We start from the raw sequence: 288,358 nt of genomic DNA on the forward strand, positions 1-288,358 counted from the left end.
CTCTAGATTTGGATGCAGTTTATTTCAATAACTAATCATATATGACAGACATAACATACCTGACAGTAGAGCGCAGGTAGTGGTAGCCAGATGAGCCTCCAGTGCCTGCTTTGCTGCCAATCATTCTGTGCACCATGCACACATGGTTGTCTGAGACACATAGGATAAATATTGCACTTGTTAATATAACTGTTCCAGGTCAATTGACAGTGAAATTATAGTCTAGACCAGTGGTATTCAAACTTTTTCGGTGGGGACACCATTTATCCCCCCAAGAATTTCTCACAACCCAACCCCAAATCTAATGACAACCCTAAAATTGTTTACATTAACAAATAACCTCAATTCATTACATTTTCATATCTTATCAAAATGAAAAGAAACCAGTTAATATATTTACTCAATCATTTTCTAATTATCTTTCTCAAAAACATTTGTATATTGATCCCATACAATAATAATCTGTAGTCTTAATTTGTATTTTATTTTTCTCACCCCACTGCAGTTCCCTCCGCGACCCTGACTTTGAATACCACTGGTCTAAACAGTTCAAAGCATGTAATCTAGTAGAAAATACAAATGGTGTAAGGGAAACCTGTACATGCAGACAGTGATTGAGTGAAATGTGGTGAAGTAAACTATTCTTTACGTACAATATGTTTTGGTGTTACTTACATCTCCATTTTGTCATGAGGGTATCAATGTCCATCAGGTTGGACAGGAGTTGGAAGGGAACCTGGAACCTGGGCTCCTCCCTAACAATCCACAATGTAGTAATGACATCTCAAATGGTGAACAAACACAAGCCTGTCTAAAATAACTGTAAGAAACCCTTCTTACCTGTAGAAGTAGATCATCAGAGCTCCTTGGAGAGCTTTGTAGGAGATCCGTCTCTCACCTGATTAAACAACAGGAAGTGAGATGGTTTCTTAGACCTGGGTTCTGTAGTTTTAAACTAATTATTGGGAGTGAATTGTTGAGGCAGTTTGTGTTGGCGCTAGGTGCTAAACACTCACCTTTGCCCAAAAGATGCTCATGTCTTTTGACATCAAACAGAGAAGTAAATAGCTCTTTTTGTTTTGTCATCTCTTCCATCATCTCCTCCTTCTCCTCAGAGTCTTGCATTTTCTGCCAAAGGACAAAAAATCTTGTCGTTTTTGGTCAGATTATTTTATCTTTAAGTAACCTAATGAGAAGCGATGCTGTGAGTTTTTGGTACTAGATTATTTTGAAACAGCCAATACCTCTATTTTATTTTTTTCAAGACTCAATCCTTCAAAGATGTTGGCTTCCAGTTTAACCCAAAAGTTAAACCCATCCTCTTCAAGACCTGGGGTTCTTTCCAGCCATTTCTGAATAGAACAACAAACAGTATTGCTCAACAGTGCTATAATATCAAGTGTGGGAAATAACATTACTAAGTATTTAAACAGGGTCTATTTTAAAATGTTTCAGTTTTTTTTTTGCTTTTCACACACCTCCACCAATTTCAGCAGACAAGGCTCCTTCTCAGATCTAAGCAGCATCTCACTCTCATGTCCTTTGAAGTTGTCCCTGTAGTGGCGCCTGTTGTAGGGGACTCTCAGGTTGTCAAGGACCCCGATCTTGTTCTCCAACAGACGGAACTGGAGACTTTGGAACCCGGAAGCAGGGGACAGGTACTCTCTACAACACACAAAAGTAATGTGTGTTAAATATGTAAAGAGGGTATCATTTTATAAGGTTTATAAAAGCTAAAGATTCTCCATGGGTTATCTATGGGGCTTACCTGAAGTCATAGAAGTCCAAAGCAGTCATCGTCTCGAGTACGGCGAACTGGTCGACCAGCAGCCTGAAGATCATAACAATCCTGTGTATGCGGGTGTTGACCTTCAGCATGTTACGTTCATCGCGAACCTGGTGAAGCATTACGATTAAAGATGAGCTCTAACTTTTTGGCCTCTAGGGGGCGCTCCTGATGCAAAAAGGGTCCCTGCAATTGGACTGCATTGGACAGCAAAAAGCCCACCTTTTCACGCCGACAAACAAAGACTTAGGTCATTGACATTGTTAAAATGTCATGGCTTAATGAGGTAAAAAACTGATTCATATTGTATTTTAAGCGTTTATGAATTATATGTTGGGGCGGCAGGTAGCCTAGTGGTTAGAGCATTGGGCTAGTAACTGAAAGGTTGCTTGATCGAATCCTGAGCTGACAAGGTAAAAATATGTCGTTCTGCCCCTGAACAAGGCAGTTAACCCACTGTTCCCCAGTAGGCCGTCATTGTAAATAAGAATTTGTTCTTAACTGACTTGCCTAGTTAAATGAAGGTTATATTTAGAAAAGAAAAACAATTTGCCGGGATTGAAATCAACAATTGTATAACTTTTATTACACAAAGAAAATGTTTGCCAGTGTACTCTTGCTTACATGTCCACTGATGAAAATCTCTCGCACTGAATCCAGTTCCCATAGAATCTGCTTGAACCAGAGTTCATAAGCTGAAATAAAATGATAAAAATGCAATGAATCATAATGTCCCACCTTTGCATTGCAATGAAATTGATCATTTGTTGATGGAAAGTTGATAGTGAATTGCTATTCCAAGTCTTCCACAAGTAGGCGCAACTACAATTAAAGGTTAAACTCATTTCTTGAATTGACTGGATTTCAAATGGAACAGACCCCAATCCCTGTGATAAGGGAATGCATGCATACTACGATTACAATTCCATTATTGATTCTCACATCTTGATTATATTTGACCACAAACATATACTGTGCCTTGATGTGTGACAATGAAAAGATGCTCATCGTGGATTTTGTTCCCCTTCAGTTCACTCTGAAGAACTTGGGCCGTCACGACCTTGTCAAGCTATAATGGAACACATTTTTTTCATTTAGTACTACAGCTAACCCTTAATTAAAATTGTACTTCATTTCCATCCCTTATGTTGGCCATAGCTTCTATCCGCAGAAAAAAGATACCATGTCAAAAACCTTGTAGAAGATGAAGTTAGATTAAACCAGATGACGATGGTGAATGCTTTACCTGAAGGTAGTCACCATAGATGATGCCACCTTTGCTGGCCTTGTTAATTCCTTCTTGAGAGTCATCTTCCTCTTCCTCTTCTAGATGCAGCTTGCTCTTGAACAGCCTTGGGAATGAAAAAGACAAATGTAAATGGTATTGACTAGCTAATGGCATACAATTATCAATAATAATAATACATATAACTATAGCATTTATTTATTTATTTAGAATCGTTATATGATGCCTTTGTTACAATTTCTTTTTAAAATTACAAACAGAATTTGAAACGCAATAATGAATACGTACAAGTGCCTTTTCTCGAAGTATGGACATCCACCACTCATGGTTATCCAAATGATCCAAAATTAAAGCAAAAATGTTATCTAATTCCGTTGGTTTACTCAAACTCTGTGAAAACCCAAGTATTTATAGGCTAGTTCAACATCCGGCCCACCTCCATTTGCGTCATTTGAACCATTCGTGTTTGCCTTCTATTAGGTGAACTCACTGGATGAACTTAATTTTTTCGATAACAAGGTCACTGGGCCCATTCCAAATTAAACAGACATTTTAGCAACCTATGTTCGCAATCAACCACAACATATTTATGTCATTAATGCGACTCCGTGCAGCCAATGGCAATGCCCGCTTTAGGTATAATGCAATGAGCCGCTTGTGGATTTGACAGCTCTAACGAAGGCCCACCTCCGACACTGTCAAAACAACATCTATGAGGATGTAGGCTAAAGCAGATGTTATTGAATAGAGCCTCAACTCTAATGAACTGCCACTTACTTGAGTATAACTGTGGCAATGGGCTACCAGGGAATCAGTGTTTCAATATTTGTAGTTCGGTTAATGTGTAATCTAAGCCATAGTCATCCTTTGACTTGCTGAAATGTCATAGCTTTTATGTATTTTGTTTTCTGAGAACCTCATTGACACAACCTTGACATAGCTGTACCTTTGATCTACTATTCTGGGCCGTCCATAATTGTCTGTTGAAGCTCCTGTTGGTGTTCCCTAGACATCGACAGGTTTTGCAGGCATTCAGCACTGCTGTTTTTTTTTCTCCTAGATGACAAATGGATAAACCACATCAGTCACACTACAAAACGTGTATCTAATTACCTAGTAGTATTTACATAGTAGTTACATTGTGTGAGTAAAGTGGAATTACAGTATAGGTACAGGTGTTACATAGTAGCCTACTTACAACTACCCGTTTGCAATTTGCAAGAATTTGCAAGAAAACTCACAAGTGAGAACTCGTATAATAACTATAATTCATTAGTGAGTCACAATATATTTGAGTTTGTTTATAGATATGATATATAAATGTCAACATGTTACACAACTCACAAATCAAATTCGCTATAGGGCCTACTAGTGGTAGGTATAGCAATGTGTACCTACACTTTAATTACTGTACACACCTGCCTATGCAACTCCATACAAATAAATAATGATAATTGTAACTGTAAATTGGGACATGTATGTGCTGGCCTTATTATTTGCTTGGCCCATCCAGACCATGTGGTATAAAAGGAGCTGTATCCCCATCATGGTCTGAAGGGGCGTTTTTTAAAATTGAATCCCATGTTAATCCCATGTTAATCCCATGTTAATCCCATGTTAATCCCATTGTGCCGACAACATCAAAGCCTCCTTGACAGACAGGAGGACTGACATCTGAAGAAAAAAAATCACAGACCTCCTTTCTACTCGCTATAGCCTTTAGGGGGAGACAAAGTATGAAAGCACAAATCTGTCTAACAAAAAGGGATCATGATAAAATACTAGGGTCTCTTTTCAATCTGGATCTCTGAAGCGTTACAGATTGATTGCACAATATTCATTTAAAAGGTACTTTCATACATTTCAGTAATTGCATCATTTACCGTGAATGCAGTCTTCAATACGGATTGAATAGTGCCCTACATAATCATACTACCTAATTAACATTTGTATAATATAAGGTCATTCATTTACCAATCCAGGCCCTACATCGCCTTCACATCCCAACAGAACTTTGTGACAATCATAGAACAATTAACCCAGTTTCAGCTGTAGGCCACAAATCATGCACTCGAGTCACTCTAAGGGCGCTATTCAATCCGTATTGCAGAAGTTCAGCGTTACTGCGTAATTTAAATTTAAAGGTAATGTTCCCGCGTTAGCAGATACTGCATTCACAGTAAACGCTGCATACTATATGCCCGCTCAATCAGAAATGACCTTCACATTTCTATCATGCAATCTGTAACACTTCAGCGATACAGATTGAATACAGCCCTAAAATCTCCCAGAGATCATTAGCTATCGGCCCAGTTGCTTTGCACAACCCCATTGAGCCAAGTGCTTAAAGCCTTTTCTGGAGGTCCTCAGACGATTAGAGACATGACAACAAACAAACAATTTGTGTTTGGCAGGATCGTCACCAGACATTTAGAACATCCGGAGCAAGGGGGGGGTTTCTCCAACCAAAATGTTGGCCTCGCCCGCTAGCAGTGAACATTTTGCAGAAACATAACGCTATGTTACATATCTCACTCCTTTCCTCCATGCGCTGTGCTCTCCTGATGCCAAATAATCAACACTTTTTAATATTAATTCAATGGATTGTGGTCAGTAAACCCCTGGTGTATGGTGTTAATATTTATACAAAAATCTATTAGCAAGTACAAATTACAAGTGCATAACTATATCGTAATTTTCCATGAAGAAAAATAGTTGGAAAAAGTATTTGTATCATTATTTTGTTGCAATGTTTTCATAAAACATGTTCAATATTTGATGGGCAATAAAAAAAGCCTGATGTTGGTCACATTACTACTAACTAACGTGAGCTAGTCATGCTGTGGGTACTGTGCAGTTCCAAAACAATCCAAAGGGTGGCAGCCTAGACCACAAATTCATGTTTTGCATGAAATAATGTTCTAGTCACGTGCAATATAGCAGGATTGTGATTTTAGGCTGCCACTTTTGGATTATATTGGAACTGCGTAAACTCACATTAGCAGTAGGCTATTAGTGATGGGTCGTTCGCGAACGAGTCGGCTCTACGAGCCAGCCCTTGTAGGTGAATGTTGGGAGCCGGCTCGCATATCAGAAGAGCTGAATCTATTTATAAAAAAATAAAAAAATAAAGATATGAATAATCAAACGATTTAAATGAATAGAATTAACTAATTCAAAGAACGAATAGATGCTGTTTGACGAGAGAGCAACTGGGGATGCAGCACGAAGGAATCACTCAGCAGATGCCATAATGGAGGTCCGATCCTATTCAAACATCTGCAGATCCTCTGAGCTGGTGGAAGAACAAGGCCTCTGTCTACCCACGGCTTACTAAAGTCATGACAGGGAGACTCTGCATAGTGGCCACATCCGTTCCCTCTGAGGGTCTTCTCGAAAACGGGACAAATAATTACTGAGAGAAGAAACCGCATCAGCCCCTCGAAAGTGAGGCAGCTTGCATTTCTGAATGCAAAGCACTCATAAAAGCTAAATATGGAAGGCATTGCTGTGTGCTGCTGGTTATAACATACCAATAAACAAGAGAGAGAAAAGAGGGACCAGTGTAATGTTTTAAGTGAGATGCTGCAGTTTTGCACATTTTTATTTATTTGTCTTTGATATGGTGCAATATTCTATTATGTGCTGTTCAGATTGTATTCGTTTTGAATGGTTAGATTTATATGCACTTTGTTTATATACATTAAAAAGTTGTACTTTAAATGCACATGTTTAATAGCATTATTTTTCATAACAAACTAATGCATGTTTAAATACATTATGGTTAAGGTAGAGTATGATTTCATTTAATCATTTAATTATAATTGTTTTAACAACAATCATAGTCAAACTATCGCAAACTGTTTGACTTGAAACAATACAAAGCGTATTTGTTTTAAAGAGCAGTTTGGGAGCCAAAAGAGCCGGGTCATTTTGGTGAGCTGAGCCGAATGAGCCGGCTCTTTTCGAATGCCCATCACTAGTAGGCTTGTCTTATAACTGTCAAGTGGGGTGGGGCCAGACAACTTTTTGCAGATATGGACACACGCAGGCACCAAATGTGCTTGAAAATCATGCTTTTATAATATTTGTGGTAATAAATCACAGATTCCGAGGTAAATTAGCTACAGGACAATAATTCTACCTATTTAATTACACACAAAAAAAATACTACAGGGGGGTTGGAGGGGGTGTAACACTTTACAATTTTACACACATGACCATACCAGCATACAATCCTTTCTCCTACTAAATATTACCAATGTTTGCAAGTTATATTACACAGTACTAGGATGTACTAGTTGTAGTTGTAGTACTAGGATGTACTAGTACTAGTTATATTACACAGTACTAGGATGTTAGTCCATCCATAAAGATTTGAAATGAAACAAAATGAAACTGTAGGTGAAAACCTGTCTACTCTTTCCCAAGCGTGTTAGTATCTTAGTATGTATATCATGATGCATTCTATCTTGGGTCATTGGGCTCCTAGGCCAGGTATGTAGACGTCTTAATGCACTGAAATATCTCTCACAGCTGCTAAATGAGATGGTCAGTGCGGCCTGTATGATTGCCTTCAGTGATGGAAACATATCACGGTCTAAGATTATACACGCAGGACATGTCAGAAGAGGGATCTTTCTTTGGGAGGTAATGTTTAGCAAGATCTACTTCCTCTGGCTTGAGAGGAATATCAAATCAAATTGTATTTGTCACATGCGCTGAATACAACAGGTGTAGACCTTCCAGTGAAATGTTTACTTACAAGCCCTTAACCAACAATGCAGTTTTAAGAAAAATAAGTGTTAAGTAAAAAATAGATAAGAAAAAAAATATATATTAATTAAAGAGCAGCAGTAAAATAACAGTAGCGAGGCTATATACAGGGGGTACCGGTGCAGAGTCAATGTATGGGGGCACAGCTTAGTCGAGGTAATTTAAGTAATATGTACATGTAGGTAGAGATAAAGTGACTATGCATAGACAATAACCAGAGAGCAGCAGCAGCGTAAAAGAGGTGTTTAGTCCCAGGGTCCTTAGCTTAGTGATGAGCTTTGAGGGCACTATGTTGTTGAACGCTGAGCTGTAGTCAATGAATAGCATTCTCACGTAGGTGTTCCTTTTGTCCAGGTGGGAAACGGCAGTGTGGAGTGCAACAGAGGTCGGTAGTCATGTAGGCAGGTTACCATAGTGTTCTTGGGCACAGGGACTATGGTCGTCTGCTTGAAACATGTTGGTATTACAGACTCAGTCAGGGACAGGTTGAAAATGTCAGTGAAGACACTTGCCAGTTGGTCAGCGCATGCTTGGAGTACACTTCCTGGTAATCCGTCTGGTCCTGCGACCTTGTGAATGTTGACCTCCTTAAAGGTCTTACTCACTTCAGCAGCGGAGAGCATGATCACACAGTCGTCCGGAACAGCGGATGTTCTCATGCTTGCTTCAGTGTTGTTTGCCTCGAAGTGAACATAGAAGTAATTTAGCTCGTCTGGTAGGCTCATGTCACTGGGCAGCTAGCGGCTGTGCTTCCCTTTGTAGTCTGTAATAGTTTGCAAGTCCTGCCACATCCGACGAGCGCCCGAGCCGGTGAAGTACGATTCAATTCTAGTCCTGTATTGACGCTTTTACCTGTTTGATGGTTCATCTGAGGGCATAGCGGGATTTCTAATAAGCGTCCAGGTTAGAGTTCCGCTCCCTTGGTTGGGGTATGTACAATTGAAGTCGGAAGTTTACATACACTTAGGTTGGAGTCATTAAAACTTGTTTTTCAACCACTCCACACATTTCTTGTTAACAACTATAGTTTTGGCAAGTCGGTTAGGACATCTAATTTGTGCATGACACAAGTAATTTTTCCAACAATTGTTTACAGACAGATTATTTCACTTATAATTCACTGTATCACAATTCCAGTGTGTCAGAAGTTTACATACACTAAGTTGACTGTGCCTTTAAAGAGATTGGAAAATTACAGAAAATTATGTCAAGGCTTTAGAAGATTCTTGTAGGCTAATTGACATCATTTGAGTCAATTGGAGGTGTACCTGTGGATGGATTTCAAGGCCTTTCTTCAAACTCAGTGCCTCGTTGCTTGACATCATGGGAAAAATCTAAAGAAATCAGCCAAGACATCAGAAAAAACATGGTAGACCTCCACAAGTCTGGTTCATCCTTGGGAGCAATTTCCAAACGCCTATACCACGTTCATCTGTACAAACAATAGTACGTAAGTATGAACACCATGAGACATTGTTAATGTTGGAAATGACTATTGTAACTGACCTAAAACAGGGAATTTTTATTAGGATTAAATGTCAGGAATTGTGAAAAACGGAGTTTAAATGTATTTCGCTAAGGTGTATGAAAACTTCTGACTTCAACTGTACGTACGGTCACTGTGGGGACGACGTCATCGATGCACTTATTGATGAAGACAGTGACTGATGTGGTGTACTCCTCAATGCCATGGTCCCGTGTGGCTCAGTTGGTAGAGCATGGCGCTTGCAACGCCAGGGTTGTGGGTTCGTTTCCCACGGGGGACCAGTACAAAAAAAAAAGTATGAATGTATGTACTTGTAAGTCGCTCTGGATAAGAGCGTCTGCTAAATGACTTAAATGTAAATGGAAGAATCCCGGAACATATTCCAGTCTGTGCTAGCAAAACTTGTAGCTTAGCATCTGCTTCATCTGACCACTTCTTTATTGATCAAGTTACTGGTGCTTCCTGCTTTAGTTCTTGCTTGTTAGCCCGAGTCAGGAGGATAGAATTATGGTCAGATTTGCCAAATGGAGGGAGAGAGAGCTTTGTACGCATCTCTGTGTGTGGAATAAAGGTGGTATATTTTCCTCCTCTGGTTGCATATTTAACATGCTGGTAGAAATGAGTTTCCCTGCATTAAAGTCCCCGGCCACTAGGACCGTCGCCTCTGGATGAGCGTTTTCCGGTTTGCTTATGTCCTTATACAACTCATTGAGTGCGGACTTAGTGTCAGCATCGGTTTGTGTTGGTAAATTGACAGCTGCGAAACATATAGATGAAAACTCTTGGTAAATAGTGTGGTCTACAGTTTATCATGAGATACTCTACCTCAGGCGAGCAAAACCTTGAGACTTCCTTAATTTTAGATTTTGTGCACCAGCTGTTGTTTACAAATATACATAGACCGCCACCAGTTGACTTGCCGGTGCAGCGTAAACCCCACCAGCTGTATTTTATCCATGTCGTTGTTCAGCCACGACTCGGTGAAACAGTTTTTAATGTCCCGTTGCCCGAGCTAAGTCCCCGATATCTCAGTCTCTTTCTGATGCAAATGATGGGGATGTGGGCCTTGTCGGGTGTCTGAAGTAAATACTTTGCGTCCAACTTGTTAAAGAAAAAATATTTGTCCAGTACGAGGTGTCCCCGCGGCTGCCTAGAAGGCCAGCATCCCAGAGTTGCCTCTTTTTTGTTGACATTGAGACTGGTGTTTTGCGGGTACTATTTAATGAAGCTGCCAGTTGAGGACTGGTGAGGCGTCTGTTTCTCAAACTAGACACTTTAATGTACTTGTCCTCCTGCTCAGTTGTGCACCGGGGCCTCCCACTCCTCTTTCTATTTTGTTCTGTGAAGGGAGTAGTACACAGCATTGTACGAGATCTTCAGTTTCTGGTCAAGTTCGCGTGGAATAGCCTTCATTTCTCAGAACAAGAATAGACTGACGAGTTTCAGAAGAAAGTTATTTGTTTCTGGCCATTTTGAGCCTGTAATCGAACCAACAAATGCTGATGGTCCAGATACACAACTAGTCTAAAGGCCAGTTTCATTGCTTCTTTAATCAGAACCACAGTTTTCAGCTGTGCTAACATAATCGCAAAAGGGTTTTCTAATGATCAATTAGCCTTTTAAAATGATCAACTTGGATTAGTTAACACAACGTACCATTGGAACACAGGAGTGATGGTTGCTGATAATGGGCCTCTGTACGCCTATGTAGATATTCCATAAAAAATCTGCCGTTTCCTGCTACAATAGTCATTTCCATTATTAACAATGTCTACACTGTATTTCTGATCAATTTGATGTTATTTTAATGGACCAAAAAATGGCTTTTCTTTCAAAAACAAGGACATTTCTAAGTGACTCCAAACTTTTGAATGGTAGTGTAAGTAGACATGCAATCAAAATTGATTGTAGCGCATATAAAGCAACCACAAGCTACCGGTGGCTGAAAACACAATCACCGCGGGACGAACTAGTGACGAATTTCCGGGCAAGGGCGGTCCATTTAAAATTAATTCCTTCCTCCCTCGCCCCTTGCCCTTCAAGTGTAAACTTGCCAGATGTCATCAGAAGTGTCCACTTAATTTGAGGGCTGAGGGCATAGGGTGTCTTTTAAGTGTTTGAAATGCAGCCTCGGGCTGAGACAAAATTATTTGGGGCTAAAGCCCCGAAAGCCTGGGTCTGATGATGTCAATGCTGGTTGGCGACACGGTACCAAGCCGCACTGGTGATGCAGAGAGAGCTAGAGCAGACACTATAGCAGCCACAGCCCTAATCCTTTGTTCTTGTCTTAGCTGGTATACACTGAGATGAGCAAAATGGAGGACATGCTTGATGCTTGAAGCAGTGATCCAGACAGTCTTGATTGATCGCCAAGCTTTTGCAAAGGCCAGACAGTCATAAAGGCCAGTTGTCTTGGTTTTGTTTTCTCCCTGATACTTAATTGATTAGTTAATGGCAATGCATGTGGTCTCCATGTTCTGAATCAATACAGCCAGCAGAGCAGAGACAACAACTGGCAGCCTATTGCTTGTGCTCAGTCTAGACTAAATATGAAGGATAAAAGACAGTAACTGACCATTCTAGTGGTCAAACTTTAAAGCTCCAATCACCGCCTTTTGTTGGAAGACTTGGGCTGACAATCTGGCAACCTTTTCAAGGGAATATATGACTGTTTTGAGCCCTATAAGCCCACAGTCGCCAGGTTGGGGAGGCACTTAGTGACGACGGACCAGTAAATGTTTGGCTGATCAAGCCATTCAGATGAATGTGTCAGGACAGGACACCAAATATGCCTCAGGTCAGATTCTACAGTCATCAATCCACTCTGGTCTAAAACAGTCTCATATTTGTGAGGGATTTGCCAACAGACTTCGCTCACTATATCTTTGAAAATGGCTTGAAGTGGCAGACAGGCCATCTTGTACCCGACATACCATCTTTATTACAGTACTGTAGGTTAGTGGCTACAGACTAAAACATCTAAATAGACATCTCTGTACGGGAACGCTCATGCATTACCGCTGGCAACACATACCAGTAAACCAATGTTCCTCATGTAAGTAAATAATGTGTGATGTGTGTGTATAGACCCATGCCACGCGATGCGACTGCAGTAGTATTTCAGGCACTGGGATTTTGATTGCCAGTGTGCCCACTACCCACCTTTGTGTCGCATAATATGAATAGGAGCCACATCAATTGAACCTCTCTCACATTCCTCTGAGCATGTGCTTATTGCATGATCCTGTTGGTCTTTGATGTACTTGCAAAGTCATACCATCGCTTTTATGCTGTTCTTTGAAGTAGGCCACGTCACAGTGTTGTTGTCTGCTCTGGTTAGCTTTGAAGGTGCCAGTTGTGGTCACAGTGCAGTGCTTATGTTGAGCTATATTTACTTGGTGAACATGCCCTTTGCTGTGGTGGTTTGACACCTTCTCTGGATACTAATAGCCTATGCATTCATCTGATGCTGCAGTGATGTTTGAAGCTGGTTCTAAAATAGCAAGTCATGGAATTCTGCAGTCTTCTCTGGAGCTGAAAATGGTATCCTTAAGATTCTGCAATATCAAAACAACAAAGCCAAGAAAGCAAGACATTTTATGCAATACAAATTCAACACAATGACTGGCTGCATATTGTATAGGAGTAGGTGAAGTACTGACCACCTGATGAAAATCCAGGACTTTATCCTTAACATCTTATTCCCATAATGCTCATCTACGGCACACACTATACCACTAGAGAGCGTCATAGAATTGTATAGTGATGAGAGTTCATATGAAATGTGCTCCTTAATTTCCTTTAAAATGAATTATTCAAATAGCATGGATCAGAAATACACTTAACGCCATATGTATTTGGACAGAAAAGATACCATGCAGTTTCTGTTGGGCAAAACATAACCCAAAACACAACCAAAACAAACTGCAAATGCATCCAACGATTTTGTAGTGACACGCTTGAGTGCATGCTAGGAATATGGGACCAAATGGTAAACTTTTGACACCTTTAATACACTATAAGTGAATTTGTCCAGACATGTATGACGTCTTCAAATGGGGCCTAGATACATAAAAAGTGCTTTTATTTCCAAACTGTGAAACATGTACGTATGATACCCTCAAATAAAAGGTGAATTTCTGTACTGTCACCTTATATCACAGGTGTCAAACTCATTCCACGGGGGGCCGAGTGTCTGCGGGTTTTCGCTCCTCCCTTGTACTTGATTGATGAATTAACATCACTAATTAGTTAGGAACTCCCCACACCTGGTTGTCTAGGGCTTTATTGAAAGGAAAAAACAAAAACCTGCAGACACTAGGCCCTCCGTGGAATGAGTTTGACACCCCTGCATATGAAACATTTGATCTCAAATCCAAAAGGAGTATTGAGCCATTTTAGCTTCACTGTCCAAATACATGGTCTTGAGTATACATATGCTTCCTTAAAATTAGGCTGGGTACTGCGTAAAACCTGTACATTTAGGAGAAATGTTCATGTTCAACGTTGTAGTATCACTGTAAGAATTATTCAAAGGGTTGTGCCTATGATTATGTGGGTAGGCCTATACTTGAGCCTAAAATGTGTTTGAGTTTTTGCTGTGTCATCAAATACAACTCTTAAGGCTTTGATCAACTCTCTAATAATTGGGCAGAGCAAGCAATTATAACAATACAAAATCTAATTAGAAGTTGCGTTCAGAATTTTACACAGAGAATTGAGAAGATTACTTAACCCCAAAACCCTAGGATTATGAAGTTGGTAAAGCCATCAGTGTTTGGGGTATCTGTCTAAAATCCTGGTGTGTTACACTTGGTTCAGTCACAATTCAAGTAAAACATGTTACAAACAGCTGACTTCAATGAGGAGCAGTATTTGGCCTTCTTGGCTCCCCAGATGGAATGAGGTCTTCATAATCATTTTAGGGCAACATTCAGGAAATTAAGGTCTTGTTGAACGCTTTCTAAACACATTTAGTAAAGAACGTTTGATATTCTCTTGCTTTACCCAACCACCTTCCAAGGATTTACCAGGTATTTTTAAGAAAAAGGCAAAAGATTTTAAAACCAAATGACAAATGAAAATGGCTGACTTGAAAAAATTAACAAAAATGTTTTAATTCATGTTAATTATACAAAACACGTTATGATAATAGCTGCTAAGAACACGTATCGGTTCTATAATTGGACAAACTTGTTTAGGTGATATGCATTTATGAATTTTATTGTGTTCATTAAATATTTATTGGACAGAGGCCAAGTCACGTGGCATTATGCGTGATCAACATTAGACTTAGAGGAGACAATATTTATATATAGTGATACTCTAACCATCTTTAAACATATTCAGTTTTTACAAAAAAAATATACGGTTTCTTGACAGGATATTTTATACCTTTATTCTACAAAATCTTGCAGTTTTTATAATGCAATATCAACCTTTCCTTTGTAACATCAGTGATGAATATAATACATGCTTTACATTTTATTTGCAATGTATAAACAACATAAATTACTCATTTTGAGTCTAACATTCAAATGGCCAGTTAATCAATTTCTAAGGATCGGACCCTTTTTTAAATATTCGCTTAAAATGACATACCAAAATCTAACTGCCTGTAGCTCAGGACCTGAAGCAAGGATATGCATATTCTTGATACCATTTGAAATTAAACACTTTGAAGTTTGTGGAAATGTGAAATGAATATAGATTATAACACATTAAGATCTGGTAAAAGATAATACAAAGAAAAAAACATGTGTTTAAAAAAAGAAAAGTTGTCATCTTTGAAATGCAAGAGAAACTTAGGATTTAGGAATCTAGGCACTATTTAGATTTTGGCCACTAGATGGAAGCAGTCTATGTGCAAAGTTTTAGACAATCAACGAACCATTGCATTTCTGTTCAAAATGTTGTATCAAGACTGCCCATATGTGCCTAAATGGTTTATTAATACATTTTCAATTTCATAACTGTGCACTCTCCTCAAACAATAGCATGGTATTATTGTACCGTAATAGCTACTGTAAATTGGACAGTGCAGTTAGATTAACAAGAATTTAAGCTTTCTGCCCATATCAGATATGTCTATGTCATTGGAAATGTTGTTATAACCTCATGCTAATCGCATTAGCCTACGTTAGCTCAACCATCCCACGGGGGGGGGGGACACCGATCCTGTAGAGGTCCATAAACAACGTTTCCATTCACAGTTTTTATGCAAGTCATACTGTATACTGTATAAGTCATACTGTATAAAAAATGATCACAACAGCTGTGATGGAAACAGGAAGTTTCGGTGTGATTTTATAAATCCCGAGATAATTGTTGGTTCGACATGGTGGGATCTTTTTTTGTCGTTAAAATGAATTACGTGAGAAATGGCAGTGGAAACGCCTTTATGCACAAATATTGATATAATAACCATCACAATGAAGTAAACTTGGAGTCGAGCAATGAAATGGTGTGTGGTCCTTCCACTACGACTTGGGAAACCATGCAGTTTATTCGGCTACAGATGAAATAAGTTGTGATGAACTTCACAGGGTCGTGAAAGTGCACGTTATGAGCTTGACGCTCCTTCCAATAGATGTCGAGGGTCTTATTCTAGTGACATGATCATCGATGATTGACTGCCATTTGACAAATAAAGCTATTCTTGCTCTTACCCATATAATAATCTCATCATGTAGACTAAACTACCTACAGGGCCTACACACACTGTATCTGCGAGCTGCTGGCTATAGTGCACTTGCCAAGACCAGAGTAGGCTCATTTGCTATTTAACGCAACAGTTTGTGACAAAATGCGATGGAAACACATTGAACATCAGATTTTTATTTGGTACATGAAAACTTAAGCGAAAAAGTACATTATGTGCACTTCGTCATCGCACACTGATTTTTATCCTCAACAGGTCATCTTGGTGGAAAAACACCACTGGTGAGAAAATGCACATTTTCTTTATGCAGATTTTAGAATATTCGCATGAAAATCTGTTGCCAATTGGATGGAAACCTAGCTACTGAAAACAAAACAATACAATTCTTGCAGAATTTACTAAACATGGTGTTACTGTGCTCAGACGAGACTCGTATCTCATTCAGGCTTTCCAGTCTTATACTTACTTCATACCTTTTGGCCTGATCCCGAAACCAAGACAAAGTCTGATTCGCAAAACAAATATTTTGTGTATTAAAACATGTAAGTTGTTACGATGTCTTAAAAAAAAAAAGTAAACCAAAGGGGAATGGGTATTAGTTAATCTAAAGCAGTGCTTCTCAATTCCGGCATGTACTGTAGGTGTGATGGTCATGAGTGAGAGGAACCGCAAAATGAAAGGTCATTGATTAAAGTAACTGTCCATTGTTTCCAGTAGGCCGTCATTGTAAATAAGAATTTGTTCTTAACTGACTTGCCTAGTTAAATAAAGTTTGAATAATTTGTATTTATTTTGTATCCAGATTTCTATGAAATATGACCTATAATTACTTACAATATGTTAAAAAGCAGCTTTTCTGGTGTGGGCATATACAAGTCATTAAAAACATTCATGCGAGTAGACCACTGATTGGCCAGCTCATTCTCCTCTAGACCGCTGACACCATACTCTATGAGGAAACAGTAAGCAGTTTGTAAACGGTCTGTTTGAGATACAAGTTTGAGGTAGGGTTTTTAAGTGTTTTTTCTCTAATTTATGCTTTGGCCACAAATACTAATATAGGACGAGTCAACAACATTATTTGGGTATGAGTTAACAGAATATGCATTTTAAAAGTGAGATTTGTACTGGACAGTTACTTTAACAAAAACATCTGGTAATGGACATTGCTTAATTAAGAGTAAAAAATCTTATCTCATTTCCAGATATGTGCACTGTATGTAAACATTTAATTTCAGCTTTAAATACTTTCTTTTCATTTTAAGCAGACAACATTTTGTAAAAAAAAGAATAATAATATTTCACTTTTGCCCAAAACACCTCTATTTCTCCTGGCTCCTGGTAGAGAGCTCATAGTCCAATCAGATTGTGCTACAGGTACATTTTGTCACTGCCCATATTAAGGCTTGGCGTAGTTATACATTTACTCTGTAGTAGTCCCCTGTTAAACAGCATTGCACAGCATTGCTTTCGATCCCATATGATTTACAAAAACACACACTTACTCGGACATAGCCATAGTACTCTTTGGCCATGCCACTATTGTTGCTTTCGTTCCTACCATCACCACTCCTCTATTGAAGCAGGCCGTTCAACGTCTTTTTGGTAGCGAGTGCACAACAGTTTGTTACCTTTTCCCTATTTCACTTTGCCGTAGGAACTGAATGTTTTTAGCACTGTCCGCTAACTCTGGGTATAGCTCGATGGAAAGTACATAGTACCCGTCGTACCCCTGCACTTTCCCGCTGCTCAGAAGCTGCCTCTTCTCCCCCTCTGTCCATGGGCGGACGCCCTCCTCGCCGTCGCTCACCCTCTGCTGTTCGTTGGCCCACGCACTCACTAACGCCCTCTGGCGGGCCAACTCAAGCACGCGGGCCTTTTCCTCATCCACCGTGGAGCCATAGCGCACGTGCAGCGCTAGTGGCCCACGACCCAACTCCACGTCTGCGAAGCGACGCGTCCGGCTGTCCATGACCGTGGTGGACTGGGACACGCTGACGTTGACGCCATTCTCCAGGGTCTTACGGCCGCTGGTGAGGCGCAGCGCAGCCAAATCGCCGTCGGGCAGGCCGGGCTTGACGAAGTAGTGGGTGTCGAGGCCTTCCACGGTGAAGTGCAGGTTTTCCAGGTAGAAGGCATTGTTGAGGACTGTGGCCACCTTGATGCAGTCCTCGTTGGCCACGTTGAGCGTGTGAGTGTGGGCAGTGCCCTTGTAGATGGCGAACATGACAGCCCTCCCGATAAGGGACTGGGCGGCTGAAAACCAGAACCAGGGCTTCTCACCTCGACGGCCTCGGCCCGCATGGACCTCCGGTAGCCGCTCAAATGACAGGAGGGCATGCGCTTGTCTGGTAACTTCCTGCTGGACACCAGAGATGGACTGTAAAGAGAGTGCAGGGAAACGTTAACATCTGAGCAGAACTTCACACTGCAGTCCATTCAGGAGCAGAAGCAGGCTTCAAAGACTTTACATGTGCCTGCAAGATAATTGTATTACCAGGTAGTGGGATAAAGCTAAAACAAAGTAAAATGCCAGTGGGGATTTTTTTAAATATCAAGATTACCTTGCAATTCATGACAGTGTAGTAAGCATTGAATAAACATTAATAATTATTGTGTTAACAATGACAAGTGGTAATGTCACATAAAGTAGTGCTTTTAAATGTCTGTGTGCATTGATTTTAAATTTGTACAACGAATGTGTAATGCAAGGACAACTATCACACTATCTTGGATAGCAGAAAAGTTATTAATTGGATACAACAAATACAAATGTCAAGATATGTTATTTGCTACTTTTCCCCAATTGTTTACACACTGGCCAATGAGGCAGAATGACCCCAAACCTCTACCTAATTTAGAAGAACCATACAACAAATCTGCAATACTACTGGTACATGCTTTGTGTTATACACAGATTGCAATAATATAATAACCTTTTGTGACAACATAACACACAATTCTCTACCTTAGCACAACCTTCACAACTAAATCCTATTGTGCGCAAATTAAAAGCAACACTGTTCAACAAGGTAAGCTCAATTACCAATTGATCACTTTCACATGTGCAAACACTAGTTGCGTAAATGTTCCCTTTGCAATCAGACCTTTGGTATGGATAAAAAGGTTGCATGTGAGTACTCCTGTGTTTGGAGAACAATGGAAGCAAACTTGGCAGAGAGAGGTAGAGGTGGAGTTGGAGGTGATGGTAGAGGTATAAGTGGAGGTAGAGGTGGAGGTGAAGGTGGAGGAAGACCAAGAACAAGGAGAGTTAATGTCTGATTAGATTCGGGCGACTGTGGTGGACCATGTGGTCAACCAAGGTTTGACCTTGAAAGAGGCTGGGCAGAGAGTGCAGCCCAATCTGAGCCACTTCACAGTAGCATCCATCTTTCAGATGTTCCAAAATAAGAATACTGTAGGTACGTACTGCAGACACTGGAAATATCTAGTACTTTTACTACTTGACTGTAGTACAACACAAAGCACAGTAAAGACTGTAGATTCCAATACATATCGTAAGTAAACGTTTCAAGTATTACTGTACAGTGCATTCGGAAAGGATTCAGACCCTTTGACTTTTTCCAAATTTTGTTACGTATTCTTATTCTAAAATTGATTAAATCATTTTTACCCCTCATCAATCTACACACAATACCCCATAATGACAAAGCACAAACTGGTTTTAGAAATGTTTAGAAATGTATTAAAATAAAAAAAACTGCAATATCACATTTACATAAGTATTCAGACCCTTTACTCAGTACTCTGTTGATGCACCTTTGGCAGCCATTACAGCCTCGAGTAATCTTGGGTATGACGCTACAATCTTGGCACACCTGTATTTGGGAAGTTTCACCCATTCTTCTCTGCAGATCCTCTCAAGCTCTGTCAGGTTGGATGGGAAGCGTCGCTGCACAGCTATTTCCAGGCTCTCCAGAGATGTTTGATTGGGTTCAAGTCTGGGCTCTGGCTGGGCCACTCAAGAACATTCAGAGACTTGTCCCGAAGCCACTCCTGCGTTGTCTTGGCTGTGTGCTTAGGGTCGTTGTCCTATTGGAAGGTGAACCTTCGCCCCAGTCTGTGGTCCTGAGACCTCTGGAGCAGGTTTTCATCAAGGATCTCTCTGTACTTTGCTCTGTTCATCTTTCCCCCAATTGTGACTAGTCTCCCAGTCCCTGCCGCTGAAAAACATCCCTACAGCATGATGCTGCCACCACCATGCTTCACCGTAGGGATTGTGCCAGGTTTCCTCCAGATGTGACGCTTGGCATTCAGGCCAAAGAGTTCAATATTGGTTTCATCAGACCAGAGAATCTTGATTCTCATGGCCAGAGTCCTTTAGGTCCCTTTTGGCAAACTCTAAGTGGGCTGTCTTGTGCCTTTTACTGAGGAGTGGCTTCCGTCTGGCCACTCTACCGTAAAGGCCTGAATGGTGGAGTGCTGCAGAGATGGTTATACTTCTGGAAGGTTCTACCATCTCCACAGAGGAACTCTGGAGCTCTGTCAAAGTGGCCGTTGGGTTCTTGGTCACCTTCCTGACAAAGGCCCTTCTCCCCCGATTGCTCAGTTTGGCCGTGCGGCCAGCTCTAGGAAGAGTCTTGGTGGTTCCAAACTTCTTCCATTTAAGAATGATAGAGGCCACTGTGTTCTTGTTGGACCTTCAATGCTGCAGAAATGTTTTGGTACCCTTCGCCAGACCACAATCCTGTCTCGGAGCTCTACGGACAGTTCCTTCCACTGTGGCTTGGTTTTTGCTCTGACATGCACTGTCAACTGTGGGACCTTATATTGTCAGGTGTGTGCCTTTCCAAATCATGACCAATCAATTGAATTTACCACAGGTGGACTCCAATCAATTTGTAGAAAAATCTCAAGGATCGAAACAGGATACCTGAGCTCAATTTTGAGTCTCAGAGCAAAGGGTGTAAATAAGGTATTTCTGTTTCTTTTATACATTTATACATACATACATACATACATTTGCACAAAAAACAACAACACTGTTTTCGCTTTGTCCTTATGGGGTATTTTGTGTAGACTGATGAGATTTGTTTTTATTTAATCAATTCCAGCATAAGGCTGTAACATAACAAAATGTGGAAAAAGTGAAGGGGTCTGAATACTTTCCCAAAGCACTGTATGTATGAAATTCGGAGCTATACTACTTTTTAACATGTTTATCTTGTATACGGTATTAGTGTAGTGTTTACTGTACTATATGCTATTTTGTTTTTGTAGAACTGAAAGACGACCACCACGTGGTGGTAGAACGCGTCTATTTACAGACGAACAGGAGCCTGCCATTGTGCAAATGGAAGTTGTAAATAATGCCTTAAGACTGTGGGAATTCCAACAACAAATGATTGAAAACCAGAGTGAGCTCATCAACCATAACCCCCATCCTTGGGGCTCGCCTGTTCTGCATGTTATTCTGGCATTAATACGTATCACATATCAGTTTGCAAACAATGTAAAAAATAATATATATCATTGAGTTAATAAATCCACATACAAACATGGTCTCTTTTTTGTTTTCTTGAGTAAGGCAGGTCCAAAATGCATGTGTTTCAGCCTAGCTCTGTGCTTTCTGTGGTGGTGGGGCAAGCCAGCAGAAAATACGGAGCATTGTGCCGTGATTGGCTCAGTGTTATGTCACTCATGGGGACACTACGTCACCGCAAAGTCTAAGAGGAAACCTTGAAAATTCTAGCCCTTTGGGTGCTGCCATAGAGTTACATTAGAAGTGCCCATCCAAGAAGGTCATTGGTCATTGGCCACAGATAAATTGACATCAAATCACGTTATATGTACAGTAGCTTTGATCATGTCAACATCATACTTTCATGTCAACATCATACTTTCAAAATCTTAGTTAGCAGTCATCATCATGAATCAAATCGACAATCTACTGGCAATTTCTTTTTAATCCTTGTCATATGAAGAGAAATGAAGATAAATTATAGATAAAGTTATCGGTGCACATCGGCCATAAACATTACACAACAAGTTAGAAATCTCAAATTCAACAAGTGGTTTGGAAGGAATCAGTGACAGTGGACGTGTGGTCTCAAATCTGGGATTACGGGTCTCTTTTCCAAGTTTAAAATGATAAACATTCAACATTGGCCATGCTGTCAACGAAGCATTATTTGTGCCGCACTCAAAACAACTGTTAACTCGGAACTGCGAAAACTTGACTTCAGTGAGTTCAAGACAGTTGGGATGTCAGGAATAAACGAGTGCCGACTGGTAAAATACATTTGAACGGTCATCCAACTCGGAATTGTAAATCTGCCCTCCAGTTGTTTTGAAAGCACCATAAATCCAGATGACAAAATGTGCTCACGAAGGACCGTCGTCCCACCTTCCTGTTCAAGTGAGCACAGCACAACAAGGTGAGTCCATATGCCAGGGAGATATGTATACTGTAGCTAAGAAAGTAATACTAAGTGTATGTTGTGTAGTAAGCTCTTAGTAGCCCATGTGCCTCACTATAATAATTTGGTCTATTTACTCCTCTTAATTTTGCCTACTGTTCTGACTTGGTGGTGCACATGTAGCCTGTAAACTGTTTAAGAGAAATGTATTCATCGAATATTGTAAGAGCTTTTATTGTCTGCTTATATGCCCCCTTTATTTATCCTACGGTTCTGACTTGGTGTACAGGGAGAACATTGTAAGAACAACCCTCCTCTGAATTCTCAAAAGTGCAAAACAAATAGTTATATTGACTAACTTTACGTCCGTCCTTGCTCGCTCAATGTCTTCATCGAAATTACGGATTGTCTCGTATCGACTTGTCGTCCCCTTATGCCGTAGTTTGTACATCTAAATTGTCATTAGAAACCCCATTTGTTTAAGCAAGTCAGCCATATCTGCTATGTTTTTTTAAAAGGCAGTAAATGAGGCTGAATGAACTGTTTCACTGCCAGACAAGGCTCCGCTGATAGCCAGGTGTAGCAGTGGTAAGATGTTGGGACTGCTGTTGGGACAGCAGCAGGCTTAACAGTTTGTGGGTACCGTTTGTCACCGTTATAGTGCAACTAATGTATTGTTTAGTGTTGTGTTGTGGCATGCATCCCACTTTTTTTTCCCTACCAAGATTTACATGCTAAAATCGGCACTGAGGATAACACAGTGCCACTGACGCGGCAAGCTCCCAAGGACTGTTGGCTCATTCTCTGTGGCCAATGTGAGTAAGACATTTAAGTGTTAACCCTCGCAAGGCTGCCGGCCCAGACGGCATCCCTAGCCGCGTCCTCAGAGCATGCGCAGACCAGCTGGCTGGAGTGTTTACTGACATATTCAATCTCTCCCTATCCCAGTCTGCTGTCCCCACTTGCTTCAAGATGTCCACCACTGTTCCTGTCCCCAAGAAAGCAGGTAACTGAACTACAGTGGCAAGAAAAAGTATGTGAAACCTTTGGATTTCTGCATAAATTTGTCATAAAATTTGATATGATCTTCATCTAGGTCATAACAATAGACAATCACAGTCTGCTTAAACTAATAACACTCAAACAATTATTAGTTTTCATGTCTTTATTGAACACACTGTGTAAACATTCACAGTGCAGGGTGGAAAAAGTATGTGAACTTTTGCATTTAATAACTGGTTGACCCTCCTTTGGCAGCAATAACCTCAACCAAACGTTTTCTGTAGTTGAGGATCAGACCTGCACAACGGGCAGGAAGAATTTTGGACCATTCCTCTTCACAAACTATTACAGTTCAGCAATATTCTTGGGATAGCTGGTGTGAACTGCTCTCTTGAGGTCATGCCACAGCATCTCAATCGGGTTGAGGTCAGGACTCTGACTGCGCCACTCCAGAAGGCGTATTTTATTTTGTCGAAGCCATTCTGTTGTTGATTTACTTCTGTGTTTTGGGTCGTTGTCCTGTGCCTTTTTTTCTCCACACATAGTGTTGTGTGTTCCTTCCAAACAACTCAACTTTGGTTTCATCTGTCCACAGAATATTTTGCCAGTAGCGCTGTGGAACATCCAGGTGCACGTTTGCAAACTTCTGACGTGCTGCAATGTTTTTTTTAGACAGCAGTGGCTTCTTCTGTGGTGTCCTCCAATGAACACAATTCTTGTTAAGTGTTTTACGTATCGTAAGCTCGTCAACAGAGATGTTCAAATCAAATCAAAGTTTATTTGTGTAGACCTTACAGTGAAATGCTTACAGGCTCTAACCAATAGTGCAAAAAAAGATGTTCGGTGAACAATAGGTAAGTAAAGAAATAAAACAACAGTAAAAAGACAGGCTATATACAGTAGCGAGGCTATAAAAGTAGCGAGGCTACATAGACACCGGTTAGTCAGGCTGATTGAGGTAGTATGTACATGTAGATATGGTTAAAGTGACTATGCATATATGATGAACAGAGAGTATCAGTAGCGTAAAAGAGGTGTTGGCGGGTGGTGGGTGGCGGGTGGCGGGACACAATATGCAGATTGCCCGGTTAGCCAATGTGCGGGAGCACTGGTTGGTTGGCCCAATTGAGGTAGTACATGAATGTATAGTTAAAGTGACTATGCATATATGATAAAAAGAGAGTAGGGGGGGGGGGGGGCACACAATGTAAATAGTCCAGGTAGCCATTTGATTACCTGTTCAGGAGTCTTATGGCTTGGGGGTAAAAACTGTTGAGAAGCCTTTTTGTCCTAGACTTGGAACTCCGGTACCGCTTGCCATGCGGTAGAAGAGAGAACTGTCTATGACTGAGGTGGCTGGGGTCTAGCTGACTCCTGACTCCAATTAGCTTTTGGAGAAGTCATTTGCCTAGGGGTTCACATACTTTTTCCAACCTACACTGTGAATGTTTAAATGATGTATTCAATATAGACAAGAAAAATACAATTATTTGTGTGTCATTAGTTTAAGCACACTATATTTGCCTATTGTTGTGACTTAGATGAAGATCAGATCAAATTTGATGACCAATTTATGCAGCAATCCAGGTAATTCCAAACGGTTCACATACTTTTTCTTGCCACTGTAAATAACTATTTCCCCGTAGCACTCACTTCTGAAGTGCTTTGAGAGGCTAGTTAAGGATCATATCACCTCTACCTTACCTGACACCCTAGACCCACCTCAATTTGCATACCGCCCCAATAGATCCACAGACGATGCAATCGTCATCGCACTGCACACTGCCCTATCCCATCTGGACAAGAGGAATACCTATGTAAGAATGCTGTTCATTGACTCTAGCTCAGCCATTAACACCATAATACCCTCCAAGCTCATCATTAAGCTCGGGGCCCTGGGTCTGAACCCCGTCCTGTGCAACTGGGTCCTGGATTCTGACGGGCCGTCCCCAGGTGGTGAAGGTAGGAAACAACACCTCCACTTCGCTGATCCTCAACACAGGGGCCCCACAAGAGGGACCACGCCCATATCCACATTGACGGGACCGCAGTGGAGAAGGTGAAAAGCTTCAAGTTCCTCATACACATCACTGACAATCTGAAATGGGCAGCAGCAGCGCAGCAGCGCCTCTTCAACCCCAGGAGAATGAAGAAATTTGGCTTGGCCCCTAAGATCCTCATAAACTTTTACAGATGCACACTTGAGAGCATCCTGTCGGGCTGTATCACCACCTGGTACAGCAACTGCACCGCCCGCAACCGCAGGGCTCTCCAGAGGTTGGTGGGTCTGCTCAACTCGTCTCCTGGGGCACACTGCCTGCCCTCAAGGACACCTACAGTACAGCACCCACTGTCACAGGAAGGCCTAATAGAAAATCAAGGATATCAACCACCCGAGCCACGTCCTGTTCACCCCACTACCATCCAGAAGGCGAGGTCAGTACAGGTGCATCAAACCTAGGACCGAGAGACTGAGGCCTCAAGGCCATAAGACTGTTAAATAGCCATCACTAGCCGGCTACCACCCGGTTACTCAACCCTGCAGGCTGCTGCCTTATATACATAGACATGGAATCACTGGTCACTTTAATAATGGAACACTAGTCACTTTAATGTTTACATACTGCTTTACTCATTTCATATGTGTAAATACTGTATTCTATTCTACTGTATTTTAGTCAATACCACGCCGACATTGCTCGTCCTAATATTTATGTTTTCTTATTCCATTCTTTTACTTTTAGATTTGTGTGTATTGTTGTGAATTGTTAGATATTACTGCACTGTGGGAGCTACAGTGCAGTAATAACTACACCCGCAATAACCTCTGCTAAATATGTGTATGTGACCAATAAAATTTGATTTGATTTGATATACACTACCGGTCAAAAGTTTTAGAACGCCTACTCATTCCAGGGTTTTTCTTTATTTTTACTATTTTCTACATTGTATAATAATAGTGAAGATATCAAAACTATGAAATAACACACATTGAATCATTTAGTAACCAAAAAGTTGTTAACCTTTTCTCAATATGGGGGTGCTGTTTTCACTTTGTAAAAATGTTGTTCCCAAATTAAACTGCCTCGTACTCAATTCTTGCTCGTACAATATGCATATTATTATTACTATTGGATAGAAAACACTCTCTAGTTTCTAAAACCGTTTGAATTATATCTGTGAGTAAAACAGAACTCAAGTTGGAGCAATTTTCCTGTGAGGAAGTGAGAAATCTGAAATCAGGCAGGCTGTTCTGAGGTCAGTTTATTAATTTGCATGTCTTCTATTGGTTGAGATGCACTGCATACGCCTTCCCCTAGATGTCAGCAAATAGTGAGAATTGGAATGGAGTTGCTAGGCAGATCTGAGGCCATATAAAGGGTCTGGGAACGTGGGGTCCGGTCTTTTCAACATTCGCCATGACGCAAGACAGACCTCAGGATTGCGTTCTGGAAAGCTCCCGTTATAGGCCTTAGATATATCCGGCTCTGATTTTATTCGATATAGGTGTTAAAGACATCATAATGTTGTTATTTTAAACCGAGATATCAGTTTATATCAGTATATTGCGATTTTCGGATATTTCTTAGTGCTGCGTTATAGTGAGTTGGGCACGTCTGGGCCACATGGCTAATGTTTACTGCTAATTCCAAAGTTGAAGGCGACAATCTACAACCGAGCAACGATTCTTTTGGACAAAGGACAACTTGCCCAAGATTCTGATGAAAGCTCATCAAAAAGTAAGAAGTATTTATGATGTTAATTCGTTGTTCTGTTGAAAAATGTAAAACTACTGTTCCGCCATTAATTTCGGTGCGGTCTCGCTTTAACGCACGCTGTATGTCGTAGTAACGTTAATTTTAAAAATCTAACACAGCGGTTGCATTAAGAACTAATGTATCTTTCATTTGCTGTCCAACCTGTATTTTTTAGTCAAGTTTATGATTAGTTAATTATTAGGTTAGGTGCCTCTCCCAAGATTTCTCCCGACATTTTGTTGGCAGCTTGGCTACTATTCTCATTGTATAACCACGATTTGTGCCGCTAAATATGCACATTTTCGAACAAACTCTATATGTATTGTGTAATATGATGTTATAGGACTGTCATCTGAAGAAGTTTGAGAAGGTTAGTGAAAAAATTAATATATTTTGCTGGTTTATTCGTTATCGCTATTGTTGGCTTGAATCAATGCTGTTGTGTGGTTGGCTTTTGTAGTAAGCTAATATAATGCTATATTGTGTTTTCGCTGTAAAACACTTAAAAAATCTAAAATATTGGCTGGATTCACAAGATCTTTGTCTTTCATTTGCTGTACGCTGTGTATTTTTCATAAATGTTTTATGATGAGTATTTAGGTAATTCACGTTGGTCTCTGTAGTTATTCTAGTTGTAAAACTATGATTTATACTTGAAATATGCACATTTTTCTAACAAAACATATGCTATACAATAAATATGTTATCAGACTGTCATCTGATGAAGTTGTTTCTTGGTTAGTGACTATTTATATCTTTATTTGGTCGAAATTGTGATAGCTACCTATGCAGGAAAAAAATGGTGGAAAAAAAAAGTTGTGTCTTTTGCTATCGTGGTTAGCTAATAGAAATACATATTGTGTCTTCCCTGTAAAACATTTTAAAAATCAGAAATGATGGCTGGATTCACAAGATGTGTATCTTTCATCTGGTGTCTTGGACTTGTGATTTAATGATATTTAGATGCTAGTATTTACTTGTGACGCTATGCTAGGCTAAGCTAGTCAGCTTTTTTACTGATGGGGGTGCTCCCGGATCCGGGATTGTGATGAAGTAGAAGTTAAAATGTATTGAGTCATGTTGAAATGTAAAGCAAAAATGTTTGCATTTGTGTAACTTTCTTGTTTGAGTATACACAAACAATATACAGTATTGAATATGTCACATTAGTGTGATCTGGGTTGTCACTAAGTTAGATTAATTTTATTTGTTTGCGTGTCTCATTTGTATGCAGAGTTTCCTTTTGAGAAGGGAGTACATGATTTTGATTGCGGCGTTACATTTTGTAAGATGTCTGTGGGGTTTAGGGAAATTGGCTAACTGTTTTGTGTACCTGAGATGTGGTTTCAGCAAACGTGTGTTAGCAATTGGGAAAAACTATAATCAAAGAATACATGTGAATGTAATTTGTACTTGTTCCTACGCAAAAGCTGTCCAATTAAATGGGATGCTATGGGCTAAATAACATTCCAATTAAAAAGATGGGGCTACAGAACAAAATATACATTTAATAGAAAACCTTAGAGCATGCTTCTATTCACCCCGGAATTTTGCCTTTTTGTCAAAGTGCTTGATATTCAGCCAGCAAACAACTTTGGTCTTCTAGATCACCCTGTTTACTATACATTTACCTATTATATGGACCGCAAATAGCATGACAATAACTGAGATTTTGAAATAATGTCAGATATGAAACCAACCGGTAGATCGTCCCAAAGCTGGCTCTTCTTCAGTTCATAGGAGGGGTGGGTCAGGTCCAACTTTGGGACTGGGAAGCCAGGAATGGTGTTATGTAGATGGAACCCAAAGGTCACTAGCCAGCTATTCACATCTACATCGGACAAATAAGGGCAGAGTCATAATAAATATTTAATGGCATGGTTATGTAATAAAAAATATGGTAATGTTTTATAATATAAGTATTTTGTGACTTAGTTATAATTATTAAGCTGGTTATACATGCATGAACAAAGCACGTATAAACATTTAAACTTTTGAATAGCACATTTGAATAACATGTATACACTACGTGCACATTAAATATGACTAAGTAAAATAAAAGTTAATAAATATCCTACCTGCCACATATTCTCTCACTTCATGTACTTTGCTGATGGGGTTGTTGTTTCTGAACATATAGAGATTAAAAGGACCTGGCTCTTTCCCCACTCGTTTCCACGTGCTGATGTCAGGCACAGTCCATCTGCCGGGCATAATGTCATAATCCCTCTCACCAAAATGCAACAATTTGGTCAGCGGATCATAGAGTCCCCCGTGGAACCCCAGCACCAGTTGAAAGTCTGGGTTGGAGTCAAAGTAGATCTCTCCGTACGCTGTGTACTGGACCTGCTTGATCAGGAGGCCGTTGCTGGTGAATACGGCAAGAGGCGTGCCGGTGTTGTCACAGGCGATGTAGTACTCCTCTCCGCTGCTGATCTCCTGGGCAAACAGGTGGCCCTGCAGGTCATAGTAGAGTGAGGTGATCTCCGAGCTGGAGTGATTGTAGACGTGGGTGATTCTGCTGGGGTAGCTCAGGTCTGCGTAGAAGTATTGCAGGTGCTGTCCCAGACTGGCCTTGGTGGACACCCTTCGGCCCAGGCCGTCGTAGCGGTACTGGATGATCCAGCCGTTACTCTTGCTATAGACGCGCGCCAGGAGGCCTTTGGAGTTGTACTCAAAGATCTCAGAACCTCGCTGGCGGAGGAAGCCATCCTCGTCCATGCGGTACTGTATGTCTCCCAGGCGGGTGATGCGGTCGCGGAGATCGTAGCGCAGGGGGAGCAGGCGGGCACCGTTACCTGGGTTCAGTAGGTGGAGGTTGCCATTCAGGTCGTAGGTGTAGCGCCACATGACCTTGTCATTGAGGTAGACTGTCTGGAGCTGGCCATCCACGTCATACTCGTAGCCGTACTTGGTGGTGTTGGCAAACGGTCCGATCTTGATCTCCCTCTTGGTACATCGCCCCGCCTCGTCGTACTGGAAAGTGATCCAGTACATGAGGGATCGGAAGATCTCGTACTGAATCTCCTTGATCCGTCCGTGTGCGTCAAAGTGCTTTGTGTAGGTCATAACAGCCGTGGAAATGATCTGGTTGATGTCATAGTAGATGACGCCGAACTTGCCGAACTGCTCGACTTTGCCGGATATGTCGTCGAACTGGTAGAGGTCGATGGGCAGTGGGGTTTCATTGATGACACCCTGCACGCTAGTAATGCGCAGGCTGCTGTCGTAGGTGTAGTCGAAGCGGGCGTTGACCATGCCGTCCTCGCTGAAGCGGAAGATCTGCCGGTCCACCAAGGGGCCCACTTGACGATAGCGGATCGAACATATAAAGCCCTCGCTCTGCAGGTTGACCGTCTTTAGCACGCCCGCCATCTCGTCATAGGTGAAGCTGACCCGCGTGATGTCATACAGGACTTCGGCTAGCTTGTTCTGTCGCCGATACTTGTAGAGGACCTGGCGGCCCGTGCCCAAGTGCGCCACTCGCTGGAGGAGGCCGTCCTCGCTGTAGTCCACAGCGACAGAGGCATTGCTGTCGGGTGGGTGAAAGAGGTTGCGGTAGTAGCCCACCGAGCGGACCGTCTGCATGGTGTAGCGTGCCACACTGGGCATGGTGACTGCAGATAGCCGATCCTGGGAGTCAAAGTCGAAGATGTACTGACGCTGGCTGTGGAGCAGGAGCACCATCGACTAGAGGAAAGATGAGGGAAGGGAGAACAAAATTCTTTACAGCTCTTTAAATATTCATTTTTATACGGTCCACACAAGCTATGTTTTATGAATACAAATAATTATATATACACCACCAGCTCACTAAATAGCCTAAACAATTGCGTCAGACATTCACACGTTTATTTCTGGCTCCTAAAATTCTTGCAGACATAGAGTTAATTAATATGCACTTTGGATGCTAGAATTGCTTTCAGTGGGCTGCCACCCTTCCTGTGAAAATGCCATGCCCAGTCAACCGTTTTCACACTGCGGTTCCTTGAGTTACCAAGGCTTTCAGTGTGCCCCATGTTTCTCTGTTGACACGGCCTATCCCAGTCACGCAATGAGCTCAAGGAGGGCGAGGAAATCTCTGCATGGTTTTGCATGGGGAAAGGTCCTTGTAACTGAGTCCTGCAGTAAGTTGTCTCACTTATTTTAAGTTCTGCGAGAAGTTAACATAATGAGCAGCTCTAATGTGGGCAAGTACATTATGTGTGACTGTGTGTGTGTGAGATTTAAAAGTTCTGCTTCAGCAAGGTGTGTGTGTGGCCTCGATTTCAATATACAATTACTTTTATCAAAAGTACTCCATTTTTGTTTGTGCATTGATCGACCAGTGGAGAAACCAAAGTATTTTATAGAGTCGCTTCAACCCTCACCTTGTCAAGATAGGTGTAACTCCACCTCTTCCCGTCAGCAAACACTCTGGACACGAGGCGTCCCTGACTGTCATACTCCAACCGCTCCGTAGTCGGCCCCCTCTGGAGGGCATTGATCTGCCCATTGCTGCTCAGGCTGACGTTCACGGGCAGCAGCTTACTGCTGGGCACCCACAGCACGGGGTGGCCAGTGCCGTCATAGATAATCTTCAGCAGGAACTTCCTGTGGTCGTCATATATCTTCTCCGTCCTCAGCGTACGGTCGTAATCAACCGACAGAATGTTCCGGCCGTTCACCTGTTAGTTGGTAATATGTGTATTGGATCAAAGGCCAGACAAAACAAAAACAAACAGACAATGAAGCTTTTAAGTCAGTCACAGAGAGGGCACTTATAGTTCTGTCTGGACGACTGTTAAATTGGCATTTAGTGTGATTGCCGCTCTTTGGCATTCAGTGTGAGGAGATTAACAGCTCCTTCAAAGGCTTCATTAAACTCTGGCATTTGCTCAGCAAGTCTTAAATCCCACCCTCCTCCCTCCTTAAATTTAATGGGGACAAAATTGCTGTTAACCCTTTAGGATTGGCTTATATGGATAGGTGACATTTCACATTTTTCTTACAGAAGAAATGCATAACCTTAGTAACAATTGAAAGGGAACAGTTTGGCAATTATCTGAAAATTATTCGACCAAAGCTGACACAAGACTGAATCCAAACATTGCACTGTTGATTTTATTGTGCTAAAGAAGTATTCAACTACAAGGTGCTTTTTGAGCACTCCTAGCTGTGCCGTTGAGGAACTAGAGCAAGTACACTTGTAGTTTTGTTTGGAACAAAACCCTGCATCCCCGCCATCACACAATTACTGTTGCTGTTTTCGCAATCCAAAAAGGGTCCATTATAAATCGCAATCTAGGTCAGTTGGGCATAATTTGAGTTATAAAATACGATATTGAAGTGTTAAGCTTGCAATTCAGGGAAACGGATCATCATTTTGGTGAGCATAGAAAGGAGTGCCTTCAGGCACGTGTGTCGCTGCAAATTTTCTTCACAATAGACAAACAGCCTCATTCTGTTCAGAATAACCTAGGGTATGACAACATGTCATCCCGTAACTGTACAACAAACATAGTGATCATGAACGTCAACACTGTTCATGAGATTTATGATATGGAAATGTTGAGTGCACATTTGGACAGGTGTTTAGCTTGAATGTATGACATCAAAGCGGTACTTATTATAATCCTTAAAGTCTCATATTTCAAAATATGTAGAGGCCTCTTAATTTACAGCATTTCCCTCACTCAGACAACAAAACATTAGCAAAAGTTGCCCAAATTAGCGGAAGGGTTGGGAGCAACTTCTTGTCGCGTCTGCTGCTCAGGTTCAGAAGGGCTGTCAGTCAAAACCCATACAGTGCTGTGAGACACAGAGTCAGAGCTCTGATGTCATGTATAGCATGTTACTGTACAGCCACTACGGTTCCAATTTAGGAATTTATCAGTGACCAAATCTTGTCTTGCTAATAAGTGAAACTGTCTGAATAAAACAGTGAAACTCACCCTTAGCTTGCGCCCAAAAACGATGACTTTGCCCCTGGCCTGCTCCTTGCGGAAGCGCCACTCAACCAGATTCTGCCCACTCTCCCCTGGCAAACTCATGTTGCGCCGTGCCACTGTGGGGTTGGCAGTGCCCGCCAGGATGTGGGGCTCAGTCTGGTAATGGGTGTCCATTCCATTGGCATAGGTGATTCTCAGAGAGTTATCATAGCCCACCTGATAACTGCTTCTACATTGATCTGAAAATATAAAAAGACAGGGTCATAATTGATAACATTGTACTAAGTGTTGTGATTATAAATTATTGTTGTGGATACTAAGGGAAATCTTGCCTATGTCATGTTAGATAACAATAACACTATCTTCCAATAGAAAAACAGATGAACATTAGAAAAGGACTATAGAACTACAATAAATTGAACAATTCACTAAATAGCTTGAAACACAATTTATTCCTGATTATTATTTGACCATGCTTGTCATTTATGAACATTTTGAACATCTTGGCCATGTTCTGTTATAATCTCCACCCGGCACAGCTAGAAGAGGACTGGCCACCCCTCATAGCCTGGTTCCTCTCTAGGTTTCTTCCTAGGTTTTGGCCTTTCTAGGGAGTTTTTCCTAGCCACCGTGCTTCTACACCTGCATTGCTTGCTGTTTGGGGTTTTAGGCTGGGTTTCTGTACAGCACTTCGAGATATTAGCTGATGTACGAAGGGCTATATAAAATAAACTTGATTTGATTTGAATACAAAAAGTTACGACACAAGGTTTCTGCTCACCCCACACACTGAAGGAGTAATAATTTACACTGTCTTCTGTAAACCCGCTCACCCATAATGATACATGACTTAAGCGTACTCAACATTGCTCTGAGACCCCAGCAACAATGACAAAAAACCACCTTCAAAAAGGCAGCCTGTTTGTGTATCAGCAAGACTGAGAGGAGGAGATGTGTGGGTTAAGGCTTCAGCATGCTTCAGTTCGGCTGGCAGCTAGTCGAAGTCGGCTAGGTGAACCAAACGAGTGTGCTTGTATACTCCCTTGAAAGACCTTTGCTTGAAAAATGAGCAAAAAGCGGCAAGAGTACCGTTTATCCATTTTGAGACGCGTAGCCAGTATTTACTTCCTCAAAATAGACAGAATTCATCAAATAAAATCACATTTTATTGGTCACATACACATATTTAGCCGATGTTATTGCGGGTGTAGCGAAATGCTTGTGTTCCTAGCTCCAACAGTGCAGTAGTATCTAACAATTCACAACAATACACAAATCTAAAAGTAAAATCATGTAATTAAGAAATATTTAACTATTAGGACAGGCAACGTTGGAGTGGCATTGACTAAATACAGTAGAATAGAATACTGTATATTAACTCAGAAAAAAAAAAGTCCTCTCACTGTCAACTGCGTTTATTTTCAGCAAACAACATTTGTAAATATTTGTATGAACATAAGATTCAACAACTAAGACATAAACTGAACAAGTTCCACAGACATGTGACTAACAGAAATTGAAGAATGTGTCCCTGAACAAAGGGGGGGGGGGGGGGTCAAAATCAAAAGTAACAGTCAGTATCTGGTGTGGCCACCAGCTGCATTAAGTACTGCAATGCATCTCCTCCTCATGGACTGCACCAGATTTTCCAGTTCTTACTGCGAGATGTTACCCCACTCTTCCACCAAGGCACCTGCAAGTTCCCGGACATTTCTGGGGGGAATGGCCCAAGCCCAAGCCCTCCGATCCAACCGGTCCCAGACGTGCTCTATGGGATAGAGATCCGGGCTCATTGCGGTCCGGGCTCTTCGCTCTTCACTGACATTCCTGTCTTGCAGGAAATCACACACAGAACGGGCAGTATGGCTGGTGGCATTGTTATGCTGGAGGGTCATGTCAGGATGAGCCTGCAGGAAGGGTACCACATGAGGGAGGAGGATGTCTTCCCTGTAATGCACAGCGTTGAGAATGCCTGCAATGACAACAAGCTTAGTCCGATGATGCTGTGACACACCGCCCCAGACCATGACAGACCCTCCACCTGCAAATCGATCCCGCTCCAGAGTACAGGCCTTGGTGTAACACTCATTCCTTCGATGATAAATGCGAATCCCACCATCACCCCCCTGGTGAGACAAAACCGTGACTCGTCAGTGAAGAGCACTTTTTGCCAGTCCTGTCTGGTCCAGCGACGGTGGGTTTGTGCCCATAGGCGACGTTGTTGCTGCTGATGTCTGGTGAGGACCTGCCTTACAACAGGCCTACAAGCCCTCAGTCCAGCCTCTCTCAGCCTATTGTGAACAGTCTGAGCACTGATGGAGGGATTGTGCGTTCCTGGTGAAACTGGGGCAGTTGTTGTTGCCATCCTGTACCTGTCCCGCAGGTGTGATGTTCGGATGTACCGATCCTGTGCAGGTGTTGTTACACGTGGTCTGCCACTGCGAGGACGATCAGCTGTCCGTCCTGTCGTCTGTAGGACGGACAGCTTAGGCGTCTCACAGTACGGACATTGCAATTTATTGCCCTGGCCACATCTGCAGTGCTCATGCCTCCTTGCAGCATGCCTAAGGCACATTCACACAGATGAGCAGGGACCCTGGGCATCTTTCTTTTGGTGTTTTTCAGAGTCAGTAGAAAGGCCTCTTTAGTGTCCTAAGTTTTCATAACTGTGACCTTAATTGCCTACCATCTGTAAGCTTTTAGTGTCTTAACGACCTTTCCACAGGTGCATGTTCATTAATTGTTTATGGTTCATTGAACAAGCATGAGAAACAGTGTTTAAACCCTGTACAAGAATATCTGTGAAGTTATTTGGATTTTTATGAATTATCTTTGAAAGACAGGGTCCTGAAAAAGGGACATTTATTTTTTTTGCTGAGTTTACATATGAGATGAGTAATGCAGTATGTAAACATTATTAAAGTGACTAGTGTTCCATTATTAAAGTGGACAGTGATTCCATGTCTATGTATACAGATAAGGCAGCAGCCTCTAAGGTGCAGAGTTGAGTTGCCGGGTGGTAGCCTGCTAGTAATGCCTATTTAACAGTCTGATGGCCTTGAGATAGAAGCTGTTTTTCAGTTTCTCGGCCCCAGGTTTGATGCACCTGTACTGACCTCGCTTTCTGGATGTTAGTGGGGTGAACAGGACGTGTGGCTCGGGTGGTTGATGTCCTTGGCGATCTTTTTGGCCTTCCTGTGACATCGGGTGCTGTAGGTGTCATGGAGGGCAGGTAGTTTGCCACCGGTGATGTGTTGGGCAGACCGCACAACCCTCTGGAGGGCCCCATGGTTGCGGCGGTGGAGTTGCTGTACCAGGCGGTGATACAGCCCGACAGCATACTCTCCATTGTGCATCTGCAACTGTTTCTGAGGGTCTTAGGGTCCAAGCCAAATTTCTTCCGCCTCCTGAGGTTGAAGAGGCACTGTTGAGCTTTCTTCACCACACTGTCTGTGTGGGTGGACCATTTCAGATTGTCAGTGATATGTACTCCGAGGAACTTGAAGCATTCCACTTTCTCCAATGCAGTCCCGTCGAGCTCCTTCGTTTTGTTGACGTTGAGGGAGAGGTTATTTTCCTGGCACCACTCCGCCAGGGCCCTCACCTCCTCCCTGTCTGTTGTCTCGTCATTGTTGGTAATCAAACCTACTACTGTTGCGTAGTCTGGAAACTTGATGATGGAGTTGGAGGCGTGCGTGGCCATGCAGTCATGGGTGAACAGGGAGTACAGGAGGGGGCTGAGCACGCACCCTTGTGGGGCCCCTGTGTTGAGGATCAGCGAAGTGGAGGTGATGTTTCCTACGTCAGGAAATCCAGGACCCAGTTGCACATGGCGGGGTTCAGAAGCAGGGCCCCCGAGCTTAATGATGAGCTTAGAAAATACTATGGTGTTGAAGGCTGAGCTATGGTCAATGAAAAGCATTCTGATGTACAGTTGAAATCAGAAGTTTACATACACCTCAGCCAAATAAATTTAAACTCAGTTTTTCACAATTCCTGGCATTTAATCCTAGTAAAGAATTCCTGTCTTAGGTCAGTTAGGATCACCACTTTATTATAAGAATGTGAAATGTCAGAATAATACTTTTCTATAGGATTGAGGTCAGGGCTTTTGATGGCCTCTCCAATACCTTGACTTTGTTGTCCTTAAGCCATTTCGCCACAACTCTGGAAGTATGCTTGGGGTCATTGTCCATTTGGAAGACCCATTTGCGACCAAGCTTTAACTTCCTGACTGATGTCTTGAGATGTTGCTTCAATATATCAACATCATTTTTCGTCCTCATGATGCCATCTATTTTGTGAAGTGCACCAGTCCCTCCTGCAGCAAAGCACGCCCACAACATGATGCTGCCACCCCCGTGCTTCACGGTTGGGATGGTGTTCTTTGGCTTGCAAGCCTCCCCCTTTTTCCTCCAAACATAACGATGTTCATTATGGCCAAACAGTTATATTTTTGTTTCATCAGACTAGACGACATTTCTCCAAAAAGTACGATCTTTGTCCCCATGTGCAGTTGCAACCCATAGTCTGGCTTTTTTATGGCAGTTTTGGAGCAGTGGCTTCTTCCTTGCTGAGAGGCCTTTCAGGTTATGTCGATATAGGCCTCGTTTTACTGTGGATATAGATACTTTTGTGCCTGTTTCCTCCAGCATCTTCACAAGGTCCTTTGCTGTTGTTCTGGGAATGATTTGCACTTCTCTAGGAGACAGAAAGCGTCTCCTTCCTGAGCTGTATGACGGCTGCGTGGTCCCATGGTGTTATACTTGCGTACTATTGTTTGTACAGATTTCAGGCGTTTGGAAATTGCTCAAGCACAGAGGCACTGAGTTTGAAGGTAGGCCTTGAAATCCATCCACAGGCACACCTCCAATTGACTCAATTTATGTAAATTAGCCTATCAGAAGCTTCTAAAGCCATGACATCATTTTCTGGAATTTTCCAAGCTGTTTAAAGGCACAGTCAACTTAGTGTATGTAAACTTCTGACTCACTGGAATTGTGATACAGTGAATTATAAGTGAAATAATCTGTCTGTAAACAATTTTGGGGAAAATTACTTGTGTCATGCACAAAGTAGATATCCTAACCGACTTGCCAAAACTATAGTTTGTTAACAAGAAATTTGTGGAGTGGTTGAAAAACGAGTTTTAATGACTCCAATCTAAGTGTATGTAAACTTCCGACTTCAACTGTAGGTATTCCTGTTTTCCAGATGGGATCTACTCTAACTCAAGAAATCTAGCACGTTTTTGTAGAAGAAATCTTAGTCGAGCAATTTTACATCTAACTAATGCTTGGTGCAGTATTTCTCAATTAAAAAAATGTGCAAAAAATGAGTTGTCTCTTGTTGAACGACAACAAAGACTTTATTGAAGGATCCCTACTGTTGACCAATGACCGACAGTGGGGCGTAGACTTCGGCTTGCCTCCAGAAAAATGTTGTGTGCCTGAACAGCTGAAAAACGCTCACTGTAGTCCAAAACGAAAAAAATAAATCACAAAATGTTGTCATAAGATACAGTATGCACCAGTGGAGACTCCTCAGAGGACGAATGGGAAGACCATCCTATCCTCCTCTGGGTACATTGACTTCAATACAAAACCTAGGAGGCTCATGGTTCTCACCCCCTTCCATAGACTAACACAGTAATCATGACCGGAGGACGTCCTCCAATCTATCAGAGCTCTTGCAGGATGAACTGACATGTTGTCCACCCCATCAAAGAATCAGAGAATGAATCTAGTAACGTAAACTAACTCACTTTTGTACATCACGCTGGTCTGTACAATTAACCTTATTTTAGCGCCCAAAAAGCATAATACTTCCAGATCAACTGTAATATCAATACCATTGTAAAGCACAATTTCTCACCTTTCCAACAAAATCAATGACAAGTCCTTCATGATGCCCATCTCTGCATGACTCAAGAAGGCAATGGTCTTTTTAAAAACGGCGGGTGGGGAAGCGAAACCTATTGCGTGATAATGAGAAGGAGAGATGTCGTGTGGGGAAACTCGATCTGTCCAACTTATCAACTTATCGCCTCTAAAATGTAAATAAAACACTATAAAGAGTTTATATACTGTGTCATTACATACCTATTTGAAGGTTTGTGTCGAATTTGAATCGGGTTTTTAGGGCGGTGCTAAAGTGATCTTCAGAAGTAAAGCGGCTTTTGAGTCATGATAGCTTGCAGTGATGACGCAAAAAATGACTAGGTATTCCCCCTTACCCCATCCCTGTCCCTTTCTTGTTTTTAAATGGTGAGAGAAGTGCTACACCTGGTGGAGAGAGGCTGTAAGACAGAATTAGTTGCTTTATGCGTGCTGTACGTTACGCCATGACATGTCACGATGTAACGAACAGCGTCGGAGGGGTCGGTTTTTTCAACTTTTCTCCAATACAATAGAGCCATTACCACCAATACTATAGAGCCATTACCATGTCAATCAACGCGTGAATAGAAACGTAGTTCACACCCCAGATTTTGATGTCAACACAGTCGCTACAGTCCCATTCGTTTTCTTTGCAGCCTCGTTTGAATGTCACGGTGCGCACATTTGTATGGAATGGGGTTAGCGTACGTTACTGAAAGTATAAGCTACAGCTAGCTAGCACTGCAGTGCATAAAATGTGGTGAGTAGCTGACTGAAAGAGAGAGAGAAAGACAATAGTTGAACTGTTTTGAACAAATTATTTTCTTAAAAAATTTAAAAGCAGCAAGTGAGAGAGAGCTAGCTATATTTCATTGTATTTTTTTCCCACTTACTTAGCTAGCGAATGCAGCTAGATAGTTTAGCATACTCAAACACCCAGCTCAAACAGAGAGGGATAGCTGGCTTTGGCTATTCAACACTGGAACTCTTCCAAGTCAAGGTAAGCTTTTGGTTTTACTAATTTATTGCCACCGGGGCCCACCGGTGTAACTGCTAAACTGCTTGCTGTACACTGTACTGAATGAATGTAGCAGGTTTAGTAACGCGTTAGTCCTAGTAGCTATGTAGGCTGTGTGTAGCGGTTAGCTGTTATGGTATGAAGGTTTGGCTTGGAAAGGTTTTATCGCCTAGTCACAGACAGCTGTTGTGATGTGCACTGAAGTCCACAAGCTAAGGGAAAATGTGAGAGGAGGAGAGCGCATAGATGCAAGAAGGAGTTATACAACGAGCAAAGTGATCATGTTGTTTTTATGTGGCTGCTATGAAAGTGAACTGTGTTTGCGGATGATCAGGGGTGTATTCATTCTGCCAATTCTACTGATAAACATTTCTTAACTGATAGCAAACGGAACGAAACGGTGATAAACATACCTGAATTTGTCCAATAGAAACTCTGGTTTGCAACTGTCTGGACTAATGATTACACCCTAGATAAGCTAGATGCAGGCAAAAGTGTGCAAGTCAGTATCAAATGTGTCACTGTCTGTCACCTTGGTTACTTACATTTTTCTCTCGACCTGTGCACCTACGTTGTAAACTTTTAATCGTAGGCTAGGTTGTTGCAATCTCATGGTGGGTATAGGGACAATTAGAGTATCATGTATTAGCCTAAACCTATCGATGTTACATTGAGCTGGGTGAATGGAATATGAATGACAGTCATCCAATATGCTGTAATACAAATAATGCCATGCTCATAAAAACAACATTGTCCTCCCTAATCTTAAACGGCATCGACCGCCACTGAAATGCACAAACTCTACCAAACTGTTTCGGCTGAGAAGAATGGGGACGCCATTACCCTGAGCCAGTGTATAGAAGGCACGGATGGTGGAGGTATTGGTGGTAATACTAATTTCCTCTTCAGTCAAGGAGCTCTCAATGTCCACAGTCAAGGCCCTGTAGATTTCGGTGTACAGGTTTTTCACTGTTCCCGTGGGGAATGTCACGTTCATTATCCTGCCTTCGCTGTCATACCTGAGAGATAGAGGGAGAAGTTTATGTAAAGGTGATCATTGTGATTCATGAATTCTTGCATCGATGCATGGTGTCATTTTGTTGAGAGTATCTAGGCAACAACATCACACACAGTCACCACACGGTCTCTTTTCACGTAATTTAGTAGAATAACCTTTAAAAGGATCAACATTTGACACTGTAGGCAAACTTCAGAGTGTGTGTCAATATGAAGGAAGTCACTGACTGCCACCAAATTAAAACATGAATATACATTCATTGTAAGTGCAAAGCAGCAACTGATTAGCTTACTTTATGATCAAATATTTATCTAGTCAGGCTCTCATCACCCTAAAAAGTGAAGGTCTACTCTGCCATTGGAGAAATCAGTCCTTCCTACTTTTGTATACTCACTCGTAGAATGTGGTCCAGCCAATTTCAGAGGTCTTAGTAGCCAGCAGGCCAGTGTTACCATGGTAGGTGAGTAGCACCAGTTCCTGGCCCTGAGCCGTCAAGGTCTTTAGCCCACCATTGGTTCCCATGATCAGCCAGATGACCTGGTTGTCCGGGGCGACAATGCGCACGGGAATGCGGTTGGGGTCTCGGCGGATCCTCAGGGTGTTCCCGTTGCTATCGGTCACAGCGGTAACGTCGTTCTCGATGCTGTAGCTGAAGGTGTACTTAAAGTCACCCGTCAGGAGGCTGGAGGTGTGTTGGTGGGTACCATTGGCGTCAAAGACATACACTTCCTGGGCATCAGGCGACGCCACCTCAAAGGTGTTGGTGTTAGAAGTCAACACTGGCCCGTTCCTACCGACAGCACGGATGCGGATGTTGCCCAGGTCTGCCACGTACAGGGTGCCATCAGGCGCCACAACCAGAGAGGATGGGACGTTGAGACGAGCGTCTTTAGCGTAGCCCTCGCCGGTCTGGTAACAGTCGCAGTTGACGTCGTTCTTACAATCACAGTCAGAGGGCGACCCTGCCAGATGGGTTATTTCACCGTCGACAGATATCGTTCGGATTCGACTAAGCTTCCGTTCGTCGGTTTCGGCGACGAAGATGGCACCGTAGTAGGACACGGCGATGGCAATGGCGGACTCCAGGGGCGTCAGCGCTGCCCTTTGACCTCCAGCTGCCCCGCGGTCCATCCCGGCCAACGGGCAGTGGATGGGCCGGCCCGCTGCAATGCTGACCTGGCCGTTCTCAGTGATTCGTAGGACCACATTGTTGTCCAGGATGTACAGGGAGTTATCCATGGGGCTGACCGCTAGGTCGGTGGGCCACTCCAGGAGCACCTGCAGATAGGGACATTGTTATAGGCACCACAGATATGTGGCATTAAGACATTACTTTCTCTCAGATATGTGGTATTGAGATATCCCTGTCTACAGAAATGACATTGGCAACATTGTCCTATCTCCTAAATATTTCAGGGTGACATCAGTATTGTTATAAACTGTGGAAAAACACATACTTAATCATCCTTTCCAGACAGTGATTAATAACAAGGTATTTGCCCTCAAGGCTACACACAACTCATTACTGTCTGTCTCAGTGCCATTCATTAAGCCTGCCAGTCTGCCTTCTTGTGGGACAATGTGCCTCAGGTTACTATAGTCTAGCCAAAAAGATATTGGTGTTGCGTTGTGACATCGAACTATCTTAATTAACTTAAGACATGTTTAATTATTGTCTGCCTGATGGTTTCAAGCCTCCCTTAGTGTACTGATAGCAGACATGGAACTATTATCTGGTATGTCCCCTTGGAGTAAAGGGCAGAGGTAAGGGACTCCAATCCAAGTTGAGTTTGACTCTCCACACCAATCCACTCCTGAAACGTCCCCTCCGGAGACCCTAAATATATGGTGTGTAATGGAGGCCCGTCATTCCATTTTAATATGATAAAAGCTTTTCTTTGTTTTTCTTTTCTTCATTATTCATTTGCATCACATCAGAGATCGTATGTAATGGAAGAGGATAGCGTGGACATGGATATAAATGTTTAAGAGGAGAGCCAAAGTTATATATTGAGTAAGTGTTTTGCCCTCATAAGGCGGTAACTTTGTGTCTTTTGACAATACACTATGTTCATGCTGTTATGGGCAGATTTTTAGAGACGTGGAAAGTTGTTAGATAGAAGTGTTGAAATGTCATGCTGTTTGGTAGGAATGACCCCCCCCCCCCCCCCCCCCCCAAAACAAAATTCAGCTGCTGACTTCACAAACTTCCATCACACCTGATTCAACTAATCAAGAGCTTGGTGATTATTTGACTGTATGGATCGGATGTGCTAGTGTGCTGAAACAAAAATATGCAGTCCTGTGGGTCCCTGAGGAACAGATTGGGACACACTGCTCTAGACAATAAGCCTCAGCAACTTGAGAGTGCATAGGGGTCTTTTAAACAAAAATATAATGCCACCTAATGACTTTCCTTCCACTGAAATAACCATATCCAAAAGCATATTATTTAACTATGTACGTACTTTCATCATCAGTTTTTGTGAGTGTTGCAGGGAAAAATGCTAGATTTTGCTGCGACAATTCTAACATTATGTATGGCAATATGCAATCATTTTGTCCAAATTGCCATGAAAATGCGCTGATGGGGGAAAAGGTTTGTCGACATGTGGCTTGATTGAATGCGGTAAAAGTGCAGTGATTGGTTAAAATTGCGAGCTCTCTTTTTGTAGTGCAGTTATCAGACACTTTTATACACTAATACTGCAGAGATAACTGTTGTATGCAGTAGTAGTACAATGATTGGTCAAATTTGCGAGCCCTCAAATAATATGCAGGGAATTGTTGATTTTGCAAAACAAATTGCGATCGCAGAATACTGGAGGGACTGCTTTTATGTAACACTCCAATGACTGAGTGACTCATAGATTGGCAAGAAGAGTACCACAGGGTGGCGCTGTGAGGTTAGCCCTATGGGACCTGACTTGAGGACAGAACAGGCTTGAGGGAAGCATGACTGGTACTCTGACAGCCACCTGATTGATGTCCATGCTGATGTCACAGGTCAGGGGGCGTGCCGACGTGAGGTCATTGGAGCCCAGGAGGGTGGATATGATGCCGTTTTGGTCAACTCTCCGGATCGTGGTGCCGTCCACAAAGTATATCAGTCCATTCTTGTCCACAGCGATACCTGTCGAGGCAAAAGGGGGAAGGGGGGAATAAAAGAAATGCATAAGTGATAACAGATAGATAGACGTGTCAGACATGGGAGATGTTTGGTTTTCTCTGCTTGCGTGGCTCTGTGGAACGAACACAACAGATACATGTGTCGAGTTTGGCTTCCCATTATTCAGGTCACTGCAAAAAGCACATCCTTCAATAATTAAACCGCCTGCTTTCCTGCTATTGAATAATTTCTCAGGGTAAAGTAGGAAATGCTGTGTCCCTACTGTATGTGCGCCGGGCGCACGTGTCTCGCCATATCCCACCTCCAATAACAGAACTCAGAGGTGAAGTGTCAATGTGTTGCTCCTTCACCTCAAATTGCAGCTCGGACACCCAGCAATCATCAACCATCTTCACTAGATTCTGTGAAATGGGTAGGCGGGGGGAAATTACGAATTTGGTCAATTTGAGACGAAACGGGTGAGCGACAGGCAGTTGCCATGGTTACGACGGCAGGCAAAATTGCACGACTGATTGATTGTCGGCTGAGGGTTTTAGCGCAAGGAGAGAGTACTTGCCATAGACATTTGTCCCACATAGGGAAAATACATTAGCAACCGTGGCACACTCCACATCTCTTCATGTCACTGTGCGCTCCTAATAGAGACCAGAGCCTACAGGATTTCAATTAAACCTCACATACACTTCCATTTCTTTTCACTCAGCGCTATAAATGCTGGTGTAAACACACACTGTGGGCGGTTTTTAAACTCTAAATAGTGATAAAAGTTTATCACAAGAGGTGAGAAATTGGTATATATTCTGCATTTGACACATTTAATAGCTTCTAAATAAATCTGTAAAAAAATGGAATCAAGTGGTTCGAGGGGAGTGATTTGGTTTGACCTTTGGCTCGATCTGCCCAAAGCTTGCCTGGGTCCTGAAACATTAAAGAGCTGAGGGAGCATTCTGGGAGAGCCGGCTATTTGACACTCTGGGGAAAATTCAGACAGATGAAGAGTGCCACATTTGAGCACATTTCAGCAAACGTCTGGGGAAGAAAACTCCAGCCATCTGCTGTCTCTTTCCCCTAGCCTCTACCTCCTCCATCTCCATAGTTAGATTCACTCCCTCCCAGCTTCCTTTCATTCAAACCCACTATTTTAAATGCAGTTTAAGCAGGGACATTGGGGGGGGGGGGCTTTCAAGGCTGGCACACACCATGACTTCTTAACTTCTCTGAACTAATATTCAGACGGTGGTGAGTTTTTAGACACAATATGGCTGCCATACTACACTTAGGTTGGTGCTACAGTACACATGTATGGTGAATGATGGCAGTTACCCTTATATAAGCATTTTCTGACCTGGTGAAAAGTGCTACCTGAATAGAATATATTAACACGTTACTTCTAAAACATTTGTGCTGTGAACCACCAATCTTTTGAAAGCTTTGTAGGATTTAATTTCAGCCCTCCAGTAACACATCCAATTCAGCTAATTACTGTATGTTCTAATCAAATGTGTTCCTGCAGGGCCTGCAGCTCTGCACACCCAATAGCGCTCCAGTATGTTGGCTTGGCACCTACCTTTCGGCCCAGTGAGCAGGGCCTCCGTGGCCTTGGCCCCATCCCCACAGTGGGTCTCGTCAAATGGCAGACAGTGCTCCCCGGTCCCTGCCACCACCTCCGCGTTACTCTGCAGTTCCTTGATCCCCGTTAGGACCTTGGGCCGGTAGATCCTCCGTGAGTAGGTGTCTGACACATACAGCTGCCCAGTCACCGGGTCAGTGGCCAGGTAATAGCGGTGAGCAGGGTTGTTACTATGATCGAGGGGAAATGTGGTTACTGCGACTGCCGCAATGAACTGTCCGAAAATAATCTAGTTTTAGGTCGTTTTTTTAACGAATTTGAACAATCCCAAGAGAACCTAGTTTGAAGGTATTTTTCCAAAATAACAAAGTAAGAAAATGTGACATTCAGAATGATAATGACCACAGAAAAGACTGTATGTGTTTGTAGTTCTGGTTATTGTGAATACCCGATGAGGCTTGTGTTGTGTGAGGCTTTTTGCATAACAGACGGGTGGGGAATAGTCCGAGACCAGGAGTCAAAGTGAATATAACAGAATTTAACAGGAAACGACTGGAGCAGATTTGTGTGTGACAACTTGAAGGGTGCCAGATCATTTCAATCGTTATCACTACCCTGTGAGGGGAAGCCAATGGAAATAATGGAATGATGTGCTTATGTTGATACTGATGGCATTTCGTTGGGTTGTGCTTATTGGCATTCATTTTAAAATGCCTCAAAATGTGGCGGGCTCCTTCAGAAAGAGTTAGCAGAGACATCTTCAAGGCTGGCTTCCATTATGAAAAAATCATCTGATGCAAAGACAGAATTAATAATCTTATATGTAGGGTGCTGGATATCAGCAATATAGAGCAAGTATAGTAGTATTTGAATTTACATTTTTTGGTCAAAGGCAATTACATTCACATTTTTCTACGCTAGTTAACATTAATCCTCTTACATGACTAAATGACACAGACATATCACTGAATTTAAATTGCCAACTCTTTTCAAAGAGGAGATAACATGTGTGCTTGGAGGCCAATAATACACCAAAATATAAGCTGTTAAAGGTGAATAACACTTTTTTACTGTCTGGAAATAAAGATAGCCCAGTGAGTGTTCTCGTGTTTAATGGTACATTAGCCCATACTGTAAGCCTTTGGCACTTATAAATGTGAATAATGTGTGTTTCAAATAAATGTGAGAATGCAATAAACAGTGAAAAAAAGTCAATGTTACATTACAAAGTGGGATGATTAAAACGGACACCTTTATGAGCCAAACCACATGATCAAATAATGCCTTAGAGGCTTATCAATTTGCCATAGAAAGAGGTTAATAAAAATATACAATATACATCAAGACAGTGAGAGAAACTGCAACATAACACACCTACCTGTGTCTAAAATCTTTATTTCTTAGGGTGGGATTAAAGGAAGGAAGCAGAAAAGAGAAAGATGCAGAGAGACTGTAAAAGTGTGTGACTTTAAAAGTCTAAGAAAAACAGCATAAAAAAAGAAGCAGACAATGGAGATTTGTTGAGCAGAAAGGAGGCAAAAAAGGAGAAGAGTGACTATGGCTTGGTTAAACCCTGCACCCATAACTAACAGAGAGAGAATATAAAAACTCCCCCACCAGGCAATCCATTGGGCCATTTTTTCTCCATTTAACCACTGAGTATCGGAATATTGATCCCACCACTCATTATACAGCCCCAAATCAAAATAAGGACTTTATATCCAAACCCCAAGCCATTGCATGCCAGGTTGACAAGCCAGGTTGGGACTTGGTTGGGACTTGCTTGTACACTTCATGTACACACAAAAGGATGTGGACACCCTTTCAAATGAGTGGATTTGGCTACTTCACTGACCTCACTAATGCTCTTGTGGCTGAATGGAAGCAAGTCCCCTCAGCAATGTTCCAACATCTAGTGGAAAGCCTTCCCAGAAGAGTGGAGGCTGTTATAGCAGCAAAGGGGGGACCAACTCCATAATAATGCTCATGATGTTGGAATCAGATGTAGTGTATGTGCATTTTACATGTATTATAACGAGCAATCCAACCATGTGGGCTTAATTTTCCCCATGCAACCTATAAGAGAAGGTATCAAAACATAACAAACAGGCGGTTGTGGGTGTTGTATGTGATTTGTGGGGATGTCTTCTGAACTGAAGACTTCACTGGTTTTTGCAATAGGAGGGCCGGTGTCATGCACTTGTTTTGAAAGATGTAATATGCTTTGTATTGAGTAGCCCTGGCTGTAAAATGGTGGTTTCTGAGTCTGCCAATTGGCCGAATTAAGCTTATTGAGTGAAACCAACTTGATAAGACGGCCTAAATCGTCTCGATTACATGGTGTTTTTCTCTAATTGTGATGAAGGATATAGAAAATATTCCACATTAAATAGTGAATCTCTCCGTTCTTCCGTTCCATCATATTGGATACTGTGCAAGTAGGCCAACAGTTGTCTGACCACCCTGTGCATTGTTGAGACCGTTTCGGAAAACCACTGATTCACAGTTCAAAGAAGACCACTACACGTCAGACGTCCACCCCCTTCAAGTTTATGTAACAAAATGCATTTTGTTCTGCCACCAGGGGGGCGTGAACTCACAACAACACATACCACTCAAAGCCATCCGTCTTAGCCAACAGAGCAAGAGACTAGTCAGTCACTCTTGAGTAAAAGTTTAAGGTTTTAAATATACTTAAGCATCAAAAGTATAAATAATTTCAAATTCCTTACATTAAGCAAACCAGACGGCACGTTTTTTTTTTCTTCGTTGGGGGGGTGGGGGATAGCCAGGGGCACACTTCAACATTCAGACATCAGTAACAAACAAAACATTTGTCTTTAGTGAGTCCGCCAGATCAGAGGCAGTAAAGATGACCAGGGATATTATCTTGATAAGTGTGTGAATTGGACCATTTTCCTGTCCTGCTGAGCATTCAAAATGTAACAAGTAATTTTGGGTGTCAGGGAAAATGTATGGACTAAAAAGTACATTATATTATTTCGGAATGTCGTGAAGTAAAAGTTGTCAAAAATATATTCTTAAAGTGCAGTACAGATACCCCAAAAAACGACTTAAGTAGTACTTTAAAGTAATTTTACTTAAGTACTTTACGACTCTTAAGTACTTGGCTACGGGCGAAGAACCAGACTTTAATTTGAGGGTCAAAAGGTCAGAACCAAACGACCATGCACCGCCATTACGGTTCCATGCAGAACCTGAACTAACCTGAGCTCCATGACGCTGGTGACGTTGCCCGACGGGTAAACGCGTCGGATGTAGTTGAAATCGCCCACGTAGAGGCTGCCGTCGATGCCCCATGCCAGGGCCAGGGGCGCCAATAGCTTGTTGCCCAGGGCCTGGCCGTTGCAGCTGGGGCACGAGATGCTACGGCGCCGACCGTTCCCCATCACTGTAGAGATGACGGGCGGCTGCAGCGAGATGAACTGGTTCTCACCGCTGCCTTTGTAGAGGACACCTGAGAAAACAGAGGATAAAGATACTTCAGGAAACAGCAGAGGGAGCACCCCCCTATCCACATTGACGGGACAGTAGTGGAGAGGGTAGTAAGTTTTAAGTTCCTCGGTGTACACATCACGGACAAACTGAATTGGTCCACCCACACAGACAGCGTGGTGAAGAAGGCGCAGCTGCGCCTCTTCAACCTCAGGAGGCTGAAGAAATTCAGCGTGTCACCAAAAGCACTCAAAAACTTTTACAGATGCACAATTGAGAGCATCCTGTCGGGCTGTATCACCGCCTGGTACGGCAACTGCTCCGCCCATAACCGTAAGGCTCTTCAGAGGGTAGTGAGGTCTGCACAACGCATCACCGGGGGCAAACTACCTGCCCTCCAGGACACCTACACCACCCGATGTCACAGGAAGGCCATAAAGATCGTCAAGGACAACAACCACCCGAGCCACTGCCTGTTCACCCCGCTATCATCCAGAAGGCGAGGTCCGTACAGGTGCATCAAAGCAGGGACCGAGAGACTGAAAAAGAGCTTCTATCTCAAGGCCATCAGACTGTTAAACAACCATCAGTAACATTGAGTGGCTGCTGCCAACATACTGACTCAACACCAGCCACTTTAATAATGGAAAAATGTATGTAAAAAATGTATCACTAGCCACTTTAAACAATGCCACTTTTATATGTTTACATACCCTACATTACTCATCTCATATGTATATACTGTACTCGATACCATCTACTGCATCTTGCCATCTTTATGTAATGCATGTATCACTAGCCACTTTAAACAATACCACTTTTATATGTTTACATACCCTACATTACTCATCTCATATGTATATACTGTACTCTATACCATCTACTGCATGTTGCCTATGCTGTTCTGTACCATCACTCATTCATATATCTTTATGTACATATTCTTCATCCCTTTACACTTGTGTGTATAAGGTAGTTGTCGTGAAATTGTTAGGCTAGATTACTCGTTGGTTATTACGGCATTGTCGGAACTAGAAGCACAAGCATTTCGCTACACTCGCATTAACATCTGCTAACCATGTGTATGTGACAAATACAATTTGATTTGAGAGGAGCTTCTATGTAATCGATGATTGATGAGAATGAGGACTTTGAACTGTGCTAAAATCAATCATTTTCTCTAAGATTTCTTAATTGCTGTTCAAAACAGCCATTTCCCTAGGAAACACCTCTAAATTGAGATTTGATTAGTTGGGTAAATAATAAATAGTGTAAACCAAATGGCTGAATAATCCTGAGGAATTGTGAACAAACCCGTTGAATTGCCTTGGTACATAATACCTCATTCATTAGTCATTGCAGAGTGCCTACCTATGTTCATACTGTATTTCAATGTCTCATGAATCTTGACATTTTTGTGAGGAACCTGTTTAGTGGGATTCTGAAACTCATCAATGTCACGCCCTTGCCTTAGTATTCTTTGTTTTCTTAATTATTTTAGTTAGGTCAGAGTGTGACATGGGGAATGTAATTGTTTTTTGTAGTGTCTAGGGTGGTTGTAAGGTTTAGGGGGTTTATTAGAGTAGTTGGGTTTATGTTTAGTATAGAAGTCTAGCTGTGTCTATGGTTGAGTGTAGGTATCTAGGAAAGTCTATGGTTGCCTGAATTGGGTCTCAATTAGAGACAGCTGGTTATTGTTGTCTCTGATTGGGAGCCATATTTAAGGCAACCATAGGCTTTAGCTGTTTGTGGGGAATTGTCTATGTCGAAGTGTTTTGTGTCAGCACTTATGTTTGATAGCTTCACGGTCGTCTGTTTTGTTGGTTTGTTTTGTTTGTTCCTTCTTTAAATAAAAAGAAGATGTACTTTCCACGCGCTGCGCATTGGTCCTCTCTCAGTCCCTTTGACGATCGTGACAGAATTCCCCACCAATGTGGGATCAAGCAGCGTGAAAAGCGGCAACAGGAGCAGCGCAAGGAGGAATGGAAATGGGAGCATAATATGGACTACACTACGTGGGAGGAGATCGACAGGTGGGCGATCGACCCAGGGCGAGTGCCGGAGCCAGCCTGGGATTCTCTGGCGCAGTGTGAGGAGGGATACCGGCGAATGGAGGCAGCACGACGACGCGGTAGGAAGCCTGTGAGTCAGCCCAAAAAATTTCTTGGGGGGGGGCTTAGAGGTAGTGGGCCGAGGGCAGGTAGGAGACCTGCGCCCACTTCACAGGCTAACCGTGGAGAGCGGGAGTACGGGCGAACACCGTGTTACGCAGTAGAGCGCACGGTGTCTCCTGTACGTGTTCATAGCCCGGTGCGGGTTATTCCACCTCCCCGCACTGGTAGGGCTAGATTGGGCATTGAGCCAGGTGCCATGATGCCGGCTCAACGCGTCTGGTCTCCAGTGCGTCTCCTCGGGCCGGCATACATGGCACCAGCCTTACGCATGGTGTCCCCGGTTCGCCTACATAGCCCGGTGCGGGTTATTCCACCTCCCCGCACTGGTCGGGCGATGGGGAGCATTCAACCAGGTAAGGTTGGGCAGGCTCGGTGCTCAAGGGAACCAGTACGCCTGCACGGTCCGGTATTTCCGGCGCCACCTCCCCGCCCCAGTCCAGTTCCACCAGTGCCTACACCACGCACCAGGCTTCCAGTGTGTCTCCAGAGCCCTGTTCCTCCTCCACGCACTCATCCTATGGTGCGTGTCTCCAGCCCGGTACCACCAATTCCGGCACCACGCACCAAGCCTCCTGTGCGTCTCCAGAGTCCTGTGCATCCTGTTGCTGCTCCCCGCATTAGCCCTGAGATGCGTGTCCCCAGCCCGGTACCACCAGTTCCGGCACCACGCACTAGGCCTAATGTGCGTCCCCAGGGTCCAGTATGCCCTGTTCCTTCTCCCCGCACTAGCCTGAAGGTGCGTGTCCTTAGCCCGGTGCCTCCAGTTCCGGCACCACGCACCAGGCCTACAGTGCGCCTATTCCGGCCAGAGCCATCCGTCTGCCCAGTGCCATCTGAGCCATCCGTCTCCCCAGCGCCATCTGAGCCATCCGTCTCTCCAGCGCCATCTGAGCCATCCGTCTCCCCAGCGCCATCTGAGCCATCCGTCTCCCCAGCGCCATCTGAGCCATCCGTCTCCCCAGCGCCATCTGAGCCATCCGTCTGCCCAGTGCCGTCTGAGCCATCCGTCTGCCCAGTGCCGTCTGAGCCATCCGTCTGTCCCGAGCCATTAGAGCCGCCCGTCTGTCCCGAGCCGTCAGAGCCGTTAGTCAGTCAGGAGCCGCTAGAGCCATTCGTCAGTCAGGATCTGCCAGAGCCGCCAACCAGACAGGATCTGCCAGAGCCGCCAACCAGACAGGATCTGCCAGAGCCGCCAACCAGACAGGATCTGCCAGAGCCGCCAACCAGACAGGATCTGCCAGAGCCGCCAACCAGACAGGATCTGCCAGAGCCGTCAGCCAGCCATGAGCGTCCAGAGCCATCAGCCAGCCATGAGCAGCCAGATCCGTCAGCCAGCCATGAGCAGCCAGATCCGTCAGCCAGCCATGAGAAGCCAGATCCGTCAGCCAGCCATGAGCAGCCAGATCCGTCAGCCAGCCATGAGCAGCCAGATCCGTCAGCCAGCCATGAGCAGCCAGATCCGTCAGCCAGCCATGAGCAGCCAGATCCGTCAGCCAGCCATGAGCAGCCAGATCCGTCAGCCAGCCATGAGCCGTCCAGCCAGGATCCGCCAGAGCCGTCCAGCCAAGATCCGCCAGAGCAGTCATCCAGCCAGGATCAGTCCCTCAGTCCGGAGCTGCCGTCCCTCAGTCCGGAGCTGCCCCTTATCCTGGTGCTGCCCCTTATCCTGGTGCTGCCCCTTATCCTGGTGCTGCCCCTTAGTCTGGTGCTGCCCCTTAGTCCGGTGCTGCCCCTTAGTCCGGTGCTGCCCCTTAGTCCGGTGCTGCCCCTTAGTCCGGTGCTGCCCCTTAGTCCGGTGCTGCCCCTTAATCCAGTGGGGTTAATGTGGAGGGTGGCCATTTGGAGGAGGCTACGTAAGCGGGTAGTGACTATGGTGGGGTGGGGACCACGACCAGTGCCGGAGCCGCCGCCGTGGACGGACGCCCACCCAGACCCTCCCCTAGACTATGTGCTGGTGCGCCCGGAGTTCGCACCTTAAGGGGGGGGTTATGTCACGCCCTGGCCTTAGTATTCTTTGTTTTCTTAATTATTTTAGTTAGGTCAGGGTGTGACATGGGGAATGTAATTGTTTTTTGTAGTGTCTAGGGTGGTTGTAAGGTTTAGGGGGTTTATTAGAGTAGTTGGGTTTATGTTTAGTATAGAAGTCTAGCTGTGTCTATGGTTGAGTGTAGGTATCTAGGAAAGTCTATGGTTGCCTGAATTGGGTCTCAATTAGAGACAGCTGGTTATTGTTGTCTCTGATTGGGAGCCATATTTAAGGCAACCATAGGCTTTAGCTGTTTGTGGGGAATTGTCTATGTCGAAGTGTTTTGTGTCAGCACTTATGTTTGATAGCTTCACGGTCGTCTGTTTTGTTGGTTTGTTTTGTTTGTTCCTTCTTTAAATAAAAAGAAGATGTACTTTCCACGCGCTGCGCATTGGTCCTCTCTCAGTCCCTTTGACGATCGTGACAATCAATTAATTGTAACCTCTTTACAGAACATGTTCTTTCAACCTCGTCAAGACCCTGTTTCATTTTCTCCCAGTAAGTCACAGTGAGAAAGGAAACATGAACTCAGCACACAATGTACAGGTAACTGACAAAATGAAGGCGAAACACCAAAGAACATGTCTTAATAGGGCATTCGGCCATCATGATCCAGAACCACATCAATGCATCTTGGAATAGATTCTACAAGTGTCTGGAACTCCGGTGTTGCATTCCTCCGATATTCATCCATGAGAAATTCCATCATTTACTGTTTGTGGTGGTGGAAAACCCTCTCAGGCGTCTCTCCAGAATCTCCCATAAATGTTCAATTGGGTTGAGATCTGGGGACTGACACAGCCATGGCATATGGTTTACATCATTTTCATGCTCATCAAACAATTCAGTGACCACTCATGCCCTGTGGATGGGGGCATTGTCATCCAATGGGGGCATTGCATTGGTAACCAAAATGATGGCAAAAATAATGGTGTGCTCGGCATTTTAATACATGACACTAGGCATGATGGGATGTTAATTGCTCAATTAACTCAGGAACCACACCTGTGTGGAAGGACCTGCTTTCAATATACGGTGTATCCCTCATTTACTCAAGTGTTTCCGTTATTTTGTCAGTTACCAGTACCTTTCAAAAGTATCGAAACATCAATTGAACTGAGGAGTGACCAAAAAGTCATTACATTAAAATATTTGAGCGAGGGGCAAATATTATTAATTTTTTTTAAAAATTGGGGGAAGGGATATGGTGGAGTAGACTTTAAAATTATTTAAAAAATGTAACATCAAAGGGGTGAATTGCATGCTGGGAGCAATTCATTATTCACACCTCGGCAACACGTTTAAATTCCGACACTCCCTCTGTCCTCATTACCGGATTGATGGTGGCGCTGAATGCCTGGTGTAGCACCCACTGTTTCCTCGACATTACCCCCGCACGTGTCACTGCACATCTCGATGTATGTGAAATCGAGTGTCGCCTCACCGCCGTTTGTCCCTCTCTGATTAGTTCCTTTCATTGATTAATTGATTTAAGGGGGAACTCAAATGAAGACAACCTGGGGAGACCGCTGGCAGGACAATCCCACCGATCCATCTCATTCTAACGGAGAGCATTACAAATGCACGGCTAACAAAGATGAATGGGTCCAGGGGACGGCTTGTGCGTGACGCCATCAAACGCACAACCTTGGAGCTTTAATTGCACTTCAATCCATCTGTCTGCTCGCTACGGAGACATGCTATGTGAGTGATCGGAGGCTGAACGAGGGCTGACTCGACAGCAAGCATCCCTGATGGCCTTATTATAAAGCAATAACCAAGTAATTCTGTAATAACAAGCACAAGATGTCAAACATTATCTCCACTCTATCACAATGTTGAATTTAACCTAATTAACAATAGAATTACAGTTTTTACATACCCAATATACAGTTGAGTATAAGAAGCTCAACGCATTACACCTTATTAGAAAGTTCGGTCACGTCTTTAAAAAAAAATCCCATTATTGATGAGGTCATTTTGGCAACCTTCCCACAGTCCCCTACATTTACATTTCAATCACAGCTTATTGTACGACGAAATGTCTTCCCATACGCCATTTGAAAGTCTAATGTCATGCATTAAATACGCACGTCATTTTCCGACACCTTCTCTTTAACACACACATTAACGCTCAAACCAACTCTACAGTCTCTCTCTGACAGAGTCTGTCTGACAAAACTAAAATATGTTGCTGCACCCAGGCTAAAGCCACTGCACATCTGAACATGTTTATAAGGCTAGACAGCCTTGTTTTAACAGAAGGCATATAGCCACTTTGCAGCAGGGAGGGAGGGTCAGGGGGAGCACAGACAGAACAGCTTTTGGCCTTATCTAGTCAGACAGGCCCCAGAGAAGGAAGAGGAAGAGGAAGAGGAAGAGGAAGAGGAAGAGAGAGAGAGAGAGAGAGAGAGAGAGAGAGAGAGAGAGAGAGAGAGACTGTTAGGTGAGGATGAGAGGATAACTCAAATACATCACAGTAGTCTTCTCAGACAGGGAAGGCAAGGGAAAATGGAGACAAAGTCACTGGGAAGAGATGTGTGACTGTAGTGGACCACAACTTGCATGTTTTATCAAAGAAGATGACATGTACAACATTAGGGAATCAATACAGAGCTAGTTGTGAGGAAAAAGTTGTGATATTTATGTATCGGGACTGAATTTCTTAAGGGCCTCATCCTGCAGACTATAAAACTAACACGTGACCCACGACTCTCCGAAATATGTCTTGCCAACAACCAAGGCCGACAAGCACTTAAAATATTAACACGTTGTAAAGGGCATACACAATAGGTATAAGCTTTCCCCTGTAAGGCCATCTGCCATTGCTTGTGTTTGGGGAACGAACGAGGGGAAAGATAAAGTTTGAAGACAGGGTCGTGCCACTGGCATCTGAGTGTCTGTTGACTGAGGAACCATTAATCATTTCACACACTTCACATACTATCTGTGGGTGAAACTAATGGGATTGTGAAATGGAGGATAGCTACCCTGCTGTTGGCAAATTGATTAACCTGCTGACAGGCAGGGAGAAGTTAAAGAGGAAAGTGTCATTCTCAAAAATATTTTTTTTACCTTTTCTGATTTAGGCACATTTCAGAATCTATTTGAAGCGCTTGGAATTAAATAAAAAGAATGAAAATGGTGAAAACTCTTTTGAGTCCTGGTAGTTGGTGCATAGACAGATAAGACGCAATCTGTGTAGGCATGTGTCTTTCATTTCAGTCATTCATGTATCAATATCAAACTACACAAATCTTACAAAACAATTCTACTGAAAACCTCATAACCTAATAAACATAATTCACCACATTTTGTTTGAAGACAAACGCACATTGATGCCCAGTCTAACGCAAGAAAGTATTAGCATATCATATGTCGACGATGCAAAGCAAGCATCTACACATCTGTTGATCACGAAGCTTCACATCTAGAGACAGCGACCCCCCCCCCCCCCCCCCCCCACCCCACTGTGCGCTGGCGCTGCTGTGTGAAGGCTTTGAGACGAGCTAGCTTTACCTCGAGACAGGTGGGATAAAACACAACGCTCCGGCAGCAGTCAGGCTGAAACAGATCTCAATGGTCTTTCTCAAAGCTCTTTGCAAAACTTTGTGCGCCAGATGTTTTTTGACAGATTTGGTTCAGCTAAACGCCAGCTATTTTCCATGTTTAACGGACAGACACGGAAGAAATAGCATTGTGTGGTCAACACAAACAATGCAGATTGACTTCTGTACACTAGTTCAATTAACATGTTCCTGAAGCATATTGTAACAAATAATCTGCTAAGAAAACCCAGTTTTGTGATGGAGTAGATGGTTAGCATACATGGTTAGCATGGGTCCATGGCATATCTGGGTATGACAAGCGACAATCAAACAGACCTTTTACTAACATGAGTAAACATTGGTTGTAGCCATAGCAACCGTTTCAATAGAACCTGAAAGTGATACACAAACTATGGGCTCGATCAAGTGTCAAAAGGCAATGAGCAAATATTGCTGTAACCTCCTCCACGAAAGTGACAGTCAGTGGTGAAAGACTGTGCTCAGAAACATGGAGTTGAGGGACACAAATAGATGAAAGGGTGACACAAATTCCCTGAGACAACTGTGACAAAGATCGAGAGCTGGAGAGAGCTTACTGTCACACAAACCAGGGCTGAAAGAGAGAGCCCTAGTGCATTCTCATTCAAAAGAGAAGTTTGGATAATAAAAGTAAAGAATTGCATGAGAAACGTATCCCATCTTGGCCAGCAAAGGCCATCGTGTTGCATAAATAGCTGAGTAGGACGGAATCTCTGAGTAGGAAGGGAGCTCTGCATTGTGTCTGATTTATTCCATCATTAATATGAATGATCGACCCGTCAAAACTCTCCTCTATTCTCTGTAAATGAGATGATGAGCCATATTTCATCTTGATCTGAGCAAGTAATGCTGCATTTCAGGGTATAGATCACCTGTCCATAACACGTCTATCCTTGAACAACACACACAGAGACATAACAGATCCATGTAACAAAAGAAATGAAGTCTTACCATTTTGAATGTCCAATATATGGTGCTTGTCCAACATCCATCCCCCCATGTTAGAGGCATCCAGTTCATAACCTTGTAAAATGGCTGTCCTCTTCTCCCAGAGGATCACATCCAGGCAAGATTCATACTCATATCCCACAGACACTGTAAACAACAACAGTGTCTAATAAATTACGTCTGTAAATCTACCAGGAGCCTTTAAAAGTAATGAGGCTTGTAGCGTATAAGCCTGAAAACTTGTAAAATCTCTTCATGATTGTAGAATTTTCTCAATAGGTTGGCGGTATAATCTCAGATGAGTGTTTACTAGTATCCCAATAGGCACTGCTGCATTACAAGCATATAAAGTATGAGATACTGCTAGCTCACTGAACAGAGTGCACCTGGATATCAAATTACCATATAACCTGGAATAACTCAGGTTTGGGTAGGGAAAAACGTATCAAAATGAGCATGACCTGGCCTCCCGGGTGGCGCAGTGGTCTAGGGCACTGCATCGCAGTGCTAACTGCGCCACCAGAGTCTCTGGGTTCGCGCCCAGGCTCTGTCGCAGCCGGCCGCGACCGGGAGGTCCGTGGGGCGACGCACAATTGGGCTAGCGTCGTCCGGGTTAGGGTGGGTTTGGCCGGTAGGGATATCCTTGTCTCATCGCGCTCCAGCGACTCCCGTGGCGGGCCGGGCGCAGTGCGCGCTAACCAAGGGGGCCAGGTGCACGGTGTTTCCTCCGACACATTGGTGCGGCTGGCTTCCGGGTTGGAGGCGCGCTGTGTTAAAGAAGCAGTGCGGCTTGGTTGGGTTGTGCTTCGGAGGACGCATGGCTTTCGACCTTCGTCTCTCCCGAGCCCGTACGGGAGTTGTAGCGATGAGACAAGATAGTAATTACTAGCGATTGGATACCACGAAAATTGGGGAGAAAAGGGGATAAAAAAAAAAAAAAAAAAAAAATGAGCATGACCTTAAATATACATATTTTTTCCTGTGGTTCAACTGGTGAGTAATTACACACGAAAGTCAGCAGACATTGTCTGCTAACCATACAAAACATGCTGACTGGCAAAACAATTGGGAAATTCAAAGGAAAGCAATACCAGGAGTTCATCCAAAATGTAACCTCCTAGACTACACTTGGACCTGACAACACTGTCAGATGATGTTTACATAACATCTTCAGACAGCTGTGTTTCAGTGTCGGTGGAAACTCACCTATAGCCTCTGACAAGCCGTAGACCTTCTGGTTGTAGGCGTCGGTCTTGTCCCAGACGAATGTGTACGAAAGGTCTGGAAAGGCAGGTAACGATTTCTGGAACAATCTGCCCATGACAGCAACCATCAGATGGACCTTCATTAGTCCGAACGGGAGTCGTTCTTGGGTCATGAGGACTTTGAGGATGGGCTTGTAGCCGGATGTGCGGGAGCTCAGGTAAACCAGATTGAGGTCACTTCCGGGTATGGCCACTTCCTCATGGAGGACCTATGATTTGATGCAGAATCTTATGAAAAGATACTGAACATATTGTTGAGTGTGTTAAAAAGTTACTTTAAAAATGTCTGTGCTGCAGCAATTGTACACGGTTAATGTGGTAAACTCTTTCTCAGGGTGATGCAAACTTTACCTTTGCTTGCAATCATCGAGCAATAACCAATGTAATTAAATACATTTGTGGAAACTGACAGTGCAGTTAAATGTACTAAGGCAGTGTGTTTTTTTAACCTGGCTGCAGTGCAGGGAAACTTTTAATGCACCCAACTGCACACTGCAGTGACAGCCATATGCTGTGGGAAATAGGCACCTGGCAGTAGGTTTTAGACCAGAGCTAATCTCACCTGGGTCTCAGGGATGATGGGGCTGTCCTTGGGAGAACTCCTGTAGAAGGTGGACAGGGGGGAGGCCAGGATGAGGGGGCTGGGCCTGAGCAGGCCAATGAGGTGACAGTTGGGAATGTTGTCGTTCTCCCTCTTCATCATCACCGTGTCCATCACATGGAACACCTTCCAGGGCAACCAAACAGTGCGGTGCAGTGTGGGAAAAGGATCACGCTTCAAACTGAGGGTCAGCGAGGCACCACCATTGGCCAACAAGTCAAACCTGGAGACGTCGCCATAAACGTGGAGAAGTGATTAAAAAAAAGCTTTATATATTTACCCAGTGTGACTTACTTGAAGGCCAAATAACATTTGCTGCTCTCCGGAAGGCAATGCATTCAGTGAAAACTCAAATATATATTCACAAACTTTGGCGGGCTACAAAACAGATTATATTTTTTTCAAAGAAACAAAGAACTTGTTCTTATCAGTTGTCTTATTCCTTTGCAGCTCACATATTATTATCATTCACTGAATCTATTTTATTACTTTTGCTTATTCAGCCATGATGCACTGAGACACTTAAAAAGTGAGAATTTGGTTGAGAAGTCTTGGCTTAGTTTCTCTGGTGGACCAGTTTTAATTAGTATCACATAGCGCTGAGAAGAGTTACTGGTTTGGAAATGAAGGGGGGAGTCTTTGAAGTGGTGCTCTATATATTCAGCGAGGTTCACCACCCAGGGGTAAAGCATCGGCATGGTGACACTACACACAGCCCCCCCCCCCCACCCCCCACACCATTTTCTCTCCCTCTCTCCATCCACTTTGGGCAGTGGGGAGCTCACAGCCAAGCTTTGATGCTGTTTCTGCTCTCTTAACACCCTGAGCGGATATGCTGGCTAACCAAGTGTGATTATCCCCTGCCATTTATCATGCTCTGTGTCAGAGGGGTTACAGGGAGGTATATCTGGAGACATCAGCTTATCCTTCGCGGCTATCGCCAATCCCCCACCTCTGCGGTTCCTGCTCTGTAAGAGTGACTACACCAGTCCCAGATATTACAAAATATTCTACGCCTTTTATTCCAGACAAACATAATGCACATATTTTGTTGCGAATTTGAATAAGACAACAGATTGTATGATGATAAACTTCCCGGTGGGTTGAATGTTTTCCCTGAAATGTATGTATGACGTTGGTTCCTTAAGAGTGAGATAGTGAACCACAACTCCATGGTAATAGCCCAAGAAGATCAGACACTAATCCTGTGTTAGTCTACAATGCTGGCAGATTGATTCTGCCCTGGCTGATTCAATGCATTTTAAGCAGTCTTGTTCTAAATGGCCTCAACCACTGTGATATTTGCATGTAATATTGTTGTGGGGCACAATGCTTCGCTGTTTTGATTCAATAGCTTTTTTTCAATTGCTTTGGACATCGTGGATCTGGGATGCACTTTAAGCATGCCAGACCTTAGCTGAACCTTGTTCAGAGGACAGAGATTGGGTGTGGTCTTCTAATCAGTGTTTATTACATGTGTTATGTATGTGTGCGCATGAATGTGCGTGTGTGTGCATGTGCATGCATGTTTATGTGTGTGTGTGTTCGTGTGTGTGGCACTCTTACATCCCGTCCTGGCGTGTCACGGTGTAGCCATACTCAGGGTAGTCCCGGAAGGACACGTTGACGCCGATCAGCGGCGTCCCGTCTCCCGTCAGCACCTGACCCCGGATAATTGATGCCAGGCTGTGCCGGTGAACAAACACAAAGAGGATTAAGTAAACAAACAAAATGCCAGCCGGAGTCATCAAGCAGTCCTCCCTGTTAACATCTATCCTCCCTCGGCAAGGGTACCGGCAGTCTGATTTACTGACCGTTAAAAATACACACGACAGCGATTGTTATTCATGGATTGGCTTGCCCTGGCAACAGCCTTCTCTTTTTACTCCTTTTAACAGCCCATAACTCATTCCAAATAGGCTTTGCAGCCATTGAAGGCCTCTTACTTTTAGGAGTTTACCTGTGCAAGTTTTTAAGAATTGGGGGGAACCATTTGCAGATCAATTTTTCCACTTAGCTCTTTCTTGGACACCCGGTGCATTCTTACGTTCCTAATTGTGAAGTCATTTGTTAAATTGGGCAACAGTGTGAAAGTGGCAAGATGACGTAGGGATGTTTCTTCATCAACATTGGTGGCAGAGCCGCGAGGCGTGACGTGTCTCGTTTTCTGGCTTCATCTTCAGGTCATTACGGATTTGAGGAAGGGATCATCAACAGCTTTCTCCTATCTGTTTCCTCACTCCGACATGCCTATTTTTAAAACTTTGCAGTCTAGAGGAATAAGGAACCTTTAAGAGGTTCACTATTCTCTCCTCGTCATTAATCTTCTACAGGCTGGCTGACCCTAGAAGAGCTAACCCCTAAATAAACATGAAGTCAAATCACCTAAGCGATGTTTAGTAATGTAATTCACACAGTCCCTCTCTGTCAATGTCTAGCAGTGGTTTTCTCCAGGACATCATATAAAGTCCAGTGGGATAATTCTAAGGGGATATCGAATATGGCTGTGGGACTCAACACAACAAATGTAAGGTATTAGTCTTTATGCCATACGAGAGAGGATCGTTTTTAGAGCAAAGGCATGGAATCCAATCACACAATGAAAACTGTTCTATTTTCCTTGGCTAGCCCTCTTGTTTTCCATGGGTTTAGGTGACAATGGAAAGACCTCATAAGACATTTCCCCCCTTGCCCTGCCAGACATTGGATACAGCACACCTAGACAAAACAAGCAATGCTACGGGTAGTATCCATCATGCTCTGGCACATTCAATTGACTTTTCCAGTTGCATTTTATGCATCATATTTAGTTGGGATAGAGCAGAAATCTTCACTTTGAAACAAAACATTGTAAATAAAAAAATCCACGATAATCCAACAAAACATTTGCCACAGTCAAGTAAAGTTCAGATATTGCGAATGTGCTTACCATGAATCCCATTCACCTCATTTTGACCCCAAAAAATACCAAATTAAGTTATATTTATTTTTCGTTGCCTCAGAAATGTCATTGATTTTGACAAACTTTGCGGAATGTCTGTGCTTAAAGACAAGTGCCATAATGTCTGCGACTATAAAACCAACATCTTAATGGAGATAAAGAGCAAACAATTTTACATTTTCAGCGAGTGAACTAATATGCATCGGCCAAACATTGGAATCAACTGAATACAACTGAATACAGTAAGCTGAATACAATGACGGGGCGGATTATAAGGGACCCGGCTCGGGGATTGCCTCATTCTATATTTGCGGTAAAGCATGCTATTTACATAAGGATTACTCCAAAACTATTCTGCGAGTTAGAGGGAATATTATTGCCAAAGCATTCCACCATGCAGTTGCCAATAATGTCCCACTCCATCAGACTCAAAACAAATTCTACTTATGATACAGAACAGACAGGGAAAGTGCATTGAGGTTCCCGATGCAAACATCTTTTTGTCTGCTGAGAAACTTGCTCACAAATTCATATCAGAGCCCCGGTGCTTAAAACTTCTTACGGCTGCAATCCCGTCACCGGGATCGATATGACAGCAGCCAGTCAAGGCGCCAAATTCAAAAAACAGAAATCTCATAATTAAAATTCCTCAGACATTCATGTGTCTTATATCATTTTAAAGGTAATCTTGTTGTTAATCCCACCAAAGTGTCTGATTTCAAATAGGCTTTTCAGCGAAAGCACTACAAACGATTATGTTAGGTCACCACAAAACCACAATAAGCACAGCCATTTTTCCAGCGAAAGATAGCAGTCACAAAAAGCAGAAATAGAGATAAAATGAATCACTAACCTTTGATTATCTTCATCAGATGACACTCATAGGACTTCATGTTACACAATACATGCATGTTTTGTTTAATAAATTTCATATTTATATAAAAAAATCTGAGTTTACATTGGCGCGTTAGATTCACTAGTTGCAAAAACATCAAGTGATTTTGTATAGCCACATCGTTTCAACAGAAATACTCATCATAAATGTAGATGATAATACAAGTTATACACATGGAATTATAGATATACCTCTCCTTAATGCAACCGCTGTATCAGATTTCCAAAAAACTTTACGGAAAAATAAACCATGCAATAATCTGAGACGGAGCTCAGAACAATAGTCAAATTAGCCGCCATGTTGGACTCAACAGAAACCAGAAAATACATGATAAATATTTCCTTACCTTTGATGAACTTCATCAGAATGCAGTCCTAGGAATCCCAGGTCCACAATAAATGCTTGATTTGTTCGATAATGTCCGTTATTTATGTCCAATTAGCTACTTTCGAATTGTTTACCAATCGCCCTAACCAAAGTGTCAAAGCGCGACCACTATAACGTGACGAAATGTCAAAAAGTTCCGTTACAGTCAGTAGAAACATGTCAAACGATGTACTGAATCAATCTTTAGAATGTTGTTAACATACATCTTGAATAACGTTCCAACCGGAGAATTACATCGACTTCAATTGACCGATGGAACGGAGCTCACTCTCACGTGAACGCGCCAGTTCAATGCGTGGGCACCTCATGGAAGTGATTACTCATTCCTGTCTCCTTCGGCCCCAATTCACATTTGGAGTCATCAGACAAAGTTCTATTGACTGTTGACATCTAGTGGAAGCCGTAGGAAGTGAAAACCCATCCATATCTCTCTGTATTTTCAATGAGAGCTTGGTTGAAAATCTGGCACCCCCAGAAAATATCCAAACAGGAAGTGGAACTTCTCAGGTTTTTGCCTGCCATATGAGTTCTGTTATACTCACAGACATAATTCAAACAGTTTTAGAAACTTCAGAGTGTTTCCTATCCAATACTAATAATAATATGCATATATTAGCAACTATGACATAGGAGCAGGCCATTTACTCTGGGCACCTCTGTGCACCTTTCATCCAAGCTACTCAATACTGCCCCTTCAGCCATAAGAAGTTCATTCATTGGGGATAGTCTTAAGCCTTTATGTCGACAACTTATGACATTTTGTTATTTCCATTACAAGGTTTCATATAAGGTTTGATACATCAAATCAGGTTGCTCAATCTGCAACTCAATAAAAAATGTCCCCCCCTTACTCATCAAGTCAAGGTCCCTAAGAGAGCTACGCCACAGTTATTCCTACAGGGGCAACTCCAGGACAAAACGATTCAATCAACTCAGTGTATTTCATTGATACAGTACTGACAACTCATGTTGGCTATCATTTCGACGCCACACAGGACAGTTGGACTTGATGAAGCTCACCTGCTGTTGAAAGGGTTGTCCCCAGGTATCACGTGACTACCGCCATGCCCAACAAGGAAGCTGATGTGCTCGTAGAAGCCCCTGGGGCCCGACTGAGTGGAGGATGAACCTTGACCTTGGCTCACGATGCTTGTGGGATCTGGGGATCCGCGGCAGTAGGGCTGACCCTGGCAGGAGCTCTGCGAACAGCAGTCTGGGTCCATGCAGTCCACCAGTCCATCTGTCAAACCAAGATGCAACAGTGTTGACATGGGTCAATACCCTAACTCGGTGCTCCTTCAGAATATCAATCCGGTGAACTAGACTGATCAAATAAAACACTTTTTAAACAGAATGGTGCCTCTAATTGGTTCAAACAGTCCACTATATGGACACAAAGTCATATCGTTGGCAAAGAGTGAAGAATTATGGAATGTGTTCTTACCCCTCTCGTTGTCCTTTCCATCTGAGCAGAAGGTCTCCGTGGCAACATCACATCCTAGCCCTCTCCATCCTGATTGGCAGATGCAGCGCCAACCGGCTTGGTCCAGAATGCACCTCCCGTTGCTGTTGCACAACCCAGGGCACCCATCTGCCAAAACAACCATGTAAATCACACAAGCTAGCCAATCAGAGAGAGGGAGACAGGTTGAAAGGAGAAGACAACACCTGGTCATTCAGGGACAGGAAAACAGGGACAAAATGAAAACGACAATATAAAGTGGACAGACAGTACATACATTTCTGACAGGACTTACTGGTGGGGTATAAAGATACTGTAATTTCACATGGGTTTTACTCTGAGTTCCATACCATTTCAGGGCACTTGGAAATGGAAATTGTCTTGGCAAATTTTGGATATTAAGAATGCATGGAGGTCAACACACAGTTGGATAATAGTGGTTACTACTGCAAATATCCTTGCTCTGCTTTTTATTATATGCTGATTAGTCAACGTTCCTCTAATCCTATCTGTAGTATCAGCACAAAAAACAACACATATCTTGGCCTAAAACCAGCGCAACACCCATGTGAAGGTACTATCAAAGTAAAGACAAGGTAGAGGTAGAGACAAAAGGCAGAGGGTTTGTTGATGTAGTCTCAACATCTCTACTTGATACCAGGATATTGCTTTCCTTTTTTCACAGGGTGGAAGATAGAAAAGAGCAAACTGTAAGTGACTGGCTACATCTGCTTAGTACTTCTTCTGACACACACAAGGATTCAGACAGGAAAAGGGGGACCGAGAGTGTTTGACTAGTTAGGACGGACATGTATGAAGGTACTGGGATCACAATAGAAACAGTGATAGACTGGGACATAAGACATGTGTACGTCGTGCTTGGGGAAGAAAACAGAGAGCAGGCGAGTGATTGTTGGTGACAACTCTCTGGGGTAGTCATTCCATTACCTTTATATCCTATCTTGACTGCTCCTATTACCATTGAAGAGAGGGGAAACATTTGCAAAAGAAAATTACTTCTGTCTTGCAGGAAAATCTAGACTGACAAACATTATCTGAGTGTAGCATACAAGGAGAAATAAAGAGCTGAACCGATGGCAGAAAAATAGATGCACTTGACAACATGGTATGCAATACTTTGTGACGCTTAAAAACAGCATGGTTGACACATTGCGACTCTGAAACTGTTGAGGGAAGGAAAGTTATCTGCTCACACCATTTACAGGGGGGGGGGTTTACATTTTCAGTCTGACGTTTTTTTTTGTATATTGATACGAAACAGAAAGGAGCGAGAAAGACTGGAAAGTACATTACCTGATACTCTTGAATCCAGAGCTTGTCGGATAAGAGGAAAGGAGGGGCCGACCGAAAGACAGAGACAAGTAAAAAGAGGTGTAGAGAAGTGTTATTACAGAGGTAACATGCACAGGTAGCATGACAAGGAAACGACTCATTCGTTTGAACTATGAATGTTTCACAGTTATGTGTGTTAAGGTGCTGTTGAGCAAACGTTCAGGCTTGCCTGATAAGCTACATTGCCATCCCAGTAGTGGCATGCTTTCATTCATAACAACATACAACCATGTATTGAAGTAAATAACAATGTACAGTACATTCACATAGAACATCTAAAAAACCTAGTTTATAACTGTACAGCTACAGCTGTTTACTGACAAACACATACCTGGAGATTTTATGCTGTATTTTTTAGTGTTGTCTGAATAGCATTATAGTGTGAACTTGTGCATTCTGTTACACCATCTATCCAGCTATAACTAACCACATCTTTACCATTCAAGAGACATGTAGCTTATTGCCCTTCAAGTACACATCCAGAAGTACTTCAGCTTATTGTCATCCCAGTACACATACATATGCTCTGGTACATCAGCTATACATTACAACTATCAGTGTATTGGCCATTCACGTGTCATGTGCCTTATTGTCCTGCCAGGACACACACTGTATACGAGCATTTCAACCACTTCATGATTGGAACAAACAAAGCGTGTCAGAGAATTCCCAGGAACACTTGAATGAAAAGAAACACGTTAATAGTAAACATCAGAAGGGGGAAAAAAACGAATGGAAAGTAAAGCAAGAGCGGTGCCTAAGCCTCCCAGATAAAAACAGGACCGCAATGTGACTGACAATAGCTCGTCCAGGGACGCGGTCTATTCCAGCCCCTTCGCCAGGGTCTCGCCATGTAATGTGATTAAAGGTGCTTTGTGTGAATAGAAGTTATTCAGAAAGCCTTGGAAAAAAAGGAACAAGCTCCTAGTTCCCGGCAAGAATGCCTGCCTATTCATCCCAGGCGCATCTACGGCTAGGAATTGGTTTCCCGATGGGGGTCTTAAACAGGGAGATGTTGAAAGGGATGGGATCTTAGATCTCATTGAGGAGGCAGAGATGAATAACATCAGGAATGCGACCCCTCCAATCACCCCGGCCCAATCTCATCTCTCTCTCCTCATTTCTAACCGCCAGTCAGCTTCCTTCTCTGGATGGGACAACTGCTGACGAAAGTCTTGTTCATACGCAATTAGGGTTCAAGAGTTTGAAGATCCGGGGTCTTCGTTTCAACGAGAGGATGATGTTACCGAGTGGGTTTGGGTGACACAGGGTGGAACGGTACATGATGCGCCACGGCAACAGTTTAACTGTCACCTTTTTTGACAGGAGCAGCGTGTCCAGGAAGTTGAAGTCACAGGTCAAGGGGAAGCAACCTCACAGTGCTCATTATCTCGATTAATGCACAGCGAAGCTGTCATCTTGAAGATGGGCTATTCCAGTGAGACAAAGCTGAATAAGACCATAGTCCTGGCTGGCCCTCATTTCCCTTAATACCTGCCCTTAGTGAAGTGGTAGTATAAGAGGTAGGATTCGATATGTAGATCGAAGAGCATGCCAAATCCATTGCCATTGGGAAAGAGAAAATTGGGGATGTCAGGTGTCAAGGATAGTCAGAGTGAAATGGAATGGGAAAGAGGGTTAGGGGTACCAGGGATAGGGTCAGTTCCATCTAAGTCCCCTGGCAAGTCATGAATCGAATTGAAGTTCAATTGGGAAATTCCATACTCAATTCAGCAGAGGAATTGACCTGGAATTGACCCCATCTCTGTACAATACTATTCAAGTGGTAAATATATTTTGAGGACTTAGTCAAACCTGTATGTTATGCAATAAATATAGCTGTAGAAAATGCTTACTTTATACTTCTTTATTACATAATGCAAAATTGGACTGAGAGGAGCCAAATTCCCACCAAGCTCATCAACTTTGTCGACTGCATTCAAGATACTGTTGAAATAAACTCTTGGGCATATTCAGGAGCATCAGTGGATATTTAATCGTTACATTATTGCCTCCTTATACTGGTTCTCTACTGAGTGTGGGTGGAGGATAACTGCTAATCTGCATTGGGTAATCTACCAGTTATGAATGGCTTTACAGTGGGGAGAACAAGTATTTGATACACTGCCGATTTTGCAGGTTTTCCTACTTACAAAGCATGTAGAGGTCTGTAATTTTCATAGGTACACTTCAACTGTGAGAGACGGAATCAAAAATCCAGAAAATCACATTGTATGATTTTTAAGTAATTCATTTGCATTTTATTGCATGACATAAGTATTTGATATATCAGAAAAGTAGAACTTAATATTTGGTACAGAAACCTGCAATTACAGAGATCATACGTTTCCTGTAGTTCTTGACCAGGTTTGCACACACTGCAGCAGGGATTTTGGCCCAATCCTCCATACACACCTTCTCCAGATCCTTCAGGTTTCGGGGCTGTCGCTGGGCAATACGGACTTTCAGCTCCCTCCAAAGATTTTCTATTGGGTTCAGGTCTGGAGACTGGCTAGGCCACTCCAGGACCTTGAGATGCTTCTTACGGAGCAACTCCTTAGTTGCCCTGGCTGTGTGTTTCGGGTCGTTGTCATGCTGGAAGACCCAGCCACGACCCATCTTCAATGCTCTTACTGAGGGAAGGAGGTTGTTGGCCAAGATCTCGCGATACATGGCCCCATCCATCCTCCCCTGAATACGGTGCAGTCGTCCTGTCCCCTTTGCAGAAAAGCATCCCCAAAAAATGATGTTTCCACCTCCATGCTTCACGGTTGGGATGGTGTTCTTGGGGTTGTACTCATCCTTCTTCTTCCTCCAAACACGGCGAGTGGAGTTTAGACCAAAACGCTCTATTTTTGTCTCATCAGACCACATGACCTTCTCCCATTCCTCCTCTGGATCATCCAGATGGTCATTGGCAAACTTCAGACGGGCCTGGACATGCGCTGGCTTGAGCAGGGGGACCTTGCGTGCGCTGCAGGATTTTAATCCATGACAGCGTAGTGTGTTACTAATGGTTTTCTTTGAGACTGTGGTCCCAGCTCTCTTCAGGTCATTGACCAGGTCCTGCCGTGTAGTTCTGGGCTGATCCCTCACCTTCCTCATGATCATTGATGCCCCACGAGGTGAGATCTTGCATGGAGCCCCAGACCGAGGGTGATTGACCGTCATCTTGAACTTCTTCCATTTTCTAATAATTGCGCCAACAGTTGTTGCCTTCTCACCAAGCTGCTTGCCTATTGTCCTGTAGCCCATCCCAGCCTTGTGCAGGTCTACAATTTTATCCCTGATGTCCTTACACAGCTCTCTGGTCTTGGCCATTGTGGAGAGGTTGGAGTCTGTTTGATTGAGTGTGTGGACAGGTGTCTTTTATACAGGTAACGAGTTCAATCAGGTGCAGTTAATACAGGTAATGAGTGGAGAACAGGAGGGCTTCTTAAAGAAAAACTAACAGGTCTGTGAGAGACGGAATTCTTACTGGTTGGTAGGTGATTAAATACTTATGTCATGCAATAAAATGCAAATGAATTACTTAAAAATCATACAATGTGATTTTCTGGATTTTTGTTTTAGATTCCGTCTCTCACAGTTGAAGTGTACCTATGATAAAAAATTACAGACCTCTACATGCTTTGTAAGTAGGAAAACCTGCAAAATCGGCAGTGTATCAAATACTTGTTCTCCCCACTGTACATGTCAGTACGACTTACCAATAGTGCAGTGCTCTCCTGTCCAGCCCTGGTGACAGTCACATTTGCCTTCTCGGCAGACACCATGATCTGTACAGCGTGGGTGACAGTCCCTCTGGTCGCACTCTGAGCCTGCCGATCCTTCCTCACAATGACACGTCCCACTGACACATGCTCCGTGGGGGCCGCAGTCCACCGTGCACGCCTCTGACACACACGCAACCAAAAATAGAGTCGTCCATCATACACTGGACAGACTGGTTCTATAGTTATGTACAGTAATTTACACCTATAGCACATATATGGACATAGGGGGGACTTTCGACCTGAGTTAGCCACGCGTAAATTGAGCGTAATTTCTTTTTATGCTCTTTTCTCTCTACGCGTATTCTGACTTTAAACTTAAGTATGAGAATAGCATGGTATTCCCACAAATTCTACAGATAGACCATATTCTGACCTTTACTTAATTCTTTCTTTACGCGTGATGAATAAGGTTGAGGAGCCTGTCCGGTTCCAGATGGAACAACATCTACTTTCCTTTCTTATTTTTATCTTATTTTTTTTATTTTTTTTTTACAAATTAATAAGAGCTAGGTAAATGAGTAAGCTGTTTGAATAAGGGGATTGTAAATAGAAATTCCAATTGCTTTATATCTACTGTACCTTATGACCAATGTGAAAACCAGTCATATGGCAGCAAACTGAAGCATATCAACATATCACCTTTTCCACAGTTAAGTTCATGAAACGCCGGCCTTATAAGTAGCAGGGATGGAATTTGGAGACCCAAGCTATAGGCTTCTGTAGCAATGTGCAACAGTATAGCACTAAACCTACCGAGTTGATTTATGATTTCTATAATGTTTTAATTATATCCCCAGACTTTTCACTGTACTTTTTTCAATTTTTATTGTGTTAAACGTTAGCCACTATCGGTAGCCACTGTCAGTTATACACACACACATTCATAACGTCACGTTAGAGTTAGTTTCCTTACATTTTGCATCATTCCATTATATCGTTAGTTTACCTTTCTTTCCTCTGTCACATTCGTGTGGTTGTTCTGAAGATCGCTAGCAATAGTGGATCATATTAGGCTAAGGTATTACAAGTTGTGCAATAATTAGGGATCATTATGGAACTCAGACCATAACGCAGCAGTTTAAACCTGGAGTCTGGAGCACAGTTCACGACGACTAGACCATTGTCATCACACTTCCATGATTAGTGAGGATTATTAGTGTAGATTCATAGGGATACTATTCAAGCCCAATTATACACTTTTCTGACCTTCCAATATTTAATGGATTGAATGATTGAATATGGCAACTTTCAGGATGAATCAAACTACTGTATTTTTTATTTGCCAATTTATTTCCTGCATAAAGGCTTCTCAAGCTTTTTTTTTATTGTTCATGAATACTTTCCTAACCCTAAATAATATACAATACCAGAGTATTTTTTTTATCTACCAGTTCGAGCTGAAAAGGAGATGACTGTCACGCCCTGACCATAGAGAGCTTTTTATTCTCTATGTTGGTTAGGTCAGGGTGTGATTAAGGGTGGGTTATCTAGGTGAATTATATTTCTATGTTGGCCTGGTATGGTTCCCAATCAGAGGCAGCTGTTTATTGTTGTCTCTGATTGGGGATCATATTTAGGTAGCCATTTCCCCATTGTGCTTTGTGGGATCTTGTCTAGGTATAGTTGCCTCTGAGCACTACTCTGAGCACTACTCTGAGCACTACTCTGAGCACTACTCTGAGCACTAGTGTGCGCACTAGCACTTGTTCGCTCGCTTTTTTGTTCTTTAAGTTTCTCTTCCAAATAAAAGGATGGAAACATACCACGCTGCATCTTGGTCCACTCCTTATAACCCTCCGCAAGGCAATCAAATAAGCTAAGTGCCAGTATAGAGGCAAAGTAGAGTCGCAATTCAACAGCTCAGACACAAGAGGTATGTGGCAGGGTCTACAGTCAATCATGGATTACAAAAAGAAAACCAGCCCCGTCGCGGACCAGGATGTCTTGCTCCCAGACAGACTAAATAACTTTTTTGCTCGCTTTGAGGACAATACAGTGCCACTGACACGGCCCGCTACCAAAACCTGCGGGCTCTCCTTCACTGCAGCCGAGGTGAGTAAAACATTTAAACGTGTTAACCCTCGCAAGGCTGCAGGCCCAGACGGCATTCCCAGACGCGTCCTCAGAACATGCGCAGACCAGCTGGCTGGTGTGTTTACGGACATATTCAATCAATCCTTATCCCTGTCTGCTGTTCCCACATGCTTAAAGAGGGCCACCATTGTTCCTGTTCCCAAGAAAGCTAAGGTAACTGAGCTAAACGACTACCGCCCCGTAGCACTCACTTCCGTCATCATGAAGTGCTTTGAGAGACTAGTCAAGGACCATATCACCTCCACCCTACCAGACACCCTAGACCCACTCCAATTTGCTTACCGACCCAATAGGTCCACAGACGACGCAATCGCAACCACACTGCACACTGCCCTAACCCATCTGGACAAGAGGAATACCTATGTGAGAATGCTGTTCATCGACTACAGCTCAGCATTTAACACCATAGTACCCTCCAAACTCGTCATCAAGCTCGAGACCCTGGATCTCGACCCCGCCCTGTGCAACTGGGTACTGGACTTTCTGACGGGCCGCCCCCAGGTGGTGAGGGTAGGTAACAACATCTCCACCCCGCTGATCCTCAACACTGGGGCCCCGCAAGGGTGCGTTCTGAGCCCTCTCCTGTACTCCCTGTTCACCCACGACTGCGTGGCCATGCACGCCTCCAACTCAATCATCAAGTTTGTGGATGACACTACAGTGGTAGGCTTGATTACCAACAACGACGAGACGGCCTACAGGGAGGAGGTGAGGGCCCTCGGAGTGTGGTGTCAGGAAAATAACCTCACACTCAACGTCAACAAAACAAAGGAGATGATTGTGGACTTCAGGAAACAGCAGAGGGAGCACCCCCCTATCCACATCGACGGGACAGTAGTGGAGAGGGTAGTAAGTTTTAAGTTCCTCGGCGTACACATCACGGACAAACTGAATTGGTCCACCCACACAGACAGCGTTGTGAAGAAGGCGCAGCAGCGCCTCTTCAACCTCAGGAGGCTGAAGAAATTCGGCTTGTCACCAAAAGCACTCACAAACTTCTACAGATGCACAATCGAGAGCATCCTGTCGGGCTGTATCACCGCCTGGTATGGCAACTGCTCCGCCCACAACCGTAAGGCTCTCCAGAGGGTAGTGAGGCTGCCTGTTCACCCCGCTATCATCCAGAAGGCGAGGTCACTATCTCAAGGCCATCAGACTGTTAAACAGCCACCACTAACATTTAGTGGCTGCTGCCAACATACTGACTCAACTCCAGCCACTTTAATAATGGGAATTGATGGAAATGTATGTAAAAATGTATCACTAGCCACTTCAAACAATGCCACTTAATATAATGTTTACATACCCTACATTACTCATCTCATATGTATATATATATATATACTGTACTCTATATCATCTACTGCATCTTGCCACCTTTATGTAATACATGTATCACTAGCCACTTTAAACTATGCCACTTTATGTTTATATACCCTACATTACTCATCTCATATGTATATACTGTACTCTATACCATCTACTGCATCTTGCCTATGCCGTTCTGTACCATCACTCATTCATATATCTTTATGTACATATTCTTTATCCCTTTACACTTGTGTGTGTATAAGGTAGTATTTGTGGAATTGTTAGGTGAGATTACTCGTTGGTTATTACTGCATTGTCGGAACTGGAAGCACAAGCATTTCGCTACACTCGCATTAACATCTGCTAACCATGTGTATGTGACAAATAACATTTGATTTGATAATGATCGTGACAGAATGTGTGTATTTACATGGCTTTATTTAATTTAACACTACTATTCTGAACCGTTCTCTCCAAATATTCTATTGAGTCCGTCGAGAGAATTCTAATTAAAGAGGTACACCAAATTTGCAGGGATGCTTTAGATACATATACTGAAAACCCTATTGAAAGAAAATACCACGAGAAAATCTGTTGGCCAGCAAGTGGCAGGGTTTTTAGCACGCAAGGGAACCATGCCTGCAAAGCCCATTCCTGCATAAGGTAAGTCTGAATACCAACTACTGGGTGTGTAAAGGTGTGTGTAGGAAATACGTACAGTCTGAATCGGGCCCATTGTGAATAATCCCTTCTTTGTGGTTCCATTTCTGCAGTCAGTGTTTTATGATTCAGCTGGGTAACTAATCTTTACATATTGATAGAATAAAGAAGCGCAAAGCCTGCGCTTTTCTGTTCAGATGTGAACAACACATTTTCCTGAGCCCCCCTACTCCAAAAAATATAAAATGTGCTTTATCTGTTGTTGCTTCATTTTCATTTATTTAACTGGCAGAGCAGACTAAACAAGGCTTGCATGTTGGCCGTCAGGTATTATCCAGGCTGCATCACATCCGGCCGTGATTGGTAGTCCCAAAGGGACTCCCAATAGAATAAGACCAAATACTAAAACAGATGGCTCTGTGTAGTCAGGCGGCAGGCCTAATGTGGGTGAGAAACTCTAATTACTGAATTCACAGGTAGTAGGAGACCCACGGTGAGTGCTCCAGCCACTGGCATGCCATAATCCACACTAAAAGCTCTATTCTATTCTTGAGGGAAAACCACATGAAATCATGAAAGGAATGGCTTATTTACAGGAACTGACCCAGTACTGCCTTCAGAGGCTCCAGAACACGTTCAAATGTCACCACAGCATCGTGTTCAGATGGCAAGAACAGACTTCGTCAGGTTTTTAAAAAGTTACTCTAAGTAGGCTACCGGTGAACGTTTGTGACTTTAAACAAATCATTTGTGAGTAAATCTAGGAAGATATCAACACAAATCTATTCCAACTACCACCCGTGTGAATATCCTGAGGGTTAACATGTCAAGGATACAGTGCCCTTAGAAAGTATTCACACCCCTTTACTTTCTCCAAAAATGTTTGTTACAGCTTGAATTCAAAATGTGTTAATCTCAGTGTATGTATTCAAACCCTTTGCTATGGCAAGCCTAAATAAGTTCAGGAGTAAAAATGTGCTTAACAAATCACATAAGTTGCATAGACTCATTCTGTATTCAATAATAGAGGTTACCAAAAATGTTGAATGACTACCCCATCTCTGTACCCCACACATACAATTACTTTTAAGGTTCCTCAATCGCGTAGTGAATTTCAAGCACAGATTCAACCAAAAAGATCAGGGAGGTATTTCAATGGCTCGCAAAGAAGGGCACCTATTGGTAGATGTGTACAAATAAACAAAAGCAGAGGCTGAATATGCCTTTGAGCATGGTGAAGTTATTAATTAGGCTTTGGATGGTGTATCAATATACCCAGTCACTACAAAGATACAGGCGCCCTTCCTAATTCAGTTGCCGGAGAGGAAGGAAACTGTTCAGTGATTTGACCATGAGGCCAATTGTGATTTAAAAAAAGTTACAGAGTTTAATGGTTGTGATATACATTTTTGGGTGATGGGATCAACAACATTGTAGTTACTCCACAATCTCTACAGAATAAAAAAATATTTTAAAAACATGCATCGTGTTTGCAACAAGGCATTAAAGTAATACTGCAAAAAATGTTGCAAAGAAATTAAGCGTTATGTTTGGGAAAAATCCAACACAACACAGCATTGAGTACCACTCTTCATATTTTCAAGCATGGTGGTGGCTGCATTATGTTATGGGATTGCTTGTTATCGGCAAGGACTAGGGAGTTTTTTTTAGGATAAAAAGAAACGGAGTACACCTAAGCACTGGCAAAATCCTATAGGAAAACCTGGTTCAGTTTTCTTTCCAACAGACACTGGGAGACAAATTCACCTTTCAGCAGGACAATAACCTAAAAGACACGGCCAAATATACACTGCAGTTGCTTACCAAGATGACATTGAATGTTCCTGAGTGGTCTAGTTACAGTTTTTACTTAAATCAACTTGAAACTATGCCAAGATTTAAATGGCTTTCTAGCAATGATCAGCAACCAACTTGACAGAGCTTGAATAATTTAAAAAATAATAATAGGAACATATTGAACAATCCAGGTGTGCAAAGTTCTTAGACTTACCCAAAAAGACTCGCCGTTATTAGTTTTTTTATGTTACATAAATTAACATTAAAATATTTTGTGTCAGAAGGCACTGTACAACATTTAAATGTTTTACTGTTGTTCGCTTACAAGCGAAACCATCACCCACTCTCTTTTGCACATTTTTAAGATATTAGTTTAATCTCCCTCTGAATGGAGTTTTCTTCGATTGAGAACCCTTGGTGGGTCTCTAATTAATGCTTAGACGACACTTCAGAATATTAACCATGCCTCTGGAGGGGGAGCGTTCGATTACAAAGCCCCCCCCCCCCCCCAAAGAATCCATATAATCTATTTTTCATTAGCGCAAATGTGTTTATCTCCTTTTAGCACGCCCCTGACTCTGGCGTGATGTCGGTGGTCGATCTATGCCACACCGCTTGTTAATTAAAGTTAATTTGATTGAAGTCGAACTGCTGAGATAATTAAGAGAAACCTCGATTACTACCCAAGTGGGCAAATAAGAGTTTGGATTTCTGCTTAAGCTAAAATTGCTCCCTTCAATGTATTGTTTTACATCGACCAGCAATGGATGTTTCACATTGTGAAAGAGGGACTCTGTGTCCTGATATTCTATAGCTTTTTTACAGTATAACAAATGGCTTTACTTTGAATGTTGTCTGAAAGTGAATAAATTGAGACACAATTTCCAGTTTCTCAAAACACCCATTCCTTTTTCCTCCCTGCAGTGCAGGTTCTCGGCTCATCCGTCATTTCAGACTTACAGTAAACCCTCTTATGCAAAAAATCCTTTGGATTTCAATCGCACAATCAAGTTAATGTGTTGCTTAAGTAATCTTACCTCTGGATTGTTACAAACCCAGTAGGTTCTAATTGGATGGTACTCAATTAGGGTCGCCAACTGTGAACTGCAGATGCAGGGACTAATTCTGCACTGCGATTAAACTGAACCAAACGACCCCATTCTAGAGAAAGACATTGAACATGAATCACCTGGTCCTTTAAGCAAAGGAACCGATTACTAAAACCAAAGCACAGCCCTTAAACTGGAAAAGTACCTACAAATAAATTGTTTAAAATATTCCTCATATTAATGAGGACCATCATCCTTTTCCTCAATGGAGGAGCCTCCTCTACATCACACATAACAAAACACAAAGCCAGACAGCTAAACCTAATGAAGAGTAAGAGAGCGTTGTCTGACCTACAGAGCAGTCGGAGCCTGTCCAGTTAGCCTCACAGATGCAGGTTCCCGTCTCGGTGTGGAAAGTTCCGTGGCTGGAGCACTGTTCAGGACACGTGCTTCTCAGGATCGCACAGCCCATTCCGCCCCAGCCCGGGTTACAGTGGCATTCACCGTGGTGGCAGGCTCCGTGGCCTGAGCAGGTCGGGTCCAGACAGTCCACTAGGGAAACACGGGGAAAACAGGGGAAAGGAAAGGAGATGGATCAAGTACTGTGTATGGGATGATTTTTTATTTACATTTTTTTACCTTTATTTAACTAGACAAGTCAGTTAAGAACAAATTCTTATTTAAAATGACGGCCTACTGTCAGTGGGTTAAATGCCTTGTTCAGGAGAAGAACAAATGTTTTTTACCTTGTCAGCTCTGGGATTTGATCCAGCAACCGTTCAGTTACTGGTCTAACCACTAGCCTACTTGCCACCCCAATCAAGGCCGAATGAAATAAACTAATAAACATGTGAAAATGTTCCATAGCCACCTTATTACTAGTGCAGACGTTCAAGCTAACACATACACCATATATACAAAGGTATGTGGACAACCCTTCAAATAAGTGGATTCAGCTATTTCAGCCAAACCCATTGCTGCCAGGTGTATAAAATCAAACACACAGAGATGCGATCTCCATAGAGAAACATTGGCAGTAGAATGGCCTTACTGAAGAGCTCAGTAACTTTCAACGTGGCACCGCCATAGGATGCCGCCTTTCCAACAAGTCAGTTCGTCAAATGTCTGCCCTGCTAAAGCTGCACTGGTCAACTGTAAGTGCTGTTAATGTGACGTGGAAACGTCTAGGATCAACAACGGCTCAGCTGCAAAGTGGTAGGCCACACAAGCTCACAGAACGGGAGCGCTAAGCACTGAAGCACGTAGCACGTAAAAATCGTCTGTCCTTGGTTGTAACACTCACTACAGAGATCCAAACTGCCTCTGGAAGCAACGTCAGCACAATAACTATCAGTCAGGAGCTTCATGAAATGGGTTTCCATGGCTTAGCAGTCACACACAAGCATAAGATCACCATGCGCAATGCCAAGCGTCGGCTGGAGTGGTGTAAAGCTCGCTGCCATTGGACTCTGGAGTAGTGGAAACGCATTGTCTGGAGTGATGAATCCCTCTTCACCATCTGGCATTCCGACGGACTAATCTGGGTTTGGTAGATGCCAGGAGAACGCTTCCTCCCCCAATGCATAGTGCCAATAGTTTGGTGGTGGAGGAATAATGGTCTGGGGCTGTTGTTCATGGTTCGGGCTAGGCCCCTGAGTTCCAGTGGAGGGAAATCTTAATGCTACAGCATACAATGACATTCTAGACGATTCTGTGCATCCAACTTTGTGGCAACAGTTTGGGGAAGTTCCTGTTTCAGCATGACAATGCCCCCATGCACAAAGCAAGGTTCATACAGAAATGTTTGTCGAGATCGGTTTGGAAGAACTTTACTGGCCTGCACCTCAACCCCATCGAACACCTTTGAATTGGAACGCCGACTGCGAGCCAGGCCTAATCGCCCAACATCAGTGCCCGTCCTCACTAATGCTCTTGGCTGAATGGAATCAAGTCCCCGCAGCACTGTTCCAACATCTAGTGGAACGTCTTCGCAGAAGAATGGAGGCACTTGTAGCAGCAAAGGAGGGACAAACTCCATATTAATGCCCATGATTTTGGAATGACATGTTCGAGCAGGTGTCCACATACTTTTGGTTATGTAGTCTATATTGATCTCAGCGACTTATATGATAAGCACCAAATTATTCTCAATAAGGCAAGATAGTTAGTTCCACAATAGCACTTGTGTCCTTTCTCTCTTAATTCACTTCACAATGTGCGCAAAGAAATATTTAATTACTCCCTCGATTCAATAATATCTTACACGTCAGGTCACTGAGCTGCAGATGTAAATCTGACAAGTTAATTGCCTCTGTCTGATTATGGATCAATGAAGTTAAAAATAATTGAACAGGGGGAGAAAAGATGGAGGAAAAAGCAAGAGGTACTTTCGACAAAAACGAGAAATGGACTAGCACAGGTTTTGTGTACTGGAGTGCACTGAACCAATCACATTGGATGGACAATCCCGAATCAATTCCAATCCATAGCTGTTGTATCTAAATGGTTAGAGGGAGCTAATGCATGCAAAGTATCAATGGGGAACACAATGAATTATCTGCTTGGTGAAGTTGAAAAGAGCAATTGTTTCAGCTGTCTATGTCGCTGACCGGCTGGGAAATCAAACGGCGACACTACATATCCCTGTGGTGTACCTTGGTGACAGTTGCTTCCCTTGTGGCCGGCATTGCACACACAGTTACCCGTCACGCAGATCCCATGGCCGCCACATTGGGGGTCCACACACTGAGTAGCGGGCACATCACACTCTGTGCCCTTCCATCCACTGTAGCATTGACAGCGCCCCCTGGTGTACTGGCCATTGCCACTGCATAGGATGGGACAGGCAGCTGTGGTGGAAAGTAATAAGGTTATTAAAAGTATATATGGCAATTTCCGGTAAAGTATATTATCCAATTTTGTAGATATAGTGTTGATACAACCAAAACATCAACACATCTATCATTATCTGGCCATGCTACAATGGACATAAGTACAACACTTTCTCTCCAAAGATTTTATCTGAACCATTAGCCCTAACCCTGACCTTTAGCCTAAACCTAACCCTAAAATTCAGAACAAATATCACATGCACATGGAACATTCTGACATTATAGCCAATATTTGTCCTTTGAAACATGGCCATTCATTGATTGTGACATCAATACACGGATTAGGAATGTGGCAAGAGAACATATATACCTCTTGAGCAGTGTGGTCCACTGAACCTTGGGAAACAGTGACAGGAGCCCGACACACATTCACCGTTTCCATAACAGTTGTGTGAGCACTCCATAACTGACTCTGTTGGGACAGACATTTTTTTTCTAGAATTACACCAGCCATTAGATATCATACCTCTAAAATGTAGCCACCACATTTGTATTACATCATCCAATATCAACACAATGGATACTTGTATTGGATTTCCTATCACTACTATGTTGTCACATACTACGCCATCTTATACAGCTACTGCATACCACAATTCCACTCAGTCAATGTTATACATGTACGGCAGTGGAGGTTGCTGAGGAGAGGACGGCTCATAATAATGGCCAGAATGGAGTGAATGAAGTGGTATCAAACATGGTTTTCACTTGTTTGATTTACACTATTCCAGCCATTCCACTCCGTTTCAGCCATTATTAGGAGCCTCCATTGATGTACAGTATATGTAGCTTGGTAAAGTTGGAGTTGGAAGTTTACATGCACTTAGGTTGGAGTCATTAAAACTAGTTTTTCAACCACTCCACAAATTTCTTGTTAACAAACTATAGTTTTAGCAAGTCAGTTAGGACATCTACTTTGTGCATGACACAAGTCATTTTTCCAACAATTGTTTGGACAGATTATTTCACTTATAATTCACTGTATCACAATTTCAGTGGGTCAGAAGTTTACATACACTAAGTTGACTGTGCCTTTAAACAGCTGGGGAAATTCTGCCATGGCTTTAGAAGCTTCTGATAGGCTAATTGACATAATTTTAGTCAATTGGGTGTGTACCTGTGGATGTATTTCAAGGCCTACCTTCAAACTCAGTGCCTCTTTGCTTGACATCATGGAAAACCAAAAGAAATCAGCCAAGACCTTAGAAAAATAAATTGTAGACCTCCACAAGTCTGGTTCATCCTTGGGAGCAATTTCCAAACACCTGAAGGTACCACGTTCATCTCTACAAACAATAGTACGCAAGTATAAACACCATGGGACCATGCTCAAGTCATTCTGCTCAGGAAGGAGACGCGTTCTGTCTCCTAGAGGTGAACGTACACTGTGGTGTGAAAAGTGCAAATCAATCCCAGAACAACAGCAAAGGACCTTGTGAAGATGCTGGAGGCAACATGTAAAAAAAAGTATCTATATCCACAGTAAAACGAGTCCTATATCAACATAACCTGAAAGGCCGCTCAGCAAGGAAGAAGCCACTGCTTCAAAACCGCCAGAAAAAAGCCAGACTACGGTTTGCAACTGCACATGGGGACAAAGATCGTACTTTTTGGAGAAATGTCCTCTGGTCTGATGAAACAAAAGTAGAACTGTTTGGCCATAATGACCATCGTTATGTTTGGAGGAAAAAGGGGAACGCTTGCAAGCCGAAGAACACCATCACAACCGTGAAGCACGGGGGTGGCAGCATCATGTTGTGCGGGTGCTATGCTGCAGGAGGTATTGGTGCACTTCACAAAATAGATGGCATCAGGGGAGAAAAATTATGTGGATATATAGAAGCAACATCTCAAGACATCAGTCAGGAAGTTAAAGCTTGGTTGTAAATCGGTCTTCCAAATGGACAATGACCCCAAGCAAACTTCCAAAGTTGTGGCAAAATGGCTTAAGGACAACAAAGTGAAGGTATTGGAGTGGCCATCACAAAGCCCTGACCTCAATCCAATAGAAAATGTGTGGGCAGAACTGAAAAAGCATGTGCGAGCAAGGAGGCCTACAAACCTGACTCAGTTACACCAGCTCTGTCAAGAGGAATGGGCCAAAATTCACCCAACTTATTGTGGGAAGCTTGTGTAAGGCTACCTGAAACATTTGACCCAAGTTAAACAATTTAAAGGCAATATTACCAAATACTAAATGAGTGTATGTAAACTTCTGGCCCACTGGGAATGTGATGAAAGAAATCAAATCTCAAAGAAATCATTCCCTCTAATATTGTTCTGACATTTCACATTCTTAAAATAAAGTGGGGATCCTAACTGACCTAAGACAGGGAATTAATACGAGGATTAAATGTCAGGAATTGTGAAAAACAGAGTTTAAATGTATTTGGCTAAGGTGTATGTAAACTTCCGACTTCAACTGTATAAATGACATAATCTGTCTGTAAACAATTGTTGGAAAGATTACTTGTGCCATGCACAAAGTAGATGTCCTAACCGACTTGCCAAAACTATAGTTTGTTAACAAGAAATGTGTGGAGTGGTTGAAAAACGAGTTTTAATGACTCCAACCTAAGTGTATGTAAACTTCCGACTTCAACTGTATGTGTATTTCTGATCTGCAAGCATGATATGCCATTCCCGAAATCCTCCCATGTCCCGTGAAGGTTTAAGCTTCCATATCCCGTTTGCTGTAGCCTGACTACTTCCATGCCATGTTGCCCATCTCGGTCCCAACCCATCTCGAACATTTTAAATCGCACAGTGGATTTCTTTATTCCTTGATACATTTTCTTTCTCCTTTGGTAAATCTTACTTACAAGCAACGGAATCTCTGAACTGTTTACAAGTAAATCCTCTGAGTTAATTGGACATATCCACTGACACGTCTTGTGTTCGTTCAAAAGACCAGCACTCATAAAGGGATCTCCCTCTAGGCTGGGGTCTCGTTTAGATTGCCATCTTAACACAAACGTTTAGTTTTTATTGCTTTTGAAGACTTGTATTGGATGTTCACTACCAGGATGTCAGTTTCAACCAGGGGATGGAACTGGTTCAGGGAACAGAACCGAAAAACGGAAAAGAATGTAATTAAAAAACAATTTCAGAACAGGAATCAGAACCGGAAACGAACATGATCTATACAGTTCCGGAACATAACCGTTATTTTAAAAGCATGGGAACCAGTTAATAACATATTTTACATTCCAGATATTTTTTTTACAGTTCCACAAAAAATGTAACAAAGAGCCTATGCAAAGCCCTCTGTCATTTAGAAACATATTCCAGTTTCTGCATGCCAGCTGAACATATTTTCTAGTGTGTGTGTAGGCTACCTGCCTCGCCGAATCATAGGCTACTGTAGCCCACTGATGTTACAAGAGTGATTCAGAAATTAGGGAGAGATTTTTTTAATTAGAGAAGAATAGATTCACTTCTTCAATGCTTGTTAATAATACTACAGTTATCACGTTTCACATTGGATTTATTAACTACAAAAAGGTAAGAAGTGTTTTTATTTTAATTCTTGTTAGTAGGGGTGTGTCGAGTACTCGGATAAAACGGGTAACGAATATGAAGAATTTTACGAATATGATTATGACATGAGTAATTTTGGCAATTATCCGTTGTGTGCTCCAAATAACTATTGGCTAGTTCTTCTGTCTGTAACACAACTGGCGGAGTATTGGTTGAGCCTGCTTCAACGATTTTATAAGAACAAGCAGCTCTCCCAGACAGATATATCTCCCAGACAGACACACGCTGATTATCACTCGCTCGCTCGCTCACTCACTTACAGTCCCTCACTCACAGTCACTCGTCTCAGGGCACAAGTCTCCCCTTCTCCAAACATCATGTATTAATCAGAATCCGTAGCTAGTCATTGTTGTTCAAACTTATTATTTTCTGTAGACATAGGCGATGTGGTTGTTTTTGTCTGTCGACTTGGTGTTGTTTAGTAGACCTACTTTGTCTGTTCGTATAATTATTTAATTGTTGACGATGTCTTGTGATCTAAGCTCATGCTTCTTGCTATTATTTCTTCTCGCCCAGGCATGTTTACCGAGCGACAGATGATTCGAAAATATAATTACAAATGTAGATAGTTTATTTTGATTGCAGGATAAGTGTCGGGAGAGAAAACTTGTGCTACTCTCGAAATTGAAACAATTTATTGTGCAAGCGAATTAGCCTAACATACCGGCAGTAGTAACCAGCCATGCATGCATTATAATTTTTATTAGCCTATTTCATTGATAAGTAAATAGCCCCCATGTGCATTTTCATCTGTTGGGGTCGTTTACCTTTGAACAATGTGTGTGAATGAGTGAAGGAATATAACGATGCACTCTGAGATGCGATCTGAGTAATAGCACAGTAATGCACACTCCAGGTATAGGCTTTACGGGCACTTAAGGCGCACTTCCGTGTTTCCCGATCACAAGTACATCCAATTACGAGTATCAAGTGTGATAAAATTGATATAATTACCAGTGGTGTATAGAACTTAATTAAAAATACTTTAAACTACTACTTGAGTCGTTTTTTTTTAGGCATCTGTACTTTACTATTTATATTTTGGACTACTTTTACTTCACTACATTCCTAAAGAAAATTATGTACTTTTTACTCCATACATTTTCCCTGACACCCAGAAGTACTCTGTATATTTTCAATGCTTAAGAGGACAGGAAAATGGTTCAATTCCCTTACTTATCAAGAGAACATCCCTGGTCAAATAATGCTTGTCATAACAAGATGCCAAGCGTTTCAAGCCAAGCCTCCTCCACCACCTTCTCTCGCTCTCTCCCCACCTGCAAAATTTGTCACATCTCGCACCCTACACTTGTCTGTCCAATGCATGTAGTTAAACAATTATAGCTTGCCTGCTCCATAGCAAGCAGCTCTATCTGCACTGATTGGTAAAGTAATTTAATGTCGAGCTAAATAAAAGAACATCTATTTTAGATCCTTAAAAAGGAACAGAAGGAACGATATAAACCGTTATTTTGGGGGGGTTTGATCCAGTCCAGAACTTTATTTTGCAGATCGGAACAGTGGAACGGAACAAGAAAAACAATGGTTCTATTCAGTACGAAATGAATGGAAAATAATTTTGGTTCCAAACCCTGGTTTCAACAGATCCAGGCAATTTTGACATTGGTTATCGATAACTCCATATCTTAAGAAACGGATTGACGGAATTCCCCAAGGCAAAACTCTGCCCGTTTTCTCTTTTCCCACAGCACAATTCCTGAGCCAGCACAAGGAGGCTGTCCTAAGGGATAGTGATGTTCATGCTATGTAAAGGTGTAAAATATGCATAAGACAATTCACACAGCCCAATCAACAAATTATGCTTGCACCATATAGTCTGTAGATGTAGTTTAAATTCTCTATTAGTGTATGTCTGTGGTTATCTGGCCTGCCAGTGGCAACTATCCAGTCATTCTCTAAGTAGGAAAGTTCACTCAGTAACTTGGGGAAAAATAACCTCCAATAAGTACCTTAACACAAATCTACAGCGCCCTACTCACCCATTTCTACAGAGGTGGTCCCTTACCTAGGATGATGGTGTTGTATGATACTGTCTCCGGGCTCTTCCCATCATTGTAGAAGGCCAGATGCCACACCCCAGAGTCCAGGTACTGGATGAAGCCAGCTTGGTGGAGGCTGACCTGATGCTCCATCTGCCCCCTGGCTTCCGGCTCCGTGGAAGCCCGCCTCTCTTTGGCGATGAGTCTGCTGCCATCCAGCAGCTCCACAAAGTCATACTGAAGAAAGGTGAAGCAGAGAAGTCAGTTGGGACTTATTCATTGGTCACTCGACATAAGATTATGAAGAATTCTGACGTGACATTCTTTGTAGTTCCAGGTGTATATAGGGAAAATATCTGTTGGAAAAAAAGTATCCTTTTACATTAAAGGAGCTATCCATAATTGAATTGAGTCGAAGTAAAGATTTTCCAGAATAATTATCATTTTCATTCTGTATGTTAAGTGTTTCAGTCACACAAACACAAAACAGGGTGTTGAAAGAAGTAGAAGGCGGACACAACACAAAGCAACTTTCCAACTGACTCAGTACGGATAGGAAATAAAGCATTAAAGCAAGGGTGACCCAAGTCAACACTCAGTGGTTTAAACCCTTTTGAGAGGAGCTGAGGGGTAGATAAGAGATATTACCCTGCTGATGTAGGCCATTTTGTGTTGGTGGCCAGGGGGCCAAGTACGAAAAGTCCAAAACCCAAACATTCCTTAACTCCCAGATCAGTGTGTACATATTGATTCCTTGGAAAAGGCTGATCTCAATCTAACAATAGGAGCAAATGATTATGGACAAGAAGCCAAGCCTAGCTTGGCCACCAAATGAACCACAAAATAATTATTAGCTAGTACCTGGTATTTCAAACTATTGTTGATAATTTCTTCACAAAACATAGTTTTAGACAATTGATGAATCATGCAGAGTAAAACAATAACAAATGTAGTTATTCTTTTTTTGAGGGGTAGGTGACTTTAAAGTTGTTCCTATCCTCAGGCTGTGAATGCAACCAACGGTCAATATCTCTCATTGTGGTTTTTCACGCTCAGTTAAGTAAACACATTGATTTTTCTCCCTGGCAATTTAACAGACCGTTTCTAAGGCAGTGGTGGTGGACTTTGTCTATTAAATATTAAAGCATTAGACTTCTCACTAAAGGCTTCGGTCATACAAAAGCTATACTTAAATCCAAACTCCAGCAGAATAGTAAAAATGTCTCACCCCTTGTTCAAGAATGGCCTTTTTCCTTTTATTCAGATCACTTTTGGTTATTTGAAAAGGAAATAATCTCCAAAATATCACTTTTTAAAACAAGATACAGAAAGTTGGTTGCAATTTCAGTTTAATCCACCAGAAAAGACAGAACATATAATACAACAAAAATTGTGGTTAAACTCAAATATACTATAATTGAAAAATAAATGTTTAAAACAGTTATAATCTTTGTAAATAATATCATAAATAGTACTGGTGGAGTTATGTCACACATGCAGCTAAGACAAATTTACGGAAATGTCTGCTCTACCAAAAATTACAACCAACTATTGCAGCATTACCACAAAAATGGAAGAGGAAAGTAAGAAGGGGGAAAAAAGAAAGAAACTTGGCTGTCGGCCCTGCATTTAAGACCAAAATTGGTTAAAGAAAATTGTGATGAATAAAAAAGTATACCAACTTCATTTAAGGACAACAAATATTGACAGCAGTGCCATATACCATCCATCATTCCTTCAATTCTGACCAGTTTCCCAGTCCCTGCCGATGAAAAACATCCCCACAGCATGATACTGCCACCACCATGGGGATGGTGTTCTCGGGGTGTGGGGATGTTGTTCTCGGGGTAATGCGAGGTGTTGAGTTTGCGCCAGACATAGCGTTTTCTTGATGGCCAAAAAGCTATATTTTAGTTAAATCTGACCAGAGTACCTTCTTCCATATGTTTGGGGAGTCTCCCACATGCCTTTTGGCAAACACCAAACATGTTTGTTAATTTTTTTCATTAAAAAAAATGCTTTTTTCTGGCCACTTCTGGCTAGCCAAGCTCTGTAGAGTGTACGGCTTAAAGTGGTCCTATGGACAGATATTCCAATCTCCACTGTGGAGCTTTGCAGCTCCTTCAAGGTTATCTTAGGTCTCTTTTTTGCCTCTCTGATTAATGCCCTCCTTGCCTGGTCCGTGAATTTTGGTGGGTGGCCCTCTCTTGGCAGGTTTGTTGTGGTGCCATATTCTTTCAATTTTTTAAATAATGAATTTAATGGTGCTCCGTGGGATGTTCCAAGTTTCAGATATTTTTTTATAACCCAACCCTGATCTGTACTTCTCCACAACTTTGTCCCTGACCTGTTTGGAGAGATCCTTGGTCTTCATGGTGCCGCTTGCTTGGTGGTGCCGCTTGCTTAGTGGTGTTGCAGACACTGGGGCCTTTCAGAAAAGGTGTATATATACTGAGATCATGTGAGATAAATAAAGTCCACCTGTGTGCAATCTAACTAATTATGTGACTTCTGAAGGTAATTAGTTGCACCAGATCTTATTTAGGGGCTTCATAGCAAAGGGGGTGAATACATATGCACACACCACTTTTCTGTTATCAAATGTTTTAAATTTCACTTCACCAATTTGGACAATTTTGTGTATGTCCATTACATGAAATCCATATACAAATCTATTTAAATTACAGGTTGTAATGCAACAAAATAGTAAAAACGCCAAGGGGGATAAATACATTTGTAAGGCACTGTATATATACAAAGAATAAATAATAATATTATATCAGTTGAAAGTTTGGACACATCTACTAATTCAACGGTTTATCTTTATTTTTATTATTTTCTACATTGTAGAATAATAGTGAAGACATCAAAACTATGAAATAACACATATGGAAATATGTAGTAACCAAAAAAGTGTTAAACCAAATCAAAATATATTTTATATTTGAGATTCTTCAAAGTAGCAACCCTTTGCCTTAATGACAGCTTTGCACACTCTTGGCATTCTCTCAACCAGCTTCACCTGGAATGCTTTTCCAACAGTCTTGAAGGAGTTCCCACATATGCTGAGCACTTGTTGGCTGCTTTTCCTTCACTCTGCGGTCCAACTCATCTACACTTTTTTGGTTACTACATGATTCCATATGTGTTATTGTAACGGGTGTCCTCCTCCTCTTCAGACGAAGAGGAGGAGTAGGGATTTGACCAAAACGCAGCGTTGTGATACGACATGAATATTTATTAAACAAGACGAAAACTAAACATACTTGAGAATATACAAAATAATAAACGAAGTCAAACAGACCCGAACAAACGAACTTACATAACACGAAGAACGCATGAACTGGTACAGACGACACAAAACGAACGAACAAACGAAACAGTCCCGTGTGGTGCACAGACACAGACACGGAAGACAACCACCCACAAACAAACAGTGTGAACAACCTACCTTAATATGGTTCTCAATCAGAGGAAACGTAAAACACCTGTCCCTGATTGAGAACCATATCAGGCTAAATGACAATGAACCTAAACATAGAAACACATAACATAGAATGCCCACCCCAACTCACGCCCTGACCAACTAAACACATACAAAAACAAGAGAAAACAGGTCTCAGGCGCCGCTGGGCAGACGGGCAGTTCAGGCGCCGCTGGGCAGACGGCAGACTCTGGCCGGCTGAGACGCACTGTAGGCCTGGTGCGTGGTGCCGGAACTGGAGGTACCGGGCTAAGGACACGCACCTTCAGGCTAGTGCGGGGAACAACAACAGGGCACACTGGACTCTCAAGGCGTACTATAGGCCTGGTGCGTGGTACCGGCACTGGTGGTCCCGGGCTGAGGGCACGCACATCAGGGCGAGTACGGGGAGAAGGAACAGTGCGTACAGGGCTCTGGAGACGCACAGGAGGCTTGGTGCGTGGTGTAGGCACTGGTGGTACTGGCCTGGAGCGGGGAGGTGGCGCCGGAAATACCGGACCGTGCAGGCGTACTGGCTCCCTTGAGCACTGAGCCTGCCCAACCTTACCTGGTTGTATGCTCCCCGTCGCCCGACCAGTGCGGGGAGGTGGAATAACCCGCACCGGGCTATGTAGGCGAACCGGGGACACCATGCGTAAGGCTGGTGCCATGTAAGCCGGCCCGAGGAGACGTACTGGTGGCCAGATATGTAGGGCCGGCTTCATGACATCCGGCTCAATACTCAATCTAGCCCGGCCGATACGTGGAGCTGGAATGTACCGAACCGGGCTATGCACGCGTACAGGAGACACCATGCGCTCTACTGCGTAACACGGTGTCTGCCCGTACTCTCGCTCTCCACGGTAAGTACAGGGAGTGGGCGCAGGGCTCCTACCTGACTTCACCACTCTCCCTTCTAGCCCCCCCCCCAATACATTTTTGGGGTTTACTTTCGGTTCTCCAGCCACGTCTCCTTGCTGCCTCCTCATACCACCGATCCTGGGCTTTCGCTGACTCCATCGCTTCCCGAGAGCGGCGATTCTCCCCCACCTTAGCCCAGGGTCCTTCTCCGTTCAATATTTCCTCCCATGTCCACGAGTCCTGTTTTTTTGGCCGCTGTTGCTGGTTCCTATCACGCTGCTTGCTCCATGGTTGGTGGGTGATTCTGTAACAGGTGTCCTCCTCTTCAGACGAAGAGGAGGAGTAGGGATTTGACCAAAACGCAGCGTTGTGATACGACATGAATATTTATTAAACAAGACGAAAACTAAACATACTTGAGAATATACAAAATAATAAACGAAGTCAAACAGACCCGAACAAACGAACTTACATAACACGAAGAACGCATGAACTGGTACAGACGACACAAAATGAACGAACAAACGAAACAGTCCCGTGTGGTGCACAGACACAGACACGGAAGACAACCACCCACAAACAAACAGTGTGAACAACCTACCTTAATATGGTTCTCAATCAGAGGAAACGTAAAACACCTGTCCCTGATTGAGAACCATATCAGGCTAAATGACAATGAACCTAAACATAGAAACACATAACATAGAATGCCCACCCCAACTCACGCCCTGACCAACTAAACACATACAAAAACAAGAGAAAACAGGTCAGGAACGTGACAGTTATTTAATAGTTTTGATGTCTTCACTATTATTCTACAATGTAGGAAATAGTAAAAATAAAGAAAAACTTTGAAAGAGTAGGTTTGTCCAAACTTTTGACTGGTACTGTATATATTTACAAAAAATATATGGGGGATTGGAAATGATGCAGACAATTACATTGATGGAAGCTACAATCTATCTGCAATATTAAAGCTGATCTACCCCTAAAAAAACATTGTTTAAAATGATTAGCTAGTACTTGGGAATTCAAACTAGTGTTGATCATTTCTTCAAAAAACCTGGTTTTAAACAATTGATAATTCATGCAGAGTAAGACGTTCAATAACAAATAGTTGTTTTTTCTTTTCTTTTGAGGGGTAGGTGATGCACTTTAAAGTTGCTCCTCTCCTCAGGCTGTAAATGTAACCAACGGTCAATATCTCTCATTGGGGTCTTTCATGCTCAGTTAAGTAAACACATCGATTTATCTCCCTGGCAATTTAACAGACAGTTTCTAAGGCAGTGGTGGTGGACTCTGTGTCTAGGCATTGACAGTTTCCTGCACAACAATCGCCTTGGACATAAAAGGAGGCTTCTTTCTTTAGGACTCTGTTTTGTTGTCTTTGATTTTGTTGGGTTCCTTCCTTCTTTCATCTTGTAATCCCTTCTTTCCTGTTGTAATTTGTATTGAACTTTTTTTTCTTTTGATAGTGGCCCAACTGAAAGAGGCTCTTCTTCAATAAGTCAAGTCGGAGAATGTCAAAAAGGTGAAGTTGAAAGCTTTTGCTCTAGAGTGAAGTGGAAAATAGCCACTGCCTGGTCACAACCCTTTAAGTCAGGGTTCCCCAACTGGCAGCCAGCAAGCCATTTGGGGAACTCTGAGCAAAAAATAAATATACTGTACGATATTGATTTTAATTTTGTAAATCTGTTCCCAAGTATTTCCATACATAATATGATGTGATTGTATACAAACGTAAGCAAGGTTTGAAATGATTATGCTTTAGTCAAATATTCTATCTGTTTGGGCTTCTTGCGGTACATTTGCAGTCGACAAATGATTTGTAATTATGTTCCTGCCCCCCGACCATCCGCTCAAGGATTAGAATCTGGTCGTTCAGTTGATGAACAGTGCTACAAATAAAACGTTGTCTTGGGACACTTCAAACACTTCACTTTGTGGGGATAAAACTGAAAAGAGGAATATTCTACGCATGGCAGTGGATTTGTTTGTCATTATGCAAAATTCACACAGTCAGATTTTTACACCCTACTCAACAGATGTACCATTTACCTGTGTGTGAGATGGTGGGAGACCCTTCCTCCCGTAGACCCCAACCAGTGCATTCTTCTGAACAGAGATGTTGAACTTGAGGAAGCGCGGCTGTTCCATAGCCAGCCGAGAGCGCCAGAACACCCCTGGCGGTATTCCCTGACCGACCCTCCTGCCCACTTCCACTTGCCCGGTGTCAACGGAGCTGTTTTCCTGGTGGGCCGCACCATTCCTGCCTGGAAGGGAGAAAGAGAGAGCGCTTACCAGATCATCACCATATTTGAAAACTATACCTATACTGTACAAGCTCTCTGAAACCAGTTACAGTTTTACAAACATCTGTTCTTGTGTTCTGTGAACCCATTTTCGGCAAAATGATAACATTTTCAATATCACCTTGATTGAAATAAAAGGATGGAGAAGCAGCCTTCAGTCATTATTCCCCAGCTTCTGGAACAGCCTACCAGGGAACCTGAGGGGGGCCGAAACTGTGGACATATTTAAAAGATCTTAAAACCACACCTTTTTAGCTTTGCTTTTCCTTTGGTGCTAGTCGTTCAGTTTTTGTTGTTTTTCTTTAGTTTTTCATCCTCTTATTTTTGTTGTGTAATAAATATTCCTGTTTTTATTTTCATATTTCTTTATTTTTTATGTTTTCCTGTGACGCACATTGCGTTGCATTCCATGTCTGAAATGGGCTGTATAAATAAAGCTTGATTTGATTTGATATGACTCACAGCTCACAGTCTATATCGCCGGCCCTCATGATATGAGTCCTGCTCATTAGGTGAGACACAGTCCAACATAGAAATACAAGTCAGCTTCAGTAGTTACAGATATTTCTACTTCCTGGTACAAACTCAGTTGATGACGGTGTACAAACTTCTTTATTCCCACTCAAATAGACCCTTGCTGGTTGCTCCATTATGAGACTGGAACAGATCGTTCCACCATCTGTTTCCCTATCTTTTTTGTGGTACTGGTGATTCACTAATGTTAAGGATCTAAATGTAATAGCTGATACACTACCTGATACAATATATCAAAAGGACGGGGAAGTGATGCTTTTAAAGGTTTATGTAGCTGCAAAGACACCCACTTAAACATGACTCTGTCTGAGTTACGATCTAACATGAATTTGCCTGATGACACGACGGCGGTAGGCCTGATCACAAACGACAATGAGACAGGCTATAACAGGGTTCCCCTCTTATGGGGTATTTTGTTCGACATAAAGCACTGTAAAAACACCAGGAAATCAGCTCCAAGTGACCTTAAATTTGGAAATCTGTTCCCAAGTAATCCCATGCATAATATGATGTGGTCGTATACAAATGTAAGCAAGGTTTGAAATGATTATGCGGTCAATTTGCAGTCTACAAATGATTTGTAATTATTTTCACGGCCACCTAACCAGCAGCTCAAGATAAAATGTATCTAATTGATGATCCCTGGCCTACGGGAGGAGGACATAGACCTGGCAGTGTGGTGCTAGGACAAGAACCTCTCCCTCAACGTCAGCAAGACAAATGAGGTGATCGTGGACTACAGGAAACGGAGAGCTGACCCCACCCCCGTTCACATTGAAGCGGCTGAAGTGGAGCTGGTCGAGAGCTTCAAGTTCCTCGGTGTCCACGTCACTAAGGATCTATCATGGTCCAAACACATCAACACAGTCATGAAAAGGGCACGACAAGGCCTCTTCCCCCTCAGGAGGCTGAAAAGATTTGGCATGGGTCCTCAGATCTTCAAAAAGTTATACAGCTTCACCATTAAGAGCATCTTGGGTGGCTGCATCACCGCTTGGTATGTCAACTGCTTGGCATCCCACCGGAAGGCGCTACAGAGGGTTGTGCGTACGGCCCAGTACATCACTGGGGCGGAGCTTCCTGCCATCCAGGACCTCTACTTCAGGCGGTGCCAGAGGAAGGGCCCAAAAATTGTCAAAGACTCCAGCCACCTAAGTCATAGACTGTTCTCTGCTACCGCACGGCAAGCGGTACTGATGTACCAAGTCTGGAACCAACAGGACCCTGAATAGCTTCTAACCCCAAGCCATTAGATGGCTAAATAGTTAGTTAAATAGTTAACCAAATAGCTACCCGGACTATTGACCCTTTTTGCACTCACTTTTTTGACTCATCACATACGCTGCTGCTACTGTTCACTATCTGTCACTTTTTCCTTAGTTATATGTACATACAGTACAGTGGAGGCTGCTGAGGGGAGGACGGCTCATAATAATGGCTGGAACGGAGCAAATAGAATGGCATCAAACACATGGAAACCATGTGTTTGATCTATTTGATACCATACCACCTATTCCGCTCCAGTCATTACCAAAAGCCTGTCCTCCCCAATTAAGGTACCACCAACCTCCTGTGATATGGTCTCTACCTCAACTAACTCGTACCCTCCACATCAACTCGGTACTGGTACCCCTTGTATATAGACAAGTTATCATGACTCATTGTGTATCTATTATTACTGCCGGTTTTACTTTTCTATTATTTCTCTATTCTCTTTCTCTCTGCATTGTTTGGAAGTAGGCATTTCACTGTTAGTCCACACCTACGAAGCACGTGATGAATTTATTTTGATTTGACTTATTCTCAAATGAAAAGTTAAATACCCTACATCCGTGTACAGTGATGTCATGATCAAAGCATTATTGTTAAAATCTGTTTGCCTGATCATTATTTCAAAAACCACTTAGTTCCACTCATGTGTTTATTCTAAAGCAGGACTAGTGAAATGAAATGTAAATAAAAAATGATTTGCATTTTTCTCACAATGGCCCTCCGGAGTTTAGATTACAACAAACAATATTCATCCAAAATTCTTTGTATGAATCCGTCTATGTAGTTATGTCAGCTTCCCATTTCACAGTTTAAAATAAAGACCATTTTATTTTAATGTATTTATTTCACCTTTATTTAACCAGGTAGGCAAGTTGAGAACACGTTCTCATTTACAATTGCAACCTGGCCAAGATAAAGCAAAGCAGTTCGACACATACAACAACACAGAGTTACACATGGAGTAAAACAAACATACAGTCAATAATACAGTAGAAAAATAAGTCTATATACAATGTGAGCAAGTGAGGTGAGATAAGGGAGATGAATGGTTGATTTGGAATGGAAGAATGTGGAGATAGAAATAATGGGGTGCAAAGGAGCAAAATAAATAAATACAGTAGGGAAAGAGGTAGTTATTTGGGCTAAATTATAGATGGGCTATGTACAGGTGCAGTAATCTATGAGCTGCTCTGACAGCTGGTGCTTAAAGCTAGTGAGGGAGATAAGTGTTTCCAGTTTCAGAGATTTTTGCAGTTCGTTCCAGTCATTGGCAGCAGAGAACTGGAAGGAGAGGCGGCCAAAGGAAGAATTGGTTTTGGGGGTGACCAGAGAGATATACCTGCTGGAGCGCATGCTACAGGTGGGTGCTGCTATGGTGACCAGCGAGCTGAGATAAGGGGGGACTTTACCTAGCAGGGTCTTGTAGATGACCTGAAGCCAGTGGGTTTGGCGACGAGTATGAAGCGAGGGCCACCCAACGAGAGTGTACAGGTTGCAGTGGTGGGTAGTATATGGGGCTTTGGTGACAAAACGGATGGCACTGTGATAGACTGCATCCAATTTATTGAGTAGGGTATTGGAGGCTATTTTGTAAATGTCATCACCGAAGTCGAGGATTGGTAGGATGGTCAGTTTTACAAGGGTATGTTTGGCAGCATGAGTGAATGATGCTTTGTTGCGGAATAGGAAGCCAATTCTAGATTTAACTTTGGATTGGAGATGTTTGATGCGAGTCTGAAAGGAGAGTTTACAGTCTAAACAGACACCTAGGTATTTGTAGTTGTCCACATATTCTAAGTCAGAGCCGTCCAGAGTAGTGATGTTGGACAGGCGGGCAGGTGCAGGCAGCGATCGGTTGAAGAGCATGCATTTAGTTTTACTTGTATTTAAGGCCACGGAAGGAGAGTTGTATGGCATTGAAGCTCGCCTGGAGGTTTGTTAACACAGTGTCCAAAGAAGGGCCAGAAGTATACAGAATGGTATCGTCTGCGTAGAGTTGGATCAGAGACTGGATCAGAGACTCACCAGCAGCAAGAGCGACATCATTGATGTATACAGAGAAGAGAGTCGGTCCAAGAATTGAACCCTGTGGCACACCCATAGAGATTTCCAGAGGCCCGGACAACAGACCCTCCGATTTGACACACTGAACTCTATCAGAGAAGTAGTTGGTGAACCAGGCGAGGCAATCATTTGAGAAACCAAGGCTGTCGAGTCTGCCGATGAGGATGTGGTGATTGACAGAGTCGAAAGCCTTGGCCAGGTCAATGAATACGGCTGCACAGTATTGTTTCTTATCGATGGCGGTTAAGATATCGTTTAGGACCTTGAGCGTGGCTGAGGTGCACCCATGACCAGCTCTGAAACCAGATTGCATAGCGGAGAAGGTACGGTGGGATTCGAAATGGTCGGTAATCTGTTCGTTGACTTGGCTTTCGAAGACCATAGAAAGGCAGGGTAGGATAGATATAGGTCTGTAGCAGTTTGGGTCAAGAGTGTCCCCCCCTTTGAAGAGGGGGATGACCATAAAAACCAAGAGTGGTCCATTTGTGATTTTGGTACTCCATTAATACCTGTGAAGGTCGTTAATGAGGGTGTTTTCTATCTTTGTTTGTGTGGGTGCTTTTTGCATGAGGACCTTTCCTGTCCGTGGCGCCAAAATGAAGACATTCAGAGACACGTTTGCCTCCAGAGAGAAAATGGCCTGCTACCAATTTGCCTTTAAACAGTCCCAAAACGAGCCTCCTGCTATTGTCATTAGCACTACTAGCAAGGTTTTAAATCTCGACCAGTTTAAATCACACTGAGCTTTCACCTGCCTCCTCAAACCCAATGAATACCATCATGGCTGTGCATCTTACATACCTAATAATACAGCCTTTTGCTGTAAAGAGGAAGGAAGGTGGCACACGTCGCATACAAAATTACCTCTACTGGTAAAGGCTGAATGGGGTACGGTATAATGACTAGGTTGTGCAAAGCTGTCTGGACAATTCAGAAGGTATCTACAGTACAGGCAAGGCTACTTTTGGGACCATTTTTGTGCTGAGCCAAATGCATCACATCAGCAAGCCGGATGAACAAACAAACAAGCATCCAGTGCAATTTAGGGCTACAAACATATTCAGAAACTTAGAAATATGTTGTGTTCCTTTCCCAGATGTATGCTAAATACTTAGGTAAAGGGCTATCTGAATAGGTTTAGCTAAGGTCCTTACCATAGTCAGCTGAGAGTACTGTCAGTACGCTTGGTTGAGTGGGCAAAGCCTTCACCCCTCCGTTCTCAAACGAGGGTTGGTTTTCTGTTTCTTGAAGTTGCCAGTTGAGGCCGAAAAAGTGCATTGCTGTAATGTGAACAAAACAGTGGAATATACTAAGGTTAGGGCAAACGATGAAATCGTTAAGACACAACACTTGCTGGACAGCAGGAAAAGGAGATCAGACAATACATCATTTTGTGGCCTGGGGTGACCTTGTCCCCTCTGCATTAAATCCTTCTATATATGGCCCTACATCTTCAATGTCTAAGAAATACTAAAGAGTGGGAATTATTTTGTACTAGGTTAGCTTACTATGGGTGTTCCCCATGTAGGCTAAGTGTTTTACTGTAAAACTCTACAGGGCCCAGACACAGCAAGCACGATCAATACTGAGGAGAGGAGGAACACTGCTGTGCCTCTTTAGGCACACTAGAGTGTCGGGACACAAACAGCACTGCATCAAAGAGCACAGTGGGACGTTGTACTTACAAACCCAAACATTTGTCACCAAACAGACAGGAGGAGGCAGATGAGGGTCTACTCCTCAACTCCTCTAATACAAAGCAAGCAATTCAAAAACAAGCGACACAAGGACACCCCTAAATCAACAACAACGACAAAAATCTGGAAACCGAATTGTTTCTATGTGTATTTGTGTGTCAGAGGGTAAAAGTGTCTTCGAGCCTCAAACTATCTAGTTTTGCTAGTCTAGTATTGCGTAACCAACCAAAATGCAATTTTATTTATCCAACCCCCGTCTCTGAATAAGATGCTATCAAGCTGTGTCTTGTTGTTTGGGGAGACTTGGTCTTCTATGAACACAGTGAGAGGGTGAGACTCCTTCAAAGATTGGCAGCTGTGGAGCCGTGCTGAGGAGGTCAAACTCCACCGTTTCGGATTTCTGAGCGGTTTGATCTGAATCAAAAGTTTTTTCGAAACGCACTCCTTGCAGGGCGACAGGGTATAGGGTCTTAACTGCGGAAAATACATAGCTGACTCGCAAAGGAGAGACAATTCAGCGGAATCAGAGAGAATGCAGAATGGGATCACATTTTTGACAAGTTTGGAGAAATAGGATGGATGCATATGGATGCAGCCTGGTGTCAGTTGTATTGAACAAAAATATAAATGCAACATGCAACAATTTCAAAGAAGTTGCTGTGTTACAGTTCATACAAGGAAATCAGTCAGGAAATCAGTCAATTGAAATACAGGCCCACTCAATGGGGAGCCAGGTCCTGCCAATCAGAATGAGTTTTTCCCCACAAAAGGGCTTTATTACTGACAGAAATACTCCTCAGCCCCCCCCCCCCCCCCCCCTCAGACAATCCCGCAGGGGAAGAAGCCAGATGTGGAAGTCCTGGGCTGGCGTGGTTACATGTGGTCTGCGGTTGTGAGGCCAGTTGGACGCACTGCCAAATTCTTTAAAACAATGTTGGAGTTAGCTGATGGTAGAGAAATTAACATTGAATTCTCTGGCAACAGCTCTGGTGGACATTACTGCAGTCATCATGACACTTGCACACTGCCTCAAAACTTGAGACATTTTAGAGTGGCCTTTTATTGTCCGCACTTGCGTAATGATCATGCTGTTTAATCACCCTCTTGATATGCCACACCTGTCAGGTGGATGGATTATCTTGACAAAGGTTAAAATGCTCACTCAACAATGTGTGCACTAAATCTGAGAATTTGAGAACATTTCTAGGATCTCTTATTTCAGCTCATTTAACATGGGACCAACACTTTACATTTTGTGTTTATAGTTTTATTCAGTATAGTTGTTTTTTGTTTACTGACTTGACTTGCTAATGTACGATGTGTGTGTGTGTGTGTGTGTGTGTGTGTGTGTGTGTGTGTGTGTGTGTGTGTGTGTATGTGTGTGTGTGTGTGTGTGTGTGTGTGTGTGTGCGTGTTAGAGAGAGCGAGAGATAGAGAGTGCGAGAGAGAGAGAGACCATGTGAGAGTGCATGTGAGAGCGCATGAGAGTTTCCTTGTAAGTTCTGCATGTGTGGGACTGTGTTTCTTATCTGGGGGCTGGCAGAGGCAAAGTATACGAGTGTATATTGAAGCTATTTAAGACATTGCACCTGGCAGGTGTTATGGCTGCAGATGAAAGAGAGGAAGGTGAAAAACTCAACCTGAGGCAACTGGCAACGAAAGCCTATATCTGTTGAACTCACACCAATAGGAACTCCCACGTGGCAAACACACTCATGCACTCACAGGCCCACACGAACGCAAACACACCCTTAAGCCATCGGCGCACTCATAAGCCGTATAAGCGGAATCCAGAAACAAGACAACCCACAAAACACACACACATTAGAATCACATGCAAGTTATGATAGAGCACGATAAAAACATGAATCACTAAAAAACAGGGTCCAGATCATAAAGGGATAATGTACATGGATATCGATATGGCACTTTTATGGCCCTCTGCTATGGAGAGCACTCTCCCCGGTATTCTCCATTGTATCATTTCTACACAGACCTATTTGTCTCTAGACCAGCATGTCATCCTGTCCTCCCTTCAGCACCATATGAATCCTATGGCAGTTCAGGGGAAAGTCACACAGACCAAGATTAAGAGTGTGTATCACTCAGGAAGACAGTTAGGACAGATAAATCTCCCCCTGTTTTATCGCTATGGTCAAGCCGCTAAAGGTTAGTGAGAAGTCATCTTTGATGCATGCTGTAAAAACCTGGCAAAGCCCATTCTGTGGGGGAATTATGTCCTATAGGGGAAATGGTTCGCTAATGAAAGAGATGAAAGCACTTCCTGGAAGACATTTTGTTGCACCAGAAAGTCTTACAGCTCTCGATTCCTTGCATCCCCTCCCTCGCTTCTTCTCAAAACACTTTGGAGAGGAAGGCTTTCAAGTTCTTAGGATAGTTCCCTTTTTTCGTGGGTTATCCACCATCAACACATGACGTTGTCACAATGTTGCAAATAGGTTGTGAGAAGGTCAGTCAAGACAAGTGACAACCTTGTGATAAACTAATATTGTCAGTAGGGTGCTGGGCGTGTTGTTCTCTAGACAGTGTCATTGTAGGGTGTCGAGGTGAATTTAAACTGTCTGTCTTTCAGGGCTCCTATGGATAGGACTGGGTCATGTCAGTGAGCAGGTTGACGTTTATTGTCATGAGTCTTGTCATGGAGGCAGAACTGAGCAATTTCCCCTTAGATAGGCTAGTTACAAAGTCAAAATTGGCTATATTATAAAAATGCATGAAAAAAAGAAGCGTTTTGTTCTTAATTTAAGTTTAGGGTTAGGCATTAAGGTTAACAGTCTGGTTAAGGTTACATTTAAAATTAGTTTTAATGACTTTGTGGCTGTGCTAGCTAGTGACCATTCTGCAGAGCTGCCTCCAGAACAAGATTCATGACGAAAAACGCTAACCTGCTGTCAGTGCTGCCACTCTGTGGGTGTTTTATCAGAATAGCAGGATGATGCAGAGCCCTTGTCAGTGGAAATGCCATGATCTGACAGATTCAAACACGACAATGTCATCGGGACATGTCTCTGTATCCGACTGACATACACCGACTGGTGGAACAATATCCTAAAGTCTGCTATATCTGCTCAGCAAGATAATGCAAGATAATGCTGAAAGAGCATTATCGTACCAATTATCTTACCAATGAGAAGATCCACTTTTAGCACAGCCTATACAGTCGTCAGTCAACGCTGATTGAGCTGACTCAAAGCCAATCAGTCAAGTCAACTTGTCTATCAGAAAGTCTATAGTAGAACCTATTGGAAAGGGTAAGAGATATCCTGTGTTATAGTGTGGTGGGTGCTGTCAGGAAGTCTCTCCTGAGAACTGACGGCTGTTTCACCACTAAGGTTGAATGGCAAGCCATTTATATTTGCAAAGATACTATCTTTGAAAGGCCTTTGAAAGTAGTTGTCGTACCCGTAGTTGTCTATGTATGTAGGGATGATTGCTCTTATACTCTTTTCTATACTTAGCTTAGCTTTGGAGAGTGGGTGTTGTAGAGGAGGCCTATAGCTACCTATACGACATAATACACAGTATAAACACAATACAGTGCAAGCAGGAAAGGTCATGGTTAACTACGGACTAATACAACAATGTCAATAAGGAGGGGCTATAGTTACCTATACAATAGCAGAGGATGATTGACAGCAGGACAGCCACGCCCACTGCACTCAGGGCGGTGCACCTCCAGGAACAGTGCTTGGGCGATTTTTTAAACTTGAACGCCCCTCTAGAGAGGGTGTTTCTGGGTAGGGGGCGTGCCGGTGTGGAGTACACTGCCCCTGTTGCCATGGTGTAACCTGGGGTTGCTGTGCTAAAGAAAGGGGTTGTTCCTGTGCCCGTTTTAAAGAGGAAGTGTCTGGGGAAACAAAACAGAAAATGTATACATGAATATTAGATAATGATGAAGACAGAAAAAATATATATATTTGGTTATGTATTCCTATTTAACCTTTATTTAATATAAAATATATTCCATTTAGCAGACACTTTTATACAAAAGGTCTTAGTCATCCGTGAATCTTTTTTCTCATATATGTGGCCCCAGCGGGAATTGAACCCACAACCCTGGCATTGTAAGTACAATGCCCTACCAACTGAGCCACAGAATACCAAAATATTTATTCCAGGCTAATCTCATTTAAAGGACATCTCTTTTGTAAGAGAAAACATGGACATGTCAGTATTCCAGTATTCCTGTACGAAAGGCCATTATGGGTAATTAAGGAGTTTTAAATCACAAGCACTACCCTGGCCTTGTCTATGAACTTTTTAAACCAATGTGAAACTCTCTGAAATTGACAAATTATGCCTTGATGCCTCTCTTGCTATCACATCGTCCGTCCCTCCACTAATTGTTGGTAAGAATCTTCCTGTTGTGCCACTAATCTGTTGGTGTGATTTTAGGTTCGATAAACAGAGCCATAAGTTTATGATGCCACTCCACAATATGTGTCACTATATTCACAACATTGACAGTTCTGTAAGTCACTTTTGCCAAAAAGAATCTGCTAAATGATTTATAAAGCTACAGTATGTCACTCAGAATGATGTGTGGTATTCAAACAGGGGTATTCACAGATCTGGCACAGACTGTATGGTGGATTCAGCAGCTTGTTTGAAAAGTTGGAAGTAAAGCATATTCATGTGTATTATGAGTTCAGGGATCTGGAATATGTCCGTTTTTCTTTTCTCCCAGGTTAATGGATTCATGTCACTGATTGGTCAGAAAAAAGGGGTGGGCGGCATACTTATTTCTGATATATGCAGTGATATTGATTTGAGCATACTGTGAATACTGGGGCCTATTTACTTGCTGCTTGGCTACGAGAATGCAACAAATGTTGCCATTTCACAGATAGTTGATATTGAATAAAATAGCCAATACAAAAGGTTAGTTCACACTAAATGGATTATTGCATTTCAGGTCCCACTACTCATCTGCAGAATATAAAGCACTGTTGTGCTTTATAGGATAGCAGACTGCGTGCAAACAGTGGTGGCTCAGAGGAAATGTTTTTGGAAATGATCACCAAACAGAGAGGCGGTATAAATGTCTGCGGCTATACACACTGGATGACCATACGTAATCGATTAGAAGGAGCGTGAGCAATGAAGCACATTACTATAGCAATTCGGGCAGCTCTATTGATGTGTGTGCATTTGTGTCTGTGTGTGTGTGCGTGCGCATGCATGAGTGTGTGAGTCTCATTGAAATGGCCTTCACACAAAAGCGATAGCCAAGGCAGGTTCCCTTTGCTCAACTCACTTCCTTGTAATCAGTTTGACATTTGAAACACTCATGTGGAGGACAAAAGACAAAACATACAGTGGGCGGATTTGGACCTCAGCTAAGCCCCTGCTGTAGGTGAGGGAGTACATTAGAAACAATGAGCACTAACGCCCTTTGACTATGTAATCTACCTATTAGCCACTGCATTGTGTTAGCATCGGCATTGGTGGAATAATACGACTCTTTAAACCGTGACCCGGGCACTCTACCGATGTAGCGGGCACCTAAGTCCATCTCTCTCTTTCCCATTCACTGTCCCTCAGTCTTTTTCTCTCTTCCTATCAGTAGTTATCCCTTCCTCGCTCTCTTTCTCTCTCACCCCTTTAATCTTTCACTCTCTCCTTCTCCCTTCCTCTCTTTTTTCTCTCTCCCTATCGCTCTTTCACACTACAACCCCCCCCCAACCCATGGAACCACCAGCCCCCTCAGCAGGGGACCTGGTAGCAGGTGCTAGCCTAGTGCAGCAGAGCTCATCTGTGTGATGATGTTTTCTGGGGGCAGTCCCTTGGTGTTTCTGGACCATTGTGCATGCAAAGATCAGAGAGGCGCCATTTAGGGATGCTTCCCCAGTGCGCTCAGGCTGCTGCACATAATAAGTCAATTTGTTTAATTAGCATTAAGACATGAAACATTGACTTGAGAGATATGTTCATTGCGGACACAAAATACGATTATTTGTTATTGTGATTTTTTAAAATGATAATCATATAAGAAACCACAATCTTATTAAGTATTTACGAATGTAGTTCATCTACGCAAATTATATTAAAAAAAACAAGAATAATGATCTTCATTTCCCATGGAAGACAGAGATATACTCCACACTCTATTCTTTCAGGAGTGTGGCACTGATCGTGAAACTATCATTGGATGATTTTCTGACTCGAGACATAATTTCATTTTATGAGCCGACTCCCGACAAGCGAATCTGATGAGGACCGACAGACCATTTATAAAAGTAGCGTGTGGAACCGCAAACGTTGAATTTGTGTAATAATACCTGTTTCAACTGCTCTTTATTAAATATGTGTGACAGAGTTTAACTGGATTCCATAGGACGTATGAGGCAGTCAATGTATAGCCTAACTGCACCTTATTGCGAACAGTATTTATGGTATAGAAAAAATATATATGTTTTATTGTCACATACACTGGATAGGTGCAGTGAAATGTGTTGTTTTATAGGGGCAGACATAGTAGTACGGCGCAACTGGAGCAAATTAGGATTAAGTGCCTTGCTCACGAACACAGACAGATGTTTTACCTTGTCAGCTCTGTATTTGAACCAGCAACCTTTGTCAATTCATCAGGGCATGGACTCCACAAGGTGTCGAAAGCGTTCCACAGGGATGCTGGCCCATTTTGACTCCAATGCTTCCTACAGTTGTGTCAAGTTGGCTGAATGTCCTTTGGGGTGATGGACCATTCTTGATACACATGGGAAACTGTTAATGTCACGTTCCTGACCTTATTTCCTTTATTTTGTCTTTGTTTAGTATGGTCAGGGCGTGAGTTGGGGTGGGAATTCTATGTTATGTGTTTCTATGTTGGGTTCAATGTATTAGCCTGATATGGTTCTCAATTAGGGGCAGGTGTTTTACGTTTCCTCTGATTGAGAACCATATTAAGGTAGGCTGTTCTCACTGTTTGTTTGTGGGTGATTGTTCCTGTGTCAGTGTTTGTACCACACGGGACTGTTTCGTTTCGTTCGTTCGTGTGTTCCGTCCTGTTCGTGTGTTCATGTGTTTTGTTCTCAAGTTCAGGTCTGTTCACGTCGTTTGTTATTTTGTAGTTTGTTCAAGTGTTTTTCGTCTTCGTTTAAATAAACGTGATTATGTCTTTAAACTACGCTGCATATTGGTCCGATCCTTGCTCCTCTTCAGATGAGGAGAAAGACGAGCGTTACAGTTAAGCGTGAAAAACCCGGCAGTGTTGCAGTTCTTGACACAAACCGATACACCTGGCACCTACTACCATTCCCAGTTCTATAGGCACTTAAATCTTTTGTCTTGCCCAATCTCCTTCTGAATGGCACAAATACACAATACATGTTTCAATGGTCTCAAGGTATACAAATCCTTCTTTAACCTGTCTCCTCCACTTCGTCTGCACTGATTGAATTGGATTTAAGAAGTGGTATCAATAAGGGATAATACCTTTCACCTGGATTCACCTGGTCAGTCTGTCATGGAAAGAGCAGGTGTCCTTAAGGTTTTGAACACTCAGTGTATAGTGCACACTAGATAGATATCGTAAATCAATTTCACACATTTGGTTAACTTTTAATACTAAACTGATATGGGAGTACATCACATATAAAGAATAATTACCTGGCAAAGTGTATGGGGTTGACCTTCCTCTCGAGGAGAAGAGTAAATCACACACTAATGGATTCAATAGCACCTTTATATAATGGTAATTGAAAATATCCGTATTTCTATAGAGCCGAGCGTTAAAAAGTGGAACCTGAGTGGTTGAAAGCCCTCCACACACGTATAAGACGTGAATGTGTCCATGGTGGTAAATAGTCTGGAACAGAACAGAGCAGGCAACTAATTGAGCACTTTAATGGAAGAGCTGTAGTGTTCTCAGAATGAATTGGAACAAAAGCTTGAGTGGAATAATTTCTGAAGAATATCTATCCAGTTAGGAAACCTGCGTTTCTCACTTTGAAAGTATTAATTGGATTTAATTCAAATGGCGTCTCAAAGCCTAAAACTCTTACATATTTACTAGATTTGTGTAAAGTCAATACATTCGTTAATTGTTCTAAGTCAGGTATTTTCCAAAAACATGAGGAGGAAGAGTTAGACTTCGCTTGAGAGTCCGAGTATTTCACGCCGTGTTTTGGACTGAGGTTGTTGAATCCCTAAAAATATCAACAACTTGAATACAAAGCGGGGGTACTGAAACAGAATATGGTGGTATAGAAATGGAGGGAAGCAGGTGACAGCTGATATCATAAAACATCAGCTGTTTAAAATAGTTATTACATGTCTCCTTGTGCGCTCAACATTGGGACATGACAAAAAGAAACACACAGATATGACCACTTGTTGAATTAGACCTTTCAGGAAATGAGTCAGTCTATTGCCTTTTGACAACATAGGCAAAGGGCTCTCAATTAAATGACTGCTTTGAAAAGATATCGAGAGAGACACACGGTTTAATGGGAGTCTAATAAAAACACATAAATGGGGCCCACACGGTTCCTCTTGGATAAACACATTAGTAATTGAATGCAGCTTTGTAATAAGTTAAAATAACAGTTTGGTATTCAAGCATTATGGAATTGGGCCAAATTTGAATGCAAACGCTTTAAAAGACCACATCCTTAATGGGGGCTATAATACGATGAATGTATTATAATGAATCATAACATCAGCTAATGTGGTCAATCATTGTGATTGTCCTAAAAAGCCTTGCTAAAAGTTATAGGAGAATGGGTAGTATGGGCACGTTCTAAATGCATGGAAATGATAAAACCCCTGAGACTTTGTTGGTCCCATTGCATTAGTTACCACTATGAGTTGAACAGAGAAAATAAGTTAAACGATTTCTGTAGGTATCTCTATGGGGGTTAACTGAACCAAAACCAGCATGCTGAAAGCCTAATGCATGTTATCTGGTGCTCTTGTTTACATTGAACAACCTAGTAGTTTACTGGACAAATATAGTTGTACGCATAGCTATGGCCATCCCATAAGCCCCCTGATGTTACCATGACACCCGATTCCCTCCCACAGCGAGGTATTTGCTTTAGAGTAAAGTGTGCAGATAGTGATTTCTACCCCGGGCTGATGATAGAGGTGTGCATATGGTTTTGTCAATACCGGCAAGGCAGTAAAGGTCACAGCGATTTTAGTATTCAATTACCGTGTCTTCCTCGGCATGGAAGAACAAATGCTACATAACCCAATTGATTTGGTCCTATCCTGAGAGCATCTTACTGCATGATGCTAAAGAAAAATTCCAAAATTCCACATGTATCTAGATTGTGTAGGAGTACTTTGAGCAAGGGAAACGTCGAGCTGGAATGGATTCATCCACTTGTGTCCTTTCGAAGTAGAACGTAATATACTTTCTTGAATGTTATGGACATTTTGATGCCCTTTATGGCTTGGGAAAAAAAGAACACTGATGTTTTTATGGTGTGGGGAAATGCTAGGCAGAGGCACTTATGACAAAGTAGCTTCTTGTATAGGACATCTTAAACTGAAAATGATCTATTTAGACCGAAGTGCCTTCTTGTAAGTTACATCAATTTGAATTCATACTGGCAGGCCTCCGTAAACCTGTGCTATTCCATTACCTTATCGCTTTGGATCGTATCGAAAGTTGCAAATACATCTCCAGGTCATATTTCTTTTCACCTCAAACGTTTTCTGGTGCTCTAAACAGATTAACTAAACTGATGAGGCAAAGTCCTATCAGAGGCCCTCTAACCATCTCTTATTTTTGATAAGCACAATGTACAATTGCTCAATTGGTTTCTTTGAGAAATAGTGTGGCCCTATACAAAAGAAAAGACTCACGTAGTTGGCATACAGTTGAAGTCGGAAGTTTACATACACAAATACATTTAAACTCAGTTTTTCACAATTCCTGACATTTAATAAATAATAATAATAATAATAATAGTAAAATTTCCCTGTCTTAGGTCAGTTAGGATCAACACTTTATTTTAAGAATGTGAAATGTCAGAATAATAGTAGAGAGAATGATTTATTTCAGCTTTTATTTCTTTCAACAAATTCCCAGTGGGTCAGAAGTTTACATACACTGAATTAGTATTTGGTAGCATTGTCTTTAAATTGTTTAACTTGGGTCAAACGTTTTGTGGAGCCTTCCACAAGCTTCCCACAATAAGTTGGTGAATTTTGGCCCATTACTCCTGACAGAGTTGGTGTAACTGAGTCAGGTTTGTAGACCTCCTTGCTCGCACACGCTTTTTCAGTTCTGCCCACAAATTTTCTATAGGATTGAGGTCAGGGCTTTGTGATGGACACTCCAATACCTTGACTTTTTTGTCCTTAAGCCATTTGCCACAACTTTGGAAGTATGCTTGGGGTCATTATCCATTTGGAAGACCATTTGCGACCAAGCTTTAAATTCCTGACTGATGTCTTGAGATGTTGCTTCAATATATCCACGTAATTTTTCGTCCTCATGATGACATCTATTTTGTGAAGTGCACCAGCCACTCCTGCAGCAAAGCACCCCCACAACATGATGCTGCCACCCCCGTGCTTCACGGTTGGGATGATGTTCTTCGGCTTGCAAGTCTCCCCCTTTTTCCTCCAAACATAACAATGGTCATTATGGCCAAACAGTTCTACTTTTGTTTCATCAGACCAGAGGACATTTCTCCAAAAAGTACGATATTTGTCCGCATGTGCAGTTGGCTTTTTTTATGGCGGTTTTGGAGCAGTGACTTCTTTCTTGCTGAGCGGCCTTTCAGATTATGTCGATATAAGACTCGTTTTACTGTGGATATAGATACTTTTGTACCCGTTTCCTCCAGCATCTTCAAAAGGGCCTTTGCTGTTGTTCTGGGATTGATTTGCACTTTTTGCACCAAAGTATGTTCATCTCTAGGAGACAGAACGCGTCTCCTTCCTGAGCGGTATGACGGATGCCTGGTCCCATGGTGTTTATACTTGTGTACTATTGTTTGTACAGATGAATGTGGTACCTTCAGGCGTTTGGAAATTGCTCCCAAGGATGAACCAGACTTGCGGAGGTCTACAATTTCTTTTTCTGAGCTCTTGGCTGATTTCTTTAGATTTTTCCATGATGTCAAGCAAAGAGGCACTGAGTTTGAAGGTAGGCCTTGAAATATATCCACAGGTAGACCTCCAATTGACTCAAATGATGTCAATTAGCCTATCAGAAGCTTCTAAAGCCATGCCATCATTTTCTGTAATTTTCCAAGCTGTTTAAAGGCACATTCAACTTTAGGGTATGTAAACTTCTGACCCACTGGAATTGTGATACAGTGAATTATAAGTGAAATAATCTGTCTGTAAACAATTGTTGGAAAAATTACTTGTGTCATCCACAAAGTAGATGTCCTAACCGACTTGCCAAAACTATAGTTTGTTAACAAGAAATTTGTGGAGTGTTTGAAAAATGAGTTTTAATGACTACAACCTAACTGTATGTAAACTTCCGACTTAAACTGTATTACATATGACAACAGTGGTGTGTATTCATGGGTGCCAAGGGAAACCTGGCTTCCCAAAAAATTGACCAAGAAAGAATGATGTATCATTCGTCTCTCTTTGTTTTCATACTTTTTCTTAAATTAAATTTTAATTTGCATCTCACCGGAGAAAGCATCCAAGCGAGGGAAACAGTGCTACTCTGTCTCTGTATGTGTAGGCCATCTATCTGATGCTGTCTAGTTAAAAAGAGTTGCCACCCGTAGCATTGAATGCCTCCCTTGGAAAATAGCCAATCAGCCTTGAGCTTAAATGTGTGAACTCAACTGTGAATGGTCCTGGCGCACCAAAGAAAAGTGTCAAGTGAAGCCAGTTTGTATTTGGCTTCATTCCTGTCACATCGAGAGAAATATGTAATTGACAGAAAGAACTTAGTGGCTAGCTAGCTACAATTGTCACTTTCCTAAAATAGCCATGGGTTTGGACTTACTTTGGTTGGGTTTGGTTTTACTTAATTCTCCATACTGGCCATACGGCGATTCTGATAGCGATACATTTATTATTTGTGCCCCTGGACTGATAGGACGGAAGTTCAATATGTAGCTAGATGTAAAAGGCTTATGTTAACTACCTAACTTTGCCCATGAAAGGAAGCTAGGCTAGGGAGCAAGCATTTTAGCCAGGTAGCCTAGCACAACAAAAAATAAAAGGGTGTACTGTATGACAGAGTCCATTTCATCAACTTGAAAGAGAGGAGGATGGCATTGACGTTTCTCTACAAGTAGGGTGAGTCAACAAGTTTTTTCTACCTCAACGAACGAACAAACGAACAAACACAGACACACACACACACACACACATCATATTTAGCTTACTAAATCGTTTTAGGTTTCTTTTGTTGTCACTGTATAGTGACTGTATAGAGTAAGTATAAGTATAGTATAGGTGATTAAGTATAGGTGATTTGATGATGTTGAAGTTGAAATGGTGCTGGAATAGTGGAGGCATCTCCTGTTTCCTTTGTGACTTGCGGAAACTCTTTGGTTATAAATCAATAGTTATTTAGTAGTCCAAAAATTTCAGAAACATTAACTTGCTTGAACATGTTGTGACTTTCTGTTACATTAAAAATAACAAGGAAAAGAGGGCACACTGCTGCTCATGCGCCCAGGTGATTTTATTATAACGTTTCGACCCTTATATCTTCATCAGGCATCCTAAGGGTTGAATCGTTATGATAAAATCACCTGGGAGCATGAGCAGCAAAGTGCAGTGTTTTCCTTTTTATTTTTCATGAACTCACCTACAACTCTCGAGCCTGAAAAAAGTACTTGGATGTGCACATGTTAGTCAGATTTTGTACTGTTTGTCACATGCAATATACTTTGTGGACTTCACCGAACAGAGGTTGCTCTCCAGTTTTGTGATGAAACAAAAGGTGTGGTTGAATTTATTCTGCCACTGTGCCTTATTGTCTCGACCTTGGGCCTGTATGTTATGGTCACAAGGCATATAAACTAACAGGTTATAGAGCAAACCACGCAATTATCACAACACATAGGTTTGTAATATAGATTTTTTTTTCTTTGGCTTGGCTTCCCCAGTGATTTTAGCCACGCACCGCTACTGCATGACAACGACCAACAGTTTTACTAAGATGCCAAGGCGGCTGCAATTACACAAAGCATCGTCAAGGCAACTTTGGTTGCTTGCAACGGACTTGCTTGATTGCTTTGCGAAACACACTCCTGCAACTAATCTGCAACTTGGTTAAATTCAGTTGCAACTTTAACTTTTTGCAAATCGTTGCAAGCAACTGCCAATCAAAACAAATGCTTTTGTCACAATCTATTAGATCATTCGGAATGCCGACTCAGTTGTCATGTCAACACAGTTGTCAGTGCTGCAGGAACCATGATCAAGGTGGACAGAATGGACATTTGCCGAAATGGGAGCTGTGTAATTAAATATTGGCATCAGGGCTAGGAAAGGTTTATGTACTTTTCATGGGTTGGCAGACAATGAAGGGTGTCGCTACAAAATGCTTTAAATCCATTTTCTGACATGTTGGTAAATTAGCTTTTATTGTTTGAAGAAATTGGTGTGTTTTTCACTATGTAATCATGACATGGGGTGGTTCAATGAAGCACATGTATAGTGCCTTCAGAGAGTATTCACACCCCTTGACTTTTTCAACATTTGGTTCTATTGCAAAGTGGGATTAAAATTGATTTCATTGTCATTTTTTGGTCAACGATCTAAAAAAAACACTCGAATGTCAAAGTGGACGAAAAACTCGAACATTTATTATAAAAAATGATGGAAAAAAATGCATTATTAGATATGTTGTTACGCCGCGCAAACACAGGGGAACCCAAGAGCGGACTCAGATGCGGAAGCAAGGATGAATGAACCAAAATGTTTATTGTACACAGAGATATGGAGTGCAGAACCGGGGAAGCTCAGATGAGTTGCAGAAAAACCAGAAGTGTAGAGTGAGGTTGGAGTTGACTGAGTTGAACAGGGTGAACAGGTCCTGAGGGGAATCCAAGGTGGTGGTGAGAAGTCCAGAGCAAGGTGGTTGGGTGGTGAGATGTGGTACAGGAGACAGGAGCCAGAGACAGAGCGGTAACTGCAATGAGGACAAAACGGTGTAAGGCAGGGAAACAAGCACAGCAGAGCAGCGCAACAGGATCTTGATAACAAACAAAAGGCTAGGATAATAACTGACTGAGTAGAGATTACGATCTGGCGGAGTGGAAGAGGCAGGAATGAGTATTTGTAGAGGTCTTGATTTATGGAACGAGTTGCAGCTGATCTGCTCTGACTCCAGCACACCTGTCTCCAACCACACAATCAAACAGAGAGGGAGAGAGAGTACAGGGGGAGAACTGCAGGCCAAGAAGACACCGGACGAACACCAGAGGGCGTAGCAAGAGCAGATGTGACAGTACCCTCCCCCCCCCCCCCCCCCCCCCCCCCCCCCCCCCCCCCCCCCCCCCCCCCCCCCCCCTCTACGGACGCCACCTGGCGCACGACCTGGTTTGTCTGGGTGTGAGGTATAATAATCCTGTACGAGGGAGGGATCCAGAATGTGACGACGGGGCACCCAGCAGCACTCCTCAGGCACGTATTCCTCCCAGTCCACCAGATACTGCCAACCGGGGCCCCGACGGTGCACATGCAAAAGTTGCCGGTTAGTATAGGCAGGATGGTCGTTGATGAGCCGAGGGGGTGGAGGAGCAGCTGCAGGAGGGGACAGGAACAGACTGGTTTAATTAAAGATACATGGAAGGTGGGGTGAATTTGAGAGATTCTGGGAGTTTCAGATTAACAGCAGAGGGGTTTATGACATGATCAATTTCAACGGGGCCAATGAATCGGGGAGCTAGTTTTTTTGGATTCCACTTTTAGAGGCAAGTCCTTAGATGAAAGCCATACCCTTTGGCCTGGAGTGTAGACTGGTGCAGCAGCCTGGCGACGGTTAGCTTTGGATTGGGTTCTGGCGGAGGCACGAAGAAGGGCAGCCCGGGCCCTCCTCCAGGTGCGACGACAACTGCGCATGTGGTCCTGGATTGAGGGCACCGCTACTTCAACCTCTTGGGTAGGGAACAAGGGAGGTTGGTAACCTAGAGCACACTCAAAGGGAGACATAACTGATGAGGCGTTGAGAGCATATTGCACCCAGGGTAGCTGGGCACTCCTGGAAGAAGGGTTAGCTGAAGTCACACAGCGTGTAGCAGTTTCCAACTCCTGGTTGGCCTGCTCGGTTTGACCGTTGGTCTGGGGGTGATATCCAGATGAAAGGCTGACCTTAACCTGTTGAGGACAGAGGGCGCTGTTTTCACTTTGGGGGAAAATCGTGCCCAATTTAAACGGCCTCGTACTCAATTCTTGCTCGTACAATATGCATATTATTATTACTATTGGATAGAAAACACTCTCTAGTTTCTAAAACCGTTTGAATTATATCTGTGAGTAAAACAGAACTCCTTTTGCAGCAAACTTCCTGACAGGAAGTGGAAAATCTGAAATCGATGCACTGTTCTAGGGCCTGCCTATTAAAGTCCTTGATATTTATTCGTTTAGATGCACTTCATACGTCTTCCACTAGATGTCGACAAGCAGTGAGAGAAGAAATTGAGTGTGTAACTTGATCTGGGCTCGAATAATAGCTCTTGGCATGACGTGTCACCAGTTTCCTGTTTTCTGGAGAGCGCGAGAAGGGACCTGGATTTGCCTTCTGATAAGCTGTCGTTATGGACGACTAATATCTCCGGCTTTGATTTTATTTGATACATGTGACAATATCATCGTAAAGTATGTTTTTTCAATATAGTTTAATCAGATTATTGAAATTTTTTCGGGGGTTTTGCCGTGTTCCGTTCTCTGAGTTTGTTGACGATGGAGAGATTCGCGCCACTTGGCAAGTGTGCTTGCTAAATCGAGAGGGAAAAAGGCCGTTCTAAAACCAAACAACGATTGTTCTGGACAAAGGACCCCTTGTACAACATTCTGATGGAAGATCAGCAAAAGTAGGACCCATTTTATGATGCTATTTCATATATCTGTCGAACATGTTGTACTAGTCGTTTGCTGGATGTCGTAATGAAGTTATTTTTAGAATTCTAACACGGCGATTGCATTAAGAACTAGTGTATCTATCATTTCCTATACAACATGTATTTTTTAGTTATGTTTATGAATAGTTATTTGGTCAGAATATGTGTGTCAGAAAAAGTGTCAGAAAAATATCCGGACGTTGTGGGAAAAAGCTGCTACGTTAGCACAATGTATAACCACTGATTTCAGCTCTAAATATGCACATTTTCGAACAAAACATAAGTGTATGTATAACCTGATGTTATAGGACTGTCATCTGATGAAGCTTATCAAGGTTAGTCAAAAATTATATATCTTTTGCTGGTTTATTCGCTATCGCTAACGTGCCTATTGCTATCGCTAACGTGCCTTGATGAATGAATGCGGTAGTGTGGTAGGCTATTGTAGTAAGCTAATATAATGCTATATTGTGTTTTCGCTGTAAAACACTTAAAAAATCGGAAATATTGGCTGGATTCACAAGATGTTTGTCTTTAATTTGCTGTACACCATCGATTTTTCAGAAATGTTTTATGATGAGTATTTAGGTATTTGACGTTGGTGTCTAATTACTCTGGCTGCTTCGGTCCTATTTGTGACGGTAGCTGTGATGGTAGCTGCAATGTAAAACTGATTTATACCTCAAATATGCACATTTTTCGAACAAAACATAGATTTATTGTATAACATGTTATAAGACTGTCATCTGATGAAGTTGTTTCTTGTTTAGTTTGGTTGGTTCTTGGTTAGTTAGGTTGGCTTTGTGCATGCTACCTGTGCGGTGAAAAATGTCTGTCCTTTTTTGTATTTGGTGGTAAGCTAACATAAATATACGTGCTGTTTTCGCTGTAAAACATTAAAAAAATCGGACATGTTAACTGGATTCACAAGATGTGTATCTTTCATTTGCTGTATTGGACTTGTTAATGTGTGAAAGTTAAATATTTCTAAAAAATATATTTTGAATTTCGCGCTCTGCCTTTTCAGTGGAATGTGGGAGGAGTTCCGCTAGCGGAACGCCAGAGCCAGACAGGTTAATACCCAGAGCTGTGCAGAAGGCTCTCCATACCTGGGATGTAAACTGGGGTCCTCTGTCAGAAACAATGTCACTAGGGATGCCATGCAGCCGCAAAACATGGGATACCAGCAGGTCCTCTCCCTGGAGGAAGGAAGCTTGGAGAGGGGAATGAAGTGAGCCACTTTGGAAAAATTGGTAAATAATAGTGAGGATGACTGAGTTACCATTCGATGGGGGAAGCCCAGTGACGAAGTCCAAAGCATGTGTGACCAGGGGCGACTGGGTATGGGAAGAGGACAAAGCAGACCAGATGTAGGTTTGGTGGAGGTTTTATTCCTGGCACAGACCGAGCAGGCTGAGATGAATTCCCGAGCGTCTTGCTCCATGGTGGGCCACCAAAATCACTGACGCAGGAAGGCGACTGTCCGGTTCATGCCAGGGTGACAGGTGAGGTGAGTAGAATGGGCCCATTGAAGAACCTCAGAACGAACTGAATCTGGCACAAACAGAGCCTCACAAGGACTGTTTCTAGGATCAGGCTGGTTCAGCTGAGCCTGACGAACACGGGACTCAATCTCCCAGGAGACAGCAGCAACGATGCAGGAGGATGGCATGATGGTTTCAGGCTCGGAACTTGTGTTGTCTGCGGTGAACTGACGCGAGAGGGCGTCAGGCTTGGTATTCTTAGATCCGGGGCGATAAGTGAGTGTGAAGTTGAATCTTCCAAAAAACAATGCCCACCTGGCCTGCCAAGAGTTAAGACGTTTAGCGGGCTGGATGTAGGCTAGATTTGTGTTATCCGTCCACACAATGAAGGGAGGGACTGAACCCTCTAACCAGTGACGCCACTCCTCAAGAGCCAGCTTAACAGCCAAAAGTTCCCGGATGCCTACGTCAATTTCTCTGCAGGTGAGAGCTTGCGGGACAAGGCACAAGGATGGAGCTTCTGATCCGAGGGAGAACGTTGAGACAGGACTGCACCTACCCCGGTGTCGGAAGCGTCCACCTTGAGGACGAACTGGAGTTCTGGGTCTGACTGGGTAAGGATTGGAGCAGAAGTAAAGCGGTGCTTGAGTTCCCGGAACGCTGCCTCTGCCTCAGGGGACCAGTGGAATGGAGTGGAGGTGGAGGTGAAAGGAGCTGCCAAACGACTGTAGTCACGGATGAATCTATAAAAATTGGCAAACCCAAGGAAATGCTGTAACTGCTTCAGATTTGCAGGCACAGGCCACTCTGTGACTGCCCTAACCTTGGCAGGGTCCATTCGTCACTGTCCTTGAGCAATAATGTATGCAGTCGGAGAAATTGAGCAAGGCACAGAAGCAGACGTTATGGGACATGCAACCCTACCTCCCCTCTCCCTCCGACGCTCACGGAGACGATTGTCAATACGGATAGTGAGAGAAATTAGTGTCAAGTCCATCAGGCTCCTCTCTGGTCATCAACTCGTCCTTGAGGGTCTCAGTAAGTGCGTTCCGGAATGCTCCCTGAAGGGCCTCATCATTACAGCCGCTCTCTGCAGCGATGGTGCGGAATGCACATGCCATCTCAGCTACACTGAGAGCCTTGACGAAGGGACAGAAGTGGTTTGGCAGCATCCTTTCCACAGACCGGGTGGTCGAAGACCTTCCTCATCTCATCAGCGAATCCACTGTAGGAGAAGCAGATAGATGACTCTCTCCCAACCGCAGTGGCCCAGGAGAGCGCTGCTCCCCGAAGGCATCCAATCAAAAAATAAATCTTGGCTCGTTCACTAGCATAAGAGTAGGGCTGTTACTCAAATACTAGTGAACATTGTACAAGAAAGGCTCTGCAAACGCCAAGATTGCCATCATAACGATCAGGAGTCGGGACAAAAGGCTCCCGGGGTGGAGAAGAGGAACTGGAGACAGGTTGTGAACCTGTAGGACCTGTAGGTCAGACAGGCTCCGTGAAAACTCCTTGATGTTCTCCAGCAGGGTTTTCAGTGCTTGGTCATGTTGCTCAAGAAGGGTGCCTTGACCAACAAGAATTTGGTGAAGAGTAGGGGAGTCTGCTGGATTCATCTTTTGGCCAGATCGCTCTGCGTAACAGTACGAACACAGGGGAACCCAAGAGCGGACTCAGAAGGCAGGGATGAATGAACCCAAGAGCGGACTCATCCCAGGCAGGGATGAATGAACCTAAATGTTTATTGTACACAGAGAGATATGGAGTGCAGAACCGGGGAAGCTCAGATGAGTTGCAGAAAAACCCGAAGTGTAGAGAGGTTGTATTTGACTGAGTTGAACAGGGTGAACAGGTCCTGAGGGGATTCCAAGGTGGTGGTGAGTAAAATCCAGAGCAAGGTGGTTGGGTGGTGAGATGTGGTACAGGAGACAGGAGCCAGAGACAGAGCGGTAACTGCAATGAGAGGACAAAACGGTGTACGGCAGGGAAACAAGCACAGCAGAGCAACAGGATCTTGATAACGAACAAAAGGCTAGGATAATAACTGACTGAGCAGAGATTACAATCTGGCAGAGTGGAAGAGGCAGGAATGAGTATTTGCAGAGGTCTTGATTTATGGAACGAGTTGCAGCTGATAGGGATCTGCTCTGACTCCAGCACACCTGTCTCCAACCACACAATCAAACAGAGAGGAAGAGAGAGAGAGAGAGAGTACAGGGGGAGAACTACAGGTCAAGAAGACACTGGAAAAACACCAGAGGGCGTAGCAAGAGCAGATGTGACATATGTATTCACCCCCATGAGACAATACATGTTAGAAAATCCTTTGGCAGTGATTACAGCTGCGAGTCTTTCTGGGTAAGTCTCTAACAGCTTTGCACACCTGGATTGTACAATATTTGCCTATTACTCTTTATAAAATTCTTCAAGCTCTGTCAAGTTGGTTACTTGTCATTGCTAAAAAGCCATTTCAAGTCTTCCATTGATTTTCAAGATGATATAAGACAAAACTGTAAATAGGCCACTCAGGAACATTCAACGTCGTCTTGGTAAGCAGTGTAGATTTGACCTTGTGTTTCAGGTTATAGTCCTGCTGCAAGGTGCATTGGTCTCCCAGTGTCTGTTGAAAAGAAGATGGAAGAAGGTTTTGCTCTAGGATTTAGCCAGTTCTTAGCTGTATTCTTTTCTGTTTCTTTTTATCATAGCAATACCCATAACATGATGCAGCCACCACTATGCCTGAAAATATGAAGAGCGGTACTCAGTGATGTGTTGTCTTGGATTTTCCCCAAACATAATGCTTTATATTCAGGAGAAAAAGTATATTTCTTTGCCACATAATTTTTTGCAGTATTACTTAAGTGTCTTGTTTTCTTCAGAGTGACCATCGGGTCCTTGATCACCTCCCTGAACAAGGCTCTTCTCCCCCGATTGCTCAGTTTAGCTGGGCGGCCAGCTCTAGGAAGAGTCTTGGTGGTTCCATACTTCTTTCATTTAATAATGATGGAGGCCACTGTGTTCTTGGGGACCTTCAATGCTGCAGACATTTTTTGGTACCCTTACCCAGATCTGTGCCTCGACACAATCCTGTCTCGGAGGTCTACGGACAATTCCTTCGACCTCATGGCTTGGTTTTTGCTCTGACATGCACTGTCAACTGTAGGACCTTATATAGACGGGTGTGTGCCTTTCCTAATCATGTCCAATCAATTGAATTTACCACAGGTGGACTCCAATGAAGTTGTAGAAACATCAAGGATAATCAATGGAAACAGGATTCACCTGAGTTCAATTTCAAGGCTCATTGGAAAGGGTCTGAATACTTACTGAATACTTATGTAAATAAGATATTTCTGTTTTTTATTATAAAATCTGTTTTCGCATAGTCATTATGGGGTATTGTGTGTAGATTGTTGAGGATTTTATTTATTTAATCCATTTTATAATAAGGCTGTAACGTAACAAAATGTGGGGGTCTGAAAACATTCCGAAGGCACTCTTAGGTTTCACACAGTCAAATGTAACATGTACAAACAATACATGTGACATCAATATTAAAACAATGTACTAATAAATACAAATATACAGTAATGAAATGTATGTAAGACATTGACATTTTAGTCATATAGCTCTTATCAACTTCATGTGCCTAGCCCCCTTTTTTCTCAATTTCCGCCTGAATGATGTGCCCAAAGTAAACTGCTCAGGCCCTGAAGCAAGGATATGCATATAATTGTTACCATTGGAAGGAAAACACTTTGATGTTTGTAGAAATGTTTAAATCATGTGGGAGAATGTAACACAATAGATATGGTAGGAGAAAATCCAAAGAAAAACCAACCAGCATTTTTTTTTGAGAGAGACCATCCTCTTAGAAATGCAAGAGAAAGGTCATATTGTAAAATAGCTCCCTGTATGCAATTCCTATGGTTTCCACAGGGTGTCAGCAGTCTATGTTCAAGGTTTCAGGCTTGTAACTTCAAAAACGAATAAGAAATAACAGTTTTTGTAATAGGACACAGTCTTGGAAATCCGTGTTTTTGCGTGCCATGGCGAAGTTGCGCACCTGCTAAAATTGGTTTCTTATTGAACATACTTCTTTCCAAAATAAATATTATATTTTGATTACATTTTAGGTTGTCTGAAGAGTAAATAGAAACGGATTTTGACTTGTTGAAACAAAGTTTAGGGGTAGATTTTCAGATTATTTTCTCTACAAATTGAACGAGTGGATTATTCAAATCGATGGCGCCAACTAAACCATTTTTTTGGGTTATAACAAATTATTTTATCTAACAAAACGACACTACATGTTATAGCTGGGACCCTTTGGAAGACAAATCAGAGGAAGATTTTCAAAAAGTAAATGAATTTTTAATCTTTATATGTGAATGTATGAAACCTGTGCCGGTGGATTTTTTTGGGATGTGGGGCGCCGTTCTCAAACAATCGCCATGGCATGTTTTCGCTGTAACAGCTACTGTAAACCGGACAGCGCAGTTATATTAACAAGAATTTAAGCTTTCAGCCGATATAAGACACTTATATGACCTAAATGTTTAAAATCCATAACTATTAGAATTATTTGAATTACGTGCCCTCCAGACACCGATCCTTGTTATCGAGGGCGACTGACTGGTAAGTGCATTCATCTTAAGAAATATGGGTGAGTCAACCACATATCACAGTCGAATATACAGTATACGAACATTCCATTCCAGCAAAACAATAGATATATAGCGTTTTGCAAAAAAACTTATTTTCACTCACACCTAAAACCTATGAATTATAAAATCTGAGAACAGTAATATTTTACTCACACATGAAGGTACCCATGAGAAATCATTTTTAATGAAAAAACTAAAATGTGGAAAATTGGAGGATATAGAGTTATTGAAATAAACTTTTCAAATGTATTTTTGTTTGCAAACCCAGACCTTTCTGACCAGTTTCGACTGAAATTGTTAAACAAGAACTGCACTAGCTTGATAAAGTTCTATCTATTTTAATGTGGGCTAATTTGTCTAAATTGATCCTCATACAATAACCAAACGGTTGGATAAACCAATAATTTCTGAAATCACTAAGTTATGTAGCAGGTGACATTAGCTCTATTTGCACAGGACTTGCATTACATTAGAATGTCGGTTATGTAAAAAAAAATAGGTTATTCTGGCTGGAATTATTACTCACCCCATGTCATCTGCTGCATTACATTGTGATTTCACAAATTATTTGCTTGTTCAACTGTTTCGTTATTGTTATAAGGATTGATTTAGACAAAATACTGTCTGTACAATTTAGCTAGCTAGACAAAATGAAATTGCCAGCACTGTTTGATCAAGTTAGCTAGCAATGAGGTAACCCAGCTAGCAACAAATTTGCTAGCTAGTGCAGCTCATGATGAACAAGGGGGCCCCCTCAGTTGAAATTGGTCAGAGAGGGGTCTGGATTCACATACAAAAGTACATTTTTTGACTTCCAAACCATGTACCTTAACTGACAGCTGTGTTTTTGATTGGCTGTTGCACAAAGTTGAGAACTTTTAACTGGATGCAACCAAGTAGCTGATGAGTTGCTTATTAGTTTCAGGGGGGGTTTTCACAGAGCAATCAAGAAGCAACTCAGCTGCAAGCAACTAAAATTGTGTGTAAGTTGTGTTGTGTAACTGCAGCCTAAGGAGACATAAAAGAGATGCACCCATGGCCGGCCTTAGCATTTTAGCGGGATTTGATTGGGGCAGTATTAAAGCTAATCTCCTGCAATTCTACACAGTTTGCCATGACTTATGCCATGTTAATGATATCTGAGTGAGCGTGACTAACAAAATCAATGGGGGCCCCCTGGAGGTCAGGGCCCCTTTAGACAGCTGGCTAGACTAACTTACCAATATTAAAATTGTCTAATGGCTAATTGAGTGACTAAAAGTGACTGACATAGCAAGAGAACTGCTGATGCGCAACCAAATTTAGAACATACACCTTGTGTATTCTACTATTCTTTTTTTAAATTTAAATTTAATTAATTTTAACCCCTTTTCTCCACAATTTTCATGGTATCCAATCACTAGTAATTACTATCTTGTCTCATCGCTACAACTCCCGTACGGGCTCGGGAGAGACGAAGGTCGAAAGTCATGCGTCCTCCGAAGCACAACCCAACCAAGCCTCCAACCCGGAAGCCAGCCGCACCAATGTGTCGGAGGAAACACCGTGCACCCGCCCCCCTTGGTTTAGCGCGCACTGCGCCCGGCCCGCCACAGGAGTTGCTGGAGCGCGATGAGACAAGGATATCCCTACCGGCCAAACCAGGACGACGCTAGGCCAATTGTGCGTCGCCCCACGGACCTCCCGGTCGCGGCCGGCTGCAACAGAGCCTGGGCGCGAACCCAGAGACTCTGGTGGCACAGCTAGCGATGCAGTGCCCTAGACCACTGAGCCACCCGGGAGGCCCTTGTATTCTACTATTCTAACGTCCAAAAGTAAATTGAGACCCCGACTGGGGGTGGCTAATGATCTCGAACCAAGTAGGCTGGTGGTTTGGTTAAAAATGGCCATACTCAGCTTTCTACTCTTGTTCAGTCTCCATTGCTGCCCACGAACAAAAATTAAAAGGATGGCACAAAATAGTCTGTCTAACACCTCCATAGTTAAAAATCAAGGATCAAAACAATGTCGCTGTCGAATTACGTCATCGGTTGAAGTCTTAAAATCTCTAGCCGTTTTTCCGGGAAATGAAACCTAGTCCTGTTTCGGCAAATGGAAAACAAACAAGAACCAGCAAGGCCAGTTTGTGCTGGTTTCGGCACAACCTGGCATGGTTTGGATATTCTAAAGCAATTCCTTATGCCTGGGGCTGGCCCTGGATGCACCAGAAGATGCATAGAGAATCGTACACTCAAATTGCAGCGCACCAATCACATTCTTCGCTAAACTTAGATATGAAGCTTTCCAGTGGGAATACTGATCTTGCAGATGATTCATTCCCCAGAGGTGCAATGGGTCGTCACATCCCCCATATTGTATTGGATGTCACAAACTGTTACAAATCCTCAGGTGCATTGTGGGTCACTCACCTGCTCTCAAGTTCCACATTGCTGTCCAGGACCCAGCTGTCCTGCAGCTGGACACATTCAGCTGTGCTCTGCAACTCAGCCGCCAGGCCAGCCGAGGGGGGCGGGCTCAGGCTCCGCTGATTGGCCAGCGAGCCGCGGCTCAACGATGTAATCGACGGGTGCTGTTTGTGGTGAGTGGGCGGAGCTGGTGGTAGAGGAGGCTGGCCTTGTTGACTGGGCAGTTTGTCTCCTGTTGAAAGGGAAACAGAAAGGAGATTGTAAAGGAGACTGTAAGCACATAATGATAACACTTGAATGTAAAACTAAAACATTGTACTCAGCTAAGTATAGTACAGCTGCCTGGCATTGCATTGGGTTGTTACTATCTTGTGGGGGAGCTGCCTGCAATAGCTTGGTGATTGTGTTCGGTATAAAGCCGTGGCCATCTGACAGACAAAGAAAATGTAAATACAACCTAAAAGTGCACATCAAATGGATGAGGTGGCATCACAACATGAAATAAGAGCTTTTTATGGAGACACACATTTCAATTGTAGAAAACACAAAATGGCTGAAGGTTTGGTACTCTTTAAACCAGAAAGTAATTTAGAGAGGCAGCTGTTTCTTTTGGGGTGCTTAACAGAACATTTCATGTTTGATTACAGCTCGAGAAGGCTCTCAAATAACTAATGACCAGAACATCCATTAGAGCGCTCAGAGAACATGTTTTCCAATTTCACACAAAGCTATGTAATTGTCCCCCGGAATGACATGCCATGATTATCCATCCATCGTCGTCGTTAAGAGGTAAAATCTACAAAGCTGACATTTATAATTTGCTCCAGTAAATTCCAAATGGAGTTTGGTTTTAAGGGGCTAGGGCAATCTTTGAGATGATTGACAAAGTCAGGACTTTTCTTGATCTATGTCTGCATTAACAGTACGATTTGTAAAGGGTAAAGAGCAGGAGTTGAGATGTTAGAACAAAGCATGCTGGATGTTCTAATGGTCAGCTTATAGTCTTCTAATGGTTTCTACTTGTTATTTTGCCAATTCCAGCCCTGCAGAAAGACCCAAAATCATTATGACAAGTTATGGCCAGCAACATGGACTGTGCTAAAATAATGACAAGAGTGAAGACCAAAAAGAACAACTTTGTTTGAAGGACATCATGCATTGTTTCGGTGGCGCTGCCCATTTTAGTGGTTATGCAAATGGTGTCCTTGTCGGTGTGCAGTTGCCTCACTGCGCCCGTAGACACAATGCAAACCTTCAGCGGCTGACCTACGTTGCTTCCGCAAGGCTGAGGAAACGCATGCAAGTCATTCAGAAATTATTTCTATGCTGTAGAATTCATTATGTACCCTGGGCCTCTGGGAAGGGCAGGCAATAGTTGATCTGACAGTGTTCTATTCCAGGGTTATAACCTATGTAGATATTGCTATAATACCATGCATACTGAGCCACATTTATGAGTAATATCAACAAAGCCAAACTTTTAATGTAAAAGTAAATCAATGAAATGTCAGTAGCTGTTCCATTGTTTAGATGGGTAATAGCAGTGTTAAAAGACATCATTAATGTTAGACATTTCAGTACACTGAAGTGATGGGAGGAAAGAAATCTATAGTTACACTCCGCGATAATATTTTGAATGATATTATATCAATACTTTCACTCCAAATATCGATTTGTACAAAAAATATACACTGAGCAAAAGCATAAAATGCAACATGCAGCAATTTCAAAGATTTTATTCAGGTACAGTTCATATAAGGAAATCAGTCAATTGAAATTAATTCAATAGGCCCTGTCTATGGATTCCACATGACTGGGAAAACAGATATACACCGGTTGGTCACAGATACAGGGCGTGGATCAGACAACCAGTCAGTATCTGGAGTGACCACCATTTCCCTCATGCAGCGTGACATATTTCCTTAGAGTTGACCAGTGGCCTGTGGAATGCTGTCCCACTCCGACAGTATTCAATGGCTGTCCGAAGTTGTTGAATATTAGCAGGAACTGGAACATGCTGTCGTACACGTCAACCAAGAGAATCCCAAACATGCTCAATGGGTAACATGTCTGGTGAGTATGCAGGCCATAGAACTGGGACATTTTCAGCGTCCAGGAATTGTGTACAGATCCTTGCGATATGGGGCTGTGCATTATCATGCTGAAACATGAGGTGATGTAGGTGGATGAATGCCACACAATGGACCTCAGGATTTCGTCACGGTATATCTGTGCATTCAAATTGCCATCAATAAAATGCAATTGTGTTTGCTGTCCGTAGCTCATGCCTGCCCATACCGTAACTCAACCGCCACCACGGGGCATGCAGATACGCTTCCCTGAGATGGTTTCTGACAGTTTGTACAGAAAATCTTCAGCTGTGCAAACCCACAGTTTCATCAGCTGTCCGAGTGGCTCGTCTCAGACCATCCAGCAGGTGATGAAGCCAGATGTGGAGGTCCTGGGCTCGCGTGGTTACATGTGGTCTGTGCTTGTGAGGCCAGTTGGACGTACTGCCAATTTCTCTAAAACGACATTGGAGGCGGCTTATGGTCGAGAAATTAACATCATATTCGCTGGCAACCGCTCTGGTGGACAATCCTGCAGTCAACATGCCAATTGCACACTCCCTCAACTTGAGACATCTGTGGCATTGTATTGTGCGACAAAACTGCACATTTTAGAGTGGCCTTTTATTGTCCCCAGCACAAGCTGCACCTGTGTAATGATCATGTGATTTAATCAGCTTCTTGATACGCCACACCTGCCAGGTGGATGGATTATCTTGGCAAAGGAGAAATGCTGACTAAAAGGGATGTCAACAAATTGTGCACACAATTTGCGATAAATAAGCTTTTTGTGCATATGGAAAATTTCTGGGATAATTCGTAAAAATTGTAAAGGGTTTAAACACTGTTTCCCATGCTTGTTCAATGAACCATAAACAATTAATGAACATGCACCTGTGGAAAGGGTCGTTAAGACCCTAACAGCTTACAGATGGTAGGCAATTAAGGTCCCAGTTATGAAAACTTAGGACACTAAAGAGGCCTTTCTACTGACTCTGAAAAACACCAAAAGAAAGATGCCCAGGGTCCCTGCTCATCTGCGTGAACATGCCTTAGGCATGCTGCAAGGAGGCATGAGGACTGCAGATGTGGCCAGGGCAAAAAATTGCAATGTCCGTACTGTGAGACGCCTAAGAGAGCGCTACAGGGAGACAGGAAGGACAGTTGATCGTCCTTGCAGTGGCAGACCACGTGTAACAACACCTGCACAGGATCGGTACATCCGAACATCACACCTGAGGGACAGGTATAGGATGGCAACAACAACTGCCCGAGTTACACCAGGAACGCACAATCCCTCCATCAGTGCTTATACTGTCCGCAATAGGCTGAGAGAGGCTGGACTGAGGGCTTGTAGGCCTGTTGTAAGGCAGGTCCTCAACAGACATCACTGGCAACAACGTCGCTTATGGGCACAAACCCACCGTCTCCGGACAAGACAGGACTGGCAAAAAGTGCCCTTCACTGACGAGTCGCGGTTTTGTCTCACCAGGGGTGATTGTCGGATTCACGTTTATCGTCGAAGGAATGAGCGTTACACCGAGGCCTGTACTCTGGAGCGGGATCGATTTGGAGGTGGAGGGTCCGTCATGGTCTGGGGCGGTGTGTCACAGCATCATCGGATTGAGCTTGTTGTCATTGCAGGCAATCTCAACACTGTGCGTTACAGGGAAGACATCCTCCTACCTCATGTGGTACCCTTCCTGCAGGCTCATCCTGACATGACCCTCCAGCATGACAATGCCACCAGCCATACTGCTTGTTCTGTGTGTGATTTCCTGCAGGACAGGAATGTAATTTTTCTGCCATGGCCAGTGAAGAGCTTCTGGGACGTGTTGGATCGGAGGGTGAGGGCTAGGGCCACTCCTCCCAGAAAAGTCCGGGAACTTGCAGGTGCCTTGGTGGAAGAGTGGGGTAACATCTCACAGAAAGAACTGGCACATCTGGTGCAGTCCATGAGGAGGAGATGCACTGCAGTACTTAATGCAGCTGGTGGCCACACCAGATACTGACTGTTACTTTTGATTTTGACCCCCCTTTGTTCAGGGACACATTATTCCATTTCTGTTAGTCACATGTCTGTGGAACTTGTTCAGTTTATTTCTCAGTTGTTGAATCTTATGTTTAAGCAAATATGTACACATGTTAAGTTTGCTGAAAATAAACAGTTGACAGTGAGAGGACGTTTCTTTTTTTGCTGAGTTTATATAGGTAGGGTTATAGCTAGTCGGCTGTACCTGCGCTAAAACTCTGGTATTTTTCATCCTATAGTGTAACGTGTATGCTAATAATCGGGAAGCAAGTAGAGGGAGTGAATTTAATAAATAAACAAACATGGAACAAAACAAGAAACACGAGTAGCGTACAGTTATGAAACAAACAGACACAATAACGCCTCAGGAAAGAACCAAAGGGAGTGACAGATATAGGAGAGGTAATCAGGAAGGTGATGGAGTCCAGGTGAGTCTCATGAAGCTGAGGTGCGCGTAACGATGGTGGCAGGTGTGCGTAATAATGAATAAACTGGCGACAATAAGCACCAGAGAGGGGGAGCGGGAGTAGACGTGACATATAGCTTGTTCGCCATCCTCTTTTAAAATAGTGAGACATGTTTTCAGAACTTTTATTTTCATGATTAAAAATTCAGCAGACATATAGTTAGGAATATGTTTGCAACATCAAATCAAAATAAAATCCAAACTTCGTAAACATCCACTTGTCATGAATGTCTTTGGTGCCGAGACAAAGTTCACTCAACATCTTCATGTTAATTTAATAGATAGTCTAGAAGAAAAATAATAGATAGTGACTGCACATCTCAAGTGGTCTCCACACCTTATCAAGTCAACTGTACTGTGACGCTGTTAAGCAATCAAACCAACGTGCACCAGTGAGCTTCGTCATTAATTGCCACCCCTGCACTAAGGCCTTTGTGAAAAGCGTGGTGTGAAAGAGTGCCTTGCTTATGTGCTCACACGTGCGTGTGAGAGGATGTGCACACGATTGCATGTGTTGAAGTCTGTGAAACAGTCTTGGAGACAGCATGGCATTCTCTTACACCAACACACTCAGCAAATTATCCTGGTCTCTTTTAAGAGTGCGGAGCGCTGGGATGGGGAATACAGATGAAAGCGCTATGCTTTGAAATCAGATCAAGACCGATGACTCTCCTCCATAATTTGTCAATGTCATCTTGTCATCGTCTCAGTCAGACGAGATGCTTTAAAGGCCCTTTTTGATTAAATACTGCAACGCTGGCTGCTGAAACGACAACCTCATTCAGATCTTAATGGCGCTTGCGATATCTATCAAACGTTGGGTTTATGAAGCGTCTGTACTTTCGCAAGAATGTGTCTTGAAGTGAATCTCCTTTTGGTGGGTTTTTAATTCTTGTTTTTTAGAAGAATATGTTCCGGGAACATTTTGAAGTAAAATATTTTATTTTCTTCACAGGGCCATAAAGACGATTACCATTAACCTCTAGTTGTTGTTCGATGTCTGATCCATTCTCAACAGCTACACTGACCAAAAATATAAACACATCATGTAAAGTGTTGGTCCTATGTTTCATGAGTTGAAATAAAAGATCCCAGAAATGTTCCATATGCACAAAAAGCTTATTTATCTCAAATGTTGTGCACAAATTTGTTTACATCACTGTTAGTGAGCATTTCTCCTTTGCCAAGATAATCCATCCACCTGACAGGTGCGGCATATCAAGAAGCTGATTAAACCGCATTATCATTACACAGGTTCACCTTGTGCTGGGGACAGTAAAAGGCCACTCTAAAATGTGCAGTTTTGTCAAACAACACAATGCCACAGATGTCTCAAGTTTTGAGGGAGCATGCAATTGGCATGCTGACTGCAGGAATGTCCACCAGAGCGGTTGCCAGATAATTTAATGCTCATTACTCTACCATAAGCCGCCTCCAATGTTGTACATCCAACCGGCCTCACAACCGCAGACCACGTGCATGCCTTCATGTGGGTGAGTGGTTAGCTGATTTCAACGTTGTGAACAGAGAGCCCCATGGTGGCGGTGGGGTTATGATATGGGCAGGCATAAGCTACGGACAATGAACACAATTGCATTTTATTAATGGAAATTTGAATGCACAGAGATACCGTGACGAGATCCTGAGGCCCATTGTTGTGCCACTCATCCGCCGTCATCACCTCATGTTTCAGCATGATAATGCACAGTCCCATGAGGCAAGGATCTGTACACAATTCCTGGAAGCTGAAAATGTCCCAGTTATTCCATGGCCTGCAGACATGTCACACATGAGCATGTTTGGGATGCTCTAGATCAACATGTATGACAGCGTGTTCCAGTTCCTGCTAATATCCAGCAACTTCACACAGCCACAGCCATCAACAGCCTGATCAACTCTAAGCGAAGGAAACGTGTCATGCTGCATGAGGGAAATGGTGGTCACACCTGTTTTCTGATTCACGACCCTACCTTTTCTTTTTAAGGTATCTGTGACCAACAGATGCATTTCTGTATTCCCAGTCATACGAAATCCATAGAGTAGGGCCTAAATTATTCAATCAAATCATATCAAATTGTATTTGTCACATGCGCCGAATACAACAGGTGTAGACCTTTTTATTTTATTTTATTTCACCATTATTTAACCAGGTAGGCCAGTTGAGAGCAAGTTCTCATTTACAACTGCGACCTGGCCAAGATAAAGCAAAGCAGTGCAACAAAAACAACACAGAGTTACACATAAACAAACGTACAGTCAATAACACAATAGAAAAATATATTTACAGTGTGTGCAAATGTAGAAGAGTAGGGAGGTAAGGCAATAAATAGGCCATAGAGGTGAAATAATTACAATTTAGCATTAACACTGTAGAGATGCTGGGGTGCAAAAGAGCAAGAAGGTAAGTAATAATATGGGGATGAGGTAGTTGGGTGTGCTATTTACAGATTGGCTGTGTACAGGTACAGTGATCAGTAAGCTGCTCTGACAGCTGATGCTTAAAGTTAGAGAGGGAGATATAAGACTCCAGCTTCAGTGATTTTTGCAATTTGTTCCAGTCATTGGCAGCAGAGAACTGTAAGGAAAGGCGGCCAAAGGAAGTGTTGGCTTTGGGGATGACCAGTGAAATATACCTGCTGGAGCGCGTGCTACGGGTGGGTGTTGCTATGGTGACCAATGAGCTAAGGTGGGGCTTTGCCTAGCAAAGACTTATAGATGGCCTGGAGCCAGTGGGTTTGGCGATGAATATGCAGTGAGGGCCTGCCAACGAGAGTGTACAGGTCGCAGTGGTGGGAAGTATATGGGGCTTTGGTGACAAAACGGATGGCACTGTGATAGACTACATCCAGTTTGCTGAGTAGTGTGATGGAGGCTATTTTGTAAATGACATCGCCGAAGTCGAGGATCGGTAGGATAGTCAGTTTTACGAGGGTATCTTTGGCAGCATGAGGGAAGGAGGTTTTGTTGCGAAATAGGAAGCCGATTCTAGATTTAATTTTGGATTGGAGATGCTTAATGTGAGTCTGGAAGGAGAGTTTACAGTCTAACCAGACACCTAGGTATTTGTAGTTGTCCACATATTCTAAGTCAAAACCGTCCAGAGTAGTGAAGCTCGTTTGGAGGTTTGTTAGCACATTGTCCACTATACAGTTGTAGTCGGCGCATGTGACAAATAACATTTGATTTGATTATATGAACTGTAACTTTGTAACTTTGAAATTGTTGCATGTTGCATTTATATTTTTGTTCAGTATAATAGGCCCTTGACCACAACGGGTTTTCTGGGATTTGTTTTGATCTTTTGATTTTTCTTGCGATAACCATTAAAGCAGACTTTCAAGATTTCTCAGATTTTCCCTTTTCTGAAATATCTCTTTTTGATTATTCCATTTGCTCTGAATACAAGCACAATATTTAACACAGAATCAGGACGCAATTAAAAGTTATTTTACACTAGACAAACCTGAGGACTATAAGCTTGGGCCAGCATGGTAAAAGGCTTTTAAAAAATTGTGAAAGGACTGCAAATGTTTTAAGGTACTTAAGAGTCCATTAAGTGACAGAAGCAACTGATAATGGCTATGAAATGGCATTTACTATGACTATTTTGCCCTTCACCATTATGCAAATTGTAGGATATTATCACCATTCCATTCAAATGAATAAAACCAGGATGTCCCATTGTGACCATTGAGGGCTTATAGTCTACCATTTTGTAGCTGGTGAATAATTATGAACATCCCCAACCTAGCCTAATCTTTTAACCTTTGACCTAGCCTAGTCTTCAGTTGTAGTCACTAGAGGCACTATTGTGTCAATTAAGGCCTATCAGGCTATGTGTATTACAATGACAATCTCTGGTTGGATTATCGGAGCTAGTCTATAGTATTATCAGTGCTCTATAGTGGAGGGGGCAGCTTGGAGTCATATTGGAGGGCCTGGGGGAGTGAACTGAACCCTGGTGGAATACAGAAACATTAGAAGCACCTTGCCCCGGATGAGTTTTCGGGATTTCTTCAGCAAAGAGAAGGGTTGGCGCTTTCAACTATAAGGGCTGAGGTTTTTGAGAGCTCCTTTTGAATTCCATCATACTTCCTACTTTACCTTACCCTCGCATTATCCAGCTTCCCATCACATCAAATGACTGTTTTCCCAATTAATTTAACTACAGGAAGTCACAGTGTAACCAGCGTTTGAAATATTATATAATTATTGCATCAGTATGAAAGAATAAAGAAAAAACCCTTAACAAAATCAGTGGTTTCTCTTTGACCAAATATGACAAATTACAGATCATCAAAACAAGGATCACTACTTATCTGTAGCTACTGACATGTATAGCTATTAGCAAGCTGTTCAATGTTGACAGATATTATCTCATTGCCATAAAAAAAATGAAGATTATGTGTTTCATTTTAGCTGATGCACCCCAAAAAAATTATAGTATGATTCAGTTCATCCTAATAAGATAACACTGGACTAATACTTTAACTGTCACGATCGTCCTGGTAATCATACTCGGACCAAGGCGCAGCGTACGTAGAGTTCCACATGTTTAGTAATTGAAACTCACAAAAACAATAAAGAGCAACGAAACGTGAAGCTCAAGAGGTAACTACACAGAAAACAAGATCCCACAAAAACCAGTGGGGAAATGGCTGCCTAAATATGATCCCCAATCAGAGACAACGATAAACAGCTGACTCTGATTGGGAACCATATCAGGCCAACATAGAAATAAATGCACTAGATCACCCACCCTAGTCACACCCCGACCTAACCAAAATAGAGAATAAAAAGGCTCTCTATAGTCAGGGCGTGACATTAACTTCCATCTGTCCACCGGTAAGTACTCAGTTAATGTGCCACGTGATGGACAGGAGAAGAAAAACAGCCCTAGGTGTCATTACCCAACCATTAGACTGCCAATTTGTCCTGCCAGCATTATGGGTTCAACCAGGTGCTCGATGCACAGGTCTCTTCTTCATTGAGGTGCTGTCATGACCTGGATCAGTAGTGCCATTACTCAGTATAGCTGCCTCGGGTTGTCATGGTGCTGGACAGATAGAAGCAGGAAATGAATCCTTGTCGAGAGTTTGGGACGAGTGGAGGCTGGCAAAGGAGTGGCTCGACAAATTAAAGTGAGCCCCAAATGTATTAGGACAGTGACACACTCCAGTCCATTGGATTTCAAATGATACAATGACTATGAGGTTAAAGTGCAGACTGTCAGCTTTAATTTGAGAGGGTGTTTTCATCCATAAATTAGGTGAACTATTTAGAAATTACAGCACTTTATGAACATAGTCCCCCCATTTTAGGGGACCAAAAGTATTGGGACAAATTCACTTATATGTGTATTAAAGTAGTCAAAAGTTTAGTGCTTGGTCCCATATTCCTAGCACACAATGATTACATCAAGCTTGTGACTCTACAAACTTGTTGGATGCATTTGCTGTTCGTTTTGGTTGCGTTTCTGATTATTTTGTACCCAATACAAATGAACGGTAAATAATGTATTCTGTCATTTTGGAGTCACTTTTATTGTAAATAAGAATAGAATATGTTTATAAACACTTCTACACTAATGTGGATGCTACAATGATTACGGATAGTCCTGAATGAATCGTGAATAATAATGAGTGAGAAAGTTAGATGCATAAATATCATAACCCCAAGACATGCTAAGCTCTCACCATTACAATAACAGGTGGGTATGATATTTGTGCATCTAACTTTATCACTCATCATGATTCACGATTCCTTGCGGCACTGCCCCCGTTGAACAATTTATATACTGTCCATTTTGTAGGCTTATTTTCCGCATCACCATCAGAGCATTAATTCCTGGTCGCTTCAAAATTACCCATTCGAAATATGATGTGCAGTAGGCCGCCTGTCTGGACTACGTGCAGATACAATAATTCATTTCCAAACTGTGAACACCATAAGAACAATCAGTAATTTCTCTTTTCAAAAAAGGTTTTCGGCTCTAATGGTGTTCTCCACTTTGTCTTCATTGTGCCAAGTAATCCTATAATAATGTGGCCACATACTGTATCCTCCCGGTAGGACCAGTTATTCAGGAAATCTTAATGCACGCTCTGCCTCCTTTCCAATCCCAGCGGCTATTCGTCGCGCACCCAACGCTTCAATATGCCGTTTGACTTTAAACAAATGATCCGTAATAATCTCATCATGTAGGCTATACATGCAGTATATATCTGTGAGCTGTTGGCTAGAGCGCACATGCCAATACCAGAGTGGGCACATTGGCTATACCTATGCAACATTTTTTTTGTGACAAAACTATCATTTCGCCTAGAGTTGAAAATGCAATGGAAACCCATTTAACTTGTATTTTTTAATTCGGTACATGGGAATTTAACCGCACAAGTTTTTATGTGCACTATGTATTTACGTACAGATTTTTATCCACAACAAGTCAATATGATGGAAACACAACACTGATGGGAAAATGTGCATACTGTTTTAATGCAGATTTTAGAATATTCTTATGAAAATAGCCAATTGGATGGATACCTAGCTATACACACCCTAAAGACTCTGGAAAGTCTGCTAATCCAGTGTCACTTTGATTATCAAATTCAAAATCATATTTTATTTGTCACATGCGCCGAATACAACAGGTGTAGGTAGACCTTACAGTGAAATGCTTACTTACAAGCACTTAACCAACCATTAAGTTTTAAGAAAAACATTGTTCACTTCTTCCACTGGTAAGAAAGTATTTACTAAAATAAACGGAAGAGTCACACCCTGATCCTTTTCACCTGTCCAGGTGTCGCCCATCTTCCCTATTATCCCCAGTGTATTTAAATCTGTGTTCTCTGTTTGTTTGTTGCCAGTTTGTTTTGTTACGTGAAACCTACCAGCGTTTGTCCCCTTGCTCCTGTCTGTTATTGTTCCTGTTTTCTAGTCTTTCCCAGTTTTGACCTTTCTGCCTGCCCTGACCCTGCCTGCCGTTCTATACCTTGCCACACCTCTCTGGATTATTGACCCCTGTCTGCCCTGACCCTGGGACTGCCTGCTGTTCTGGACCTGTTGCACCCTTTCTGGATTACTGACCTCTGCTTGCCCTTGACCTGTTGTTTGCCTGACTCCTGTTCTAGTAATAAACTTGTGTTACTTCAAAACTGTCTGCATCTGGGTCATACCTGAAACCTGATACTGAAGAAAAAAGAAAAATAACAAATAATTAAGGAGCGACTATAAAATAACAGTAGCGAGGCTGTATACAGGGGGTACCGGTACAGAGTCAATGTGCGGGGGCACCGGTTAGTCGAGGTAATATGTACATGTAGGTAGAGGTAAAGTGACTATGCATGGGTAATAAACAGAGAGTAGCAGCATCATAAAAATGTGGGTTGGGGGGGACAACGCAAATAGTCTGGGAAGCCATTTGATTAGCTGTTCAGGAGTCTTATGGCTTGGGGGTAGAAGCTGTTTAGAAGCCTTTTGGACCTAGACTTGGTGCTCCAGTACCACTTGCCGTGCGGTAGCAGAGAGAACAATCTATGACTAGGGTGGCTGGAGTCTTTGGACATTTTTCAGGCCTTCTCCTGACACTGCCTGGTATAGAGGTCCTGGATAGCTTGGACCCAGTGATGTACTGGGCCGTACGCACTACCCTCTGTAGTGCCTTGCGGTCGGAGGCCGAGCAGTTGCCATATCAGGCGGTGATGCAACCAGTCAGGATGCTCTCGAAGGTGCAGCTGTAGAACGTTTTGAGGATCAGAGGACCAAGACCTATTTACTCGGCGTGTCAGAGGAAGCCCAAAGAAATTTCAAAGACTCCAGTCACCCAGGACATATACTGTTCTCTCTGCTACCGCACGGCAAGCGGTACTGAAGCACCAAGTCTAGGTCCAAAAGGCTTAACAGCTTCTACCACCAAGCTATAAGACCACTGAACAATTATCAAATGGCTTCCCAGACTATTTGCATTGATCTCCCCATGTTTTTACACTGCTGCTGCTCACTGTTTATTATCTATGCATAGTCACTTTACCGCTACCTTTGTGTACAAATTACCTCGACTAACCTGTACCCCCAGACATTGACTTGGTACCAGTACCCCTGTATATAGCCTCATTATTGTTATATTATTGTGCTACTTTGGTCAACAATGGTATAGCTGCAATCGCTATCTACAGTCAATGCTTCACTGAAAATCCTGAGACAAGTATTCTAAAGACTCTGCTTTTTGATAAAAAGAGATAAATGACAGCTATGAGGTTGAAACATAATCTGACAGCGTTATAGAGGGATACAGGAGAGGAAATCAAAACTGAACTTTTCTTGAACCAGTGCTTCCCAAAAGATGACACCCCACTGTCCAGTATAATCCCCAGTTGTATTGTGACATTGTAGTGGCTGACATCCCGCCTTCTAAGGGAAGGTTTACAAGGCCAAGGCAATAAATTGATATCCTACTATTACAGTGCTGTTGGACAGGGACCAGGGTATAATAAAAGAATTACAAGCCTGGGATATGGCTCTTCCAGGCCAGGCAGTTCTTATCCACGATATTGATCTGCTCCCCCACATTCATACACCTCTACACATAAGCAAACAGGCTCACACACAAAGGCACACACACACACACACACACACACATCAAAAGACTCTCCGAACCAGTTTGGCTTTCATGATGTTTTCCAATCTTCCTTCATACCAACTCTCTCCCTATCCCTCTCTCCCATATCCCCCTCTCAGCATCCCATGTACAGCAACCTGTGTACCCTCTAATGCTCCAGCCTGCACAAACGGCATTATGATATGGCCCCAGGCTCCATGCGGAGCACACAGTCAGAGTCCTGAACATTGCATATGCTTGGGAGTAGAAACAAAATAAGACAGTGTTGGTTTGCTGAGGCAACAGAGCTAACTGAGCCAACTCCAACTGGTCAATATAATGAACAGAACCTTCTCGGTTGAAGCATACAATCAAAGCTATGCGTTATATGGGGATTATATAGATTGTTAAAAACATTTATAAATTGCATGTTTGTATGCTTCATATTATAGGAAGACAGTTGGCCTCTTTCTTAATTGGGTCTAGCCAGAAACATATGAATCATTTGGGCACGCAAATAGAATATTTCAAATACATTTCCCATCGTTATCATTGCATGGTTTATGCATCAAAGTCAGATTAGTGTGTGTGTGTGTGTATCTCAACTTTGGATTCAGCCATTTGTCTTTGAGACTTAGTCAAGCACACAATACACTCACAATGAAACCACCATCCACTTTGTGAATCCCTTCCGTGGCAGTAGGCTTTAGTACCACAATTCATTAGTGAAATTGTCCAGTAAGTTTTATGCTGCTGTGTAACAGCCTTTGATTCTGAAAATGTGTTTCCTTTCATGTCAGACCTTACCACATGTTGGGTACAACTGGGAACTCAACTTACTGTCCTTCAAATGTGTCTAATGCAGCTTTAACTTACAACAGCAGACATGCATTGTCTGTTTTCCAGCCTTGATTCACCGAAAACAATATCAGTCTAGTCCTCATCTGTCATGTATCAAACCAAACCTAACATTTCACTTTGCTTGTCAGCCATTGATTTTTCAACTCAATGTTTTCTCCAAGAGGCATCCCACTCATACATATAAGCCCTCCACTAGATTCCGGAGAATTGTGGAAACAGCATAGGTTGTAGACAGATGTTTTTCCTCATGTACAGTGGCTTGCGAAAGTATTCATCCCCCTAGGCATTTTTCCTATTTTGTTGCCTTACAACCTGGAATTAAAATAGATTTTTGGGGGGTTTGTATCATTTGATTTACACAACATGCCTACCACTTTGAAGATGCAAACTATGTCTTATTGTGAAACAAACAAGAAATAAGACAAAACAACAGAAAACCTGAGAGCATAACTATTCACCCCTTCAAAGTCAATACTTTGTAGAGCTAACTTTTGCAGCAATTACAGCTGCAAGTCTCCTGGTGTATGTCTATATATGCTTGGCACATCTAGCCACTGGGATTTTTGCACATTCTTCAAGGCAAAACTGCTCAAGCTCCTTCAAGTTGGATGGGTTTCACTGGTGTACAGCAATCTTTAAGTCATACCAGAGATTCTCAATTGGATTGAGGTCTGGGCTTTGACTAGGCCATTCCAAGACATTTAAATGTTTCCCCTTAAACCACTCGAGTGTTGCTTTAGCAGTATGCTGGAAGGTGAACCTCCACCCCAGTCTCAAATCTCTGGAAGACTGAAACAGGTTTCCCTCAAGAATTTCCCTGTATTTAGTGCCATCCATAATTCCCTCAATTCTCACCAGTTTCCCAGTCCCTGCAAATGAAAAACATCCCCACAGCATGATGCTGCCACCACCATGCTTCACTGTGGGGATGGTGTTCTATAGGTGATGAGAGGTGTTTGGTTTGCACCAGACATAGCGTTTTCCTTGATGGCCAAAAAGCAACATTTTAGTCTCATCTGACCAGAGTACCTTCTTCCATATGTTTGGGGAGTCCCCCACATGCCTTTTGGCGAACACCAAACATGTTTGATAATTTTTTTCTGGCTACTCTTCCATAAAGCCCAGCTCTGTTTAGTGTATGGCTTAAAGTGGTCCTATGGACAGATACTCCAATCTCCGCTGTGGAGCTTTGCAGCTCCTTCAGGGTTATCTTTTGTCTCTTTGTTGCCTCTCTGATTAATGCCCTCTTTGCTGGTCCGTGAGTTTTGGTGGGCGGCCTTCTCTTGGCAGGTTTGTTGTGGTGCCATATTCTTTCAATTTTTTTAATAATGGATTTAATGTACTCCGTGGGATGTTTAAAGTTTTGGATATTTCTTTATAACCCAACTGTCACGACTCCAGCCGAAGGTGGCTCCCCTTCCTGTTCGGGTGGCGCTCGGCGGTCGTCGTCACCGGCCTACTAGCTGCCACTGATCCCTTTTTCCCCCTTTTATGTTTATTGGTTTCACCTGTGTGTAGTTTAGGTTGATTGGTTGGGCTTTATTAACCAGCCGGCCGGCCTGCTGGTTGTGCGGGATTATTTTTCGATGTACATGTTGTACACGGCTGTATGTCACGGTTGTCCGTGTGTTTGGGTTTTGCTGGACTGTTTAAGTCCCCCGTGTTTGGGGCATTTGTTTTGGTCAGCGTCTGTTCACTGTTGTGGTGAAATAATAAGTACGCTACCCTGAACTCTCTGCTTCCTGCGCCTGACTTCTTCCCCACTACACCCCGGGCGTTACAGCAACACTGATCTGTACTTCTTCACAACGTTGTCCCTGACCTGTTTGGAGAGCTCCTTGTTCTTCATAGTGCCGCTTGCTTGGTGGTGCCCCTTGCTTAGTGGTGTGTTGCAGACTCTGGGACCTTCCAGACAGGTGTATATATACTGAGATCATGTGACAGATCATGTGACACTTAGATTGCACACAGGTGGACTTTATTTAACTAATTATGTGACATTTGAAGGTAATTGGTTGCACCAGATCTTATTTTGGGGCTCCAAAGCAAAGGGGGTGAATACATATGCATGCACCACCTTTCCGTTTTTATTTCTTGGAATTTTTTGACGCAAGTTATTTTTTTCATTTTACTTCACCAATTTGAACTATTTTGTGTACAGTTGAAGTCAGAAGTTTACATACACTTAGGTTGGAGTCATTAAAACTCGTTTTTCAGCCACTCCACAAATTTCTTGTTAACAAACTATAGTTTTGGCAAGTCAGTTAGGACATCTACTGTGTGCATGACACAAGTAATTTTTCCAACAATTGTTTACAGACAGATTATTTCACTTATATTCACTGTATCACAATTCAGGTGGGTCAGAAATTTACATACACTAAGTTGACTGTGCCTCTATACAACTTGGAAAATTCCAGAAGATTATGTCATGGCTTTAGAAGTGTCTGATTGACATAATTTGAGTCAATTGGAGGTGTACCTGTGGATGGATTTCAAGCCTACCTTCAAACTCAGTGCTTCTTTGCTTGACATCATGGGAAAATCGAAAGAAATCAGCCAAGACCTCAGAAAAAAAATTGTAGTCTGGTTCATCCTTGGGAGCAATTTCCAAACGCCTGAAGGTACCACGATCATCTGTACAAACAATAGTACGCAAGTATAAACACCATGGGACCACGCAGCCGTCATACCACTCAGGAAGGAGACGTGTTCTGTCTCCTATGGATGAACGTACTTTTGTGCGAAATGTGCAAATCAATCCAGGAACAACAGCAAAGGACCTTGTGAAGATGCTGAAAGAAACAGGTACAAAAGTATCTATATCCACAGTAAAACGAGTCCTATATCGACATAACCTGAAAGGCTGCTCAGCAAGGAAGAAGCCACTGCTCTATAACCGCCATAAAAAAGCCAGACTACGGTTTGAAACTGCACATGGGGACAAATATCGTACTTTTTGGAGAAATGTCCTCTGGTCTGATGAAACAAAAATAGAACTGTTTGGCCATAATGACCATTGTTATGTTTGGAGGAAAAAGGGGGATGCTTACAAGCCGAAGAACACCATCCCAACCGTGAAGCATGGGGGTGGCAGCATCATGTTGTGGGGGTGCATTGCTGCAGGAGGGACTGGTCACGTCACAAAATAGATGGCATCATGAGGGAGGAAAATTATGTGGATATATTGAAGCAACATCTCAAGACATCTGTCAGAAAGTTAAAGCTTGGTTGTAAGTGGGTCTTCCAAATGGACAATGACCCCAAACATACTTCCAAAGTTGTGGCAAAATGGCTTAAGGACAACAAAGTCAAGGTATTAGAGTGGCCATCACAAAGCCCTGACCTCAATCCAATAGAAAAGGTGTGGGCAGAACTGAAAAAGCGTGTGCGAGCAAGGAGGCCTACAAACCTGACTCAGTTACACCAGCTCAGTCAGGAGGAATGGGTCAAAATTCACCCAACTTATTGTGGGAAGCTTGTGGAAGGCTCCACAAAACGTTTGACTCAAGTTAAACAATTTAAAGGCAATATTACCAAATACTAATTGAGTGTATGTAAACCTCTGACCTACTGGGAATGTGATGAAAGAATAACAACTGAAATAAATTATTCTGATTTCATATTCTTAAAATTAAGTGTTGATCCTAACTGACCTAAGACAGGGAATTTTTACTAGGATTAAATGTCAGGAATTTTGAAAAACTGAGTTTAAATGTATTTGGCTAAGGTGTACGTAAACTTAAAATAAATATGTGCTTAAAATATGATTTAATAATGTATCAGTTGAGTATTTATCTAGGCAAGTCAGTTAACAACACATGTTTACTTACAATGACAGCCTAGCAACATTGGGCCTAGGAACACTGCCTAGGAACACTGCTTTGTTCAGGGGAAGAACAACAGATTTTTACATTGTCAGTTTGGGGATTTGATCTAGCAACCTTTTGGTTACTGGCCCAACGCTCTTACCACTAGGCTACCTGCCGCCCCAGTATAAGGACTAATATGAACTAAATGTATATAAAATGTTCTACTGTAAATATTTTCAATTAAACACCTAATGATACTGGATCACTAGAAGAGCAGTAGTTTAGAACTGTTCTACAGGATTTGGTCAATCCTCTATCCTCCATCCATGTGCTTCAAGTATTGCATGATCTATGAATTTGAAAGTGGTCACATTTCCCAAGCCCCATCCCGCATCTACCACAAAGTGTCAGGAAATTACATTTTGTGCATTTAAACAGCTTTTCTAGGAATGAATACAGCCAGAAGTGACTCTCGGCGGTATGGACAGTTTGCCTGCTGGTGCAGTAAAGCCTATGTGTGGGTGGTAGGAGAGTGCTAACAGAATGGGTACAACGAGAATGATAAACAGATAAGCAAGTGGGCTGAAAAACACTGCATATTATGTCCATGGCCTCCATACTGGAGGCATACATTGAGCTTATATGCAGAAACAAACGGCTCTATTATTTACCATGTCAGTCTTTGTTGTTGAAAAATAAGATCAAATCTCGCCCTGGCCCTATGCAGCATTATTCTCCACTTTTCCACAATGCCATTAGCTATAAATCATACTGGCAGAAATCTATTAGCATTTTAGCAAGCCATCATGGCCTTGCCACCTCTCCCATTTCTCATCCTGGTGCATCGCAAATTGCATATCAAGCTCTGACCTGCTGATAATATAATGGAGTCTTTTGAATTTGCCATGAGTGTCAAGAAAGGGAGGCGTATTGTGCAGGCCGCAACCTACTCGAAACGAGTCACTGCAGAACAAAAAGTACAACAACATTTATTTTACCATTCATCTCACTTCATTTTCCCATCTTTATACAGTGTAAATGATTTATTTAAAACCATATTTGCAATTCAAGACACTTTTGCTTGTTCTTCACCCGGGCTAATCTGGTTTACGTAATTAACGTGTGGTATTTCAAGTCAGCCATAACAATCTGCTCCATGCACTCTTCCTGTTTCACCAAACGCTAGCGGTGGGAAGTGAAGCTTGGGACATGTGGTCCCTGCTGTGTTCCTTAACACTGAAATACAAGACTCATCTGAATCTTGCTCATTAGGATATGAAATGCATCATGCAAAGTGAGGAGAGTGAGGAGAAGGCTCACAGGAGAAAATGTGAATAGAAAAGGAAATCTGTGACATATGGTTCTGTGAAATGATGAGTTATCGGCTTTGAGAGGAGCAGCTGGAAGTTCCCTAAATATTATATGGCTATAGTGCATGTTATATTATATCAGCAAAAGCGTTACTCGTATAACCAACACTTCTAGAGCCACTTCTTTGGACCAGGGGTTTCATTTGACCTTGACCAATGATGCCAATAAAAGCCATTCCAAATTAGCCTCTTTTCCCTCATCTTGCTTGGAAAACTCCTGGCTGGTATTGTAGGTGAGCACTGGGTGATGGGATGCCCCTTTTGAACACAAGAGTGAGCGAGCTATGAGTGACAGGGGAGGAGGATCAAATAAATATTTTGGCGCAAAAACAGGACACATGAGGAACCAGGTTCAGGGTGCTGTGGAGAGGAGAGAGGAGAGTCACACACCTCATGTGACTGTCAATATCTCCTCAATGCCAGCAGAAATAAGTAAATAAAACCATATGACCTGTTTTTTCCAATTATGTTGATCCAAGCACAATATTGATAATATGTCATGTCTATATGATGATGAGGATTAAGTAAGTAAGGAAATCTGGGTTTACGTTGTTCAATACATGCAGCGTTGGTTGGAATGCTAATCTGGGTTGAAGTTGTTCAATATGCAGGATTGGTTGATGAGCGAATATAAGAGTTAAAGATTTTTTTCTAAGACACTTGAGAGCCTATGCAATCCAAACTCTTAGTAACCAGACCTTGATTTGAAGTGCTCTTGGTTTTCTGAGCCTTTCTGACGTGTAACTACGTCGGGTACTAGAAAACCTGGGAAAGCCTTGGCATCTGTCCAACAAGATTTGCCGAATCCACACATACATTTCAATTCATTGTGGCAGAGCAACCTGATGACAGTGCACTCCTATGGAGGTCAATAACAGTGGTGGGACACTTTTACCCAGTGTCTTTGTGTTCCCCTTAGTGACAGCATCTCATTGTCAGGTGTTTAGCATGATAAGGTGTTTAGCCTGATAAGGTCACCACACTGGCTGATTCTCATCAATGCAATGCTTTAAAAAGAGGTTTATCCAACGGTGTAGCCTGGATCAACTAGTCTAAATGCTAAGTCTCTCTCTCTCTCAGGAGAATGGAGGCCTGGGTGCAAACACATGCGGATAAAGAACTCAAAATCAGCCATAAGGATTTGGATGAGTTAAAATACAATTAAATGACCCTTGCACTTTATTTATTTGTCATAAGGACCTGGGAAATATATTGATATTGCTAACAAAGTCAGGTAAAAGTGTCTAATAGCTGCTCTTTTAGTGTGACAAGTCTTCCGATTACATTTGTTGGTATTCCTAGGAAGACGGAGGTATTCGCAGGAAATAAAATGCAAGCGTAGCAATTGAGCTTAACTAATAAGGCAACAATTGTTCTAGAATGCCACTGGTTTCTGCTCTGGGTGGACATTAACACCCAGTAGCAAAGCTACACTATGTGGCATGCCGCCATCATCATTCCTTTTCAGCAAGTACAGAGCTAGCAGTAGTCAAATTGGGAGCTCACTGGCTTGTACTGGGAAGCCATGTTCCTCTTTGAGAGCGGCATAAGGATCGCTGTCAATCTCCTCCACGTCGAGTCAAGTTGGAGAACTGTGAGGGAGGAGAGCTGGCAAGGAATGGGAGAGGTAGAGCGCCGCGAGACATCCTCCACAGCGGCTGTGGCGATGCATTAATCACATTGGAGCTGGGTGTCCACGCTAAGAAGTGTCCGGATAAGATGTAAAGCCAAGATAGTGATGCTACAGTATGACTGGAGACGAATCCTGTCCAACAACAGTCCCTCCTTTCTCTGCCCACGTCGCATTGCAGCTCCCTGATTTGAATTTGTACATTCGTTCGGACAGAGGCTAGATGCTAAGATGTTCATTTCACTTGCAGCGACTCTATTTTTTGTCTCTCTCAAGGCAAACAGAAAATAAAGCACGTATACGTATGGGGATGATTCTGGAATGAGATTCATTATTTGTCTTTTTTTTTATTTCACCTTTTATTTAACCAGGTAGGCCAGCTGAATAATCAGCTTTTAAAAAGTGTCTGGCTGTAATTAACAAGTCCTGTTTCGATACTGTTCTCTGACATAATATAAATAACTTTTGACATACTGTATCAAGCTTGTGACTGGATGCATTTGCAGTCTGTTTTGGTTGTTTCAAATTATTGTGTTCCCAATATAAATGAACGGTAAATAATGTGTCATTTTGGAGTCACTTTTATTGTAAATAAGTATATAATATGTTTCGAAACACTTCTACATGAATGTGGATGCTACCATGATGACGAATAATCCTGAATGAATCATGAATAATTATGAGAGAGAAAGTTGAACGTCATACCTCCCAAAAATGCTAACCTGCCTTGTTATTGCAACGGTGAGAGGTTAGCATGTCTTGGGTGTATGATATTTGTGCGTCTAACTTTCTCACTCATTAGTGCTAGCTGCAAGTTGCTACAAGTAGGCCTACCTTCAATCTACAAGCGCAACTTTTTCTCTCTTACTGTCTACCATAGTGGCACACGTCACAGTCCCGCTCCCCTACTCCACTACTGCCATCTAAATAATGAATACTCTGCCACTTGCGGTAATACTCCAGTAGAGCTAGCCCATAAATAGCACAGATCCAGACAGAAAACATTCGACTTCCCCATTCACCTTTCAAAATACATAAAAACACTTTTTTTTTAAATGGTCCCCTCTGGCATTGCAAGTTAGTGACGTGTACTGTACACAGGTTTGAGGAACATGAGTTGCTTCAAGCTTTGAGTGATTGTGATAATTTAATGTCTCTGCACTGTATCTGGGTTGGAGGTTGAAAGTTTGCTCAGCATCCATTTCAAGACGACATCAAAGTAAGCCAACTATTTTAAAAGGCAGCAAAATCTCAGTTGAAATGGTACTGTAATGGCAAACGGCACCTCTGGGCTTCCTGTGATGGGTGAGTGTGTGAGAGTGAGTGAGTGAGAGAGAGAGAAGATTTACAGGCCCGGGTAGAGAGATAGAAAGAGTCGGATGAGAACCACAGATACAGAGAGAAAGAAAGAAAGAGAGGCAGAAAGTGAGAGGCAGAGACAGAGGGTTGAAAGTGAGAATATATAAAAGGTAGTGTTAATTAGCTGGAATGTTTGCCCTCTTCCAGGAACTCCTTAATGTTACGCCAGAGAAACACCAAAGCAGACGAACGTGAGAAGAAATATCTTCTTAAGTGGCCTTTTACAGGAGGACTCAAAAGCTTCCCCCGCCCCCCCCCCCCCATCCTGTGTCCCTGATTAATGCAAATGCATGTCCTATTGTATGCAGATGTGTTGACAGGCCTGGCATTTGGCGTGCGGCATCGGAAATGCCTTTCAGTGGCAAGCTCTCAGCCAATTACCAGGCAATTATTGTTTTTATATGTACATAGGACTTGATGTTAAGAATTAGGTCTAGAAATTTGAATCTGTTAACAGTTTTGCAGAATATAGACTTCACCTATGTGACTCAAAGTGGAAAAATGTTTCTCTAAATGTTTAACAAATGAGTAGAACAAATTGGTAATCTAGGTCATTTCATAGCTAGCTTAAACATGGTTACAGACGAAAATATCAAAGATATGTAACGTTTTTTTTTTTGTATGGGTGCCATGTTTTGGTGCCATGTTTTGTCATCGACGCCCGGGTAGTAGTTGTTGGGGGGGTTAACTGCCTTGCTCAAGGACAGAACTGCCCCCATTTATTTATTAATAAAAGTAGCTAATTAGAGCTGTGACACCGGGGGTGGGGGGCTAGTGTCACTGATAATCATCAACATAAAACCACGTAGCTAAATGGTCTTTTCTACCTACAGAGATGGCTTTACAGTTGGGATAATGATTGCCCTAACTATACCGGTGAACAATTTGAGAGAAGGACAATGCCCTCTGCTAGTATCATTAAAATAAGTTAGGTGCCATCATTGTACAATATTTGCAGAATGATCAAAATGTGAACAGGTTCATGTCTGACAATTATATCCAAAAATAAAGAGCAACTAATGGGTTATTCTCAAATGATTTCCAGGAGAGAAATACTGATACATACAACATTTAATTATGAAACAAAACAATACACTACAACGCTGGTTTGTAAGGACTGTGTGGGACAATAATATGTACCCATGTTACGTTTCGCGCCCATGGTACCACATACCAAATTATGTCAATTGTAAACGGAATTTACCAAATTCTGATGAAACACAAAACTGCACCATTTAATTCACTGGATTATATCATACTGTATCATAACATCAAGAAACATTGTATAACCGTTCCATTTTTTTTTTTACACTCCTGCTGTGTATTTCGTCACTTAAGTACACTATTTAGATGAATTCCCTTAAAAAACATTCAGCACTAAAAGGCACAATCTGTAACTCATGTCCAGTCAACAGTTCGGCCCCTACGCATCTTTACAAACTGTGAGGGTGGGTTTTGGAACATTTAACTGCCATTGGGTGATTAGGATTCTGTGATAACCGCTTCCAAAACCACTCCTTTTCTTTGGTTTTGGTGGGCTTTTACAAAATAATTCCACAATGTCATAGAAATGTCAGTCACAGTTACATTGTCAAGTCCCAACCCCACAGTCAACAAGCAGGTGCAGAGGCAGCACTTTTGACAGGAAATTTAAATTACAGATTGTCTCTTTAGGACATAAAGTGATATTAGAGTTGACACTGGAAATAGCAATAAAAAAACTGAAATAATTAAACTGCATAATGTATATGGGCATCATGAATATTATAAACAACTAGGATAAAATCAGACTTAATTAAACAATCAATACATCTTGAATTGAATAAAATTAATATGTGAACAGCGTAATTTAATCACATCCCTCTTATTCAGGTAGCAGCTACAAATACAGTTACCTTGCTCCACATTTTGGCTTTGGCAATAAATCATAGCTGTAGCTCCAGGGCAAGACCTCACATGACGCAATACCCACAGAGAAAAGCTTGTCGAGTTTACCCACTTGCATTTACCTGTCATCTGTAAATATATGTGGATTGCAACTGTATGACCCGGTTTGACGCCCTAGCTTATTTATCTGTGATGAATCTCTACTGCTTCATGTTGGTCGCCACTTTCTACACACCTATTACTCTGTCTGCTAAGGACTTCAATCTGTCACTGTCTCCAAGGTCATGACGTAGACCCCACAATGGTTAAATCAAAGGAGTAAAGACCCAGGAAGCAATATCTACCATCCAGGCAAGATTTGTCGTAGCCATTACCAAAACACATTGAAGGAGAGTTTCGATTGCATTGGCAATGTGCAAGTAGTGCAGACTGCAGAGAAGCATAAGAATAGAAGTTTCTGGAAGACGACATGCCTAATAATACCCACTATCAGTCACTTCCAATATGAAACGACTCTAAAAGACTTAAAGCCACCCTAAAATTTCCATTCAACATTTTATTTACTTATTTTTCATTTGTAGAGCATAGGCCAGCAAAAATCCAGATTAATTCCATGAGAAAATGCATCGGACTGAACATTGCCCATTGAATAGTAGGCTATGTCAGAGGCTGGAAATTTTGCACAAAACCTCTGCTAAAAATGGTTCTGGACAAGTGTATAGTAACTTGAGTCTGTAGAATTCCAAACTGCAATCTGTTTCCAATTTACTTGCAATGTAAATATTCCCAGCTTCAGTGGACATGGTTCTAGCCAAGTGCAAATGAATGAGAATGTGGTATTATCAATTTAAAAGTGGAAAGCTGGTGTCTGGTATTGATAGGAATCCAACAAGGAAAAATAGCCTTGATATTTTGACAAAAACAATAATAATTGAGGGCTCTATTTTAACAAACCTAAAGCAATGGTAAATCTAAGGTTTTCCAGTAGCGCTATAGGCCCGGGGCTGTGTCAGAAGTATTTTCTATTTTCACTGCAGGACTGATGACCACAATGGCGCGAAAGGGCTGGGTTTTGAGGAATAAATGAATTATAGGTCACAGAATATTCTCTTTCTAGTCCATTGTGGATAGATACACTGTATTATACTGAACAAAAATACAAACGCAGCATGTAAAGTGTTGGTTCCATGTTTCAGGAGTTGAAATAAAAGTTCCCACAAATGTTCCATATGCACAAAAAGCGTATTTCTCTACATCCCTGTTAGTGAGCATTTCTCCTTTGCCAAGACAATGCATCCACCTGACAGGTGTGACATCTCAAGAAGCTGTGCAGTTTTGTTACACAACACAATGCGACAGATGTCTCAAGTTTTTCATTCCGATTGACTGGGCTTGGCTCCCAAGTGGGTGTGCCTAAGCCCTCCCAGACCCACCCACGGATTGCCCCTGCCCAGTCATGTGAAATCCATAGGTTAGGGCCTAATTCATGTATTTCAATTGACTGATTTCCTTATATGAACTGTAACTCAGTAAAATCTTTGAAATTGTTGCATGTTGCATAATATTTATTTTGTTCAGTATTAAAATGCATAGGCTACAGTAATGAGTAATAGCAACAGTAAAAAAAAAATAACATCCAGTTTGCTTAATATGTTTGGAGTGTGTATGGGCAACATTGTTGTAATTGGCTTCAAACAATATAGGGCCTTTACGCCAGGGGTTGGAACCACTGTTCCGACCGACTAGCAAAATAAAGTTCTGAACCGGTTGAACCCCCAAAAATGTCTGGTTTATATCGTTCCTTTCTGTTCCTATTTAAACCTCAAACATTTAGCTCGACATGAAATGACTTGACCAATCAGTGGGGATAGAGCAGCTTGCTATGGAGCGGGTAAGCAATTGAATCTGTACAGGAACATCTAACAGCAAATTGTATTTTGACGTAACAGTGTAGATGAATCATAATGAAAGAAACACACACACTGTGCTTCCAGTCACAGTATAGGGCACGAGATGAAACTGACATTTTGCAGATGAAGAGAGAGCGAGAGAGGATGGAGGAAGGTTGCCTTGAAGCGCTGGGCATTTTGTTATGACACGCATTATCTGGATTAGGGCCACAGAATTATACCAATGGAGGAGCAGCTTCTATGGAGGAACTTTGAATGTCTTCCGAGTTAGTTTAACATCAGACCAGAGCAAACGTTAGCTAGCTAGACGGCTAACATACGTGTGTGTGCAGAGCAGCACTATAAAACAATATGTCTTACCTTTTTTGTAGCTAATAAATCCATTGTGAAACCTGATAACTATAGTATCTTTAACTAGCACTGAAAAAGTTAATCCATTCTTTTAAACATCTCTCCCTAATTTCTGAATCATGCTTGTAATGTCGTCAATAGGCTACAGTAACCTATGCTTCCGAGGGAAGTGGCAGGTAGCCTACACACACTCACACCCATTGGCAAAGATTTCCAGCTGGCAGGCAGAGGCTGGAATAAGTTTCTGAGTGACAGAGTGACGGCTTTGTATAGGCGCATTGTTGTGATTTTTGTGGGACTGGAAAAAAAATCCTGGAGTGTGAAATAACGTTATTAACCAGTTCACATGCTTTTAAAATAACGGTTCTGTTCCAAAACAGCATAGATCACTTTCGTTTTCGGTTTGGGTTCTGTTCCTCAAATAATTTCATTATTTTCCATTTTTCGGGCTCTCTTCCTTGAACCGGTTCCAACCCTTGCTTTACCCAGCACACTCAAACAACAAATACCAGGCTCCTGTGCATTTTATTGTATGTGTAAGACACATTCTCAAAAAGCAAGATATAGGCTTGTCCTACTATTGATACGGCATTATAGGACTGAATAACTTGGTGAATGCATTGGGCCGTTCATTATGAAGAGGAGAGGCTATGCTTGTTTTTTAGTCAAATGAAACGAAATGGGAAAAAAATATTTATGTTTCTAAATAGGGAGGTTTATGGGCACAAAAAGCACATATCTATTGTTCCATGTCCATATGGGGACTGTGCATCACGGTTGGATAGGCTGCGCTTCTGTTGTCAAAATCAATGCCATAACCAACCTCGTTACTGCTAAGACCAGCTGTCGGTCTTCAATATCCCCATCAGTGCATACTGAAATTGGCCCTTTGGCATACTTTTGTAAAAACACACCTCAGATATTGCCACCCCTCCGACCTCAGCGCAAGCAAGCTCATATAAGACAGGTCAATTACCAACCCTGTCGCTATGGTTTGACAGTAGAAGAGCGCCGGCTTTAACAGGTCAAAATAGCAAACAAGCACCCATTTGGCAATTGTCAGACGAAATTACAGCCCAGAGTCTCCTTAATAACTTGATGATCAGTGAAAGGATTGGGAGGGATATACAGTGCTGCAGTCCATCTAAGGCCCAAGCAAATGGTTGAACAGTTACATTCACATACACGCTGAAAAGATATGCATGCCTTTCATAAACTAAACCATACAGTATTGTACCACATGAGTTAAAAATGGCTATTTCCTTGCATAACGTATCCAACAAATTAGTTAAGATAGAGAAAACTAAGCCGTAGAATGTAAGGTACAATAAAATACAAGAATCATCTTCCATGCTTTTCTCATCAACATTTGAAAGCATATCCAGTGCCAAAGTTCAGGTTTTACCTTTGGCAATGACTGTGGCTATTCCCTCAAGAGTTCCTAAGGAGCTCCACTTCTTAGAGTATTTCTGGCTTTGTAGCAGATGTAAGAATGCCTTGGAAATCCTCTTCGCTCGAGTTTTGATAGATACTACAGTCACACATTGCACTGGAACGCTTTCGTTTGCCTCATTGACGCATTCAGTCGCTGGCTGGCACAAGGGTTAAAACCTACTGGACCGGGAAGTCACACACAAACATACAAGCATCGTTCTAGTTGCCAACCTCTCCTGCAGCCTGCATCCTTTTTCCTCCTCCTCGTACTCAATGCTGTACATCTCTCGCTTCTCTCCTTTACGTAAGACAGTAGAGAGAGTGCTGAAAGATTTGCACTGCTGTATCACGGATCGTGTTAGTGTCTGGCTCGAGCTGCACTCGCAGACAATAGGCTGAGCGTTGCGTGTGCGTGTTTACCCCGAATAAGTATAGAGGAAGAAAGGGAAGGAGAGGGGATGGAGACTGACACCAGCTAAAGCTAAACCCTGGGGGGGGTGGGATAGTGTGTTTGCCCTAGAAAAGCATCTCCAAGACATCTCGATAGGTGACGTACATTGACAATAGAGAAACAGTGACATGAATTCACATGGGGGACTGTGTGGTAGTCACTCAAGTGTTCCTGACCTAAAAGTGTCACCTTATGCACTGTTAAGCACCACTGTTAAGCACTTATCCATCAGGGTGACATCACTGCCATAATAGCCCCAATGTTTTCAACTGGGTCGAACAATTACAGATGAGATGTCTCATTGTCCCAATGCGTTGTAAATTACACCAGAAGAAGTTAAAGAGCTAATACAAACACTAACGTGCTGAGATATACACAAACAATATTAGTTATTTAATTTGCATTGTCAAATAACTCAAAATCAAACAACTATACTTTAGGCTACATATTCTGATCATAGACTTTCTAGGGAAACAAGAGCAATTCATTCCCATCATGAAAGAGCCAAACATTTATTGATTTTACTCTTTCTTTGTCAGTATGGACAGTCTACATAGAATGATTAAATCATGTTGGATTATAGCAAAAAATAGCCTGAGTATTTATTAGTTACTTTGTTGTTTGTTTACTTGTTTGATATTGGATGTCACTTGAGTCTTGACAAAATAGGATATTAATGTGACTTGGTTAAAGTAGTATTGTTAATTTAACTTTTAACATGCCGTGAAGGGGACAAAGTGTCCTCGATCTCTAATTAGGCTGTGAAATGTATTTGAGAATGTTTATAATTGTCTCTAAAATCATTTTTAAAAATTCTAGAAACTGTCAATGTGACCTCTTAACACATCTGCATAAAATGTTGAGCAAAAACAAGGAATTAGATTAAGCTTTAAAAAGGCACACTTAGTAGTAGCAGCTGTGCAAGCCTCTCTCTACGCTTATATGCAAGAGAGGTGAGTTCGGAAAAACTGAAAGGATGCCTTAGAAATAGTTTTCACATACAAACTTCTTATGTTTGAACTCAGAATCAAATAGGTTTCCCCAAAGTAACATGGTCGCTGTAGTAGAACGTTTATTTTGATTTCAGCATGTAAACGTTTAAATTAAACTATTATATTAATCTGACTATTCACATGAATCATATTATTGTGTACATACTCAGTGCCGGTCGTGTTCCAATTGGTCAGTCACTGGGATCGGCTCGTAACACCAGCCACACTACACAATAAAGGAAAAACAATCTGACACTGACAGAACTTTGTTGGCGCCTATGACCGCACGTAGTGGTACTTAAAATCAGCAGACCTAGACCCTGTCACACTGAACGAGCCAAGACGTCCGACAATTGCTTATAACCTAAGAATTAGCCCACGACGTGGACATTATCATGACATAACAAATCTAAAATCGTCTAAAAAGGCCTTAAATCAAGCCTGGTTAGTTTTTTGTCTATGAAATGCAATGAGCAACCACAGCTGACCACAGATTACCATTGTGTCCTCTATTGTAGTAGTTCCCAAACTATGGGTTGGGACCCACTCGTGTGCTGCGGCAGGGGTCCAGGTGGGTCACGGGATGGCATGTTTCGTGCATTGCAAAAATAATAATTAATTAATTAATTGGGGGAATACATTTTCAGGATGGAAAAACGGTTTCAGTTTAAACTTAAACGACTAAAACCAAATGTTTTGAATATAAGAACACAGCATTAGCGATGTAAAAATGCGTAGAATAGCAGAGACTTTGCTTAAAAACTGAAACATTTTCTATTAGCTCCATGGCAAAATGTGTAGAATTGCAGGAAATTTGCTTTTATACTGCAACACTTTCTCTCCGCTACCAAGATTATATTTTTGATGGGTCACGAAGCAAAAAAGTTTGGGAACTCCCGCTATTGAACATGTACATTCCTTGAAAAATACAAAAAGACCACACAAAGGAAATCTATTTGCTATAAATTGCTCTTGCAAATATGTTTGGTTGATGGAAATAATTATGGTAATGGTCTACATTACATTGTTGCTATCAGTAGTGCACTTCAGTAGTACACCTAAGCATATCCTTTTCCCAAATGGCAAACATTCTATTGCATTGAATGTGTTTTTTAAATATTTCATGGTCTGAGGACAAACTATTCGATTCAACACTCAGAAGTGTTATATTGACCTAGAACGCATAATATAAAAACATGTCAATACAAGCAAGCCAAATTGAAGTCTTAAAGGGTGCACTATCGATATTATAATCATTTGACAAAATCGGGGCTGAATCAAAAGTCAAGGAATTAATTCTTCCCTGTTGTTATGGCTAAATAAATGTAATTTTAGGTTGTTTTTCACCCAATGCTGTAGCCTATTTGCACAAGGAGGAATGCATTTCACAACTTCATTTCAATGTGCGTGTTTGTGTGTTATGGCCAAGCATATTTTTTTTGCCTATTTCTGGCTAGAAGATCGAGAACATCAATTATACCTGATTATATTCATAGCTCATTTAAAAATCTATTGGGCATGTCATTATTCATGATAATGTACAAGAGGTGGAAAATATTGCTCCTTCAGCGATCCTCCACTGATAACTTGGACTTATTTGCAGGTGTATTTGAAAAGCGTACTCTAGGATATTGCTCAAAGTACAGGGCTCAAGGTAGAAGTTGCGTCTATACACAGACCTAGGATCAGATTACCCAACCCAAATCTTACCCCTAACCATTAGGAGAATGAAAATATACAAACTCTGGACAAGCAATTACAGGCAATGTCTACCGAATCCTAGAACTACTATGTTAAAAAGATAGCATGAGGATGGTTGGATGGTTAAGGAATACTGAATGGGTCAAAGGCATGTGCAAGTTAATGTCTAGGTCCCTCAAGACCCTGTTCAACGTAAATGTACATATACAGTAACATGTTAACACGTATCATTGACCTAGGTCATGCAGTATGGATATCAAAAATACTGCCTAATGATATGATATTTCAAAGCAACAACTGGATGCTTATGCCAAGGCTAACTTGCCTTCAAAATTACTTGTGAAGATTTAAAATTCAATTCAATTGTATTGGTCACATACACATGGTTAGCAGGTGTTATTGCGGGTGTAGCGAAATGCTTCTAGTTCCGACAGTGCGGCAGTATCTAACTGCCGCACTGTAATCTGTTAGTAATCTAACAGTTCCACAACAACTACCTAATACACACAAATCTAAGTAAAGGGATGGATAAAGAATAGGTACATATAAAATATATGGATGAGCCATGACCGACTGGCATAGGCAAGATGCAATAGATGGTATAAAATACAGTATATACAAATGGGATGAGTAATGCAAAATATGTAAACATCATTATAAAAGTGGCATTAATAAAGTGACTAGTGATCCATTTGTTAGAGTGGCCAATGATTTCAAGTCTGTATGTAGGCAGCGGCCTCTCTGATATAATGGATAGGCCTACATTGAGAGTGCTTAGTTAGGGGAAATTGTATAATTGGGACCTTTGAGGAGGGAGAGGTGGTGGGCTTGGGCCTGGATGGTCTGTCTAGAGAATAAATATGAATCTGGTTAGAAGGTCTTGCCTTTGACAGTCACCCGCCGCTATTGATTCACCCTCTGTCAAATCAGGCGTATCTCCAAAGCCCTAGGATAAACAGCAACCTATACAGTCAAGTAGCTCATTTTCACAATAGCTGTATGTACAAACAACAAAGAAAAAAGTGTCTGCATTGGCCAAGATGCGGCAATTAATTTGGACTCATTCTAAAAGCAAAAGAGAGCAAGAGGGGGAGAAATAATACAAAATAAAATCCTCAAAATGGCGGGTATTCAGTTAGGGTATGACAGATTTTCACTCTGGGTTTTGGAGTTTGGAATTTGACATGCAGAGTATGTCTGTTGCAGACACAGATGTTTGTTATGGAGAAACGCCTCGTAAAAAGAGAGGACGCCTCAGTGCTGTTGTGGTTCTTTGGTGTTTACTCCTCCAGCTGCCCTTTAGAATATGGATTATGTGGCGAGGCAGTGGCCAGGGACCACTCCATGGGGGGGCTAGGGTGGGTGCCTGGCTCCCGCAGACAGCCTGCGGAGAACCCTATGTGACGGGGACGCGGAGACTAGCAGAGAGCCCCCCAGTTCTCAAGGCCGACCTCATTGAGATCCCACGGACGGATGCTTCTCACACTAGCCCATACGCTAGTGTCTGAAAGAAAGGGAGCGAAAAGAAGAGGTTGAGAGAAAAAGGGAGGGAGGGGGCCATAGACTCACAGTCAAAGCAGAACAGAAAATGGGTTTGCAGCGAATGCTGTCCGCTGTCGCCGATCATACCATTCCACAAACTATTGCACTGTAAAAATAAGAAAATTAAACTCCCAGCGGGTGTAGCTATTGCTGGTGTACTGTTCAAACAGTCGGATGTAACAATAACGATGGGACAGCTATGCTGCAGTGCGGCCCCGCCGACTGAAGTTAACCAGAGGTCCTGGCATTGAGCGCCGGCTCAGACACAATGGTCTGAACAGTAGGGCGCCGGGGAGGTGGCCGCTGGCGTGGCATGGCTAAATGGAGCAGGTGATTTTCCATCTCCTCCGGTGCCTTGAGGCACAGCCAATCACGACCGAGCAACCATGTCCCCAACAAGCCGAGAGGGAGAAAGGAGAGAGACCGGGAGTATGGAGAGGGATCTGACATTATGCATTATTTACACGCACCGCTACGGCGCAAAGACCTCGACAAAGGGTAGGCCTTCTGAGGTTCCATCAACGCCGACTTGTTTCCGATCCATTATTGATGGCAACAGTATGCCGTATACCTTCCCTGATTTACTGCATTCTGTTATTGTTCCTTTAATAAAGGTTATTTCCAGTAAAGTAATTCACCATAGGGGAAATGCTCTCTAATATTGCAACAGTATTTCTTCCAAATTGAAAACTTAAGCATGAAAGCTCTGGGAGGACACACTTATTTTACAGGTCTGTTTCCACTATTTCAATTGCTACCTAGAATTGACTAGATCTCCCCACCACTAACCCAACTTGGGATACGGGAACGTAACTCAAAGGGAGTCCACGTCTGAGGTATGGATCCCATTACCAATTACCATGTTATGAACGTTACATATAGAAACTGTATATTTCAAATGCAGTTGCAATCACGACCTCTGACAATGAGCCAAATTAGGGAATGCACATCCAATTCTGTTGTAACCAAATATGTATGAACCCCCCGGGGATGATGGCTCCCTGGCTTTTAACTTGAAGGCAATTGCTTTGCATTTCATGGTGTCCAATCCAAGATTATTACCAGGCGCACTTCAAAAGATTTCCCCTCAATCTCCCCGGGAAAACAATCAATCTGCTAATTACACATGGTTGGGACAGTCGGCAATGTTCCCTTTGAGGATCCACACGTCTTTGACTGATCTGCAGTCGATCCCCAGATTGTGGCTAATCATCATTACTGGCTGCTGAAACAATGACTTTCTTTCAGTCATTGGAGCTTCAGGAAAGACACCGGGGATCTAGGAGTTTTCATAATGGTGGTTTGGGGCTTGAGTCTGGATTTATAGGAATTAAGGCAGTGACTCGCAGAGGTCAAAAATGCTATTTAAAGCAAAAAAAATGAAATCCAACTTCTCATTTACAACTGCGGCCTGGCCAAGATAAAGCAAAGCAGTGAGACAAAAACAACGACACAGAATTACACATAAACAAACGTACAGTCAATAACACAATAGAAAAATCTGTATACAGTGTGTGCAAATGAAGTAAGGAGGTAAGGCAATAAATAGGCCAATAGTATCAATGTAATTACAATTTAGAAATTTACACTGGAGTATGTGCAGATGAGGATTTGCAAGTAGAGATACTGGTGTGCAAAAGAGCAGAAAAAAAAACTAATATGGGGATGAGGTAGGTAGTTGGTTGGATGGGCTATTTACAGATGGGCTGTGTACAGCTGCAGCGATCGGGAAGCTGCTCTGACAGCTGACACTTAAAGTTAGTGAGGGAGATATAATTCTCCAACTTCAGTGATTTTTGCAATTCGTTCCAGTCATTGGCAGCAGAGAACAGGAAGGAAAGGCAGCCAAAGGAGGTGTTGGCTTTGGGGATGACCAGTGAAATATACCTGCTGGAGCGCGTGCTACGGGTGGGTATTGCTATGGTGACCAGTGAGCTGAGATAAGGCGGAGCTATGCCTAGCAAATACTTATAGATGACCTGGAGCCAGTGGGTTTGGCAACAAATATGTAGCGAGGACCAGCCAACGAGAGCATACAGGTCGCAGTGGTGGCTTTGGTGACAAAACGGATGGCACTGTGATAGACTACATCCAATTTGCTGAGTAGAGTGTTGGAGGCGTATTTGTAAATGACATTGTCGAAGTCAAGGATCGGTAGGATAGTCAGTTTTACGAGGGTAAGTTTGGCAGCATGAGTGAAGGAGCCTTTGTTGCGAAATAGGAAGCCGATTCTAGATTTAACTTTGGATTGGAGATGCTTAATGTGAGTCTGGAAGGAGAGTTTACAGTCTAGCCAGACACCTAGGTATTTATAGTTGTCCACATATTCTAAGTCAGAACCATCCAGAGTAGTGATGCTAGTTGGGCGGGCTTGCCCTTTATACCAACTTAAATTGATCTAGATGGTACTGTAGAGATCGACCAATTATGATTTTTCAACGCCGATACCGATACCAATTATTGGAGGACCAAAAAAGCCCATACCGATTAATCGGCCGATTTTTTATTATTTATTTGTAATAATGACAATTTCAACAATACTGAATGAACACTTATTTTAACTTAATATAATATATCAAGAAAATCTATGTAGCCTCAAATAAATAATGAAACATGTTCAATTTGGATTACATAATGCAAAAACAAAGTGTTGGAGAAGAAAGTAAAAGTACAATATGTGCCATGTAAGAAAGCTAACATTTAAGTTCCTTGCTCAGAACATGAGAACATATGAAAGCTGGTGGTTCCTTTTAACATGAGTCTTCAATATTCCCAGGTAAGAAGTTTTAGGTTGTAGTTATTATAGGAATTATAGGACTATTTCTCTCTATACGATTTGTATTTCATATACCTTTGACTATTGGATTTTCTTATAGGCACTTTAGTATTGCCAGTGTAACAGTATAGCTTCCGTCCCTCTCCTCGCTCCTACCTGGGCTCGAACCAGGAACACATCGACAACAGCCACCCTCGAAGCAGCGTTACCAATGCAGAGCAAGGGGAACAACTACTCCAAGTCTCAGAGCGAGTGACGTTTGAAACACTATTAGCGCGCACCCCACTAACTAGCTAGCCATTTCACATCGGTTACACCAGCCTAATCTTGGGAGTTGATAGGCTTGAAGTCATAAACAGCTTGAAACATTGCGAAGAGCTGCTGGCAAAATACACGAAAGTGCTGTTTGAATGAATGCTTACGAGCCTGCTGCTGCCTACCACCGCTCAGTCAGACTGCTCTATCAAATCATAGACTTAATTATAACATAATAACACACAGAAATATGAGCCTTAGGTCAATAATATGGTCAAAATCCGTAAACGATCATCTCGAAAACAAAACGTTTGTAACGTCCTGACCAGAGTTCTTATGTGTTTTGCTTGTTTAGTGTTGGTCAGGACGTGAGCTGGGTGGGAATTCTATGTTGTGTGTCTAGTTTGTCTGTTTCTGTGTCCAGCCTAATATGGTTCTCAATCAGAGGCAGCTGTCAATTGTTGTCCCTGATTGAGAATCATATATAGGAGGGTTGTTTTGTGTTGGGATTTTGTGGGTGATTGTTTCCTGTCTCTGTGTTTTGTCTGCACCAGATAGGGCTGTCTCGGTTTTCACATTTGTTATTTTGTTACTTGTATTAGTGTTACCGTTTATTCGTCTAATTAAACATGTTGAACCCTAGCTGCGCTGCATTTTGGTCCTCTCCTTCATCCCAGGAAGAAAACCGTGACAGAATCACCCACCAAACTCGGACCAAGCAGCGTGGAAACAGGCAGCAGCGACAGCAGCAGCGGTACCAGGAGGAATGGACATGGGAGGAAATTCTGGACGGAAAAGGACCCTGGGCAGAGCCAGAGGAGTGTCGCCGCCCCAAAGCGGAGCTGGAGGCAGCGAAAGCGGAGAGGCGGCATTATGAGGCGCTAGCAAGGCAGAGCGGCTGGAAGCCCGAGAGGCTCACCCAAAAATTTATTGGGGGGGGGGCTAAAGGGGAGTGTGGCGAAGTCATGTAGGAGACCTGCGCCAACTTCCCGGGCTTACCGTGGAGAGCGAGAGTACGGGCAGACACCGTGTTGTGCGGAAGAGCGCACGGAGTCTCCTGTACGTGTGCTTAGCCCGGTGCGGGTTATTCCACCTCCCCGCACTAGCCGGGCTAGAGTGAGCATTGAGCCAAGTGCCATGAAGCCGGCTCAACATATCTGGCCTCCAGTACGTCTCCTCGGGCCGGTGTACATGGCACCAGCCTTACAAATGGTGTCCCCGGTTCACCAGCATAGCCCAGTGCGGGCTATTCCACCTCGCCGCACTGGCAGGGCTACGGGGACCATTCAACCAGGTAAGGTTGGGCAGGCTCGGTGCTCAAGGGAGCCAGTACGCCTGCACGGTCCGGTATATCCGGCGCCACCTTCCCGCCCCAGCCCAGTACCACCGGTGCCTACACCACGCACCAGGCTTCCTGTGCGTCTCCAGAACTCTGTTCCTCCTCCACGCACTCTTCCTATGGTGCGTGTCTCCAGCCCAGTACCTCCAGTTCCGGTACCACGCACCAGGCCTACTGTGCGCCTCAGCAGGTCAGAGTCGGCCGTCTGCCCAACGCCGCCTGCACTGCTCGTCTGCTCAACGTCGCCTGCACTGCTCGTCTGCCCAGCGCCGTCTGAGCCATCCGTCTGCCCAGTGCCGTCTGAGCGATCCGTCTGCCCAGCGCCGTCTGATCCATCCGTCTGCCCAGCGCCGTCTGAGCCATCCGTCTGTCCAGAGCCATTAGAGCCGCCCGTCTGTCCCGAGCCGTTAGAGCCGCCAGCCAGTCAGGAGCTGCCAGAGCCGCCAGCCAGTCAGGAGCTGCCAGAGCCGCCAGCCAGTCAGGAGCTGCCAGAGCCGCCAGCCAGTCAGGAGCTGCCAGAGCCGCCAGCCAGTCAGGAGCTGCCAGAGCCGCCAGCCAGTCATGAGCTGCCCTCCAGTCATGAGCTGCCCTCCAGTCATGAGCTGCCTTCCAGTCATGAGCTGCCCTCCAGTCATGAGCTGCCCTCCAGTCATGAGCTGCCCTCCAGTCATGAGCTGCCTTCCAGTCATGAGCTGCCTTCCAGTCATGAGCTGCCTTCCAGTCATGAGCTGCCTTCCAGTCATGAGCTGCCTTCCAGTCATGAGCTGCCACTCAGTCCGGAGCTGCCACTCAGTCCGGAGCTGCCACTCAGTCCGGAGCTGCCTCTCTGTCCTGAGCTACCTCTCTGTCCTGAGCTACCTCTCTGTCCTGAGCTACCTCTCTATCCTGAGCTGTCTCCTCTATCTAGGGGGGGACCTTTGTGAAGGTTCCTAGACCAGGGTCGGGGGCGAGGGTCGCCACTCAAAGGACGCTAAGGAGGGGGACAAAGACAATGGTGGAGTGGTGTCCTCGTCCTGCGCCGGAGCCGCCACCGCGGACAGATGCCCACCCAGACCCTCCTCTTGAGTTTTAGGGGTGCGTTCGGAGTCCGCACCTCAGGAGGGGGGTACTGTAACGTCCTGACCAGAGTTCTTATGTGTTTTGCTTGTTTAGTGTTGGTCAGGACGTGAGCTGGGTGGGAATTCTATGTTGTGTGTCTAGTTTGTCTGTTTCTGTGTCCAGCCTAATATGGTTCTCAATCAGAGGCAGCTGTCAATCGTTGTCCCTGATTGAGAATCATATATAGGAGGGTTGTTTTGTGTTGGGATTTTGTGGGTGATTGTTTCCTGTCTCTGTGTTTTGTCTGCACCAGATAGGGCTGTCTCGGTTTTCACATTTGTTATTTTGTTACTTGTATTAGTGTTACCGTTTATTCGTCTAATTAAACATGTTGAACACTAGCCGCGCTGCATTTTGGTCCTCTCCTTCATCCCAGGAAGAAAACCGTGACAACGTTTATTCTTTCAGTGAAATACGGAACCGTTACGTATTTTATCTAACGGGTGGCATCCATAAGTCTAAATATTACTGTTACATTGCACAACCTTCAATGTTATGTCATAATTACGTAAAACTCTGGCAAATTAGTTCGCAACGAGCCAGGCGGCCCAAACTGTTGCATATACCCTGACTCTGCGTGCAATGAACGCAAGAGAAGTAACACAATTTCACCTGGTTAATATTGTCTGCTAACCTGGATTTCTTTTAGCTAAATATGCAGGTTTAAAAAATATATACTTCTGTGTATTGATTTTAAGAAAGGCATTGATGTTTATGGTTAGGTACAGTCGTGCAACGATTGTGCTTTTTTCACAAATTAGTTTTTGTTAAATCATCCCCCGTTTGGCGAAGTTGGCTGTCTTTGTTAGGAAGAAATAGTCTTCACACAGTTTGCAACGAGCCAGTCGGCCCAAACTGCTGCATATACCCTGACTCTGTTGCAAGAGAAGTGACACAATTTTCCTAGTTAAAAGAAATTCATGTTAGCAGGCAATATTAACTAAATATGCAGGTTTAAAAATATATACTTGTGTATTGATTTTAACCTCTAATTCCTCCCAAACCCGGATCCGGGAGCACCCCCAACAGTAAAAAAGCTGACTAGCATAGCCTAGCATAGCGTCACAAGTAAATACTAGCATCTAAATATCATTAAATCACAAGTCCAAGACACCAGATGAAAGATACACTTCTTGTGAATCCAGCCATCATTTCTGATTTTTAAAATGTTTTACAGGGAAGACACAATATGTAAATCTATTAGCTAACCACGTTAGCAAAAGACACCACTTTTTTTACTCCACCAGTTTTTTACTCCATCAGTAGCTATCACAAATTCGACCAAATAAAGATATAAATAGCCACTAACCAAGAAACAACTTCATCAGATGACAGTCTGATAACATATTTATTGTATAGCATATGTTTTGTTAGAAAAATGTGCATATTTCAGGTATAAATCATAGTTTACCATTGCAGCCACCATCACAACTCTCACCAAAGGGACTAGAATAACTACAGAGAGCAACGTGTATTACCTAATTACTCATCATAAAACATTTCTTAAAAATACACAGCGTACAGCAATTGAAAGACACAGATCTTGTGAATCCAGCCAATATTTCAGATTTTCTAAGTGTTTTACAGCGAAAACAGAATATAGCGTTATATTAGCTTACCACAATAGCAAACATTACAACACCATTGATTCAAGCCAAGCATAGCGATAACGTATAAACCACCAAAATATATTAATTTTTTCACTAACCTTCTCAGAATTCTTCAGATGACAGTCCTGTAACATCATATTACACAATGCATATAGAGTTTGTTCGAAAATGTGCATATTTAGCGGCACAAATCGTGGTTATACAATGAGGAAAATGTCGGGCGCCATCTTGGAGAGGCACCTATTCTAATCAATAAATAATCATAAACTTGACTAAAAAATACAGGGTGGACAGCAAATGAAAGACAAATTAGTTCTTAATGCAATCGCTTTGTTACATTTTTTAAATTAACGTTACTGCGCAATACAGCGTGCGCTAAAGCAAGGCTACACTGAAATTAATGGCGGCTTATGCATTTAACATTTTTCAACAGAACAACGATTTATCAGCATAAATAGTTCTTACTTTTTGATGAACTCCCATCAGAATCTTGGGAAAGGTGTCCTTTGTCCAGAACAATCGTCTTTTGGTTGAAAGATGTCCTCTTGTCCTGTCGAAATCGCCCCTAACGTAAGGTGTCCAACTCTTGAAAGCGCGTCACAAAGAAATGCCAGAAAATCGCAATAAACTGCTATAAACTGCTATAAGTCGGTTTAAATTAACTACCTTATGATGTCTTTAACACCTATAACGAATAAAAACATGACCGGAGATATAGAACTACTAAAACGAAAGCGTTTGCAGGACGCCATTGTGATGTCTTCTTGCGCCAGGCGCACCGTTGAAAAGAACGGTACTTCCGTTCCACGGTCTTATATAAGGTCCCAGATTGCGCAATCCACTCCATTCAAATTCTCCCCGCTTACTGACATCTAGAGGAAGACGTATGCAGTGCATGTAGCCCGATGGCTTACATGGGGACTTATAAACTGACCTCAGAACAGGGACCTCGATTTCTGAAATCTCACTCCCTGACAGGAAATGTGCTGCAGAATGAGTTCTGTTTCACTCAGAGAAATAATTCAAACGGTTTTAGAAACTAGAGAGTGTTTTCTATCCAATAGTAATAATAATATGCATATTGTACGAGCAAGAATTGAGTACGAGGCAGTTTAATTTGGGAACTCATTTTTACAAAGTCGAAATAGCACCCCCCATAGGCTCAAGAGGTTATGGAAGGCATTGATGTTTATGGTTAGGTACACGTTGGAGCAACGACAGTCCTGTTTCGCGAATGCGCACCGCATCGATTATATGCAACGCAGGACACGCTAGATAAACTAGTAATATCATAACCATGTGTAGTTAACTAGTGATTATGATTGATTGATTGATTGTTTTTTATAAGATAAGTTTAATGCTAGCTAGCAACTTACCTTGGCTTCTTACTATATTTGCGTAACAGGCAGGCTCCTCGTGGAGTGCAATGTAAAGCAGGTGGTTAGAGCGTTGGACTAAGTTTGAATCCCCGAGCTGACAATGTAAAAATCTGTCGTTCTGCCCCTGAACAAGGCAGTTAACGCACCGTTCCTAGGCCGTCATTGAAAATAAGAATGTGTTCTTAACTGACTTGCCTCGTTAAATAAAGGTGTAAAAAAAAAAATATATATATATATATATATATATATATATATATATATATATAGTTAAATCGGCCAAATCGGTGTCCAAAAATATAGATTTCCGATTGTTATGAAAACTTGGAATCGGCCCTAATTAATCGGCCATTCCGATTAATCGGTCGACCTTTAGTACACTGTTCTTCTCTCAGCACATATCAAAGCTGCAGGCTAAGGTTAAATCTAGACTTGGTTTCCTCTATCGTAATCACTCCTCTTTCACCCCAGCTGCCAAACTAACCCTAAATCAGATGACCATCCTACCCATACCATTCAGCCATCAGATTTGCCACCGATGCTCCTTATTGTACACATCACTGCACTCTATACTCCTCTGTAAACTGGTCATCTCTGTATACCCGTCGCAAGACCCACCGGTTGATGATTATTTATAAAACCCTCTTAGGCCTCACTCCCCACTGTCTGAGATATCTACTGCAGCCCTCATCATCCACATATAACACCCGTTCTGCCAGTCACATTCTGTTAAAGGTCTTCCAAAGCACACACATCCCTGGGGTTGCTAGTCTTTTCAGTTCACTGCAGCTAGTGACTGGAACGAGCTGCAAAAAACACTCAAACTGAACATCTCTTCATTCAAAGACTCAATCATGGACACTCTTACTGACAGTTGTGGCTGCTTCGCCTGATGTATTGATGTCCCAACCTCTTGCCCTTTATGGCGTTGTCTTTGCCCAATAATGTTTGCACCATGTTTTATGCTGCTACCATGTTGTGTTGGTACCATGTAGTTTTCACGTTGTGTTGATACTATGCTGTGTTGTCATGTGTTGCTGCCATGCTATGTTGTTGTCTTATAGGTCTCTCTTTATGTAGTGTTGTGGGGTCTCTCTTGTTGTGATATGTGTTTTGTCCTATATTATTATTTTTTTGTTAATCCCAGTCCCTGTCCCCGCAGGAGGCCTTTTACCTTTTGATAGGCCGTCATTGTGTCCCACTGTCACGGCCGTTGAATGAAGAGGACCAAGGTGCAGCGTGGTGAGCGTACATTTTACTTTATTATGACGCCGACAAAAACAATAAACAATCCAAAAAAAGTGAAGCTAAAGGCTATAGTGCCAACAAACAAAGACAACTTCCCACAAAGACAGGTGGGAAAAAGGGATACCTAAGTATGGTTCTCAATCAGAGACAACGATAGACAGCTGTCCCTGATTGAGAACCCTACCCGGCCCAAACATAGAAATACAAATAATAGAACATAGAATACCCACCCCAACTCACACCCTGACCAAACCAAAATAGAGACATAAAAAGGATCTCTAAGATCAGGGCGTGACACCCACTCTCCCTCCCTGGCTCTCGAGGGCTACCCAGCATTACTCTGCCCAGCATTATGCCAGGCTGCCCAGCATTACGCACTCCTGCCACCATCATTAAGCACACCTGCTTCCGTCACGCGCATCAGCAATTCATTGGACTTACCTGGACTCAATCACTTGTGTTATTACCTCCTATATCTGTCTGTTCCCCAGCTCTGTTCCCCGCTTCTGCATTAATTGTCGTATGTCTTTGTATTACCCGGTTCTGACACTGTTCCTGTCCTGTTCGGGCTTCCACGCCCTAGCTAGTTTTTTACGCCTCAGCCGGCTCGTTAAGTGTCTACGCCTCAGCCGGCTCATCGGGCTCCCTTGCCTCAGCTGGTCCAACAGGCTTTCACGCCTCCGCTGGAATGCCAGGCTCCCACGCCTCAGCTGGTCCAACAGGCTTTCACGCCTCCGCTGGATCGCCAGGCTCCCACGCCTCTGCCGATTTGTCGGGATATTATGCCCAGCCGGCTTGTCCAGTGCCCGTGCCTCTGCCGGCCTGTCAGGCTCGCCCAGGTAGGACGCCGGGTGGCACCCCTAGAGGGGGGGGTACTGTCACGCCTGCTCCCGCTCACCCTCCCTGGCGCTCGAGGGCACCAGGCTGCCACCGTCATTACACACACCTGCTTCCCTTGTCATGCGCATCAGCGATTCAGTGGACTCACCTGGACTCAATCACCTGTGTTATTACCTCCCTTATATCTGTCTGTTCCCTGCTTCTGCATTAATTGTTGTATGTCGTTGTGTTACCAGGTTCTGACGCTGTTCCTGTCCTGTTCCATGTCTGTGCAAAATTAAATGTTCACTCTCCGTACCTGCTTCTCTACTCCAGCGTCGGTTCTTACACATTCTAAATAAGAATTAGTTTTTAACTGACTTGCCTAGTTAAATAAAGGTAAAATTTAAAAAATTAAGTGTGTTTGACAAAATCCAGTCCTTTGCTTTTATGTAGAAGGCTTGAAGTTCAGTTCTGGTGACATTCTACTCCAAAATGCATTTAAATAAAAATGCTGACACCATCTAAAATACAATTTCCACCTCCAGAAATGAGCCCAAAAACATATTGGTAATTTTTTATTTTATTTTATCATAATGTTAAAATAATTTAAGAAAATGTATTTTTTTTTATTACTTTTTTATTTTTTATTGAATATCCGAAACGTACAATATACTTGCAGTGAAGCCGCTCAACAACTACACCACACCAGTCATCCAACAGACTCCCATTCAGAGCGACACACAGAAGCATCCAGGGTCAATGCCCTGCTCAAGGGCACGTTGACGGATCTCCCACCAGGCCAAAAAACGTGAACACAAATCCTCCAAGATCCCCCCACAGTTCCCCAATCGCTGTCCCTCAACCATCCTAGACCCCGCCCACAGTCCCCTCCGAAGAAGAAAAAAATAAATACAAAATTTAATTAATTCCATTCCCCAAACCCCACAAACCCCCCAATGCACCAACAGCCAAGATAATGAACTAAAGAGAAAAAAGAAAAAGGCAGAAGTAAACAGCAAACAACAATGCAAAAAACAAAAAAAACAAAGGACAACTAAAATCAGAACAGCAATGCCAACTGTATATGTTTGAGTGCATGTCTGGCACTATTAGATGTGTGTGTGTCCGTGTATTTGAATGAGAGTGTGATGCATGTGTACAAACACCTGCACGGCATCAGCCTCAGGCAAACCGGCATTAGCTGTAAAAACACTGCCCCTCAGTGTCATTCAAACACACGTTTTATTATGTTTTATTTAGACTTTATTTTTTACTTTTATCTTTGACCATCATTCTATCTCCCACACAGCAACTCCACTCCCACTTGTCTCCAATTCCACATCCCAACCCTCAGCTTCCCTCAGCCCATCCCATCTATCCATGCTGGCCACCCTCTTCAGATTTCTACAGAACATATATATCTTTCAACAATGCTGTGATGTTTAACGTACAATTTCAATCTATCTAATCGAATAGAATCCACAGATTGCGAGTTGAAGATAAATACTTTAACTAAGAGTATTAGTATATTAGTAATTGACTGACCGGGTCTCTCCAGATCTCCAAACAGTACTATCTAAAGGGTCAATTTTAGACTCTAGGGTCAATTCTATGCATTTTCAGCCGTTCCTGAACCTGAGACCAGAAACAGGCTACCTGAGGGCAATACTAAAATAAAAGGTCTATTGATTCTGTATCCTCACAACAAAACCTGCAGAGCTTCGATGATTTTATGCCCCAAATATTCAACATTTTGTTGGTGGCAAGAATTCCATATAATCATTTTAGCTGAAAAGCACGAAGTCTTGAATTTTGCTTCGTTTTATATATCAACTCATACACCCGTACCATGAAATCGTTACATCAAAAATCTCTTCCCAACTATTTGCAATCTGTATGGCACAGTTGTCAACATCATGGTTCTCAAATGAAACTGGTATACTTTCCTAGTTATGCTCTTTTTATTCCTCCGCCAGTTTTGATCCTTTATATTGGGCAGACAGACCAGTTTCCTCCCGCTGCCACCTGCCTCCTCCATTTTTGGGGCAATGCTGTAATCAATTGGTTGTACTCTTGGATTGAGCAGACCTTCCCGTACAATTCTGATAACTCCATGAAGGACATAACTCTACCTTTCCAATTTACAATATCATTTAAGAACAAAATACACTTTTCAAATAAATACAGGTATTTTATCAACCAGCACATTTGAGTTCAGCCATAATATTTGTTGTGATATTTGTTCTATCTTTTCAGGGGGATGAAATTGAAATTGTAGCCAGCTCTGCAATGCGTGTATGAAAAAGTATAACTTTCAAATTAATCAAAAATGAGACATGGCAATCTGCACAAAGGCAAAAAGGCAATTTTTAAACAATGGATGAGCTTTTCTTAGTAATCCACTTGAGAATTATTTAGGGTTCACGTAAAACTTTTGAATAAGTGAAGCTTTTAGAGAGAGGTTTAGTGCTTTTATATTTAATCATCTCAACCCACCCAATTCATATTCATTATATAGATAGGCACGCTTTATTTTGTCTGGTTTAGCGTCCCAGATAAAGCAAAATATTTTTTGCTCATATGATTTGATAAACGAATCATAAGGAGTAGGCAGCTCCATAAGCAAGTGAGTAAACAGATATGACTAAGGACATACTTTTTACCAATATGGCATATAGCCTATGCATGGTCCATATTATCAGGTATGCTACTAGCAATAAGCATTATCACCTGTCTCCCAACTGATGCAGCATAGTGACTATAAACACATGCATTGGACACAACATCCTGATCGTCATTATTATTTTGGGAGTTTCTATTACAAAGTATGTCATAGCCCTTTTTCAAGACGGCATTTCCCCTTTAGGGGCTCTGTTGCGCAGTTCCACATAACCCATGCTTGAAACTCCGGGTTGTAACTGCATCTTTTAAATGATGAAGTAGATAAATAAACATGGTAGCGATGGAAAGTTTTTTCTTTTTCTTTTCACAATTGCATTATCAATTGTTGTGCATTGAATGCTTGTCAGAATACATGTTACAATGACGGCCTAGGAACAGTGGGTTAACTGCCTTGTTCAGGGGCAGAGCAACAGATTTTTACCTTGTCTGCTCTGGGATTCGATCTTGCCAACCTTTCGATTACTGGCCCAACGCTCTAACCACTAGGCTACCTGCCACCCCCAATAACATAACAAAAATAGAAGCACTGGCGATGTACATCCTGAGTGATAAAATATAGGATTTGAATTACTTCGCCAGCAGTTGCAATAGGCTACACACCTCTGAGTTGAGCACCGTGATAGACAGTTTGATTCCCTTCATCTGAGCATTGGAGTGTCAGCAACAATCATTATTTCATAGAACAGACTTGCTTCTATATTAGGCTATGCCATCTTCAAACAATCCCTCCCACTAGAGATTTTGCGGTATACACTGATCTCAAAAACAAACTCTCCAGATCCGTATGATGGAAATCCATCGCAATGACAGAGATCCTTAACCCCTGGACTCAGACCTGACCAAATGTGTACTCTGGTTGCCCAATTAAAATGAAATTCACTTCAATAGGTAAGGTAAGGGAATGAGACGGGTTAAAGAAGGATTTTTAAGCTTTGAGCCAATTGAGACATGGATTGTGTATGTGTGCGATTCAGAGGGCAAATGGGCAAGACAAAATCTTGAAGTGCCTTTGAATGGTGCAATGTGGTATATGCCAGGTGGTTTGTGCAGCTCAATTTTAGGAAGATGTTCTTAATGGTTGTACACCCTGTAGCCTAGATTTTGTGTAAATACGTCCAGCCAAATACAGTGGGTAGCAACTAAATGTAGATGGTTGCCGAGAAATAGGTAGCAGTTGGCTAAATGCAAACAAAGGAAGCATGATTAAAATATACTAGGTGGAGGATAATTCATTACCACAGCACATTACAAGGGGAGGCAAAAATATAGAGGCATGAGAGGACAGTTAGACCCATCATTGGACACATAGCTTTAAAAATGGAGGCCAGATTATGAAAAATGACTTGTTCCATGCAGTGCTTAAAGGTTAGGTCTGTATTACACGCAGAGCCAGAAGTCAGCAGTATCCCCCGAAAGAGTGGACTCCAATATTAATGGAGAGTACAGGGATTCAGCTTCCCCTCCCCGAGTCCCCTTCCTCCAGACACATAATTCATTTAGTTGTCAGCCAGCACCTGGTGCACGTAAAACCTACATCTACAAACTAAAAGATGGAGCGAATATGGCCCTCCCCAATATTCAGTCAGTGTGGCTAAAATGAATGTTGCTCACACACACAGGACTTCGATAATGGAATATCAACAGACTAGTGCTAGGAAATGCAGAGTAGTGTGCCACTGCACAACTGAAGTTGTCTCCCTGGACACATTAGCATAATGCTACGTTTTCTTGCTAATATATCACCCTCGTTTAGCTTCTTAGCTACCCTCTGTTGCTCTGTCCCCACAGTCCAAAATGAAGCACACATCCAGCATCATAAAAGTATTGTTATCTACAAGCTACTTGTGCTTGTTCATGTTCACAAGGATGTAAGCAACTGCCATGATCTTACTCTGAAAAAGGGCAACACCTCCAGTGTATCCATTTGGCCAGAGGATCTTGTTGAGACCACAGGAAATGCAAGGAATTCATCACACTGGACTTCCACTACACCACCATATCAAATGTGTGGACAGCTAGCCCACTAAACAGTGTGTATGGGTTACTATGGTGTAGCATGATGTTCACATTGGTGCGAAAACAGAAATAGCGCAGCAGGCTATATTGCAAAAGGGAAGATGATACATTGTAACAGAATGCTAGGAAGATGTGATGTATTATGTCGAACGTTATCAGTCCCACCACCAAAGCTTAATCTGAAGTGTAACACGGCTTCTGTGTGAGGCCCGACTATGTATTTTATTATTTGGGAGTAATGTTGTTCAACCACAGTAAATATCTTGTGTCATGCAGCAGAGGGGTGGAAGAAATATTCTCTCTACAAACATTATAATGAAGTCCCAAATGTCATCCTCGCACTTATTTCAAGAGAAAACACAGAGAAACTACTCCAGGAATATTATGCTGTCCCTTGGTGCATCTTTTAAAGTGGCGTTCAGCAGTAGAAACTATAGAAAATCATTCTCCCTGCCGTTGTTTCGATAAAAAGATGAGGGATGGGGCTAGGGAAATGTAACCATTGTCAAATTCATAGACAGAGCTATGAATGCAAGGACTGACCATCTATGATATCAAAATACATTTTTAACCATGTTTTGAGGCATTTATTTTGTTAACCAACAGAATAAAACAAGCTGATACACTGAGTGTACAAAACATTAGGAACACCTGCTCTATCCATGACATAGACTGACCAGGTGAAAGCTATGATCCCTTATTGATGTCAAATCAGTGTAGATGAAGGGGATGAGACAGGTTATATAAGGATTGTTAAGCCTAGAGACAGAGGGTGAATGGCTAAGACAAAATATTCAAGTGCCATTGAACCCCTGTTGGGTATGGTTGTAGGTTCCAGGACCACCGGTTTGTGTCAAGAATTGCAACGCTGCTGGATTTTTCACGCTCCAGAATGGTCCACCACCCAAAGGACATCCAGCCAACTTGACACAACTGTAGGAAGCATTGGAGTCAACATGGGCCAGCATCCCTATTGAACGCTTTCGACACCTTGTAGTCCATGAAGGCAAAAGGGGTACAACTCAATATTATGACGGTGTTCCTATTGTTTTGAACACTCAGTGTATTTTGGGTTCTGAAGGGGCACAACAAACAGCTTGATTAAGAAGGAGCCTGGACAGACAAATTATTTATTCTTTTTTTAAGGTATTTTTCTTAAAACTGCATTGTTGGTTAAGGGCTTGTAAGTAAACATTTCACTGTAAGGTCTACACCTGTTGTATGTGACAAATAAAAATTGATTTGATAAACATTGGGCGTGGGGAGAACCGATGATTCCCGTTTATTGCATTTTTACCACCAGCCAATGTGATTACATCATGTACAAAACATTAGGAACACCCCCTTTTGCCCTCAGAACAGCCTTGTTGAGGCATTGACTCTACAAGGTGTCAACATTCTCCACAGGGATGCTGGCCCATGTAGACTCCAATGCTCCCCACAGTTGTGTCATGTTGGCTGGATGTCCATTGGGTTGTGGACCATTCTTGATACACACGGGAAACTGTTGAGTGTGAAAAACCTAGCAGCATTGCAGTTCTTGACACACTCAAAGTGATGCTCATGGCACCAGTAAATAGGCACTTAAATCTTTGTCTTGCCCATTCACCCTCTGAATGGCACACATACACAAACCATGTCTCAATTGTCTCAAGGCTTAAAAATACTTAAAAATACTTCTTTAACCTGTCTCCTGCCCTTCATCTACACTAATTGAAGTGTATTGGATTTAACAAGTGACATCAATAAGGGATAATAGCTTTCACTTGGATTCACCTGGTCAGTCTACGTCATGGAAAGAGCAGGTGTTCCTTATGTTTTGTACACAGTGTATATTTCTTAATTGCTCAAAATAAGTGACCAAACTATATTGTTACTTCTGTGACACGCGTTGGGCTAGGCTACTGGTTCAAGAGCTATAAGAAGAATAGACAGAGGCCAGTGGAGATTGAATAAGGCATATGCAAAACCCTGTAGACAGATTCTTCAAGAACCGAGAGAAAGAAAAAAAACAATAGCTAAGCCAACGCTATAACATATTTGCCAAGCCCCCCGGCATTGGCTGCCCCTGTGCTGGCTGCCCCATTGTCTAATAATCCCACTATTGAGGCCACTAAAAGGACACAGTGGGTTACCAAGATGAATGGGCTGTTACCTCCGAGCTGCTAGAAGGCAACCTGACTAATTTATTTGAGTGACCTCCACTGTTGCCAGAGAGTGCCCTAACCTCTACTGAAGACCCGCAGGCCAGATCAATACACCACACAGGGTCCCATGCTGGGATATGGCATGTCAGCTACCGGCAGCTCGCGGTTTATTTTTGAACTCTTACTGCTACCAGGTAAGTTGACTGAGAACATACAGTATCTCCACTGAGAACATATCTGCAGTAACAGCATGGGGAATTTTTTACCTTATTTTAACTAGGCAAGTCAGAACAAAATCTTATTTACAATGACAGCCTACCCCAGCCAAACCCAGACGACACTAGGCCAATTGTGTGCCACCCTATGGGACTCCCAATCACGTCCGGTTGTGATACAGCCCAGGGACAAACCAGGGTCTGTAATGACGTCTCGAGCACTGAGATGCAGTGCCTTAGACCGCTGCGTCACTCGAGAGCAAGGGAGAAAGGAATATTTTTCTTTAGGACTGCGGTCAATCAAACCACATCACAATACTAGACAGAGGCTAGACGGAGACTGCTGAAAAGGTACTAAATAACCTAAATATGCCCTTGTAGACTCTAGTTAATATCATGCGCAAAACCATATACATTCGTAAATACTGTGAATGTACCACTTTAAGAACTAAACCATTCAAAGTGAAACGACTTCAATCGACTGCACTACAGATTCTGTTTCATGCTTGTTTCTTTTTCAGCTATTATAAAAGGCAATGATTCAATGGCCTGGTGGTTGAGGCCTATGTTGGAGCTGTCTTCAGACGTAGAGGATATAAAGGACATGCTGACAAGGGAGTGCGGTTTTCTCTGGAAATGAATCGGTCACGCAATATACAATTTCAACCGTTGCACTCCAATCTATATCTGTAAAGTGCTTAGGTTGGCATTAGTGACTTGATGAATTGAATTGAGAACAGACGGTTATTTGAGTAAACCCTCCATCGTCCATGACATAATTCCGTCCTGGGAGCTGAAGTGACCACAGTTTGATGATACTTCAATCTGGGACAAATGCTTTATGTATTTTGATACCATTCATTTTTAATCACGACCAGAATACTCCTCTCCAAACCACTTCCAAGCCACTGTGGGCTGAAAGGCATCCCTTACATTACAGTACATGTAGCTCGAACATCTTTCTAAACTAGCCCAAGAAGATGTCTTAGAATACAAAATATATTATGTATATAGCCAGGGGATGTTTTGTACATGGTATGAAGAGATATACAGTCAAAGGGGAATACAGATTCTTCACATTTAAGGTTTGAAGATGTTCAGTATCACTCGCTGTGTGTGTGCGTGTGTGTGTGCGTGTGCGTGTGCGTGTGTGTGTGTGTGCGTGCGTGCGTGCGTGCCTGCGTGCGTGCCTGCGTGCGTGCCTGCGTGCGTGCGTGCCTGCATGTGTGCATTTATGCAGGAAAAGGTCTGTACTTGAGTGTAAAAGATAAAGAATATAGATAAAGAAAAGTAGAGGAGGACTCTACGGTATAATGAGTTTGACAATGAAAGTAACACTGTCCTCCCTGTGGTCACAGTCATGTGATCAATCATCTCAATGGCTCATTCTATTTCCTCCGTTGTACGCTGACCCTTCTCTCGCATGTAAAAATGTGCGTGTATGCGTGTCTGTGTGTGCGTGCATGTGTGTGTGCGTGCATGGGTCCGCATGCCTAAGTGTGTGCACATGTACTCTCCAATCCAGACATTATATCATCAAAGGGGAAGTTTTCTGTTTGATGATGAATGTAATCGTTTGACGTTTTAAAACACCACTGCATGAATATTCACAGCATGCGTGTCCTCTGTCTATCAGACTGATCTTAATGTGCATTCCCCTCATGTGAATCATGTTTAAAGCCTGCCATGTCTGTAATATGATTTTTAAATCACTCTTTATAGCTGCTTTTATGCTTCCATAAATTATCTTATCAACAAGTCATGGATACAAAGTATTATAATGGCTAGCCAACCATTTTTCGTTCAGATCAATATCTCCGAGTTGTCATTTAAAACATATGCGTTTATAGTCGACATGGGAGCGTCAATAAGCATCAAGGTGATTTGGCCATTTGACAAGTAGTCTTTACCCGTAGCATTTGATTTGCTCTCATGTCTACAAAAGCTATGATTGATACAGCAATATAATGCTGTGCATCAACAGGGGAAAAGCCACCATTGATCAGAATTAGAACATGTTTCACCTGAGTAGATGCTAATGGTGCCAACTCTGTTCAAAACAAAGGAAAAAGACAAGTAGATCTAGACAGTTATATATACAGCACAGCCTTCAACCCACAGCCTGAACCCGTTTCCTTGACATGTGTTGAGAAATAGACACCTAACTGTTTCCATGTTGGTGGCTAATACAGCAACTCCTTTAGGCTGCCTGTTGAAATGAAATTAGCCATTTCTCTTGAGTACAGTCTATAGCATGTCTGGTAATTAAAACAATTCTAGAGTAGGTCTTGATTATAATAGCATAATGTGCAGTTTGGTCTGACGTATGCAACTGCTTACCAACAATGACAAAAGCAATCGGTTTGGACAGCAAGGTTGGGTTTAATTCCAGTGAACCACACAGGATTCATTGAAATTTCAATTGACAACATGTCATTTTAGGAAATAAGAGGTCATCAATGTATGAATTTGATATCAATCTTCTCAAAGTGAGGCCCTCTGCTCCACTAGTCTTCTCATATAATTGACAGAAATTCAGTTCCAATGGAATTTGATCCTTGACCCGATGAAACAGCAACAAAATATTCCCCACCAAGCTTTCTCTGTAATCCACCGAAATAGAAAGCATAGTGGGTTCAGGAGATGGATGAGGATGCTACACTGTCCCATATACAGTGCCTTCAGAAAGTATTCAGACCCCTTGACTTTTTCCACATTTTGTTACGTTACAGCCTTATTCTAAAATGGATTTTTTTTTATGATCACAACCTACACAAAATACCCCATAATGGATAAATTAAAATGTATTAAAAAAATTAAAAAACATAAATTCCTTATTTACAAGTATTCAGACCCTTTGCTATGAGCCTTGAAATTGAGCTCAGATGCATCCTGTTTTTATTTGTCATCCTTGAGGTTTCTACAACTTGATTGGAGTCCACCTGTGGTAAATGTAATTGATTGGACATGATTTGGAAAGGCACACACCTGTCTACAGTGGGGCAAAAAAGTATTTAGTCAGCCACCAATTGTGCAAGTTCTCCCACTTAAAAAGATGAGAGAGGCCTGTAATTGTCATCATAGCTACACTTCAACTATGACAGACACAATGAGAAACAAAAATCACATTGTAGGATTTTTAATGAATTTATTTGCAAATTATGGTGGAAAATAAGTATTTGGTCACCTACAAACAAGCAAGATTTCTGGCTCTCACAGACCTGTAACTTCTTCTTTAAGAGGCTCCTTTGTCCTCCACTCGTTACCTGTATTAATGGCACCTGTTTGAACTTGTTATCAGTATAAAAGACACCTGTCCACAACCTCAAACAGTCACACTCCAAACTCCACTATGGACAAGACCAAAGAGCTGTCAAAGGACACCAGAAACAACATTGTAGACCTGCACCAGGCTGGGAAGACTGAATCTGCAATAGGTAAGCAGCTTGGTTTGAAGAAATCAACTGTGGGAGCAATTATTAGGAAATGGAAGACATACAAGACCACTGATAATCTCCCTCGATCTGGGGCTCCACGCAAGATCTCACCCCGTGGGGTCAAAATGATCACAAGAACGGTGAGCAAAAATCCCAGAACCACATGGGGGGACCTAGTGAATGACCTGCAGAGAGCTGGGACCAAAGTAACAAAGCCTACCATCAGTAACACACTACGCCGCCAGGGACTCAAATCCTGCAGTGCCAGACGTGTCCCCCTGCTTAAACCAGTACATGTCCAGGCCCGTCTGAAGTTTGCTAGAGAGCATTTGGATGATCCAGAAGAAGATTGGGGGAATGTCATATGGTCAGATGAAACCAAAATAGAACTTTTTGGTAAAAACTCAACTCGTCGTGTTTGGAGGACAAAGAATGCTGAGTTGCATCCAAAGAACACCATACCTACTGTGAAGCATGGGGGTGGGAACATCATGCTTTGGGGCTGTTTTTCTGCAAAGGGACCAGGACGACTGATCCGTGTAAAGGAAAGAATGAATGGGGCCATGTATCGTGAGATTTTGAGTGAAAACCTCCTTCCATCAGCAAGGGCATTGAAGATGAAACGTGGCTGGGTCTTTCAGCATGACAATGATCCCAAACACACCAACCGGGCAACGAAGGAGTGGCTTCGTAAGAAGCATTTCAAGGTCCTGGAGTGGCCTAGCCAGTCTCCAGATCTCAACCCCATAGAAAATCTTTGGAGGGAGTTGAAAGTCCGTGTTGCCCAGCAACAGCCCCAAAACATCACTGCTCTAGAGGAGATCTGCATGGAGGAATGGGCCAAAATACCAGCAACAGCGTGTGAAAACCTTGTGAAGACTTACAGAAAACGTTTGACCTCTGGCATTGCCAACAAAGGGTATATAACAAAGTATTGAGATAAACTTTTGTTATTGACCAAATACTTATTTTCCACCATAATTTGCAAATAAATTCATTAAAAATCCTACAATGTGATTTTCTGGATTTTTTTTCTCATTTTGTCTGTCATAGTTGAAGTGTACCTATGATGAAAATTACAGGCCTCTCTCATCTTTTTAAGTGGGAGAACTTGCACAATTGGTGGCTGACTAAATACTTTTTTACCCCACTGTATATCAGGTCCCACAGTTGACAGTGCATATCAGAGCAAAAACCAAGCCATGAGGTCGAAGGAATTGTTCATAAAGCTCCGAGACAGCAATATGTCGAGGCACAGATCTGGGGAAGGGAACCAAAACATTTCTGTGCATTGAAGGTCCCCAAGAACACAGTGGCCTCTATTCTTAAATGGACGAAGTTTGGAACCACCAAGACTCTTCCTAGGGAGGTGACCAAGAACCCGATAGTCACTCTGACAGAGCTCTAGAGTTCCTCTGTGGAGATGGGAGAACCTTCCAGAAGGACAACCATCTCTGCAGCACTCCACCAAATCAGGGCTTTATGGTAAAGTTGCCAGACGGAAACCACTTCTCAGTAAAAGGCACGTGACAGCCCGCTTGGAGTTTGTCAAAAGGAACCTAAAGACTCTCAGACCATGAGATACAAGATTGAACTCTTCGGCCTGGATGCCAAGTGTCACGTCAGGAGGAAACCTGGCACAATCCCTACGGTGAAGCATGGTGGTGGCAGCATCATGGTGTGGGGATGTTTTTGTTGTTGTTTGTTTTTACTTTGTTTTTATTGAAGAACACACAAATTGTTTAAATAAAACATTAATAAGTTCTGGCAGGTACAGCACATCATACGTTCACAAGATTAGTTACAGGAACATTATCTTTGAATTAGACCATTGTTAAGTACGATACCCATTTTCCCCAGTATTCCTGACCTCTCTCCTCTTGTGTTCTTAAAGCAAAGGTCATACGCTCCATATAATGTATTTCTTTAACAATGTCTATCCATTGTGTCGCGGTGGAAGAGTCTTTTGTAGCCATTTCCTAGCGAAAGCCTTTTTACTGGCTGCCAGTAGGATCTTCACCTGGTCATTTTCTCTATTGTGTAAGTTATCAGGTATTTCACCCAATAACATAGAAATTAGTGTTTGTTCTATGTCAAACCCCATTATTTTTCCAATGTTAGATCTTATTTCTCCCCAGTAAGTTTCAATTGCAGGACAGGACCAAAATATATGTATGTGATCCGCTCTTGATAGCCCGCATTCTCTCCAACAAGGGTGTTGGGAGTCAGTCTGTTTTGATATCAGTTTAGGTGTCACGTTCCTGACCTGTTTTCTGTTATTTTGTATGTGTTAGTCGGTCAGGGCGTGAGTTTGGGTGGGCAGTCTATGTTATGTATTTCGTGTTGGTTAATGGGTGACCTGATATGGTTCTCAATTAGAGGCAGGTGGTTTTCATTTCCTCTGATTGAGAGCCATATTAAGGTAGGTGTTTTCACATTGTTTGTTGTGGGTGGTTGTTTCCTGTATCTGTGTTTGTTGCACCATACGGGACTGTATCGTTCGTTCGTTTTGTTTGTAGTCAGTACTGGTTCGTTCGTTCTTCGTTACGTGTAAGTTCGTAGTCCAGGTCTGTCTACTTCGTTTGTTGTTTTGTATTGTTGTTCAAGAGTTTTTCCGTCTTCGTCTGTTCCTTGTAATAAATAATATGTATAACTCCAACGCTGCATTTTGGTCGAATCCTTGCTACTCCTCTTCGGATGAAGAGAAGGAGGAAGCCCGTTACATTAGGTGTTATGAAGAAACGTATAACATTCTGCCAACAGAATTCTCTCCATGACCTTGAGTTGGTGGAGCTTTGTTGAGTCTCTAATAAGTTCAACCATGTTTCATCAGTTATTTCAATGTCAAGTTCCTCCTCCCATTTCTGTTTAATATAGTTTGTAGTGTTTCTTTGAGGATAAAATACCCAAGTAAAGATTTGAAATAGTTTTCTATGATAATCCAAGTTGTCTGCGCTAGTGAATACTTGGATCAATGTCTGAGTTACCTGAGGGTCAATCACTTTTATTCTTTTAAAAAGTAGCAACCTGTGGTTACCTGTAAAAACAGTGTTTATCCAAGCCATGGTTTTTACTTAGGTCCTGGAACGGTGGGGATGTTTTTCAGCGGTAGGGACTGGGAGACTAGTCAGGATCGAGGCAAAGATGAACGGAGCAAAGTACAGAGAGATCCTTGATGAGCGCTCAGGACCTCAGACTGGGGCGAAGGTTCACCTTCCAACAGGACAACAACCCTAAGCACACAGCCAAGACAATGCAAGAGTGGCTTCGGAACAAATCTCTGAATGTCCTTGAGTGGTCCAGCCAGATCCCGGACTTGAACCCGATCGAACAGCTCTGGAGAGACCTGAAAATAGCTGTGCAGCAACGCTCCCCATCCAACCTGACAGATCATGAGAGGATCTGCAGAGAGAAATAGAAGAACTCCCCAAATACAGGTGCGCCAAGCTTGTACCCAAATAGACGCAGTAATCGCTGCCAAAGGTTCTTCAACAAAGTACTGCGTTAAGGGTCTGAAAACTTATGTAAATGTCATATTTCAGTTTTTTTTCATACATTTGCAGAAATGTCTTTGTCATTATGGGGTATTGTGTGTAGATTGATGAGGGGGAGAAAACAATGCATTCCATTTTAGAATAAGGCTGTAACGTAACAAAATGTGGACAAAAGACCGCGACAAAAGATAAGAGTTAACTCTTCTTAGAGGGAGCAGTTAATGGGACAGAAGAGGAGAAAATAAAGACGATACATCAAACGAAACACCTCGCCTGGCTTGCAATTTGATGTGGTCGGCGCTCAGGTCACGAGGATCTGTGGCTCATAACACGGTGACACATTCTCAGCTCTCTGGGAAGATGTGAACGCTTGCTATGCATCCAGATAGGAGTTTTCTTCGAACACATCACAGATGGTCAAACCCTTTGACTAAACTTATTTATTCTGTATATTCACAATTTATTGAATTATGTAGGCGGTGTGAGGGCATTTTTGTCTTCCATGATCAATAGAAAGATTCCACTGTCAAATGATGTGACACGGGTCTGAGGCAGGTGATTTGAGTGATGTTGCGTCACATTCGTTTGTTAGACTCCCAGTGTGTGCACCCGTGTGTACGGGCGTGTGAGGTGCTTTCAAACACACACCCAACAGGTCTCTGGTGCGTGCTGTGCGGTCTTCTCATGTGATTCAATTGAGTGGTGTGTAAAACTGGCAGATATCTTTGGTGGCTGTCTTGTTTGGATAAATTTGACTTATTTTGCAATTAGTGCACTGAAAATGTCACAGACACATAACATTCATAACATAAAACAGCTGTTAAAAATGTCTTGAAGAATTTGGTTCGTTAGGCATTGGATTGTAGTCGACAGCGTATGCTTCGGCACAAACATCTCAATTCATTTGTCAGACAATTACCCGTCATCAGGGCCAACACAACAACAAACAAACCAACATCGCAAAACAAAAAAAGTTCATCTGTCAATCCGGACCTAAATTCTCTGGATTCTTTTGGGACGAAACACGGCCAGCAAAGACCATCTTTGATCTTAGTCATCTTTGATCTTACCCTTGGATCAGGGGGTTAACAGTTGCAAATGCTATGCACCAACAGTCTGCCAAGACTCTAGTAGTCTCTAGTAGTCAAGTATGTGTCTCGCACTGCCCAGGATGGTGTGAATTACAATGAAATATTGAGCTCATTTATGAATAAGTGGATCTGAACGCCCCTTTCTAACGGCTTCCATATGCCTATTCAGTTGATGGAAACCTTTGGATGGGTCGTTTCTCTTAGCTGCTTCATTAAATAGTAAAAGTTGAAAGTGTAATGCTTCATGACAAAAAGAGAAAGAACAAGATCTATAACAGTGGGACATTATTATTATTATTATTTTTTTTTTGCTCCAGTAGAAAATTAAAGAAGGCGTCGGATACGATATATGAATAACACGATAACTAATCAACGATGCGGTTGTTGATTGGCGCATTATTTACAATTTGAGAACTCGGGGCATCTTGCCGCACCTCTCGAAAGGGTGGTAGCTTAGCTACCTGCGAACAAGACGTAGCACGCGTACTGTTTACTTTCCCTTTGATTCAAATAGTATGGGGAAAGTGGGCGAGATAAAAGTCACAGTGGGGAGTCGTACTAACAAGACACAATCAGCGGCAGCCCTCCAGACATCTCCAAAAGAGATACCAAAGGAGAGAGGCTGCGGGGGGTAGGAGACCAGTTCAGAGCTCTCTAGTCAAAGGAGGGCCTTTTGAAATCAGCAAATTCCATGCGCTTTCCGAGCCACAGAGATTGGGGGGGTTTCATGCGTCGCATGCTACAGCTGCAACAAAGATGGCGGAAAAAGTGATAAGAAAGCACCTTGTTAGGTGCCTTGTAAAGGTCCCTCAAATCTCTTGTTTTACTCCCATTACAAGTTGTCAATAAGTTATTTGGAAAGACATTATATGGCATCACATAAATAATGTGGGGCTTTCATTTTTTTTTTTATGAGAACACATAAATTGAAAGGAAATGTGTGAACAAGCAGGTGTGGACTGTGGAAACATTCATGGTTTCGATCACTACACTTGTTTTTTTCCATCAATCAATCAAATTCAAATGTACTTTATAAAGTCCTTTTTACATCAGCAGTTGTCACAAAGTACACAGTTGGAGATGATCTTTTCTTAGATAATGTTATATGAGCCAAAGAGGGTGGGTCTGGGAGAGCTCATCAAGAGGCACTTCAGAGAGGCGAAAGATCCACATCTCAGATCCACGTCTCAAGAGTTTGAACATGACTGAAATATGAATTGATCGAGGCTGAACACAAAATATTTCCTTTGTACCATGTACCCTTCCTACATGCTCCGGGCATTTGACGAAAGTCCTTAAATAATCAAACACTATCATCTGCCTCTTTCTTGTGTACCTTTGGTAATACTGATTGAAAAGTATGGTGATACTGTAGCAAAACACTGTACATGACAATGACAATACAGGCAACTATGGTAAACAGATTTGATATGCTTTTTGAGAGCATTAAAGATTTTTAAAAAAAGTACTCCTTAAATTAGACCAACAGTAGCAAAGAATTAAGCTTTCAAAACTGCTCCAAGAAAATACCCGAGACCATGGCTGATGTGCAGAAAATATAATACCACAGAGACATTAACAAATAAGTATTAGACAATAACTTAACTTCAAATTAAACCAGTTGAAGGCAAAACATTGTACTTTCTAGAAAAATCAGTGATGAATGCAGAACAAATGCAGTTCACTGTAAGAAATATTACACACTGAAAGTACCTGACGTTCTACACGCAGCAAAAGCAACGAAACAAACTGTTTTGATATAGCTGTATAGAGTAATTTTCTCTTCAGTAAATACCCTATCTGAATCAAAATAAAAGAACGATGTATCACTTAAAGTGGAAATGCCAGCGTTTTAGGCGTCATCTTCCTGGGGGTGTATATGAACACATTTTTACTCATACAAATCTGTTCATATACACCTCCAGGAAGAATATGACGCCTTTTTTTTTTTTTTTCTTACAAGCGAGCACTTAGATATTTTCATACTTTCATAGAAGGTTTGGGAATTACGTAGAGTTAGGCATTTGGGGAAATTCTAAAGCAATATATAGACGGAAAGTGGCCGTGTGTGTTTGTACAATTAATAGACACTGCAGCAAATAAAACCGAATAATGGCCTGCCATCATTCATTTTGAACTGGACAGTGTTCACAGGCAGCAGCAACAGCGTGACTTTAGAACATTAGAAAGTATTCGCCAAAAGCCACAAAATACACCTGAATGGTTTTCTGGAAATATGTAAATACCACGGACGTCCTCTTACATTTGGGAACTTTACAGTCCTATTGATCAAACAACCATGAACAGGTATGCTATCTCTCCTGCCCTAAGATCAACAACTAATGTTAGACAGAGGGAGATGAGTCTAATGGGGCAAGAGTAGATAAACCCTCTCAAACTTTTTCAGCTTGTAGTGGGCTGTCAAAATTGCACTGTTAATAGACTGGGAATTGTAGCCTGCTCGCCCTTCTGCAACTTGCCTGCCAATGCATGCTTATCCCAACCCACGCTTTGACAACTGAATGGGAACTGCCTGCATGCCCTTTTGATCACGTCAAATACATGTGATTGACAACTAAGAGATATACATGCTAACTGGGGATAACAGTCGTTCAAGTTCAGCATTGTTAGTTGGCTAGCAAAGCGATTCACATTTCTTGCTAGCTAACTAAATGGCACCGGCATCTCTAGCTGTAGCCACCGAAAAACGATATGAGGGGAAAAAGTTGGTCACTTATCCAATGACGACATCCTACCAGCAGCTAGCTAGCTTGTATTGGCTCAAGTCTTTTTAACCTGCTAAATAAATTGCTACATTATTGATACACTAATCTATTAGCCATGTTATGACTGACTTGTGATCATTGCCATTGCTAGTTTGATTGTATTCACATTCCAACTTTTGTTACATTTGTCAGTTTTTGTCCAACATATTTATTTATTTTTATTTCACCTTTATTTAACCAGGTAGGCTAGTTGAGAACAAGTTCTCATTTACAACTGCGACCTGGCCAAGATAAAGCAAAGCAGTTCAACACGTACAACAACAGAGTTACACATGGAATAAACAAACATACAGTCAATAATACAGTAGAAAAAAAGAAGTATATATACAGTGTGTGCAAATGAGGTAAGATAAGGGAGGTAAGGCAATAAAATAAGACATAGTGGTGAGGTAATTACGATATAGCAATGAAACACTGGAGTGATAGATGTGCAGCAGATGAATGTGCAAGTAGAGATACTGGGGTGCAAAGGAGCAAAAGAAATAAATAAATACAGTATGGGGATGAGGAAGTTGGATGGGCTATTTACAGATGGGCTATGTGCATGTGCAATGATCTGTGAGCTGCTCTGACAGCTGGTGCTTGGAGTTAGTGAGGGAGATAAGAATCTCCAGCTTCAGCGATTTTTGCAGTTTGTTCCAGTCATTGGCAGCAGAGAACTGGAAGGAAAGGCGGCCAAATGAGGAATTGGCTTTGGGGATGACCAGTGAAATATACCTGCTGGAGCGCGCGCTGTGGGTAGGTGCTGCTATGGTGATCAGTGAACTGAGATAAGGCAAGGTTTTACCTAGCAAAGGCTTGTAGATGACCTGGAGCCAGTGGGTTTGGCGACGAGTATGAAGCGAGGGCCAGCCAACGAGAGTATACAGGTCGCAGTGGTTGGTAGTATATGGGGCTTTGGTGACAAAACGGATGGCACTGTGATAGACTGCATCCAATTTGTTGAGTAGAGTGTCGGAGGCTATTTTGTAAATGACATCGCCGAAGTCGAGGATCGGTAGGATAGTCAGTTTTACGAGGGTATGTTTAGCAGCATGAGTGAAGGATGCTTTGTTGCGAAATAGGAAGCCGATTCTAGATTTAATTTGGGATTGGAGATGCTTAATGTGGGTCTGGAAGGAGAGTTTACAGTCTAACCAGACACCTAGGTATTTCTAGTTGTCCACATATTCTAGGTCAGAACCATCCAGAGTAGTGATGCTGGATGGGCGGGCAGGTGCGGACAGCGATCGGTTGAAGAGCATGCATTTAGTTTTACTTGCATTTAAGAGCAGTTGGAGGCCACAGAAAGAGAGTTGTATGGCATTGAAGCTCGTCTGGAGGTTAATTAGCACAGTGTCCAAAGACGACATCATTGTTGTATACAGAGAAGAGAGTCGGCCCGAGAATTGAACCCTGTGGAACCCCCATAGAGACTGCCAGAGGTCCGGACAACAGGCCCTCCGATTTGACACACTGAACTCTATCAGAGAAGTAGTTGGTGAACCAGGCGAGGCAATCATTTGAGAAACCAAGGCTGTTGAGTCTGCCGATAAGAATGTGGTGATTGACAGAGTTGAAAGCCTTGGCCAGGTCGATGTAGATGGCTGCACAGTACTGTCTTTTATCGATGGAAGTTATGATATTGTTTAGAACCTTGAGCGTGGCTGAGGTGCACCCATGACCAGCTCAGAAGTCAGATTGCATAGCGGAGAAGGTACGGTGGGATTCAAAATGGTCGGTGATCTGTTTGTTAACTTGGCTTTCGAAGACCTTTGAAAGACAGGGTAGGATAGATATAGGTCTGTAGCAGTTTGGGTCTAGAGTGTCTCCCCCTTCGAAGAGGGGGATGACCGCGGCAGCTTTCCAATCTTTGGGGATCTCAGACGATACAAAAGAGAGGTTGAACAGGCTAGTAATAGGGGTTGCAACAATTTTGGCAGATCATTTTAGAAAGAGAGGGTCCAGATTGTCTAGCCCGGCTGATTTGTAGGGGTCCAAATTTTGTAGCACTTTCAGAACATCAGCTATCTGGATTTGGGTGAAGGAGAAATGGGGAGGCTTGGGCGAGTTGCTGTGGGGTGTCCAGGGCAGTTGACCGGGGTAGGGATAGCCAGGTGGAAAGCATGGCCAGCCGTAGAAAAATGCTTATTGAAATTCTCAATTATCGTGGATTTATCGGTTGTGACAGTGTTTCCTAGCCTCAGTGCAGTGGGCAGCTGGGAGGAGGTGCTCTTTTAATCCATGGACTACAGTGTCCCATAACTTTTTTGAGTTTGAGTTTGAAAAAGCTAGCTTTAGCTTTCATAACTGCTTTTATATCAATATCAATGACTTGATATTGAGTCAATGAAACTGAAACAGTGCATCCCGAATGGGTGGAGGCAGCAAAAAATGTACCAGGCCAGGTGTGATTTACAACCTGATAGCAATATTCTTTGGACTACCATGAAATGTATTGGTGAATTACAGTATATTAGTAATGCATTGAGCTCCATCCATCTATTCTGCTAACAGTGCCTTGCTCTAAGTCATGGAATTTTGAGTCAAATATAACCTATTTTTAAAACCTCTTACAAAGTTCGTTTTGTAGCATAAACTGGGAATTTGATATTGTTGCCTGATATTACTGTCTGTTTGTTTCATATCTGCAAAGTAGTTAGTTCCACCTTAAAGGAATATACTTGTTTACCCCGCATTCGATGCACAGAAGATCTCTCTTCAAAAGAATACCACAGTCTCAAGTTTCGGGTTTCGAGCAAGATCATTGCACTTCAAACCATTGAACCTACTTAATCAGCTATTGTGTGTTCTCGTTCAACCACTGTGGAATTTCTAAGCAAAATCTCTGACCGACTCTTTACAAAGCTATCTTTGATTACAAGCTAGCCCATAGGGAAACTTTACAAAACTCCCCTACTTCCCTGTGGAGAGGGCCAGGTGACTACCAACCACTCAATTGGTAGACCAAATTCTTATCCACAAAAGGCCATGAAACATAGCTTTCATCCCCAAACAGAAGCTGCACATGCCTGTTCTTGCCCTTCCAAATACCACTTGCACCAATCAGAACCCACCATTCATCGCTTCCACAAATGAATGTTTTCCTGAGCACCAATGAAAGACTATAACACACTGCTGACTAGGATGAACATTTGTTGTGATTCTTTTTTTAAACTTCGTACTTAAACAATATCCCCTCAAAACAAGAGTTAGGGGGCTCACATTTAACTAATAAAGGTTTGTCAGACTTACCGATTTCGTTGTCCGACTTATTGTCAATTTCCGTGTCTGTGATGGTAAGGGCTGAGTTGGAGCGACTAGACAGGCACGAGCTTTGGCCTGACTTGGCACCCCTTCCCCAGAGAGCCATGGTACGTTCCGGGGATGTGGGCTCATGATTTTCTATGGGGACCGTTCTTCTGGAGTAGCGACCAAGGGGGTGTGAGAGGCCCGTTTCAGGGCAGAGGGCCAGGCCTCTGCGTGTGGAGGGCTCACATATCCCAAGTTGCCTCAGTGAGAAGCCCCGTCCTGTAAAATCAAAAAAAGAATGTGCTTTTTAATAGCAGCCTGATAATTTAACAATGTTATCAAACCCCAATCCTAAACCCAGAATATCTGCGACGGTGTATAGCTTTCAAATTGTGTGACTGTTCTTAGAAGGGAAGTAGGCAGGGTTGGGTACGTTACTTCTAAATGTAATCCGTTACTAGTTACCTGTCCAAAATTGTAATCAGTAACGTAACTTTTGGATTACCTAAACTCAGCAACATATTCTGATTACATTCAGTTACTTTCAGATTACATTCCCCTTAAAAGGCATTAGAAGAAGACAAACATGTATGTTTCCAATTGAACAACATCTATTGCAGGATAACTCAATGTTAAAGTTTACATAGCTGGCCATATATAGATGTTACATTTTACTTTATGGATTGGTTATGTAGGCTTCTTCTAACACATCGCTTTCTACTGCATATAATAATAATAATAAAAATATGAAATTATATCTTTACATTAAAAACCAAAGTCTATCAGAATTCCAGTCATTACAATAAATGTTATACCCCTTGATTTCAAGAATAGGACTTAGAAATACAGAAGTATAGATTAGCCAAATTGTATTACCTGAGAATAACCCCAAAACTAAGGACTTATTAGCCAGCCCTACTGTTTATGATTTTGTTGTCATGGAGGACGATTGGGCTCATTGATTCGAGTTGAAAAATGAATGCTGCGCTCATGGAATGGCATGCTTTGAGCACTACTGAAAATACTGATATCTTGATAATATGCAGCTGTTTAATTTGTTTGGGATAGGGGGCAGAATTTTCACATTTGGATGAAAAGCGTGCCCAGAGTAAACTTGACTCAGTCCCAGTTGCTAATATATGCATATTAACACTCTGAAGTTTCTAAAACTGTTTGAATGATGTCTGTGAGTATAACAGAACTCATATGGCAGGTGAAAACCTGAGAAAAATCCAACCAGGAAGTGGGAAATCTGAGGTGTGTAGTTTTTCAACTCTTTGCCTATCGAATATACAGTGTCTATGGGGTCAAATTGCACTTCCTAAGGCTTCCACTAGATGTCAACAGTCTTTAGAACCTTGTTTAATGCCTCTACTGTGAAGTGGGGGCGAATGAGAGGGGATTGAGTAAGGTCTCTCCCAGAGTGCCATGAGCTGACCATGTGCGTTCACGTGAGAGTTAGCTTGAGTTCCATTGCATTCCATGGCGGGTATATGTTTGGCATGTTTTGGTCTCTGAGCGCCGTACTCAGATTATTGCTTTTTCCGTAAAGCTTTTTTGAAATCTGACACTGTGGTTGAATTAACGAGAAGTTTATCTTTAAAATGGTGTCTAATACTTGTATGTTTGAGAAATTTGAATTATGAGATTTTCTGTTGATTGAATTTGGCGCCCTGCAATTTCATTGGCTGTTGGCGTTCCGCTCACCCCGTTCCCTGACAGGTTAAAGGGCAAATACACAGATAAAATAATAACAAAACGGCCTATTTTTGTTAAAAGCTGAGGGATGGACCTGGAGAAATGTAACCACTCTCAGATTAATAAACAGAGCTATGGATGCAAGGACTGACCATCAATGATATCAAAATGATTGTTTTAACCATGTTATGAGGCTATACAGTTTTTGTTTACATTTGCAATGTTTACAAAAAATCGGGGGGAAAACAAGCTTATTTTGGGTTGTCATTCAGTGTGACAGGTGAACTAAGCTCATGAGGCATTTATAAGTTATATTCTTCAAGAATCAATGGATATACAGTACCAGTCAAAACTTTGAACACACCTACTCATTCAAGGGTTTTTCTTTATTTTAAAATAGTAGTGAAGACATCTAAAATATGAAATAACAGATATGGAATCATGTAGTAACCAAAATAAGTGTTAAACAAATGTAACGTTCGTCTTCCTCCTCGTCTGAGGAGGAGCAAGGATCGGACCAAAGCGCAGCGTGGTTTGAATACATACTATCGTTTATTAAACAAAGACGAAAAAAACACTTGAACAAACTACAAAACAATAAACGACGTGAACAGACCTGAACTTGAGAACATATAAAACATGAACGCACGAACAGGAAGGAACAAACGAACGAACGAAACAGTACCGTGTGGCGAACAAACACAGACACAGCAACAATCACCCACAAACAACCAGTGAAAACAGCCTACCTTAATATGGCTCCCAATCAGAGACAATGACAAACCTGTCTCTGATTGAGAACCATATTAGGCCAAAAGAACAAACCTAAACATAGAAACAAATAACATAGACTGCCCACCCCAACTCACGCCCTGACCATACTAAATAAATACAAAACAAGGGAAATAAGGTCAGGAACGTGACAACAAATTAACATATATGTTAGATTTTAGATTCTTCAAAGTAGCCGCACCCTTTGACTTGATGACAGCTTTGCTACTTTGAAGAATATAAAATATATTTTGATTTGTTTAACAGTTGTTTGGTTACTACATGATTCCAAATGTGTTATTTCATAGTTTTGATGTCTTAACTATTATTTTACAAAATATATTTTTTTTATCAGCATGAATTAGAAGGAGCAAAAAGCCTCACTTTTATTCCACGGTATCCGCACTATGCAGATGTTGCTTGAGCATATATTTCAAAGGCTGTCCACTGGTTTCAAAAACAATGATTGATAAGCAACTTAAACTTCTTGAAATCAACCACTATTGGGTTCAAATACACATTTAGATTTGTGAACAGCCATCCACAACAACCACAATCTGTAAGGCGCAAATAGCTAAATAAGAGAGAAGCAGTGTGATAGATATCAATTCGCTATGTACACTACCGTTCAAAAGTTGAGTCACTTAGAAATGTCCTTGATTTTGAAAGAATTTTTTTTTTTGGTCCATAAAAATAACATCAAATTGATCAGAAATACAGTGTAGACACTGTTAATGTTGTAAATGACTATTGTAGCTGGAAACGGCTGATTTCTAACGGAATAGAAAAGGCGTACAGAGGCCAATTATCAGCAACCATCACTCCTGTGTTCCAATGGCACGTTGTGTTAGCTAATCCAAGTTCATCATTTTAAAAGGCTAATTGATCTTTAGAAAACCCTTTTGCAATTATGTTAGCACAGCTGAAAGCTGTTGTCCTGATTAAAGAAGCAATAGAACTGGCCTTCTTTAGACTACAGTGGCTTGCGAAAGTATTAACCCCCTTGGCATTTTTCCTATTTTGTTGCCTTACCACCTGGAATTAAAATGGATTTTTTGGGGGTTTGTATCATTTGATTTACACAACATGCCTACCACTTTGAAGATGCAAAATAGTTTTTATTGTGAAACAAACAAAAAATAACACAAAAAAACTGAAACTCTTGAGCATGCATAACTATTCACCCCCTCAAAGTCAATACTTTGTAGAGCTACCTTTTGCAGCAATTACAGCTGCAAGTCTCTTGGGGTATGTCTCTATAAGCTTGGCACATCTAGCCACTGAGATTTTTGCACATTCTTCAAGGCAAAACTGCTCCAGCTCCTTCAAGTTGGATGGGTTCCGCTGGTGTACAGCAATCTTTAAGTCATACCACATATTCTCAATTGGATTGAGGTCTGGGCTTTGACTAGGCCATTCCAAGACATGTAAATGTTTGCCTTTAAACCTCTCAAGTGTTGCTTTAGCAGTATGCTTAGGGTCATTGTCCTGCTGGAAGGTGAACTTCCATCCCAGTCTCAAATCTCTGGAAGACTGAAACAGGTTTCCCTTAAGAATTTACCTGTATTTAGTGCCATCCATCATTCCTTCAATTTTCACCAGTTTCCCAGTCCCTGCCAATGAAAAACATCAACACAGCATGATGCTGCCATCAACATGCTTCGCTGTGGGGATGGTGTTCTCCGGGTGATGAGAGGTGTTGGGTTTGCGCCAGACATAGCGTTTTCCTTGATGGCCAAAAAGCTCAATTTTAGAAGAGTACCTTCTTCCATATGTTTGGAGAGTCTCCCACATGCCTTCTGGCGAACACCAAATATGTTTGCTTTGTTTTTTCTGGCCACTCTTCCATAAAGCCCAGCTCTGTGGAGTGTACAGCTTAAAGTGGTCCTATGGACAGATTCTCCAATCTCCGCTGTGGAGCTTTGCAGCTCCTCCAGGGTTATCTTTGTTGCCTCTTCTGATTAATGCCCTCCTTGCCTGGTCCGTGAGTTCTGTTGGGCACCCCTCTCTTGGCAGGTTTGTTGTGGTGCCATATTCTTTCCATTTTTTAATAATGCATTTAATGGTGCTCCGTGCTAAGTTCAAAGTTTTGGATATTTTTTTTATAACCCAACCCTGATCTGTACTTCTCCACAACGTTGTCCCTGACCTGTTTGGAAAGCTCCTTGGTCTCATATTGCCCCTTGCTGAGCGGTGTTGCAGACACTGGGGCATTTCAGAAAAGATGTATATATACTGAGATAATATGACAGATCATGTGACACTTAGATTGCACACAGGTGGACTTTATTTAACTAATTATGTGACTTCTCAAGGTAAGTGGTTGCACCAGATCTTATTTAGGGGCTTCATAGCAAAGGGGGTGAATACATATGCACGCACCACTTTTCTGTTTTAATTTTTTTTACATTCTTTGAATCAAGTTCTTTTTTTATTTCACTGTGTATGTCCATTACATGAAATACAAAACAAATCTATTTTTATTACAGGTTGTAATGCAACAAAATAGGAAAAACACCACGGGGGATGAATACTTTTGCAAGGCACTGTAGTTGAGAATCTGGAGCATCATCATTTATGGGTTCGATTACAGGCTCAAAATGACCAGAAACAAAGACCTTTCTTCCGAAACTTGTCAGTCTAATCTTGTTCTGAGAAATTAAGTCTATCCCATGCGAGAAATTGCCAAGAAACTGAAGATCTCGTACAACGCTGTGTAATACTCCCTTCACAGAATAGCGCAACTGTATCTAACCCGAATAGAGGACAAGTACATTAAAGTGTCTAGTTTGAGAAACAGACGCCCCATAAGTCCTCAACTGGCAGCTTCATTAAATAGTACCCGCAAAACATCAGTCTCAATGTCAACAGTGAAGAGGCGACTCCGGGATGCTGGCCTTCTAGGCAGAGTTGCAAAGAAAAAGACATTTCTCAGATTGCCCAATGAAAATAAAATATAAAAAAATGGGCAAAAGAACACAGACACTGGACAGAGGAACTTTAGCCAGTAAGCTTGGGAGTTTGGTTGGGACAAGAATTCATTTCCTGGCAGGCAAGCTGCAGAAGGACAAGTAAGCTACAATGCCCCATTGTTTATTAGTGCAATTGTGACGAGCTGAAAAAGTTTGAGAGTTCATCTAAATGTTCCTACGTTATATTTTAGCTCATCTTGTTCTGGCTAGCATTAGTCGTTGATCTTGTTGTTGTTGATGTGCATAACTGAGGGAGAGAGAGCCTACCTTTTCATGGTTGTTTGATCAATAGGACTGTAAAGTTCCCAAATGTAAGAGGACTCCCGTGGTATTTATATATTTGCAAAAATCCATTAAGGTGTATTCTGTGGCTTTGGCGAATGCGTTCTAATGATCTAACGTCGTGCTGTTGCAGCTACCTGTAAACACACAGTCCAGTTCAAAGTGAATGATGGCAGACCTGAGTGGCAAATGCCTTGTTTGCAAAAAGGCCTACTGTAGCTCCGATTGGCTATGGCACACCGGTCTGCGTGTCACGGATACCTCCGGAAATGTGTCATTACGCACACCTGGTCCCCATTTCCTTGATTAGTAATTGTATAAAAGTGCCCTTTATTCACCATGGTCTTGTCGATTATTGTTACAATGTCTGTTGGTCGTGTGAGTACCTGAGCTGTGTTGTTTTGGCTTTCGTGCCACTTGTATTGTGCAGATGATTCCGGGTTTCGTCCCGTGTGGTATCATTGTGCGCCCCGTTTATTTATTTGAGGTACACCTCGCTCTTTTGTTTGGGTTTCAACCCTGTGTTTTGTATACGTGTTTGTTTGGTCTTCATCCCCGTGCCTTTACATGGCACGCTGGAATTTTAGTCCATAAAAACCCCTATTACGCATGCCTGCGCCTGTCTCCCGATCCTTTACACCAATGTGACACTGCGTAGACTCTGGTCTTGGACAACAGATGTCTATTAATTGTCCAAACGCACTGCCGCTTTCCACTCACAAATGCCTTAGTATATGTAATTCCCAAACATAATTATGCTGCAATAGCTTATGTGTTTACAATTGTCTCATTCATCCCCCTCCTCTCTCCTGTAACTATTCCCCAGGTCGTTGCTGCAAATGAGAACGTGTTCTCAGTCAACTTACCTGGTAAAATAACGGATAAATAAATGTGTCGGGGGGCTAAGGTCAGTCTGTTATATCTGGAGTATTTCTCCTGTCTTATCCCGTGTCCTGTGTGAATTTAAGTAGGCTCCCTCTATTTCTCTCTCTCTTTCTATTCTTTCCAAGGACCTGAGCCCTAGGACCATGCCTCAGGACTACCTGGCCTGATGACTCCTTGCTGTCCCCAGTCCACCTAGTTGTGCTGCTGCTCCAGTTTCATCTGTTCTGCCTGCGGCTCTGGAACCCTGACCTGTTCACCGGACGTGCTAACTTGTCCCTGACCTGCTGTTTTCGACTCTCTCTCTCGCTCTCTACAGCACCTGCTGTCTCTAACTCTGAATGATCGGCTATGAAAAGCCAACTGACATTTACTCCTGAGGTGCTGACCTGTTTCATACAACCACTGTGATTATTATTATTTGACCCGGTTGGTCATCTATGAACGTTTCAACTTAGCCATGTCCCCAGTCCACCTAGTTGTGCTGCTGCTCCAGTTTCATCTGTTCTGCCTGCGGCTCTGGAACCCTGACCTGTTCACCGGACGTGCTAACTTGTCCCTGACCTGCTGTTTTCGACTCTCTCTCTCGCTCTCTACAGCACCTGCTGTCTCTAACTCTGAATGATCGGCTATGAAAAGCCAACTGACATTTACTCCTGAGGTGCTGACCTGTTTCATACAACCACTGTGATTATTATTATTTGACCCGGTTGGTCATCTATGAACGTTTCAACTTAGCCATGTACTGTTATAATCTCCACCCAGCACAGCCAGAAGAGGACCGGCCACCCCTCAGAACCTGGTTCCTCTCTAGGTTTCTTCCTAGGTTACTGCCTTTCTAGGGAGTTTTTCCTAGCCACCGTGCTTCTACATCTGCATTGCTTGCTGTTTGGGGTTTTAGGCTGGGTTTCTGTATAGCACTTTGTGACATTGGCTGATGTAAAAAGGGTTTTATAAATACATTTGATTGACTTAAGAATTTATGAAAATGTGAAATGACAATATGTAATTGCTCACTTGTGAGAAAACATTTAAAAAGGTGTTATGTTCTTCCTGGGGGTGTATATGAACAGACTTGAATACGAGTCCATGTTGCTAAAATGCTGTCAGTTAAGATAGAAGTAAATAGGATTTTTGTTTCTTTGAGGATTATCGGGAATGACCTTACACTTGAACCTAAAACAAACCGTCTGAAAACAACATTCCTCTAGAGTACTCAAGGAAAAGATGATCCCACTCATTGGGTCCAACTACCTAAATCGTAAATTGTAACAGATTCACGGCTCCGTGTCTTCTTAATCGTTTGTAAATCTGAACTTAAAGTGAGGCTTTAATATAGAAACAAAAAGCGATAAAACAGATGCATGGAAATTTACACTGTCAATGCTGGATTGAGTAAATACAAAATGTGGTCTGAAGTAAACAGAAAAAATCTACCAAAGTAACATTTCTAAATGTGTGGACAAAATTCAATTATACCAAGTAATATAAATTATTGTTCACTGTAATTATTTTCTAAAATGTATTTTTGGGGAAAATGTACAGTCAAAGTTTTCCATTAATATTTGTATTTTTTATTCTTCTAGCTGAACGTTTGAAAATGTGAATTAATGCGGCATAAGATTACACACATGTATTTTACCCATATTAATTTAAAATACCATTGCAGACAATGCAAGTAGTAAGACTAATATAAGTACAATAGCAATTAATAAAATAATTTACAAAAATCAGTTTCTTGCATTTATATTTAGTTTACCGGTTAGTCCGTTAAAAACAAGTGAAATTGACAAAGAACATTGTAAGGTAAAAACTGCAACAGAGCAATAAGATACATTGACAATATTCTATGTAACGTTTCAAACTTCATAGGATAATAAGTCAAATGTATAGTTTTAGGTTTTTATTAAGGTCCAAGTTGTGAATTAACTTTTTTCTAAACAGATAAACATTTCACATAATAATTTCTAATTCAACTGAATCATTCAGTATTTGGAGTTGTGATTTACATTTCAACAAGGACATGTTGTTCAAACACAAAGTACTAATTCGCAATCGTGCTCCAACTGAATTATCATTGAGGTGAAAATAAGTCCAATAGCTCATTACCTTTTCACTAAAAGTCCTAAGTTGATCGAGAAATAAAGGGAAAACTAACATTCGTCCCACAGCCTAATTAGAATGCTATTAATTTCCAGCTGGCGCCAATTAGCAGGAATCTATGAGAAATATGTCATTAATTATGATCTGTTCATAGATCAACAAGAATCGCTATAACACGTTATTCTTATTATGAACATTTCCTGCCAATTGCCAACAACCAATTAAAAAGCGGGGTTATTTGCTCAGCAGTTTAATGGGTAATTATCATTGGTATGTGAAGTGGAGTGGTGATAATTTTGTTTGGATGTGTACATAGTTCAAGCACAGATCGAAAAGAGTTCTACTTTTCATCATGGATTAATAAAAACCTCAAGTGACAAGCTATGAATGCTGGTAAATTGATCATACAAGAAGATAAAGACCACCACCAGTTTAAAGAAACCCATGGGATACCTTACCTAAGACAAAACATCAGACTTACTAATACAGTATCAAAAATATTTTCTATGTCAATGAGCTAAACTGTAGACAATGAATTTATATTCTCACAATTTTCTTTTTACCAAACTCCATGTGTTCCCAAGTTAATTATGTTTAAAAATACACATATGAAATCTGAATCAAATCTCATCTAAACAAATGATATCTATACAATACGCCCATTATTAAGCATATAATGGGCGTATTGCAATGATTTCATATCATTGGAATAGAGCTGTGACTCTACTGACCTGGTCTGCCGTAGTCATTGGTCTCCTGATAGGCCATTTCCTTGACTCGGCCTGAGAATAGCAGCCGGGCGGGGTCATGGTCGTAGGCCTGCAGCGTCTCGCTAGAGCTGTAGGACTTCTGTGTAGGCACCCGGCAGGCCCCTTCTCTGTCTGTCGATGATGCGGTGTAACGCCGTTCCAGATCCCGCTCCCTTTCGTGGTCTCTCTCCCGGTCTCTCTGGCTCTTGGAGAGCGAGCAGAAGGGCCGCTGCTCCTTCACCTGTTCCATGCTGCCTGCATACTGTGTTCTCCCCCGTTCTCTCCTGAGACGATCGCTTTGGGATATTCCGCTTTATGCTGTTGGTAAGTCTCTCCCTCTGTATTTCTGTCGACCTGGACAAACAGAGAGGGGGGAGATGAGAAGCTCAGATAACACTAATCCGCCCACTTAATCTTCAAAAGCCCACACTCACTCCCACCACAGCACCACCACCACCTCTCGAAACCCCACCCGTAAGCCATGCCATGCATGAACTCCCCTCAATAAAACAGATCTCCTCTCACTGACTCACTCTCACACTTTCTTTTATTCTTTTGGACACAACTTGGTTGTGTGTGTGTGATATATATATCTATATATCTATATATATATATATGACTATATATATCTGAGGTAGACGTTCATTTAGACACTTTGACTAGCCGCTACCGTTAAGTGTAGGGTGGATTTTCACCGGTGAGGATTTCGGTAAAATTGGGACAGACGTGGGAAGAAAGAATAAAACGAATCCGCAAAACCCCAAGGGGAGAGTGAGTGGTGAGAATCCCCGGTGTGGCGCTCAAGTGTTTAATACCAACCTTTTCCACTCATCCCGAAATACCACACTTTCATTTCTGTCTTGGCTCAGCTGGAAGCCCGAACACCCCTACCTTTCCTCTACTGAAACTGATCAACTGAAACTTTGCTTTACACCAATCATCAAAATATTTGAATGACGCCTTGTGCATGTTAAGATATGGAAGACTACCTGGAGATCCTTTCCTGGGAGACTTCCAGAAGCACTAAAGGTAGAGGATGGATCCAAGGGTCATGAATATAATAATAATAATAATAATAATGATAATAACAATAACGACAACCACATTTGTATAGCACTTTCAATATATGTAACAAATTGCTTAAAATGTATTATAAAATAATACAATAAAATTACTAAGAAAAGAAACAAAGACAGGAAGAAGGAGAATGAAAAAAAGATTCATTATACATTAATTAGTTAAAATCATACATTGAAATCATACATTAAAAGCATCTTTATAAAAGTGCGTCTTCAGATGGGATTCAAAAATAGGCACTGAATCTGCAAGCCTGATCTCCCCTGGCAGACCATTCCAAAGTCTAGTGGCCCTAATGGCAAATGCCTGGTTACATTTAGTTTTCAACTTAGACTTTGTAATGGTCAACAGTGCCTTGCCAGAGGATCTCAGGCTGCATCCTGGTTCGTAGGGGGATTAAAGATCAGAGATACAGGATGGGGCTGAACCAAGCCTGAAACGTGATTAATACAATTTTAAAATGTATTCTAAAAAAGTTACTGGTAGCCAAGTGTAAAGAAGCTAAAATGGGGTTTGATATGGTTAGATTTTCTGGTGCCTGTTAAAAGCTGTGCTGCAGCATTTTGAACTGTAGACTGTGAAGTGATTTCTGACTGAGACACGTATACAATGACTTACAGTAATCTAGGGGTGAGGAGAAAAAAAAGCATGTATAACATTCTCCAGATCAGTGACTGAGATAAAAAGACTTGACTTTAGCTATACTTCTTAGATGATAAAAACAGGACTGAACAATCTTCTTTACATGCAGCTCAGGGTTTAGGTCAGGGTCAAAGACACCAACGTTTCTGGCCGTAGGCTATACATTGATGGACAAAAGACCAAGGTTATTTACAATCTGGGTTCTATCAAGGAGGGGGCCAAATAAAACAACCTCTGATTGCTTATCACTGAGCTGGAGAAAATTGTCAGACATTTGATGTCAGGAAGACACTTGTGAAAGGGTAGCTACTTTATGCTAGCTTGGTCACTGGGTCTAACTGGTAAATAAAACGTTGTGTCATCCGCATAGCAGTGAAGCTGAATGCTATGATTGCAGATGATGTCACCAAGGGGAAGCATGTACAGAGAAAACAGGATGGGCCCCAGAATTGACACCTGAGGGACACCATAGTGAATAGGGGCTGGGGACGATACTCAATGCTCACTGAGAAACACCTGCCACATAGATAGACAGCCAACAGAAGGTTATTACTGACCTTCAAAAAATATGTTTCTCTGCTGTGAAGTGAGTGGAAGCCTGACTGGAATTTTCAGATAATTATTCATATGCAAATAAGCCACCGATTGTGTGAAAACAACTTTTTCTACAATATTGGATAAACAATTATGAGGAGGGTTGAGATTGGGCTTTTTAATATGGTTCTCAATCAGAGGAAACGTAAAACACCTGCCCCTGATTGAGAACCATATCAGGCTAGTTGAATGAACCCAACATAGAAACACATAACATAGAATGCCAACCCAGCTCACGTCCTGACCAACTAAACTAGACTAAACAATGGAAATAAGGTCAGGAACGTGACAATATCGCTTAGGAAGGAGACGCGGTCTGTCTCCTAGAGATGAACGTACTTTGGTGCGAAAGTGCAAATCAATCCCAGAACAACAGCAAAGGACCTTGTGAAGATGCTGGAGGAAACAGGTACAAACGTATCTATATCCACAGTAAAATTAGTCCTATATCGACATAACCTGAAAGGCCGCTCAGCAAGGAAGAAGCCACTGCTCCAAAACCGCCATAAAAAAGCCAGACTATGGTTTGCAACTGCACATGGGGACAAAGATCATACTTTTTGGAGAAATGTCCTCTGATGAAACAAAAAAAGAACTGTTTGGCCATAATGACCATCGTTATGTTTGGAGGAAAAAGGGGGAGTCTTGCAAGCCGAAGAACACCATCCCAACCGTGAAGCACGAGGGTGACAGCATCATGTTGTGCAGGAGGGACTGGTGCACTTCACAAAATAGATAGCATCATGGGTGGGAAAATTATGTGGATATATTGAAGCAACATCGCAAGACATCAGTCAGGGAGTTAAAGCTTGGTCGCAAATGGGTCTTCCAAATGGACAATGACCCCAAGCATACTTCCAAAGTTGTGGCAAAATGGCTTAAGGACAACAAAGTCAAGGTATTGGAGTGGCCATCACAAAGCCCTGACCTCAATCCAATATAAAATGTGTGGGCAGAACTGAAAAAGCGTGTGCGAGCAAGGAGGCCTACAAACTGACTCAGTTACACCAGCTCTGTCAGGAGGAATGGGATAAACTTCACCCAACGTATTGTGGGAAGCTTGTGTAAGGCTACCAGAAACGTTTGACCGAAGTTAAACAATTTAAAGTCAATGCTACCAAATACTAATTGAGTGTAATGTAAACTTCTGACCAACTGGGAATGTGATGAAAGAAATAAAAGCTGAAATAAATCATTCTCTCCACTATTATTCTGACATTTCACATTCTTAAAATAAAGTGGTGATCCTAACTGACCTAAGACAGGGAATTTTTTATTGGATTAAATGTCAGGAATTGTGAAATGTATTTGGCTAAGGTGTATGTAAACCTACTTCAACTGTACCTGCCTCAGGAGTCAGCTTTGAAACTGGGAGTGTACCAACAGCCGACAGCTGACCAGTGGCACCCTACTCCAAGGCTACCACTGTTCAGCAGGGTGTCAGGCCCTCCTCCACCTTTCCCAGAGCTTCCGACGCCATTCGCTGCTGCTGGTGCGGAGAGTCAAGCTAGTCCCATCCCGTTTCCCCCCCTTCCTTCCCCATCAAATTCCATCACGACCACAGTCATTGTGGGCTGCTGGATTGGTGAGGTTTTGGCCTGCCTACGGTCTGTGGACCGACCAAGGTCCACTTTGACCATGGTGCCGTTTCCCACGGTTCTTGTCAACTACTCTAATATTGGCACCATCGTCACTTTGTGACTGTTTTTACTTGCTGTGGGAGCAATCAGCACTCTTTAAAAGAGACTATATTCACCCAATCCGCAGGTGTTCCAGGATTATTTCCAGCAACATTGCAAACTGTTTTAGAGACTGATGGTCTGTGTCTGGTAGTGCTCCAGTCCTCCCTGTCATAATCAGCAACAGAGGACAGGGAAAATATTATGTCCCATAGTGCGGTTAATTTAATTAACCTAATTTATGTTCCTCTAACTCCCCTGAATGCCTTTGTCATTCCGGCAGTTATCCATGTCAAGATCGGTTTATTGAATGTAAGATCTCTATAAAATTGGTTGTTCCTATGCAATGGTTTTAATATTTCCAATTACATATTTTCATGATTTCTGAAACCTGATTTGAGTTCTCTAAATGAAACTACACCTTCAGCCTTTTCTTATATACAGAAATCCAGCCTGTCTGTCCGTGGTGGTGGGGTAGCAGTCATTTATAGAGACAATACAGTGCCTTCAGAAAGTATTCATACCCCTTGACTTAATCCACATTTTGTTGTGTTACAGCCTAAATTAAAAATGTATTATATCATGTGTTTTTGTCACACATCTATACACAACACCCCATAATGACAAAGTGAAAACATGTTTTTAGACATTTTTGCTAATTTAATGAACATTTTTTTATGGAAATATCTAATTTTATATAATTATTCATTCCCCTGAGACAATACATGTTGGAATCACCTTTGGAAGCGATTACAGCTGTGAGTCTTTCTGGGTAAGTATCTAAGAGTTTTGCACACATGGATTGTACAATAAGGTGAATTTGTCTCCCAGTGTCTGTTGGAAATCAGACAACCAGGTGTTCCTCGAGGATTTTGTCTGTGCTTAGCTCTATTGTTTCTTTAAAAAAAAAAAAAAAAAATCCCTAGTTCTTGCCGATGACAAGAATACCCATAACATGATGCAGCCACCACCATGCTTGAAAATATGAAGAGTGATGTACTCAGTTATGTGTTGTGTTGGATTTGTCCCAAACATAGCGCTTTTGTATTCAGGACATAAAGTTAATTTCTTTGCCACATTTTTGGCAGGTTTACGTTAGTGCCTTATTGCAAACAGCATGCATGTTTTGAAATATATTTATTCTATACTGGCTTCCTTCGGTTAGTATTGTGGAGTAACTACAATGTTGTTGATCCATCCTCAGTTTTCTCCTATCACAGCCATTTAACTCTGCAACTGTTTTAAAGTCACCATTGGCCTCATGGTGAAATCCCTAAGCTGTTTCCTTCCCCTCCGGCAACTGAGTTAGGAATGACGCCTGTATATTTGTAGTAACTGAGTATATTGATACACCATCCAAAGTGTAATTAATAACTTCACCATGCGCAAAGGGATATTCAATGTCTGCTTTCTTTATTTTTACCCATCTACCAATAGGTACCCTTCTTTGAGAGACATTGGAAAACCTCCCTCTGTGGTTGAATCCATGTTTGAAATTCACTGCTCCACTAAGGGGACCTTACAGATAATTGTATGTGTGGGGTATAGAGATGAGGTAGCCATTCAAAAATCATGTTAAACACTATTATTGAACACACTGAGTCCATGCAACTTATTATGTGACTTGTTAAGCACATTTTTACTCCTGAACTTATTTAGGCTTGCCATAACAAAGTGGTTGAATACTTATTGACTCAATACATTTCAGCTTTTCATACTGAATTTGTAAACATTTCTAAAAACATGATTCCACTTTGGCATTATGGGGTATTGTGTGTAGGCCAGTAACACAAAATCTAAATGTAATCAATTTTAAATTCAGGGGTGTGAACTTTCTGAAGGCACTGTATACACACTATATATACAAAAGTATGTGGACACCCCTTCAAATGAGTGTACTTGGCTATTTCAGCCACACTCGTTGCTGACAGGTGCATAAAATCGAGCACACAGCCTTTCAATCTCCATAGACAAACATATGCTGTAGAATGGCCTTACTGAAGAGCTCAGTGACTTTCAACGTGGCACCGCCATAGGATGCCACCTTTCTAATAAGTGCCCCGGTCAATTGTAAGTGCTGTTATTGTGAAGTGGAAATGTCTAGGAGCAACAATGGCTCAGACGTGAAGTGGGTGTCCTAGATTGCAGCACTCACTACCGAGTTCCAAACTGTCTCTGGAAGCAACGTCAGCACAATAACTGTTCGTCAGGAGCTTCAGGAAATGTGTTTCCATGGCTGAGCAGCCGCACACAAGCCTAAGATCACAAATAGGCAATGCCAAGCGTCGGCCGGAGGGGTGTAAAGCTCGCCGCCATCGGACTTTTGAGCAGTGGAAACGCGTTCTTTGGAGTGATGAATCACGCTTCACCATCTGCAGTCCAACGGACGAATCTGGGTTTGGTGGATGCCAGGAGAACACCACCGCCCCCAATGCATAGTGCCAACTGTAAAGTTTGGTGGAGAAGGAATAATTGTCTGGGGATGTTTTTCATGGTTCGTGCTAGGGCCCTTAACGCTACAGCATACGTTGACATTCTAGATGATTCCATGCTTCCAACTTTGTGACAACAGTTTGGGGAAGGCCCTTTCCTGTTTCAGCATGACAATGCTCCCATGCACAAAGCGAGGTCCATACGGTGTTGAAGAACTTGACTGGCCTGCACAGAGCCTTGGCCTCAACCCCATCGAACACCTTTGGTATGAATTGGAACGCTGACTGCAAACCAGGCCTAATCGCCCAACGTCAGTGCCCGAACTCACCAGTGCTCTTGTGGCTGAATGGAAGCAAGTCCCCACAACAATGTTCCTACATCTAGTGAAAAGCCTTCCCAGAAGAGTGGAGGCTGTTATAGCAGCAAAGGTGGGACTAACTCCATATTAATGCCCATGATTTTGAAATGAGATGTTCTGCGAGCAGGTGTCCACATACTTAATTTTACATAATTATGACATAACATTGAAGGTTGTGCAATGTAACAGCAAAATTTAGATTTAGGTTTGGCACCCGTTCGATAAAATACAAAACGGTTCCGTATTTCACTGAAAGAATAAACTTTTTTTTTCCGAAATGATAGTTTCCGGATTTGACCATATTACTGACCTAATGCTCGTATTTCTGTGTGTTTATTATATTATAATTAAGTCTATGATTTGATATTTGATAGAGCAGTCTGACTGAGCGGTGGTAGGCAGCAGCAAGCTCGTAAGCATTCATTCAAACAGCACTTTCCTGCGTTTGCCAGCAGCTCTTAGCAATGCTTGAAGCACAGCGTTGTTTATCACCTCAAGCCTATCAACTCCCGAGATTAGGCTGGCAATACTGTAGTGCCTATAAGAACATCCAATAGTCATAGGTATATGAAATACAAATGGTATAGGGAGAAATAGTCCTATAATTTCAATAATAACTACAACCTAAAACTTCTTAACTGGGAATATTGAAGTCTCATGTTAAAAGGAACCACCAGCTTTCATATGTTCTCATGTTCTGAGCAAGGAACTGAAACATTAGCTTTTTTACATGGCACATATTGCACTTTTACTTTCTTCTCCAACACTGTGTTTTTGCATTATTTAAAACAAATTGAACATGTTTCATTATTTATTTGAGACTAAATTGATTTTATTTATGTATTATATTAAGTTAAAATAAGTGTTCATTCAGTATTGTTTTTTTGGTCCTCCAATAATCTGTATCGGTGTTGAAAAATCATAAGCGGTCGACCTCTAATCTGTACTTTACTCTTTATATTTTTCACAACTTGTACTTTTACTTCACTACATTCCTAAAGAAAATGATGTACTTTTTACTCCAACATTTTCCCTGACACCCAAAAGTATTCGTTACATTTTGAATGCTTAGCAGAACAGAAAATGGTCCAATTCGCACACTTTTCAAGAGGTCATTCCTACTGCCTTTGATCTGGCGGACTCACTAAACACAAATGCTTTGTTTTTAAATGATGTCTGAGTGTTGGAGTGTGACCCTGGCTATCTGTAAATAAACATTTTTTTTTTTAAAGGGTGTTGTCTGGTTTGCTTAATATATGGAAATTTAAATAATTTGTACTTTTACTTTTAATACTTAAGAATATTTTAGCAATTACATTTACTGTTGATACTTAACTACATTTAAAACCAAACACTTTCAGTCTTTTACTCAAGTAGTATTTTACTGGGTAACTTTCCCTTTTACTTGAGTCATTTTCTATTACGGTATCTATACTTTTACTCAAGTATGAGAATGTAGTACTTTTCCTACCACTGCCACCCTCTTAAACCTAACAGTTTGTTCATTGCAGAATTCTCTCACCTGCTATATTTGGTTATTCTTGGAGAGCTAAACTGAATGTGTGTTGCCCAAGTAATGCACTGGCTGGGGAGTATTTTAACCTGTTAGAATCCTTTAACTTTGCTATATGCCACAGGGCCTTCACACAACAAAGATCATCCTCTTGATCTCATGATGATCTAAATATTGATAACTTGATGGGTGTGTCTCTGACCATCTCAGTATTGTTTCGAAAGTGCTTTCTTCTAAAAATGTGTATGTCCCCAGTCCCTCTAACATCATTCTTCACCACAACTGCTAATACATTTACCAATGCTTTTTCATCCTATACTAATGATCCTGTTCTGTGTCATCACTGATGATTTGCTGAACATTTTCAATGACATGTCAGGCTACTTTAGACTCTGTGGCGCCAGTTATAACCAAGAATAAACTGTCTGCCAGTATCGCCTTGTTAAATGACCACACTTGTGCTCAGAAAGGTTTATCGTAAATGGAAGGGCTGCAAACTTCAAGTATTCTATGAAGTAATGAAGGATCTGGTGAGAAATGATCTGTTAACAGTTTTTGTGATTCTGTATAGAATAATCTACTGTCTGCTGCTTCCCTTTACTCCTTTGAGAAAATATCCTTTGAGTCCCTCCTTGATGCTGTAGCTCACATGAAGACCTCCTATTGCCTCTTAGACATGATCCCTACTGGACTACTGAAAAAGGTTATGCCTACTGTCGGCCCCAACATTCTGTCTATTGTAAATAGCTCCCTGATTTCTGTCTCCGTTCCAACCTATTTTAAAACTGCTCTGGTTCAACATCTCCTTAACTTTTTATGGCTGCAGGGGCAGTATTGAGTAGCTCTGATTAAAGGTGCCCATTTCAAACGGCCTCGTACTCAATTCTTGCTCGTACAATATGCATATTATTATTACTATTGGATAGAAAACACTCTCTAGTTTCTAAAACCGTTTGAATTATATCTGTGAGTCAAACAGAACTCATTTGGCACAAACTTCCTGACCAGGAAGTGGAAAGTCTGAAATCGATGCTCTGTTCTACTTCCTGCCTATACATGGGCATGATACGTAAGAGTCTACGTGCACTTCATAGACCTTCCCCTGGATGTCAAGAGGCTGTGAGAGAAGAAATTTAGTGTTTATCTTGGTCTGAAGTTGAATACAAGCTCTTTGTATGACGTGTCCCTCATTTCCGGTACTCTTGGGAGCGCGAGGTGGACAGTGGGATTGCCTTCTGTTTAGCTGCCGTTATGGACGACCAATATCTCCGGCTTTGATTTTATTTGATACATGTGACCATATCATCGTAAAGTATGTTTTTTCAATATAGTTTAATCAGATTATTGAATTTTTTTCGGGAGTTTTGCCGTGTTCCGTTCTCAGACTTTGTTGACGATGGAGAGATCCGTGCCACTTGGCTAGTGCGCGTGCTAATTGAAGAGGGAAAGTTGCCGTTCTAAATCCAAACAACGATTGTTCTGGACAAAGGACACCTTGTCCAACATTCTGATGGAAGATCAGCAAAAGTAAGAAACATTTTATGATGCTATTTCATATATCTGTCGTACATGTGAACTAGTCGTGGGCGCCCAACGTTTGGGTACTCTAGCTATACCGAAGCTGCATATCGTAATGAAGTTATTTTTAGAATTCTAACACTGCGATTTCATTAAGAACTAATGGATCTATCATTTCCTATACAACATGTATTTTTTAGTTATGTTTATGAATAACTATTTGGTCAGAATATGTGTGTCAGAAAAAGTGTCAGGAAAAATCCGGACGTAGTGGGAAAAAGTAGCTAAGTTAGCACAATGTGTAACCATTGATTTCAGCTCTAAATATGCACATTTTCGAACAAAACATAAGTGTATGTATAACCTGATGTTATAGGACTGTCATCTGAGGAAGAAAATCAAGGTTAGTCAAAAATTATATATCTTTTGCTTGTTTGTTACGATCGCTTACTTTTGCTACTGGGAAATTGCTTGTGTTTTTGGCTATTGTGGTAAGCTAATATAACGCTATATTGTGTTTTCGCTGTAAAACACTTGATAAATCGGAAATATTGGCTGGAATCACAAGATGCCTGTCTTTCAATTGCTGTACACTATGTATTTTTCAGAAATGTTTTATGATGAGTATTTAGTTATTTGGCGTTGGTGTCTGTAATTATTCTGTCTGCTTTCGGTGCAATTTCTGATTGTAGCTGCAATGTAAACTATGATTTATACCTGAAATATGCACATTTTTCGAACAAAACATAGATTTATTGAATAACATGTTATAAGACTGTCATCTGATGAAGTTGTTTGTTGGTTAGTTTGGTTGGTTCTTGGTTAGTTAGGTTGGCTTTGTGCATGCTACCTGTGCTGTGAAAAATGTCTGTCCTTTTTTGTATTTGGTGGTGAGCTAACATAAATATACGTGGTGTTTTCGCGGATTCACAAGATGTGTACCTTTCATATGCTGTATTGGACTTGTTAATGTGTGAAAGTTAAATATTTAAAAAAAATATATTTTGAATTTCGCACCCTGCACTTGAGCTGGCTGTTGTCATAAGTGTACCGACGTCGGGCTTGCAGCCATAAGAAGTTTTTAAGGTAGACTGTTTCTCACTGTTTGTTTGTGGGTGATTGTTGCTGTGTCTGTGTTTGTTCACCACACGGTACTGTTTAGTTTCGTTCGTTCGTTTGTTCCTGTTCGTGCGTTCATTGTTTTATGTGTTCTCAAGTTCAGGTCTGTTAACGTCGTTTATTATTTTGTAGTTTGTTCAAGTGTATTTTCGTCTTCGTTATTATTATTAAAATTATTATGTATTCAACCCACGCTGCGTTTTGGTCCGATCCTTGCTCCTCTTCAGAGAAGGAGGAAGACGAGCGTTACAGATATGACGGCTGCGTGGTCCCATGGTGTTTATACTTGTGTACTATTTTTTGTACAGATGAACGTGGTACCTTCAGGCATTTGGAAATTTCTCCCAAAGATGAACCAGACTTGTGGAGGTCTACAATTTTTTTTCTGAGGTCTTGGCTGATTTCTTTTGATTTTCCCATGATGTCAAGCAAAGAAACACTGAGTTTGAAGGTAGGCCTTGAAATACATCCACAGGTACACCTCCAATTTACTCAAATTATGTCACTTAGCCTATCAGAAGCTTCTAAAGCCATGATATAATTTTCTGGAATTTTCCAAGCTGTTTAAAGGCACAGTCAACTTAGTGTATGTAAACTTCTGACCCACTGGAATTGTGATACAGTGAATTATAAGTGAAATAATCTGTCTGTAAACAATTGTTGGAAAAATGACTTGTGTCATGCACAAAGTAGATGTCTTAAACCGACTTGCCAAAAGTATAGTTTGTTAACAAGAAATTTGTGGAGTGGTTGAAAAACAAGTTTTAATGACTCCAACCTAAGTGTATGTAAACTTCTGACTTCAACTGTAGGTACACCTCCAGCGGGGCAAAGCTGTTATATTGCTGGATCGGATCTTCCAGGATAGATGGAGGCTGTCCTAACTGCCTCCTTTCCGTCCTCCTGGCCAGTGTCCAGTCTCCCATGTGCTGTGGAGTTGGGCTTATTATCTGTCCAGTGGATTGGAATAGATCAACGCTGCCTGACTCATCTGCACCTTGGCTGTAGGAGGCAATCAAGACAAATGCGATTTGCCTGGGTTTCCGCCAGGTCGGTGAACTTGGAAAGCAGGTTCTAGGCCTCAAGGTTTTTATTGAGAATATGCTGAGAAGTACTTCCACTAACTGGCAGGTTGTTTTTCCTTTCAATGCAGAGATGAAATCTGAAAGACATTTTCAAACCAATTCAAAGTGTAGAGACAAGTGTAGAGATGTAAACCCTCCATCCTACTCCCAACATGAACCCACACAAATTTGACAGATTAATGTGCAGTGGGTGAGAATGGATCCACCCACAAACCTCCCCGATTTCCATTCTTTTATGTTTTATAGACCTGTAAAGATAAAGGGGCTGATAACTGTTAATGCTTAGGAACTTGTCTGCTGAGCCACCGACAACCTAACCCCGACTACAGGGAGAAATGATTAGTGTCCTAATCAGCTATAAGCCCCCCTGGATGTGTTATGGGATATGTGTGGCAGGCCAGATTCTCACAAAACCAGGTGAACGCATAGCAAAAGGTACTGACACCATCATTTTCAGGGTTAATCAAAATGTCCTCTATGCGCTGAAGGTGGTTCCTGTACATGAGGATGCTTTGAGGGACCCTAGAGAGATACTCATAGAAGCTGTCATGGTGCTAAAGCCTACAAAAGGACTTCTGGTGTAATTTGATTAGGCCACTTTGTTGCTTGGATATAGGAACCGCAAAATAGGCCTACATCATTTCTGTGTGCCTTACTGCAATACACCAGAAATGTTCCTCGAGTCACCCAGTGGTGGAAAAAGTACTACATTCTCATACTTGAGTAAAAGTAAAGATAGCTTAATAGAAAATGACTCAAGTAAAAGTGAAAGTCACCCAGTAAAATACTACTTGAGTAAAAGTCTAAAAGTATGTGTTTTTAAATATACCTTAAGTATCAAAAGTAAATGTAATTGCTAAAATATACTTAAGTATCAAAAGTAAAAGTACAAATAATTTTAAAAAACAGACGGCACAATGTTTTTATTTACAGATAGCCAGGGTCACACTCCAACACTCAGACATCATTTAAAAACAAAGTATTTGTGTTTAGTGAGTCCGCCAGATCAGAGGCATTAGGGATGACCTCTTGAAAAGTGTGCGAATTGGACCATTTTCTGTCCTGCTAAGCATTCAAAATGTAATGAGTACTTTCGGGTGTCAGGGAAAATGTATGGAGTAAAAATAACAATTTTCTTTCGGAATGTAGTGAAGTAAAAGTTGTCAAAAATATAAATAGTAAAGTACAGTTACCAAAACAAAACTACTTAAGTAGTACTTTAAAGTATTTTTACTTAAGTACTTTACACCACTGGAGTCACCCCATTCAGATTAAGAACTGTACTACATACTGTCAGGATACAAGACACTTCATGGCAAGGACGGAAAATGTACAATTTGTACAGGTCATTTGTTCTGTATGTGTCACCTTTGATAATATAAGTGATTGACCTCAAGAAGGAAAAGCCGACCTTGCAGTAATTTAGTGGCACAGTGGGATCCTTTGGCAAGGCAGTGAGGGAGGGCAGTGATCTATGTAGCGTAGCAAAGCACTACACAGGCCTATGACTCCCCAGCCAGTTACCTATTGTACCCTGAAAACCTCTTCTTCTGTTATATACAGTCCCAATTTTCTTTTAAACATTAACCATACACCATACAGTGCATTCGGAAAGTATTCAGACCTATTGACTTTTTCCACATCTTATTAAGTTACAGCCTCATTCTAAAATGTATTAAATTGTTTTTCCCCCGAATCAATCGACACACAATACCCCATAATGACAAAAGCAAAAACAGATCAAATAAATAAATGGAAAATATCACATTTACATAAGTATTCAGATCCTTTACTCAGTACTTTGATGAAGCACCTTTGGCAGCAATTACATCCTTGAGTCTACTTGGGTATGACGCTACAAGCTTGGCACACCTGTATTTGGGGAGTTTCTCCCATTCTTCTCTGCAGATCTTCTCAAGCTCTGTCTGGTTGGATGGGGAGCATCGCTGCACAGCTATTTTCAGGTCTCTCCAGAGATGTTTGATCGGGTTCAAGTCCGGGCTCTGGCTGAGCCACTCAGAGACTTGTCCTGAAGCCACTCCCGCATTGTCTTGGCTGTGTGCTTAGGATCGTAATCCTGTTGGAAGATGTACCTTCGCCCCAGTCTGAGGTCCTGAGTGCTCTGGAGCAGGTTTTCATCAAGGATCTCTCTGTACTTTGCTCCGTTCATCTTTCCCCCGATCCTGAGTAGTCTCCATGCCGCTGAAAAACATCCCCACAGCATGATGCTGCTACCACCATGCTTCACCGTAGAGATGGTGCCTGGTTTCCTCGACGTGACGCTTGGCATTCAGGCCAAAGAGTTCAATCTTGATTTCATCAGACCAGAGATTGGTGGAGTGCTGCAGAGATGGTCGTCCTTCTGGAAGGTTCTCCCATCTTCACAGAGGAACTTTAGAGCTCTGTCAGTGACCATCGGGTTCTTGGTCACCTCCTTGACCAGGGACCTTCTCCCCCGATTGCTCAGTTTGGCCGGGTGGCCAGCTCTAGGAAGAGTCTTGGTGGTTCCAAACTTCTTCCATTTAAGAATGATGGAGGTCATTGTGTTCTATGGGACCTTCAACGCTGTAGAAACTTTTTTGTACCATTCCCCAGATTTTTGCCTCGACACAATCATGTCTCGGAGCTCTACGGACAATTCCTTCGACCTCATGGATTGGTTTTTCCTCTGACATGCACTGTCAACTGTGGGACCTTATATAGACAGGTGTGTGCCTTTCCAAATCATGTCCAATCAATTGAATTTACCACAGGTGTACTCCAATCAAGTTGTAAAAACGTCAATGATGATCAATGAAAACAGGATGCACCTGAGCTCAATTTCGAGTCTCATAGCAAATGGTCTAAATACTTAATTAAATAAGGTATTTGTTTATTTATTTCTAAAAATCTGTTTTCACTTTGTCATTATGGGGTATTGTGTGTAGATTGATGAGGATTTTTTTTATTTTACAATAAGGCTGTAACGTAACAAAATGTGGAAAAAGTCAAGCGGTCTGAATACTTTCCGAATGCACGTGTTGTATAATATAGTGTTTAGCCATGTACTTTAGTCAATTTGGAAACACATTTTCGAGAATAAGGCCAGTTGGGAAGCTTTTATGATCTAAGCTCGATTCTCTTGTTTGGACACAGATCTTCACACTCATGATTCAGGACCAAAGGAGAAGCCTCCACAGGTGTGGCTCAGAGCCAATACAGCCAAATAAAGTGGTTTCAACTGAAGTGACCCACATTCCTGATGTAAGAACAAGGTGCATTTTCCAAAGACTACAGTAGTCACTGGAGACTTCTCTGCTGAAAATGGCAAATCTTCACAGAGCCATCTTTGTTCAAGTAATTACAATTCAGAGGGCCTGCTCTAAATATTAACTCAGACCCCCAGACCCTACACTCTGTAAATAAAGGCAATAAAAATGTATGCTCGCCGTTTTTGTTGTTTCCCCCTTTCCCAGATGTTCAACCTGCCACCGCAGGGCCAAGCCCTCTGCCCTCCCTATCTTTTCCCCTCTGTGGCCTTGCCATTTCCCTATTAGTTATTGCAGGGACCAGACGGTACTTCGCCAAGGAAGTCGTGAAAGTGGTGATGGAGGGTGGTGGGGATCAGGCCGGCTCACTTTAACACAGCCAGCACCTCCAACAATAGCCGGCTCTGACAGCTTTGCATAATTCATCTTGTCGAGTCTCTAATCTCTCCTTCTCTTTTCTCTTCCTTCTCTCCGACTCTCTGGAATGGATCAAGGAGAAACAAGGGCATATTTCCATCAGCTTCTTCCTGTTCCCTCCAGACACCAGTGATTTTTGGAGACAGAAGTGTTTGTCTGTTGAAAGCAGATTGCCCGGTTTTGCCATGTGTTCTGGTCTGGATGCCATCAGAACGAGACTGCTGTTCATTCTGTCTAAAGCTTTACAATAGGGAACCTGCTGATGCAAGATGTTCAACTTTGAGAGCTGAGAGAGAAATACGGAGCTGAGAGAAATACAGACAGAGGCTCCAATGCTCAAGTATGTAAACTTCTTACAACATTGATATAAACCTCATCATAACCACAGCTAATAGTGGATATTTATTTCCCTGAAATATACAGTGATTCACTTGAGGTGGGCTTGACACCGAGGTGAATCACATCCAGTTTTATTTGTCACAAGCTTCGTAAACAATAAGTGTGGACTACCAGTGAAATTATTACTTATGGGCCCAGAGCAGAGAGAAGAGAGAAAGAGAAAGAGAGAAAAAAAAAATACAGAACAAATATATACACGGGTTACCAGTACCGAGTCGATGTGCAGGGGTATGAGGTAATTGAGGTAGATATGGACAACTAGGAATAAAGTGACTTGCCAACAGGATAGATAATAAACAGTAGAAGCAGCGTATGTGACAAGTCAAAAGAGTTAGTGCAAAAAATGGTAAATGCAGATAGTTAAATAGTTACCCGGACTAACTAAGAATTGCAAAGAAAACGCCATATCTCAGACTGGCCAATAAAAATAAAAGATTAAGATGGGCAAAAGAACACAGACACTGGACAGTGGAACTCTGCCTAGAAGGCCAGCATCCCGGGGTCGCCTCTTCACTGCTGACGTTGAGACTGGTGTTTTGCGGGTACTATTTAATGAAGCTGCCACTTGAGGACTTGTGAGGCGTCTGTTTCTCAAACTAGACACTCTAATGTACTTGTCCTCTTGCTCAGTTATGCACCGGGGCCTCCCACTCATCTTTCTATTCTGGTTAGAGCCAGTTTGCGCTGTTCTGTGAAGGGAGTAGTACACAGCATTGTACGAGGTCTTCAGTTTCTTGGCAATTTATCTCATGGAATAGTCTTCATTTCTCAGAACAAGAATAGACTGACGAGTTTCACAAGAAAGGTCTTTGTTTCTGGCCATTTTGAGCCTATAATCAAACCCACAAATGCTGATGCTCCAGATACTCAACTAGTCTAAAGAAGGCCAGTTTTATTGCTTCTTTAATCAGGACAACAGTTTTCAGGTGTGCTAACATAATTGCAAAAGGGTTTTCTAATTATCAATTAGTCTTTTAAAATGATCAACTTGGATTAGCTAACACATCGTGCCATTGGAACACAGGAGTGATGGTTGCTGATAATGGGCCTCTGTACGCCTATGTAGACATTCCATTCAAAATCAGCCGTTTCCAGCTACAATAGGCATTTACAACATTAGCAATGTCTACACTGTATTTCTGATCAATTTGATGTTATTTCAATGGACAATTTTTTTTTGCTTTTCTTTCAAAAACAAGGACATTTCTAAGTTACCCCAAACTTATGAACGGTATTGCATGTAGCCACTGCCTTAATTCAATGTTCCATTAGTTTTCTCCAAAGTGCATATCAATACAGAGATTAGTAGTTTTATTGTATACATTATGAGGTCCTGAAGCTGGTGAATAGTATCTAAATTAACTTAATGGAGAACTGTATGGGAATGGCTGCTTGGCCAAGGTTGTGAACATTCCCATTTCAATTCATTAGGCCTGATTACCTGCATTGTTTGACTGCATCGTCTGAAAATATAACAGAATTTGGCAATTTAAAGTCAAATGGAACAATGATCAGTATGTCCTTAGTGAAATAAATGTAATCTTGGCAGTAGTGGAGTTGTAATGATATTGCAGGACAATCACAGGCACTGACGTAAACTGACTCAATTACTGAAATTATTGTTGACTGAAAACTGAATGACTGATTCAGTGCTATATCAAAATATGGCATGATGAACATAACATTTGTCAAACACATTTTCTAATAACTGAAAGAAAAATGGGACTGAAGCCTCAAATTAAACTGGCGAGGAAGTGAAAATAAAGTGTCACATCAATTACTGCTTGGCATGTCTGTCAAAAACACTGGCTATTCCATCTCAAATATTTATAAAACATGATATTGCATATATCCTTCAGTCTCGGATGAAAATTCTACTTGGATTGTTCCTAAAGTGCTCGTTTGTTGGCAATGGCATATGTGATCCATTTCCAGGAAATTGGGCGTATGTCGCACATCACTACTTCACAGGAGCGCCATTTGAACCTAAATTGTCTATTTAAGGAACCTTCCCCATTGCCATGATTGGCTGAGATAATGGATTGGCTAGACATACCGAGTGCTGAGTTCTGATTGGTCTGCCATGTAGTATGCTTCTGTCTATAACATGAGCTGCTCAGTTTGTATAGATAATCCTTTCTACTGCTGCTTTTTTGAAGGATATCATGAAGAACTGCAAAAGTGTTGCTACTGCTTACAACTGAATTTAACAGGCGCTATTGATGGACTACTTTCTGGAGGACGACCGTGCCATTCTGACTCTCTAACTGTGAAAATGAATCAGTCGATGAGGAAATACATGATTTACGTAAAAACATTTTCGTTGAACCAGACATTGTGGAGTCTTCTGATGACACCGATAGGAAAGAAACGGCAATCAACAGTGTTGTTGTCATGGAAGAAGTTGACAGAGTTTTGAAATCAGTGGAATGCCTGGAGGAAGTAGAGTTTGGCTGCAAATGAGGTGGGAGTCGAAAAGAGAACACAGACGGCAGTTGTATAAAACACCTGTCTCTGGATTACATCCTCAAACTAAGGGCAACCATGGCATCCATGAAAGAGAGGGAGAAGTGTTCATCCAGGTATACGGGTAAGAGTCTAGCTACATTTTCAGATATTATACATTTTTAATTTGGTCAAAGTCATTTTCATTGCAAGTTAAAGTGTACTGTTAGCTAGCTAGCTAACAGTACACTTTAACTTGCAATGAAAATGAAAAAAATAGCTAGCTAACATTGAACCTAGTTGGTTAGCTTTGGCTACTGTAACTGCAGATTCATGCATGGTGCTATGTAGTATAGTTTGGGATTATGGTTCTAAACAAAAGACTCTATGCAAGTAACCATTTTGCTGTACCGTTTACACCTTCTGTATCCTGTGCATGTGACAAATAAATGTTGATTTTATTTGATATAGATTGTGTTTACCTGAGACGGTAATGTGAAGAGCAACATGACCTGCACCAAAGTCAGATTAGGATATAGGTCAAGAACTAGATAAAGTGTACTTTTACTACTACTTTTTGTTACTACTTTCACCACTTTTAGTCTTAATCGTTGGTTGTTTACTACACTGCCTTACTCTGTTTAGCGCATAGCCTCACACGTAAATCCGTAAAGAGATGGGTGGGGCTAAGGCTGAAGAGGGTGGAGGGTGTAAACAATACTGAATGGTGTAGACAAAGAAGAGCTCTCCAGTAGCTGTACCAAAACATGCATGGGCCATTTTCTCAAAAGTGGGGTTACAAGTTTTATCAACTTTTAAAGCAGAATTACTTTCCTATTGTTCGTTAACTGCAGTGTATGACATACCATTTTCTAGCTGTGAGTCTTTACTTTTATCCAATGTAAAAAAAAAAAATTAAAAAACACATTTTGCTACATAGGACCGAATCAAGGTGGTGGGTCATGCATGTGTTAAAGCATCAACATAGACATAATAAGTAGCGATTAAAGAAAAATTCTAACCAAATGCTCTGCATTCAAACCATGTTATTGGTTAAAATCACACATTTAAATGCTGGATGCTACTCAAAATTGCTATATCTGAATGTAGATGAAATTAATATTTTCTGTTTACAAGCCAGGATAAACATCTCCGTTACTCCTGAGACATAATATAAATCCTACAATGTGAGCTGGCATTGTGATTACTGAAAGAGCCTATGACTCCGTGTTAAAAACCACGTTAAAAAAGTCTAAACAAATCAGGGAAAGCAAATTGTGATAGGATTTGATTTGTGCAAATGAAGCCTGCCGCTGCACAATAAAAAAATCTGGAGCCATCTGTGAATCGACACTAATAAAAAAAATGAGGGACAACATAGAGTACGCAGTTCATGCACTTAATGCAGCAAATAATGTAACAAGTATATTACCACTTAAAAGGAGTGCAGAGCTACAATAATCAAACGATAGAAAAATAAACTGGGGGGGGTTCTATTCTTCAGCTGTCAGCATTTTGGGGGAAAATATGTAGGTCATGATAGCACACTATCAGAATACAAAAAGACTGCAGCCCTTATTTTAAAGAAACATCCAGACCAAATTCCACTGCCGTTGCGCTAGCTGTATTGTTTATCTTCTGGGGTTGAAAGAGCCCAGATTCTACCCCTGTGGCAATGTTTATGAACAACTCCTGAGTACAAGTGATGGCGAGCTGGATGTCAATGACCATTGACCTGTATCTATTTACACCGACTCCGAAGTAGGGTCCGTCCCCCCCCCCCGAGTAGGTTCCCCCCGCGAAACTAGCGCCTGGCCCTGGTCTATCATCGCTCTTCATCAGCCTGTCCGGAGCAGGGGCTTTCAGCATCACCCAGGTCAAATTAACTGAATTATTGAGGCCGTCAAGTGGCTCCATCGATAAGCAAAGCTGACGCCCAACGTCCCACTGGGCTGTCTGAGGGACACAAAAGAGCCTAACCTGAAGCACTTGACAGCTCCTTTTCCGAGGAAGCAAAAACGGTAAAGTCCAGACCATAGAAACATAGGGTTCAAAAGCAGCAACTTTAAGATGATCAAAGAGATTTTTTCACAGATGTTCAAGCTTTATAGTTCAACATCTAGAGGGGGTTATTTTCTGCACACATTTTAAATGGAAATATTTTGGCATTAAACAACATATCACACAAACCACAGTGTTTTTCCATGTTCTCACTGTGTTCAAACTGTCTTTTCGGAGCATACTGCATGATACAGTGTGATTGAAGGCCGTCATTTGTGGATAGGAGGTCTGTGACAAGAAGGGTTCAAGTTACAAAAGGCAACACTCAAGGAAATTTCATCTCAACGAGATGAGAATTTGGGTAGATTAACGCAACCATAGATTGCAAGTGAGGGATATGAATGTAAATCTGTTGATTCCAGAGAGGCGCCAGCGAGTGTGGTATGGCTACCGGTGCCTGGTCAGCAGGATTCCCCCCTCTGGCTAATCGCAGGTGGCTTTCGGCCCAAGCAGGAGAGGCAGAAACAAACCAAAGCTGCAATGCACAAGGCTTAGTTTTTCTATTGGAGAACAATGACTTCTCTTTCATTATGAAACAATCGCTAGCATTTGTCTAAAAATATACAGACTGAGTTTGAACATGTGTCGCCTATTGCCTCAAGTCCTGTTTCCTATGGAGGTGCGGGGGTCCGAGCCGGATAAATGTTAATGTCACCATTACCCCCCACCTCACCCCGCCACTTTCCCTGGTTGCTACTACTCTTGCTCAACAACGTCTGTCCCATCACAGCTTTTTAAATCATTCCCCCTACCAAAAATAGAGGTAGGGTGGCATTTTACCCCAAGTTACCATACAACTAACAGCTAATTGCAGAGCGGTATCATTAGCCATGCCGCTGCAAAAAAAAAATCCGGGTTTAAAATGGTGCAGATTGCTCATATTTAAGAGTTGATAAATAGTAGGAATGGAAAGCTAGGATCCCCCTCTTTTTAAGAAAGAACATTAAAAAACAGCTATTGTCACAATTGCAAGAATTCCTGTGCATGGACTGCTTGTCAGAATACATATCATTATTATTATTATTAAGCTTTATTTCAACAGGGAAGTCATACTGAAATGAGCCCTGCACAATACAAAAACAAGCACATACAACAGGCAAGTATAGTTGAGCATAAACATCGACAATATACACGTTAAAATACAAAACAGTCAATTAACACAAACACATTCTTCATTCGAAAAATCCTCTGTCAGCTGTCTGAATTTCCCTAGGGACTTCAAAACAATCGAAACATCTTTCTGAAGATTAATTTCCTTACACCCTATGTTTGGAAAAAGGTAGATTTAACATAGGAGTCTCCAAAGTTAACCAACCCTGTGAACGGGTTTGATTACTGTTAAGACTTACAAATACAAGTTATGTTAGGTAAGTGGGAAGCTTATGGAGCAGGGCTTTGTAAACAAAAAGAGCGTAATGATGTGATCAACATGACTATAAAGAGGTCCAGCCAACCTTTTGGCAAAGAATGCAGTGATGAGTAAAAAAAACATTAAAATATTGTCAATCCAAATACCAATGTATTTGTATGCAGGGACTTGTTCGATTATAGAACAATCCAATGAGTGAAGATGTAATCTGAGACAATCTTACGAGAACTTGAAAACAGCATGTATTTAATTTTCCCTATTTTTCAAAACCAGCAGGCGGGGCAATTGCATACATGAAAGTATCATCCGCATATACAATTGAAGTCAGAAGATTACATACACTTAGATTGGAGTCATAAAAACTCGTTTTTCAACCACTCCACAAATTTCTTGTTAACAAACTATAGTTTTAGCAAGTCAGTTAGGACATCTACTTTGTGCATCACAAGTCATTTTTCCAACAATTGTTTAGACAGATTATTTCACTGTATCACAATTCCAGTGGGTCAGAAGTTTACATACACTAAGTTGACTGTGCCTTTAAACAGCTTGGAAAATTCCAGAAAATGATGTCATGGCTTTAGAAGCTTCTGATAGGCTAATTGACATAATTTGAGTCAATTGGAGGTGTACCTGTAGATGTATTTCAAGGCCTACCTTCAAACTCAGTGCCTCTTTGCTTGACATCATGGGAAAATCAAAAGAAATCAGCCAAGACCTCAGCAAAAAATTGTTGACCTCCACAAGTCTGGTTCATCCTTGGGAGCAATTTCCAAACGCCTGAAGGTACCACGTTCATCTGTACAAACAATAGTACGCAAGTATAAACACCATGGGACCACACAGCCGTCATACCACTCAGGAAGGAGACGCCTCCTAGAGATGAACGTACTTTGGTGCGAAAAGTGCAAATCAATCCCAGATCAACAGCAAAGGACCTTGTGAAGATGCTCTAGGAAACAGGTACAAAAGTATCTATATCCACAGTAAAACGAGTCCTATATCGACATAACTTGAAAGGCCGCTCAGCAAGGAAGAAGCTACTGCTCCAAAACCGCCATTAAAAAGCCAGACTACGGTTTGCAACTGCACATGGGGACAAAGATCATACTTTTTGGAGAAATGTCCTCTGGTCTGATGAAACAAAAATAGAACTGTTTGGCCATAATGACCATCGTTATGTTTGGAGGAAAAAGGGGGAGGCTTGCAAGCCGAAGAACACCATCCCAACTGTGAAGCACGGGGGTGGCAGCATCATGTTGTGGGGGTGCTTTGCTGCAGGAGGGCCTGGTGCACTTCACAAAATAGATGGCATCATGAGAGGAAAAATATGTGGATATATTGAAGCAACATCTCAAGACATCAGTCAGGAAGTTAAAGCTTGGTCGCAAATGGGTCTTCCAAATGGGCAATGACCCCAAGCATACTTCCAAAGTTGTGGCAAAATGGCTTAAGGACAACAAAGTCAAGGTATTGGAGTGGCCATCACAAAGCCCTGACCTCAATCCAATAAAAAATGTGTGGGCAGAACTGAAAAAGTGTGTTTGAGCAAGGAGGTGTACGTAAACTTCCGACTTCAACTGTAGATTAAATTGAACATTTTTAACAGATTGACCAATAGATTGATATAAATAGCAAAAACAGGTCCTAGTAGCGACCCCTGGGCAACACCTTTATGTACATCAAGAATTAGGACTTAACCCCAATCAATCACGATGGTCTGAGTTCTGCAACTAAGATAATCATGAAACCATGAGCAGGCGTCAGAACCCAGGCCAATAAAATAGCAAGATCAACAATATCAGACGCTTCTGACACGTCCACAAACAAAGTAGCACAATTCATTTTAGCGTCTATCTATTAATGTGGTTGCTGTGATAGTAATGTGCCCTGGCCTAAACCCAGACTGATTCATATTCAAAAAACCATGCTCTGATAAAAAAAGAGTGAAGTTACTTATTCACAAAGATCGTATAATCTTAGCTAGCCATGGACGCCTGAAAATGGGGCAATAATTATCAAGATCACTACTATATTCGCCTTTATGGAGTGGCAGCACATAAGCTGTTTTTCATACTTTATGAATATTTTCTGATAATGATTTAAGATATGGGTTACTAAGCCAGTAATGAGGGGGGCAGCATACTTGAGCATACCCGGCTCCAATTGGTCAGCCCCTGTGGATTTCTTGATATCTATAGCAAGTAAGGCATCAAGGACTTCTTTTTCTGTGACTTGCCAAAATGCATGAAAAAAACGTGACTACCATTTTGCAAATCAATCTGCAAAACTCCTGAATCAGCATTTAGCCCACTCTTAGAGATAGTAGCGCTAGACGCTCTTTCAAAAAGATAGCCCGCTGAAATAAAATGAAGATTAAATGCATCAATTATAGAATTTTTGTCCATAATTGGGCCAGAGTCTGAATTAACTTCTGGAACAGAGAGGAAGTACATGGAGTCCCTAATTAGGGTTGCACATTTTGGGGAATATTCAGAGGTGGAAACTTTCCGTGGGAATTAACGGGAATATATGCAAATTAATATTAATACCATTTAAATGTAGATGTTTTTTGCATTGGATATATTTACCATATCATATGGAGACAGAAACATAAACCTTTACCTTATTATAAGTAGACATAATTTCAAATGATTAAATCCTTCCAATAGACATTTTAAAAACGATTTAGTTACAAATTTAACTTCAATTAAATGAGTTGACTCTTCACATGGGATGATTTCACTGAACAACAAAAGAAAGGGAATATTGAATGATCCCCAATGATCCCTCGCATCTCCCAAAAACATTTTCAACATACATCTGTAAAATGATAGTCTAGAAACGAAAGCTTTGGTTGTCTTCCTCTCAGGCTTCCATGTCTTCTCCCTGGACCTCATCAATGTCCACCTCAGACTGAGGCCTCATCAGAGTGAGGCCTCATCTTCACTGTCACTTTCCAACCTTGTTGAGGATGGCTCATTGTCAGGCTCAAAAAGCCTCCAATTTTCCCTGATGGCCACCAATTTTTCAAGCCTTGTATTGGTTAGCCTGTTGCGTGCTTTGGTGTGTTTGTTCCCAAACAAGGACCAGTTGCTCTCTTAGGCGGCTGATGTTAGTGGGATTTGGTGGATGATGGAGGCAACAGTGGAAACAGCCTCAGATCTACAAAGTCTTTTCCACCAGGTGGCTGATGAGATATGTTGGCACGACTGCCATATTGCATCTCCATCCCAAAGTCCTTGCTTGGAAGTGTATTTTGCCAGACTGCCAAGAACCTTGCCCTCTTCCAGGCCAAGGTGGTGAGACACGGTAGTGATGACACCATAGGCCTTGTTGATCTCTGCACCAGACAGGATGCTCTTGCCAGCATACTTGGGGTACATGTACGCTGCGGCGTGTATGTGCTTCAGGCAGAAGTCTTCATGCTTTCTGATGTATTTAAGAACTGCAGTTTCCTCTGCTTGGAGCAGCAGTGAAGTGGGCAGGACAGTACGGATTTCTTCGCTTACATTTACAAGCAGAGTCTGAACATCAGACAGGATGGCATTGTCTCCCTCAATCCGTGCAAATGGCTACTGCTATAGGTTTCAGGAGTTTCAGGCTACTTACCACTCTCTCCCAAAATACATCATCCAGGAGGATCCTCTTGATGGGGCTGTCCATATCGGCAGACTGTGATATGGCCATTTCTTAGAGAGACTCATTCCTCTCCAGGAGACTGTCAAACATGATGACAATACCACCCCAATGGGTGTTGCTGGGCAACTTCAATGTGGTGCTCTTATTCTTCACACTTTGCTTGGTGAGGTAGATTGCTGCTATAATTTGATGACCCTTCACATACCTAAACATTTCCTTGGCTCTCTTGCAGAGTGTATCCATTGTTTTCCGTGCCATGATGTCCTTGAGGAGCAGATTCAATGCATGAGCAGCACAGCCAATGGGTGTGATGTGAGGGTAGGACTCCTCCACTTCAGACCAAGCAGCCTTCATGTTCGCAGCATTGTCTGTCACCAGTGCAAATACCTTCTGTGATCCAAGGTCATTGATGACTGCCTTCAGCTCATCTGCAATGTAGAGACCGGTGTGTCTGTTGTCCCTTGTGTCTGTGCTCTTGTTGAATACTGGTTGAGGGGTGGAGATTATGTAGTTAATTATTCCTTGCCCACGAACATTCAACCACCCATCAGAGATGATTACAATACAATCTGCTTTCTCTATGATTTGCTTGACCTTCACTTGAACTCTGTTGAACTCTGCATCCAGCAAATGACTAGATAAAGCATGTCTGGTTGGAGGGGTGTATGCTGGGAACATTCAGAAATCTCTTCCAATACACATTGCATGTGAGCATCAGAGGTGAACCAGTTGCATACACAGCTCGAGCAAGACATTCATCAGCATTTCTCTGACTACATTCCTCCATTGAACTTTTGCACTTGACCAGATGATTCTGCATCTTTGTTGCATTCTTCACATATGATTTGGCACAGTATTTGCAAATGTACACAGCTTTTCCTTCTACATTAGCTGCAGTGAAATGTCTCTACACATCAGATCAGGCATTTTCCTGTAAAGATTAGAAAGAAATGAGTAAAAAAATATATACACTGCCAGAGCCCTGCAAAATGACCTCCAGCAGGCCACAAATGTGCATGTGTCAGCATATGGTCTCACAAGGGGTCTGAGGATCTCATCTCGGTACCTAATGGCAGTCAGGCTACCTCTGGCGAGCACATGGAGGGCTGTGCGGCCCCACAAAGAAATGCCACCCCACACCATGACTGACCCACCGCCAAACCGGTCATGCTGGAGGATGTTGCAGGCAGCAGAACGTTCTCCACGGCGTCTCCAGACTCTGTCACGTCTGTCACATGTGCTCATGTGCTCAGTGTGAACCTGCTTTCATCTGTGAAGAGCACAGGGTGCCAGTGGCGAATTTGCCAATCTTGGTGTTCTCTGGCAAATGCCAAACGTCCTGCACGGTGTTGGGCTGTAAGCACAACCCCCACCTGTGGACGTCGGGCCCTCATACCACCCTCATGGAGTCTGTTTCTGACCGTTTGAGCAGACACATACACATTTGTGGCCTGCTGGAGGTCATTTTGCAGGGCTCTGGCAGTGCTCCTCCTTGCACAAAGGCGGAGGTAGCGGTCCTGCTGCTGGGTTGTTGCCCTCCTACGGCCTCCTCCACGTCTCCTGATGTACTGGCCTATCTCCTGGTAGCGCCTCCATGCTCTGGACACTACGCTGACAGACACAGCAAACCTTCTTGCCACAGCTCACATTGATGTGCCATCCTGGATGAGCTGCACTACCTGAGCCACTTGTGTGGGTTGTAGACTCCGTCTCATGCTACCACTAGAGTGAAAGCACCGCCAGCATTCAAAAGTGACCAAAACATCAGCCAGGAAGCATAGGAACTGAGAAGTGGTCTGTGGTCACCACCTGCAGAACCACTCCTTTATTGGGGGATGTCTTGCTAATTGCCTATAATTTCCACCTTTTGTCTATTCCATTTGCACAACAGCATGTGAAATTTATTGTCAATCAGTGTTGCTTCCTAAGTGGACAGTTTGATTTCACAGAAGTGTGATTGACTTGGAGTTACATTGTGTTGTTTAAGTGTTCCCTTTATTTTTTTGAGCAGTGTATATACAATTCCATGTACAGATAAATAGTTGAGCAGTTAGATTAAACAACTGTCACGCCTTGGCCATAGAGGCTTTTATTCTCTATTTTGGTTAGGCCAGGGTGTGACTAGGGTGGGCATTCTAGTTTCTTTATTTCTAGGTTTTCTGTTTCTATGTTTTGGCCGGGTATGGTTCTCAATCAGGGACAGCTGTCTATCGTTGTCTCCAATTGGGAATCATACTAATGCAGCCTGTTTTGCCACCTTAGTTGTGGGTAGTTGTCTGTGTTAGTGGCCTGTATAGCCCTAGTCAGCTTCACGTTTGTTTTGTTGTTTCTTGTTTTTGTTGGCGACATTCATAAATAAAAAGAAATGTACGCTCACCACGCTGCACCTTGGTCCGGTCATTTCCACCCTGACGACGTTCGTGACAGAACTACCCACCACAAACGGACCAAGCAGCATGGTAAGGAGGACTGGACATGGTAGGACATCCTGAATGGGAGAGGATCCTGGACGTGGGAGGAGATCCTGGCGGGAAAGGATCGCCTGCCCTGGGAACAGGTGGAAGCAGCGAGGAAAGCGGAAGCAGCGAGAAAAAGGGCCCAGGATTACACAGGGTCACGGCTGGCACGAAAGACCGGGAGGCCACGGGGAGTGTGGCAGAGTCAGGATTCAGAACTGAGCCAACTCCTCGTGCTTACCGTAACGAGCGTGGTACTGGTCAAGCACCGTGTCATGCGGTGGAGCGCACGGTGTCTCTGTGCGCGTTCACAGCCCGGTGCGCTACGTTCCAGCTCCCCGCATCGGCCGGGCTAGAGTGGGCATCCAGCTAGGACGGATGGTGCCGGCTCAGCGCATCTGGCCGCCAGTGCGTCTCTAAAGCCCAGGATATCCTGCGCCGGCTCTGCGCACTGTGTCTCCGGTGTGTCTGCACAGCCCAGTGGGTCCTGTGCCAGCGCCCCGCCTTTGCCGGGAAAAGGTAACCATCCAGCCAGGACGGGTTGTACAGGCTCTATGCTCGAGACCTCCAGTGCGCCTCCACGGCCCAGTGTATCCGGTGCCTACTCCAAGAACCAAGCCTCCAGTATGTCTCCCCAGCCTAGTGAGTCCTGTGCCTGCTCCCAGAACCTGGCCACCTGTATGTCTCCCCAGCCTGGTAAGCCCTGTGGCAGCTCCACGCACCAGAATGCCTATACGTCTCCTCACTCCAGTGAGGATCCATGGCACGAAGCCTCCAGTGATGATCCATGGCACGAAGTCACCAGTGATGATCCATGGCCCGAAGCCTCCAGTGATGATTCATGGCCCGACGCCTCCAGTGATGATCCATGGCACGAAGCCTCCAGTGATGATCCATGGCACGAAGTCTCCAGTGATGATCCATGGCACGAAGTCTCCAGTGGTGATCCATGGCACGAAGTCTCCAGTGATGATCCATGGCACGAAGCCTCCAGTGATGATCCATGGCACGAAGCCTCCAGTGATGATCCATGGCACGAAGCCTCCAATGAGGATCCATGGCACGAAGCCTCCAGTGATGATCCATGGCACGAAGCCTCCAGTGATGATTCATGGCACGAAGCCTCCAGTGATGGTCCAAGGCCCAGAGCCTGCAATGAGGATCCATGGCACAAAGCCTCAAGTAATGATCCGCGGTCCGGAGCCTGCAGCGACGGTCTCCAGTCCGGAGCAGTGATGTCCGGAGCACGTTCGTTTTGTTGTTTCTTGCTTTTGTTGGCGACATTCACAAATAAAAAGAAATGTACACTCACAACGCTGCACCTTGGTCCGGTCATTTCCACCCTGACAACGTTTGTGACAACAACTCCTTTGTAAGATAAATGTTTTAAAATGAAACATGTATGGAAACAGGTGAATTAACATTCAGTTAGCAGGCTCAAGCAAGCTAAGCCAAATGGTAGCAAAAACTGACTAGCAAAAATTGTTAACAAGTTAGAAATGATTTAAACACACTTGCTGTAGGCTACTATTTACTAACAAAAGATAATATATGTCATGTAAAAATATATTCACCCCACCCAGTATTGTAACCAAAACTTACCAGAAAGCATGTAGTCCTTGGCTCAGATAGTGTAGTAGTGTGGGCTCAATAGCATCTCATTAGTGTGCAAGATCTTGAGAATCAGCTGTAGATGTGATGGAAGAATGCACAGTGCATACAGAGGGTTGCAATTCCATTGAATTGGGGATAGTTTAACCAAAATATGCCACAAGACCTAGAATTGCCTTATGTGTATCCCACAAAAAAAGCTTCACTGTTATAAGCTAACTTTTTTGATGAACTTAAGCAAAAATTCCCCAAATTCCCGGGCTAACTTCCCATGGACAATTTCCGGGAAAAGAACGTTTCCGACCCTTTGCAACCCTATCCCTAATACAACATTTACATTTAAGTCATTTAGCAGACGCTCTTATCCAGAGCGACTTACAAATTGGAAAGTTCATACATATTCATCCTGGTCCCCCCGTGGGAATTGAACCCTGGTCCCCCCGTGGGAATTGAACCCACAACCCTGGCGTTGCAAGCGCCATGCTCTACCAACTGAGCCACACGGGACCATACAAGCATGCTATGATCAGTAGGTAATTCCTTATTTGAAAATTGGTTTGAATTGGTATAGATACAATATTGTCTAGAACTGAGCCATTGGGCCTATGCCTCGAACAGGGATATGGGTTTAACTTCTTATGGCTGCAAGGGGCAGTATTGAGTAGCCAGTTAAATGGTGCCCATTTCAAACGGCCTCGTACTCAATTCTTGCTCGTACAATATGCATATTATTATTACTATTGGATAGAAAACACTCTCTAGTTTCTAAAACCGTTTGAATTATTTCTCTGAGTGAAACAGAACTCATTCTGCAGCACATTTCCTGACCAGGAAGTGGAATGTCAGAAATCGATGCTCTGTTCAACTTCCTGCCTATACATGGGCATGATACGTAAGAGTCTACGTACACTTCATACACCTTCCCCTGGTTGTCAAGAGGCGGTGAGAGAAGAAATTTTGTGTTTATCTTGGTCTGAGGTGGAATTAAAGCTCTTTGTATGATGTGACCGTCCATTTCCTGTTTCTGGAGCGCGCGAAAGGGGACATGGATTTGCCTTCTGTTTAGCTGTCGTTATGGACGACTAACATCTCCGGTTTAGATTTTATTTGATACATGTGACCATATCATCGTAAAGTATGTTTTTTCAATATAGTTTAATCAGATTATTGAAATTTTTTCGGGAGTTTTGCCGTGTTCCGTTCTCTGACTTTGTTGACGTTGGAGAGATCCGTGCCACTTGGCAAGTGCCCATGCTAAATGATGAGGGAAATTTGCCGTTCCAGATCCAAACAACGACTGTTCTGGACAAAGGACACCTTGTCCAACATTCTGACGGAAGATCACCAAAAGTAAGAAACATTTTATGATGCTATTTCTAATATCTGTCGTGCATGTGAACTGGTCGTCGGCGCCCAAGTGTTTCTGGCTATTGTGGCTACGCTAATATAACGCTACATTTTGTTTTCGCTGTAAAACATTTAATAAATCGGAAATATTGTCTGGAATCACAAGATGCCTGTCTTTCAATTGCTGTACACTATGTATTTTTCAGAAATGTTTTATGATGAGTAATTAGGTATTTGACGTTGGTGTCTGTAAATATTATGGCTGCTTTCGGTGCAATTTCTGATTGTAGCTGAAATGTAAACTATGATTTATACCTGAAATATGCAAATTTTTCGAACAAAACATATGCTATACAATAAATATGTTATCAGACTGTCATCTGATGAAGTTGTTTCTTGGTTAGTGGCTATTTATATCTTTATTTGGTCGAATTTGTGATAGCTACTGATGGAGTAAAAAACTGATGGAGTAAGAAAAGTGGTGTCTTTTGCTAACGTGGTTAGCTAATAGATTTACATATTGTGTCTTCCCTGTAAAACATTTTAAAAATCGGACATGTTGGCTGGATTCACAAGATGTGTACCTTTCATATGCTGTATTGGACTTGTTAATGTGTGAAAGTTAAATATTTAAAAAATATATATTTTGAATTTCGCGCCCTGCACTTGAGCTGGATGTTGTCATAAGTGTACCGGTGTCGGGCTGCAGCCCAAACAGGTTAAACAAGAGTCAATGAGGGTTACCTGTTGCGGGCCTGCAGTATGATGACAATGCTATTAATTTATGGTTGGGATTACATGAGCGGGACTTTGAGGGTTAATAAGTAAATCTCTCAGCGCAGCCTTGAAATGCGAGGAAAGCGTCCAGGCACCAAGATGATTTGGATAGACCCCATGCTCTCTGTAGAGCGTCTTCTGTTTCCTAAAGGTGTCAAAGTTATCCACAAAAGTAACTCTAACAGAGCTACAGTAGACTCACAACCAGTCGTGTAGCGCCAGAAACCTACTTAATATTTTCATGACACGATTCAGTGATAGCACTGGGCCTGAAATAATTGGACGCTTCTTGAAAATCCTGTTTCAGCCGTTCCGAGCTAGTCACCCTAATGTCATGAGATCCCACATGGACTATGACAGCGACAGCCCCCGTATTCTGGTGTAAAACGGTAGGAAGCAGCCTTGTAATGTCCTGTACCCGAGCCCCAGGACAGCACAAGGTATTTGCCCGGGAACCAAGATGTTTCTCACCATAGAGCTGTCGATGATAACGTCTGGTGACATGGCAGAGGAGGTCCGGCACCCTCGAGCCGGATGCAAAACCCATTGTAGCTGATGGAGGAGCCGGTGCGTAAGACACCCTCGAGGTCCGGTGAGAGGAGGAGCGCAGCGGATCCGAGTCCAAGGCAGAATCCCCCTGGGAAGGAGTCCGGATAAGGGACGATGGCGTTGGAACCTCCGAAGCCAGGAGGGTGAAGTTTTTTGACAACTGGATTTGGGCCCTGCTTCCCAACACCAAAGAAGCTACACTCGCCAAAGGCCGCTTCCCTCCATTTGGCCTACGGCGGTTGACATGCTTCCATGGTTGGGCAGCAGGAATGGTGACAGTATCATCAGACAGTATCATCAGCCTGTGGTGTAGATTGTGCAAGTTCTTAATCTGTTTGCTAAGAGTAGCCACATCTTCTCTATAGACCTCTGCAAGTAAACAAGTGTTGCATCGGAACTCTGTTTGGTCCACATTGTTCCGGAAGAGAGCATAGTAAATACAGCTCCTGCAGAACACAAAATGCTACATTTTTCCTCTGAACAGGGAAGCCTCCATGAGAACAGGCATAGTAACTCAATCGGTGTCGCAGAGATAACGATTTCCAGGCAGAGTAAAAAAAAATTGAAACAAAAAGAGACAATAACTGATGTATTTTTCCCGGACCTTTACAGGCCGTCAGTAAATACAAAAGGTTAAATTAAATAAAATAGACTCTAGACTGTTTAAACGAAACAGGCTAGAGTCTGTTCTAGCATCTTCAAAGTCCGCCTCGGAGGAGTACAGTATTTTTTCATGTCCCATATTTTGATGGTGTGGCGGCAATGATTTTGCTGTGGCGCGGCACCACAGCAAAATGACTGCTGTGAAAACACTGCTCAAAAATGTATTATACAGCTGCGATAAAGTCTAACCAAATCAAATGTATTTATAAAGCCCTTTTTATATCCGCAGATGTCAGAAAGTGTTTATACAGATGTAGCAGATGTAGAAGCATGGTGACTAGAGGTCGACCGACTAATCGGAATGGCCGAGTAATCGGGGCCGATTTCAGGTTTTCATAACAATCGGAAATCGGTATTTTTGGGCGTCGATTTGCCGATTTTTTTTTTTTTTACACCTTTATTTAATCTTTATTTAACTAGGCAAGTCAGTTAAGAACACATTCTTATTTTCAATGACGGCCTAGGAACGTTCTGCCTCGTTCAGGGGCAGAACGACAGATTTTTAACCTTGTCAGCTCGGGGGATCCAATCTTGCAACCTTACAGTTAACTAGTCCAATGCTCTAACACCTGATTACATTGCACTCCACGAGGAGCCTGCCTGTTACGCGAATGCAGTAAGCTAAGGTAAATTGCTAGCTAGCATTAAACTTATCTTATAAAAAACAATCAATCAATGACTGTCATTGCTCCAATGTGTACTTAACCATAAACATCAATGCCTTTCTTAAAATCAATACACAAGTATATATTTTTAAACCTGCATATTTAGCTAAAAGAAATCCAGGTTAGCAGGCAATATTAACCAGGTGAAATTGTGTCATTTCTCTTGCGTTCATTGCACGCAGAGTCAGGGTATATGCAACAGTTTGGGCCGCCTGGCTCTTTGCGAACTAATTTGCCAGAATTTTACGTAATTATGACATAACATTGAAGGTTGTGCAATGTAACAGGAATATGTAGACTCATACGGAACGGAATAAACGTTTTGTTTTCGAGGTGATAGTTTCCGGATTAGTCAAAGGTATATGGTTTAGAGAGAAATAGTCGACGCGTTATAATTCCTGTAATTGAAAGGGGTTCCTTCGTTATTTTACCGTTCATGTCTTCCATAGAGAATGTCTTGATCTACTTCAAATAAGGTCTGTGTTTCGCGGAGGAACAGACTGACAGGGGACCATGCAGACAAGCTCTGCTTTCTGCACTACAACCCAAAACTTCTTAACTGGGAATATTGAAGACCCATGAAAGCTGGTGGTTCGTTTTAACATATGTTCTCATGTTATTTGAGACTAAATTGATTTTATTTATGTATTATATTAAGTTAAAATAAAAGTGTTCATTGAGTATTGTTGCAATTGTCATTATTACAAAAATGTGTGTGTGTGTATGATATATATAAATACATATATATATATATATTTTTTTTTTTAATCGGACGATTAGTCGGTATCGGCTTTTTTTGTCCTCCAATAATCGGTATTGGTATCGGCGTTGAAAAATCATAATCGGTCGACCTCTAATGGTGACTAGTATAAACTCCCTAGAAAGGCAGGAACTTAGGAAGAAACCTAGAGAGGAACCAGACTCTGAGGGGTGGCCAGTCCTCTTCTGGCTGTGCCGGGTGAAGATGATAAGAGTACATGGGCATTAAGGCCAGATCGTTCTTCAATATGTTCAATCGTTTGAAGTCTGGGCAAGTATTCAGGTCATAGAAAAGACTAGTCATCACACAAGCTATGTGACATCACTTGAAACCACAGAAACAGATTTCAACCATAAAAACATAATTATGACGTCCCATGCCACATAGTGAAAAACAAGTACCCCCACAAGCCTACTGAGCAGGAGTTGCTGGAAACCAATGTACACAAGCGTGTATGACACACATACAGTCGCTAGTGAAAGTCTACACACCCCTTGCACAGTCTTCACATTTTGCTGCCTTAAAATTTGATCTAAACAAGGGATTACAATAGATTCTTTCCCCCATTGATCTACACAACCTACTCCACATTTTCAAAGTGAAAGTAAAATTATAGAATATATAAAATGAGGATGTAATAATTGAGTATGTCTTCACACCCCAGAGTTATTACTTGGTGGAAGCACTTTTGGCAGGCATTTCACGTGTGAATCATTTTGAATAAGATTTTACCAACACTTAGGGCAACATATATCCATTGTTTTTGTCAAAATTGCTCAAACTCATTACATTTTATTGGCAATCATTGATGGACAGCAATATAAAACCTTTTTTAAGCAGATTTAAGTCAAGACAGACACTGGACCATTCAGGAACACTTAACACCTCTTGAAAAGCCATTCTGGTGTGTCTTTGGCATAAAATACATTTCCTGAGTGGTCTAGTCTCAGTCCAGAAATGCTTAAATATGCTTGAAAATCAGAGACAAGGTTTAATTATTGCTGTCCATCAACGATTTCCAACCAAATTTACTGAACTTAAGCAATTTTGACAAAAACTACGGACAAATGCCCTATGAGTTGTGCAAAGTTGGTAGAATATTATTGAAAAGTATTAAAATCTGTATTGACTGCCAAAGGTGTACCAAGTACTAACTCTGGGGTGTGAAGACATACGCAATCAAGACATATTCTGTTTTATAATTTTTTTAATTTGAAAACGTTTCTCTAACTTTCTTTCACTTTGAAAATGTGGAGTAGGTTGTGTAGATCTGTAGGGGAAATAATCGACTTTAATCCCTTTTAAGATGTCATTTTAAGGCAGCAAAATGTGCAGACTGTGCAAGGGGTGTGTAGATTTTCACTAGGCACTGTAGATGACGCACAATTCCAAAGGAATGTATACAGCCAAAGCATCTGAGATTATCTCAGTTTGCCAAATAAGTGACTTGGATACTAAGTATACTGTATAGAGATGGTAAATTGTGTTTCAATAGTGGCCATGGTTTAAAATACAGTACCTTAAGGCTGAGAGTAGTAGGTGTTTAAAAAATGTAATAACAGTTTTAGCCAAGCAATCCTTTGTAGCAAACTGCCCTTACATGTTATGTTTTCTCCTTTTCAACAGTACATTGTGTAGTTAAGAACCATGGTGGCTATACATCAAAAGTTGTCATCAAATATCCCTGCCATAAGCACATTTCAAGAGCATGCAATCCTCCAAAATCCTTGGGTGACTTTCAGAGCAAAAGTGTCAAGTTGAAAGAGAGCATAACTGTTTGATAGTGTAAAGCGTATCCAAATTAATTCCAGAGAGATAAATGCATCAACTGGACCTTTTTAACTATGATCTATTAAGACCACATATGTCAATCTCTTCACTTGAGACAATTTCAAAAATTCAAAAGAAAATCATTGTCATTCTGATTGAGAGCCACAAGCTTTGCCTAAATGCTCACTTTAAAATGTCATGGTAGCATATTACTTCCATCCATGGCACTGCTGCAACAACACATAAATACTACATTATGCTAGCGTCTCATTCCTTCATTTATTATTTCAAAATGTAAACCTAAACTAGTTTAAATAAAAGTGGAACCCAATTCCTAAGATTCCTTCCTGCTTTCTTGTACAGTCATATAAAATGAATAAAACATACTCCATCCATATTTATTCATGAACAATATTGTTTGGACCATTTCACAGCTAAAAATATAAATCTTTCTCACAGCCCAAAAAAACTCAAACAACAGCAAGAGGATTCAGTAAGAATTCAGAAAAACTAGGTGAGATAACAGATCAGCCAAACAAAGGCATAGCAGGCTAGGTGTTAAAAGTAGCAGATTGGGGCCAGCAATTATGCAAAGCAAATATAGCATAAAACCGATCTGCTGAGCCCAGGGATCTGTGAGCAGTTTGACAAGCTGCGAGGACCATCACATGTTGACTTTGACGTGTTGAAACAGATGCCCTCGGCCATGCTATTTGCAGTATCTAATGGTGCAGGTAGCCTAGTGGTTAGAGCGTTGGGCCAGTAACCGAAAGGTTGCTGGATTGAATCCCGAGCTGACAAAGTAAAAATCTGTCATTCTGCCCCTGCGCGAGGCAGTTAACCCACTGTTCCCCGGGGCACTGAAAATGTGGATGTCGATTCAGAGGGGTTGGGTTAAATGCAGAAGACACATTTCAGTTGAACGCATTCAGTTACACAACTGTCTAAGTATCCCCCTTTCCCTAATGTAACATTTCATAAGGTCAACTACTGAGCCTCCATGGCAAGACACAATAGATATTTAATGTGCAAGATAATAGGAGTGAGGGAGATGTCCAACCCAGCACCATCCTGCTGCCCAGTCTTCATCACAGAAAATAACATGTTTATTCGGTTCGAAGAATGAGGCAACTGATGTGATTAAATTTAAATCTTAATTACATTGTAGGCCCATGGAATTAATGAAACTAGCCCACTTCTAGTAAATCATTTATTTCATCTTCTGTGTGGATATTGTTCAAATAGGCTAAGCATTATTCAGCTGATGTTCCATTGGTGTTGAAATTGATCAGTATAAATACTGAAACACCTAGACATTCATTTTATTACAATAAAGCTTTTCTGAACGTCTGATTGTGAATGTAGTAAAGCAATAGAAGTTGTCTGATTTCATTTAGGTGGACCAGACCTCAGTGACTGCCTCACTGCCAGCTCCAAAGTGAGAAAAACACTCAAATGAACTCAATTATCCCCATCATGACTGAGGGAATCAGATGAATTACTATATAGGTAAGTAATGGAAGTAATAAGGTGTAGACTAATGGACTGGCGACTTAGTGCACTATAGTTCCAACCCCAAGCAACATCTCCTTTGGCATCATTTTTTGTGGCTGTCATTGGACAAGGTGTCATATCAGGCATATCCTTGATATTTTGGTACCAATCCCTATGAATACCCTCTTCATAATGCATTACAAGATAATTTATAATGATTTATGCATTAGCCTATGCATCATACTGTATATTCATGCCCTCAGGGGTGTTGCCAGGTCACAAATAATAACATACACACATAACCTACCAAACTCGCTAAGCAATACAGAATTGACGTATTACCTACTCATGTTAAAGGCAAAGGAAAATAGGCCCATCCATCAGTCACATTGCAAGATTTGCCTATCATGCTTTGATGGTAACCTATCATATAATCATGTATCTAGACAGTAAGGGCTATGATGAACAGGTAAGCAAATATGTGTATGTTATCCCAGTACACTAATCAGGCATAGGCCTACTCTACAAACAAATCGACAACTCAAGAGTGAGCAAACTACCCCTGGACATACCAAGAACAGTCGGTCTATTTCGACCTAGAGGAATGATCGATAATAATAACCCATTACCGATTTATTGAGTGCTGCAGCTGCTTGTCGGAACTATTAAAAGTAAAGCTTTACTGGACGCAATGTTATGCCACACTGGTAAAAGCAAGTTGATGCCGTCTGACCGCACCTGTACTTGAATGTACTAAATCCGACGTGCAACATATAATACGAATCAAACGAAATTGGTGATGGACAGCCACAAATTAATACATATCATACTAACTGTAGCATACAATATCATATTAAAAAGAGTATCTGTCTCGGATTTACATACATAATAATATGAAATTCTCTTGAGGTCAGGTTGCATTGCACACTAATAAGTAGTAATTAGTCAAATTCGGTGTTTTCCCGTGCACAAGCGATTGCTTTTCGTAAAAAAACGCTTTCTGCCTTTGCAATGAAAAATTGTTACAAACTTCAAACATGTATTTTATTGATAAGAGATGTTGTAGGCTATGTTTTTGGACGATGCACCATACTGCCTTGACAAATTGACAGAGCGGCACAGATTACTGTTAGATTTGAGAATGGCGCGCCTCCCTCCCCGCTTTCGCCTGATGATATGACTGGCTTTTGCCCAGTGCACCGCGGCTCAGTATAATAGAATCCGCCATATGATAAAATTCTAAAGAAACAGTCATTTACTGATATGAAACTGTAGCCCCAGAACACCACGTGTAACGTTATTTAGGCTATGTATTTATGCACGTTTTCTGAAAAGCAGTGTCAACAATTTAGGTGTATAAAAAATATATCAATTTGAATCATAAAATAGCAGAATATCAGTAAATAATCATGCAGGTGTCAAAACAAAAGGTAAATGCCTAAAGTTAGTTGTTTTTGCCCTTACCTGATGCAACTAATTGAACAATCCCGTTGTCCGGAGCTGCTGAAAAACTTCCACAACAGACATACAAACTTGCGCACCGCGTTGTCCGTCGGTGATGGTGGTGAGTGAAATTTCCCGCAATCACACCCTCAATATCCTTAAAAAAAATGTGTGCCAAGCACTCTTCTTTGTTGCAATTTCCTTAGCATAACACGAGACAACGCTATCATGCCGTGTGAAGGTGTGCTGTGCTGCATGTCAAGGTTTCAGGAGGAAAAGACGTGTCACAAACTCATGTGCTACTGCTAATATTTCTTCCAATCACCTTCGTCCGCTCAGGAGTATCTATTCCCTTGCCTGCAGCAATTCTGACTCTTCTTGCTCGTCATGCAGAGGACGTTTTCTTAATCGTGAGGCTTTTTAGTAATAGTGAGGACAACGCTCTCCAATTACGGTTGTTTTGTCCTGTATGCACTTGTTAGCAAAAGAAATGCGCAGCGCATCCCTCTGCTTCCACTGGGTTGTGCGCATCCATCTTCTTTACGGGTTGCTCCTGATATCCTTGTAAATCTTCCCAAATATGTCACATGCCACCGCTCATGAAAAAGTTTATGAAGCGTTTGAATAATAGGAGAAACCAATGGTAAGTATTAAACAGTACCATCACTTCAAAATTAAGTGATAAGTAGTCTATATATGTCCAGTACAAATGCATTTCTTTATGGATAAAATTATTAGTTATTATAAACTGGGTGGTTCGAGCCCTGAATGCTGATTGGCTGACAGCCGTGGTATATCAGACTGTATAGTTGACCTTATATGACAAAACATGTATTTTTACTGCTCTAATTACTTTGGTAACCAGTTTATAATAGCAATAAGACACCTCAGGGTTATGGTATATGGCCATAGCACGTTGTGTTGTGCCTATGAACAGCCCTTAGCCGTGATATATTGGCCATATACCACACCCCCTCTGGCCTTATTGCTTAATTATACAACTGGTGGGTCTAATCCTAATTGGTTAAAACCGCATTCCAGCCGGTGTCTATTCCACAAGTTACCACCGGCTAAATGTATTACATTAAAATGCTTCTGTTCCATCAGACTGCGCAATCCACTGTCTCATCAGCCCAGCCAGGCTCTTTATAAACTTGATCTCCACTATAAAAATATGGAACGCTGTTTGGGTTTTTGCGTGTCAAAAAAGATACATGTCAAATAACACAGTTTAATTGTAGAATGTTGTTTTGGACAGCGACTTCTGGTATTAGCTAGGTAGTCACTTTTTGTTCGCCTATTGAAATTGAACTTCAGTTCATGAAAAGAAATAGCTAGCCAACTAACTAAACCCTGTTGCCCAAAACTGTGTTATAAGCAACCAGCCAGCTTCACGAGGCTCGACCTGACCAGGTTATGTGTTGTGAAGCTAGCCACAATAAGGATTAGGCACAATATTGGAATTTGCTGTTTGCCTTCAAAATAAAATAACCTCTTTGAAAATGATGCAGAAGGTTACAATTGGTGGAATCATGCCATATTTAGACTATATAATGTAAAACAATGTTGGAATGTGAAGCAATGAAATGGAGTATCAGTCTACTCGGTGACACCCACAGAACACAACTGTGAAGAGTTTAGGCAAATATTAGCATTGTAGCTCTTATCGCGGGACTGTGACTGTGTGAAATCCCCTTCCCAGTCAGCCTATTGTGTACATTGACATTCATATTGCACTGTACAGCTTTACCTAAGGATTGGGGATCAATGAAATGGGGTATCAGTCTACTCAATACCCAATATATTGTTTCTCAATGTCCTCCTCAGAGTTATCAGACTCCGAAACATCCACGCAGTATTGTTTTTCCTCTGGAATAGTGTTCAATACACATAGGTTGACAATAAATGTGGCTCAATTCACAGTTATTTCAGAGTCCCACAATAAGAGCTATGACGCTAATGTTCTCTGGGTGTCACTGAGTAGACTGATACTCCATGTCTTTGATCCACAATCCATAGGTAAGGCTGTACAGTGAAATAAGTATGCCCCTAATGCAATTCTAAAGTCTAACACATCCAGTGTGATTTCAACAGATTTTTGTCAAATTAACAAATTGTCTTTTGTTGATTTTAGATAACATTCCAACCTCGTTTAGCATGATTTATTCAATTATGTCATAATTCTACAATTTTAATTCATTGGCATCACTGTCAATCACATACTTTTATTTTGAAGGCAAACCGCAAAGTCCACTATTGGGGCTAATCCTTATTGTGGCTAGCTTCACATAGATGCGTCAGACCCCAATTCATCATATAAGAACTATTTTATAAATTAGGGTTATTTTAGATGATGACACCTAGCTAGATGGTTAGCTAGCTAACTATAGCTACTAAAACAGATTATGTCGTTTTGCTATGTTTTGGGGAAGAACATTGTTTGCATCCATGAGCTAGCTAGCTTTTTATGACCAGCACTGTAGGTGCACGTGACAACTTTACCAGCATCATAGCATACGTTCGATGAATCTTTGTGACATATGAAATATGAGTGATAGTGTAATCAATGTGTAATAACTACGTAAAACATTTATGAAGGCGTTAAATTATTATGTGACGCGCAGTCATATTCAGGTCCTGATTGGTCAACAAGCTTATTTGACACGTCAGATAGTGTTATTTGATGTGTATCTTTTTTGACATGCAAAGACACAAACTGCGTTCCATATAAAAAAGCATCTAGACATTAGCTGACATTTCTTTTAGACTAACATTTAGATTTCAACAGCGGAGATTTGTATAAACCTTGCTGTCTCTCTCTCCCACGTTGTTTCAATATTCAAATTTGATCTCCAGCTGTCCCATAGTAATGAAAGTGTTGCGAGTCGGGACGAGACAGGCAGGCAGGCAGCGTTTCTCAGCCAGTAGAAATCATGAACCAGCTGGCATAATTTTTATGGATATATACAAAAAAATATATACATTGAAAAAAGGTAAAAACTTAACGAAGTGCAGCTAGTTTGCAGTCTTTCCAGCTTCAGTTTGAAGTGATTATGTTAGCTCTGTTGTTCGCTAGCTCCTCTGAACAAGTCCTGACAATTGAGCACATTTTCTATGCCAGGAGAAATCGCGCCTCATTAGATCATTGTTATGGTTGTACCAAATACATTTCACTAGAAAACAGCTTAAACAAATGCAAATGGAGATACTTTGCTGTTATTCTGGCTGCACTTTTTGACGTGACTGTAAATTAGCAGTAGTTGGCTAGCTAGCAAGCAAGGGATAAGAACGTTGTCAGCCAGTATGGCAATGGAACATTTAGAAAGAACGACTGGGTCGCGTCCATAGATACAAAACAAAAAGACTGGGTCGCGTCACTGGCAACCGAACAGATAGAACAAACGACCAGCCGGCTTGGGTAGAAACCCTAGATTTGTGTAGTGGACTATATCTTTTGGATTAAAAATTATAAATATATTCATCAAAATAACGTTTTTCATGAAAATATGTATATAATTACTTGAATATGCTGGTAACCCGTTGTATAAAAGTGATAATGCCTGAGAAGCTGGTGTTTGGAGGATATATTGGCATGGTTTGCCATGCCAACAACACCTGTGTCAATATATCCTCCATACATGGCTTCTCAGGCATTATCACTTAATTACACAAGTCACAGTACTAAATATATTGGCTATACATATGATAAGTGTGTATGTGCGTGTGAGCGCAGGGGCAGACTGGGACAAGAATTCGGCCCTGGCATTTTAGCCTCACCAGCCCACATCACTGCGCTTGCTGCCAGCTCAATAAATAAGTTCTTTCATCTAACACGTCCAAGCAGGAATGCATGATTCAAGATATTTTGATGTGCAGCCTAATGCAGTGATTGTCATCAATTTTGGGTTGACAATTAGCCTATAGTTGCTATTTTACTGTCAAAATAGGACTCGAGAATTTCTATTTCTTTTGTTCAATAAAGATCAGTTACATACATCTTTATGTGCACTAACTAATACCATAGGTTAATTAATTTGGGGTTCAACACCTAAGGAAGTGGAAATTTAAAGGACAAATAGCTGGATCACTAACTCTAAATATAATAACCAAGACAGGAAGCGGCAGAGGGAAGGACGGCTCATTATAATGTCTGGAATGGAGTAAATGGAATGGTATCAAATGCTTGGAAACTACGTGTTTGATGTGTTTAATTCCATTCCCTCCGTTCCAGTCATTACTATGAGCCGTCCTCCCCAATTAAGATGCCACCAGCCGCCTGTGATGCCCACTGCTAGTAGCCATGTAGTCATCCAACAGTAAAGTCCTAAAAAAACTTTTGCAAAATTTGAAATTGTGTTTTTTGCATTGGATAAAGTAGAGACTCAGAGCTAAACTCAGCAAAAAAAGAAACGTCCTCACTGTCAACTGCGTTTATTTTCAGCAAACTTAACATGTGTAAATATTTGTATGAACATAAGATTACACATCTGAGACATTACCTGAACAAGTTCCACAGATATGTGACTAACAGAAATTGAATAATGTGTCGCTGAACAAACGGGGGGTCAAAATCAAAAGTAACAGTCAGTATCTGGTGTGGCCACCAGCTCCATTAAGTACTGCAGTGCATCTCCTCCTCATGGACTGCACCAGATTTGCCAGTTCTTGCTGTGAGATGTTACCCCACTTTTCCACCAGGCACCTGCAAGTTCCAGGACATTTCTGGGGGGAATGGCCCTATCCCTCACCCTCCCAGACGTGCTCAATGGGATTGAGATCCGGGCTCTTCGCTGGCCATGGCAGAACACTGACATTCCCGTCTTGTAGGAAATCCCGCACAGAACGAGCAGTATGGCTGGTGGCATTGTCATGCTGGAGGGTCATGTCAGGATGAGCCTGCAGGAAAGGTAGCACATGAGGGAGGAGGATGTCATCCTTGTAACGCACAGAGTTGAGATTGCCTGCATTGACAACAAGCTCAGTCCGATGATGCTGTGACACACCGCCCCAGACCATGACGGACACTCCACCTCCAAATCGATCCCGCTCCAGAGTACAGGCCTCGGTGTAATGCTCATTCCTTCAACGATAAACGTGAATCCCACCATCACCCTTGGTGAGGAAAAACCGCGACTCGTCAGTGAAGAGCACTTTTTGCCAGTCCTGTCTGGTCCAGCGACGGTGGGTTTGTGCCCATAGGCGACGTTGTTGCCGGTGATGTCTGGTGAGGACCTGCCTTACAACAGGCCTACAAGCCCTCAGTCCAGCCTCTCTCAGCCTATTGTGAACAGTCTGAGCACTGATGGAGGGATTGTGCGTTCCTGGTGTAACTCGGGCAGTTGTTGTTGCCGTCCTGTACCTGTCCCGCAGGTGTGATGTTCGGATGTACCAATCCTGTGCAGGTGTTGTTACACGTGGTCTGCCACTGCGAGGACAATCAGCTGTCCGTCCTGTCTCCCAGTAGTGCTGTCTTAGGCGTCTCACAGTACGGACATTGCAATTTATTGCTCTGGCCACATCTGCAGTCCTCATGCCTCCTTACAGCATGCCTAAGGCATGTTCACGCAGATGAGCAGGTCCCCATCTTTCTTTTGCTGTTTTTCAGAGTTAGTAGAAAGGCCTCTTCAGTGTCCTAAGTTTCATAACTGTGACCTTAATTGTCTACCATCTGTAAGCTGTTTGTGTCTTAATGACCGTTCCACAGGTGCATGTTCATTAATTGTTTATGGTTCATTGAACAAGCATGGGAAACAGTGTTAAAACCCTTTACAATGAAGATCTGTGAAGTTATTTGGATTTTTACGAATTATCTTTGAAAGACAGGGTCCTGAAAAAGGGACATTTCTTTTTTTGCTGAGTTTATAAAATGTTATATCACACTACAGTTGAGGAACAATGGTAAAGTAATTCTGATTTGAAAGTTGATAACCCCACTTTTGAGAAAATGACATTTGTACTTTTTTGTACACCTTTTGGTACACCTCTGTCTACACCCATTCAGCATCATTCATACCCTCTTAAGCCTTAGCACCACCCATCTCTTTAAGGATTCACATGTGAGGCCATGTGCTAAACAGAGTGAGTAAGGTAGTGTACTAAACAACCAAAGATTTCAAGACTAAAGGCTGGTTTATACTACGTCTATTGACATGTCTGTAAACAGTAGACATCATGAACATGCTTTTGTCATCCGACATCAAACTTGTCGTTGTTGTTATGAAAAAGTATGAACACAAAAATGACAGGCTGGATGACATCAGCAGCCTGGTGGTCCAAAATAGTTTAACTGGTGTATTTTAACACCAATAAATCCATCTGTTTAAAAATGAATTCAGCATATGTCAGTCTAGCAAATCAGGCAACTAAAAGCAACTTTTTAAACAATGTTTTGGTTCATTTCTATCTTGTTAGCTAGCTAGCTAGCGTTAAGTTAGCTGGCTAGCCAGTAATAATGACCATATCATATAGATAACAACGTCTTAACTTTAGCTAAGTGGTATTCATTATTACAGGAAAATAAACTCACAACAAGATCATTATTTGCATGTTAATGGCGAGCTAATTACAGAAAAATAGCTTATGGTTGTGAGTGTGACAAAGTGAAAGCAGGGCATTCTACCAGAGAATTTTAGAACTTGGATACTGTCTCATTGGCCTAACGTTATATCCTCATTTGACTTTGGTGCAGGTCATGTTTTTCTTCACATTACCGTCTCTGGTAAAGACAAACTATATCAAATAAAATCAACTTTTATTTGTCACATGCACAGGATACACAAGCTTTAAACGATACAGTGAAATGTTTACTTGCATAGTGGAGTCTTTTGTTTAGACATGTACAGTTGAAGTCAGAAGTTTACATACACCTTAGCCAAATACATTTAAACTCAGTTTTTCACAATTCCTGACATTTAATCCTAGTAAAGAATCCCTGTCTTAGGTCAGTTAGGTTCACCATATTATTTTAAGAATGTGAAATGTCAGAATAATAGTAGAGAGAATTATTTATTTAAGCTTTTATTTATTTTATCACATTCCCAGTGGGTCAGAAGTTTACACACACTCAATTAGTTTTTGGTAGCATTGCCTTTAAATTGTTTAACTTGGGTCAAACGTTTCGAGTAGCCTTCCACAAGCTTCCCACAATAAGTTGGGTGAATTTTAAAAAAAATTGTCCAGTCCATCTGGCATTTGCCAGATGGCACATGTGCGTGCGTGTGCGTGCGTGCGTGTGTGTGTGTGTGTGTGTGTGTGTGTGTGTGTGTGTCTAGGTGTAGGTGTGTACCCCCTCCCTCTTTAATCATGTAACATTTGGCTTATCGCTTTGAATTTACTTGAGTCATAAAGACAAACAAATAAAAACGTACGAAACTCAATCTGATGGTCTTCAAATGTTAGCATTTAAAGAATCGACTGGCGGAAGGAGTTTCATTCATTACAATAGCATTGACTAATTCCACTTAAAAAACCTTTAGAGGCAAGAGCTCTGCCAGGTTCTACAAGAACAGTACAGTGGCACAACATAAATGTAAACTATAGCTGTGGCAGGCCCAGCACACAGTAGGGGGTCCTACCAATACTTCTCTGACTGGTCACTTTTTAAAATCCCCCTTCATGAATTTCCCCCACATTTGAAGTTATCACAGACGACAGCTTCTCTCTACCCATCGAAACCAACCCCTGCTTCGCCATTATCCTCCCAGCACATCAAAATGTTCCCTTCTTGAAATGGCATTATCTGAATAAATGACAAGTGACCAGCAATCTATCTCAAACTGCCTTTCAATCTTAACTTAAGGGCATGCCAGAAAAAATTACATATTCTTAGAAAAATGTATGTCCCATACTCCTCCTTTCACAGGCTCCAATGCACAAATGTCTCTCTTCTGCAATATGTTCCTAGTTTAGTTGAAATAGAAAGTGATAGTACAAAAGTTGAACAAAAAGATGAAGGAGCTCAAAGTAGGTCAGCGAGGAGAAGAGAGGAGCAAAATCAATAAGAGCAAACTTGAAAGTAATCTACTACATCACCCCAAAGAGGTACCCAAAAGAACCCCAAACGACCGCAAACAACCCCAAACAGGTACCGAAAAGAAGCCCAAACAACCGCTGTAGAAAAGGCTCTCATTTTATGACACTTTTTAGTTAACTGTCCCTTTAATTTTACTTTTTCTGTTAATGGTCCCTTTAATTGCAGGCGCCTCTGAGCCATAGAGATGTGTAGAGATCATTACGTATCAGTCCGCAAGGGCGCTGCCCATGTTATACAGGCTTTTGGAGGTCTCTATACATCTCTACGCTCTGAGTGCACCTGCAATAAATTTCCCTTGTTAAATACCTGAATTCCTTTTAGTTCAGTGCCAAACAACCCATGCAGTTACTGAAAACACACAGAAGCTGTCACGTTCCTGACCTGTTTTCTGTTGTTTGGTATGTGTTTATTGGTCAGGGCGTGAGTTTTGGGTGGGCAGTCTATGTTTTCTGTTTCTATGTTGGTTTTGGGTTGCCTGGTATGGCTCTCAATTAGAGGCAGGTGTTTGACGTTTCCTCTGATTGAGAGTCATATTAAGGTAGGTTGTTCTCACTGTTTGTTTGTGGGTGATTGTCTTCCGTGTCAGTAGATGTTACCACACGGGACTGTTTCGGTTTGTCTGTTCCTGTTCGTGTGTTCTTCGTTTCATGTAAGTTCGTAGTTTAGGTCTGTCTAGTTCGTTTTGTTATTTTGTAAATTATTCAAGTGTATTTCGTGTCTGTCTTCGTCTTGCAATAAATCATTATGTATTCACAACCCGCTGCACTTTGGTCAAATCACTACTCCTCCTCTTCGTATGAAGAGGAGGAGGAATGCCGTTACAGAAGCGTAATAAAAGCAAAATAATAGAGATGCGCATTGACCAGTTACGGAGGAGGCGGCATCGAGGGTTCGACTTCAAACTAGGAAGCTAAATAGAATCCATCGTTTTATATTGTTGGCGGTTTTAGCAACAGCTGTGCTGGACTGTGGTCGACATGGATGATAGTTCTGATGTAATGGGTGGTGATGATGAACGTCATTGACCTGGATGGTCTGTGTTAAAGTAAAAGGAGAAAGAAAGACAGCAGTGGCACTTCTAGTGTTGAATGTGAAGAGGGTGACGGTAGTGACAAGCAAAAGTAATGGAAAGTTGTAATCGCATTTGATGCGACCACAGGGTCTCATCTGCACACTATTCGATTAGCTAATGCCACTAAGAAAGATATAGGTGAAGTCACATTAGCACGGTTTATTGGTAATGGTAGACTGTTAATATTCTGTGCTGACCATGTTCAGAAAGATTCTGAAAATGAAAACTCTCAAAGATTCTGAAAATGAAAACTCTCAATGGGAATAAAATCACAAGTCATGTCCCTGGCGCTTCGGTTAAGCTGAGGGGGGTCATTTCTAGGGTTCCACTATCTATGTGCATAGATTATGTAGAGAGGGGCATAGTGGTTGGAGCCAAAAGGCTGTTCAGTAAGAAAGAGGGGCAGAGAAGTGAAATCCTGTCTGTATTATTAATGTTTGAGAAGGTTTTACCTAAGTACACATGGGCTTCCTGGCGTTCACTGTTAGAGAGTTTGTCCCACCTCCATTAAGGTGCCCAAAAATGGGACATGTAGCAACTCTGTGCAAAGGAAAGAAAAGATTCCAAGTGCCAAGTGTGAAGGGGAACATGATTATGTTGAATGTGGAAACAATGTCATGTCATCCTTTTGTCAATAGGGGGAGCAGTTAGCATTTTTTTTTTCTGGGTGTCGCCAAATTAAACTGCCTCGTACTCAATTCTTGCTCGTACAATATGCATATTATTAATTCTATTGGATAGAAAACACTCTCTAGTTTCATAAACCGTTGGAATTATGTCTGTGGGTGACCCAGAACTCTTTCTACAGCGAAATCCATGACAGGTACTGCGATGGTCTGAGAGCGAAGCTCTGGTCTCAGATCAGTTTTAAAGGTCTGTGTGTATCCTATGGAACGACATGAACTGCACCCGCCTTCCCCTGGATGTCAGTAACCAATGAGAAGTGGAATGGGCTTGATACGTAGCTCTCAGAGGTTATAAAAGGCCAAGGAGTGAGGTGCGCCTTCCTTTCGACGCTGACCATTGCGCAGAGAGGGACCTCAGGATGCCATTTTCAAACGCTCAATTATCAACGTTAGATGTATCCGTCTGTAATTTAATTCGATATAGGTTTTAGAAACATCATAACGAAGCTATTTTAAACCGAGTTATATCAGATTATGCGAGTATATTGCTATTTTTCGGAATTTCCTCAGTATTGCGTCTTGAGGATTTGGACACGTTGGGGCAAAATAGCTATTGTTAGCTATTGTTAGCTGCTATATCAGAAGTTGAATGCAACGTTTTACAACCAAGCAACGATTCTTTTGGACAAAGGACCACTTGGCCAAGATTCTGATGGAAGCTCGTCGAAAAGTAAGAGCTATTTATGATGTTATTCCGTTTTTATGTGGAAAAATGTAAACTCAATAATGGCGACTAGTGACGCCATTATTGCGGCACTAGTCTGGCTGTAACGCACACTGTATGTCTAGTAACGTTAATTTTAAAAATCTAACTCAGCGGTTGCATTAATAACTAATGCATCTTTCATTTCATGTCCAACCTGTATTTTTTTAGTCAAGTTTATGAATAGTTTTCGATAAGATTAGGTGCCTTTCCAAAATGGCGCCGGGCAAATTGCTTGATTTTTTGCCCACTAATCACGTTGTGTAACCACGAATTGTGCGGCTAAATATGCACATTTTCGATCAAACTCTATATGGATTGTGTAATATGATGTTACAGGAGTGTCATCGGAAGAATTCTGAGAAGGTTAGTGAAAAAATTTATATATTTTGGCGATGATAACGATATCGCTCTCTTTGGCTTGAATCAATGGTCGGGTAACGTTTGCATATGTGGTATGCTAATATAACGATGTATTGTGTTTTCGCTGTAAGACACTTTGAAAATCTGAAATATTGTCTGAATTCACAAGATCTGTGTCTATCCATTGCTGTGAGCTGTGTATTTTTAAGAAATGTTTTATGATGAGTAAATTGGTAATACACGTTGCTCTATGTAGTAATTCTAGTCGCTTTGGGGAGATTTGTGATGGTGGCTGCAATTGCAAACTATGATTTATACCTGAAATATGCACATTTTTCTAACAAAACCTATGCTATACAATAAATATGTTATCAGACTGTCATCTGATGAGGTTTTTTCTTGGTTAGTGGCTATCAATATCTTTATTTGGCCGAATTGGTGATAGCACCTGATGGAGTAAGAAACTGATGGAGTTAGAAAAGTGGTGTATTTTGCTAACGGGGTTAGCTAATAGATTTACATATTTTGTCTTCCCTGTAAAACATTTTAAAAATCTGAAATGGTGGCTTTATTCACAAGATCTGTATCTTTCATTTGGTGTCTTGGACTTGTGATTTAATGATATTTAGATGCTACTATTTAATTGTGACGCTATGCTAGCGATGCTAATCAGTGTGGGGGGGGTGGGGGGTGATCCCGGATCCGGGTTTCTGAGGCGGTAAAAGTTAACTGTTTTAATTATGGGGGGGAACACAGTCCACCATATGGTGGATGTCAGATGCAGAAAAAGGCTAGAGACCCAAAGATATAAAATATCTCAATGCCTCTCATGCAGCGGCTGCAAGGCAGATTGGTATTAGGCAGAATGATGGAGACAGTCCTGGAATAAGTGGACCTACTGTAGGAAATGTTGCTTATATTGGTCCAGACACAGATATGAGACCTGTTAAGAAATCTTGTTCTCACAATTGTGGACACCTTAATAGTTAATCAGATTGACTTTATAGCCTTCATTGGAAAGGTTATCAACCTGACTGCATTTGTGGAAAGGACAACTGCCAAGTTGAAGATCATTGTGGAAGCAGCAAGAGTTTTTAGTAGTAACAGATGTTGCTGTCGCCATGATTGTAGATATGTTGACTCCTAATAATACTAATGATGGAATGTCTCAGTATGATGATAATTATAGTCATGTTTTTTTTTATCCTTCAGTGGAATTCCAGAAGCCTTATTGCTAACGGTCAGGAGTTTAAGAAATATGGAATTGATTTCAAATCTGATGTGATATGTGTTCAAGAAACATGGCTTAGACCACATCATGAGGGTTTGCATCCTGCCTCGAAATTCAGAAATAGCGATAAAATAAATGCCTTACCTTTGAAGATCTTCTTCTGTTGGCACTCCAAAAGGTCCCAGCTACATCACAAATGGTCATTTTGTTCGATAAAGTCCTTCTTTATATCCCCAAAAACTCAGTTTAGCTGGCGCGCTTCATTCAATAATCCACCGTTTTCCCTCCTTCAAAATGCATACAAAATGAATCCCAAACGTTACCAATAAACTTCTCCAAACAAGTCAAACAACGTTTATAATCAAACCTCAGGTACCCTAATACGTAAATAAACGATAAAATTTAAGACGGAGAATCGTTATTGTCTTTACCGGAGATAAACAACAAAGAACGCGCTCTCATCCACACGCATGAAAACACTACAGCCAAAATGGGAGCCACTTAGAAAAACAAAAAATTCTAGCTCATTTTTCCAAAAACAAGCCTGAAACTCTTTCTAAAGACTGTTGACATCTAGTGGAAGCCCTAGGAACTGCAATCTGGGAGGTTTTCCCTTCATATTAAACTTGACATCCAATGGAAACAGTGGTGGGCTGAATTAATTTTTTTCTAGATTGTTTGACCTCGGGTTTTCTCCTGCCATATCAGTTCTGTTATACTCACAGACATTATTTTAACAGTTTTACAAACTTCAGTGTTTTCTATCCAATGCTACCAATTATATGCATATCCTACTTACCGTCATTCATCCGAATTTCCGAATACTGCCCCCTAGCCCTAAAAAGTTCAAGCACCTAAAACAACCCAAATGATCCCCCAAAAACCTCCAAACAACCCCAAACAATTAACCCTGTTTCCTGTAGTCCATGATCAGCTCCTTGATCTTGCTGACGTTGAGGGAAAGAGCAGCACCACACTGCCAGGTCACTGACCTCCCTGTAGGCTGTCTCATCGCTGTCGGTGATCAGGCCTACCACAGTCTTGTCAGCATACATGATGTTGGTGTAGAAAAGGCCCATGGAGTTGGTGGAATAATCCTTTAATTCATGGCCACTTACTCAGCTGGGCCAGGGGCGCTTTAATTAGGTCAGGTGGAAATGACCAACAGATCTCATCCCCATAAAAGGAGGAAAACGGCATCGCCTGATCTCGCTGCTTTCTCTTCCTTAACTCCGTCTGCTCCAGAAGTTCTGTGCGTCCATGAATCCACGTAAGTCCACCGACTCTGTTACCTTTCATCTGAACTATCTGTTGCGAGCGGGAGAGTGGGCCATCAGTTATTGTTTATAGTTATTATCGCGGAGCGCGGCTTGGAGCGCACGCTTCAAACATATTGTGTAATGTAAATAGTCAATGATCACGGCCCTACGGATCCTCATAGGCCAATTATGCAATCGATATGGTTAATATGTAATGAAATGAATTACATGTACACATGAAGACAATTGAAAGGGTGAAATGAGAAACGTCATTGTTTGCTAACTGATCGACTTTGATATCAAACTAATGGGGATTATAGATTGAATAACCATTCACTGTTTGTATTCTTTCATGATTTATGATAAACTGTTACGAGCCTAAATGACTCACGGATGATTACTATCGACTTCTTAATGAACTGGATTGTTGAATTCCCTAAATATGTTAATAATGAATGTTTGTTATGATTTTATCTTTGTGATTATGAATTTGATTGGATACATGTTATTTTGTTTCTTTTGTTATGCAGCACAGACTACTCAGTAAATATACCACTTTATGGTTAAAGGAATTCCTGCCTCAGTCACATCCATTCCTCTGTCACCTGACACGTGATCAGCTGTTCACCTTCACTGTCAGTCATCCTACCTGTCCAGCTACCCACACAGATTCCACTAATCTTTCAGTTGGTGTTAGAGTTGTGTGCAGCCACAGAGTCATGGGTGAACTTGTAAACTAAGAACTACTGGAAGTATTGGGTTTCTCTACTACAGCCATAAGCACTAACATGTCCATACAGTCTACTATGCCCTCTATTGGAGATAATAGTCATATCCACATACAGTACATGGACGATGTAGTGCAGTGATGAACAAACTTGACACGTGTCATGAGCTCAAATTATAATTTTCACGCTTTTAATCATAATGCACTATTTATTATTGTACATAATTGAACCAATGGAATACTCCTAAAAGCGCAAACTCTTCCCAGTGCCCACCGTATATTACTTTTTAAGTATACCAACTTACTGTACTATTTTATGTTGCTTCTGCAGCTGACCCTGCATTTATATGCATATTCAAAATATAAACTAGAATCTTCATACATACATTTTAAAAAATCTCCAAGACTCCATGTGTGTTACAGATGCACTGACTCACCAGAGAAAACAAATGGGCCAAGCCATAGGGACAGTGGAGTTACTTCTGGACATTATAAAGCAACATTGAAAAATTATTAATTCACTTTTCCTCCTCTGTCTGGGAATTTGCCACTGTGGAATCAAACACTGAGGGTATCTGTATGTTCAGAATAATGGCTTCTTTTGTCAGTTACATGGATAGCTACATAAGAGTATCAATGGCTATGATCACTATACTGTATGTACAGTGTGTTATCCACACAATGTATTGGATATAGCCTTTTGTTGATACAGTATTGTGCTCCACAATTAAATGGAACTGTATAAAAGGATTGGACAGAACATCTCCTTTCATGTGGAAATGAATTCATTCAGAAGAGACAAAAAAACACTTTCCCCTTTGGTTATACAGAAGGGATTTCAATTTTCCCCGAGGGAAAAGCCTCACATGTTACGTCACTGACCTGTGTTGGAACCTAGTTTGAAAGATGTAGGGGTTTAAAACCTTTTGAGTCAGACTTGCCCTTTTAACTAATCAATACACCATGAAATGACAAGGAATAGTTCATGACTTAATTTCATGCAATTAAGTTGTTCACTTTGCAGATAAAGAATTACACAGTTAATTGGGGTGGTGAAAAGGAAATCAAATTTGAAACAAAAACAAGGAGGTATATTGGAAACATGAAAAGTCATCCAAGTAAAATCCAAGGGACAAATACCAACCAGGGCAAACACAACTGAAAAACAACCTCCATACAAACACCACCTGACATCAGAAATTAGTTACGTTGAGCAGTTTGAATGATGGATGGCTTGTAAGCTTGCCTTTGACTGACACATTCGCATGTACCAATGACTGACCATTCTCCCATTGAAGGATGTACAATCAGTCACAGGAGCAGAAATGTATTTGACTGCTGTCATCATCATCAATCATGGTAGTATCATCAAGGACAACAACCACCCGAGCCACTGCCTGTTCACCCCGCTATCATCCAGAAAGCGAGGTCAGTACAAGTGCATCAAAGCTGGGACCGAGAGACTGAAAAACAACTTCTATCTCAAGGCCATCAGACTGTTAAATAGGCATCACTAGCACCTTAGAAGCTGCGGCCCTATATAGATAGACTTGAAATCACTAGTCACTTTAATAATGTTTACATATTTTGCATTACTCATCTCATATGTATACACTGTATTCTATTATACTGTATTTTAGTCTATGCCGCTCCGACATTGCTCATCCAAATATTTATATATTCTTAATTACATTCCTTTACTTTACATTTGGGTGTATTGTTGTGAAATTGTTAGACATTACTGCACTGTCGTAGCTAGAAACACAAGCATTGCACTACACCTGCAATAACATCTGCTAAACATGTGTATGTGACCAATAACATTTTTATTGATTTGATTTACCTAAATGTGACTTTGAAGGGCTCATTGTTGCACAAAATAGGATTTGGAAAGAAGTGTCAATTGAAAGATGTCACTTGAAATAAATGTCACATCTTCATGTAGCCCACAGTACATTGCTGTGTTTAAAATCTGGGTGACTAGCGAGTATTGACATTAACTCAGCTAGAAAGATTACTGAATATCATTTTGAATGTGTACATGTTGATTTGCGAGAGAACCAAGTGATTTCTGACATGCCAAATTCATGGAGTGTTTATAATAGTAAATTGTAACAGTCACCAAAACGTTAACAACACCTAATATAACTGTTATTTTTTTCTCAAGATAATGCAAAGTATTTGGAATGCAGCGTTTACATAAAACTATCATTCTGCCACACACCTTTGCTCTACCAAGAAATGGAACTGTTTTTACACATGTATGAGATACACTACTGTGTGCTGAATGTGCAGAGGCAACATAATGGAGAGAGACCCATATATCAGTGCCTGAACCATACGGCGCTGTACTGTACTCCTCCTAGCCCCAGTTAATGAAGAGATATGTTCTCCATTATGATCCGACATTCCTGCAGCAGCGATTGGAAACTCTCCAGAGGCTCTATCACACAGCATTCATTGAGTCTGGTCCTTTGCGAATCTTCATATTCCATGCAATTTTCATAAATGGAAGTCTAGTGAGCTCTATTGACATAACTGGGATTTATTGCTTACCAAAATGTACCATAGTGTGGTGCAAATGATGGATGTCATGGGTTTAATCATATTCTAATGTATTCACAACTCGGGGATTCTATCCCACCGTGTGGACAGGATGGCCTAAATGTTTTGATCACTTTCTCGTTCGTGTATTATGATAGCACCAGTGGTGGCTATCTGTATTTTATAAAAAGAATAACATTGTGCCATCTGGTTTGCTTAATATAAGGAATTTGAAATGATTAATACTTTAACTTTTGATAAGTATTTTTTAGCAATTACGTTTACTTTTGATACTCAAGTATATTTAAAACCAAATACTTTTAGACTTCTACTCAAGTAGTATTTCACTGGGTGACTAACTTTAGTCATTTTATTAAAGTATCTTTACTTTTACTCGAGTATGACAATTGAGTACTTTTTCCACCACTGCATAACACAGATATACTCACACAAGGCTAACAAGCCCCCTTTTACACATTTGCATACACATTAAAGGTTGTGCACACATGGAAATAGCTTGTAAATTGTCTCGTAATATCATATTGAAGCAATTGTATTCATGGCAAGTGTCCCAAGTGCATAAACGAGGCCTGGCACTTTCATTGGCCAATGGACACGCAGACCAGTCAATTGACCAATTAGCATTTCCACAGTCCACTCCATTGTTGAATGGATGGATGACGTGACGTACACCAGAGCTAAAGAGACCCACTGCTGTAAGGCCACGGCCAGCATTGACAACATGCTGCACACTTATGACATGATAACATTTTAGTCCGGGGCCAAAGTGGCACTGAGCACAAATAAATTGAGAAGGATGATCAGTCGATGATGATTTCCATAATCGTTATACATTCTGTAATTCATCAAGTGAATGATACCCGCATCCCTAATGTCACGTTTATTAGATTTTGAGTCCAGCAGCGAGCACACTGACTTTTTTCTAAAGGATTGATTACACACAGAGTGATTTCTACTGCTGCCTGTGAGTGGAGGAGCAATCTGTTATTCGCCCCCAAAATAACAACAAGGGACGGGAAATGCAATCTAAATCCACTCATACAACTTCCTCTCTCTCTGCTGACAGACAGGCAAACAGGAGGGCAAAGTCACCGCGCTGAAGCAGTAAGATAAGGGATCTTATAACCAAACACAAGTATCTAAAGTCACAATATTTCAAGTCAAATTAGCTTGCCGTTTCCAATATCGCGCCTCATGCATGACCAAGAATCTAAACAACTTTGAAAGAGGATCAAAACAGTCAAGCCATATTCACTGTGTTGTCCTGCTTCTTACTTGTTGGAAAGCAACCCCTGCCCTTTGCTTTGTACAGCCAACTGTTCAATTCCATTGGTGTTACTGTTTGAATATGAGCCCCCATTTGGACGTTATGGGGACAATTGTGAGTGGTTTTAAGGAACTGCCATACCAGTCCTATTTATACATTAGCTTGAATAAATAGGACAAAATATATGATTGTTGTTAATTCTGAGCACAACTTTTTGCACAGGGATCATTTACCAGACTTGTTTTTACCAATATCAAAGAGAACTTATGAGAGACATGTAACACGCTATTGAAATAATATTTTTCCAGGCTTATTCTTCACATACTGTAATCAAATTTCAACAGTGAACAGACAGTTTCCCTCCCTAATACCTACAAACTCTATGGACATGGGGTTTCTGCCATCTACAAACACAATTTCTATCAGTTTAGCACCCCTCAGATCTCTGAAAATCTTCTCTCTCAGTCTCTCTTTTTTATCCCACGGCACCCTGAGACAACATCCCCTGGGTTAAATGAAATGTTGATGCAATATCTTGCTACATACAACATTCAGTGGTGTAAAGTACTTTAAAGTATTACTTATATAAGGGCACAGGGCGAGACCCAGATGCAGACACGGGAGGCAGATGGTTAGAGTCTCTGATATTTATTATCATCCAAGGGGCAGGCAAGAGAATGGTCGTGGACAGGCAAAATATCATAACAAGGTCAGAGTCCAGGAGGTACAGAGTGGCAGGCAGGCTCGAGGTCAGGGCAGGCAGTATGGTCAGGCAGGCAGGTACAGAGTCAAGGCAGGCAAGGGTCAAAACCGGGAGGACTAGCAAAAAACAGAGAAGAGGAAAAAGCAGGCGCACGGAGAAACACACTGGTTGACTTGACAAAACAAGACGAACTGACACAGACAGACAGAAAACACAGGTATAAATACCCAGGGGATAATGGGGAAGATGGGTGACACCTGGAGGGGGAGGAGACAAGCACAAGGACAGGTGAAACAGATCATGTGACAACTTAAGTAGATTTTTTGGTATCTGTACATTACTTTATTATTTATATTTTTGACAACTTTTACTTCACTACATTCCTAAAGAAAATGATGTACTTTTTACTCCATACAAAAGTACTTGTTACATTTTGAATGTTTAGCAGGACAGAAAAGGGCCCAATTCGCACACTTATCACATCCCTGGTCATCCCTAATGCCTCTGATCTGGCGGACTCACTAAACACAAATACCTTTGTTATCCGTAAATAAAAATAAATAAAAAATTGTGCCGTCTGGTTTGCTTAAAATAAGGAATTTTAAATTATTCATCCTTTTACTTTTGATACTTAAGTATATTTTAGCAACTACATTTACTTTTGATAGTAAAAGTATATTTAAAACCAAATACTTTTCGACTTTCACTCAAGTAGTATTTTACTGGTTGACTTTCTCTTTTTCTATTAAGGTATCTTTACTTTTACTCAAGTTTTAGAATTGAAGACTTTTTCCACCACTGACAACATGACTGTCAGGACCCGGTGCGAGAAACAGTCACTAATAATCGGCAGAACCCAGAAGATGAGGCAGACACAGCAGTACTAGAGATGGTGGTTTAATTAAAGAACAAAATCTTCAGGCAAAGAATCTAAATCCACAATGTCCAAAATAAAGCCAAGAGGCAAAAAATGGATATCTTCCAAAATACAAAGAAAATCCACAAAGTGGTAAGAACAGCAAGGGAAAAAACAAACCTCAAAAGACTAATCCAAAAAACACAAGAACAAAACCAGAGAACCTCTGGAAAATCCAACAAGAGAAAATATATGTTCAGAACAAGGCTTGGGCTGGGGCTGGGTGCTAACATACAAACACTGAGCAAAGAACTGAGGAACACACAGGGTTTAAATACTAACAAGGGAACGACACACAGGTGCAAACAATAATTAGAGCAAGGAAAAAACAAAAAGGTACAAAAAAGGTGCAATGGGGACATCTAGTGACCAAAACCTGAACAGTCCTGGCCAAAACCTGACAGAATCCCCCTCCTAGGAACGGCTCCTGACGTTCCTACCAGCCTTCTCAGGGTGGAGGGTCCTGAACTGACGAATGAGGTCAGGGTCCAGTATGTCCTTGGCAGGAACCCAGGAGCGCTCCTCGGGACCGTAGCCTTCCCATCACCACCAGATACTGCCAGGACCGGATTGACCGGATTGATGTTGGATTGATCTTAAGGGATCTGGGTAAGTGCAGGCGAAAAGTAACGGGATTGACTCTCCTGGCAATCTTAAAGGGACCGATGAATCTCTGGGACAGCTTGCGAGACTCCACCCGTAGCGGTAAGTTTTTTGTTGAGAGCCATACTCTCTGGCCGGGGTACAGGGTAGGACCGGGACGGCGACGTCTGTTGGCTTGTCGTTGGTACTGCTGTGAGGAACGCAGAAGATTAAGACGTGCCTTCTTCCACGTAAGCCGACAGCGTCTGATGAACCTCGAGGCTGAAGGCACTCTGACTTCTGCCTCCTGGTCCGGGAACAATAGAGGAGCATAGCCAAACTGACACTCGTGCGGGGATATACCAGTGGAGGAGGAGTACAAGGTGTTGTGCGCGTACTCGGCCCAAACAATGAAGGATGACCATGTGGACGGGTTGTTGGAAACCATACATCTGAGGGTGGTTTCCAGCTCCTGATTCATCCTCTCAGTTTGGCCGTTGGACTCCGGATGGTACCCTGAAGATAAACTGGCCGTGGCCCCTATGAGTTTGCAGAAGGCCTTCCAAAACCTTGAGGCGAACTGGGGACCTCTGTCGGAAACCATATCTTGCGGGATGCCAAAGACTCGGAACACATGGTTAATCACCAACTCAGCTGTTTCCTTGGCAGAAGGTAATTTGGTCAAGGGAACAAACCAGGCCGCCTTAGAAAACCTGTCGATGATGACTAGGATAGTAGTATTACCATGGGACGGAGGAAGGCCAGTAATAAAGTCCAACGAGATATGGGACCAGGGTCGGTGGGGAATAGATAAAGGGTGAAGGAGTCCTTGAGGGCGGAGGTGAGAAGATTTGCCCTGGCAGCACACGGAACAGGCCTTGACGAAAGTGGCAACGTCTTCTTTTATGGTGGGCCACCAGAACTTACGCTGGATGAACTCCAAGGTGCGACCTACGCCCGGGTGACAGGTGAGGCGAGAGGAGTGCCCCCACAGAAGGACTTGGGACCTTGCTGCCTTGGGAACAAACAACCGATTGGCAGGACCTCCTCCAGGGCCCGGTTCGATGGCTTGAGCTTGTTTCACGGTATCCTCCACTTGCCACGAGATCGGAGCCACGATCTTAGCGGCAGGAAGGACAGTCATGTCAGTATCTTCTCGAATGGCAGGAGAGTAGATTCGTGACAAGGCGTCCGGTTTGAGATTCTTCGACCCGGGTCTATAGGTGAGGATAAACTGGAATCGGCTGAAGAAAAGAGACCATCGAGCTTGTCTGGAGTTCAACCGCTTCGCCTGCTGGATATACTCCAGATTTTTGTGGTCCGTAAGCACTTGAAACGGTTGAGAAGCCCCCTCGAGCCAGTGTCTCCATTCCTTCAATGCCATCTTAACCGCTAGGAGTTCACGATCCCCCACATCGTAATTCCTCTCGGCCGGGGTAAGCCGGTGAGAGAAGAAGGCGCAAGGATGAAGCCTCTTGTCTTCACCCCTCTGAGACAGGACAGCTCCAACACCAACCTCTGATGCGTCTACCTCCACCACAAAAGGTTCATCCGCCGCCGGTAGTGTCAGGATGGGAGCAGAGAGGATGCGCTGCTTGAGTCCTTGGAAGGCCGTCTCAGCTTCTCTTCCCCACAGAAACCTTGTGTTGCCCCCCTTGGTTAAAGCTGAGAGAGGGGCTGCCACCGAGCTGAAGTTCTTGATGAACTTGCGGTAAAAGTTAGTGAAGCCCAGGAAACGCTGAACTTCCTTAACGGACTTGGGGGTGGGCCAATCCGCTACCGCCCCTACCTTTCTGGGGTCCATCTGGACTCGACCGGGTTCCACTACAAATCCCAGGAATTGTACTCGAGAGGAGTGGAATTCACACTTTTCCGGCTTAACGTACAAATGGCTGTCTAGGAGGCGTTTGAGCACTTGTCTGACATGCTTAGTGTGTTCTTGAAGGGAGCTCGAAAAGATGAGGATGTCATCCAAGTAAACAAACACGAAGATGTTAAGCATATCCCTAAGCACATCGTTTATGAGCGCTTGGAACACAGCCGGGGCGTTGGTCAGGCCGAAGGGCATCACCGAGTATTCGTAGTGACCAGTAGGCGTGTTGAAAGCGGTCTTCCACTCGTCCCCGGGTTTGATCCGCACAAGATGGTATGCGTTCCGCAGGTCAAGCTTAGTGAAGACAACTGCTTCCTGGAGCAGCTCAAAGGCTGTGGCCATAAGGGGTAGCGGGTAGCGGTTACGGACGGTTATGGCATTGAGTCCCCGGTAGTCGATGCAAGGTCGTAATCCACCGTCTTTCTTGGCCACAAAGAAAAACCCTGCTCCCGCCGGCGAGGTGGATGGACGCATGAGGCCTGCTGCCAGAGCGTCCTTGATGTAGGTATCCATAGCAGCTCGTTCGGGAGGAGAAAGGGAAAAGATCCGACCCCTGGGAGGGCAGGTCCCCGGAAACAGGTCGATGGTGCAATCGTAAGGTCTATGGGGTGGTAGTTTGGTGGCCCTCTGTTTGCTAAATACCGGTTTGAGGTCATGGTAACACTCGGGAACTCGGGACAGGTCGATGGATTCTAGAGACTCGGGAGGGGAACTCGGGGAACTCGGGAAGATACAAGTGGCTTGGCACGTAGGACCCCACTGCTTGATAGTGCCCACAGACCAGTCGATGTGAGGGTTATGGCTGTGAAGCCAGGGGTATCCAAGGACGAGGGGGAACTCGGAACAGGAGATCAGATGAAAGTTCATCACTTCCTGGTGTTGGGAAACTGAAAGTCGCAAGGGGGTAGTGGCACGAGTGACAAGTCCAGATCCCAAAGGGCTTCTATCCAACGTAGTAACCCTTATGGGGTCACTTAGAGGTTCAGAGGGAACGCCATTCTCCTTCGCCCAGACCCCATCCATGAAGTTACCTGCGGCTCCAGAGTCTACCAAGGCTTGAAGAGGAAACTCGTGGTCGTCCCAGGAAAGGGTAACTGGAATGAGCAGGCGGGAGTTGGATGGATGGGAGGAGGTTATGTTTCCCGTTACAGTCCTCCCAGGCCTGCACGGGAGAGTGCGTTTCCCTGGAGCCCGGGACACGTGGAGCGGAAATGGCCCGGTTTGCCGCAATATAGACAGCATCGCTCCCTCATCCGGCGGTCTCTCTCAGCCTGGGAGATGCGTCCAACCTAAATGGGTTCTGGTGGAGCCAGCGAGGATAAAGGTGGAGACTCGGAGCTGGAACCGATAGGAGCTAGGGTGAGAGGTCTACGGTTGAGTTCTCTCTCTCTCAGACGCTGGTCTATGCGCGAAGCCAACTTGATAAGGGACTCGAGGTTGTCCGGTGGTTCCCGAGTGGCCGGTTCATCTTGGATGGTGTCGGAAAGACCCTTCAAAAAACACACTGTGAGCGCCTCGTTGTTCCAGCCACTTGCTGCTGCCACAGTGCGGAACTGGATGGCATAGTCCGTCACGCTGCGCCGACCTTGGCGGAGAGTCAGGAGCTGTTTGGCTGAGTCAGGGCCGTTGGTAGGACCTTGAAACACTCGCTTGAATTCTTCAGCAAAGGTAGAGTAGCTGGCACAGCAGGGACTTTGGGCATCCCACACAGCAGTAGCCCAGGCTAGGGCTTTTTCCGACAGCAGGGTGATGATATATGCTATCTTGGACCGGTCGGTGGGAAACGACGATGGTTGCAGCTCGAAGGAGAGAGAACATTGGGTGAAAAACCCCTTACAAACACTCGGATCACCTGAGAACCGTTGGGGAGGCGGCAGACGAGGTTCAGCCAGGGGGTTAACTGCCAGGGACACTTGAATCTGATGTACTGGAGCAGAAGCGGTTGCCGGGGAAAGTCGATCAGAAATCTGCTTTATGGAAGTCAGCATCTCTGACAGAAGTTGAGAATGTCTAGCCATTAAGGCCTCTTGCTGAACCAGAGCAGCTTCGTGGCGTTGGACAGTCCCCTCGTGGTGGGACAGCATGGAAAAAAAATCCTGGGTACTGGCTGCCTCTGGGTTCATTATATGGGCTCAGTGTTTCTGTCAGGACCCGGTGCGAGAAACAGTCACTAATAATCGGCAGAACCCAGAAGATGAGGCAGACACAGCAGTACTAGAGATGGTGGTTTAATTAAAGAACAAAATCTTCAGGCAAAGAATCTAAATCCACAATGTCCAAAATAAAGCCAAGAGGCAAAAAATGGATATCTTCCAAAATACAAAGAAAATCCACAAAGTGGTAAGAACAGCAAGGGAAAAAACAAACCTCAAAAGACTAATCCAAAAAACACAAGAACAAAACCAGAGAACCTCTGGAAAATCCAACAAGAGAAAATATATGTTCAGAACAAGGCTTGGGCTGGGGCTGGGTGCTAACATACAAACACTGAGCAAAGAACTGAGGAACACACAGGGTTTAAATACTAACAAGGGAACGACACACAGGTGCAAACAATAATTAGAGCAAGGAAAAAACAAAAGGTACAAAAAAGGTGCAATGGGGACATCTAGTGACCAAAACCTGAACAGTCCTGGCCAAAACCTGACAATGACTGCATGATACTTTACATTCAATCAAGTAATGCTCATTATAGTGTCAGACGGATCTACATAAACAATGCTGTAACTCAGTAAAACTGCAGTGGATGATGCATCACGTGTGCACACGCACATGTCCTCTTCCTCACTCACACACACCTTAAACGTACCCTCATTTGCTGCAGCTTGAGGTCTTTGAACTTTTCATGGTGCAGTCTGCGGTCCCATCACCACCTCCGCCATCCTCATCAAGCCTTCATGTCCACTATGTGGCTGTCGCCTGAATGAAACAACGTGACAGCTTGATCTAACGAGAAGAAAAAAGCAACGACAATTGAAACCATAAAGGGATTTGAAGGCTACAGAATTGAGACCAAACTCCACGGCAGAAATTCAGTTAGCCAACAACAAAACTAGGAGTAATTACTGTACATGTACCTCACATTCTTCAATCATTCAAATAATTGGGTTCCTTCACAGTTGACCAATACTAAATAATATACTTGAGCTCAGTCAATCAACAGACGGATCCACATATGTGCTACTCAACTTTATTAGTGTCCCAGACAAATCATATAATACACAGAAGTAAACATATCAAAGAATTTGAAAGTTATGAAAGTTTTATGAGCAATGCCTCTTTGCACATAGGCCTAACCACCCCCATGTAATGACTAGCCACTCCAGAGCAAAAGACAAGCTGTCAATCACCGTAACAGCTGTTTTGTACAGTTTGTCTGTCTGTTGAGCATTGGAGAATGAAAGACTGACCTACAAAATGGAGGATGGGCCACCATCTTATACCACCCAGTGGAAGCATAAAGTAAGACTTAGTAAATTAAGTTTGCAATTAAGAAAATAATTACCTCCATATCTTTTCAAGATGAGAGGAGCCTCACATGGCTACTTGGTGGAGCACTACAGAGGACAGGAGCAGCGGGGAGTTGATATAATTGACTTGAAATTGTTCTCCCATGGCAATTAAACATTGTTCCAAGCGATAAATGATTGGAGGGTTGAGTCATGTATTCTAGTAGGCTTCTTACCATTAGATCTAGCATATTAGTATAATTCATTGTTTAGGGAGATAACAAGATATATTTTTGAATGCATAGATCTTTTTTGCTATGAAATCGCTCTGTGATATACTGTAGGCTACAGTGATTTGTCCGTACTGATTTCTTTACATTTCTACTAATTGTGTGACTCTCCCTGTGATTTGAGGCTATATTCTACAACAGATCATTCTTGCGGAACTTAACTCCTCTCATAAAGGACATTTACTTGATTCTATGCTTAAAATATTGATTACAATCATCATTAAGTGATACAAAATGTAACACTAAGTGTTTACATGCTCTGCTATAAGGAATATATGATCATACACAGTAATATTAATATAACATAGCATGCCTAAAGCTATCACCATGGACCAAGTAAATCCAATGGATGACCTTGCTCCTAAAATAAATGGCTACTACTACTGATAGTAGGCTATATCCATATTATAATTTGTTTTTACTACTATTACTACCACTGCTATTATACAAAAGATTGCAAAATCGAATCCCCAATCTGACAAGGTAAAAATCTGTTGTTCTGCCCCTGAACAAGGCAGTTAACCCACTGTTCCTAGGCCGTCATTGAAAATAAGAATTTGTTCTTAACCGACTTGCCTAGCTAAATAAAGGTAAATAAAAAACAATCTTCACATCCTCAGTTGAGGAAGGAAAACACTGGGTCAAACTTCAAATCAACTCTTAGATTGGTTGCTCTAAGCTCATTTGAGTGCTCATAAGCTGGTGTAAATGTGCTTATAATGTATTATAAAGTCTACGTTGATAAGTCTTTCCAAAAAAGATTTTTCCAGTCCCACACAATGTCGAACAACCTATATGTCTGTTAAAGAAAGAAACATGAGTGTTATGCTTTTGTGAAACTTTGCATACCCTTCTGGTTACTAGTCCAACGCTCTAACCACTAGGCTACCCTGCCGCCCCAATTGTTGAGGCGAATGGTAAAGCAAATCTGTCCCTAGAGTGAATGACGTTACTCATGATAAATTCATAGGAGTGACAAGGCTGAGTGAATCTCCGGCCGTAGGTTAATTTGTCAAGAGGCCATCTGAAGTTATGAGCCATGGCGGTGTGACAAAGCAGAAGCTGAATGTCATCCATTTCACTGCAAAGGGAAGAAATGGGACATGAAATTGCTGACTTTTTTATGCTGTACATAATAGTGCCGAAAATTATATGCTGACCATGTCCCTAGTTGGAACCAAGGTATCCTCTTTTAATTTATTTATTTCTCAGTTGAATTTTGTTTTGACTACCAGTTTATTCATGATGTGCCTTGGTCTCGTTTGAAGTATCTCTCTCCGTGTGTGTACAGTTGAAGTTGGAAGTTTACATACACTTAGGTTGGAGTCATTAAAACTCATTTTTCAACCACTCCACAAATGTCTTGTTAACAAAGTATAGTTTTGGCAAGTCGGTTAGGACATCAACTTTGTGCATGACACAAGTACATTTTTCAACAATTTACAGACAGATTATTTCACTTATCACTTATATTCACTTATATTTCACTGTAATACAATTATTCACTTATATTTCACTTATATTCACTTATATTTTACTGTATCACAATTCCAGTGGGTCAGAAGTTTAAATACATTAAGTTGACTGTGCCTTTAAACAGCTTGGAAAAATCCTGAAAAAGGATGTCATGGCTTTAGAAGTTTCTGATAGGCTAATTGACATAATTTGAGTCAATTGGCGGTGTACATGAGGATGTATTTTAAGACCTACCTTCAAACTCAGTGCCTCTTTGCTTGACATCATGGGAAAATCTAAAAGAAATCAGCCAAGACCTCAGAAAAATAATTGTTGACCTCCACAAGTCTGTTTCATCATTGGGAGCAATTTCCAAACGCCTGTATAAACAATAGTACGCAAGTGTAAACATAATGGGACAACGCAGCCGTCATACCGCTCAGGAAGGAGGCGCGTTCTGTCTCCTAGAGATGAACGTACTTTGGTGCGAAAAGTGAAAATCAATCCCAGAACAACAGCAAAGGACCTTGTGAAGATGCTGGAGGAAACAGGTACAAAAGTATCTATATCCACAGTAAAACGAGTCCTATATTGACATAACCTGAAAGGCCGCTCAGCAAGGAAGTAGCCACTGCTCCAAAACCGCCATAAAAAAGCCAGACTACGGTTTGCAACTGCACATTGGGACAAATATTGTACTTTTGGGGGGGAAATGTCCTCTGGTCTGATGAAACAAAAAAAGAACTGTTTGGCCATAGTCCTCCATCGTTATGTTTGGAGGATAAAGGGGGATGCTTGCAAGCTGAAGAACACCATCCCAACCGGGAAGCACGGGGGTGGCAGCATCATGTTGTGGGGGTGCTTTGCTGCAGGAGGGACTGGTCCACTTCACAAAATAGATGGCATCATGAGTAGGGAAAATTATGGATATATTGAAGCAACATCTCAAGGCATCAGTCAGGAAGTTAAAGCTTGGTCGCAAATGGGTCTTCCAAATGGACAATGACCCCAAGCATACTTCCAAAGTTGTGGCAAAATGTCAAGGTATTGGAGTGGGCATCACAAAGCCCTGACCTCAATCCAATAGAAGATGTGTGGGCAAAACTGAAAAAGTGTGTGTGAGCAAGGAGGCCTACAAACCTGACTCAGTTACACCAGCTCTGTCAGGAGGAATGTGCCAAAATTCACCCAACTTATTGTGGGAAGCTTGTGGAAGGCTACCCGAAACGTTTGACCCAAGTTAAACAATTTAAAAGCAATGCTACCAAATACTAATTGAGGGTATGTAAACTTCTGACCCACTAGGAATGTGATGAAAGAAATAAAAGCTGAAATAAATCAATCATTCTCTCTACTATTATTCTGACATTTCACATTATTGAAATAAAGTGGTGATCCTAACTGACCTAAGACAGGGAATTTCTACTATGGTTAAATGTCAGGAATTGTGAAAAAAATGAGTTTCAATGTATTTGGCTTAGGTGTATGTAAACTTCCGACTTCAACTGTATGTATTTACTTGTGGATATTGAGAAATTACAAAAGTAAAACATAAACACAAGTTTTTGGACTAACCACTACAAAACAAACAATTTGAGAGCTTGGGACAATTAGGTTCTAGTTGCAAGAAGATGATTCTGAGATAATTGGCTTTAATGTTCCCGAACCTCAATGGTTTGTATGGTGTCAGCAATTTTTTGATTGCATTATTTTGAACTTAACAGCATGAATTAAGGTATTTAGAGTACTATATACTGTATGTAGAGAACATTGAACAGAACAAGGCTATGGCAATAACTACATTCTGACAAAAATGCAGATAGAACCTCATGGTCCCATGCTCTCGAATTAATTCTACACGGTGCCTTAGTCCTTGTTGTTTTTTTCATGATCAAATAACCCCCTTGCCAAAGATCACCTTCAATCTACAAAGACCTTTATTCTATCCTAGCGGAGGTTCTCTTTCTTTTTTGTCTACAATAATCATTTTGTTGTCCTCAGGGGAAATTAAGATAGTGACATACGGATTAAACAGTATAATAAATACACACAGTACATGACAGTGCAATTCACATGGTACTGACTGATACAGTGTAGAAGACTAACGCCAAAGTTGGATGAATTAGTTGGTTTCGGATGGGAATCATCAAATAATTATAGTCACGCAATAAACACAGCAGCCTAATTGATTTCAGACCATTCACTTGCACAGTCTTTTGGGTACAGATATTTCTCAGGAACTGTGTGAATCAACATATGTTCATTTCTGTAGACAATACTGTCCAGGGTTTTCAGTGAGGTTGAATTTGTAAAAAAAAAAGGGTTTTGTTATGGCATTCAAATGCCAAAGCACACCTCCAGTAGCCTACATTCGGCAACTCATCAAGTTAAGCATAGACATAATCGTATTTAAAATGATGGTCTGTTCTGGGATTAATTTGCATACATAGCTGTTGTGACATACACCACGGGAACATAACATATACATATACAATGGGGTCCAGAATTATTGGATCCCTTGATAAAGATGACCCCAAAAAATACTGTTAGCACCAGTCCTCTGACTATAGCACCGGTTCCAATCCAGGCGGTGCATATGCAGAAAATGTTATTCCCTACTGTAAAATATGGTGGTGGATCTTTGATGTTATTGAGCTATTTTGCTTCCACTGGTCCTGGGGCCCTTGTCAGTGGCATCATGAACCAAGTACCAGGACATTATATCCAAAGACCTAGTTGCCTCTGCCAGGAGCCTGACATTTGGCCGTACGTGAATCTTCCAGCAAGACAATAATCCTAAACACACATCAAAATCCACAAAGAAATGGTTCATTGACTTCAAAATCAACATTTTGCAATGGTCATCTCATCTCCGGACTTAAAAGCTGTGATTTGAATTTAAGAGGGCAGTCCATAAGAACAGATGAAGGGTGTCAAGGATTTGGAAAGATTATGTATGGAGGAATGGTCTAAGAGCCCTCCCAATGTGTTATCCAGTCTCATAACATTTTAGGAAAAGGCTCAGTTTCGTTATCCTTGCAAGGGGAGGGTGCTGGAATATTGAAAACTGGGGATCCAATCTTTTTTAGGTTTGTTGTGTTACTTGTTTAACAAAATCTCTTTCTCTGAGCAATTGTATTGGTATAAAAAAAAATGTTTAGCATACAATATAGCTAAGTATTTGGATTATTTATTTTGTACAGTCTTTTTTGCTCATCTATATCGAAAGATCCAATAAATCTGGACCCCACTTTATGTATTTTTGCATGATGAAACTGTGTTCCAACGCAACACATTCCACCCACTCCAAAGTGCCACCCCACCTCCTCAAAACACAGCCGTTGACTGATTATCTACTGATTATGTATTTTGCATGCTATCTGCGAAGCAGCCTGAGAGTTGGGGGAAGAGGAGATGACGACTGTGCGACCTCCTGCTGAGATGAGAGGGGAGGTAAAAGCAGAGTAGAGGGAAGTGTGAATAGGGGATAACCAATCTGCTGTACTGGAATGGGACCCGTCATGGTCACTCAGTCGCTCGTGGGCTCTTCCCCCTTTCTCTCTCTCTTTCTCTCTCTCTCTCTCTCTCTCTCTCACTTTCCCTTCCTTCTCTCTCTCTCTGACCTACACCATGAATCATGGTATTGCACTTTGTTCGCCCTTTTCGTCTGGCATCACCCTCAGAGTCCCCCCCCCCCCCCCCCCCCCCCCCACCTCTATCCCCCAGATTATTCTATCTGTAGTCACTAAGGAGATGCACACACTATCCATCACAAAGTACAAATTCTCAGCGCGTCGATTTGGCGTCAGACTCCTAATTAAAACTCGTTTTCTAAGAGATAATTAGGCTTTCATCTCACCAGCATGCCACGCTCAATCAAATAACCATTTCTTTCTTCAAGGGAGGCTCAGAGAGGAAAAAGAGAGAGGGTCTTTAGCCACTTTCCTTCAGGGCACGAGTCAATAATTAATAAAGATATTTTGGGTTAAAACAAGACAAAGAAAAGTCTGCTATAAATAGACTAATATCTTCAATTCGTGGAAGTAAATTACTTCAATTGGGAGGAAGACGGCACAATATTTTTTTTTTTAAAGAACAAGGTTAGGTTACATCAGTGTTTTGTTCTCTAGTGTCAAACAGTTGAGGCGTTGATATTACCCAATAACACCGCTGTGAGGAGTCCATTTACAATGTGTCCTGGCCGGTGAAACTCAAACTCAAAACGAAGTATAAAAGGAAGGCTATTAGGGCTATAAGGGGCCAGAGAGCTTGAGGCAGCCTGCTACGAGACAGCTTTGAGGCCTGAATAATTGAAGAGTGCAGACCAGCTGCAAAACACAGGCCATGTCCTCCCAGCTGTTTCCCATGCTGAAGCTGACACTTCAACACTCACCAGACGTGTGCAGTTAACAGGGTCCATCTGTTATTGGAATAATGAACATTGTCTTTAACCATGGGGAAATTAATAATTATTGTGGTAATGTTTGACGATGACGATGATGATGCTATTGATAGTGATATCGAAGGGATAGCGATAGTTTTGGTGATGATGATGATGATGTTAGTAGGGGTTTTGATTATGATGAAGATAATCATAGCAGTTGTTTTTAAGATGATAATGATGAGAAGGATGATGAGTAATAGTGGTGATGTAAGTAAAAATGCCAAAATTTGCCATCTGGGGATGCTAAATGTTCATCATTCAATCACTCATTAAAGTAATTTACATCCTGTATGTTTTTTATTTTACCAGGTAATTTGACTGGGAACACATTCTCATTGACAGCAACAACGTGGGGAATAGTTACAGGGGAGATGAATGAGCCAATTGGAAGCTGGGGTTTGGGAATTTAGCCAGGACACTGGGGTTAACACCCCAACTCTTACAATAAGTGCCATGGGATCTTTAGTGACCACAGAGAGTCAGGACACCTGTTTAACGTCAGGACACCTGTTTAACGTCAGGACACCTGTTTAACGTCAGGACACCTGTTTAACGTCAGGTGACCTGTTTAACGTCAGGACACCTGTTTAACGTCAGGACACCTGTTTAACGTCAGGACACCTGTTTAACGTTAGGACACCTGTTTAACGTCAGGACACCTGTTTAACGTCAGGACACCTGTTTAACGTCCCATCCGAAAGACAGCATCCTTCACCCTATGTCCCCAATCAATGCCCTGGGGAACTCCTACTGGCCCTTCAACACCACTTCCAACAGCATCTGGTCCCCCATACTGGGACCAACCCTGCTTAGCTTCAGAGACAAGGCCGCAGTAGGATGCAGGGTGGTATGCTATGTTTCCTGGTATAAAACAAGAAAACATTGAATGATAGTAATTGTTGACAGCTCACCATAAACAGATGCCCAATTGAAAACTCATAATTTTAATGTAGAACAGTAACCTGGAAAATCAATAAGCGCATTGCCTTTCATTACATAAATGAAATCTCTCTCTCTCTCTATATATATATATATATATCCCACGTATATCCTTGGCCTCGGAGCAGATTTGTTTAGTAATGATTACCTGACTCAGGTAAAACCAATTTCCATTCACTTGTTACCCAAGTCGGTGACAAGGGCTCAACAAGACGTACATTTCAGTACTTGTTGGCTCCAATCAGCAGCTGATGTCATGGTCTGTGTGTGGATGCATCAATTCAGGGACAGACTAGGACCAGAAATCAGTCCGGGCATTTCTAACACAACAGTCCATTTGTTTTCCTCAAGGCCCCCACACAGGCCGACATTGTTGACAAATAATTATCAATTTGCGCACCAAAAACTATTACAGGGCCCCTGAGCTAAGGATGGACCAGCACACTGGGCTGAAGATGGACTAGCCTATATGGCATATGCCAGAATTGACCTAAGGCCAGTCCGTCCCTGCAACAATTTCCCATTAGTCCAATTTCCCATGATTCTGTACGCAGCAATTTTATGTTTGTGAACATAACAATGCTGCACAATCTAAGGATAGAATATGTTTCAAATTACAATTGAGCAGGTGTAGCATCTGTTTGACATTATGTCAATGTAATTGCTATGATCACATATTCAGAAATGTTGATAACAATGTCCTTAAAACGTTTGTATGCATTACACATTTCAGCTGAGGTAAGAGCATAACTGCCAGGAGAATGGTCATGATGTCTTGAGTTACCATAGCTGCTCGTTTTGTTACTGTCACGCCCTGGCCTTTGTTATCTTTGTTTTCTGTAATAGTTAGGTCAGGGTGTGACAGGGGGGATGTTGCATGTTAGCACTTAGTCTTTTATAGCTTCACGTTCGTCTGTTTGTTGTTTTGTTTTCGTTCGTTTTCGTCTTCCAAATAAAAGAAGATGTATTTTTCACACGCTGCGCCTTGTCCTCAAGACGAAAACAATCATTGTCCTCAAGACGATCGTGACAGAATTACCCACCACAAAAGGACCAAGCAGCGTGTTAACCTGTTTGGGCTGAAGGGGCAGTATTGAGTAGCCAGATAAAAGGTGCCCATTTCAAACGGCCTCGTACTCAATTCTTCCTCGTACAATATGCATATTATTATTACTATTGGATAGAAAACACTCTCTAGTTTCTAAAACCGTTTGAATTATATCTGTGAGTCAAACAAAACTCATTTGGCACAAACTTCCTGACCAGGAAGTGGAAAGTCTGAAATCGGGGCTCTGTTCTACTTCCTGCCTATAAATGGGCATGATACGTAAGAGTATACGTGCACTTCATAGACCTTCCCCTGGATGTCAAGAGGCGGTGAGAGAAGAAATGTAGTGTTTATCTTGGTCTGAAGTGGAATACAAGCTCTTTGTATGACGTGTCCGCCCATTTCCTGTTTTCTGGAGAGCGCGAAGGGGGACTTGGATTTGCCTTCTGTTTAGCTGCCGTTATAGGCGACTAATATCTCCGGCTTTGATTTTATTTGATACATGTGACCATATCATCGTAAAGTATGTTTTTTCAATATAGTTTCATCAGATTAGTGAAAATTTTTCGGGAGTTTTGCCGTGTTCCGTTCTTTTCCGTTTGTTGACATGGAGAGCGTCGTGCCACTTGGCTAGTGTGCTTGCTAAATCGAGAGGGAAAATGGACGTTCTAAATCCAAACAACGATTGTTCTGGACAAAGGACACCTTGTCCAACATTCTGATGAAAGATCAGCAAAAGTAAGAAACATTTTATGATGCTATTTCATATATCTGTCGTACATGTGAACTAGTCGCCGACGTCCAACGTTTGGGTACTCTAGCTATACCGAAGCTGCATATCGTAATGAAGTTATTTTTAGAATTCTAACACTGCGATTTCATTAAGAACTAATGGATCTATCATTTCCTATACAACATGTATTTTTTAGTTATGTTTATGAATAGCTATTTGGTCAGAATATGTGTGTCAGAAAAAGTGTCAGAAAAATATCGTTGCTGTTTAGACGTTGTGGAAAACGTAGCTACGATAGCAACATGTATAACCACTGATTTCAGCTCTAAATATGCACATTTTCGAACAAAACATAAGTGTATGTATAACCTGATGTTATAGGACTGTCATCTGATGAAGAATATCAAGGTTAGTCAAAAAATATATATATTTTACTGGTTTGTTACGATCGCTAACTTTTGCTACTGGGAAATGGCTTGTCTTTCTGGCTATTGTGGTAAGCTAATATAACGCTATATTGCGTTTTCGCTGTAAAACACTTAATAAATCGGAAATATTGGCTGGAATCACAAGATGCCTGTCTTTCATTTGCTGTACACTATGTATTTTTCAGAAATGTTTTTTGATGAGTAATTAGGTATTTGACGTTGGTGTCTGTAATTATTCTGGCTGCTTTCGGTGCAATTTCTGATTGTAGCTGCAATGTAAACTATGATTTATACCTGAAATATGCACATTTTTCGAACAAAACAGATTTATTGTATAACATGTTATAAGACTGTCATCTGATGAAGTTGTTTGTTGGTTAGTTTGGTTGGTTCTTGGTTAGTTAGGTTGGCTTTGTGCATGCTACCTGTGCTGTGAAAAATGTCTGTCCTTTTTTTGTATTTGGTGATGAGCTAACATAAATATACGTGCTGTTTTCACTGTAAAACATTTTAAAAATCGGACATGTTGGCTGGATTCACAAGATGTGTACCTTTCATTTGCTGTATTGGACTTGTTAATGTGTGAAAGTTAAATATTTTAAAAATATATATTTTGAATTTCGCGCCCTGCACTTGAGCTGGCTGTTGTCATAAGTGTACCGACGTCGGGCTTTTAAGCAGCAGCAGGAGCAACCTACACAGGATTTCTGGACATGGGAGGACGAATTGGATGGTAAGGGACCTTGGGCTCAACCTGGAGAATATCGCCGCCCTCGTGAAGAGCTGGAGGCAGCTAAAGCCGAGAGGCGGGGGTATGAGGAGGCAGCACGGAGGCGAGGCTGGAAGCCTGTTAATCAAGCCCAAAAATTTCTTGGGGGGGGGGCTACAACGGAGTGTGGCGAAGTCAGGTAGGAGACCTGAGCCAACTCCCTGTACTTACCGTGGAGAGCGAGAGTACGGGCAGACACCGTGTTATGCGGTAGAGCGCATGGTGTCTCCTGTACGTGTGCATAGCCCGGTGCGGTACATACCAGCTCCTCGTATCGGCCGGGCTAGATTGAGTATTGAGCCAGGTGCCATGAAGCCGGCTCAACGCGTCTGGTCTCCAGTGCGTCTCCTCGGGCCGGCATACATGGCACCAGCCTTACGCATGGTGTCCCCGGTTCGCCTACACAGCCCAGTGCGGGTTATTCCACCTCCCCGCACTGGTTGTATGCTACGGGGAGCATACAACCAGGTAAGGTTGGGCAGGCTCAGTGCTCAAGGGAGCCAGTACGCCTGCACGGTCCGGTATTTCCGGCGCCACCTCCCCGCCCCAGCCCAGTACCACCAGTGCCTTCACCACGCACCAGGCTTCCTGTGCGTCTCCAGAGCCCTGTTGCTCCTCCACGCACTAGCCCTGTGGTGCGTGTCTCCAGCCCATTACCACCAGTGCCTACACCACGCACCAAGCCTCCTGTGCGTCTCCAGAGTCCTGTGCGTCCTGTTGCTGCTCCCCGCACTAGCCTGAAGGTGCGTGTCCTTAGCCCGGTACCTCCAGTTCCGGTACCACGCACCAGGCCTACAGTGCGCCTCAGCCGGCCAGAGTCTGCCGTCTGCCCAGCGGCGCCTGAACTGCCCGTCTGCCCAATGCCGTCTGAGCTGTCCGTCTGCCAAGCGCCGCCTGCGCTGCCCGTCTGTACTGAGCCTTCAAAGCCGCCCGTCTGTCCTGAGCCTTCAAAGCCGCCCGTCTGTCCTGAGCCTTCAAAGCCGCCCGTCTGTCCTGAGCCTTCAAAGCCGCCCGTCTGTCCTGAGCCTTCAAAGCCGCCCGTCTGTCCTGAGCCTTCAAAGCCGCCCGTCTGTCCTGAGCCTTCAGAGCCGTCCGTCAGTCAGGAGCCGCTAGAGCCGTCCGCCAGACAGGAACCGCCAGAGCCGTCCGCCAGACAGGAGCCGCCAGAGCCTTCCGCCAGACAGGAGCCGCCAGAGCCTTCCGCCAGACAGGAGCAGCCAGAGCCTTCCGCTAGACAGGAGCAGCCAGAGCCTTCCGCCAGACAGGAGCAGCCAGAGCCTTCCGCCAGACAGGAGCAGCCAGAGCCTTCCGCCAGACAGGAGCAGCCAGAGCCGTCATCCAGCCATGACCAGCCAGAGCCGTCATCCAGCCATGACCAGCCAGAGCCGTCATCCAGCCATGACCAGCCAGAGCCGTCAGCCAGCCATGACCAGCCAGAGCCGTCAGCCAGCCATGACCAGCCAGAGCCGTCAGCCAGCCATGACCAGCCAGAGCCGTCAGCCAGCCAGGATCTGCCAGAGCCGTCAGCCAGCCAGGATCTGCCAGAGCCGTCAGCCAGCCAGGATCTGCCAGAGCCGCCAGTCAGCCAGGATCTTCCAGAGCCGCCAGTCAGCCAGGATCTACCAGAGCCACCAAAGCGGGTATTGACAATGGTGGAGTGGGGGCCACGTCCCGCACCCGAGCCGCCGCCATAATAAGGCCCACCCCGGACCCTCACCTTCTGTGTCAGGTTTTGCGGCCGGAGTCCGCACCTTTGGGGGGGGGGGGGGGGGGGGGGTACTGTCACGCCCTGGCCTTTGTTATCTTTGTTTTCTGTAATAGTTTGGTTAGGTCAGGGTGTGACAGGGGGGATGTTTGTGTGTTTTTGTCTCGTCTTGGGTGGTTGTATGGTATAGGGGGTTTAGGTAGAGTAGATGGGTTTGTGTTTGAGTGTAGGTGTCTAGGTATGTCTATGGTTGCCTGAATGGTTCTCAATCAGAGACAGCTGTCATTCATTGTCTCTGATTGAGAGCCATATTTAAGGCAGCCATAGGCAGTAGGCTTTTGTGGGTAATTGTCTATGTCTATGTAGAACGTTTGTAGCTTTTGTATTGCACTTACGTTTGTAGCTTCACGGTCGTTTGTTGTTTTGTTTAGTTTTGTTTTAAGTGTTCGTTTCGTGTTTCACTCATCTCTAATAAAGAGAATGTATTTTTTACACGCTGCGCTTTGGTCCTCTCTCTCACCGCAAGACGATCGTGACAGTTACAGTAAATAAGAGTTTTCAAAAATCCTAACCAGCCCTTTTCATATCCAACATTGTGTACTGGGAATGCTCATTAAAACTTTGCTAACTCTCAGACTAACAATTACCAAGACAAAATCACTGTTGTTTCAGTTAACCATTTGTTTATGTGTACATCTTGTAAATGAGTCTTGCCTCTCTGGAGACATTCTTCTAAGATGCGTTTCTCATTAGTAGAAAAGTCGACATCGGTACATGTACATCAAACTACTTCAACACCATATATATTTTACGAAGACAAGCTTTTAAAAACACATCCTTAGACTTGGTCATCATTATGGTGCTTTGTCTCTGGATTTTATTGAAGTGTAGACTTGTAATTTATGTTATACTGTGTTTTTTCATGTGACTATCTATTGCGACACTGATGCTTTGATACAGTCTGGACCTTTGCTAATTAGTCACCTTGAGCATATGAACAGAAAGAGAACACATGTGTTTCTCGACGGGGGGTTGCATAGAGGGTCACAGCACTGAGTTATTAATGGCGACCATTTTCCACCAAGACTTAAGAGTGATCCTTAGGAAAATTATTTCAGTATAGGATGGTTTCACAAGCGAACATATGTCTAGGTCCACATTTTCATGTCTTGCTATCATGTAACGACATGTACAGTTGAAGTCGGAAGTTTACATACACATTAGCCAAATACATTTAAACTCAGTTTTTCACAGTTCCTGATATTTAATCCTAGTAAAAATGCCCTGTCTTAGGTCAGTTAGAATCACCACTTTATTTTAAGAACGTGAAATGTCAAAATAATGGTAGAGAGAATTATTTATTTCAGCTTTTATTACTTTCATCACATTCCTAGTGGGTCAGAAGTTTACATACACTCAACTCATATTTGGTAGCATTGCCTTTAAATTGTTTAACTTGGGTCAAATGTTTCGGGTAGCCTTCCACAAGCTTCCCACAATAAGTTGGGTGAATTTTGGCCCATTCCTCTTGACAGAGCTGGTGTAACTGAGTCAGGTTTGTAGGCCTCCTTGATCGCATACACTTTTTCAGTTCTGGCCACAAATTTTCTATAATATTGAGGTCAGGGCTTTGTGATGGACACTCCAATACCTTGACTTTGTTGTCCTTAAGCCCTTTTGCCACAACTTTGGAAGAGTGCTTGGGGTCATTGTTCGTTTGAAAGACCCATTTGCAACCAAGCTTTAACTTCCTGACTGATGTCTTGAGATGATGCTTCAATATATCCACATAATTTTACTCCTCATGATGCCATCTATTTTGTGAAGTGCACCAGTTCCTCCTGCAGCAAAGCCCCCCCACACAACATGATGCTGTCACCCCCATGCTTCACGGTTGGGATGGTGTTCTTCAGCTTGCAAGCAACCCCCTTTATCCTCCAAACATTTCGATGGTCATTATGGCCAAACAGTTCTATTTCTGTTTCATCAGACCAGAGGACATTTCTCCAAAAAGTAAAATCTTTGTCCCATGTGCAGTTGCAAACCGTAGTCTGCCTTTTCTATGGCGGTTTTGGAGCAGTGGCTTCTTCCTTGCAGAGCGGCCTTTCAGGTTATGTCGATATAGGACTCGTTTTACTGTGGATATAGATACTTTTGTACCTGTTTCCACCAGCATCTTCACAAGGTCCTTTGCTGTTGTTCTGGGATTGATTCTCACTTTTCGCACCAAAGTACGTTAATCTCTAGGAGACACAACGCGTCTCCTTCCTGAGCGGTATGACGGCTGCGTGGTCCCATGGTGTTTATACTTGCGTACTATTGTTTGTACAGATTAACGTGGTACCTTCAGGCGTTTGGAAATTGCTCCCAAGGATGAACCAGACTTGTGGAGGTCTACAATTTATTTTCTGAGATCTTGGCTGATTTCTTTTGATTTTCCCATGATGTCAAGCAAAGAGGCACTGAGTTTGAAGGTAGGCCTTGAAAGACATCCAAAGGTACACCTCCAATTCACTCCGATGATGTCAATTAGCCTATCAGAAGCTTCTAAAGCCATGACATCATTTTCTGGAATTGTCCAAGCTGTTTACAGTCACAGTCAACTTAGTGTATGTAAACTTCTGATCCACTGGAATTGTAATACAGTGAAACAAGTGTTGGAAAAATTACTTGTGTCATGCACAAAGTAGATGTCCTAACCGACTTGTCAGAACTATAGTTTAACAAGTAATTTGTGGAGTGGTTGAAAAACGAGTTTTAATGACTCTAACCTAAGTGTATGTAAACTTCCGACTTCAACTGTATCTAACAAGAAGCCGGGCAATTAAAAAATGAATGTTCAAGACATTCAGGATCACTTTGCCTGTCTATGGCTGTAACGTGCCAGGCGTAGCCTATTAGCCCTAGCTTTTCAATCCAGCACTTCTTTAGGGAGAGACTTTCAAAGCTTTGCTGTGCCGAAATGCTGCCCCGCTTCTACAGACCCCCTGCTGCTTGTGTCAGAGCGAGGAATCTCTCTGTGCTCGATAAATTAAACATATTCCAATGGTCTCATGGTGTTAAAAGAAGGCTTCGTCGCTATTTCGCCGAGAGCTCCTTTAATGAGGACTGTTGTGAGAGATGCCTTGTGCATCCTTCACACCAAAACAAGAAATACTTTACATTTTATGACATTTGATGATTTCATTAGTATTTTGGGGAAACCTCAACCAAATGTAGTCAGTCACAGAGGTGTGGAGAGGTGGTTTATAAAGTTTTTAATTGACAGTTAGTGTTATTTTCAAAGACAAATGGAAGCACGTCGTGTTTAGCTCAGGCCGTTATCCCCGCCTGCTTCAAAATGTCCACTATCATCCCGGTGCCCATGAAATGGAAAGTAACTGAACTGAATGAACCCCAACCCTTAGCACTCATTTACGTCATCATGAATTGCTTTGAGAGGCTAGTAAAAGACCACATCACCTCCTTCCTCCCCGACACACTCAACCATCCCCAATTCGCCTACCGCCCCGACAGATCCACGGACGATGCAATCACCATTGCACTGCACACTGCACACTTTAAAGTAAATATACTTTAAAGTACTGCTAAAGTATTTTTTTTCGTGGGATCTGTACTTGAACTTTTATAGTTTTCACAACTTATACTGTTACTCCACTACATTCCTAAAAAATAATATGTACTTTTTACTTCATACATTTTTCCTGACACACAAAAGTCATCTGGAGCCTACAGTGACATTTATTGAGCCTCCTGGGGTTGAAAAGTTGCTGTCGTACCTTCTTGACCACATTGTTCGTGTGCTTTGACCATTTCAGCTCCTCGGAGATGTGTACGCCGAGAAACTTGAGGTTTTTGACAGTCTCCATGGCTGCCCCGTTAATGAGGATGGGGGCGCGATCAGCCTGCTTCCTACTGAAGTCCACAATTGGCACTACGCCGTCAGAGAGCCTACTTCCTGTCAGTAGGCCGTCTCGTCATTGTTGGTAATCAGGCCTACTATTGTTGTGTCGTCAGCAAACTTGATGATAGAGTTGGAAATGTGTGAGCCCAAGCAGTTGTGGGCAGTTGTGGAAAAAGTACTCAATTGTCATACTTGAGTAAAAGTAAAGATACCTTAATAGGTACAGTGATCGGTAAACTGCTCTAACAGCTGATGCTTAAAGTTAGAGAGGGAGATATAAGACTCAAGCTTCAGTGATTTTTGCAATTCGTTCCAGTCATTGGCATCAGAAAACTGGAAGGAAAGGCGGTCAAAGGAAGTGTTGGCTTTGGGGATGACCGGCTTTACCTAGCATAGACTTATAGATATGGGGATAAGGTAGTTGGGTGTGCTATTTACAGATTGGCGGTAAGCATCTCCAATCCAAAATAAAATCTAGAATTGCCTTCCTATTTCACAACAAAGCCTCCTTCACTCATGCTGCCAAACATACCCACGTAAAACTGACTATCCTACCGATCCTTGACTTTGGGCCAGGTCATTTACAAAATAGCCTCCAACACTCTACTCAGCAAACTGGATGTAGTCTATCACAGTGCCATCCATTTTGTCACCAAAGCCCTATATACTTCCCACCACTGCGACCTGTATGCTCTCGTTGGCTGGCACTCACTACATTTTCGTCACCAAACCCACTGGCTCCAGGTCATCTATAAGTCTATGCTAGGTAAAGCCGGTCATCCCCAAAGCCAACACTTCCTTTGACCGCCTTTCCTTCCAGTTCTCTGCTGCCAATGACTGGAACGAATTGCAAAAATCACTGAAGCTGGAGTCTTATATCTCCCTCTCTAACTTTAAGCATCAGCTGTTAGAGCAGTTTACCGATCACTGTACCTGTACACAGCCAATCTGTAAATAGCACACCCAACTACCTCCTCCCCATATTTTTACTTATCCTCTTGCTCTTTTGCACCCCATTATTTCTACTTGCACATCATCATCTGCACATCTATCACTCCAGTGTTAATGCTGAATTGTAATTATTTCGCCTCTATGGCCTATTTATTGCCTTACCTCCCTACTGTTCTACATTTGCACACACTATACATAGATTTTTTCTATTGTGTTATTGACTGTACATTTGTTTATGTGTAACTCTGTGTTGTTGTTTTTGTCGCACTGCTTTGCTTTATCTTGGCAGGGTCGCAGTTGTAAATGAGAGCTTGTTCTCAACTGGCCTACCTGGTTAAATAAAGGTGCATTTTTTATTTTATTTTAAAGATGCTGGCAGTATAGGAGCATCATGGCAAAAACTGTCAGACTGACCAATAGCTTCTATCCCCAGACCATCAGGATGCTGAATAGACACCACTAGGCAGCTACCTGCTCCCCCTGTCCCTCTGCTGCCAACCGGACCCCCCCAATGGATATTTATCATTGTTACAGTAATAAATATGTATATTCATTTTTATTATTGTTTCCTTCACTTTTCCCACTGCTGCTCCCCCTATGGACATTCCCTCTGGGACAATCTACTTCCACTGTAAAAGAGCATTGCATTTGCGTTTCCATGTTTCCACAAACACCTTATTGAGATCAATATCAGAAGTTGAAGGATATCACAATCACATTATTCAGATGCATAGGTCATGATGTATACAACGATCGTGTTTTTGTCCAAAACTGCAACACACACTGTACACATTTACACTAGGAAACACATTTGTATCGCTGCTTTTTTCCAAATCAGACCCCACGGTGTTTTTAACAGAGAGCCAGATGGTGGGGAACAAAACAGTTTGTCAATTACATTGATTCCTAGAGACAGGTGCCAGTTAAAGAGCTGTCACTGATAACTTTGATAAATCCTGAACACAGGATTTAAAGTAGTTCGTCATTCCCCTCATTATTTGGAGTGACACATGCAGCGCTTTCGATAAAATGGATCCATTGCCTCACAATAACGCCACTTGAATCCAAGTCAGGAAGACTTTTCTCTCAGCCTTAAAGGGGAAAAAAATCAAACCAGGAACTTCAATACTCTTAGTGGTACTGGGGACCTTTTCTGTTGCTTTGGAATAAATTGCCCTTTAATTGAATGAGGGTATAGGTGTTCTTAAATCTTTACAACACAAATGAATGTATGCTTTCGGTTGTTTTGTTTCCATCTCAACCCAGGAGGGAAAAGAGAGTGTCCAAGACTGATTGGGAGCTATTGCCCACTAAACAATTCATATTCAAAATGTGGTGAACAAGTTGACAATCTAATTCAATCACAATTATAATTTCTCCAACATTTATTTTAATTAACTGCACGTCATTCTGCATGTTTTCCCCAAAGAAAAATTATGGTCAGTAATCATACAACAACAGAGCTAGATTGAATTATTTTGGCCTTTGATTGACTGAATTGATTTAAGATTGAATTATTTTGGCCTTTGATTGACCGAATTGATTTCCTGAAGTGTACCTAGCAATACAGACACCTACCTAAAACACTAACACCTTTAACACAGACTGGAGTTAGTAAGCAAGATGATATAATGTATAGATAACCTCTAGGAAAGGTTTTTTCATTTTATAGACAGTCAATAACAACACTGGTAATATCATCTGGTTCTAACTATGCATTTTGATACTGCACCTTTACTATTTTTGAAGCACAGGAGGCTGCTGAGGGGAGGACGGTTCATAATAATGGCCGGAACAGAGCAAATGGAATGGCATCAAACACCTGGAAACCTTGTGTTTGATGTATTTGATATCATGCCACATATTACGCTCCAGTCATTACCACAAGCCTATCCTCCTCAATTAAAGTTGCCACCAACCGCCTGTGCTTTGAACACTTCTTTGTGTACAAATGAAAACAAGATAGATTGGATTTTGGCTCTGCATGGTCAAAGAGCTACAATGGAATACAAAGCAGGTAAAGAAATAAGAATGCAGTGGAGAGAAAAGAAAGATGTCAATTGATACCGCATTCATTTCCTAGGCAATGTCTTATCTGAATATGAAGGGCCAATCACTGTTTGATTGTGCTGATCATAGCCCGCATACTTCATTCAGCTCTGTGTATATGCAATGGCACAGAGTGAATGGATGAAATGAAAGGCCGCAACTCCAACATGTCAAATTGTGGCCTCCCGCCACTTTACATTTTAGTCATTTGGCAGACGCTCTTATCCAGAGTGACTTAAATAAACAATAAAGGTTACGTGCCTTGCTCAAGGGCACATCGGACAGTTTTTCACCTTGTGGGCACAGGGATTTGAACCAGTGACCTTTTGGTTACTGGCCCAATGCTCTAAACCTCTAGGCTACCTTCTTTAAGATCAGTGGACCTTTAAAGATGGGATAGGAACAGCTACCTGAAATGTGTTTAGATCCACAATGTTTGCTTGCTACCTTAGTGTTAACTACAGGAAGTTGAACACTCAAAACACATGATGCCAACAGTCTCAAGAACAAACCTATTTTCTCTCATGGGGTACTATACCATCATTTCACTATGAAATCATGACACGGGCATGGCAGAGGCTTTTGTGTTGTTTAACCTTTATTTAACTAGGCAAATCAGTTAAGAACAAATTCTTATTTTCAATGACAGTCTAGGGACAGTGGGTTAACTGCCTTATAACCCCTCAGATTTGTCCTGTGGCTAGTAGTTGCTAAGTGGCTAGTAGTATTTCTCTGAAGAAATACGAAATTAGAAGTTGGCTTTAGCTAGACCAGATTGGGAACCTATCTCCCAACTAGCTACCAAGAAGCCATTTCAGGCTATCAATCAAGTTAGAGTAGCTAGCTTGGTTAACTATCTTAGCTGGCATGCATACTGGCATGGTTGGTAGACTTTAGAAAAGCAAGCAATAACTAAATGTACGTAATAAGACTCATATTCCTTTCAATCCTTTACCCAGATTTTAGCTGAGAAGGATATTTTGTTTCTTTAAAAAAAAAAAAACACCAGTTAGGAGGACACAGACAGTTCAAGAGGTATGCTCAGATATACAGACAAAGACATATCTTTTTACATTCAATTAAGCATAAAGATCATGGCTCTAGATTGCAGGAAAAAGCTGTTTCAGGTGTTTGAAAAATACAAAATTCTCCAACTACCCCCCAGCCATCTTCATGTACTATTTGCCCCCTCAGCTTTCTGTTAAGGTTGACGCCAACGTAGCACAACATTACCATTAGAGTAAACAGTTAATCAGTGACTCCATCGAAACTTGAACAATGGTCATCAAATTTGTTAAAAGGTTTTAAAAGCAATTTTTATAAACGCAACCATTGGAAAATGGATGAAGTTACTCCAAAATGTTAGAATTGTTATAATCCATCAGATATTGACTGAATTATAGCACATAAACTATTTTACTGAGTTGAGGGATTTGTGGGAATTCAGCAATTCAATTTATTGTCAAATGTACATTTTCTTTGCTTAGAATGCACTCATATATATACACATTTTGTTGTTGTCTGGTATCTGGTATTTTTTTCATATTTTGTGTTAAGATATAGAAAATGTTATTTGCATAAATGCACCAGGTTATTTTGCATGTATTAATACATTAACATAAAGGGGTGGAACCAACCTGGACTCAGGGGTAGACGTAACATAGTAAACGGAAATCCGGGACACTTAAATTACACTGAACAAAAATATAAACACATCTAGTAAAGTGTTGGTCGCCATGAGCTGAAAAAATATATATGAAATGTTCCACATGCAAAAAAAGCATTTTTTTCTCAAATTTTGCACACATATTTGTTTACATCCCTATCAGTGAGCATTTCTCCTTTGCCAATATACTCCATCCACCTGTCAGGTGTGGCATATCAAGAAGCTGATTAAACAGCATGATCATTACACAGGTGCACCTTGTGTTGGGGACAAAAAAGGCCACTTTGAAATGTGCAGTTTTGTCACAACTCAATGCCACAGATGTCTCAAGTTTTGAGGGAGGGTGCAATTTGCATGCTGACTGCAGGAATGTCCACCAGAGCTGTTACCAGAGAAATTAATGTTAATTTCTCCACCATAAGCTGCCGCCAACGTCATTTTAGAGAACCAGCCACCTGGACAGCTGAGGAAACTGTGGGTTTGCACAACTGAACAGTTTCTCCACAAACTGTCAGAAACCGTCTCAGGGAAGCTCAACTGCGTGCTCGTCGTCCAGAGTCTTGACCTGACTGCAGATTCACATTATAACCAACTTCAGTGGGCAAATGCTCACCTTCCATGGCCACTGGCACGCTGGAGAAGTGCGCTCTTCACGGATGAATCCCGGTTTCAACTGTACCGGGCAGACGGCAGACAACGTATATGATATCGTGTTGGCGAGCAGTTTGCTAATGTCAACGTTATGAACAGAGTGCCACATGGTGGCGGTGGGGTTATGGTATCGGTAGGCATAAGCTACAGACAGCAAACACTATTGCATTTTATCGATGGCAAACTTTATGCACAGAGATACCATGACGAAATCCTGAGGCCCATTGTCATGCTATTCATCCACCGCCATCATCTCATGTTTCAGCATGATAATGCAGGGCCCCATGTCGCAAGAATCTGTACACAATTCCTGGAAGCTGGAAATGCCCCAGTTATTTCATAGCCTGCATAATCACCAGACTTGTTACCCACTGAATATGTTTGGGATGCTCTGGATCGACATGTACGAAAGCGTGTTCCAGTTCCCGCCAATATCCATTGAAGAGGAGTGGGAAAACATTTCACAGGCCACAATCAACAACCTGATCAACTACAGGTGAAGTCGGAAGTTTACATACACTTAGGTTGGAGTCATTAAAACACGTTTTTCAACCACTCCACAAATGTATTGTTAACAAACTATAGTTTTGTCAAGTCGGTTAGGACATCTACTTTGTGCATGACACAAGTAATTTTTCCAACACTTGTTTACAGACAGATTATTTCACTTATAATTCACTGTACCACAATTCCAGTGGGTCAGAAGTTTACATACATTAAGTTGACTGTGCCTTTAAAAATGTTGGAAAATTCCAGAAAATGATGTCATGGCTTTAGAAGCTTCTGATAGGCTAATTGACATAATTTGAGTCAATTGGAGGTGTACCTGTGGATGTATTTCAAGGCCTACCTTCTACTTCAGTGCCTCTTTGCTTGACATCATGGGAAAATCAAAAGAAATCAGACAAGACCTCAGGAGAAAAATTGTAGACCTCCACAAGTCCGATTCATCCTTGGGAGCAATTTCCAAATGCCTGAAGGTACCACGTTCATCTGTACAAAAAATAGTACGCAAATATAAACACCATGGGACCACACAGCCGTCATACCACTCAGAAAGGAAACGCATTCTGTCTCCTAGAGATGAACGTACTTTGGTGCGAAAAGGTGAAAAACAATCCCAGAACAACAGGAAAGGACCTTGTGAAGATGCTGGAGGAAACAGGTACAAAAGTATCTATATCCACAGTAAAATAGTCCTATATCGACATAACCTGAAAGGCCGCTCTGCAAGGAAAAAGCCGCTGCTCCAAAACCGCCATAAAAAAGCCAGACTACGGTTTGCAACTGCACATGGGGACAAAGATCGAACTTTTTGGAGAAATGTTCTCTGGTCTGATGAAACAAAAATAGAACTGTTTGGCCATAATGACCATCGGTATGTTTAGAGGAAAAAGGGGGATGCTTGCAAGCCGAAGAACACCATCCCATCCCTGAAGCACAGGGGTGGCAGCATCATGTTGGGGGGGTGCTTTGCTGCAGGAGGGACTGGTCCACTTCACAAAATAGATGGCATCATGAGAAGGAAAAATGTGGATATATTGAAGCAACATCTCAAGACATCAGTCAGGAAGTTAAAGCTTGGTTGCAAAATGGGTCTTCCAAATGGGCAATGACCCCAAGCATACTTCCAAAGTTGTGGCAAAATGCTTTAAAACTTCTTATGGCTGCAATCCCGTTAACGGGATCGATATGACAACAGCCAGTGAAAGTGCAGGGCGCCAAATTCAAACAACAGAAATCTCATAATTAAAATTCCTCAAGCATACACGTATTTCACACCATTTTAAAGATACACTTCTTGTTAATCCCACCACAGTGTCCGATTTCAAAAAGGCTTTACAGCGAAAGCACCACAAACGATTATGTTAGGTCACCGCCAAATCACAGAAAAACACAGCCATTTTTCCAGCCAAAGACAGGATTCACAAAAAGCAGAAAGAGATAAAATTAATCACTAACCTTTGATGATCTTCATCAGATGACACTGATAGGACTTCATGTTACACAATATATGTTTTGTTCGATAAAGTTCATATTTATATCTAAAAACCTTAGTTTACATTGGCGCCATGTTCAGAAATGCCTCCAAAATATCCGGAGAAATTGCAGAGCCACATCAAATAACAGAAATACTCAAACTTTGATGAAAGATACATGTTTACATAGAATTAAAGATACACTTGTTCTTAATGCAACCGCTGTGTCAGATTTAATAAAGCACAATATTAAATAATCTGAGAACGGCGTTCAGCCACAAAAGGAAGCCATACAGTTACCCGCCAAATTGTGCAGTCAACAAAACTCATAAATAGCATTATAAATCTTCACTTACCTTTGCTGATCTTCATCAGAATGCACTCCCAGGACTCCCACAAGAAATGTTTGTTTTGTTTGGTACTGTCCATCATTTATGTCCAATTAGCTATTTTTGTTAGCGTGTCTGGTAAACAAATCCAAAGTCAGGAAGCGCGTTCACTAAAAGCAGACGAAATGTCAAAAAGTTCCGTAACAGTCAGTAGAAACATGTCAAACGATGTATTGAATCAATCTTTAGGATGTTTTTAACATAAATCTTCAATAATGTTCCAACCGGAGAATTCCATTGTCTTCAGAAGTGAGATAGAACAGAGCTCCCTCATGTGAACGCGCATGGTCAGAGCATAGTCAGCTCATGATAGACCTTACTCATTCCCGTCTCCTTCGGCCCCACTTCACAGTTGAAGCATCAGACAAGGTTCTACAGACTGTTGACATCTAGTGGAAGCCGTAGGAAGTGCAAACTGACCCATATCCCACTGTGTATTCGATAGGCGATGAGTTAAAAACCTACAAACCTCAGATTTCCCACTTCCTGGTAAGATTTTTTTCTCAGATTTTTGCCTGCCATATGAGTTCTGTTATAGTCACAGACATCATTCAAACAGTTTTAGAAACTTCAGAGTTTTTTCTATCCAATACTAATAATAATATGCATATATTAGCAACTGGGACTGAGGAGCAGGGAGTTTACTCTGGGCACCTTTTCATCCAAGCTACTCAATACTGCCCCTGCCCCTGCCATAAGAAGTTTTAAGGACAACAAAGTCAAGGTATTGGAGAGGCCATCACAAAGCCCTGACCTCAATCCCATAGAAAATTTGTGGTTAGAACTGAAAAAGCATGTGCAAACAAGGAGGCCTACAAACCTGACTCAGTTACATATTACTCCAGTGCTAGCTTCCCTACACTGGCTTCCTGTTAAGGCAAGGGCTGATTTCAAGGTTTTACTGTTAACCTATAAAGCGTTACATGGGCTTGCTCCTACCTATCTTTCCGAGTTGGTCCTGCCGTACATACCTACACGTACGCTACGGTCACAAGACGCAGGCCTCCTAATTGTCCCTTGAATTTCTAAGCAAACAGCTGAAGGCAGGGCTTTCTCCTATAGATCTCCATTTTTATGGAATGGTCTGCCTACCCATGTGAGAGACGCAGACTCGGTCTCAACCTTTAAGTCTTTACTGAAGACTTATCTCTTCAGTAGGTCATATGATTGAGTGTAGTCTGGCCCAGGAGTGTGAAGGTGAACGGAAAGGCTCTGGAGCAACGAACCGCCCTTGCTGTCTCTGCCTGGCCGGTTCCCCTCCACTGGGATTCTCTACCTCTAACCCTATTACAGGGGCTGAGTCACTGGCTTACTGGTGCTCTTTCATGCCGTCCCTAGGAGGGGTGCGTCACTTGAGTGGGTTGAGTTACTGACGTGATCTTCCTGTCTGGGTTGGCGCCCCCCCTTGGTTTGTGCTGTGGTGGAGATCTTTGTGGGCTATACTCGGCCTTGTCTCAGGATTGTAAGTTGGTGGCTGAAGATATCCCTCTAGTGGTGTGGGGGCTGTGCTTTGGCAAAGTGGGTGGGGTTATATCCTTCCTGTTTGGCCCTGTCCGGGGGTATCATCGGATGGGGCCACAGTGTCTCCTGACCCCTCCTGTCTCAGCCTCCAGTATTTATGCTGCAGTAGTTTGTGTCGGGGGGCTAGGGCCAGTTGGTTATATCTGGAGTACTTCTCCTGTCTTATCCAGTGTCCTGTGTGAATTTAAGTATGCTCTCTCTAATTCTCTCCTTCTCTCTTTCTTTCTCTCTCTCGGAGGACCTGAGCCCTAGGACCATACGTCAGGACTACTGGGCATGATGACTCCTTGCTGTCCCCAGTCCACCTGGCCTTGATGCTGTTCCAGTTTCAACTGTTCTGCCTGCAGTTATGGAACCCCTACCTGTCCCAGACCTGCTGTTTTCAACTCTTAATGATCAGCTATGAAAAGCCAACTGACATTTATTCCTGATTATTATTTGACCATGCTTGTCATTTATGAACATTTTGAACATCTTGGCCATGTTCTGTTATAATCTCCACCCGGCACAGCCAGAAGAGGACTGGCCACCCCTCATAGCCTGGTTCCTCTCTAGGTTTCTTCCTAGGTTTTGGCCTTTCTAGGGAGTTTTTCCTAGCCACCGTGCTTCTACACCTGCATTGCTTGCTGTTTGGGGTTTTAGGCTGGGTTTCTGTACAGCACTTCGAGATATTAGCTGATGTACGAAGGGCTATATAAAATAAACTTGATTGATTGATTGAGTTACACCAGCTCTGTCAGGAGGAATGGGCCAAAATTCACCCAACTTATTGTGCGAAGCTTGTGGAAGGCTACCCGAAACGTTTGACCCAAGTTAAACATTTTAAAGGCAATGCTACCAAATACGAGTTGAGTGTATGTAAACTTCTGACCCACTGGGAATGTGATGAAATAAATAAATAATTCTCTCTACTATTATTCTGACATTTCACATTATTAAAATAAAGTGGTGATCCTAACTGACCTAAGACAGGACATTTTTACTAGGATTAAATGTCAGGAATTGAGTTTAAATGTATTTAGCTAATGTGTATGTAAACTTCTAGCTTCAACTGTATATGGGAAGGAGATGTGTCGCTCTGCATGAGGCAAATGATGGTCACACCAGATACTGACTGATCCTCGCCCCTACCTTTAATCTGTATCTGTGACCAACAGATTCATATCTGTATTCCCAGTCATGTGAAATCAATAGATTAGGGCCTAATGAATTTATTTCAATGGACTGATTTCCTTATATGAACTGTAACTCAGTAAAATCTTTGAAATTGTTGCCTTTATATATGTTTCCATTATATTTAGCAAGTACCGGCTCTTGACTGGCTGAGTAGGAGGGGCGGCTCCAAGTGTGGGTGGTTTTTCCAAATTCAACAGACATGCATTGCATTAACCAGAAATAATAACTCATTTCTAATCTGATTAATTTCTCTAAACTCTGAATAGAATAGTATAGGCCTACTCAGGCTGGTTACAGGCAGACTATCACATTCAACCTATACCGTAGCCCATATAGCCCATCTGTACTTAAAACAAAATGACAATACAGAAAAGATAATTGGTTCCATTTCAAAACATTTCTTCGTGAAACCAAAGTGCTATGACATATATACATTAAATCAAATAGCCTAGTACACACAGAAAAACGTTTCAAATTAAAAGGCTTTTGCACAGAAAGACGTGGACAGCGCAAATACAGAACCGCTTGACAGCAACATAAATCTAAAGGACGGATCATTAGGAACGAGATCAGAATTACTTCTAAGGCTTGATCCATAAATAGGTAGCATGGCCTACAAAACTAAAACAATCCATATGTTCAAATCAAAAGGCCTTCTTAACATGACATAAATAACACAGCCACACCCCGAGTCCCCGGTGCCAACACATTCAGAAATCAAAAGATGGTTTAGTATTTAGTTGAAAAGCTCTGACAAAGGCCAAGGGAACAATAAACACCTTTTCATTAAGAAAACAGAAATCCATTTAGGATTTTCAAATATGTAGCGTATATGCAATTCTCGTGATTATTTCATTTGAACACCACCGCCAAAGCTTCGCTATTCGGCATCTTTCTAATTAAGTAGCCTAGTTTTGTTGTTTGGCTACTTGAAGAGAACTAGGGCCTATCACTCGCTGCCCACCTCTTCCAATGCATTATGGAAAAGTGTGCATCAAATTCTACTAGATGAAGAGCCAAAATGAGTATAAACAAAGTTTTGGATGATGTTTTCCTAGATTCAATGCAGCCGTTTAAAAAAAATTATAATCTCAATATCAAATCATTTCTCGGTACAATTAACATTTGCTGGGACTGGCTGGGAGTGGGCTGAGTGGGGAGTGGAAAACTGAATACTAGTTGTTATATGCAGAGAGGTTTGGAACTCTCTTTTTTATTGGTCAATGAACTAATTTACCGCCTGGTGATGTCACCATGCAAGCCAAAACTCCATCCCATCAAAACAGGTTGAAATTTAAGGCGGTCTTTTCAAACAGCTTTTACACTAAAAGAGCATTATCATACGTTTCACAATTTCCTAGTATTATTTCAACCTCATAGTGTTGAAATATACAGTGCATTCAGAAAGTATTCAGACCCCTTAAGTTTTTCCACATTTTGTTGCATTACAGCCTTATTAAAAAATGGATTATATTGTTTTTCCCCCTCATCAATCTAACACACAATATCC

The 288,358-nt window shown here is 42.1% G+C and overlaps 2 protein-coding genes and 1 non-coding gene across 3 annotated transcripts in view; all 3 read right to left on the reverse strand.

Annotated features, from left to right (window-relative positions):
* Positions 1 to 3,455, reverse strand: part of LOC120062247 (tryptophan 2,3-dioxygenase A-like) — a 4,759-nt gene extending 1,304 nt beyond the window's left edge. Inside the window, exons 1-11 of the mRNA XM_039012072.1 lie at positions 3,321 to 3,455; positions 3,033 to 3,138; positions 2,765 to 2,855; positions 2,411 to 2,481; positions 1,769 to 1,896; positions 1,479 to 1,665; positions 1,245 to 1,352; positions 1,017 to 1,128; positions 841 to 898; positions 676 to 755; positions 60 to 150 (exon numbers count right to left, since the gene is read on the reverse strand). Of these exons, the coding sequence (XP_038868000.1) occupies positions 60 to 150; positions 676 to 755; positions 841 to 898; positions 1,017 to 1,128; positions 1,245 to 1,352; positions 1,479 to 1,665; positions 1,769 to 1,896; positions 2,411 to 2,481; positions 2,765 to 2,855; positions 3,033 to 3,138; positions 3,321 to 3,358 (1,070 nt within the window). The 5' untranslated portion in view covers positions 3,359 to 3,455. The remainder of the gene's footprint in view (positions 1 to 59; positions 151 to 675; positions 756 to 840; positions 899 to 1,016; positions 1,129 to 1,244; positions 1,353 to 1,478; positions 1,666 to 1,768; positions 1,897 to 2,410; positions 2,482 to 2,764; positions 2,856 to 3,032; positions 3,139 to 3,320) is intronic.
* A 14,127-nt stretch (positions 3,456 to 17,582) lies between these two features.
* Positions 17,583 to 196,439, reverse strand: LOC120061875 (teneurin-3-like). The gene is made up of 28 exons (XM_039011653.1): positions 196,172 to 196,439; positions 186,736 to 187,011; positions 122,647 to 122,872; positions 101,686 to 101,924; positions 97,514 to 97,639; positions 92,236 to 92,450; positions 85,880 to 86,090; positions 80,624 to 80,725; positions 80,077 to 80,271; positions 77,774 to 77,974; positions 70,446 to 70,631; positions 65,365 to 65,541; positions 64,941 to 65,160; positions 61,264 to 61,383; positions 59,659 to 59,920; positions 59,038 to 59,305; positions 57,835 to 57,978; positions 48,869 to 49,118; positions 47,019 to 47,039; positions 45,638 to 45,870; positions 43,919 to 44,073; positions 41,335 to 42,218; positions 40,766 to 40,941; positions 33,029 to 33,264; positions 31,466 to 31,762; positions 29,174 to 30,785; positions 28,796 to 28,926; positions 17,583 to 18,335 (listed from the first exon to the last, which is right to left on the reverse strand). The coding sequence occupies exons 1-28, from the start codon at positions 196,437 to 196,439 to the stop codon at positions 17,583 to 17,585; spliced, it is 8,184 nt and encodes a 2,727-aa protein (XP_038867581.1).
* trnav-uac lies at positions 102,105 to 102,179 on the reverse strand. Its single transcript has one exon. It is a non-coding gene; the product is annotated as a tRNA-Val (tRNA).
* Positions 196,440 to 288,358: the final 91,919 nt, after the last annotated feature.

The sequence above is a fragment of the Salvelinus namaycush genome, chromosome 17 (assembly GCF_016432855.1).
Source record: "Salvelinus namaycush isolate Seneca chromosome 17, SaNama_1.0, whole genome shotgun sequence".
NCBI lineage: Eukaryota > Metazoa > Chordata > Actinopteri > Salmoniformes > Salmonidae > Salvelinus > Salvelinus namaycush.

What these genes read in the sequence shown, in the direction of transcription:
- LOC120061875 (XM_039011653.1), bottom strand. Translation starts at nt 196,439, where the DNA reads ATGGAACAGGTGAAGGAGCAGCGGCCCTTCTGCTCGCTCTCCAAGAGC. An exon ending in CGGCTTGTCAGAGGCTATAG is followed by an intron (nt 57,979 to 59,037) that starts GTGAGTTTCCAC and finishes TGTTGTTTACAG; the next exon opens with TGTCTGTGGGATATGAGTAT. An exon ending in TTTTTGGGCGCAAGCTAAGG is followed by an intron (nt 31,763 to 33,028) that starts GTGAGTTTCACT and finishes ACCAACTAACAG; the next exon opens with GTGAACGGCCGGAACATTCT.